The sequence below is a fragment of the Camelus ferus genome, chromosome 26 (genome assembly GCF_009834535.1).
Source record: "Camelus ferus isolate YT-003-E chromosome 26, BCGSAC_Cfer_1.0, whole genome shotgun sequence".
NCBI classification, from domain to species: Eukaryota; Metazoa; Chordata; class Mammalia; order Artiodactyla; family Camelidae; genus Camelus; species Camelus ferus.
The window spans coordinates 26,646,934-26,890,726 of record NC_045721.1 but is presented as its reverse complement, the minus strand read 5'-3'; the positions used below and the strand labels follow the sequence as shown (position 1 = coordinate 26,890,726).

The window sequence follows — 243,793 nt, the reverse complement described above, 5'->3', positions numbered from 1 at the left end:
CATGGGACATGACATGGGGACACGGAGGTCAGCTGTCAGCCGCCAGGAGCCGGGGGGGAGCCCCGCACAGACCCTCCCCGGCACCTGCAGGGGCCCGGCCCTGCCCACCCCTCCATCTCAGTGCTTGGCCTCCGGAACTGTGGGAATGAGACTGGTGTTGGCTGAGCCACCCAGCTGGGGACACGGGCGCAGACCCTAGAGCGAGAGGAACGGTGTCCTGATGCCGGCAGCTCTGGGTCCGAACACAGGCCAGCCCCCCAAGCGAGCACTGCAGCCCCCACACTTGTCGCCGGTGAACACGGGGCTTCTCCGTGCTCATCTCCTGGCTGTGTGTGCACACTACACACGCACACTGTGAACAGCATCACAGACCCGGATCCAGGCGCACACGCGGGGGCTGGACTGCCACACCCAGGCTCGGCTTCAGCTGCTGCCACAGGCCACCAGCGGCTGGGGGCCAGGACAGCAGACACTGACGTCTCACATCCTGGAGGCTGGACGTCAGACCCCGCGTCTGGTGAGCCCCTCCTCCAGGTTCATGGACGCCGTCTCCTCACTGTGTCCCCACGGGGCGGTGGGGTAGAGCTGGCGTGCCTTCTTACCAGGGCACCGAGTCCCACCACCAGGGCCCACCCTCGTGACCTCACCACCCCCGGGGCCCCTCCCAGCACCATCACATGGGAGTTAGGCGTCAACGTATAGGTTCTTGGGGACACTCACCCAGTGCACAGCCGAGGCCGTGGGACAATGCGGGAAGATGCCTCCTCTTTTTCTCCTGGATGAGGAGACCCTGGGGGGGCAGCAGGGGAGATGCTGTATCATCGCTTCCTGTTTCCTCCCAGCGGCGGCCTAACTGGCACGTGGTGGACACGGATGAGGGCCTGTCCCAAGGCTCCCGAGGCCCAGGGCCACTGCACTCACACCTGAAGACTCAGGCCGGGCCCTGTGACCTGGGCAGGCCCCCCGGGTGAATGGGGTGCAGAGCCCACCGGGACACCACCTCCACTGCGGCAGGGCTCCAGCCCCAAGAAGCTTAACGCACAGAATTTACAACTTCACATTTAAATTCTTCGGTGCCCTTCATGACTGAGTTCAGACTGATTCTCCTAAACCAGGAGTCTTTCCATGGGGTCTAGGCAGTGCCCCACCTTCCCTGACGGGCCAGGTCCCCGGAGCCACCCAGATTTGTCCTGTTGCCCCCGCCCCTCCCAGCTGTACCCCAATTCCAGGTCAGCCTCTTGCGCCCCACATACCTGCTTCCAGAGTCGTGCCCTCAATGATGTGATGTCTGCTACCAGCATGGTCACAAGGAAGCCACGCTGAAGGCCTGGATGTGACGTGGGCAGGGACAGCTTCTGGGCAGCGCCCCCGTCCGAGACTCACAGAGTAACCTGCGGCTCCTTTGCACACAGGCATTGAGTCTTAACAGGAACTTTCAAGGTGGCTCGACTTGAACTTACAAGTGACATTTCAGCAGGAGGCTTGGGGACAGACGCGCCCACAGACCTTATCTGTTCCTCTTTCCAATTAGTTTTAATTATACACTTCAGTTAGGAACCTCATTGCTTCAACATTAACCCTCAGTCGAGGATTTTAACAGAAAACAGAAACTGGGTGTCGGGCCTTCTGCAAAGTGAAAGGACCTACTAACCACAGCAGACACCACAGGTCGGGGGCTGAGAGCATCAGTCACGCACAGACCCACCTGCGGCCCCGCAGGAACTGGGAGGTAAGCGGGCATCGCTGAGCGTGCTTGGCAGCCAGGTGAGTGCGACCTCAGTTCCTGGACCTCGGGGCCACCAGAGGGGTCGCGGGGACGAGCTCTTCACCAGCTGGTCTGGAGGTATTTCAAGGCCCTGGAGAGCCAGGCTGGTGTGCGGCTCCGTGCTTGACCGGGTGGCACTGTCACCCCGCTTCTCAGCTGAGGACACATCCTATCTGAGAGCAGTGTCTCTTCTCATTTTGGAAAGGACCAGGCTGAACTGCATTGGCCACATTTACTTATGTAGTTAATATTCTTGGAGCACATGCTCAAATAAAATGTTATGAAACACGCTTTATAAACCAAAGCATTATCTACGTGGGTATTATTTCCCACCGTATAGTAAAAGCCCGTGTCTTCTTTCTCCTGATGTTTGTAAACATGGGCGCAAACCTTTCTGTTAGTGTCTTAAGGGAACTACTGAGAAGTTCGTGCTCAGACACCTTGAGATCAGAAGCCGATTGGTTCTTGTGGGTAATATTTATTGGCAGAAAAGAACAAAAGCCCTGTGGGCAGTGTGCAGAAGTAAACTGGCCCTGTCTGCACGGTTGTTTCAGTGGCTCTCAGGTCAGCCTAAGGGTAGCATCACCACCCTCACCATGCAAGTCTCACCCGGTGAAGAAAGACGTCGTGTGTCGAGCCCACTGACGCCCTGTCCTGTCGTGCTCCCTCACTTTACCTTGAAACGACTTACACAAAACAGGTTTGCCAACTGGCTCTGGTTTGGCTGTGGCACCAGGCCACCCCGCCCCACACCAGGGGGCGCGTGGGCGTCCCATGACCCTCGCGCTGAGTGACTCAGAGCTCCTTTGTAAGATGCCCCACGCCTACCAGGTAATTATTAAGACCCGGGTGGCTCTGCCCTGGTCTCCGTGAGCAGAGTGCGTCATGAGAAGGTGGTACCACCGGCTGACCGGCGGCCCGCAGGCTGCAGCGCCGGGGAGCACTGGCGTCCGGCTCCTTCTTGACGACTTTGGGCTACTGACTTTCAGCAGAGGAAAGACGTGAGGATCGGCAGCGTGTTTCCGAGTTGCTGTTTGTGGTTTCTGGTCAGCTGAGCCTGAGCCTCACACCCTGTCTCTCCCTCTGACTGTGCAGTTGCGGGGAGGAAAACTGGGAAGAAAGCTCTTGGGTAAGTTTCTGTCATTTGGCAATTTCGCAAATGCACCAGCTCAGTGGGTTAGTTTTTGGATTCACCCACCTTCCAGCTTTCTACCTGGCATCTTGGAAAGACGAAACTCCACTTCCCTGTACACGCCTGTGTGTGTGATTTGTGTGTTACATCATGCTTTGTTGGGGGGGGGCGAGTTTTGAGTTTCTAAAATAGTACGCGAAGTGGAAGGGCAAGGGCACTGACGTCTCTGTGAGGGAACCAGGCATTTCCCAAAGTCGCACTCGGCCCCCCCCCCCCCCGGGTCACCGGAACACCATCTGGTACCAACCCCAGAGATGCGACTGGGCAGACCGGTTTAGGGGTGGGGGAGGTGCCTCTGCAGCGTCTCCCTTTGTAGCTGGGGCACTGCCTTCCCAGCACCAGCCCTGCTGACCTTGCTCTGCTGTGACCTCTGTCCTGGGCATCACTGTAGGATCCAGCCCCACCCCAACTAGCTGTGAAAACCACAATTGTCCAGACTTGGCTCAACGTCCTGAGGGGGTGGGTCTAGTGCACGAGGCACTTTGGTGGACCCCACAAGCACAGCCTTGGCTCTGTAGCCCTTGAACCAACGTAATCTGAGCAAGGCTTTTAAAAAACAAAACACAACACTGGTTGTTATGGTGATGAGCTTGGCCAGCAGAGACATAAGGATTCTGTGTGTGCCAAGAAGGGTGCAGCCTTTAGCTTCAAGAGCATCATTTGCAACAGAGTGAGCCCTGCCCTGGCCTGGCCGACACTCACGCCGCAGAAGCCTAGGTGCGGAAGAGACTTTAGACCAATCTTGTCCCTTCATGTTTGTGGCTTGGAGGTTATTCGACCCTTCCAAGGTCACAAAGCCGGCAGGAGTAAAGTCTGGCAGGAAAGCAGGCCGAGACCCTAGCCCCAGCCTTTAGCACCTTCCAGGACGCTTGCATTCAAGCCATGGTCACCAGGTTTTGTGGTTCAAACTATGCTTTTCAGAAAAAGAAATAGACACAATGAATACTTGCAGAATGACTCTGAGAAGACATGCTTTTTTACGATAAACGTTTTTCTTTCCAAGAAGCTTTCATTTTGCCACAGTTGTTAAGGAGAACAGTGTCCGTGATAGCCCTCATTCAGGGGACTACGGAGACAGGTGCAGGGCCCAGCGCCACGGGGGCTCGCAGTGGGGAGGGGAGACTGGGCTCACCCCCGAATACCCCAGGGACAAGCAGGGACGATGGTGCAGGGTGTGTGTGGGGAGGGCGTGGGCAGGAAATTCCTACGAGGAAACCCCAAGGCCGGCATTCTCGCCAGACAGCCTCGGCAGGATTCTTGCTGAACAGGCCATGGAGGGTGGGGGACGCGGAAGCTGATCAAATCCCGCCGGGGGGTTTTTGCTAAATCTGAACTGAATGTGCAGGGACAGACCTAGGGTCAGGCCTGGAGAGCCAAGAGGAGCCCGGTGCGTGGGAGGCAGTCTTGGTCACAGTGGGCTGAGAGCCTGCTCCAGGACTTGCAGGAGTCCGGAGAGTGCTGTCCTGCTTTGGCCCGCTGTCCATGGAGGCTCCCGCGCTGTAAGCTGCCCTTTGGAAGCAGAGTGTGAGGCACTCCTCCTCCAGAGCCAGCCGTGCTGTCTTGGGGGGTGGAGCTGCGCCCGAGTTAAAGCTGGGGGAGTCCTCCGGACGCAGTCACAGCCCTTAGAGCGAAATGGGCAGTGAAATCTTACCACCCCTCTGCTACCATCTTTTAAAAATCTTTTTCTTCGTTAAACAAACGATGTGCATGTATTGCTTATGTGATCAGAGAAAGAGATGACGTCCCTGGCCACCTCCTCTAAAAAGTGCATTCCTACCCTGGGCTGTAGAATTCCACAGTCAGCCTCACCTTCAGCAGTCTGGGAAGCAGGACAGGTCACTTCACCTCCCCTGCATGAAAATCCGAAAACCAGCCGAACTCCACTGTGAATGGAAACCTTCTTCCCAGTGTGCGGAAGAGACACAGCGACTGTTGCTGCTTTATTTTCAAAGGGCGTTGGTCATTTAAACATCTTATTTCACCCTCAGAAGAGCCCTGAGCGTAGGTAAGGCGTGGTGGTCTTCACCACTACCTGGAAGTGGAAAGAAAACAACGAAGTGTGTCTTGGGGTCTGTCGGACTTTTATTTCAATGCAGTAAAATTACTGGGTCTCTCACACAGTCGGCCGGCGGTGGACGCGGGCGGGGGCACAGAGGCGAGTTTCTGTTTGTCTGTTCTCCCAGCAGCTGTGTTGGTAACCAATGACCCAAGTGCTGGGCACAAGAGTGGCAAAACCGCGTCCTCCCCCACGCGGCCAGAGTCTGAGTCAGAGGACACAGAAAACGAGTCCAGGGTGAGAGTCTGGGGAGGGCGGGCAGCAGGAGGACATGTGAGCGTCACGGCCAGCTGTGCCGTCCACATTCACACCTGAGACCGGGGCTGCAGGCTACGCAGGGCCTCTGGGACCTGTCTCGGCTGGTGGATCAGCCCAGGACTGCCTGACTCCAAAGCCACGTTTCTTATGCCAGGGAGGCTGCTCCTGGCTCTCCAAGGCCTGGCGCCCTACACCCAGGGGTGAACCCCCAATCCTAGGCCCCGAGCTGCGTCTTCCGGGGGCGACCTGGGGCAGGAGGCTGCGCTGGAGAGGCAGGCGGGGCCGAGGAGACTCGCCCCTTGCGCAGAACGCCCGCCTCCCTGGGAGGTGGTGGCAACACCGGTCCAATTCCTAAAGCGGTTTCGTGAGCGAGTCTCACAGTTAAGGCCACTTGCGAGGCAGCTGCGGCTCCGGGCATCACGTGGACCCTCCGGGCGGATGGTTCTCATTTCACACAGTTCTGAGCCCAGGGTCGGGGGTGGGGGTGGGGGTGGGGGGAGCCGGCCCGCGGAGCCAGGCCACCTGCCCGCGACCGCAGGGCTGTGGGGAAGCCAAACTGCCCTCGACGGCTCCTTCGCAGACGCTGGGGCCTTGGGTGGCTCGGCCCACGGACGCGGGCTGGGGCTGGACAGACGCATCACCGCCGCGGGCAGGGCGGCCTCCGCGGGCCCTCCAGGGGCCGGGCTGCGGGGGGGGGCGCCGCGGGGTCCCATGGGGCTCACTGGGGCGCCGCGGGCTTCCGTGGGGCCTTAAAGGGGCGCGTCCGCGCCGGGGCGGTGGGCACAGAGGCTCTGCCGGGCTGCGCTCCCCTCTCCCAGGCCGACACAGTCCCCGCGGGGTGAACCTGGGGTGTGAGGGGGGCGCCCGGGCGGGCTCACTGGGAAGGCCGCAGAGGCGCCCCCCTCGGCCGGCGCCCGTGGCTCGGCCCGCGCGCCCCCGCCAGCCCGCGCCAGTGGTAGCGCCGGCCGCCCTAGGCCCCGCCCCCGGGCGCGCATGCGCGGCGGCGGGGGCGCGGGTCGCAGCACATCCGCGCGCAGGTGGGCGGGCGCTCGGCGGCGTTCGCGTCCGCCAGTCTCCTCGGCGTTTCCTCTTGTCCGAGAGTCCCCTGTCCCCGCGCAGGGGAGCCGCACACCCACCGGGTCCGGCCCGCGGTGCTTGGCGGCCCGGCCTGGACTGCGGGCCGCGTGGGCCGGACAGGGGTAGCGTCGCCCGGTCTTAGGGTGGTATGAGCAGGGGTCAAGGTCGCCCAATCCGCAGGTGAGCCTGGGGTGGGGGGCGGGTCCAGCAGCTCTGTCCGCAGGTGAGCCCGGGGGGAGCGGGTCCAGCAGCTCTGTCCCCAGGTGAGCCGGCCGGGGGTCCTGCAGCTCTGTCCCCAGGTGAGCCGGGGATGGGGGGAGCGGGTCCAGCAGCTCTGTCCGCAGGTGAGCCGGGCGGGGGTCTTGCAGCTCTGTCTGCAGGTGAGCCGTGCGGGGGTCCTGCAGCTCTGTCCCCAGGTGAGCCGGGGGTGGGGGGAGCGGGTCCAGCAGCTCTGTCCCCAGGTGAGCCGGGCGGGGGTCCTGCAGCTCTGTCTGCAGGTGAGCCGTGCGGGGGTCCTGCAGCTCTGTCCCCAGGTGAGCCGGGGGTGGGGGGAGCGGGTCCAGCAGCTCTGTCCCCAGGTGAGCCGGGCGGGGGTCCTGCAGCTCTGTCTGCAGGTGAGCCGGCCGGGGGCCCGGCAGGGCCGCGGTGGGAGCGGGGCAGCGCCTTCCGAGGGGCACTGGTCGACCGGTGGAGACCGAGACCGTCCAGGCCGTGCTCGCCGGGGGTCGTGTCGCCCAGCACCTTATACGTGAAAATTAGAGCTGGAGCAGTAACCGCTCCAGGTAGCACCAGAGGTGTTCAGTGCAGGATGGTTTGTAAGGGCGGCTCTGAGGGGTCTCTGCCGCAAAGAATCTCTCAGAGAAGAAGGTCTGCAAGGGAAACGTGAACTTTATGGTAAGAGGAAAGAATTAGGCAGAAAGGCAGCGTGTAAACATTGACCCCTTTTCATGAAAAAAGTAAAAGTTCACGCTTAGCAAAAGGATTGACCCAGCTGGCCCCGGAAATAGTAGGTGCTTAAGCTGAGTGGGAGGACTGCAGGGTTTTGTTTTTGTATTTTTATGCTGCTTTGTATTTTATGAATTTTGTTCATTGAGCATGTATTTCTTTTAATTTTGGAAAAGATATGTTTACAAATGTCAAAGCGTCATTCTCTACACGTTAGAAACCTAATTCTCGTGCAAAGAGGGAGTGCTTGTCAGCTTGTGTTAACTCACTGAGGAAGGAGCCAGCAGGAGGAAGGAGCTGGCTCAGGGGCCAGTGAGCTGCAGGAATGCTGGGCGGGGCGGGCCTAGGGGCATCCTGTGAGGCAGTGACCACAGCCTCTGGATTATCTTCCCTGGGGGCGGCGGCGAGAGGAGAGTTATTGCTGGTTATCAAAGTTGCCAGGTAGGCCTCCCAGACTGTGAAGCCCAGGCCAGTCCCCGCTGAATGAGCTGTGCTGTCTCCTTTGCAAAGTCAAGTGACTCTCTGAGGTCGTGCGCAGTAACCCAGGATGATGTAACAAAGCAGGCTGTTTCCCTCTTGTCGACTGCACATCCCAGATTGGGATCAGTTTAGCGCCCAGTGAACAGAGGAGCTCAGAGATGTTCCTGTGTCCGTGTCAGAGCTGCAGGGGCCCTGGGGGCTGGAGTCCCAGCCTAGGGACTGGCCTGCCAGTCATGGCAGCACTGGAACCAACACTCTTAACTTCCTCAGAATGCCTGGTGCAGTGCAATGGAACAGCTGAAAGCACCAAATCCTATAAAGGAAAGAACGGGGCAAGGTTTGTAGATAGATTTTTCCTGCAGAGTCGAGGGGGAGGGGCTCTCTGTCCCCAGGGGTCACTCCTCTCGCAGCTACAGGGCAGTCTGAGCGCCTGGCTCCTGAAGAAGCCCTAGTCTGGGGCTCCAGGTGAGCAAGTGGGCAGCAGGGGAACGGGGCGCCCCCATGTCACCTGTGCCCTGGAAGGTGAGGGGAGGCAGTCAGGGCGGGTGGGCGCAGAGCCTTCCAGAACAAGTCTGACTGCACTGGGGGCACCACCCAGCCGAGGGGCAGCAGTGCCTCTGCGGGGTTTGGGGGGCCACCTGGGTCCCCCAGCCTGCAGCATCCCCAGGACCCAGGGTGACAGGTTGGACCAGACCAGCTGGCCCAGAAACGCTGTCGTGTAGGAGGGAGTGTGAGGAGGAAGTTTTGAGCATGGATCAGGAAGGGGGCGTGTTTGTGGGGGTCTGAAGGGTGCTGAGTATTGGGTCTTGCAGGGAGCCGTGTCTCTGATAACCCAGGGGCTCCCCTGCCTCCGCTCTAGCTCAGCTGAGACCTTAACCCATTTGCATTTCTTTCCTCAGATGAGACACTGTCTTTAGAAAGGTTACCTAGAGTCTGAAGGACCCAGAAGCCAGTCAGGTTTCTCTGTGGCATGACTTTGAAAGAATAGTGTTTTTCTCCTCGATTTCTGGGTCCTTGGAGCCAGTCCCCTATTACCCACCTGGAATGCTGGCTCCATCCCTGCCCCCCACTCCTTCCTTCTGTACCTCCCCCCACTGCTCTTGTCTCAAGCACATGGTCAGAAGCAGGCAGACCCAGTACTGGGGTCCCTGTTCTTGCTTGTTGCATGTCCCAGGAGGCTGGAGGCTGGGGAGTGCCTCCTGTCTCCTTCCCCTCCCAGTCCCCTACCCACCCCTTGGCCCCACATGCCTCCTGCTGCTTGTTGGAAGAGTTAGGGAGGGGAGGGAGGGAGAAGACAGGGGCTCATGGTCGGCTGTTTGCAGACTTTCCAGGATAATCGGATGTCTTTTTTTAATCTGACTTACATTTACAAGCACCTGCAGCTCATGGTAAGCCCCTTCAGTTATGCCTGGTTTAGGAAAAGGAAGGCTCTGAACATCCCTCCGGAGAGTCTCAGAATTTTACACCTAGAGGAGACTGGGAACCAGGCCAGTGCAGTGGTCCTGCACCTCCTTGGGGCAGCTGGGCACTTAAGAAGTAGCCAAGTCCCCTCCAAGGCAGTGGCGTCAGAATGCCTGGGGGTGGCAGGCCTGGACGTACCCCCAGAATAGAGAGAAGACAGCAGAGCTGCGGGCGATTCAGTGCCCCAGGACCAGAGCGCTGAGGTCCTGATCATGTGCCAGCCCAGGCCCCACGGAGTAGCTTCTTGATTTGAGGCAAATAACCAAGCCTGGGCTGTCTTACGGGAGTTGAAGCCTACCTTTCCCCATTTACCAAGTTAAGAGACCTAATTGATCTGCTTGGCACACAGTAGGTGCTTCCTGTTAGCTCCTGATGTCCCACTGAGCTCTGTTTGTGTCTTTGGTTTCTATAGTCAGATACTGGGGTCCTGCTTTCTTAGCTTCTAAGCAGTGAAACCAAGACGAGAACTTGCTGTTCTGTCCCAGGGCCCTGGAGGGCCCCTCACCTTCCTGAGCACCAGCCCTCGTTCTAGTCAGTCTCGGGGACCCTCCCGTTTCAAGGCAGAGGTTCCAAGGAAGGTAGGTGGCTGGGCCAGGAGCACGGTGGTGGGACCTGTGGGAGAGGATGAGGTGACGTTCCGGGGGAGCCTGGGCCGCAGTGGGGGGAGAGGCTCTTGCCGCAGACCCGTCTGCTGGGGTGCAGTTCTTGGTCCTGAGGCTTCCCTCTTGCCCAGCAGTGAATGTCCGTCTCCGCCCCCATGTCACCCTCCCCGTCAGTCTCACAGCACCCACCCTGTGGGGCTCGAAGGGGCTGCTGGGGGCCAGGTGGTTCTGAATCTTTAGTGAGAGGGCCGGTCAGGCGCAGCCACAAGAGGAAAGCCGCGTTTACTGTGCACTCGGGTCCTGAGACAGGGCCACGTGGGCCATGCAGGGGTGGTCAGGGTGTCGGGGGGCAGAAGATGGGAGGGAGGGGGGACTGAGGCCACGGCCTTTGTTGGGGTTTCCAGGGTCGGAAACTGGCCTGTTTTAATGATACTGTTGGACTTTGGGCTCCAGGGGTGTTCCTGGTTGCCTGGCTCCCGGCCTGGGTGATTCTGGCAGAGGAACGTTGCCTCCGGGGTGCAGGGCAGACGGGGAAGGCCTGGCCTGGCCTGGCCGGGTCAGTGGCATTTGTCACAGGCGTCCCCTGGTGGGGCCCTTTGCTGTAGGAGGGGCTGTCAGAACATCACAATAGGCAGGAAATAACGTATCACTCGCGCGCACACACACAGGTCAGAGCCACGTGCTCTTGTGGCCTCTTAGGCTAGTGTTGGGCTTGATCTGTGTCCATGTTGGCGTTCACGTGCGTCTCTAGGTGTGAAAGGAAACTGCGGTCTGGGCGTCGGGTGAGCAGAGCCTGTCCTGCGAGGTGTGCAGGAATGCGCAGCGGGGGCCGTGCGCGCCATCCGTCCGGCCTGTGCCAGAGCCGGCGCGCTGCCTGAGAAGCGGGAGGCAGGCCCATCTGTGGTTTTGCTTTGGTTCCAGAGCGTCGTCAGATGCAAGTGCAGTCGTCCGGCAGTTCCTGTGTTGTTCGTGGTGAGAGAGCGGGTGTCCTCTGCGTCCCTGGCCTGGCCGCGGGCTGCCTCCTCCGGGTTGGCGGTGAGGCCCGTGCCCTCCACTCCAGCGCTGGCCCTGCGCCCCACGGTCCTGTGGTCCCGTGAGACGCAGTCACCCCCCAGGCACTTTCTTGGTTTGCTGTCGTCCCCGTTTGCTTGTTTCTGTTGCCTGTGCCCTTGGTGCCGTATCTGTGAAGCCGTTGTCCAAACCATAGAAATAAGGGCCACAAGAGTGAACTGTTGATTTACGTTGTTGCAGAGACATTGTCTTAGTAGAACTTACTTGCTTCCTCAGGGGCAGCCACCGTTGGTGGGAGAACACGGACATTTGCAGGAGGGGCCTGCTGAGCTCCCGCCGTGGCCCTGGGCAGGTCGTCAGTGGAGAGCTGAGTTTAGGGGGCTCCTCTGAGGGCCCTCAGCTCAGGGAGGCGTGGAGCCCCTCATCCAGGGGGAGGTGGTGTCCCCCCACGAGGACTCACGGGGACTGCTGAGGGCGGGTGGAGCCACGTGGGGGTTGGGGAAGCCCAGGTGCCTGTCCTGCCCTGTGGAGATGGCATGGCACTGGAGGCCCCCATCCACTGGGTCTAGTCCAGCACACTGACCTTTCCTGCCCACGACCACACCTGGAGGGCAGCACAGGAGGACAGCCTCGTTCTGAGTCACGTAGTGGCCACGTGCAGGTGCTGTATGCGTCCCTGGATCTCACAGCTGGGCTTGGCCCCCACCTGCCCTGCTGGCAGTCTGTGCCCCTAGACATGGCTGACTCATGGTCATGTTGGTGCGTAGCTCTGCTGCCCGGACTGGCCTCCAGCCAGTTCCCGTCTCAGGTTCTGGAAGCATATGCTTCAGCAAAGTCCATCATAGCTTCACACACAGTGTTTCTTTCCTCCTGGGGGTCTGGACTGTCACAGCCTACCGCACGGGACGTCCCCCGGAGGGTCAGGACCGTGAGTTTCAGTCCCTGCCTGCACCCTCTGTCTTTAATTCCTTGTCTGTTCATTCTGTGTCACCAACATGTCTTCTCACTCTGGTTTTGTCTTCAAATACATGTGAGCACGGATAGGGAACTGTTAGCAGGTGTCTCATTGTAGTGTTCGTGTGCACTGGAGCCGTGCTGTGGCCTCGCTCCCATTGAGCCAACAGAAGGTGACTTCTCTTTTCTCTCCAGGTCGGAGACGGGTGCACAAGGGGCCCTGAGGCCGTGGCCCTGACTGCGTTTTCAGGGACCAGAGGCAGCGTGTGGACCTGGCTCTCCTCTGACACAGACACCAGCACCATGAGTCTTGTAAGTGACGGTGGGGCGGCAGGGAGCATCTTTGACCTGGACTATGCCTCCGGGAAGATCCGCTGGACGCTGACGGTGGCCGGCTTTGTCTTCTACCTGGGCGTCTTCGTGGTCTGCCACCAGCTGTCGTCCTCCTTGAATGCCACCTACCACTCCCTGGTGCCCAGAGAGAAGGTCTTCTGGAACCTGGCGGCCACGCGTGCCGTCTTCGGCATCCAGAGCACGACGGCAGGGCTGTGGGCGCTGCTGGCGGACCCGGTGCTCCAGGCCGATCGCGTGCTCGGCCAGCAGAACTGGTGCTGGTTTCAGATCACCACAGCCACAGGGTTCTTCTTCTTCGAGAACGTGGCCATTCACGTGTCACACCTGCTGTTCCGCAACTTCGACTTCTTCCTGGCCACCCACCACCTCTTCGCCTTCCTGGGGTTTCTTGGCCTGGTGGTCAACCTGGAAGCCGGCCACTATCTGGCCATGGTCACCTTGCTCCTGGAGATGAGCACGCCCTTCACCTGCGCCTCCTGGATGCTCCTGAAGGTGGGTGCTTCCCCCGCGGCTCGGGCTCGCTGGCAGCGCCCTCACTTGGCTGGAAAACAAAGTCTTTCTTGCTTCCAAATGCTTTTTCTCCGTTGAAGCAGTGCGCGTGTTTCTGTAAACTTTCTGTTTCACGTTATTTTACGCGTCACACGAGGTCCGCCCGCCCGCCAGACGTCCGTGTGCGGCTGGCGCGGGGCTTGTTCCCGTTTGACTGAAACCTCCCTGCTGATGAGCGGCCGGCCGTTCCCTCCCCTGCAGCCCCTTGCCACCACCGTTCCACACGCTGACCCTGTGAGTTTGACCATCTCAGGCGCCCTTGCGCGTGGCCACACCGTGGCGCCCTCCGGTCCCCGGCGTGTCCCCCGTGGTGCACGTCCCAGGGTGGGTCCGCGTTGCGTGTGGGCAGCGTCCTTCTTTTCTGCTCTCTGTGTGTGAGCGCATCTCTGTCGCCCACCGCCGCCCTCGCTGGTTACCGCCATTGCTCGCGTCCTAGTTTCTGCGAGTCACTCAGGGATGAACGTTGGGCGCTAATACCCCTCTGACGTCCTGATTTCAGTTCTTTGGGTAAATACGGAAGTGGGCGAGTGGACTGTAGAGTAGCTCTGTTTTTAAAAAACAAAACCTCAGCACGGTGTTCCCCGCTGGCTGGCTGGTGTGCGTTCCCACCAGCGGGGCGCCGGGCCCGGCCGTCCGCGGCCCCGCCTGCGCTTGGCGAGCTGTGACTGCTGGATGGCGTCCCTTGTGCTGTTGATTTGTGTCTCCCCGAAGACTGGCCACACTGCATCCGTTCATCTCTCTGGGGCCACTTGTGTGTCTCCTTTGGAAACCTGTTCAAGCCCTTGGCCTGTTTCTAAGTCAGGTTCTTGTGGGCTTATTTTGTATTTCTCCCTGTCGAGTCACAGTTCTTTGCGCGTGTCCAGGGTTAATCTCTTGCTAGGTGTACGGCTGGCAGACGCCGTCTCCCACCTCGTAGGTTGCCTTTTCACTCTGCGGCTGTCTCCTTCGCTGTGAAGGTGTCGCCCATTTGTTAATGGTCATTTCTGTTGCCTGTGCTCCTGGCGTCTTACACATGGCGTCGTGAAGCTTTCCCTGTGCTGTTTCAGGAGTTTGGGTTCCACGTCTCGGCCTTCCATCCGCTGCAAGCTGGCTTTTGTGTGACGTGTGAGGTAGGGCTCAGTGTCATTCCTCTGCTGCAGGTGTCCAGGCTTCCCAGCGGCATTGACTGAAGGGAGTGTCCCTTCCTGCTGTGTCTTTGCGTCCTTAGGAAAGAAGGTCCGGTGACCATAGTCCGTGGATGGTTTCCGGGCTCTCGAGGCTGTTCCATTGGTCTGCGTGTCTGTCTGTCTGTCAGGTCATGCAGTTCTGATTGCTGCAGCTTCGTGATGGAGTTTGAAGCCAGGAAGTGTGGTTCCCCCAGCTGTGTTCTTCTTTCTCAGGATCGGTTTGGCTGTTAGAGCCTCGTGGTTTCGTGTGAATTTGGGGGCGGTTTTTCTGTTTCTGTGAACACTGCCGCTGGGATAGGGCTGGGAGCGCGTGGAGCCCATGCCTCACGCTGGGGACCTTCCTGGTGACTGTCCAGGGCACTTGCTGTCCTCGTCAGCTCCTTGGTTTCTGTTCGGCACAGTGTTTGCATTTCCGTCTCTTGGGGACATTCTTGCTTTCTTGACACGCGTTGTCCTGACCTCCTGAGCACCCTGACAACAGTCACTGTCCACTCGGCCAGGAGCCGTGGAAGCCCACGTCTGCAGGGGCTTCTCCGGAGAGCTGGCCTGCTCCTCGGTGTGGGGCTCCTCTGCCTGGTTCTGCGTGTTCCGTGACACCCGTGCACCAGACAGAGCAGACGCCTCTCCCGTGCTCACCGCTGTCCTCGTGCAGGAGGACCCCCCACGTCGGCCCAGCCAGGGCTCTCTCCCCCACACTTCTCTCCTCCGAGGGCTTTCCCCCGGGGCCAGGGGAGCCTGATCTGACAAGGCAGGTGTGTCTTCTAGCTTCACTCGCTAAGTGCGGCTTAGTCGTCCCTGTGTGCAGATTCAAGGTAATAAGAGCTGGAAGTGAGGCTCGAAAAAAGGCTGAAATTTTCTGCTGGGAGGCGGAGCCCAAGGCGAGCGGAAGGGAGGCGGGGAGAGGTTCTGGGCGGGGCCCCGGCCGCGCTGACCCGCCGTCTGCCCGCAGGCCGGCCGCGCCGACTCCCCGCTCTGGAGGCTGAACCAGTGGGTGATGGTGCACCTGTTCCACTGCCGCATGGTGCTGACCTACCACATGTGGTGGGTGTGCCTGCGCCACTGGGAAGGCCTGGCCCGCAGCCTCTTCCCGCCGCACCTCGCACTCTTCCTCGTGGGGCTGGGCCTCCTCACGCTGGTCATCAACCCCTACTGGACCCACAAGAAGACGCAGCAGCTGCTCACCCCCGTGGACTGGAACTTCGCATCCAGGCGCCCCCAGCCCGCCCGCGCCAACGGCCAGCCGCCGCGGAAGAAGGCGCAGTAGCCCTTCAGAGGCTGTTCCTTGGCCCGGGGACACTGACCTGGAGCAGGACGAGGGGCTCCCACCTCCATTTGCCCCGGGAGAGACTGCTGCGCTGTGCTGACGGCCTTGCCTGCTGGGCTCGCCCCGTGAACACCGCGCCTCCGCGTGTGTGTCCGGGGAGGGGCCGCGTGGCGGGACACACCTCGGAACCTGCTCTTATCCACAGCCCCACCCCTGGTAGTGGGAAAGGGTCGTCCTCAGACAGGAAGTTCTGGGACCTGTTTCCCTGATGGGCGAGGGGAGCTGGTCTCGGCAGCGCCCCTGGTGGTGGGCGTGGGCAGTGACCAGCCTAGACTGGAGCAAAGGGGCTTCCCATGGGGCCAGGGAGGCTCATCCAGAAGAGTTTTGTTTCCCTGTCGTGTTGCTCGGTCCACACAGCAGGGGAGACGTGACTAATCACATTTGTCTAGATTTTACAGCTGTTTTTAATTCACTACGTTGCCAGTAGGTGCCCCAGCCAGACTGTAACTCAGAGGTGGGTGTCTCCGTGTGGATTTCAGGTCAGGGTGGTGGTCACTTTCCCTGGGCTGCAGGGCCCTCCGGACAGCGCCAGGCCCCATTTCCTCACCTCCTGAGGGCGAGCCCCGTCACCGCCCTCGCTGAGCAGGGCCCGGCGGGGTCTGCCCACCGTCGCACAGTGTTACTGACAGCTGTACGAGCATCTTGTTCTTCCCGAGAGTGTGCAATTAAGTGAGATTAAATGCAATTGAAATGCAAGTTAAAATGAACAGTTTGTATTGATTGAAAGCCCCCTCACAATGTTTTGGTAAAACACATTCACCCGTGGTGAGAATCGCGTGCGCCGGCCCAGAATGGCGGACGCGGATTTCCGGTGCTCTGACGTGAGGAGACGTAATGCCTGGTCATGTCATTTTAAGAACTGACTTCAATGTTAAAACTGTCCCGTGAGTCGTGTCCCTGCCGAGTCGCCCTCGTGCTCACTGGAGACCCTGGGCTCCCTCCCGGGCCCCGAGTGGTGGGAGCAGAGAGAGAGCGTGGTGTCTCCGCCCGGCAGAATTTTAGTGAAGTAACTGCTGTTGACAGAACCCAGAAGCTCGTCGCTTCTGGTCGCAGCACTGTTGCCTCACTGTGCGTGTGTTCTCTCTCACAGACACAAAACCTGATAGTAAGTCTTCACATCTTCAAAACTCAGTTTAAGGTTTGAATTGTTCAGGTTCATTTCTGCCTGACCCTCCCTGGGGCTCAGCCTCTACACCCGGCATCTCCACGAAGATGCTGGCAGCACGGGGTGGGGGGGGGTGTGCCAGGGAGCACGTGGCCGGCCTCCACCCGCCAGCTCCCGGGAGGACCATGAGGCGGGGCGTCCGGGCAGGAAGGGCCTTTTGCGCCCCGATGACGCAGCACCAGGCGCCTCCTGCCCGACAGGCGTTGCCTTCGGGCCGCGGGTGCTCTGCGGGCTCCAGCAGCGTGTGGGGAAGCGGCCGCGGAGAGACACCCGCGTGGCTGTTGAAGCGCAGGGTGGGGCTCGGCCCCTTCTTCGCCCTCAGACCCAGGCCCCTCAGGGTCCTGACCTACTGAGCTCCACTGCTGCTGGCTGTCCAGTTTCCCCAGGCCTGCATTGAGCACCTGGGGTTTCTCACTTTCTCAAGCCTATGGATGGAGGGCTGCCCTGGGCCACAGGAAGCAGTCCCTCTGGGATCAGAGCACCCAGAGAACGGCTCCAGCGGGTGCCCCTCGGGGCCTCCCTCCTCAGGGTTCCAGCCAGACTGCCAGTCCCGGGCTCAGACCTGACCTGTCCCTTCAGGACAGAGTTCACCAAGGCTGGCGGCTCTGGGAGGGACCCTGCACTGTGGGCCGCAGCCGCAGGAGGAGGTGGACCGGATGCCAGGTGAGCCAGCGCCCCCCCACCCCCCGACAGAGCCACTTCGAGTTCTGATCAAGGATCTCAGCTCCCCCAGGTAAACGCACCGTGTTTGCCCGCACTTCCGCAGTGCACATGGGCGCTTAGAGCCCACCTCTGTCTGCACCAGATCCCCATGCTCCTGGGAGAGCTCATTCATTCAGTGTTTCTCTTTTTACGTGTCTTCCTTTTCTCAGTGACTACGGTGTGCAGTGGTGCGTGCTGTCCTCCCTGATCGTGTTTAGGATGCAGTGGTGTGGAAAACTCAGAAATCTCTATTTTCTTTCTCTAATGACTGGGGACCCGGAGTGTTCTGGAAACCTGTCTAGGTGAGCGCCCGCCACGGAGAGCAGGAGTCCCAGAGCACAGGCGCCGGCCTCGCAGGGACACCTAACCCGACACGGTGGTGACAGGTATAGGCCCCTTTTGTAGCCTGTCCCCCTGCTGGGTGCCTCCCTCACTGTGGTGCAGTTTCACTGTTACGCGCCAGTCTCTGGAGGCCTTGGTGTGGCGGACTGCAGGTCTGCCCTCCACCCCAGATTCACACGTTGGATTCCTAACCCCAGTGCGATGGTGTCAGGAGGAGGGCCTTCGGGAGGTGCTGAGGTGCTGGGGGTGGGGCCCCCACGGTGAGACCGGAGAGCTGTCGCCCCTGCCCCCTTCCAGCTGAGTCTGCACAGAGGAGGGCGTGTGCAGGCCGGGAGACCTGGAACCCGCCCCCGCCGTCAGCCGGAGCGTCAGCCTCCGGGTCTGCGTGCTGTCAGAGCAGCTCCCGTTCCTCGGCCGTACACGCCTGCAGCCCCCAAGCAGTCAGAAGAGTCCAAAACCCAGCCCGTCACCGCCACCCGCAGCCATCAGGGGGTAAGTGTCAGGGCTTCTGGTCCGGGAGCCCCTGCTGCTGCTTCCCTGGGGACTCTGCTTTGCCGCTTTCCACTTTGCAGCCTTCACGACGCTTGCGGCCTTGTCAGAGGTAAGACATAAAATGCCAGACCGCAGTTGGAAGCGGGCGTGTCTCAGCCAGTTTTTTTGTTTGTGTTGAGACAACCCTCAGTTCTTTTCCCAGAAACTTCAAGCCTGGTTGCTCTGCCCCAGAGGCTTTACTTCCACGCGGGGCGGACCCAGAGCACAGGGCTTTGCGGCCGGGGGGGCTGGGTGTGCAGAGTGCCGTGTTTCAGAAGTTCGAGGCCGGCCGCACTGGTCTCCCGTTCTCCGTCTTCCAGTGACTGCTTGTTTCACAGTGAAACATGTAGCCTCTTAAAAAAAGTGATAAGCTGAAAAGAACATCGCTGAAAATGATGGGTTGCATTCTAATTTGGAGCCAGTTACCCACTGGACTGTGGGGTGAACCTTAATCAGTTCATCCTTTGCCATCGGGGCTGTCTGCCCCCCTCGCCCCTCCAGCGTCAGGTGCCCGGAGCACGGGCTGGCCCCAGGGTCCTTCCTGCCTGCCGCTGTTTCTGACCACGTCCTTTTTCTCTCCCGGGACAGGATGCCCTGCTCTGTGTTGTCGCTGCACTGGGCTCAGCCGTTTCCGTGGAGAAGGCCCGGTTCCTGGGAGGAGTGGTGTGTGGACATCGGGGCGTGAGTCCGAGGTGGGCTCGCTGCTCGAAGGTCGTAACCTCCGGGCCGTCCTGCTCCAGCGCAGGGCTCCCTGCCTGCCCCTCCACCCTGAGCAGTGAGGACCTGACACCAGCGGCAGTGTGCGTCCAGGTGTGTGCAGAGATGCAGAACTGCGGCCCGCAGACACACATCCGGCCCCTACGAGGAGGCTGCTGTGTGCTGGCGGGGTTCTCTTCCTCACTCAGAGGGTGTACAGAGCGCTGTGTTCAGAGTTCCTTCGGTGCCGTCCTCCCAGCCCCCTTCAGGTGAGCACGTTCATCGTTTGAGAGACAGGTCCCCTCGTCGCTGTTTGCATTCAGTCTTAGGTCTTGTCCGGTTCTTGTTAATTTGATTGTATGTTTGAGTATGTAGAACATAACCCAAAAGTCAAAACTGTTCAAAAACTACGTTCAGAGAAAAGTCACTCTCTCCTCAGTTCCCGCATCCTGTTCCTTCACTCTTCGTAAGTGACAGGCTTCGTTCGTTCTAACAGCTTTCTTGAACCGTAATTCACGTGCCATTCAGTTCCCTGCTTCGAGCGTCTAGGTGAGGAAAGCAGCAGTCGTGTGCCACCTTCGTCTGGTGACTGATGGTGACAGACCTGCCGTGATGGTCGTTTGTGCCGCACAGAGGTGACCACCGTGTTGTGTGACAGGAACTAAACAGCGCTGTGGGTAATTACACTGCAGAAAGCGACAGGCCCAGAGCAGGAGAGCAGACTGGTGTTACCAAGGTGGGCGGGGGCTGGGGGCCTGCAGGAAGGCAGCGGGAAGATCGAACGTGCAGCTGTGAGTCAGGGAGCCCCAGGGCTGTGAGGCACCGCGCGGGCAGCATCGTTCACTCTGCTGCGCGTCGCAGGTGAACGCACACAGAGCAAACCCTGAGAGTCCTCGTCGCAAGGGGAAAACATTTTTTCCTTCCGCACACACTTTCTAAAGTCAAATCGATAGCTCTTCGTTACATGTGGATTTTAAATCATCTGGAAAATCTTCAGCCCAGGTTAGAGGGTGATCGTGTGGCCTCGCTTCTCCCACATTTCGATCTCTGGTCCACGTAGCTTCACTCTTGCGTGTGGTGTGATGGACGGATCGCGTTTCGTCTTTTTCCAGAAGGCTCTCGGGTTGTCCCAGCACCGTGCGCTCAGGAGTGCGTTTGGTGTCCTGAAGGGAGACCCGCCCTCCTGAGCTGAATTCCCTGCGTGTGCGGCCCCGTCTCTGGACGTCGCTGCGCCCTGTGGGGCGGCGCGGCACAGCGTTCGTTTTCGTGGCCCCGTGCTTGTTCTTAGTGTTTAGATGAACTGTAACATCGGACAGTTTTTGTCGAACGGCAGGAAAAAAGTTAATTGATACTTTATCGAGGTCCCGTCAATTTCTCAGGAACCTAGTGACACAGAGACTCCCCGTCCCAGGACGAGGAAAGCCTTTGCAGCACTGGTTCTGCTCTTCCCGGCGCATCACTGCGTAGCCACTGCCCACCACTCGGGGTTCTGCCGCAGGCGTCACGGCTGTTTGTCTGGGCCCGGCTCTGGTCTGCGTGGTCCCCCGGCTGCCCTAGAGGGCCCAGGACAGCCTCGCCAGGCATTCCTTCTGCTGCGTCTTGTTGTCATAATGCTCCCGAGGCCAAACTCCTCCTGCTCACCGCACGACAGGCCAGTAAACTAGGCGACGAGGTGCTCGGGCAGGAATGACGACTTCATTGGGAAAGCCGGCAGACCGAGAAGATGGGGGACCAGTGTCCCCAAGCAGAATTCAGGCCCCTCTTATACTAGAAAGGGGAGTGGGTGCTTGGTGGTGGCAAACTTCTTGGTGTCGGAATCCTTTGTTCTTGCCGCTTGTCCGCTGTCCGCGTGGGTCAGGTCCTGGCGTCCCTGTAAACCTCCAACAAGACAAGTGTGATTCTCCGTCCCGCAACGTCTTCTCTCTCTGAATGGGAGAGTGTTCTGCCCTTACAGGTCAGAGCCCTGAGAGTGGGCTTTCCTGTGTGTTTCAGGCTCTAGGCGACATTCTGTTACAAAAGGTGCAGAACCAGCAGGACTCAGCCCAGGAGACGGAGCACAGGGTTGGAGCCACAGGAGTGGATCCAATATGGAGTCAGGTGTGTCCTTTCTGTCACCACAGAGCCAACCAGACCAAGGGCGGGTGCCCAGCGAGAGCCTTGCTGAGGGCTGGCGGCTGTCCTCGGGCCGACACGCCCCTCCTGGTGTCCAGGGCGTCTTCAGAGCCCCTGACACGGGCTCTGCCCATGCCCGGTAGGTGCCCCCCCCCAGGTGCCTGCATCCTTGCTGTGGGGAGAGGGCTCCTCTCCTGCTGCGTTTGCTCCCCGGTTTGCCTGCAGGCTCTGCAGGTGTTTACGTCCCCCCCACTTGCTCAGGCTGAATGCAGAGGTGCTCGGCTTCCTCTCCAGCTGCTAGGCCTGCAGGTTCCCCTCATCAGGACTTCCTGTGAGGATGCGTTCTCTCGCTCTCGTTTCCACGTGCAGCCTGGGGTCCGCGTGGTTCCCGTCCAGTTCGCCAGTGCTGCCCCCCGACGGCTCCTGGCTCCGCAGGGTCGGCTGTGCGGTGTGGACGCCTTCGGTCCAGCCTGCCGTGGGCCAGGGGGTGGCCTGGGGACCGTCGCCACGAGTGTGTGCTGGGCGGGCACCCCCCCCCCGAGTTCTGCCACGTGGCCAACAGGACATCCTCACCAGGGCCCATCATGCGCGCTCCCAGCGTCCGGCTCCCTTGCCCAGCCCAGCGTTGAGGCTCACGCCCGCGATGACGTCAGAGCCGACCTCCCCTGAGCAGGGCCACTTTGTGTGGCAGGTGGCGTGTGGCCCTTTCACCCTGTCCCCTCCGGCTGACAGGCGGTGGGTTGTATCCAGGTTCCTGCTGTCAGGTCGGGCCCCCTGAGTCTTCTGTGCGTCTGTGCGTCACTCCTCCCGGGCAGACACCGGGCGGGGGGGGTTCTGATCTACCAGGAGATGCTGCGCTTTCCTGAGGGGCAGAGCAGAGGGAGAGGCGGGTTAACATAGCAGCTTTTTAAAATTCTGACATCATTTCAAGTAATTTTTTGTTGGTTTCCTGCAAAAAAAGTTATTTCTTCTTCTGGAACCTTCTAAAGACCAATCAGTGAGTGTTCTACCCAGGCTGTCTGACCTGGGCCGTTCCTGCTGGCTGTGTACACGAGGAAATTAGGCGTCAGAAGGACCTGGATGGCCATTTTAGGTTGAGGCCTCCTTCACTGGGGCTTCCCCAGCAAGTATTTGCAGGTGTAAATCCCACACGTGTCGTACGGGAACCTGGCCTGGGTGTTGGCTGGAGGCTGGCAACCTGTCATTCCTTTCTTTTGTTTTGAAGCTTTGTTCCCCGTCCCAAGGTCGCTTTGTTGGGCAGAAATCACTGGTGAGGACCACGTGGTGGGCGGGTGTGCTGCTGTGGGCCCCACTCCGGGGTCGAGCCCAGGGTCACCGCAGCCCTCTTACACGTCTCCGTTTCTCCCCTTGGAGGCCTCGGGCCACCGCGGGCGGTCGGAGCACTGAGTGGCCGGCCCTTACGCCCCACCCCAGCCGGGCGCGGTGTGAAGTAAAGTGAGTGGGTTCCCCTCTAGGGACAGCAGCCCCGTGTGCGGACCTGCCCCCACCGCTCCCACAGGCTTCCCAGTTGCCGAGGGAGGCCAGTGCTGGCCGGGAGGTGTCCCTTCTGCCAGGCTGCAGGCTCTCAGGAGGGGTCTTCGTTTTTGTCCCAGCGGTCTCGGTGTGAGTAGCTGATTAGGGGGTGTTGGCAGGCCAGCCTCCCACCCAGTCACCCAGCCCAGCTGCGCTCGGTGTCCCACAGATCTTCCCAGTGTCTCTTGACCGGGGCGACCCGCGTGCCTCTGCTTGAGAACCTGCTCCTCCAGCAAGGAGTTTATCCACTGCCAGGTAAGGCAGGACCAGCCAGGAACGGGAGCGCCGGGACTCGGGAGGGGCACACCAAGCAGGCCGGTGGAGCACAGGCCCCCGTGGGTCCCAGTCTCCGCGTGGAGCTCGGGCAGCGAGGCGTCTGCTCGGGGCCCACCGCAGTCGCCAGAACTGTCCGCTGAAGAGAAGCACAGCCTCAGAGCTGCCAGTTAGGGTTTCCTTGGGGCCTCACTGAGGCTTGTATCCCAGGAGCCCGCCTCTCAGGGGGGTCAGGGAGGAGCCAGGGTGTATGGATTTTTTGCTGGAAGGAAAAAAACATTAGTCGAATAGAGATTACTGCTTATCACACACACGGCAAATAACCCCAGACCTTGCAGGGTAACAGTTTTAGTGCTTTTCTGTGTATGGGAAGATGCAAGGTTCAGGGGTCACTGAAATCTTTGAACATGCATTCTAACCGTCTAGCGCTGGTTTCTGGCGCACAGAATGCTTCCTGTTTCTCTCCATCCTGAATCCGCCCCCACCCCAGGGCACACCACTGCGCGGCCTCGGGCTGGGGGCTTGAAAGTGCGCACCTTGTTTGCTGGAGTGGCAGGTGACGCTGCGTCCTCCCCCCCGCGAGTCAGGTGGCTGCTTCGCTTTCCGTGCATGAACCGCTGTGCCTGTCAGTCGGGACGAGTGGTCACGTAGGTGTTGGTGCCTGGTTAGTCCTGTGCGACCATCTGCAGTGCTTTCTATCCTGTAATGTCGATGTGCTGACAGTTCACCTTGTAAACAGACAGTGTGAACGTTCCTCACTGGTAAACACAGAGTGTAAACATGTCATGGCTCTGACATTTTCTCTAGCTCTACTGTAAGAACGCAGTATAGTGCATGTACCACATAGAAGGCTAACGGGCTGTGTTGTCAGTAAGGCTTCTCGTTAACAGAAGGCCGTGAGCAGGTAAGTCTGGGGGAGTCAGAGTTACGTGCAGGGGGAGATTCCCCAGATGGCAGAGTAGGACGGCCCTGAGCTCAGCCCCTCGCAGGCCGGCCAGAACCACAGCAATCTGCAAGGAAACTGCTGCCAAGAAAGGCCAGACCCTGCCACTGAGGACCCCATACAGTGAGGCTGGGCGGGGGGCCAGAGTCAGGATGGAGACCCGAGGAGGAGGGGCTGACGACAGAGCCAGAGGAGCCTCCCTTTGTAGTGAGTGGATGTGAAAACAAGCTTGTGGCATTTTAATCTAATGAGTGTTTTCATCTGCTGTCAAATACTGATTATTAAAATGTGCACTTACTGGAGAATTTGCTGGTGTGTGGCTGGATCCAGGGAACCCTAGACCTGTGACGTGGTGGTGTCTGCACAGGGCCTCGCCTCACTGCTGGTGGGCTGTGCCCTGCCTGCCAGCACCAGGGCCACCTGCTGGGGTGGCGGCGGTTACATTCATGAGAGGTCTTGTGCAGTTGTTTTTAACTGCACGCCTGTAAAACTCTATTTTATTTTGTAAATGAATAGGGCTTTAAAATGCTCGACTTAAATTTTTTTTTTCAGTTCTATGAAGGACTTAAAACAAGCTACATTAAGCGTAGCTAAAATTATTTAGTGGACTAAAAAGTGTCAGAACTTCATTTCCAGGTGTTTTTCTGGCAAACGGTTTACAGTCAATTAAGGGAAAGACGTAAAACCGGACAAATAAATCCTGGAGCTTCAGTCAGTCTTCACCTTGGGGCTATTTCGGGCCAGTCATTTCTAACATCCTCGTGACGTGTGGAGCGTCGAAGGAACTAATAGTATGTGTGTAAGTGCCAGGCAGCTGAAGCCTGTGTCGGTATTGCAGAGATACACACGTGGTACGTGTCTCCTCCCTTCCCCCTTCTCCCCACACACCCCCGTGAGGACACAGGGCCACACAGGATGGAAATAAAACCATCAGTTCAGGACCTGCACTCCTGGAAGGGGGCTAAGAAAAGGGGGCTGCGTGGGCCATACTGCCGTGGTGAGGGGGGGGATCAAGCCCCCGTCTGGGTGCCCCCGTCTGAGTCCTCCATGGAGGTGAGTTCCCTTGGCTGGCTGGGGAAGTCTAGGCTGCATCCGTGAGTGTGCCTGCCGCCGGACAGCAGGGGAGAGGCCTGACCTGGTGGCTGCCACCTTGCCTGGCTCCTCAGGCCAATCTGAGCTGAGCAGCCGTGCCCCCTTCTCCTCCAAGCCACGCCTTGGCTCTGTGTCTAGGGCAACCCGGTCCTGGAGAAAGACTCAGAAGTGGGCCAGAGGCCTGAGGTGAATGCCGGGTGTGGGGGGTGTGGCGTGAGCCAAGTCGGGGGTGGCCGTAGTTGGCACCTACTCCAGCAGCACCACAGAGGCAGCCCAGAGTTCTGATGGCAGCGAAGACACCTGAAGCCACAGCAGGGGAGAAGACGTGACGTGGGGCTGCGTCTGAGAAGAGCTGCAGACACCAAACACCCCTCTGCAGGCACACGAGCCCCACTTGCCCCAGCACGCCCATCCTTCGGGGCCGAGGCCCCAGTGCAAGGAAGAAGAGACACTTCCAAAGGCTGACCCTCAGGGCTTCCACTCCAGCATCTTGGGACAGACCCTCCCCCGACCCCTGAATGGGTGGTGCTGGCTGCTGAGCAGAGGAGTTCCGGCCGCCGCCCTGCACAGGCTCTGCTTCCTCCAGCACCAGCCGCGCCCCCTCCAAGGTGACAGTGGCCAGCACATCGCGTGGAAAGACGTGACTGGCGTCCACACCAAATCCAGTCCTACCAAAGGCGCTGGACACAGTCTGTGTGGGGGTGCTCCCCCGTAGAAACACCGCTTCAAACCACAACAGAGAACTGCTCACCTGAATATGCAGAAATTCACGTAAAAGGAAGAAGGCAGAGGAGCCACTCAACTAAAGAATGAGAACCCTGAAAAGAAACGTAACAGAGGTAGACCCCAGAAAAACTGTAACAAAGGTCCTCAGCCTCCCAGACAATCAAAACGTTGGTCATAAAAGTGCTAACAGAATGAAGAATCTAAGCACAGATCGTAGTCAGAGTTCCTTGTTACAGGAAAGTCCTAACCAAAGACACATAATTTACTCTCTGAAGTTAAACAGCGGTCTGGAAGCAGTGACCAGCCGAATAAGTGACACAGAAGGGCACACGTGGACTGAAGACGAGTGGAGTCACCCAGTGAGAGCAGCAGGCAGATGGACGGAAGCGACACGAGAGCTCAGGTGGCAGCGGCACTATCCAGGTTCCACCCGGAGAAGGGCGGCGTCTGATGTTACGGCTACAGCCTCCCAAGTGTGAGGAGGAAACAGGGACGGGAGGCACAGAGGGCCCCAGACAGGGTGAATACACACAGAGCGACACCAGGACACATCATTAAAATGGCAGACGTCAGAGGACTCCACACGCAGCAGGAGGAAGACAAAGTCACTCACGAGGGAATTCCCGCGCAGCCATCGGCTGCTTCCTCTGCAGAGCTTGGAATGCACCATGCACTCCCTTTAGGCCTGCAAAGTCCTAAAAGTGAGAAAACCTACAGCCGAGGATACTCTGCCCAGCAAGATCCATTAGAATTCACGGAGAGGAAGAATTTCTCAGGCGATCAGAAACCAAAACGAATTCAGCAGAACTAAACCTGCCCTAGAACTGGAAGTCAGCTGTGGAAAGAACACCGGGAAGAGGACAAACACACGGAGACGAAACATGCTGCTAAAAAATAAACCCAATGGGTAAACGATTAAATATATACATTTTTAAAAACCACCACAAGACAAATGAAAATGAGGACAACTTCACAAAGTCTAGGGGTGCAGGAGAAGTCGTCGTAAGGGGAGGATCGCAGCGATAGCGGCTTCCTCAAGAGGCGGGGAGAGGGACAAAGCCCCAGGTCAACAGAGGAAGGAAACGGGAAGCAAGCAAGGATGAACGAGACCAAGAGCTGTCTTTCTTTTTTGAAAATAAGATTGGTAAACCTTTATCTAGAAGAGAGGACCCAGGGAAACAAGAAATGAGAGAGACCACTGATAACGCACGACCGCACTGACACGTGATGCTGTGAGTAGCTGCAGCCGCGTGCACGGACCCGGTGCACGTTACCACGCCTAGGGACGCAAGACAGAGAGACGAGTACCATGTGGTGTCACTTACACGTGGACTCTAAGAGGTCTGATAGAATTCAACACCCACTTAAGGTAAAAACCCTTTCCAAAGTGGGTGCAGAGGGAACATGGCTCAACGTAATAAAAGCCAAATGTGACAAGCCCACAGCTGGCACAGTGCTCCACGGTGAAAAGCCGAAAGCGTTCCCGCTGACATCTGGGACAAGACAAGGTGCCCACCCTCACCGCTGCTATTCACATCGTCTTGGGAGTCGGAGCCACAGCAACCAGGCAATAAAACAGATACAGGGGGTCCAAATTGGAGAAGAGGCAGAATTGCCATTACATGCAGATGACATGGTACTATAGAGAAAACCCTAGAGGCTCCGCACAGAAGCCACTGGAGCTGGTAAAAGAACTCGGCAAGGTAGCAGGATACAGATTAACATACGTAAGTCAGTTGCATTTCTTTACACTGACGATGAACTATCAGAAAAGTAAAGAAACAATTCCTTTTAAAACTGCATCCAAAAAAATAACACACAGGAACTATCTGGCCACAAGGAAGTGAAAGACTTACACGCAGAGAACTACAAAACACTGACTGAGGAAATCAAAGAGGACTGAAAGAAATGGAATGATATCCGGATCCTTGGAAGAATTAATACTGTTAAAGCGGCCATACTACCCAAAGCCGTCTACAGATTTAAAGCGATCCCTGTCAAATTATCCAGGACATTTTTCACGGAACTAGAACAAACAATCCTAATATTTATATGGCTGCACCGAAGACCCAGAATTGCCAAAGCAATGCTGAAGAGAAAGAATGAAGCTGGAGGAATAACCCTCCCAGACTTCAGACAAGACTACAGAGCTACAGTTATCAAAACAGTGTGATAACTGTTGGCACAAAAATAGACATAAGGATCAATAGGACAGAATAGAGAGCCCAGAAACAAACCCACAAACTTTTAGTCAGTTAATCTTTGACAAAAGAGGCAAGAACATACAATGGAATAAAGACAGTCTCTTCAGCAAATGGTGCTGGGAAACTGGACAGCTGCATGCAAGTCAGTGAAGCTAGAGCACTCCCTCACACGATACACAGAAATAAACTCAAAATGGCTTAAAGACTTACACCTAAGACACTATAAGCCTCTTAGAAGAAAACACAGGCAAAACATCCGACATAGATTTCAGCAATGTTCTCCTAAGGCAGTCCACCCAGACAATAGAAATAGAAGCAAAAATAAACATAGGACCTAATTAAATTTATAACCTTTTCCGCAGCAAAGGAAACCATAAACAAAGCAAAGTGACAGCCTGTGGAATGGGAGAAAATATTGCAAAAGATGAGACTGACAAGGGCTTGATTTCCAGAATATGTAAACAGCTCATACACCTTAGTAATTAAAAAAAAAAAAATCTAAAATTGGGCAGAAGACCTAAACAAGCAATTCTACAATGAAGACATACAAATGGTCAAGAGACTTATGAAAAAAATGCTCAAAATCACTAATTATCAGAGAAATGCAAATCAAAACTACAATGAGGTATCACCTCACACCAGTCAGAATGGCCATTATTTAAAAGTCCATCAACAATAAGTGCTGGAGAGGGTGTAGATAAAAGGGCACCCCCCTACACTGCTGGTGGGAATGTAATTTGGTGCAGCCACTATCGAAAACAGTATAGAGATTCCTCAAAAAACTAGTAGACTTACCGTATGATCCAGCAATCCCACTCCTGGGCATATGTCCAGAGGGAAGCTTAATACAAAAGGATATGTGCACCCCAATGTTCACAGCAGCATATTTACAATACCCAAGACATGGAAGTAACCTAAATGTGTATCAACAGATGACTAGATAAAGACGTGGTGTACATACGTGTGTACATACGTACACACACACACAGGAATACCACTCAGCCATGAAAAAGTGAAATGCCACTTGCAGCAACATGGATGGAACCAGGAGACAGTCCCTCTAAGTGAAGTCAGCCAGAAAGAAAAAAGAAAAATACCGCATGATAGCACTTTTTGTGGAATCTTAAAAAAAAAAAAATCAAACGAACTTATTTACAAAACAGAAACAGACTCACCGACGGAGAACAAACTTATGATTACCACGGGGGCAGAGGGCGGGAAGGGATAAACTGGGAATTAGAGATTTGCACCCCTTGGGGAGTGACGGAAAAGTTAGCTATGTCGATTGCGGTGGCTTCGCTGGTGTATTCATCTATCAAAATTCAGATTGTACATGTGAAATATGTGCAGTTTACTATACAGAAGTTATACCACAATAAAGTTAGAAAAAGAAAGAAGTTAAGGAAACAGCCCCATTTCCTCTGCCGGCCCCACCAACACGCTGTGAGGCGGACCCGCCCGGGCCAGGCAACCCAGACTCAGACGGCGGCTGCAAACTGAAGGCGGCCAGTTCGGGGCAGGTCTCAGAGCGCAGGTTCCTGGAAGCAGCCCCGCGCCTGGCCTGGCCGTGGGTGAGACTGGACGCCCTCTGCGTGGTTCCTCCCCTGGGAGGTGGGGCTGCGGCGAGGGAGGACCCATCCAAGGTCCTGCAGCACCTGCCATGTGGTGCGTATTCAGTAGGTGTTAGTTAAGTGCAGCGGTGGCAGCTGTGATGGCAGCGGCAGGGGAAGAGGCGTCTTTGCAGCACTCTGGGCCGCAGGGGCAGCGTCTCCGGCTCCGCATGTGGTCACTGTGCGGGGGAGGCGGGGCTGCTCCGGCGCCCCGCCCACCTGGTCCCCGGGCCTGCCCGGCATCCTTTCCCATGGCTGTGCCTCCCGGCAGAACAAGAGGACGCTGCACACAGGCCCGGGCGGAACCCAGCCAGAACCTGCGGGCTTTTCCCCGACACACAGAACCCCGCAGCTGCCGCTCCCAGCGGGGCCTCGGAGCTGCCCGGCGGGGGGTTATTCCAGGTGCCTGCCTCCTGCCTCCCGAGTCACCGACTCCTGCCAACAGCAGGAGGGTTCCTGGAGAAGTTAGTAGACCCACCCCGCAACCCAGCAGTCCCGCTTCTGGTCAGAAGGAAACAAAAACATTTCGAAGAGGTAGCTGCACCCTGCGTTCATGGATTTTACCATCTGTGCGTGCTACTGGGTACACGAACATTTACCATGCACCCAGGGCACACAGCATTTTACGAAGTAGCCTGTCCCTACGTGGATAGAGGCTGGGTGCGGGGAGGAGGGGATTTGGGGCAGGGAGCGGGGCTGGAACCCACCATGGCAGGAGGCAGAGAGGGCTGGTCCAGGAGAGGAGTGGGTGCAGAGACCGCCGGGATCTGAGCCCACACGGGGCGGCAGCCACACAGCGAGTCCATCCTGCTGACCACCCTCACCCCAGCGCACAACCCCACCCCGTGGTTCTGCTGCTCGGCCACGCGAGTCCGTCCCTCTGGTCCAGACCCTTTCGCTCTGCCCCTCAGACCTCCGGCGGCTCCCAGGTCCCAGCTGCCAGTGGAGATGCCACCTCTGTGGTTTCTGAAAACAACAACTGAAGGAACGAGAAGAGGACGTCCAGCATCCATCTCTCCCACGTCATGAGGGCCCGTCCGCAGCCCCCTCCTCCACTGTGCATGGGCCCGCCCAGGCCTTTCTCAGCAGCTGCCTTCCCGCTGCACCCGACCCTTTCCCTCCTGGAGCAGCCTCCAGCCCTGCTGGGACCGCCCCCCACCCCCACCCCCACCCCACACTAGGGCATTCTTGGCTTCCATACCCCGTCGCCCTTCCCCAACTGTTTCTCTCCTTCACCGAAAACCCCTTGAAAGGGTTCCCACGCCCCCACCGTCCACACCCTCTGCCTTCCCCCAAGTGCCTGTCCCTGTCCCCCCACCACAGCCAGCGCCCCGTGCCTGACCGCGGGGGATGTTTGTGCATTCGTTCCCCTTCGTGAGTCCGCTCTTCCCGGCGGTCCTGCAAGCGACCGTGCCCCCGTCCTTCTGTCTTCTCTGCTTTCCCTTTGTCTTCTCCGTCATGCCCTCCTCGGACGAGCTCACAGATCCCGGGCTTAGAGTCATGTCTGTCCACTGCCAGCTCCCCAGACTCCTGTCCCCCACCCCGGCCCCGCCTGCAGAGCCAGCTGCTCATGCACACCTCACCCAGGGTGTTCCACCCGCGATGAGCCCTCCTGACCCCAAACAGGCCTTTTATTTTCTCCTCGACGCCCTGCTTTCCTCGGCCACTCCCACCTTGGTGAAGAGCACATCGTTACTTTGTCTGTGTAAGTCAAAGCTCTTGGACTGTCACTGGCCCTGCCTGCAGGAAACCAGGATCCAGAGGTCGTCCCCTCCACCCATGTTCCCCAGTTTCCCTGCCTTCGCCCTGGCCCCCCGACGTCCAATTTCTCCCTACTGGCTTGTCCACACAGCAGAGCGACTCTGGGTCCTAGGAGTCTGCACACAGCTCTCCTTGGCCAAAGGCCCTGTTCCAGGAGTCGGAGCCTGGTCCTCGCATGTAGGTCGCGCCTGCCTGCCTGCCTGCTGCGGTTTCCCAGGGTGGCCTGGAGCCCAGACCCTTGGTGGGGTCCTAGCTGTGTTCCTACTAGCCCCAGGGCCGTGTTCCCCTCTGCACTCAGATCCCCTCACCAGGTAGGGGCCGGGGTTCCAGACACTGGTGGTCGCACCGCCTCCAAGTGCAGAACAGCTGTGAGCACCCCTTGTTTCCGTTAAGCCGAGAATAAGATGCAAAAGTGTGCAGTGATTTACTCTTCCCCCTGGAATACGGTCTTTGGGAAGCAGTTATTTCTCCTAAGGTAGGACATGTTATGTTAGCGTGTAACAGGTTTATTGCATTTTAATGATTTCTACAAATTAAAACACAGACAGTGCTGGTAGACACAGCCCACCTAACCCCAGCTCCACGCTCTCATCCATAATGTCTGGAGATGGCCAGTCCAGAGACCAACGGCGACAACACTGCCAAACAAGACACACCACGGCCACCCTCCACCTGAGTCCTGTCCTTGTCCCCCACTCGATACTTGTCAGGATGGCAGAAGGGCTACTTGAGAGGGATCCATTCCTGCAGCGAGGTTTCACGGGGGAGAGGTCGGGCTCACCTCCACATGTAGGGGTGGACAGCCAGGAGCAGGTGGTGTCACCAGTGGGAAGTCACCGAGGAAGCAGCAGGGGTGGGGGTGTCCCTGTCCAGGCTGCTGTAACAGGATCACAGACCAGGGGCTTCAGCTACGAGAGAATCCTGGCAGCCTAGGGGCTGATGTCCAGACCAAGGTGCCAGCCGACTCAGCGCCCTGTGAGGCCCCTCCTGGTCCACAGACGGCGTCTTCTCCCTGTGTCCTCACCTGGAGGAGGGGCTGGGGCTCTTCTACGGAGGCACTAAGCCCCCACAGGGAGGGAGGTGTCCCTCCCCATGAACTCATCACCTCCCAAATGCCCCCGACACCCTCCCACTGGGCACCAGGATTCGATATGTGTTCTCAGGACACAGACATTCACACCATAGCAGAATGACTCAGGTAAACGGATGCACAGGATTCGTGCTGAGGGCAGGCCGGGGGGACCAGACATCATGCAGGGGACTGAGGGGGACAAGGAATCTCAGATACTGAGGGTACTCAGATGTTGAGCCTGGGGAGATCTGGCTAAGCTGACTTAACAAGAACTTGCTGAAATAGGACAATGAAAAGGCAGTGAAGCCCAGGGTCAGGGCCCAGGGGGGACTGGCTCAGAGGAGCCCGCCTGGAGTCTGGTCTAGAGGGACCGACCCTCCTCTGCTCCAGCCCACCTGTCATTTGCATGCCACACTGGTCCAGAATGTCCCTTCCCGGGATGCAGGGGGCCCGGAGCATTCCACGACACCCAGTCCTGCTCCCCAGACTCCAGGCTCCCCTGGGGTGTATGACCGGCAGTCCCGGGAGAGATCCCAGGTTCACTTCTACCTCGGGAACGTGATCGCAGAGCGAGTCACGTGAATGGCGTGGTTTCCCAGCGCATGTAAAGCTTACACTACACTGAAGTCCACACCTACAGACTAGCGTCTAAACATGCACACCTTACCGGTTTATTGCTAAAAAATGCAAGCCAGTACCTGAACTTCCCACGAGTCCTAGCAGTAAGAGCTCTGATCACATATCAGATAATCAGTTAGAAACATTCCCAGAGTTACTGGACTGTGATAAAGTGAGCAAATGCTGTTGGAAAACTGGCACCACCCTTGCTCACCGCAGGGTTGCCGCGAAGCCTCTGTGAGAGACGCAGTCTCATGAAAGCAGAACACAGAGGCCTGGGAGAGACATTCCCTCGTGAGACCCCCGCATCCGCAGCAGTCGCCTTACCTAAGAGAGACGTTCTGTTAACTAAACCTGCGCAAGTGCGAGTAAGCGAGTAACCCGGGGCCGCGCCAGGGGCGGGGCGGGTGGGCGCCAGGGGCCGGGAGGGCGGGGCGGGGCGGGGCGGGGCCTTGAGCCTCACCTGCTTGCCCACCCACCCTCTCCCCACCCTTCTAACACCTCCTGCAGGGGGCTGGGGGCTCCGCCCTTGCTCTTCCAGTGAGAGACCTATGTTTGTGGAAAGCTGGGTTTTAAAGGGCTCTACTGACACCCTTACTTGCCTGGTGAAGCCTTTCCGACCCGGCTGCAGCGGGAGGCGGGGCAGCCGCGGGGCAGCACAGGCAGGCGGAGGGGCAGGGCTGCCCAGGTCGGACCTGGTCCAGGCCTCCCCATCCAGAGGCCTGGGGGCACCGTCCTCTTCCCCTTCCCAGGAAACCCCGGAGAACCCGGTGCACTGACAAGACAGTGTCCGCTTCCCTTCCTTGGAAAAAAGGCAGCAGATTCCCTACTGGAAGCTGTTCTGGGGGAGACCCTCCTTCCAACCCCCGCCCGGCGGTCAGCCGGGAGGTGACAGTGCAGGGCCCTGGTGCAGTGTGAGCGTTAGGTACGTCTGTGCCGATGAGCCCCAGGGTGGGGGCCTCGTGCCCAGTGAGGAGCTGCTGTCCCCCGCGTCTTCCTTGCCAGCTGGCAGGCGTCACAGGTGACGCAGGACGGCCCGTGGTCTCAGACGCATTCCAGTCGCCTTTCTTAAAGGTGTAACTATCAGGGAAAGGAAATCGTGTCTCAGATGCTGATAAAATCCCAACATTCTTTCAGGTGGGAAGCCTGGGGGTGAGAACCACGCTCAGGCCCTCTGCACCAAACACCATCAGCCCACAGCACAGGAGCGGGGACCCAGCCTAGCACCCGGGCCTGGGGCTCGGCTCCAAGGACTGGCCGCAGGCAGCTGAAAGCTGTTTAACCTTTGCAGTCACCTCCCCGCTCCAGGTTCTGCTCTCGTCCCCATGCAGTGAGGGGCTGGGCCTGTGCACTAGACTCACTTAGTGTCCGTCCTAGGGACCGGATCCCGGTCACACAGAATTCCCAGGGCCGTGGGCCTCCCCGGCCTTCCTCCCTGTCTCAGGAAGAGCTGTAGCCTGGAAGGAAGGACTCTGGGCCAAGTGGCATTGCCTGTGAGTTTGAGAACTAAACAATTGGGCTATTTTTAGCTACTTGCGTCTTCAGGATGGACAGGGAGGCCCTGGGTCCGGAAGCTGAGCCCTCCTAGACCAGGTTTCTGCCTGTGGCTTTCGGAAGATGGAGCATTTGGGTGCCCTCCCAGTTCAGGTAGATAAGCATCACACTGCAGGAGGTCCACTCTGCCCGGCGCACAGCAAGCCAAAACGCTGCGACGCAGATGTCTGTGGCAAAGAGGGCTTGTTTGCAGGGCAGACAAAGCAAGGAGACTGGAGAACACGTCTCACATCTGCTTCCCTGGAGGCCAGGGGCTGGGGTACAGACGGGGCCAGGTGGGCCTCCGTGGTTGGAAGAGTGTGCAGCAATCATCCCTCAGCACAGGCATCGTTAAGCTGCCGGCCTCTGCAAGTTCACAAGGTCACCCTCAGACCCCGAGCAGCAGCCCAGGCTGAGGGGTGGGGGTCCTATCCAGTCTCAACAGGCTCCGCCCAGGCCAGATGCAGCTGCCTCCAGGTTCCTGGACAACAACTCGGGCAAACATCAGGCTGAGTCCTGCTTGGAGGACACGCAAGTCTTCACGACCTTGATTAGTGATGGCAGGTGGGTTCAGCACCCGCCTCCCATTTTCTGATCATCCCTCAATCTGGAAGGAACGGGCGAGGATGACACTGGCTACTTCCTGCTGACAGGGGCACGGGCCCAGCGATGGCACGGCCTGAGGAATGAAACTGCTTGGCGCTCGTTTGAGAGAACATTGTTTCTGGTTTCAAGTTAACGTTTTGATCCCACTGAACGAACAGCACTTATGCGCCAGCCGTCAAGGTCCACACGGGCCCAAGGCTGGTAACGGAGTCTGCAGAGATGGCCCTCGGGGGGCACCGGGTGCCAGACACTGGGCAGCAGGGTCTTCGGGTTTTATCTAGGACACAGTCAAGCAGGGGCTATGGCTTACCTTCCGACTTGTGGTGGCGTCTTGGTCATCACCCACTGGGCTGAAACACTAGGATATCAAACATGGAAGTGACAGGCCAGGAAGAGTATGGTTTCTCCAATGTCCTGACCAAGTGGAGCCTCAACAGGGGATAGACACCAGGGTTTGTTTCGATGTGAGGATCTGATGACGCAGGACAAAGTTTCAGCTTAGTCAAGGGAAGGACAGCAGACAGGTGGTCAGCCTGTTTGATGCTGGAAATCCGTGGAGTTAGGGATGAGGAAAACCTGACCAGCACAACCACGGGGTCAGCCTGATCAGGTCAGGAAGGGGTTGGATGACAGCTCTGTAGCTGGAGAGAACACCTGCTTCTGTCAGAGGAGGAGAAATCCTCATCACTGAGCTGTCCTTCCAAACCTGGGAGGTTAGGAACAAAGGGCCAACGAGAGAAAGTCATTCTTATCGCCTAGCAGTTACTTGCGTTGCCTTCTGGAGAGTCTGGCTTCTCCAAAGCCACTACTGCAGCAAACCCACTCACCTGGATTTCTTTCCAGCAGCTTCTGAAAAGCGACTTCAGGTGCTAGGGTTCACCTGGCCCCTTGGGGAAGTCAGCGTTGGATCTGGAATCGGCCGAGGTTTGGGTGATCTTGGCCGCAGTTCTCCTTCTGCAGCCTGGTGTCTGTTTCCTGGGGCACTTCTCATAAAGTCCTGTGCAGCAAGGGTGGAGCTGGTCTTTGGATGTTTATCCTCCAGGATTTCAGACTAGAGGTTCACTGTCTTCTCTTTTAAGAACTTCATTAAAAGGGTTTTGCTATGAGCTCAAAGTTGGGGATCCCGAGGCGGCAGAGCCCAGCCGTTCCCAGGACCACGCCCCTCCCCGCCCAGTTGTCTCTCAGTGGGAAATGCAGTCTTGCCTGGTGTCTCTCCCCGGAGCAGCTCTGTCCTTGAGTTCAAAACCCCACAGCATTTAACAGAGGGCTGAGATGTCTCTTTTCGGGGACACTTCCCAGCCTGGTTCAGCCAGGAAGTGCGAAGTCAAACCCCTGCTCTGGTCTCAGGTGTTCTTACCAGTAATCAGCATCACCCGCATCCTGGAGCAGGGCTCCCCCATTTAGTTCAAGGTCGCTTCAGTCTTTTGCGAGATGTCTCGAAATATGGAGAGAACTGAGGTCCCCGAGAAGCGCTGTGCAGCAGTCCCGTTGTCACTCCTCATCTAGACCCTCCCATTCGGAAGCAGGCGGCTGCAGGGTGTGTAGGACTGGCGCCCTTCCAGTCCAGACCGGCCACCCAGACCCCCCGGACAAAGCGAGCGGAGCGTGGGTTAGGGACTTGTGGTGGGGCTCCTACAGCCTGACTGACTGCTGTTCAGCCACGCACCAGCATTTGGCTGCGGACCCGCCGGTTGCTGAGAGGTCAGCTGGGGCCGGTTAGTCTCACAGGAGGAAGGCTGCTAGGCGTTAACGCCACACGCCCGTTGCTCCTTCAGTGGAGACCACTTTAAGCTTGGGGATTCCGCCGCAGGGCGGAGCCTGCCCTGTGCCGGCACAGCTGTCTCTGCTCTTCCCGGCACCCCAGCCCCTGCCCCTCCGGACTCTCCTTCTGTGGTGTCCCTTCCGGAGGGGCTGGGGCTGTGCTGTGCATTAGAGTAGAGCCCAGCGTGCAGGTCTGCTCCGGTGGTACCTTAACAACCCACTTAGAGTCCAGGTGCAGAGACCACCCTGGCTTTCAGTTCAGTTGGTAAACCTCACCCCACAGGGAACGGGGCCTTCAGGCTTCCCGTGCTCCCCCCGAGTCTAGCAGCTGGAGAGAAGGTGTCGAAGGCTCTCTGGACACCCCCATCACTGAGAGTCTCAAAGTTTAGGCAGCTGGGTATTTAAAACCAAGTCGGTGCCTCCCTCACCCCCTGCCCCGGGTGACGAGTCCAACCATTGATTTCCCACTGTCATAGTCACCTGGGACTCCGCAGGGGAGATACTGATGGACCTGGCGGAAACTTGAGGACCCCGCGGAAACTTGAGGACCCCTGGGCCCCATCATTCTTGGTTGCTGTCATTTTCAGTTAGCTGTGGCATCTAATGTGCCACCTGTTTACCTTCAAGAGTCCCAGTCTCTTCCAGCGACATGCTTGCGATGTGCGACTTGGGCAAACAAGACCAAAAACCAGAGCCCCTCAGCCGTTGCAACCTTCCAGGTTATCTCCGACCCCCCCCCCCACCCAGTGGGGCCTCCACCCGCCCTCTGGGTAAGACTGGCAGACAATTTAGACACAGGTGTGTTCCTTTAAGGCGGTTACTCACTCAGAAGACGTCCTCCTCACCCAAACCCCCAAACAGCTTCTCAGCTACAAAACGAAGCCATGCTCGGAAGGTCGTGGGGAAGTCCGGGTGGTCCTGGGGCAGGGGAGCCGGGCTGCTGGGGCAGGGCCCTGGCGCTCAGTGTCCCCCCCACCGCCCCCGGACCTCGGGCTAAGGCCCGTCTGGACCCTCTCGTGCCAGGTCGCTGCTCCTTACCAGGGTCTCTGGCCTGACGCACGGCCAGCTGTGGGGCTGAGGCTGGAAGCGAGGAGGGGTTTACTGACAAGGCAGCCGAGCGGGGAGACCCGAGAAGAAACCTCGAACCCGCCTCTGCCAGGCCAGGCCGGGTTTTTATGGGACCAGGAGGAAAGGACGCGGGCCTCCTCGTGCCACACAGGTGCACCTGGGCCGCCCGCCCGCACGGCGCCCACGCGCCGGCCCAGTGGCGGGTCCGGGGCCAGTCCGCTCTCACCCTGCTGGGACTAGCTGCAGCTGCTGCCTCGTTCCTGGGAACACCTCGGGCCGGCGGCTTATTGTTTAGCTCTGCGCTGCTGAGAGGACATGTAAGTTTTAAAAAGGACCTCATTAGTGACAGCAGGTGACGTGGATTTGACTCGTTAGCCACAGGTTCAATTTGCGACTCAAACCGGGTACGTGGCCGGACCCTTGACTTAGGAGGAGGTTTGAAAACGAGATTGGTCACGGCAATAAAGCCAGCGGGCGACTCTGATTGTTCACAACTCACGTCCGCAGTTGAAACCTGGCCCTACTGCTAACAGGCTCTGTGCGGGGACAGACTGTCCTGCCCACGTCCTCCCGGAAGCCTGGGCCCGGGCCTCTGACGAGCACTGACTGACTTAATATAGAAAACCAAATGCCTCTGCTTCATCTCCTGTCTGAAAAGCACAGCCGGCACTTCCAGGAACCAGACTCTCAGGAATGGAAGGGGCCTTAAAAAGCATACACCAAAGTTTAACATGAGTTTCTAGAGCAGCACAACCTGACTCACGGAGTTCAGAGAAAGGAGAAACCGCCGGGCTGCGGGAGGCTGCGAAGGGGTCAGGACTGAAGTAAATAATGTAAATAATGCTGCAATGAACATGGGGGTGTGGATATCTTTTTGAGATAGCAGTTCTGTTTCTTTTGGATAAATACCCAGAAGTGGGATTGCTGGGTCATATGGCACTGAGCCCGAGCCAGCGAAAATCCAGGTATGGCTGTCTCTGCCCCCAAAACAGAGCAGTTGGTCAGTGACAGTCAAGGGCAGGAAGCCAAGCCAGTTTGGACAGAATCAGGGCTCAAACCCTAGTTCTTTTGACTCCACGTATTGTGAACTCTAATCAAACACAAACTTTGCCCGAACTTGGTTAAGTTAAAGGTTTGTAAAATGAAAATACAGATACTATGCTTACTGAAAAAAAAATTGGTGTCTAAGTGGACCTCTGCACTCCTAACCGTGTTATTCAGGGTCAGCTGCAGTTACACAGTTTGTGCGTCCCCAGTCTGCAGCCTGCAGGTGAGAGCGGAGGTGGACAGACAGCTCCCACCTGCCCCGGGCCTGTCTGTTCACCTGGGCTCCGTAAAGCAGAGGCTGGGACTTGATTCTGCCGGGGGTTGAGAGGGAACCATCCTGGGAGTCTGAGATTCGGTGTGGCTGCATCATACCTGCTCTGGGCATCGTCTGGGGGCTGTGCAGAGACTGGACATTAGGGGGAAGAAATCTGGAAAGGAAAAACAGAGGCTCATAGCCCAGCCCGGCCTGCGATCTTGAAAGCCTGTAGTGGGGCAGGAGAGCGCATGGACGGAGGGAAGGGCGGATCTGAAGACACCTGAACCAGGAGCCATGGTACCAGCCAGGGGAGAGGTGGCTTCGAGCAGAGCAAGGGGCCCGCGGTGCACCCAGGAACCCAGCCGACGCTGCCGGGGCCGGAGCCCGAGGTTTCAGCAGAGTGATGGCAAAAGAGAGCTCCTTCTGCTCTACTCATGACCCTCTGACTCCGCGCTTGTGGGTGTTCCCCACCCGGCCGGTCCGCCCACACCAGCTGGGTGTCCTCCTGTCTACCTGGAGTTACCGTCACATCCCCGGGTTGCAGGTTTGGTCCCAGGGACGGCCCGCTCCACACACCAGTCCAGGCCTCTCACACTTCGACCGACTTGGCTGTAAGTTGGGGCCCCCACCCTCCCTTCGCTGGGTTCGGTCATTTGCTCACAGAACTCGGGGAGATGCTACTGACCTTTACCGGCTCATTACATGATGAAGGACGACAGACAGGACATGAACGGTCAGATGGACAGGCGCGAGGGGCAGGGTCTGGGAAGGTCCTGAGCTCCGTCCCTGGATTTGGGGGCATGTTCGCCCACCTGGAAGCTCTCCGACCCCACACTTTATGGATGTTTAGGGGGGCTTCATCCCATAGACTATGATCCATCATTAACTCAACCTCCAGCCCCTCCCCCGCCCCGAGGGGGGGTGGGGCGGGAAGTCCCAGGCCTCTAGCCCCGCTGGGCACTTCTGAATCCATCCAGGAGTCTCCTCATTAGAACAGACATGCTTCTGTTACCCAGGAAACGGCAGGGGACTCGGAACGCCATGTCAGGCGCCGGGAGCAGGTACACAGATGCTCACCAGGTCCCCGGTGTGGAACAGAAGCCGGTTGGGGCTGGGGCAGCGGGCTGGGAGCGGGGAGTTAGGAGAGTGAGCACCTTAGGTCACATTCTGCAGCCACAGACCCTCGTTCAGAATTCGGGTCCTAGGACGGGTGGGGCCCGTCTGCGGGTGCTGTGATGAGGGTCTGGAGGGTGGGGCGGGCTCTGCGGGGTGCCTGGAGATGGGACAGAGCAGAGGTCTGAGCTCTGCGCTGAAGCAGTAGGAGGGGCCTCGGGCAGAAGTGGGGACTCCACGTCCCCGAGAAGGTGTTCCTGTCCTCCTGCGTGTGGATCGGATTGGACGGGGGAGGTCACCCTCAGCATCTCTGGATGCAACGGGGGTGAGTTTCCTGCTGACAGGGAGAGGCAGTTGCTGGTGGTCAGCCCACTGGGGTGGGTCAGGGGAGGAACCATCGCTGAGGGGATGGGAATGAACTGGGGCAGAGGAAACGTCCTCCGGGACCGTAGGTGGTGCAGCTCCAGACATGGGGTGACCTGGAGCGAGGGACTGTGGGTCGTGTGGGTCCCAGCCTCCCTGTCCCCTGAAGTGTCTTTCATCTCCTCTGCTGCTCAGGACCACTGGGCACCGGGGTTCCCTCTCCCCTCCCTCCCCTTCCCCTCCCCCCTCCCTTCCCCCATCCTCCATCCCTTCCTCCATCCTCCATCCCCTCCCCCTTCCCCTCCCTCTCCACCCTCCCTCCCTCCCCCTCCCTCTCCACCCTCCCTTCCCCTCCCCCACTCCTCCTAGTGGCCCCTGATAATACGGTGAAGGTGGACCGAGACCTGAGGTGTGCTGGCCTCTTACACGATGGCGGGGGCTGCAGATGCCCTAATGGAAAAGCTCAGGGCAGAAAGACAGATGTACCTGCACACAGGATAGGGGTGCGGGGGTTCCTTTGGGCCCCTAGAATCATGGCATGTTCCTTCCTGTGGGTCTCCGGGACACCGATGACTCCCGTGCTCACCGTGCTGAGAATTCGAGCTTGTTCAGGCAGGACCAGGGCTCTCCGAGCAGGGAAGAACCCTCTAGAACACCCGTGAGCGTCCCCTCTCTCTGTCCTTCCTTCCCAGCTCCAGCTCCCTGGAGGGTCTGCCAGAGGCCAGGAGGAGTGGGGGGAGGATGGGGGGGGCGTCTGTGTGAAGAACCCTTCCAGAGCCCTCCCACTGCCAGGTGTCACCTGCTGGGCCCCAAGGAGTCCATGTGCAAACCTGAGGCACTGAAATGGAGGCCTCTCACCCAGCCTCCCTCCCCTGGTCCTCGAGGCTTGTGGGGCGGCTTTCCTTAGAGCTCTGCCCATCTCCTCCCCCAACTGGAGACGAGCAAAGCAAGAAAACAGCTTAGTCCTTGTTGCAAGGGCTCTGGGAACAAAAAGGTCCTGTCTCCAGCCTGGAACAATGTGCCCTTCTCCCCCACCAGATTCCAATGACCCGCCAGACATGGCAGCAGCGTGGCCCTGCCTTCCTTATCTTCAGGTCCCCGCACCTCCTCTCTGCCTCTCCTGCTTTGTTTTCTCCCAACTCCGCCTTGTCCCCTGGGCTGCCCGCCCTTGAAGGGGGCGTGGGGGAGGCAGGGTGAAGAGTGGAGGTGGTCCAGGCACCCAGTGAGAGGGCGAGGGTGCAGCCGTGAGGGAGCGTGCCCTCGGCTCAGGGCACGGGCGTGCTGGGGACCCGCCCTGCCGCCCTTCCACGCACCTGCCTTCTGCCGACTCTATCTTGGGCTGAGTTAATGCAGCCACAGACACACCCCGTTGGCCATTTCTGCAGAGAAGGACACACAGTTTGGGGCAAAGAATGCCCCCAGGTCTGTTTTTTTTTCATACAACACTGTTTTTGAGGTTCATCTCAGCCACTGAGTGCACAGTTTATTCCTTTTTGTTACTGTTTCATTTTTGTTATCCTGTGTCCTAGTGTGTGCCTGTACCACACTTTGTTCATACACTCACCCTGTGATTGAATTTGGGTTGCTTCTCCAGTTTGGAACTAGTTGCACTGATTTGAACCGTTTGAACTGTTATGAATAAACCCTTCGTGCAACAGTCTTTTTGACCGCCGCCTGTTCTCACTTACCTTGAGTAAGTGCCTGAGAGCGGGCTGCCGGGCCTCTCTCATGAGAAAAGGCAAAACAGGTTTTCCGGGTGGTTGAGCCGTTTCACAGTCCCACCCACCATGTGTAGTTGTGACAGTTAATTTCATGGGGTGACTGACGGCCTTGGAGTTACCCAGATTAAACATTCTTTCCAGGGGTGTCTGCGAGGGTGCTTCCAGAGGAGGTGGGCATGGAGTCCGTGGACGCAGTAAAGTTAGTCCACCTCCCCCACCAGGGTGGGCACCATCCAATCAGAGGGGCTTGACTAGAACAAAAGATGGAGGAAGGAGGAATTCGTCCCTTTTTCTGCCTCACTGAGGAGCTGGGACATCTCCGCCCTCCTGTCCTCAGACTGGGACTTCCACCATTGCCTCCCCTGTCCTCAGACTGGGTTACACCGCCGGCTTTCCTGACTCTGGCAGGCCAGGCGGCGTCCCTGTCTCCATGGTCAGGTCCTCATGATCAGTCTGTCTCTCACCATCTGTGTGACTCTGAAGCAGTGACTCCGTATCCGTGGTCCTCCGTATCCGTGGTCCTCTGCTCCACAGGTCTAGATGGAGATGCAGATCCATCCCTGAATGGTTGTGTTTCTCTGGGGAGCGCTGGCTAACGCGACAGTAGTTCCAGCTGCCCCACAGCCTTACCAGCACTCGCTGTTGTCAGTCTTGAGTTTTCGCCATTCTTGTACAGGTGAAGTGGTATCTTCATGTAGTTTTAATCTGAATTTTCCTGAAAGCTATAACACTGAGCACCCTTTTCTATTCCTACTGTCAATCAGTAAATTTTTTATGATGTATTTTTTTTCATTCTTATTTTTTATTGAAGTAGTTAACAATGTTAGTTTCAGGTGTACAGCAAAGCAATTCAGTTATACATATACACACGTACAAATATATATTTTCAGTTTGTTTTCCATCATGGCTCATTACCAGAAATTGAGTAGAGTTCCCTGTGCTGCACAGTAGGTCTTTGCTGCTTATTTTATATACAGTAATGTGCATGTGTTAATTTCAAACTCCTAGTCTATCCTCCCCACCTCTTCCCCCTGGTAACCACAGTTTGTTTTCTATGTCCATGAGGCTATTTCTGGTTTGTAAATGAAATTTGCATTTTTTTCTTTAGATTCCACGTGGAAGCGACATCCTGTGATACTTGTCTGTCTGACTGAAGGCATATTTGTTCTTAAATGGACTGTCTTTGTTGCTGATTTGCAGGAGCTCTTTACTGACACCTTTGTCAGATCACGTACTGCAGATTCCCAGTCTGCGGCTTGCCTTTGCACTTTCTTGCTGGTGTCATAAGCAGAAGTCCAGTTTAATCACTTTAAATGGTTAGTGCATTTTGTGTCCTACTCCAAGATCAATATTTCCTATATTTTTGTCAAGAAACTTAATAGTTTAATTTTTACATTTCAGTCTATGCTCCATCTCAAATTACTGGATTCCTTTTTTAATTCTAATAGCTTATTTACAGATTATTTTGGATTTTCTATGTACACAATCACATTGTGAACAATCAGTTTTTTCTTTCTCCCCAATCCTTGTACGTTTTCTTTTCTTGCTTTATCACACTGGTTGGGTGTTTCAGTGCAATGTTGGACAGAGTAGCAACGTTTGAAAATTTTAATCTTCTTTTCTTAGTGTCTGATAGAAAATGGAGACAATAAAAATTAGTAACAAATGTGACCTAATTGACATGCGTAGAACCGTACATCAACAGATGCAAAATACACTCTTTTCAAGTACTCATAGAACATTTATGAAAACACTGATGTATCTGAAGAACACTAGAATAAACTAGACGGGACTGGAGGCCTCAGTCAGAGCTCTTTCTGCCCCAGCCTCGTGCCCCACCTTCTTCGGCACTGCCCCGGTGTCCCACCCCGCTGCCCTTCCTGGTGGCCCTGAGCGTAGAGGTCAGTGCATCCAGTGTGGAAATGGGAAGCTCCCTGAGTTTTGATGGTGCTACGGTACTGTCCCTGGGGTCCACAATAACGTGATTTCTGGGTGGAAAACGGTGCCACCATAGCAGCATCTTGAACTTCCTTAAGTTTTAAAAACAGGGGAACCATCTATCAGAAGGTGAATCGATATGTTTGTTTGCTCCTGAAAAGAAAAAAAAAAAAGAAAAAAGAAGATGGAACCAAATTACTTTATGGCTTAGCGAACGTCTACTCCTGCTGGACGGCACACGGGTCCTTTGTATGGTTCTCTCTCCTAAACTTCTTGTCTATGATGTAGCTACTATTAGTCACACTTTCTAGATGGTTATACAGAAGCTCAGGGACTTGTGTGAGTCACACAGGATTTTATTAGTGTTAGAAACCACAATAGGATCTGCAAATTGACTCCACTGTTGAACCCATACACGCCGGTGCCATTTCCCTCTTGTTTGTGTTCTGCTCGACCAGACACACGAGCATCCGGGTCTTGTGTGGTGACCTAGAACTGACTTACTCGGTCTTTCTACCTCTATCCACCGTGACTATTAAAACTGGGCAAGAGACTTGAATAAGCTGCTGGAAGGCCCTAGCAGCAGAGATGTAAGTCACCGAGAGGAAGCATCCTCTTCAGCTGGTTCAGGCTCTAGTATCTTCACAGTGTGCTCTGAGATGGGTCTGAAATAGCATTTAAAAATGGCTCGGTCCATCTCCATAAAATTAGCAAATGCTGATAATAAATGTGCTAAAATATTACCTTACCTGCTACTGTCCATTTCCCAGGCATTTTCGTCTTTGTATGTTAGCTGTGATTTACATCAGCCACCATCTGCAGGGCAGAACTTCTACAGAGGGTGGGGGCTTTGAGGACACTTAATGTTTAAATTAGCTTTGTGGCATTTAGCTCTGTTTCTTCCTTCTGCAAGCCTAGTGCATGGCACCCGACAGCTTTAAGACGTCTGGCGTTTTAAAATGCTGACTTTAAATTACTTCTATGATTGAGAGGTTTGGCAGGAGATGGGAGAGGAGCCTAGGGTGTGACTCGTCTGATTACCCTGTCGACCAGGTAACAGATACTATTCTTCAGCTGTTATTTTGGTTTGTATCCTTGTTAAAGTTGCTTTATCTCCCGTTTTGTCCTATAGCAGAAATTATAACAATAATATGCTTCCTTTTTAAAAATTATAAAGCAGAGAAATGCTCCTGGCGAACCACTCCAAGAGCACAGAAGGGAATTCTCGTTCATCTTAGGCGCTCCTGGGAGGAACCAAACACTCGGGTAGGTTTTAACCTCAGATGGGTTCACAGCACAGCAACACTTTCCAGGCCTAATAAGCAGTATGCCTTCAAGGGCGGAACCGAGGGTCGCGCTCTCCTCCAACAGCATGACGCTCTTAGAAGGTGTGGAATTCTAGAATCCACGCTCACCTGAAAGATACCAGGGAAAATGGGCGCTTTCCAGCAAAAGGCAAGCTTTACAAGTGCCTCGGTAATGTGTGAAATCATTGCATTTCCAAACTCCCAAGAGTCGGCGGGTCTAAGCGCAGCTGACTTTCGGAGGATCCAGGAACGCCCTGCAGGCAGGGCCGGCTTGCGAAGGGAAGGGGTGGATGCTGTGGGGACCCGGAGGGGGGTTGGGGGACCCTGGGAGGTGTGGCCTGCAAGGCGGCCCCTGTCCACGCGTGAACAGCCCGGGGGCTCCACGCGGAATAGACCCGACTCTGGGAGTCGGGCCCCGCGCCCCGCGCCCACGCGTGCGCAGCCAGGCGGGGCGTTGGGCCGAAGGAGGGGGCGAAGGCGGCCACGTGGCTCCGCAGGAATGCGCGGTCGCCGGGGCGGGGCGCGGCCGAGGAATGGGCAGGCGCGGCAACCAATGGGCTCCGGGGGCCGCCCAATCCGGCCAGTCACGGCGTGGGGGTGGGACGGCCTCCTTATGGGCGGGGCTGGGGCGCATCCCGGCGGCGGACGCCGGGCGGGGAGAGGGGCGCTCGGAGGGACGGCGGGCGGGGGTCCGGTCCCGGCTGCAGGGTGAGTGCGGGCCAGGGCCGGGCGGGGGTCTTGCGGGGTGAGAGCCGGCGGGGGCCGGCGGGGTTCCTGCAGGTGAGAGAGGGCGGGGGCGCGCAGGGGTCCTGCAGCGTGAGAGCGGGCCGGGGACAGATGGGGACCCTTGCACCGCGCCTCCAGCGAGCCGCCCGCGGGGACTCGGAGTTTTATTTTTTCCTGTGAAACTTGCACTTATGCCCATCTGCCCCCGAGCTAGCCAAGTCCCCCCGCCCCGCCGAGTCCGGGCTGCCTCCCCACCCCAGGTTTTGTGGGAGGCGCGAGGACACCTCGGGGTGCGCCCCACCCAGGACGCACAGTGCGGGTGCCGGAGCCGAGGCCTCGGGGCAGCCCACTTACCGTGGGTCCGGGGATAACGGGGTTGGCCGAGACTCCCGGCTGTGAGCTCTGTGCCGGAGGGACCGTAGGCCGGCCTGGGGTCCACGCGACCCCCTGCAGTTGCATGAGCCATGGCTAGTCGGGGTGAAAGGGTGGGCACAGGGATTTATACTTACCTATAGAGGCAGAGGTCCTTGGCCCGCTCGAGGGTGAAAAAACTTACCACTTTAAAAACCTGTGTGTGTTTCCTCTCGCCCGTCTACCCACGGCTCCAGAAACTGGTCGGCAGATGCTTGAATCGTCCCCTCCTGGCAGCACTTTGGGGTTGAGCCACAAAGTAAAAATGGAGTAGCTGTCAGTGTTCTGTCAACTTTGTGGACTTTGTGCAAGAGTTACGTAATATCCCTCCAGGTGGACCATTGCAATGGATAAGATTGTCGCTGTTCATTTATTGCTTATATATTCTGAGCTTCTGTTTTATAGGAAGTGACTTTTATTAGACAGGAAAGATGAGATCTACTCTGCGTAATTTTGAAACATGATTGCCCCCTTAAGCTCTCACAGTGTTTACTTGATTGGCCTTAGGGTGTGATTAAGTGACCGCAGCTGCAGTCAGGTGACCGAGTGACTCTTCACAGTCAGATGTAACTTTCGTGGTTTCATGATTTCAGGTCAATAAGAAAAGTCACTCCTTGAAGGTGCTGTTTCCTAACTGATTAATGTCCACACAGGCCTGGTGTTATCAGAGCACATTATAGACAGCTAGGGATGAGGTGAAACCAGTTATTCAAAATAGCTTTTTATCCTTTTAGAAGTTGAGCTTGACCTTCTAGTTTTAACCGAATTTGTCATCTTGATATTTTGACATGCTGCGTTTTCTTTGCATAAAACTTTTTTTTTTTTTTATTGGAGGTACTGAGGATTGAACCCAGGACCTCATGCGTGCTAAGCATACGCTCTACCACCGAGCTACACCCTCCCCTTCTCCCTAGTTTTTCGTGGTGAGGTTGGAAGACTCTTCAGAAATTCTTGGTGACAGAGGCATTCTGGTCGCTGCAGGGGCTTGGAGTTTGGACCCCAGGTTGAGTTCTGAAACTGCTCACCCGACCCTGGGTGAGTCAGGTCACCTGCAGAACTTCAGGTTACTCACTTAGGACGTTGCTGGAGGGCAAGCGTATGAAAACGCATCTTAAACAAAGGGTGTTCTGCATACCTTGGAGCAAAATGAAAATGTGGAGACTGGCTCTGTCCTCTGTCGGTGACAGACTCCTTGTGAGTGACGCACAGGGCCGAACAGAAAGGCGGCAACGACGAATTCAGAGCATATTTGTGTGTACTTCATACATCATGCAGAGTTTGCACAGGGACAAACGTGATCAGAGTGAAAGAAGACGGGGAACATAGGTGTTAAACGTTTATGAGGTTACAGCTCTCAATTGGGACTTCTGGAGGAGAAGGGGAACGTTCTGGGGGCTTTGAGTACATAGGGGAGTTCGGTCACCCAGGTGCTGAGGGTGTGAGAGCTGAGGCCATGACTGACCGTGCTCTGCAGATGTGTGGCAGGGCCTGCGCTGGGGGTGGCCTGGCTCTGCCCTGTGAGCAGTGAGGCCAGGAGAACTGGAAAGGACCCTCCTGTGCAGCACCGGTCCCCCCGCACCCCCGTCCCCTCATCCTCTCTCCTTCCCGACTCAGGCTTTTCAAAGATCCAGGCCTCACAGTTCATTTTTGCTCCTTTCTTTGTTTTTGTGTACACATTTTCAAATTTTTCGTTATAAAAATGACCAGTCCTGGTCCTAGTGTTGTTCTTTCATTTCCTGTTCTTTCTGTCACTAAAGTACGTGCTGGCAGAAGGTGCTTTCTGTGCGTTGTTGGTGTTTCATTGTTTCATTACACAAAGTTCAAAAGATTTTTTTTTAATATTAAAAAAAATTGTTTTTAAGTTTAACATTTTTGTCTTCCATTGGCTGCTTTCTGATGCTAGAAATTGTCTTTTAAAGTAAAATACAGCATCCAAAGCCTTGCGGTGGCCTTTGTGAAAGGGACTGTGGAGACGGCTCACGGGCAGGAGTGACCATGGTGGTCCCACCGGACGTGCCCGGCTGAGCCAGCCTTCCCCCCGGGGCCAGTTACCCATCTGAGTCCCCTGTGACTCCTGAACTGGGGATTTTAGGGGGGCGACAAGAGGAAGAGGTGGGGATGCCGGCATTCTCTGTGCACTGACGGCTCCACGGAGCCCAGGACCTTCCGCACGTGAGGTGTGTCTGGGTCTAAGGGCCTGGGCTTTGCTTCGTGGATGGAGGTTTTGCTGTTTGTTCCTGGGCCCCGGGCAGGCTGTCTGGCTGTGGGGGACCAGACCTCATGTGTGGACATCCTTGTCATTTTGTTTTTTTGGAAAGCGCCGTGGCCATTTAAACTCCACAGTCAAACGCAGACTGGATTTTGAAGTTGTGCCGTTGCTCACTGGTGGGGAGCGTCAGAGCTGATGCACGTGTTGATAACAGTTTGATGGCACAGGACTCACATTTTGATGAGGGTGTGCTGTGCACTTTTGCTGTTTTATTCTGTTCCTTGCGTTATTTCTGTGAAGGGAGGAGAGACAGGTGATGCCGACTTCAGAGGCTGTGAGAACATGTAGCTGGAAGGCTGCTTCTGTGCTGAGGGTTACTGGGTCTCCGTCTTCGAGGGTTGCAGGGCCTCGGTCTCGGGGAGGACGCGGCGGCCTTTGCAGCACACGGAGAGGATTGCTCCTCGGCTGGACCGGGCCGGGCTCTGCCTCACTCCAGCAGCAGCGGGGAGGGCTCCAGGGGGTAGGCACTGGCTATGGGGTCGGATGGGTCCCGTATGGGCGGGCATAGACACAGCCCAGGGATTCCAGAGTCGCCCGTGCTCCCCGTCCGGAGCCGGAGCCCGCAGCGCTGAGCTGTGGTGGAAGGAATCCGGCGCCTGTTACTGACGGCGTGTGCAGGTCCGAGCCTGGCAGCGGGAGCGGCGGGCTGGGTGTGGGGCCTCCTGCTCCTGCCGGGGACGTGGACGTGGCTCCTGGCCCGGCCAGCCCTCTGGCTGCAGAGTGGTAGGAACTTGATCGAAGTTTTGTCCTCGAGCGCTGGACTCAGCAGGCCACGCGGCCGTGCTGACGCATGTCCGTCAGAGAAGCCGGGCTGGCCTTGCCCGCGGTTCTGTGGACTCAGCAGAAGCGCTTGGCCCAGAGCGGTGCTGGAGGGTCAGTGCTCCATCTTCACCGCTTTTCAGTGGAGCTAAAATCAGACCTGTGCCATCGGGTCCTGGGGTCTGCAGAGGACGCGGGTCTCTGTCTGTGGCCCAGAGTCCAGGGCCTGGAGAGGCGGACGTGGAGCAGAGCCTGGGAGCCCGCTGGGCCGGCTGCCAGCCTCTGTTCTGGAAAAACGTTTAGACACGCACCGCTCCGGTGACTTCACAGGAAGGAACGAGAGGGCGGCGTCCTGCCAGGCGCTGGGGATACCTGGGAGCCAGCCCGAGGGCTGCAGGGGGAGGCGGGGCTGCCTCCAGAGTGTGCGGTCCCTGCGCCTGCCTTTGCCCGGAGGAGAGCCAGGCCTCAGGGAGCATCTTCTGGTCGCCCTGGAGAGCGCCCCCTTCTCCACCGTTTGCAGGAGGAAGGGCGAGGACTCCCGGAAGGCAAGGAGGCTGTGTGCGCCTGCCAGCGATCCCATTGGGGCTTTCTCTCCTGAGGACATATATTCAGTGTTGTTTTGTTCTCATGCGTTTTTAAAAGCAAGTTCTTACACTTGCAAAAAAAAAAAAAAAGCCCTGAGGAAAAGGGACTAGCCTCTTTACAAACGGGAACAGGTGCATGTGGTCGCGTAACAAGCTGTGACGTGTCACCTGCCAGTCTGGAAATGACTTGTTAATTTGACGGATGTTTCGTGAGCACCTACCAGGTGGTGGGTCCTAAGGGTCCTCAGTCCCAGGACTAGGTAGTGAGCAGATGGACCAAGCACTGTTCTGTGGGGCTGATGTCCTGGTGTTTGGGGGAGAAGAGAGATGAGGAAAGCACACGGTACTTGAGATGAGGATAAAGGTAAAGCAGGAGGTGGGGCTGGGGGTGCTGAAGGGGCGGGGCTGGGGACCCATGGCAGGGGCCAGGAGAGGCCTCGCTGGGAAGGCGGTACTGAGTGAAGATCTTAGGATGAGTGATTGAGCTGCGCTGACATCCACACAAGAGCATTTGGGGTGGAAGGAACGGAAGGTGCAAAGGCTCTGTGGCAGGAGTGTGTCTGGAGCAGCGAGATGGCTGGGGGCTGTGGTGCTGGGACTGAGGAAGACAGGGCTTGACCTCAGGGAGGCAGCAGTGACAGAAAAGGGTTCAGGCAGATCTGACTTGTGTGTTTGTGGGCCTCCTGGCCTCTGTGTTGAGATGGTTATAGGGGAGCGAGGAGGGGGGAGGGAGGCCAGTTACGAGGCTTCTCCAGTAAGTCAGGCAAGAGACAGAGGGTGGCCCTGGAGGGAGGGAGAGTGGCTCGTCAGATTCTGGTCTGTTCTGAGGGTGGAACTAAGGAGATTTGCTGACAGATCAGACACTGCGAATGTGAGGGAGGGCGGAACTGGTTTTGTCCCGAGCGGGTGGGAGCAGGAGGCTCAGGCGGGGAGGCCGAGGTGGCCTTCACAGTGGAGCTGGTGGCACTCGTTTGTGAGAGCGTGTCTGAGATATGCAGTCCAGTATCACTGACCGTAGTCACCATAAGTACATCACATCCCAGGACTTAGGAGTTTGTAACTGGAAGTTTGCACGTTGTGCCCATCTTCACCCATTTTGTACATGCCCCACCCTGCTTCTGGCAACCACCAGTCTGCTCTCTGTATCTATGAACTTGTTTTGTTTTTTAAGCTTCCACAAAGAAGTGAGGGCATACGTATTTGTCTGTCTCTGTTTGACTTATTGCCTTAGCTTAGTGTCCGCAGGGTCCATCCCTGTTGCTGAGAATGGCTGGATCTCCTTCTTTCTTATGGTTGAGTAATATTCCATGGTGACTCTGTGTGTGTGTGTGTGTGTGTGTGTGTGTGTGTGTGTGTGTGTGTGTGTGTGAATCACATCTTTCTCCGTTCATCAGTCAGTGGACACTTGGGCTGTTTCCATGTCTTGGCTGTTGTAAATGATGCTGTGATGAATGGAGGTGGTGCACATATCTTTCTGATACCCTGTTTGGATAAATATCCAGACATGGGATTGCTGGATATGATGGCAATTCTATTTTTAATTTTTTGAGGCACCTCCATACGGTTTTCCATGGCGGCTGCACCAGTTTACCTTCCCACCAACAGTGCAGGAGGTTCCCTTTTCTCCGCATCCTCACTGACACTTGTTACCTCTCGTCTCTTCGATGACTGCCGTCTGACAGGTGTGAGGTGTTAGCTGATCGTGCGTTTGATTTGCATCCCTGATGATTAGAGAGACTGAGCTGCTTTCCGTGGACCAGTTGACCATTTGAATGTCTTCTTTGGAAACGTGTCTATTCATCTCCTTTGCCCATTTGAAAAATCAGAGGGGCTGTTTTTTTGGCTCTTGAGCTGTATGGGTATTTTTTGTGTATTTTAGACGTTATCTCCTTACTAGATGGTTTGCAGGTAGGTCCCCCTTCTGCAGGGTGCCTTCTCACGTTGTGATGGTTTTCCTTTGCTGTGCAGAAACTCTTTGGTTTGATGTGGTCCCTTTGTTTATTTTTGCTTTTGTTACCTTTGCTTTTGGTGTCAAATCCAAAAATGCATCACTGAGACCGATGTCAGGGACTTGACCCCCTGTATTTTCTTCTAGGAGATGTGTGGTTTCAGGTCTTACATTCAGTCTCTAATGTTTAATCCATTTTGAGTTAATTTTTGTTTACGGTGTAAACAGTGGTCCAATTTCTTTCTTTTGCACGTAGCTGTCCAGCGTTCCCTCCACTCTTCGGCAAAGAGACCATCCTTGTCTTACTGTGTATTCTGCCTCCTTTCTTGTAGGTTAGTTGGCCATGTGAAGTGTGGGTCTGTTTCTGGTTTCCCTGTCCTGTTCCGTTGGTCTATGTGTCTGTTTGTGCCAGTGCCACACTGTTGTGATTACCGTGGCTTTGTAACACAGTCTGAGACCAGGAAGTGTGATGCCTGCGGCTTTGTTCTTTCTCAGGATTACTTTGACTATTTGGGGTCTTTTGTGTTTCTATACACATTTTAGGGTTGTTTGTTGTGTTTTGGTGAAAAAAGCCATTGAAATTTTGATAGGTATTGCACTGAATTTTTGTACTGCTTTGGGTAGCATAGGCATTTTAACAGTATTAATTCTTCAAATCCGTGAGCACAGAAAATCTTTCCATTTATGTGTGTCTTCATTTTCTTTCATTAATGTCTTGTAGTTTTCAGTGTATATGTCTTTCACCTCCTTATTAAAATTTTCCCCAGATTTTTTCTTTGTGATGCAGTTGTAAATGCGGTTAGTTTCTTAATTTCTCTTTCTGATCGTTCATTATTAGTGTATAGAAATGCAGAAGGCTTTTGTGTATTGATTTTGTATCTTGCAATGTTACTGACATTGTTCATTCTAACAATTTTTTGGTGGAATCTTTAGGGTTTCCTGTATGTAATATTGTGTCATCTGCAAAGAGTGACAATGTTACTTCTTCCTTTTGGTTTGGATGCCTTTTATTTCTTCTTCTTGTCTGATTGCTCTGGATAGCACTTCCAATACTATTTTGAATGAAAGTAGTGAGAGTGGGCATCCTTGTCTTGCTCCTGATCTTAGAGGAAAGGCTTTCAGCTTCCCCTTCTTGAGGATGGTGTTTCTGTGGGTTTGTCTAGGTGGCTTTTATGTGAGGTACAGTCCCTCTGTACTCACTGTATTGAGAGTTTTTATCAGATGCTTTCCTGAGTCTGTTGAAGTGGTCCTACGACTTTTACCTTCGTTGTTTTAATGTGGTGTACCACACCGATGGATTTGTGGATGTTGAGCCATCCTTGCGTCCCTGGGATAAATCCTTTTAATGTAGTGCTGAATTTGGTTTGCCAGTATTTTGTTGAGGATTTTTTGAATCTGTGTTCCTCAGGGATATTGGCCTGTCATTTTCTTCCCTCTGGCGTCTCTGGCATCTTTGTATTCTGCAGCTTTACTGAGCTTTAGTAGATATGTGCGGAACATTCCATCCAAAAGTAGCAGAGTGGATGTTCCTGTAAAGTACACGGGGAGCATTGTCGAAGATAGGTCACAAGTTAGGTGACAAAACGAGTCTTGATAAATTTAAGAAGGTTGAAGTCGTATCAAGCACGTTTTCCTCCCACAATGGGGTGAAACCACAAGTCAAGCGTAGACAGAAAATGGGGAAATTCGTGGAAGGCTCCCATCCCTGCCACGTGGCTGCTGCCGCCGCACTCTCCATGCATCTCCTGTGCCGCCCCCTCCCTGTTTCCACCGTCATCGGGGCCACGAGCCACGGCTCCTGCCCAATATCGTCCTGGGGCAGCCTCCCTCTACCTGGCCCTCCTCCCCGATGCCCTGTCCACCTGATGCCACTATGACCTTTCAAAAAGGCAACTCTGGCCACAGCAGTCCCCTGATCAGACACCTTCTGTGGATGCTCTCTAAGCCTGGACAGGCCCCCATAGCAGGCTGGCCGCCTCTCCCTGCCCTTCCCTCCATCTTCCTCAGGAAGGCGCTCTCTGCTCCTGCGCTGGGGCTGTGCTCCGGCTCGGTCCTCCTTCCTCCTGGCCTCGGGGTGTCTCGCCCCCCTGCAGCAGGGACGGCCGTGAGGGAGAGGTGATTGCAGGTGCTGTCTGGACACGTGATGAAAAGCTCCACTGAACTTCCGGGGGACAGTGGCTTCGTCTGCAGCGACTGGTGTAATTATGCATCACATGGCGCTCTTCCTTCTCTGTGGAACATTTAGCTCGTTTCCCATGAATGAGGGGAACTCCTGCTTGAAGTGAGCCCCTGGGTGGGGCCTCATTGTGGGGCACCCTTGACTTTGCACCAGGGGTGCAGCGAATGGCCCTGCAAGGAACGCCCAGGGATGGACTTCAGCCCCAGGGGTTCTCCCAAGTTCCTTCCACTCCTGAGGCTGGTTGTCCTCATGCATGAGGATGAGTTTTGGAAGTTGGAACTTGCTTTATGCGAGAAGTTGCTGGGCATCTGGGGCCCCGGTGGAGGGGTGTCTCCTGCTTTCTCCCCTCCTCACTGCCTCCCTCCTCCGGTTACTTGGGGTGAGGACTCTGCTCGGTGTCCTTGGTCTGGGCCAGAACCGCCCTTTGCTGGTGTGCTCTGTGCCTGTTCTTGGATGGGGCACGTGTGATGTGGGAAGTGACAGGGAGGCCTGGACAGACTGGGTGTTGTGGGGCAGGCTCTCTGGCTCTGCTGGGAGGTCCTGACGCGGAAGTGGCACCTGGCGCAGTGCTGGGCAGCGTGTGCCAGGAGCAGACACGGGGCCCCGACATCCAGGCCTGAGACCCGGAGGCAGGTTATGTGTGTCACCTTCCTGGGAAGCTCCCGTCTCAGGAAGACGGTGTCCTGGGGATGCGGATGTGGGATGGAAAGTGTCCCTGAGCGTTGTGGTCTGCTTGAAACTCTTACAGGGTCGCGCACACAGACCGAGGTGCCCGGGCCTGGGTTCCAGTCCTGACTGTGCCACGCAGGCACGAGGGGCGTGCCCGTCGTCCTCCACAGGGGGGACCACCAGGACGGCCGTGCAGCAGTCTGGGTAGCCGTCCAGGTAGCCGTCTGGGTAGCCGTCCGGGTAGCTGTCCTGGCCTCTGGGCTCTGAGGGTGAGTTCTGGTTCTTTGATGCGGACAGTGATTCGGCAGAGCTCGCCTGTCTCAGCAAAGTTTGCTTCCCGCCCCTGTTCTGGTGCAAACACTCCTGAACAGGGCACTTGTTCCGTGGGACATTTTCCACGGAGCCAGGGAACCTGCCTTCTCACAACTTAGCTAGTGTCTCACTCGCTCTCAGACCCAGGTTTTCTGATCACGTTAAGGAAACAGGAGGGCAGAGGAGAGAGGAAACAAGGCGGGCCTGCAGAGGTCCGGCCCAGGCCCGAGGGCTTAAGAAAACAGCACATCCGTAATCCTCAGAAATTCGTTCTTCACTCAAAGCTGATGAAGATTAAGCTGAAGGAAGAAGAAATACTGGGCTTCTGTCTTCATTCCCCGCTCCAAGCATGTGCGAGAGGAAGCGGAGAGTTGAGGGTGTCGGGGGCTGGAGGGGTCTGGCCAGTGAACCCCTGGTGCGCGAGTTAACTCCTGGCGCGGGTCCGGGTGGCGTCTTGCTCTGGGAGCTCTGCGCCGCTCTCTGCCCTGAGCCTTATTTCAAGGTTTGCAGCCTTTCCACTAGTAGGTGGCAGTTCTTCAATTGCAGTTGTGAATGAAGTCCAGCCTCTTTCCTCAGGTGGTCGGTGGGCGTCCCCCCACCCACCCCTGACGGCGTGTCTCATCCTCACAGGGTCCCGGCTCCTCCGAGGCCCAGGAGCCAGGTGGACGGCGGTGACATGGACCAGCCAGGGCCCCCCGCTCCCGCGGCAGAAGGTAACGGCGGGTCACGGCGGATGGGGGCTCTTTCCCGGGACCCCAGGCTCTGGGAATCACTGAGTTGCTGCGGCTGGGTTGGGGCATGGGGTGGGCACTCCTGGGGAGGGGGTTCTGGGCAGACGCTGAGGGGGAGCCCTGGTGCCCCGTGCTCTCAGCCTGTGCCCCTCACTTTGGGGGCATCCTGGCTGAGCCCCCTCCTCCCTGCAGTGCACACGCCAGTATCTAGAGTCCCGTATGTTTACCTCAACATCAGAAGCCCATCTGGGTTGGGGGACGGGTGGACGACTTCCTGGTTCAGAGACTAAATTGAGGCCGGACCGCAGCTCGCCAAACACGTGTGCCTGTGGCCGACCGGGCACCTGCTGGCTGAGCTGCTCGCAGGTTCCCTTTCTCCTGCCTCCTCCCTCCCTCCCTCCCTCCTTCCCTTCCTGTTTCCTTCCTCCCTCCCTCCCTCCCTCCCTCCTTCCCTTCCTTCCTTCCTTCCTTCCTCCCTCCCTCCCTCTCTGAGCAAGGATGTGAAAGGGGGGGTGCACATTGAAGTGTCCTGTTGTCCCCTCCCTAGAGCAGAGTCATCACCGGAGATACTGGGGGGAAGCTGCACACACAGGCCACTGGCCTCCCCCCCCAGCAGGGTTTCCCGGTTTCCGGGCACTCCGGCCTGCTCTCACAGCGGCTTCATCTAGTGTGAGTGGCTGGCTCTGGGGTCTCAGGCTAGATCCCGCTGTGATTGTTCTAACTGCAAATGAGGCAGACGGACAAGCACCAGTTTTCATCCCCATCAGAGCAGCGATGCCTGGACAATGCCTGGAGGGTGTGTCCTCCTGTGGCCGCTGGGGGACGGGCCTGCGTCCCCTCGGCCTGGCCGCCGTCTGCCTGCTGGACCCGCCTCCTGGGACAGGCTGTGCGCTTGCAGAGCTCGGGGGAGGCCGAGGGCACTGGGCCTGGGAGCGGACTCCCCCGCGGCCGCCCTCCGCCTCTTCCTTCCTGGCGTTTCACTGGAACGGGCCTCTGTCGCTTTCCTGTCTCTCGGGGGCAGCAGCTGTGAGCTCGGGTGTTTCCCTCCCCTCCCCTCGGCCCTGGGCGGGATGGGGCGGGGGGCTGCAGGGCCCTGAGGTGCTGGGGGCGTCACAGCTGCTGGGGGAGTTGTGTCCAGGGCCGGATGATGTCCAAGCGGCTCAGATCTGGTGGCAGGCGTCTGCCGTCCAGAGGTGGCCACTCCTGCCCTTCCCTCGTTGCACGTGTCCAGGTGCGAGCCGGCCAGTGTCCACTCGGCCTTCCAGTCACGCCCCCGGTTCTGCAGAGACGCCCGTCCACCCGGCCTGCGCTCCCAGAGGCACCTCTGTGCTCGGTCTTGGCGAGGAGAGGGCGCGGCCCAGCAGCACCGAGCCCTGGTAGGCGGGCCGGCGGGCACGGGGCTCACGGCTGGACGCCTATCAGGGGAGATGGGGCCAGGCCTGTGCCAGGCTCGGGAGGCCGCGTCCCCGATCGGCTGCAGCGATGAGACCACGTGCCAGGGGCCGGGGCGCCTACTGGGGTGGAGGCCACCCAGCTGCTTGTGGTGGTGGTGGTTTCATAGAGCACCCGGCCGTGCACCTGACATTTACACAGTTTCTGTGTGTCACTCACACCTCAGTAGAGACAGAAAAGAACAGGTGAACGAGGGGCCCCACAGAGGGAACTGGAGGCGCGTTGAGGGTGCGGGCAGAGTTCATCGCGTTTCCCGCAAGTGGGCTCCGTCCTCTCCGCCCTGCAGGCTGCTTCCCGACCCCCACCCTGTCCTGCTCGCACACCAAGTGCTCCTCCGACCCAGATTCATGAGCGAGTCTGACCAGCAGGGCCTGTCGCTCACTTCTGGGGTGCGGCCAGTCCTGCCAGGCCCTCCACAGGTGACACCCCGACCCTGTCCCATTTCAGGGCCCCTCTTCGCTGGGATCTGACTCAGGGCTGGAGGAGGTGGGACCTTCTTCCTGGACCACTGTTCATGGTCCGCCTGGAAGGCTTCCCCCGGGGGCCTGGGAGGACCCTGCAAGTGTGGGGGAGCCGAGGGTGCAGGTGCAGGGCTGTCTCCGGCTCCCCAGGCCGGTGGCCGTCTCCTGGCTGAGAGCCCAGCGCACAGCTTCTGACTTTGGTGCAGAGTCAGGCCACAAGTCAGTCGTGTCAGTGCCACGTCTCACGTGCGACGGCACTCTGATGCTTGCGTGGTTTTCTGGGTAATTAACACTTGTGCCCTTAGTGGCGGGGTCACGGCCTGGCGCCTTTTTTGATGATTCAGAGGTGCTTTAATTATAATTTCCCTCATTATTAAACTGAAACTGTCCTCTTACAAACGCCGTGGCGAAGGGGCTGGAAGTCACCGAGGTCGCTCCTCCCAGCACCACTGGGACATCTTGGCACTTACATTTTGATCGGTTCTCTGGGTTTTCCTCGAGTTTCTACTCTGCGTGATCGCCGCCATCGGATGTTCATTTTAACATTGTTGACTGTGCGTCTTTATGTCGCGTATTTTCCACGTCCCTGGGAGTTTTCCCGGCTGTCATTTCTGATGGCTGCGTAGTGTTCTGTCTGCAGTGTTGTTACAGGTGTGGGTGGGGTAACTGTCCCGTGTCCATCTGTCACCTGTGCCTGTTCTAGGAGCTTCCTGGTGACAAGTCAAACTGTCAGGGTAGAGCGGGGTCTGGGCACAGGTTGTGTGGCAGAGGACCCTGCGGGCTTTGAGGGCTCCGCGCACGCGGCGCAGGCGTGTGTCTCTCCAGCGTCAGCCCCTCCCCTGGGGACAGCGGAGCAGGAGCAGCCCTGCCCCCGCACTTTGGGTGGAGACTGGAGGGGTCACGTCCCGCAGGCGCGCAGACACGTGGCCAGCGGAGGCCCTCAGCGCCTCAGCGTAAAAGGGGCTCTGGGATGTGGACGTCGGATGGGAGGGTGCTCCCGGGTCTCTCAGGATGCACAGGCCGCAGTTTGAGGTTTTAACGTCGCCACCAGCTAAGCCTCCCCGTGACTGATGGCAGAACTGGACGGCGAGTCATGCCGGTCCCGGAGCCTGGTGGCTTGCCGCGGGCTCAGGCGGAAGCAGAGCAGCGGGCGGTGCGAGGGGACCCTGCCGTTCCAGCTGCAGCCGCGGTGACGCGCGGGCCGAGCCGGCCGTGAATGGAGCCTTGTTGGTGGGGCTGTTCGCAGCCTGCGGCTCCTTGCAGTGCTTCCTCTTCGTAACAGTAAAGGGAATTGCAAAGCAAGGAAACAGAGAAGCGTAGCGCGGATGAAGCGTTCACGTCCTGATCCACTGTGGTCTCACGAGCCCCCCACAGTGCGCGCTGCTTTTATCTCCAAACTTGAGAGCGACTCTTCTTTCATTTCCTTAATGTGTTATTTTGTGGCACGTCTGTAAAGGCTGTTAATGGGTCTGTAGCCGTCCTGGGGGGCTGTCTGTGCTCAGAGGAGGGATGACCCGATGGGGCAACCTCCCCTCATCCGCTTCACCCTCTGTCTTGAGCCCTGCAGCCGGCGTGCTCCCCCGGAGGACGGGGGACCAGAGCCAGGCTGTCCTCACTGCCTGTCGTCTGGGAGGGTAGATGGGGATGGGGACAGGGAGGGAGGGGGCGGGGGAGGACCGGCTCGGTTTGGGGTGAGCTGCATCGGGGCTCCTCTGGTTGCTGGGTGTGAGTCTGCAGCTCTGGGGGGCCTGGGTCTAGACTTTGTTTGGGCCTCACGTGGATGAGGACGGGGGTGGGCATGCCTGGCCCCTTGGGAGAAGGTCAGGACTGGAATTGACTTTCCAGGGGGTGGGCAGAGGGAAGGGGCCCGTCAAAGAGGACAGTCTGCTGCGGAGGCCATAAGAAACACCGCGGCCAGGGGGCTTAAACCACAGACGTCCGGTCCCTCCCAGTCCCAGAGGCTGGACAGCCGAGATGACACTGTTGCAGGCTGGTTCCTGAGGCCTCTCTCCTCGGTGGTGGACGGCCGTCTTCTGCCATGTCCTCACGTGGTCGTCCCCCTGGGCATGTCCGTGTCCTCACCTCCTCTTCTTGTAAGGACCCCAGTCCTGTGGGATCAGGACCCACCCCAAGAGCCTCATTTCACCTTTACCACCTCTTTAAAGGCCCTGCCTCCAGATACAGCGTGTTCTGAGGTCCGGTGTATGAATCTGGGGACACAGTCCAGCCGCACAGGGACTGAAAGTCTGCCAGCCGGTGGGAGGGAGTCGGGAGCGCGCTGTGACGGTGCTGCCCCAGGAGGGTGGTTCCAGGAGGGGTCGTGAGAGCTCCTGGGGCTCCTGGCCTGGGCAGGGGGCGCGTTTACAGCCCAGATGCCAGCCGTGGCTTGCAGGGCACAGAGGTTGGTGCTTCCGGCTCTGACTCTGGGCTGCTCCGCGTGTGGCTGTTGTGCCCTGGATCCCCATCCTGGGTGGGGTCTGTCCCTCCACACCACACTCCTGGCCTGGCTCCCAGACCAAGGGTGCCTGCACCTCATCTGTTTGGTACCCCTCGAACCCCAGAACCCTCAGCCGTGCTCGGCCACCTCCGCCTCTTCTGTGCGTGGAATTGGGAGCCAGGTGTTTCAGAGAGGCGTCCTCCTCCGAGTCACCCAGCCTGCCGATGACCGCTGAGTCCCATTTGCGTGGAAGCTTTCCATTTGGAGTGTCATTTGTCGTTACAGATGCCTGGGGGGGCTGTGTCCTTGCCTCTCCCCGGCTTGAGTGTGGAAGCCTCGTCATCTCTGCCCTGTCAACTCGTGACCCCTGTGTGTCTCCGTGTCCCCCCCTTTCTCACGGGGACATGGTCATGCTGGATTGGGGCCCACCTGCTCCGTCCACAATGACCTCACCTTGAGTCCCTCTGCCGGGGAGGTATTCCCGGAGGTGGTCACCTTCAGATGGTAAACAGCCGGTGTAAACCAAGCACCGTACGATTTTGTATGCTCTTTGTCTCAGGGATTCTGTCACTGAATATTCATCTTAAGGAAATAATCAGAGATCTTTACTTAGTTGACTGTAAGAATATTTGTGAAGAAACAGCCCCAACGTCTTACACTAGAAAATTTGTTCAGATTATGACACTCATACAGTGCGATACTGTGAAACCATTAAAGTCACTTTGTTGAAGATCAGTCAGTAACGTGGGAAAAAGCTCCTGACATGCTAAGTTAACGTAAGTCTAATTGAAAAACTGGGTCTTTTCATGCTCGTCTGCTGGAAGGTAACAGACACTGGTGAGGATGTGGAGAAACTGGAACCTTGTGCACGGTTGGTGGGAATGTAAATTGGTGCAGCTACTGTGGAAAGCAGCATGGAGGTTCCTCAAAAAAGAAAAAAAAAACTACCATACGATCCAGCAGCCCCACTTCTGGGTATATTATGCCGAGAAGACTTGAAAGCAGGGCCTCAAACAGACACTCGTGCCCCCGCGTCCACAGCAGCGTTGTTCACAGTAGCCGAGGAGGAAGCAGCCCAGGTGTCCGTCAGCCGTGGTTGTTTGAGGAACTGTGGTCTGGACACAGCAGAACATCACGCAGCCTTGAGAAGGAGGGAGACACTCACCACAGGGGTGGCCTCGAGGACATCGTGCTCAGTGAGAGGGACCCACATGAAGGACAAGTCCCGTCTGATCCCGCTCACGCGGGCCCCTGGAGGAGTCAAGTTCTTAAGACGGAAAGTAGGTGGGGGGGCGGGGGGCAAGGGGACGGGGAGTTAGCGTGTAACGGGGCAGAGTCCCAGTTTGGGAGGCTGGGCAGGTTCCAGAGACAGACGTGGTGGTGGGCGCACAGCAGTGCGAATGTGTTCGTGTCGCTGACCTCTGCTTCAGGATGGTCGAGACGGGGGATTTGAAGTTCTGTGTGTTTTACCACAGTTTTAAAAAAGACCTCGGTTTTGATCATTCCACCGCTCCCTTCACACACAGGCACGCACAAGTGCGGTCTCTGGACCTACTGCAAGCGATTGGCGCTTTCTTTGTGCTTTTCTACATTTTGCAGATTTTCTACAATGAATATATTGCTGTCTGCTTCAGGTTGCAGGACGTGTTTCTACCTGACACGCTAATTTTTTGAAGCATATTAACCCTTCGACATTCACATCTAATTACAATATGAAACTCAGCCACTTACTAGAAGTGAGAAGAGAAATTTGTTCTGTAATCTTCGATTTCAGCCTAACCCAGCAGAGTGATCACAACGGGGCGGAGGAGGCTGGCACTGGGGAGGCTGCTTCCTCTCCTGTCGACTTGGGTGCTTCCTAACCAGCTCCAACTGTGTTTCAAGCAACGAGGAAGGAATATATATTTCAGAAGGTTTTTGGGGCGGGGGCTGAATCATTAAGTACTCAGTTTACTCACAGCAGTAAAGCTGGCGAACACAGCTGAGCGATAAATCTCTTTAACAGAAAAATAAAAATTTCCAGAATATTTTCTAAATGCAGTTACCATCTCCTTAAGTTCATATTTGCCAAATAAATATGACAGGGGAATAATGCTAATTTAGTGCCCTGACAAAAATGATGGGGAAAAAAGCTTACGTTTTCACTTAGCAACGTGACAGAGCGCTCCCGGCACGGCCAGATTCCTGAGAGCGCTGACTCAGAGCCACGAGCCAGGCTTTTCTTTGATCAGCCTCCTTGCTCGGGAACCACATCTTACAACTGCCCAGCTTTGGGCATTAGAATACACCCAGAAGTGAATTTATGAAAGTTGTTCTAAAAAAACGCTTTACGGTGTCTCACACTAAATGGACTGTAAGACATCTGGGAGGAGATGGAGCGAAACACGAGCCCAGGACGTGAGACACAGGTGCTCCCGGCACCACCTTCACCTGTTTCTTTTTAAAACAAAATATTTGCAAGTATAGTCTATTTAGTGTTTTTATATGTAATACATGCAAAACTCAGGTAGGCATAGAGGGTTTTAATGCCATATCAGATTTTAATTCCAGCTTATGCATTTTTTTTTTCCCTGAAAAAAATTTTTAAAGTCACCTTCTAGTGATTTGAAATTACAGCAGGTACAGTGTTCTGGTCCTTTAAATTCAACTGACTTTCTTTTTCTTTTTAAAGTCTGCACAAGAGATCTTATTATTTGTGATATAAAAGCCCTTCTGTAAGCAAATATTGCATCCCCTCTCGAGCTCCCCCCAAAGAGCAGTCCTGGAAAGAACTCTCACAACCACGGGGACACAAGTCACCCATGCTGTGGGGCTTACGGCAGGGATGACACACAGCCGGCTGGGTGACTAGAAGGGATGGAGTCTTTACACTGAGCGCAGGGCCTGCTGAGTTAAACATCGCTGCTCTGCCGGCTGCTTTAGTTCAAGGTTTTCCGAGTCGATTTTTCCTAACGCGATTCTGAGTCCAGGGTGGAAGCATTTAAGACGTGGAAAGTGCTTTTTCTCTTGCCCTCTCCCTTTCTGCCTTTTCTTTCCAGACTGAGCTGTGGGTCCTGACCCCAAAGCCTGATGCTGCGCACATTTCCCAGTAGGAAGGCTGGGTGCCGGCCCGGGGGCCTGGCCACCCGTCCTCGACGCTTCTGTGTGTGTCCAGGAATATGAAAGTCATTTTACCAGTAACAGGTGGTAACACTGGTTTATGTTACCTTACATTTTAGAAAATGAAGTGAAGTATGACCGTAACAACAACGAGGAGGAGGAGGGGGAGCGGCTGGATTTCAACAATGGGGATGAGGTTCCAGACACAGACGGACAAGCACCTGGGGCCCCCCAGGCAGGTGACGCGGGAGCCGCCGCCCCCACCCCCACCACCGCCACTGACACCGTCACCGCCACTGACACCGGCCCCGCCACTGACACCACCGTCACTGCCACGGCCACTGCCACCACCACTGACACCACTGTCACCGCTGCCACCATCTCCACTGCGGGCTCAGGTCTGTCCTCGGGCTGCCCACCTGTGGCTTGGAACATGCCGGGGGAGGTAGTGTCGGGGGCCCGAGGTCTGTGCCATTTCTGTGACGCAGTGTGAGCTGGAGCGGCTTAAGTTTGGTCAAGATCCTCTTATTGGTCCTATTTTCCGTGATTTTCAGTCTTGTCCGTCTACCTTCATATTTGTATGTTGGAGGGAACAGGCGTTGCCGTGTGTGTGCATGATTACCATGGCTCCTTTCCATCTTCAGGAGGTGAAAACGGGAGGCTGGGTGCAGACGCAGCCGCGCCGGCAGAACCTCCTAAACTCATGGTCCCGCCGAGGGTCAACCCCTACTCTGTCATCGACATCACGCCCTTCCAGGAGGACCCACCCCTGCCCGCAGACGCGGACGCCCAGGAGGAGCCTGCGGGCCTGCATGTGCCCAGCGGCTACTCGGTGCCGGTGCCCTGCGGCTACGCCGTCCCCTCCAACCTGCCCCTGCTCCTGCCCGCCTACTGCAGCCCTGTGGTCACGCCCGTCGACCCCACAGGTAGTGCTGCCCCGCCAGGCCCGGCCCCACCGCGTGCTCCCGGGTTCTCGGGCCTCGGCCACAGGAGCGCTGCCAAGGGAAGGGTCACCGTTGTGGTGTCTTGATGCAGCACGTGTTACTGGAGTGTGTTATATGTCACGTTACCCCTGTCTCCCCAAAATTCACTTGTTGAAACCCAGCCTTCAAGGTGATGGTGTCAGGAGGTGAGGTCATGAGGATGGACCCCCTCCCTGCGTGGGTTTAGTGTCCTGATGGAAGAGCCCCAGCCCCTCCTCCAGGTGAGGACACAGGGAGAAGACGCCGTCTGTGGACCCGGAGGGGCCTCACCAGACCGTGAGCCTTCCGGCACCTTGGTCCTGGACGTCGGCCCCCAGGCTGCCAGGAACAGACGTCTGTTGTTCACCAGCCGCCCGGGCTGTGGCATTTTGTTGGAGCTGCCAGGGCAGACTGAGCTGAGAGTGCAGGCTGACTGCAGCCTGGCTGAGGCCTGTGGGCAGCCGCCTTCGCCCACTGCAGTCCCGGGACTGGGAGGGCAGCCGGACCTCACGCTGAGGCGGTCCTGACCGCTGGGAGTTACACCTGAGGACAGAGGCCCCTCAGCCGCACGGTCACAGTTTGTGTGAAACCTCAGTAAAGGGGCTCTTCCCTTCCCAGTTCGTAACAGTTGAGAAAAAAGAACTTTGTCAGATATCACCAACTTCAGTGCTTCTCCCCTGAGCATCATTTGAGGTTGTCATATAGACGTGATAGCATATAGATCACAGCTGTCAATTCCCATGAAAACTTAAGAAACAGGAGATAAGCGTGGTGTTTCTTTTTAATTCTGTCTTGATTTATTTGGGCACCGTTTTATCTCTAACTGTTTGGTAAGATCTTGGGACGCCACTCTTCCTTGTAATCCTATTTGAATATGGTTTATCTAAAAGCTAAAGACCTTAAATCTACCAGTCGATCATCTTTACAGTAAGATAAGCCTCCCCGTTGATAAGGAAAACATGAAACCATTTTAAGGATAAAAAGCAGCTTCCTGAACACCCCTTTCAGGTGTAAATCAACACGAACTTTCTTTGCTGAACTTTCTCTCTTTTCCTGGCAGAAACACAGGAAGCAGCGGAAGACAACCAGTTTAACTCCTTAAGTTCTGAGGATCCAGCAAACAGGTACCTTTACTGACTTTATGCAGATGTTTTGAGCCCCTGACCTTTTTCTAGGATGTTGAGTCAGGGATTCTGAGGGGCCCCCGCCCTCCCTCAGCCTCCGACCGCCAGGCCCCTCCCCGCCCCCAGCCTTGTGTCCTCTAGTCCACTGCCCTCTCGCCTGGGACCCCTGGTTGGATCACCCTGAGCACCAGGACTCCATAAGACGTTAACATTACTCTTTGTGGATAAAGAGAGCCTGTGAGTCCCCGCCCGGTGGAGCTGGTTGATGCGACCCCCGTCTCCCCATTGCAGGTGCTCAGTCTGCTTAACGTGGTGACGGTATCAGTCTTGTCGGGGAGAAGGGGTTTTTAATTTTGTCTAGCCCACCTTTCATCTAGAATCCTTGAAACTGGTTTGGTTGTAGGCCTTTCTTTCATGCTGCTTGCCTTCACAAGTGCTATTTCCTCTGCTTGAAGTGCCCAGGAAAATCCCCTCCCCCAGGAAGACTCCTACTCACCCTGCAAAACCCAGCTTAAATGTCTCCTTTCATAAAATTTCCTGCTCCGTGCTTCTGAAGCGTGTGCACACACCTTGTTATAATTAACTGCTTTTTGCTCTCACTGTTGTTTCCTGTGTCCCTTTCTGCTACTAGACTGTGAATTCTTCAAAGACAAAGACCAGGTTTTACCAAGTCTTAGAACATCTACCACCTAGCCTGGCAGTGTGCTTGGTGCAGGGTAGGTGCGTTTGTTTTTGTTTTTAAGCAGCCGTTTTGAGTCGTAATTCACACACACTACGTTTCACCCATTTAAAGTGTACCACCCTGTGGTTTTTGGTATATTGCATTATTCACTTTTAAACAGTGGTTTAAAAATATACCATACAATTTGTCACATTAACCATTTTTAAGTGTAGAATTCAGTGACGTCAAATACATTTACGTGTTGTATAACCATCACCACCGTCTCCTTTGGAAACTTTCTCATCGTCCTGAACACAACCCTCCCCACAGTCCAGTAACCCACCACCAACACTGCCCACTCTGACCTCTGCTCCGCCTCTGTCTCTGAATTTGCCTGGTCGAGGGGCCTCCTGCGCCGGAGTCACAGTGTGCTTGCCCTTCATGTCTGGCTTGTTTCACTTGCATCCATGTTGTAGCACGTGCTGGGTCTCCTTCCTTTTTAAGGCTCGATGATACTTTGCTCTAAGTACAGACCGCGTTGTGTGTGCCGGCTCATCTGTTGATGGACTCGTGGGTCATTTCCACCTTTTGGCCCCTGAGGGTGACGCTGCTGTGAGCGTTGGTGTGCAGGTATCTTAGCTCCCTTGGCTGCACCTAGGAGTGGAGTTGCTGGGTCACAGGGCAATCCTGTGTTTAACTTTTTGAGGATCAGCCAGAGTGTTTCTCAGAGGCTGCACAATTTTCCGCTCCCACCAGCTGTGAGCGGGTTCCAGTTCCCCTGTGAGCTCACCACACTTACTTTCCGCCTTGAAAACCCATGGCCTCCAGTGTGTGCGAGGTGCTCTGTGGTTTTGATTTGCGTTCCCTTGCTGACTGAAGGTGGTGAACGCCTGTCTTTTCACGTGCTTCTCGGCCGCTTGAGTGTCTTTCTTGGAAAAATGTTACTCAGATCCCTTAGCCCATTTCTGAGCTGGAGTTTTTGGTTGTTGTTGGGTTGTAGGCGTTCTTTATATAGTCTTGGTGTTAACCCCTCATCAGACACGCGGTTCTGGAACATTTCCTCCCGTTCTGTGGGTTGTCGTCACTCTCTTGATAGTGTCCTTTGATGCACAAAAATTTCTAATTTTGCTCAAGTCCAGTTTTATCTGTTTTTTCATGTTCTTGCCTGTGCTTCTGGTGTCGTATCCAGTAAGTCGTTGGCAAACCCAGTGTCCGGAAGCTTTTTTGCTGGTCTTTCTTCTAGGCGTTCACAGCTGTAGCTCTTAAGGCGGGGGGCCGTGATCCGTAGATGTCTGGGGGCCCAGCTGATCCGTAGTTCTGTTCACGTCCTGTTTGCACGTTGAGCTCTGGCCTGGTTCTGTCTGCGGCTGCGAGTGCTGCGCCGATGGCTCCGTGACGGCCGCGAAGCTGTCTGCCTGCCCGGTTTTGCTTCGTGTGTTTTGGGGCCCCTTTGATAGTCACGTGCACGTTGGTAATTGTCACGTCTTCCTGCTGCGTTGAACCTTTTACGAGTGTGTCATGTCCTCCGCTGTCTTCTGTAACCTGTTTTGGTTTGGGGTCTCCCTCGTCTGACCAGGTGGTACAGGGTCTCGGCGTGGTGGTGTGTGTGGCGCAGGGGAGTGTGTTTATTGTCATTCTTCGTTTGCCGGCGTTTCCTGAGTGCCCGTCGTGCGCTCTGCACCAGAGGGAGAGCAGCAGGGACACGTTTCTCGCGGTGTCGGCGGGGCAGGAGATGCTCGTTGGTAATCGCGGGAGTGAGTGGCTAGTCCTGTGCGACGGTCACTGTCCTGCGAGGAGGGAGTGTGGTCTCACGAGCGCCTGTAACAGCAGGGCTGCCCTGGGCTGCAGGATTAGGTCACGTCACGGTTTCTGAGTAAACAGGGGGCGAGTGCCTTTTCCTGGAGCACAGATCCAGCCCGTTACCCTCTTTGCTTTCACTCTCCTCAGCCGAGTCCGCCGCTCCCACGGCCCCTCCCAGCAACCCCCCCATGCTTCTCTCTCTGCCGAGATGGGCACCTCCCTGACGGTCACCTGTCGATCTCGAGCTGCCCCAGCCCCTCCTCCCAGGGGGAGGTGATCTGCGCTCCACCCACGGTGCGGGGAGGGGGGCACCTGCTGGCTCCCCCACATGCGGTGTGGCTGTGGGACCCGCCGGGGCCTCCAGGGCTCCTGGGCTGCCTGTGTCCCCAGCGCCACACACGTGGCTGCCAGGTGACCGCGACCACTGATCAGGCTCGGGTGTTCGAGGTATGCAGCCGTGAGGCCCCCGCCCTGTCTTGTTCTTACACCCACTTTGCCGGCCTTTTCACGGCACGAAGTGCACCTCGTGTGAGCTCCGAGGAGGAGCAGCTTGACCGGCGTCTTCTCCGTGGTTCCCGCACGGAATTATCGCGCAAACTAGACCCGCCTCTTTTGGAGATTCCAGTTCTGTACGTAATTAAAGATGAGTAGACGGAACATTGTCGCTGGTAATCTAAAGTTTATCGTGAAAAATATACCCATTGAAATGGTGGTTTTTTTTTTTTAGAAGAGAAAATATAAAATGAAGTGACACTGGTAACCCTCAAGCGACTTGCAAAAGTGTGAAATTTTTTAAACACATGGGAGCATTGAGGAATAATTTAAAGGACCATTCACGTTTGATTCAGATTTTCTCGTGTTTGGATAACTTTATTTTGATGTAGTTCCCCACTTGAAAAGCGCAGGAACGCTCCTTTGTCGACGTGGTAAAGCTCGGGCTGAGCTGGGGGGCGTCTGCCCCCGGGCGTCCTCCGGCCCTCGGCTCTTGCCTCTCACCCCGAGCCCTTGCAGGCATTTCGCGGCTTTTTAGAACTTCCAGCAAAAACAGTAAAGGAGGGGGACCATCCTCTGCAGACAGTGGCACCTCTGTCCCTTGCCCCGAGGTGTCGCCTTGTAGTCATGAAACTTGCCGTTGGTGACTCCTTCCCACGTGCAGGGTTCTCAGAGCTTCTGTGTTTGTCTCCGGGCGGCGCCCTGGCCCAGTCTCTCCTCCTCCCCGTCCCGCTTTCCCACCAAGCGCCCCCGGGACCGCACGTTCGCCAGGTCCGCACCACGCTGCCTGCAAGTCCGCAGCATCGTGCCGCTCACAGGCGCCGTGTGGCTGGTGGTCCTACTGTCTCTTCACTCTTCCCCACAAATCACCCCAGCAGCCTCCCTCCCAGGTCCCGACAGTGCGCGGTCCTGTGCCGCGGCCCCGAGGCCCTCGCGGGTGAGCGCTTATCCATGGCGGCCTGTGTCTCCCCTGCTGACCCACCACCGTGCCTTGGGGCCCGGCTCTCCCTCGGGTGTCTCCGTCCACAGCCCGGTGTTGCATGGGGCACAGCGGACCCGCCCCGAGGTCGTGGGAAACAGGAGGGTCCAGCCTCTTGGAGCAGGGACTGCATTTCTTCCGGTCCTGCAGTGCATGTGCCCACTTGTAAACAGTCATGACCTTGAACTCGCACTCCTGTGAGGCCCCCAGGAGGGTGCCCGAGCCGGGTGCAGTGGGTTGGGGGCCTTGGTGACGGCTGGGGGAGTCTCAGTGTCTGACGCTCGTTCGCTGTGTTTTCTTGAAGCGAAGATCCGGCCCACAGGGAGGAGAGCGCGCTCGCCCGGTGGGTTGCAGACCCGGACAACACAGCCTGGATGGAGAGTGAGTACCTGGGCCGGCGTGTGCCGGGCTCTGCGTGATTCTCTGCCCGCCGTGCTGACCAGCGCGCCTGTGAGGGTGCCCCCGCGCCCCGCGGACCCCCCGGCCCGTCTCCGGACGTGCCCCTCCCTGACGGGTTCTTTCCGGCCCAGACGCTGGGGCCCGTCAGACACGCGGAGGCTGGGGCAGTAGCAGCTCGCCTCCCTGGGGCCCCCAGTGAGGCGCTTTCTCGTGGTGCCACGTTGCGGGGGTGGGGGTGGGCCGTTACACAGCCGACCGACCAGATGGCTCAGCCGACCTGCTGCACGTGTGGTTTAGAGAGCAGAACTATTTTTAGCTAGGTTTGTTTGTTTAAAAAAAAAAAAAAACACTGCTTTTTAAATTACCCCCTTCGTTATCCACTGGCTCACTGATTCCTGTGAGGTTGTTTTAAATGATTGGCTTACAAGGTGGAACCGCCCTCACTGTCTGCTAATTATTAAATTCTCTCCTGGAACGTTTCATTCTGGCTTTAATTGTGGCATCGTCAGAATGAAGAACTTAGCATCAGTGACGCCTGCTGGGGGCTGTTGGCCCTGGATCGTTGCAGGGTTAAAGCTCCCTCCCACCGGCCCCTCCAGGTTTATTTCCCGAGTGAAATCTGCCAGCTTTCCCCCGTGACTTGGCCTTGCTCTCGGGATGGCTTGCTTGAAGGTGCCCCCTGTGCACCAGCAGCCCCTCACGCGCTCTCACGGGAGCGGGGACGCTTCCCGGGGTGCAGTTAACACACATTATTACAGGACGGCGTCTGTGACACGGGAGCTTGGCAGCAGCAGAGTTAGGCTGCTCACCCGGGGAGCGTGGGGACAGGGACGGTGTCTCCACGTCCGGGGAGAGGGAGGCTGTGTGAGCCTCGTTCTGTCTTGTGTTGCTTTGTCACTGGTTCCCTCTGTGGTTTCAGGGTGGGGGGCCTGTGGTTGGGTTGGTTTCCCTGTGAAGCCCGGGGAAAGTGTCTAAATGAATCACAAACCCTGCTGCTCTCCCGCGGGACCGTCTAATGCAGGCACATGGAGCACCCACCCAGGGAGGAGCCCTACTTTTTTTTTTTTTAAAAAAAGAAAACACATTACAGTTTCCTTGGACACTAATGTCCCGCATAATAGAGTTTGAGAGATTTTGTCCTAAAAGTTCAACGTTTTTCTGCTCGCGTGTGGCTGCCTCTCATCCACGTTGTGCGGCTGGGCACCCCTGTGTCCCCTCTCGGCCAGACGTGATGTCCCTGGTTAACCCCCGGGCCAGAGCGTGTCCGGTGAGGACTGGTGGTCACGGAGGGCGCTTTGCCTCAGAGCCACAGTGGGGAGAGGGGAGGTGAGCCGGCCCGGGGACAGAGGAGGCGACCTGCTGTTGGGACGTGCGCGGAGGGGCCAGGGTGGGGCGGGCTGGCTGGCTGGCTGTGCTCTCGGACTTGACTCCGGAAACCGTTCCCCATAAGGAACAGGATAAACACGTTATTCACATGGGATCACCGATAGCGAACTGGGGAGAGAAACCAACGCGAGAGGAGGCCTTTGGTCTGTTTCCACAGGCGGCTGTGAAGCCGTCCCTCTTTTTCGGGCACCCCACCTTTGCACTGTTTGTGTGCGTTCACTTCACTGGCTTAACAATGTTTATAAAGAGCCATGTGGGGATTTGTGGTTGGACATGGAGCAGTGAAAGAGTTTGGCCTGGAAAGCGGGAAACTCCCTGTTGGTGACGTTTCACAAGTGCTCCGCTCACAGCGCGGTGCTTCCGTCCCAAGAAGAAGTTCTGCCCTAAAAATCGTACTTCCCCTCTGGTGGGCACCGCCAGCCACCAGCCACCCTTACGGACTGACTTCCTGACCAGCTGCCGTGCCGCGGGGCCGTGGGCCCGTCTGACGCGGGGCTCGGTCAGTGCTTGAAGTCTCCTTCCTTTCTTTCCAGATCCGGAAGAAGCCATTTACGATGACGTGCCCAGAGAAAACTCAGACTCGGAGCCAGGTTTGCTTTTGTGCGGATCTGAGTCTTACGAGACTCGGTTCGGCAGTCTTTCCCTCTGGGTGTAGACGTGCACGCGTCCGCGCCCGGCGCCCGCGTGTTGTGCAGGCACGTCTTGTGCGTGTGCAGTGTCTCGTGACTAGGCTCCTCTAGAGTTAAAGGTGCGAGTTCTCGGACTGTAGGAGCAGGAATTCACAGCGGGCTGAGGCGCCCGTCGGCGCCGAGGCTCGGGCAGCTCGGACGGCCGAGCACAGCCCACGTGAACATCTCAGGAGGAATAGGGGAGAGCGTGTTCAGCCGCGGTTTGAAGGGACAGCCGACTTCTCCACGGAGCAGGGCCACGTGCTGAAGGGGGCAGTGTCCCAGCCTAGACTCCCACACCCAGCTGAAGTGCCGTCCTTTACGGAGAGGGAGTCAGAGGCAGTGACAGACGGGCTGGAGAGACTGCCCTCTCCCTGGCCCTAGAGAAACACGTCGTGTTGCGTGGGGGAGGACACTGAGCATGGTGATCAGGCGAGAGCGGTGAGCGGGGACGCCGTGCCCTCTGGCCCAGCCCGCGTGTAGCCCTTCCACCCCAGAGGTGTGAAGCTAAGCACCCCGAGAGACGTGTTAGCAGTCACATCCCGTAATGTCCCGGCAAACAAGCCGAGGCCCACCCTCACGCCCGAGACCGTCTGTGGGGTCCAGGGCTCCTTAAACGTTGGCTGGGTTGGAGCTGTCGTTTCTGGCAGGATCAGGCCTCAGTCTGCATGTGCCTGGAAGGCCCGTGGCAGGGTTCGGTGGCCTTCCACCTTGAAGCCCCTGGCGGAAGGAAACTTCCTCAGTGGTTGGAGTGCACGTCCCTTAGATCCACAGCTGACCCACGTGGCTTCCTTTAGTCCTTCCACGAGTGCTTTGGATGCTGCCACGAGCCCAGCGCTGTTCCAGCCACAGCTGGCGAGTCCTCCCCTCGAGGGCCCCCTGTGGGGCGACCAGCACATGCGTCTGGGTCTCTTTACAGACAAACCTCCGAGGTCCTTAGATAAGGACACTCCTGGGGGACATTTAAATACATGCTGCGTGTAAGGTGGGGCTCCAGGCTGGTCTGCATGACCAGGTCTGAGGAGCGTTTTCCAGCAATTCATCCTCCCAGGTTGGCCTTTCCCGGCACAGAAGGGGTGGTCTGGGGTCTCAGAACCAGATGCCACCAGGTGTGGTGCCCCTGCTGCAGGTGAGGGCTGCTCTGGGGAGACGCAGCGTGTCCCCTGCGTGGGCAGGGCCTTCATCACAGTGTTTGGTGACAGAAACAGGAGTGCTCGTCACTGACCCTAGAGGACCGAGGTGACCGCACGTCTGAACACAGTCGCAGGTTGTAAGCTCATTAGGCTCTTTTTAGCACAGAAGAGAATTCCCGGGCATCTGCCATGAGCTTCTCGTGTTCAGACTTCACCGTCTGTTGCTCTGTCCGTCTGTCTGTCCTGTTTATGTTCCATACGTTTGACCAAATCTTCCCTCGTTGGAAGTTCCCTGTGCGCGGGAGTTTGGTGGTGCCGTGGTGGGTTCTCATGGACCGGGGGTCCTCAGGCTCCGTCGGGCCCGTGGCCCCACTCCCGCGGCTCCCACGGTGCAGGGACGGGCGTGCGCGAGGTGAGAGCTGCGGGGCCACCTCAGAGGTATCTTGGCGTTTGTGCCCCCAGATGAGATGATTTACGATGACGTGGAGGACGGAGCCGAGGGCGGGGACAGCTCCCTGGAGTGCGGCTGGAGCTCCAGCGAGTTCGAGAGCTACGGGGAGCAGAGCGACTGCGAGAGCAGAGACGGGCCCCCCCGCCCCTTCCTGCGCGGCGGCCACAGGAAGCAGGTGCGTGCGCCGCGTGTGCGCTCCGGGAGGCGTGGCTTTGGCCCACAGGGTGTTGAGCTGCGTTTAAGAGGGTGTACGTGGTCTGAGGGGAGCACGGGACACTGGCAGAGGAGAAGACGTCCCTTTTTCACACAGTGTAAGCCTGGCGGGACGGGAGAGCTAAGTTTTACAAACTGAGTTACTCAAGGCCCTAAGCACTCGCCATCTTGAATAACCTAAGGCAGTGGCCGTCCCTGAGTGTCTGTGTCGTGCACACAGGACACCCTGGCCCTGCACGCCGCGTGCATGGGCCCCGCTGCGTTAGCAGGTGCTTTGAACCTCAGCCTTCTCCACACAAATAGGAAGACAGAAAATAGAATATGTCACAAACGGGTGTTTTAGGACAAAAGCTGCCGGGCTGCCCCGGGTTATCCTTCCTTGAAGGGCGAGGGAGAGAACCTCCTGAGGCGAGGGTCCGGAAGGAGTGGACCCAGGGCTGGTGGTTGTCGGCTGGGGCCCCGAGAGCGGCTTTGCCGAGGGCTGTCTTCCCAGGGGCCCCGGGCTCGGGGGCGCTCGGCCGTCTTGTGAAAGGTGGTCTCTGCTGCGGCCCGCCGTCCTGTTGGCTTCGTGTGCCTGGCGTGGGGCTGAGACGCAGGCCCCATGTGGATGGAGGCCACCAGCCTGACAGGGTCAGCGGGCACCACCCCTCCACCTGCCCATAGCCCAGGCCGGGCTCCGTGTTCCCGGACGCCGTTTCCACGTCGGTGGCTGACAGGTTGTTAGAGGTGCTCGGTGTCCTCTCTTCTGGAATGTTGTTTCATGAAACTCAAGGAGAACCTGCCAGTTCAGGGTAGCCAGCCCAGAGCACCCGTGTTATTAACAAGCTTCCTTCAGGAATTCGGCTCTCTTCCGTCGCCAGAGCTACTGCCACTGGGACGTGAGCAGCCAGCGAAGCTACAGGCGACGTGTGTGGCTGAGCCAATAGCCAGGGAGGCAGCTGTGCGCAGCGCTCCAGGTTGAAACTGAGACTTTCACTGTGGCGCTGGGGTCTGATTTCAGCAGGACGCGTCCCCGGTGGTGCACTGGGGAGAGGGTGAAACCCCCCTGAACTTCGTCCTTGGTGAGCCTGGTGGGTCACACACAGGCTGGGCTGCGTTGGGCGATGGTCCCGAGCCGCAGGCGCCGTGACTGAGCAGAGACTCTGCCCTCCTGGCTGCCCACCGGGACCCGAGTCCCCAGACGCACCACCAGCAGGGCTGAGGGGGCGGGGCAGGGGTGGCAGGAGCGGGAGGGCCTGCCCGGAGCGGCACGAGCACAGAGGACTCCCGAGGGTAGCCTCCGGCCCCTCCTTGTGGGGCAGGTCCTGGGGCCGGGGAGGGGTGCTGTGATAAGCCCCAAGTGTCCTAGCATAGAAGCCCGATTCCCAAATCTGCCGAAACAGCACCCTGCCTGGCTGAAGAGTCACCTCACCAGCAGCCCCAGATTTTTGTCAGGAGTTGCCGAGCTGTCCTTGTCGGGGCGGAGGTGGGAGCGTGCCCTGGGGAGCGGTGGGGCCTCGGTTCGCATCCTTGAGAGGGTGGCGGTGACCTAGGGAGGGAGCAGCGCCAGGATTTCCCCCCCGGGGGGGCTGCAGGAAAGTAGGCCAGTCTGGAGACTTGAGGGTCTTCAGCCCCCGCTTATGCCCCTGTCAGCGCAGCCTGGAACTCAGGTTTCTTTTGCTCTGGTGCTGACTTAAAGGAGTAATTCTATGCATATCTTGTGTACTTGATCTTTAATGTCCCTGAAGTCTGGAGGCGCGGCGGTGCACAGACTGCTCCTGCATTTCTCGCTCTTGCTCGGGTGGGAGCCTCCAGTCTGGCCAACTGGAGCCGCGTCCGCCTGTCGATGACTCGTGTGACTCACCTGTGCGTTTGTTCTCGAGGGCCGGTGGGCTGGACGCGGGGTCTCCGTGGCGCGTGGTTCCTGGGGCCCCGGGCGGAGGCCTGGGGTCTGAGCACCGCTCCCCAGACGCTGCTGGAGCCCCTGCGATGTAAGACCGTCTGGAAGTGCCTGCCGGGAAGAGCGTGTTTGTGAAAGACCGTGTCTCCCTGTAGCTCTCCCGTGACCTAAGCCGCTTAAAGGAGCACTATGAGAGAAAGATGCGAGCCTTGATGGCAAACACGGTGGGAGCGGTAGAGATGCAGCAGCTAAAGCAGAGGCAGGAGCGGAAGGTAGCGTGGCCCCTCCTCCCGGGCGGTGGTTCTCACGGCGCGGCCCAGGGAACCCTGGGGCCCCCGGCCGGGCGGCGGGTCCCCCTCCACCCCGGGGCACCCTTGGCCTCTGTCTCTCCCGTCCTCCCGTGTGTGGCGACACCACATCTGCTGGGCACAGGGTCTGCCGTCTGCGAGATCCCCCCAAATGCAAAATGATGCACTTTTTTGTTGTTTTGGAAAATATAGTGATTTTTTATAAGTTTGTTATCCGAGGTAAAATGCAATAGGTTTATTACTTTTTAAATGAATATTAAAAAAAATGCTCAGTATTTTTCTCAGTTTTGGCTCCTTATACAATAAACAGAGAGAAATAAACCCGGGCAGCCAAGCCCGCTGGGCGTCTCGATAGTTTCTCTGGGTTTTTTGAGGGGCTCCCGAGACCAGAGCTGAGAGCTGCTGGCGTCCGGTATCTGAGGGGTGTTTTAAAAGGACACTGTCAAGTAACTTGTACTTCAGTTGATCTTCCGTCCTGCTGCTGTTTGGGTTTGCTCACACGTCGGAGGGCACTCACCTGAAGTGGTGTTCACTCAGGGGCGTCCTCTGTGCCGTCACCTGCCTTGTTCCACGCTTCTCAGCGCAGGAGCGAGGCCCCGGGAGGCACGGTACCTCCCGCAGCTCAGCGTCGGCGTTCCCTGCAGGAGTGCTGCCAGGGAGGCGGCAGGTCACTGGTGTCACCTGGAGCCCAGAGCTGGGTCGTCCGGGGAGGCATGTGCGGGAGGCCAGCTCAGCAGAAGGGGTCGGACATTCGCACAGATCGGACGATGGGAGGAGGCGTGGGCCCGTGTGGGAGGCGGTGAGGACTGGGCAGAAATAGGGCTGCAGGAGGAGTGTGTCCCTGGCCGCTGTGCGGTCCCGGCAGCCGCTCCCACTCCCTGGAAGCCGGCATCTTTATGGCTTCACCTGGAGCTCGGCTGTCCTGCAGGCTCCCTGGCCGTCCCTCTGTCCCTAATCTCTGACTCCCCTTGGAGGAGCCTGGACGGGGTCAGGCTGCAGAGTGAGGCCTTGGAGTCCAGGTCTGGGGTGAGGAGGAGGGGGGTCTGGGGTGACCGTGTGGAAGGAAGTGACAAGGGGGTGCCTGGTGGCCAGACAGGCGGGGCACACGGGCAGAGCGAGGGGATGGCGGTGGCCGTGGAGACGGGGAAACGCAGGCTGCGGTCCGAGTGGTCAGTGGGGCAGCCACTTCTGGTTGGAGGGATACAGGAGTCGGGAGCCAAAGGCAGCTCTGCCGAGTGTAACCTGGAGGAGTCGAGGTCGACCTTCCCTGTGCTGAGTGGTGGCCTTGGTGCACGTGCTTGGGAAGGCCGCCCGAGGCTCGGGGTCATCCAGGACTTGCAGAAACACTTGGGCTGGGGGTTCCTGGAGGGGCTGCCCACGCCCGGGGAGTGCTGAGCGCGGCCAAGGGCTCGGCCCGTGTCCACCGGTCGCACACTCAGGCTGGACGGCTTGGCTGGCCAAGCACGGGCTGAACCTCGGCCCCCCGGTTCCCCTCACCTGGTGCCGCTTTGCACAAATGCACAACCGCGTGGCGGGTTCTCCCCCGGTGAGAAGCACGGGCTGAGAGGCCGGTGGAGGGAGGTCAGGCTGAGAGGGCAAGGCGAGCGCGCAGCCAGGTGTCGAGAGCCCTCGTCTGGCGGGTGGGGAAGCGCTGTAGACGACCGAAAGGTGCTGGTTTGTCTTTGAGTGGCCATGTGGGTTTTCTGTAAACGATCCGTTGCTCGGTGGCCAGCACCTCAGGTGTCAGACTTACAAAGGGTGAGAAACGAGGATAAAATTCCAAAGCACGTCATCGGAAGCTCTGGGCACCAGTGGCCAGTCTGAGTGTCAGCAGCTTGACGGGACCAGGCTGAGTCAGCTCCACGGTGGGCAGTGGTCTTTCTAGCCTCCAGCCTCCGCTGGGCAGGGCGGGGCGGGGGTCTGCCACTTCCTCTGCGGGCCGTCCCTCCATCCGAGTCGTGGGACTGGCTCATCCGGTCTGTTCGGTGGGCAGGGTCTCTCCGTGTCCTGGGCGGGCTCCACGTGGCCCTCAGGACGGATGGCCTGTGAGCTCCTGGACTGGCCTCCCTGGGAAGCTGAGGAGGGCCGGTGGGGAGGGGTCCGGGGCCAAGCTGGGTGGGCGAGGTCTCCAGTGGGTGGTTCTGCTATTCCCTGCATTCTGCCCTCTAACCCGGGCAGACCATTTACTTTACAAACGTGGCTTCTCCAGACTCGGCGTCTGCAGAGCTCTCGGCAGGTGTTTATAATAAAAGCGAGGACTGTCTTTTAAATGCAGCAGGAGACTCCTTTATGTCAAGGAAGGGCTCCAATTTTAAAGTTTGTTTTTCTTCCTTTTTTTTAACCAGCAAAACCAAACCAAACCAAACAGCTCCCACCCCTCCCCCCAGCACACGTGCACACTCGAAACAGCCAGCAAAGCTCTGCCAGATCAAAGAGCCAATTTCAGATGGCGTTTCAAGACCAAACTACTTGACAGTATTCTTTTAAAAAATTCGTGGAGCGCAAGGAGATGCTGGTCGCCGCCCCCCCATCACCTGTCTCCCTTTCCGCAGATGCAGAAGCTCATGAGGGCGGCGAGGGAAGGCACCAAGGACGGGCTGGAGCGGACCAAGGCTGCGGTGAAGCGGGGCCGCTCCTTCATCAGGACCAAGTCCTTCGTCTCTGCAGGTCCGCAGGCTCACACGCGGTGTCCCCTGGGTGTCGCCCCCTCCTCAGTCCTGCGTGTGCTGGCGGCGCACGGCCTCCTCCCAGCACATGGGGCAGGGTCTGTGGCCTCGGCTGCAGGTGCCTGTGGGCACCGGGCATCTGGGACTTCCTCCGGGGGGTCCACCAGCTGCAGGAAGTTCAGTGACTTCTCGCGGGCGGGGATCCACTTCCCTTTTACCATCTCCCTTGGCAGATGGATGCGTGGTGCTCCTTGGGGGACGGGTCCTCCCACCCACGTCCCCTTGGGTCCCCAGGGACCCCGATGAGTCGTGGATTCTCTGCAGTCTTGTTCATGACGATCATGACGATGCTGTGTTTACTGCCCAGGGAGGCCGAGGAGGGCAGGCTCTAAGCAGGACTGCAGGGACTTGTTCTGGTGAGAGGCGCCCGGACTGAGGTCAGAATTGTCAGGTTTTGTGAAATTTCAGTAAGGGCGGTAGCCCGAGCTGTGTGCATGTCAGAGGACAGGACGTCTGGGCCGCGGCTCCGGGCCAAGGATCGCTGGCGTGTGAGGGCATTTCGGTGGGCGCCTTGCTAGGTGGTAGGGGAGGCTCTGCGTCACACGGAGGCGCTGTGACTCTGACTTGGTCCTCTAACGGCGCGTTCCTGTGTTGTTCCTACGAGCTTCTAAGGTGCAAATCCGGTGCCGGCTCAGAGCAGCATTTGCTAATCACGGTGCTTGGAGAGGACTCTGAGACCCCGTGCTTCCTCGGGGAACGGCCCAGGGAGACCATCTGTAATCGCAGCTGGACCTAACGAGGCCTTTAAGGAAGTGTTAATCCTTGTGCAGTTGTGAGCTTCTTAACACAAGACAGGGTTTGTCCGGGGAGCGCAGCGGCAGTGAGGTGGCGGCAGCCTGCGTGTTCCGGAGGGGACCCTTTGTGGGGGACACACAGGCAGAGCCCGAGAAGGGCAGAGGCTGGGGTTTGGGGCCCTGTTCCGGGGTCTGGTCACAAGTGCCGACACGGGTCCACCCCAGACCCCTGGACCAGGATCTGCAGGCGAACGAGGTCCCTGGGACAGGACGAGGGGCGGGCCTGGGGAGCTGGGGGAGCGGGAAGGGTCATCCTTGGTTGGCAGTGCAATACACACGCCCCAAACCCCGTGGCCCTGGTTCCCTGAGCTGCAAAACGGGGAGACTGGGCTAACTTGTGGTTCTGGGCCCTGGAGGTGCCCAGGCAGGAACCAGGAGCCCAGGCCCACTGCCGCTCAGGCCGTCTGCGAGTCTCGAGAGGGGTCTGGACACTGGGACATTCTGGGTTTTTTTAAAGAGCATATTTTAGAGCAGTTTTAGGTTCACAGCAAAACTGAGTGAGGAGTTCAGAGATGCCCCGTGTCCCCGTCCTCCCCGCACAGCCTCCCCCGCCATCAGCATCCCCCAGACTTGTCACAGCTGTGAGCTTGTGGACACGTCACCATCACCCGAGCCCGTGGTTTACGCTGGGGTCACTCCTGGTGTTGTCTGTTCTGTGGGTTTGGACAGATGGCATGATGACTTGTGTCCACCATGTGGCGTCACAGCGAAAACGCTCTGTGCTCCACTGCTCATCCGTCGCGAACCCCAGCACCTGACAGCCGCTGATCTTACGTCTCCCGGGTTTTAGCTTCTCCAGGATGTTCTCACAGTTGGAGTCACATGTGTAGCCTTTTCGGATTGGATTCTTCCAATGAGTCGTATGCCTTTAAAGTTCTTCCTTGTCTTTCCACGGCTGGACAGCTCATTTCTCTTGAGCTGAATAATGTCCCATTGTCTGGATGGTCCCGGTCTGCAGTTTATTTATCCGTTCACCTGCTGAGGGACGTCTTGGTTGCATCCAAGTTTTGGCAGTTATGGGTAAAACCGCTGTAAATGTGCGTGTGCAGGTTTTTGTGTGGACGTAAGGTTTCAGCTCCTTTGGGTAAATCCCCAGGAGCGTGACTGCTGGATCACAGGGTGAGAGTGTGTTTAGTTGTGCAGGGACCCCCCCGAATGGTCTTCCAAAGTGGCTGCGCCGTCCTGCGTCCCACGTCCTCACCAGCATGTGGCGCCATCGGTGTTCTGAGTCCCGGCCATTCTCCTAGGTGTGTAGACACTGTGGGTTTTAAAAGCTCCCAGGCAGTTTTCTTCTCTAGGGTTTTGTATCTTTGAGGTGGCCTCTGGGTTCGTGTCACCTGAGGACTCCTGTGCATTTCTGGTTTTCCAGCCGCTTCGTGGATTCTTCAGATTATTTAGCTGCATCTAAGTCTTTAGAAATGAGGTTAGCTTTGGTCAGAAGTTTTTGATTTTGGGAAAGTGGTACCTTTTCAGATTTCTGGTGAGAAAGGCCGACAGCCAGGAAGTTCTCACTGACCGAGGGTCGGTGCGCAGTCGTTCCTGGCTGCCTGTCTTTGTTCCTGGCTGGCATTTTATAGATGAAAAAATTGAAACGTGTATTTCTACCTTACCGTCTGGGTATTCAAATGACACATCTATCTGGAAGTTATACGCTGAGTATTGAGAATTTCAAACACCGACAGGTGCTGGGTTGCTCTTGAGGGAAGGGAGTTCTCTTGGGTTTGTCTGCCCAAGGCGTCGGCTGCTACCTTGGCTGTGCTGTTAGAAATGTGCTGTTTCCATGTCCAACGAGCACGTTCTGTCTGTCTTTAAGATCACAGGTCCTGTCTGGAGGAGGAGGAGCAGAACGTGTTTATTGACGTGGACTGCAGGCACCCGGAAGCCGTCCTGACCCCGATGCCCGAAGGCTTATCTCAGCAGCAGGTGGGCGAGCCGGGCTGCTGCTCCGCTTCGTGACTTATTTTCAGCCAGAGCAGCCGGGCTGGCTGCTCACGTGCCGCTGGGGTCACCTGCTGTCACAAACTCCTGGTCGCTCCATCCACCTGGGCTCCTCCACGGGCCTCTCCTGGTCCAGCAAGGAAGGGGCTAACCCTGCAGCTGTGGCCTCCGGGGCCTGGTCAGGAGCTGTGTTCTGGGCTCCAGCATCCGGGCCGTAGATTTCGAGTATCACCCCCAGTGTAACTGTGGAAATGCGTGGAAGGCGGGGGACACCTCAGATAGCCTTTGAGCCCCCCCCACACACTTCACCTCGTGTAGTCCCTGCACGTTCCCCGGGGAGAGGGGGACACCGGGCCCAGAGGAGGTCATGGTCGGGGTGGCCCGTGAGATGGCGTGGCTGCGTCCAGCTCCATCCGCATCCCGCGTCCTCCGCCTCCCGCACGCTCCCGGGTCTGAAATGTGGCCCCCATGCCGGCGGGGACAGGGCTCTGCTGGCCCCGCTCGTGGTCCTGCTTCATGGCTCATGCACCTGGCTGAGCCTCGCAAGTTTGAAAAGGGAACTGACTGCTGGAAAATGCCCTCGACCTCGCCGGGGGGCCTCTGGCTGGGACGTGCCCACCTTTGGGGCCCCTGCGGCCAGGCCCTGTTCTTGGATGACATGGTGTCGTGTGGCACGGTATGCAGCAGAGCCCCCGGGCCGGGAGCACCACGGGAAGGGCCGTGGACGGGGCAGCTGGCCGTGCAGAGAGGGGGGCTCGGGTGGGCCGGAGGCACAGTGACCACTTGGTGTCACTGTCTGAGCCTGGACTTGGGGGCGGTGAGGGGTGGTGAGGGTCGGCCAGGAGACAGAGGGTAGAGGTGTTTTGAGCCTGGAGGGCCTTAACAGACACTCACGCCTGCTGCTCTGTGGTCGCCCCCAGAGGGCTGGGTGGTAACAGCGAGGACGGGTGTGTCCGGGGTCGGGAAAGGTCACCCCGGAAGGCGTCCACAGACCTGTTCCGACCCCGGCACTGCGGCAGCGGGAGACTCTGGTGGGGCGGGTGGCTCCGTCTGTGCGCTGTCCTCCGCTGTGAAGCGGGGACGCTGTACCCCCTGCGTCTCCCTTGTGGCGGATCAGGACTCCGAAGTGGTGCGGGCCGGGCTCTTCCGGGCACCTCGCAGGCGCCCTCCGCGTGGAGCACGCGGCGGCTGGGCTCTGACTTGTGCTTCGGCTTCTGTGCGCGTCGCCCTGCTCGCTTCCTCCACCGCACGGCTCACAGAGGCCACGTCTTTCCCGCTGGTAACTGCCGGTTCTCACAGGAGTTTCTCTTAAAAGATTAAACCAGGATGTTGACGCTCTTTTTAATTTCTTCCAAAGTTGAAATAAGGCCCCATAACTGTCAGGAAAAGTGCAGGGTATCCAGCAGTCTTCACGTGTCTATCCAGACAGCCCTCTTTACTTCCTGGGTGGGCGTTCATTTTGAAGCAGCCTTGATGCTGAAGGGCCTCCGGTCCGGGCACAGGCGGGCTGCTCCCTCCTCCTCCAGCCCCGAGACCCGAGACCTCCACGCTGACGGCTTTGCAGGAGAGCCTGTCCTGGGGCTGAGTTCTCCCCACAACCTCGGGGTGGGGGTCTCGGAAGACTGAGCCTGGGAACCCGCACTGGGCGCGCTGTCCATGGCTGACCTGACTGCAGCGGCCGTGAGATCCCGGTAGCTGGCTGGTTTTACTTTGTGTTTTCCAGTTGTCTTAGTAGCAGTTCCAGGTCCTTCGACCTGATACATTGGTGTCGTCTCAGGACTTTAAATACATTTAATTCCTAGGTTGGATCCCCCAGCCCCCCAGATACCCTGAGTGCAGACTTGGGATGGTGTCTGGGACTCTGGGTTTGGGGAGGAGGCGGCCCGGATTTGACCGTCTGCAGTGTGGGGCGCATCCCGGTCGTGGGGTCTCACCCTCGTTTCAGAGCGCGGGCCTGTGGGCCGACCGTGCTGGGAGTCAGCCGCGGGAGGGCGGTGTGTGTGCGCTTGTGTTTTAGTCTTGACAACCCTTTACGTCACTTTCTTCCTCAAGGACCCCAGAAGGGTTGATTTTTGCCTTAATTATGTGAATGGAACAGCCTTTTTTGTAAAGAAAGGAGTCAGTCCCTCGGTGTCCGAGCCTGGAGTGGGGACTGGAGGCGTCTCCTGTGGAAGAGGCGCCCTCTGCCGCCAGGGGGCATCGTGGTTCTGAAATGAGTCTCCCCGCCGCGGGCTGCGGCCAGGGGTGCCTGTGGGTGTGGGTTGGGTTAGGAATTTGTGCCTGCGTGTGCTTCAGTAACGAAAAGTAAACCCAGTGTCGTCACCATTTGCAATCAAGGATCCCAGACAGTAGAGGACCTTTTGCAGCTGGAAATGACACTGGTCACTCACTCACGCGTCCTCAGCCTCGGAGGTGAGCTGTGCCTCCACCTTCCAAAAGCTTTTTTTTTTTTTTAAGTAACTTTGGAATGATTTTAGATTAGTGTTACTGACATCATTCTCTGAGTCAAGACTGGAACTGTGTTTTTAATACTTAGTGCATCCTTGAAATACCGTGTAACTCCACGCTGGACACGTAAAATGCTATCAGTTAGTTCAGCTCATTGTCACTGGGTAAGTGAGTGAAACTGTTATTAATGTAGTTACAGCTTATAATTTGAGGGTTAAAAACACACAACAAAATTGAGGTGATGGGGGAAGCACATTTGTGCCCAGCATGGGAGTTAGTTAACACATCATCTAAAATATTTAAAGACCTTGGGAGGTTTCGCTGACCTACTGTTTTGAAAACAAAAACTTCTTTATCATCGTGCGTCAACATAGAAGTAAAATTGATCTGTTGTCTTCTGAGGCCGTTTTCGACCATCATGCTTTCAAATCCCAACAGGTGGTGAGAAGGTACATTCTGGGCTCTGTTGTCGACAGTGAGAAGAACTATGTGGATGCTCTGAAGAGGATCCTGGAGGTACGGAAGTGCCTCGCTACGCAGTGCGTTTGTTTTGTTACATATGTACGTTGACATGTGTGAACCGTAAAGTACTCATTTGCAGAATTCTCAAAATGGTCTAAGAACCGCGTGTGTGCTGACCTCAGTGGTGGGGGGGCTTGCTTTGCCATAAGTGTGACTTGCACGGGGGCCTGTCTGTGCCTGTCGGGGGCCGTGCGAGCACCCGTGCCGTCCCTGCCCCCTCCCAGCAATATGAGAGGCCGCTGTCCGAGATGGAGCCCAAGATGTTGAGCGAGAGGAAGCTGCGGACCGTGTTCTACCGGGTCAAGGAGGTCCTGCAGTGCCACTGCCTGTTCCAGATGGCGCTGGCCAGCCGCGTGGCCGAGTGGGACTCCGTGGAGATGATCGGAGACGTCTTCGTGGCCTCGGTAAGCCGGCCCCTTCCATCCCTCCCTGCTGCCTCTCACCTGGAGGTGAGATCGGAGCGCCCGCCATTGGGAGGCCATCATCAGGACAAGTCCTTAACTGAGACCCGCGGCGCCACGGTTCGGAGCAGGGATGCTAAAGAGCACTGGGGGCGGCACAGTGAGAGAACCAGCCATTTAACAACTCCTAGCAAGTTTGTTCAAAGGAGAAAGCGATCACACAGCCTAACGAAGTTTATCCTGTGAGAACGTTGGTGGCTGAGGATCATCTCTGGTGCGGGATTCAGTCTTTTGTGACAAGCTCGGGAAGGGGGCGTTTGTACTCTGCGTTGTTTATGCTTCTCAATTTTCTCCTGTATTTCAGTTTTCCAAGTCCATGGTGCTGGATGCTTACAGTGAATATGTGAATAATTTTAGCACAGCGGTGGCAATCCTTAAGAAAACGTGTGCTACAAAACCTGCTTTTCTTGAATTTTTAAAGGTAAGCACTTAAAAAAAAATGGGGTGTTTTAATACCTTCTGATAAGAGGTCCCGTGTCAGAGTACTTCCTAATGAAAATTTCCCAAACCTTTTGCCTGTACAAGTAGAATGTTCTTTATTGTAAAGATTTTAGCGCCATCAGGACCCCAGCTCTTGGATCAGTGCTAGAAATAAAGGTGAATTTCTAGTGGTAACGTAGCTTTTTGAAAATAACTGTTTTTTGCATGTCCTTGGAAGTGTGCGGGTGGCCTCTTGCTTCCGGCCTTCAGCACAGCGCTGGGGGGAGCAGGGCATGGCGTTCGGGGTCTGGGTTGGAGGGCTCCGTGGCGCTCTGGGCGTCGGGCAGCGAGGCCGAGCCCCACGTGGCTGGTGGGGCTCCTGAGCTGGGGGCCTCCTCTGATGTCGGGAGCGGGGCGGGGCTGCCCACCCTCTGCACGGCTGAGCGAAGCCTCCGGTGGGGAGGTCTGGCCCAGCGCAGGATGAGCCCCGACAGCAGGGAGGGTTCGCCCCCGACGCGCAGGGCCCGCTGCCTTCAAGGGCCCTTGCAGCTCTGATTCAGGATTCTGTGACTTTTTGGGGGGAGAACTGCACTTTTCTTGTGGGTATAGAACCTCAGAAGCTTACTTAGCCCTTAGAGGGTGGAGATCAGACCCCAAGTGGGCGAGCACCAGTCCAGCAGTCAGAGGTGGCTCTCAAACCCGGAGTGAAGACCGGGGAAGGCTGCGGCCAGGAGGCCAGGCAGGGCGCCCTGTGGACGCAGGTGCACCCGCGTGCGTGCGAGGTGCGAGGTGCGGAGGCTGTTTTGGAGCAGGTCTGCAGCACAGGCAGGCGTGGGTGCCCCCGGCCAGCCACGTCCGCGTGCGAGTGAGCGCCCGTCTCCCGCAGCAGTGCCAGGAGTCCAGCCCCGACCGCGTCACGCTCTACAGCCTGATGATGAAGCCCATACAGAGGTTCCCGCAGTTCATCCTGCTGCTCCAGGTACGCCCCTCTGTGCGCCTGTCTGTGCTCCTCACCGGCTCGGATGTGGGCCGGCCTGGCCTTACTGAGTGTCTCCTCTTGCCGACGGCAGGCTCTCAGCCCCTCCTCTCCTCTGAGCAGTGACATGAGGTCATGGCCGGGGGGTGGGGTGGGCTCTAGGGACCCCAACCTGCTGAACGAGGTCAAAACGCCCCCAGTCCGACACCAACTTCCCAGAAGAGTGTCGGACCCCGCAGTGAGGGGCTCCGTCCCAGAAGATGGCCCCCACTTCAGACACCAGTGGGAAGTGGGGGGCGGGCTGCACACGGTCACCAGGCGGGGGGGTACCAGAAGGTCCAGGGTCTTGCTCTGGGGTCAGGCGTGTGCCTGGGGCGGGGTGGGGGGTGGCTCAGGAACCTGTGCCAGTACTTACGCGAACTGACTGTGGTTGACGGAGCCTGTATGCGGCCCGAGTGGGGGAGGTCTGTGAAGTAGGGTTTCCAGATTTCCCCACCCAGCAGCTTTTTAGGCTGTCTTCTCAGCTAGATGCGGGTGCTGGTTTAAAGAGGAGGCTGGTTTGAGTGCAGATACAAGACGTCACACCAGGAAGGCCCTCCCCTGCTGGGTGCAGCTCGGTCTCCCGGGGCTCGAGGCCCAGACACCGGGCGGGGTCAGCGCTCACCTGGCTGCGTAGGTGGACGTGGGGCATCGGGAGTGGTGGTGTCCTGGGAGGGTCCCCCGTGGCCTCTGCCCACGCGGGTTTCTCAGTGACCACTCAGCTCCCATCTCTCATTAAATCAAGCGACTTTGCTTGGCTGCCTGGCTATTGATGCTGGTTGAAGATGGACAGTGAACGTCCCCAGCCACGGGGACGACTTGCGGACACACTGCCCACCCATCACGTGGTTCCAGATTTTAGAAGGTGGTTTTTGGGAGAATCCTGCTCGCTTTCCCCGTATCCTTGTTTTTGCTTATCCCCAAATGATTCGATTTCCTGGGCAGGAGTAGATGGAAAGTCAGGATCAGAACTTGGTTTGGCTGAAGGCCTCGTCCTCTTGAGCAGATGCGTCTGCTCGCCCTGGTCCTCTCCGGGCTCCCCAGTGCTTCCCACGTGGCCCGTCCCCTCTGCCCGCTCCCGCCCCACCTGGGCACCTGCCCAACTCTCCTGGCAGAAAACAATCTTCACGGTGACTTGACGGCAGGGCAGCATCCAGGCTGCTGGTCCCAGGTCAGCCTGAGCAGGCGCCCCGCGGGGCGGGCCCTCCGGCCTTTCTGCTTCCTGAGCATGCCCAGTCATGGGGGCGGGGCTCAGACAGGTTACCTAGGAGACGGTTGTGGGGATGTGCCCGGGGTCCCCGCCTCCCAGGACCCACTGGAAGACGGGGCAGGTGTCCTCCGTCCCTGAGCTCTGAGTGTGCGGTGGAGGGGCTGGAGGGGGTGGCGGCAGGGGACAGTGCACCCTTCCTCCACTTTTCAGCCCTGCCAGCCGCTCCCCTGCCTCTTGTGTCTCTGCTCTCTGGTCCTCACCCCACCTGAACCTCCTTAGCTCGGGGGCCCATTACCTGTGGTCACTGTGACCCTACGGCCATGTCCCTGGCCCCTCGGTGCCTGCCGGACTCTAACACGTGGCCCCAGAAGCCTTTGTTTTTATCCCAGTTCCCTTCCCTCTCGTGTGTGCCAGAACAAGCGGCGGTGTGGGAGTGCCAACTCACGGCCCGGTTCTGTGCGGTGCTCATGCTGCTGACGGCCCCGGGGCCCGGCCGGCACTGCCCGTGGGCTGTGTTGGTACAGGGCTTCCTTTGACGATGCTTCGCTTTGCCTTGATGGGGTTTGACATGATTCACAGGGAAACAGTCGCCTGGAACAGGAGATACTGTTCACTGCAACGGAAAACGAGTGATCATGATGCAGACTGAAAAGGACAAGAGGTTTAAGGGGACGAGGGCACGGCGCAGATCCTGGGGGGCGGGCGGGTGGAAGCACGCGGAGGGAGGCCCAGTCTCGCCTGCCCTCCTTCTGCGATGTCGACAGGTGACGTGGCCCGGCACTTGGCTGTCTCTCTGGAGAGCTGACTCCGAGTTTGACCCATGTGGTGCCGTTGCTCGGTGACCGAGCTGTGCTCTGTGCGCTGCCTGGGCCACGTGGCCTGCAGAGCTGTGAGGCCCAGGACGCAGGCCCGCCGTGTGAGCCGAGGCCAGTGCGGTGGGGGCCAGCGGTGCTCCCGTGTCCCACCTGGACCGCCTGGGGCCTGGCTCCCCTGGTCTGACTTAAGCTGGGGCAGTGGTCCGACTGTCAGCAGAGAGCAGAGATTTCTGAGGCCGGGGAACGCGCGCTTGGGGGGTGTCCTCTGCCGGGATGTGCGTGTGGCTCTGGCTCCATCTGCATCACCATTTAATCAGTCTCTGCTGTTTTCACACAGGGAGCTTCAGGTGTCGGCCAGGCGGGTCACCGTGCTCGCTGTCCCTCCCCTGGGGCTCGTTCCACTCTTCCCCGGAAGGGGCTGGCGCCGCCCCCCCGCTGGCCGTGTGTGGCCGTGGCTGGCGTGCGAGGACCACCCGCTGCCCCCACACCCGTCACACGGCCCCTCTATCTTGTCTCTCTGAAAGGACATGTTGAAGAACACGTCCCGAGGCCACCCCGACCGGCTGCCCCTGCAGATGGCGCTGACGGAGCTCGAGACGCTGGCAGAGAAGCTGAACGAGAGGAAGAGGGACGCTGACCGGCGCTGCGAGATCAGGCAGATAGCCAAGGCCGCCAACGAGCGCTACGTGAGCAAGGTGAGGCCGCGCTGGGCGCGCGCTGTCCCCTCCGTGCTGGCGGCCCTGCCTGGTGCCCGCCCCGCTCTGTGCTGGTGTGCGCTGCCCGCTCTGTGCCGGTGGCCACGCCTGGTGCGTGCTGTCCCCTTCATGCCGGTGGCCGTCGCCCTCTCGCTGCTTGTTTCTCCTCTCCTGGAACCTCTGCCAGGAGGCCCTTGACGGAGGGTCGGTGGGGAGGCACAGGGGTCGCGAGTGCTGGACGATGTGCACCTTCTTAGGAAAGGGGCCCCCAGGTGGACTAGGTCCTCATGGACCCAGGACCCCAAAAGGACACGAGCCACCCTTCAGCTGGCTTTTACCTCCAGAATGTGGTATTCCACCGTAGACGGCCCCGTTTAAAGCACAGGTGTCCGCATGCACTTTTATCTGTGCCCATCCACACACGGCCTGCGCGTCCGTTATCGTGAAGAAGTGACGTGGAGAACAGCTTGAAGGCGGTCTTTGCAGAACTGCGTGTAGCTTCGTGTTCACAAAGCCGTTTCCCTGCCGCGGTGACCTCGTGTCAGGCCCCAGGAGGAGGTTTGCTGCTGTGAGCCGTGTGAGGCTGGGCCTTGTGGCTGAAGTCACCTTTGTTTTTGTTGGCGGGGGTGACTTCCTGCTACAGAAGGACATCCAGTAGTTTAACTGCAGGAACCTGGTTGTCATACATCGCAAGCTGAGGTTTCCCTGATTCTCTGATGATTTGTGTGGGAATTTAACATGTGGACACTCGCGCTCGCTGATGAGTGGCTTCTGTTGTGTCAGGTCCGCTCCCCGCTCCCCACGGTGCCCGAGTGTCTGGGAACCCGGGATGTGCTTCGGGGACAAGGGAAGTGGTGTTTCCTTGCTGTCACCTCAGTGCGCACGTGGCCCCACCCCTGCCCCCGTGCAGGCGGAGTGCCCCGGCGAGGCCGGCCAGCCGGGCGGCCAGTGTGGGCGTCTGCGCTGAGGATTCCGGGTTTCCTACTGGGCAAAATTGCTAAAAATGGGCCTGACTTCTGTACAGGTTTGTCATTTTACTAATTCACACGAAGCATCTTTACAAAGAACCAAGCGTATTTTGTTTGGTGAAGGTTTTACGTGTCGGACCATAAGCCCTGAGGGTGTTTTCTTAATTATGCTATCCTTTGGGAAAACAAAATTACGAAATAGTTACTTTCACTCACAGACATTCCTGGTGGTTGATACAGTGACATGAGTAACACAGGGTGGGGTGACAGCCTGTCGGGGATGGAGCGAGTCTTCCCGGGGGGGAAGACACTGAGTGATGCTGGAAGGGGCCAAGCCTCCTTGGCTGGATCGGTGCCTCCGACGTGGACGTCATGCTTCCGGAGGAAGTTAGAGTCCTGTCCCTGTGCGGTTCGCTCAGAAAAGGCCACGTGGTGTGGGCCACGCGTGAAGTGTGGTCAGGAGTACACGGATTCTCTTTAAGGGAAGAAGTCTATAAAACTTTGACATCATCTGCTCCAGTGGTTTGCAAGCTTTTTTTCTCATCGTTTTTCTTTTTTTTGGGCTGGGGGTGTAATTAGGTTTATTTATTTACTTTAGTGGAGGTGCTGGGGGGGAACCCAGGACCTCGTGCACACTGGGCATGCGCTCCACCCTGCGCTGCACCCCCACCCCTGTGTCCTTCCTTGGTGAGCCGGGTTGTGGTAACTGTGTCCCCATCCCTGTGAATTCTCAGCTTCTCAGCAGCGGGAGTCGGTACCTCGTGCGCTCCGACGACATGATAGAAACCGTCTACAACGACCGGGGCGAGGTGGTGAAGACCAAAGAACGCCGGCTCTTCATGCTGAGCGACGTGCTGATGTGCGCCACGGTCAGCACGCGGTAAGGACATGTCACGGGAAACGGTGTCCAGCGTCCGCATCTCACTCAGACCAGACAGTCTGTGTGCAGAGCCCCGGTCCCAGGTCCTGTGATTTATGGGGTCACCAGTGTCCTGTGTCTGCGTCTCACTCAGACCAGACAGTCTGTGTGCAGAGCCCCACCCCAGGTCCTGTGATTTACGGGGTCACCAGTGCCCTGTGTCTGCGTCTCACTCAGACCAGACAGTCTGTGTGCAGAGCCCCGCCCCAGGTCCTGTGATTTACGGGGTCACCAGTGTCCTGTGTCTGCGTCTCACTCAGACTGGACGGTCTGTGTGCAGAGCCCCGGCCCCAGGTCCTGTGATTTACGGGGTCACCAGTGTCCTGTGTCTGTGTCTCACTCAGACTGGATGGTCTGTGTGCAGAGCCCCGGCCCCAGGTCCTGTGATTTACGGGGTCACCAGTGTCCTGTGTCTGCGTCTCACTCAGACTGGATGGTCTGTGTGCAGAGCCCCAGCCCCAGGTCCTGTGATCTATATGGTCACCAGTGTTCTGTGATTTGTGTGGTCCCGTCTGAGTCTCCAGGTCACTGCGGGTGGAGGCTGGGACGTGTGTCTGTGTTTTCTCTTTAAACAAAGGCTGATGTTGGAGCTGGAAACTCAGCTGAATTTCCCTGTGGCCCCACTCCATCCTCTGCAGTTCCTGATTTTATCATCGTCCAAATTCTTTCTCATTAGTTACTTCTCTGTAAATGCATTTCTGATGATTTTTTTCTTAATAAACTTGTGTGTTTGTGGTCCGGGAAAACCCTTTGTGAAACCCAGTGGTCACTCCGGTGAGAGAGTCAGGACTACGATCGCACAGCCCAGGCGTTTCTCGCTCAAGTGTCTGGGGAGAAAAGCGCGGTGACGCTTGTGCGACTGTTGGTAAGCGGAGGGTTTTGGTCGTTGCAGCACCTCGCACGACAGCAGCGCGCTGACGTCCACCAGCCAGCGGTACCTGCTGAAGTGGAGCGTCCCTCTTGGGCACGTGGAAGTCGTAGAATACGGCGGCAGCGATGGCGCCGGGGAGAGCAGCCGGTGTCCCCTGGTGCACGCGCCCGAGAGCCTGGCGGTGGTGGCCAGCACCAAGCCAAGTAAGCGACCCCTCCGTGCACGTGCTCGCAGGGCTGGGACCGGTGTAGCTCCGGCGTTGGGACCCCTTCCTCAGCCTCTGGCGGCACCGAGGGGGAGAGCTGTGGGGTGACGCGGTCCCTGGAGTCTGTTCACCGGGGTCTGGCTGTGGATGCAAGCACCCCGTCGCCCTGTCGCTGTCCTCTGAGCCCATCCCCCGGCTGTCGTGTGCGTCCTGGGTTTACTGCGGGGCCCGGCCCTGGGCTGTGTTTCCCTTCAGCAGCTGGGGCGTAGATGTGTCTTTAAAATGCCTTCTAGATTGAAACAGGTTTTTTAACAAAGTAGAGCTTGCTAGTTGTGTGCGTGCCGGACGATGGGCGCAGGGCAGGCTCTCCTGGGCTGTTGCTGGCTCTGGAGTGAGGCTCGGAGGCCGTCCAGCCCTCAGTGATGCCGGGAGGGGCAGCCGCTGGGGCTGCATTGGCTCTGTCCAGGTTTGTCCAGGAGAGAGGGACCGTCTTGCTGGGGACAGTGAGCTGTCTGTGTGGCGTGAGCCTGTCCTGGTGATCCCAGCGCCGTCTGAGCCCCGAGTGCCTCGGGTGGGTTTGTGCAGATGAGAGCTGGCCCGGCCGGAATCCCGGGAGTCCCGGTTCAGCTGGGCTGCCCCGGCGTCCCAGGGCTTTTGTGGAACAGATTTGCCCCCACCTCCTGTCGCCGTCGCTGCCTTGGCTTCCTGTGCTCCCCCTGCCTGTCATCCCTAAATTATTTTGAGAAGCTAAGTTCGAGTTCCTCGTTCCTGGGCGATGGTCACGCGACTCGACTCTCCAGTCTGAGGGACTCTCCTCTGACACGCAGAGCTGGAGGGCCTGGCCTGTTCAGGGATGAAGGCGCGTGGCAGCTGCGTGGGGCCCGCGTCCTGGGGAGCAGCAGGTGGGCCGCGCTCTGCTTTGCCCCTTGGCGCCCTTGACCTGACCTGGGGTCGCGTTAGACCCTCCCTCCAGGGTGGGGCCTCCGAGTGGGTCCTGGGGTTAGTTTACGCTTCCCGGCCCCCTGGACTCATTTTGCAAAATTCTGTGTGTTTTCTGGCGGGTGATAGAGGTTTCAGTGACTCCTCGAGTCGGGGCCGGCGGGGGGAAGGCGGACCTGGACCCTCCGTTGCTGATCTTGCTGATGTTTCTGTATCTAATCACGAAATCGAACCCTAAATAACGTACAGTTCATAACTGTTGATTCTGCCTCAATTTAAAAAAGTCTTTGATTTTTAAGATACCAGACTTCCCTGAGTTAAACGGAAGTTCTGGAAAGGAGCATTTAGCCCAGGGCCAGAGGTGCTGGGCAGGGCAGGCCCGCCCTTCTCGTCCTGCCCGGATTGTTCCTTGGCCGCAGCCCTGGTCCCGCCCACCGCCCCGGGACTGCTCACTCTTGTCCAGCTGGATTCCGTCTGCGGCGTCCCCCTCTCCCCGCCCTCCTCCCTCCTGCCCAGAGACCCCGGCTCTGAAATCTCCTGCCACCCAGGTCGCGGGTGTGACGGAGGGGCCTGGCCATGCAGGGCAGCATGTCGTGTCCGCCTGGGGTCCTGCGTCCGCGCCCCTGGGAGTCTCTGGGCCGAGTTGCTGTTGCCTTGGCCACAGCGATCCGCTTAGCTTTCAACCCTGGATTTTCAGGCCAGTTGCCGGGTTTCCGTGGAGACAGCGGGTGTGCGTGAGAAGCCCGCTGCCCCCCACCCGGGTGCTGGGCCCGGGGACCAGACGGCGGGGAAGCCAACCAACCGGAACCCTGATTTGTTGTTTCTGTAAGTTTAGCCAGAAAAAGAGATTCCTCCCCCAGCCGAAGGCAGCCTCTGCGGAAGCAGTGACTGCTCTGTGCTCCGCCCCGGTGAGTGGAGCAGGCCCTCGGGCACTGGTGTGTGTCTGTGATCACCGCGCCGCCGCTCGCTGCTGTGTCCCCGGTGTGCCCTTCCGCAGAGCGTCCCTGGGGCTCCCCCTGTGTGGCCCTCGTCAGGTTTTCAGACATGGGGTGAAGACTGAGAAACCCCCTTCAGCCCCATAAAGGAGGGTTCCCTGGTGCCCTGGGGACGGTCCTCCCTCCCGCGATGGGGCGACCGGGGCAGGGCTGCCTGGCCCTCGTGTGGCAGCCGGGAGCGGCCCCGCGCCGTGGTCCTGATGCCGCTGTGCGTTCCCCGCCGTTCTCTCTGTCTCCAGAGCCTGCCCCGGGTCCCTGGCTGCCCAGCAGCCCGAGTCCTCTCTGCTCTGACCAGCGTGGCTTCCCTCCATCACGCCGGGCCCTCGTCCTGCCTGGTTCCCACCTGCCCTCCCCCTGCTGAGACAGGTTGGGCTGGCAGGTGCTGGTCCGGGTTGTCCCAGCTGCCTGGCTGGCGGGCAGCATCTGTCCTGGTGACCAGGCGCCCCTCTTGTCCTCATGCCATGGACCGTCCGCCCCACCTCCCGTGGCCCCCACCGGCTGGAAGGCAGAAAAGCCCCTCTTTTCTTTCATCCCAGTTCTGCCGCCTCTCGGTGAGCTTCCTGCCTCTCCTCCTCCCGGCAGAGAGTAGGTGCCCATTCACTTTAGAGCCTCTTGGTCACAGAAGCAGAAGTCGGATTCTGAATCGGTTCCCAGTCTCTGAGCCGTTCTCCAGGTTGGGATGGTCTCAGAGGGCTTGCCAGTGACTCCACTGGTCAGGCGTGTGTTAACCTGACGTGCCTGTAAATTCACCGCGTGTCCACTTCACTCCTGGAAACGCTCCAGCAGCTTCAGAACTCTGATTCAGCTTCAGCCCTTTTGCTGATTCCCCCCGAAACGTAGCTCATTCGGTGGAGACCAAAACGGCTGGAATCCATTAATGGGTAACTCTTCAGTGAAGGCGGGCAGGCTGCCGAGGGCCTGGCTGGTTTGGGTGATGCTGTGGGAGTGCGTGGCCTTCGTGGGATCCCCCGCGTGGGGCAGCCACCTGTCGAGGGCCACATGTATCTGAGATTTAGGGAACCCCCAGTGTCCCTCCAGGTTTAACCGTCACCCACCTTGCCACTCCTCCGAGGAAGCACGTTCTTACTGGTTAAAGGAACAGGAGAGCCCTGAACTCAGGAGGGTGGGTTGTCGGGGGGCATCTTAATGGAAAAAAGATACAAATAGGACCTGCTGGCCGGGCTGCAGTGTTCCACGTGCAGGGGCGGGGCCTTGGGGGCGCGGCAGGTGCTGGAGTGAACAGACCCTCATCTGAGTGTGGACCCTTAAGACAAGTTACACAAGTTTCTGTAACACACGTGGCATTTACCTTAGCTCACAGAGTTCTTTTCTGTGGCTCCTCTGGACACTGCTGTGAGGTGGCAGGACAGTGCCGGCCACGCTGTCCCTGTTGACAGACTAGGTGACAGAGATGGGAGAGGTTTCGGGGTGTCCTTTTGGTGCTCCCAGGGGCTTCCTGGGTCCCAGAGGTAGATCCGGCCGGGGAGGTAGAGCATCGCCACTGGTCCTCCCCAGCGTGACTCTCGGCGTGGGCTTCTGTCTCTGAGGCACTTGCTTAGGTGGAAAAGCGTCTTCTCTCCTGGGGCCTTAGGGTGGCTGGGTTAGCAGAGGAGGAAAGGTGTGCGTCCCAACTTCAAGCACAGACGTCAGACTCTTGGTGCTCCCAGTTGAGAATCAGCTGCCAGTGTCCCTTCTGTGTGGTTCACACTGTATCTCAGGGATGGACCGTGAGACGGGGTGCAGACCGTGCCGGACTTTGCTTACGGTTCACAGCTGAAGGGGTGTAACTGTTTGGATCCAAGTTAGATACTTGTCCTCCAAAACCAAGGGATTTCTTCTAACAAAGGGCACATCAGTTGATTTGATGTGCAAATATAAATACACCATTTACGTGTTAAAAAATTGGTGTGGGCACCATGTGAGCACTTTTATACAGCACCCTTAAAAAGGCAAAACTGGAACATGATGGCCAGCAGACAGCTGGTGTGGGGCGGGTGGGGCTGGGGTCTCTCCGGGCCTCTCGTGAGCCTCCCCGTCCCCGCGGCCGTGATGGTTCCGTGGTTCTCTGAGATTTTAACATCCCGGACCTGGGAAACGGTGCCTATGAGGGAGGCCTATGCTACTGCAGCTTTTCTGCAAGTCCAACATTATTCCAAAATTAAAAGTCAGAGAAGGAAAAGCATCTCATTATCTGAAAACACGCACTCTTTAAAAATGCTGGACGAGCTAGACTGTGTTTCTGTGTTTCCTTCCTCGAGCGCCGGCGTGAACAGCTGTAGGTCTGTGCTGTTTTCTGTCGTCTTGTTTTGCAGACAGGGTTTACATGGGGCCAGGACAGCTGTATCAGGATCTACAAAACTTGCTGCATGACTTAAATGTAATTGGTCAGATCACTCAACTGATTGGAAACCTCAAAGGAAACTATCAGGTAATAGTTGAAGGCATTAGATTTAAAATCCTCCTTTTATTTCTGAATCAGTGTCAGCATGAGAGCACATCTCCCAGTTCTATTAGAAGTGAGAATTGACCTTAATGGTCAGAACTGATCCAATTGTCTGTTTTCTCCTGTTTTGGAGGAGGCGAAGCTCTTCCAGCGTAACTTCCCTTCATTCTGGGGCAGACTTGCATGTCCGTGGTCTCTGAGGGTGGTCCCAGCCAAACCACCACGTGACCCCACTCCCAAAGGGGTCTTTGTTGCCATCAGATGAGTGTTGCTCGTCCCCCTGAGGTTTTCACATGACGGCCTTGGTTTTCTCTTCCCCAGGATGGACGACCGAAACGTCCTTCAGCCCCTCTCAATGTGCCTGTGCGTTTCCTTCGTAGAACTTGAACCAGTCAGTGGCCCACGACTGGACCTCGGGGTTACAGAGACTCGTCTTGAAGAAGGAAGAGGAGATCAGGGCGGCCGACTGCTGCCGGATTCAGCTGCAGCTCCCGGGGAAGCAGGACAAGTCAGTGGGGACCCGGGCAGGGCGCCCCCGCCACCGGGGCTGAGGACGTGGCTCTCGCCTCACGTGTCTCCGTGGTGGGGGCTCCGTCCCACGGGGAGACACGGAGCCTGACCCCCCCGGACGGGGTGCGTTCCCGGGGTGAAGGCTCCCCTCTCGGCAGGTCTGGCCGGCCCACGTTCTTCACCGCCGTGTTCAACACCTTCACCCCTGCCATCAAGGAGTCCTGGACCCACAACCTGCAGATGGCTAAGCTCGCGCTCGGTAAGAGCCCACTGATTTCAGCTGGCGAGGCCAGTCCCTGCCCTGTGGTGAGGTGTGCACCCAGGAGGGCAGGGTCACGGCTGAGAAGTTGGCTTGACAGACGGTTCAGCCGGTCACCTGAAAGGCTCTTTCCAGGCAGGAAAAGTTAAAAAAAAACCGGCATAAGTGATTTTTTAAAGACATTTATATTATAATTTAAAGGTTGTAGGAGAAAGAAAGCCTCACTTTAATTAGAACAAAACATTAGTATTAGTTGAGATGGAAGTAAAGGCCCTTTGAGTCTGTGGCCTGTGAGTCGGGGGTCCCAGCCCCTGGTCTGCCCCACGGGGTGAGCAGGTGAGGGCTCCTCTCAGCCTTTTCCTGCCCTGCACCTGCGGGGTCAGACACAGGACCGGATGGCGTCCCCAAAGACCCCCCCCCGAAGACCCCCCGGCAGGTTCTGTCAGAGACAGGAGTGACTCAGGGATGTTCCAGTCCCCGTGGCCTCGCCCTCTGTGACCCGCGTACCAGACAGACAGGTGGGTGTGATGCACTGACCGCGCAGATGTGTGATTTACGCACACAGGTCTGCTGTGCGGAGCACGGGGCTGTCCTGTGTCTGTGCGTAAACTCCTCATTCAGATGCAAACACCCTGAAATGTTAACTGGAAATAAGATGAAGAAGAGAAGTAGGCAGAGGGACGCCTGCTCACCCCCCAGTGAGGGAGGTCAGTGAGAGAAGGCCTTTGTCAGGGGGACGGCTGTCTGGAGTGGCCCGAGCCCCAGGGAGGGGGCAGAGCGCGGCCCCTTTCTCTCTGCCCGGGTCAGTTGGTGGTTTATCAGGCCGGCTTCCAGGCGGCCTCGTGAGCGAGGGGATGGCCCGGTCTCTGCCGAGTGAGTGGAACGTGGAGATGAGCTCATTTCGTCTTCAGATGCTCACTTTCAGAGCGAGACTGGCGACCACTTAGCAGACCTGCTGCTTCCTCTCCGTGTACGTCTTACCCTGTGGCCTCGTGCCGCTTAAAGCCTCCTCCTCAGTTCCCAGCGCCTGAGTCTAAACAGGTCAGTTTCTTGGAAGGAAAGGTAAGGGAGGACAGGTGGCCTGCGCAGTGACGGTTCCCAGGCCGCCGGTGGGCTGGGCCCCGAGGCGGGAGCCGGGCACGCCCGTGCTCAGATGCAGCCAGAGCGTCGCTGGGTAAACCAGCCAGAGAGCGGCCCCTCCTGTGAGGAAGGGCCGTTCCCCGAAGTAAAAGGTGCAGTTCTCCAGTCTCGCCAGAGTAGGGAGCAGACTCCCCCGCCGCCCCGGGCGCCCGTGGAAGGTGCCAACCCCTCTGTTCCCTCCCCACCCCCGACCCCGCGGCTGCAGAGGAGGAGAACCACCTGGGCTGGCTCTGCACGGAGGATGACGGGAACCAGATTAAGAAGGAGAGACACCCCCTCCTCGTGGGACACATGCCAGTGACGGTGGCCAAGCAGCAGGAGTTCAAGGTGACGGCGGGCGGGCCCGGAGTCGCGTGTCCACGTGGGCAGTTACCAGCAGGGAAGGGGCTCGGCGCGGCCCTGGGCGCTGCCTGTCCAGGCGGCTCGGGGAGGGCCTGGTGGTTTCAGACCAAAGCCCACTTTCTGGAGCCACAGCTGAGCGCCCCCCAACCCGGCACTTGTGATCCAGGCCCACACGTCTCGGCCCCAGGGGCTCCCGGCCTCTCACTCGGGGACACTTAGCCTCCCCTCAGGTCACCGCCGGCAGCCTCGTGGTTGCATGAGGTGTGGTGCCTACTGTGCTGGAGCAGACCCTGTCTCGGGGGACGTTGCATCCCTGTTCCTCTGCTGTCGGTCCCAGCACTGCAGCCGGTGCCTGCAGGGGCTTCAGGACCTGGCTGTGTCTCCCTAAGAAGCACGACAGTCATGGCCATTTCTCACGTCTGGTCTCCGGCCAACACTCAGACCTGGAGCCCACGTGTCCCTGGGGCTCCCTCAGCTGAGGGGGACCCCTCCCAGGGAGAGACAGGGCGCCCCCCGCGGTGTTGCGCAGCTCCCCCACCCACACTGGCCCCGGACAGGCTCCCTGCCGCTTGCTCCCAGCGGGCGCTGGGGTCTGAAGCCACCGCAGAGGGAGCGCTTACCTCGGTGCTCGCGTCCAAAAAGCTCGTTTTTGGGACTCCACACACTGAGCTTTCCCTGCCTTTGGAGTTGCTGTGGTTCGTGTCAACCCTGCCGTCCATTTAAGACAGGCCTGCTTGCCTCCTCCGAGTCCCGCTTTAAACTCGGGCCTCTGATTTAACCCGCTTGTAGATCGAATGTGCGGTTTATAACCCCGAGCCGTATCTGAATGACGAGGCCCGGCCAGACTCCTGTTCCACGGCGCATGGCTTCCTGTGGGTAAGATGCCTTTGTCTGTTTGAACGCAAGTCTGCGAAGAATCCGTAGTAATGGGATGGGAAATTGCAGTTTGGAGCGGTTCAACAGGACACTGTTAGGGGCCAGCGTGTCCACGTTGTGCCCGCAAACTCAGAAGTCACGGAGCGGGAAGGGGAGCCCGTGCCTCCTCGAGCAGATGGAGAATGCCAAGGGGTCAGAATGTCCGTCCCTTTTGTTTTCCGTCTAGAACGTTGCCAGGTGAAATTCAGTCCAAAGACAGCTAACTCAAGTACTAGCATAAGTGACGTGCTTTGTCGGTTTGGGCGGTGAAGCTGCGTGGACAGGGATCTGCGAGGAAGGCGTGGCTCGCGGGCGGAGCCGGCCCAGGTCCCTCTGGTGCTGGAGCAGCCGCCCTCCCGCTGCGCGAGGTGCCGAGGGTGCACCCTGCCCTCTGCTCTCTTTCTGGGGACCTGTCTTCTCACGTGAGGCCTGTTACGCACCAAGTGTTACAGTGTAAACGTTGGCATCAGTCTGCTTTTTCAGACTTTGAATTATGTGTGGATCAGCCTTGACCACCGTGTGGTGCTGGGTGCGCGACTTTTAAAGGATGAAAATGTGCCTTTAAAAAAAAACCTGAGTCCGTGTTATTAAAATTGAAAGGAAAAGGAATTTAATTAGCGTGCTGCAGGGGGAACGGGGTCTGTTTGCAGACCGTTTAGACGTCATCTGGTTCTCGTGAGCGCACTGGGTCCGCATGAGCGCCGACTGTCTCCGAGGCCGTGGGTGGGGTCCCAGTGGCCCTGGAGCGCCCTCGTTCACAGCCCCCCCCCGTCCCCCCATTCAGATCGGAAGCTGTGCTGCTCAAATGGGCCAGATCGCCATCGTCTCCTTTCAAAGTCCCAGCCCCAAAGTCATCGAGTGCTTCAACGTCGAGTCCCGCATCCTGTGCATGGCGTACGTGCCCGCGGAGGAGAAGCCGCGGGGGCCCGGCGCCCCCCCGGAGCCCGAGGCTACGGCGGGGCACGTGCTGGGCGTCCCCACCATCTGCTTAGGGACGGAGGAGGGGAGGTGAGCCCGTACGCTGTGTCACACAGGCCTCTAGGCTTCGTCAGCGGCAGAGCTGTGGGGCCCCGGTGGACAGTCCCCGCGGCCCTCTGCTGGGAGAGACCTGATGCAGGTGGACGTGGGCGGGTCTCGCACTTGGAAGCGGCCGGTGACTGAGGCCGTGGATGTCACCGTAGGAAACCCCAGGGAGAAACGGTGACTCTTCGCAGGGACTGTCTTAGGTGCACCTGCCGTTTGCACGGACGTGCTTCGTTCTTACTCGTGCTTTCCCTGTGCAGCTCTGATACTTTGGAGTAAAGCAGGGCCGTGTTCTGTGTCCTTGTCGACCTGAACGTCCGCAGGGTTTAAAGGAAAGTTAAAATGATTTTCCTGATGCGATGTTCCAGGATCTGTAGGAAGAACTAAGATTATTGATTGACTGATTGATTTTTGAATAACTGGGAACTTGCCTCTTGAAAGGAAGGAGAGATCACTGTGGGAGTGGCCGAGATTCCAGAAGGAGTGGGGGGGACGGGGAGGCAGCGCTGGGCGTGGCCGTGGGACGGACGGCCTGGCCCCCTCCCCGTGTCAGCTCCTCTTCTCTCGCGCAGCATCTCCGTCTATAAGAGCAGCCAGGGCTCCAAGAAGGTGCAGCTGCAGCATTTCTTCACCCCCGAGAAGTGCGCGGTCCTGAGCTTGGCCTGCTCGCCGCGCAGCCTGTACGCTGGCCTGGTCAGTGGGGCCGTGGCCGTCTACGCCAGAGCAGAAGGTGACCGTCCCGCGGGCGCGGCTGTCCTGGGAAGGGGGTCGCTCTGGGCCTAGTGTCGCGTCCCGTCAGCGTCCATCACCCCTCGTCCCCGCCACGTGGAGGGTGTGAGATAGGTCGGCGCCTGCGGAGCACGCGGGAGGTTGCTCGGAGTCCGCCCCTGCCGACACCCGTGTTCCCGGAGCAGAGGCTTCAGTGCAGACCTTCATCCGCCCTCACTCAGGGCCAACAGGGTTTCCCTTCCTGGACGGAGCGAGGTGCAGGCCCCCCACGCGGTGAGGCTGTCACCAGTCTGCACCAGCCCTGCTCCACGGGACCCCCAGGCTAGCGCCGGGTCGTCACCTCTGCAGGAAAACCTGACCGTCAGCTTGGTACCTGTGGCCACAGATTTGAGCGAATCCTACTTGGCCCTGAGGGGTGCATGATAAACAGACTAAGACTGGGCTGGGCCGGCTGGGAGGAGGCGGGGTGCTCCGGGCCCTGGGAGCAGCGCCTGCAGGCGCTGGGGGTCCAGGTCTCAGCAGGAGGGCGGAGCCCTGGGGGACGAGCGCCCCCTGCCCCCCACGGGGAGTCCGCAGGCTGGGGCGGCCGCAGTCCCGGGACACGGGCGGCTGGAGGGCCGAGGCCATTCCTCCTGAAGGCGGGTTGGGGGGTGAGGGGCACCTCAGGGCCTGATGACTGCGGAGCACACGCCGTTCCTCCCCTGCTGGATGTGACGTGTTGGAGTGAAGGCCACGCTCGTTCAGGCTTGGGCGGATCGATCGTGGGATTCTGCCTGCTGCTCTTCTCTGCGGCTCTGCCTGGCCCCGGTGGCCGCACGTGCGCACTCGAGCTGCTGCTTCCGCTGCCCTGGCAGAGGGGAGGTCTCGGGGGATTATCAGCTGTTTGAAGGTTTGCAGCTGCCGTAATTCCGACCTGGGCTGGCAAGCCCCCAGCTTGGTGTGGGTCACCACGGCCGCTAGCTAGCACCCCCGTCACACCACGTAGTGACCTTGCTTCTCTGGTGTGAGGACGCTTTAAGATCCACTCTCCCAACAACTCTCGACCGTGTGACACAGCGACACTAACCGTGACCGGGACGCTGTGCTCCAGATCCCAGGACCTACTCACCTGACCACTGAGGTTTGTGCCCTTTGACGGACGCCTCCCCGGCCCCCACCCCCGGTCCCTGGAAAGCACCGTTCTGCGCTCTTGCCGAGTTCAGCCTTTTCAGGTCCCGCATGTAGGTGAGAGCACACCGTCTGGCTCGTTTCCTCAGCATCACAGCCTCAGGTCCCACTGGCGTTGTCACAGGTGGCAGGATTTCATTCTCGTCACAGCTGACACGCCATCGTGTGTCTACCTGTCACATTTTCTGTCACCATTCATCCATCAACAGCTTAGGTCACGTGCGTGCTCGGCCACGTGAATGGTGCCGCCGCGAACATGGGGCACAGGTAGACTCTCCAATTAGCGTTTTCATTTTCTTCACATAAATATCCCGAAGCGGGGTTGCTGGGTTACATGGTGGTTCTACTTTTAATTTTTTGAGGAGCCTCTGTACTGTTCTCCACAGTGGCTGCACCGATTTACGTTCCCACCAGCCGTGCGCAGGGTCCCTTCCCTCCACGCCCGTCCCCGCCGGCTGTGCGTGGGGTCCCTTCCCTCCTGTGCGTGGGGTCCGCACCACACTTGTTCTCTCCTGTCTCTTTGGCGGCGGCCATTCTCACAGGTGTGACGCAACAGCTCGCTGTCGGTTGGGTTTGCATCCCTGGTGACTGTCACCACCTGTGGGCGTCTGTGCGTCTTGTGTGGAGACGAGTCTTCTTTGCTCTCGTTTTGTTATTGAAGGCGGGAGGACTTGGCAGGCCAGAGGCCTGGGGAAAAGGGCCGCTTGCCAGCCACATTCTGCTGCCAGTCTTTGACTTTTTAGGGAGTTGGCAATGTGGAATTCTGTGGGAAATTTCCAGACTTTTAAGTGGTGGCTCCAAGCATAATTAGCAGTTACGGGCCCGGCTGTGGTGTGGGCAGCCTGTTTGAGGACTCGGGCCTGCAGTGAAAACCTTTGAGGAAAGTGGCCATATCGCCCCCATTTTACAGATGAGGGAACTGAGACTAGGGTGAGTAGTTTGCCCAGCACATGCACAGCCGGCTGGGCTGGGACCAGAGCGGAGGCCTGCTGACTACGTACGGGAGCTCCGTGCTCCGCCGCTTGGCCAGATCGCCTTGGGGAAGTGGGGCTGATTCTTGGAGCTGTGGACACACCACAAATCGGGCCCACATGTGAGAACATCACAGATGATTTTCGTTTGTCTGTCACTTAAGTGACCTGTGCTCCTGTTCCGGTCCCCGTGCGCGGATAACTGAATTTGAATGAAATTAAGAGAAGTGTTTTCTTTTCAGATGGATCCTGGAATTCAGAACCTCAGAAAGTGCTGAAGCTGGGTGTCCTTCCGGTTCGAAGTCTCCTGATGATGGAAGACAGCCTGTGGGCCGCGTCCGGGGGCCAGGTGTTCATCATCAGTGCGGGGGCTCAGGCTGTGGAGGTAAGTCGCTCTGTGCGAGCACGGCAGGAGGGGAGGCACTTCAGAACTAGAGGTCGGGGTGCCTCTCGCACGTAGGAAGCTCAGGCGGCCTCTTGCCTGTGGCTCCAGCTTTATCCTGCTCAACGTTCCTGAGGGAGGGATGTTTAAACACAGGCAAAGCCAGGCTTCCAGGATGCAGACAGCAGAGTGGGGGCGGGTGTACCTAGAAGTGGCCGTACGAAAGTACGTGATCGATTTAGTCAAGCTGTAAAACACTGTTTTACATTGAGTATGTGTTGTTTGTATAGAAACTTCTATAAATGAGAAGTTGGGAAAATATCGCTCCATCTACGATCGAGTGTGAATGTTCTTAATACAGAGAGAATTCTTACTGAGTTAAAAAAGACACCAAGCTGATAGAAAGTGTTCAGAGGACAAGAAGAGGCGTCTCAGAGACAAGGAAGCATAAGTAGGTTCGGCGTGTCCACGCCCAAGCGTCCTTGTGGTGTGTGTGTAAATGTATGTGTTTGCAGAGCCGTGTGCTCACAGCACACACACGCCAGCATGTGCACGTGTGTAACCGTCGTGTGTAACCGTGTCCACCACACACATGCACATTAGCATCCTTAGCAACTAGAAATGGCTGTTGAACAAGGACCGTCCACGGGTGGGCAGAGGGTAGGCCGTGCACGCCGTCCAGCGATGGTGCTTGGGGGCACATGACTGGGGAAGAGCCCTCAGCGCGGCGTCTCCAGACGGTGGCCCTGTGTCACCTGCTGTGGCTCACAGAGCTCCTGCCCGTGCCCGCAATGCCGCAGCGACCTTGCTCTGCAGAGAAGCTCGCGGCCCATCTCTCCCTAAGTGCTTGGGAGTCCCCACGAGAGCACCGGGGCCATCTGGTTCATCGTGCGCCCGTCTGAAAGGAGAACCTCACCGTCCTTACTCTTGATCGTCTGCAACATCCAGTGGTCGTGACTGAAGACATACAGGGTGGACGGAAGGGAAGGAAGAAAAGAGGAAGGCGTCCCTCGAGCCCCGCCCCCAACGTCGGGGAGAAACAGGACGAGGGAACGTCAGGGATCAGGTGTTAAAGGTGACCTGGTGGCGGAGTGTTTTCTGAGTTGATGAGTTGAGTTCCTGACGTTCTGTAGAAAGACAGGAATGCAGGGCCCAGCGGACCAGGCCCAAGCCCACAGGCCCTGCTCTTCTCCGGAGACCTTTAGGGTCACACGACTTGTAGGTGGCAGGAGGCATGGAGACCCTGTTGCCCAAAGAGTCCCTTTTCAAACAGAAGATCAAGTCTGAGGCCATGGGAGACCCTGCCTGCATCACAGGGGTGGGTTATTGCCCACGTCATCTGTCGCCCAGCAGAAACGTGTTGTGTGCTTGCCTGGGACAGGGGCTGCCCCGGGGAAGCCCCCAGGCCAGGCGGGGGCCGCCGTCCGGGGTCAGGACTGGCCATGAAGCCTGTGGGGCCTGGAAGCGTCACCACAGGTCTCAAGACAGCAGCCGCAGAGCATCAGAGTGGGTGTGGGGCACCTGTCAGACGCCCAAGAAGCCGGCCCCGTCGGGGTGAGGAGGGGCTTACCAGGGGCAGACGCACAGCATCTCGGAGGAGAGGAGTGACGTGTGTCAGGACGGGAGAAAGCAGTTCCTTGAGGGGCTTTGCCTGGAAACGGGGTGAGTCCGCACAGGTGTGGTCGGAAGGGACCTGAGACTTTGTTCAGAGGAGCTTGGGGTTCCTGTCCTCAGATCCCTGGGCTTCAGGCTCTGTTCCTTTAAGCGCTCGGGGTGGTCGGTAGGCCGCCTCCCCATCCAAAGCGGGGCGCATCCGGGCAGCGGGCAAGGCCTGTGACCGCAACCGTGGAGGCAGCTGGTTTGGCTCCATCTTGGAGCTGATTTGTGTGTGAGTCCCTTCCGGACACCAGCGTGCAAGTGCGGCCGTGAGCCGTGGGGGGTGGAGATACGGAACAGATGTGACAAAGCTTCTACCCTCTCCGCCCAGGTCGCCTTCCTCCGCCCCAGGCGGCTGTGCAGGGGGCAGGTACCGCTTGGTCCTGAACTGACCTGCGGAACCAGCCATGATGCAGGCTGTGCTGACACTTCCCCCTCCAGAGACAAGGGATCGCAGGCCGAGTGGCCATGTCACGCGTTTACTCAGGCTGCAAGATCAGTACACGGAAATCAAGCTAATTTCTGCACATTAGCAGCAAACAATCTGAAAAGGAGATTTTTTAAAAATCCATTTACAATGACATCAAAAAGAGCAAAATAGAAATAAATTTAACAACAAAAGTGCACAATGTATACACTGAAAGCTAGAAAACGTAATTGCAGGCAATTAGGAGGACCTAGATAAACGGCAAGGCAGCCCACGTGCATGGCTTGGAAGACGCAGTATCGTTAAGACGGAAATCGTCCCCAGGTTGATCTGCAGATTCAGCACAACCCTGTCCAAGTCCCAGCTGCCTGCTTTTCTTTTTCTTTTAAACAAAACTTGACAAGCAGATCCTAAAATTTATATGGAAACTCTAGGGACCCACAGTAGCCAAAACAATCTTGAAAAAGTACAAAGCTGGAGGACCCACGCTTCCCAGGTTCACATTTACTACACACCACAGTGATCAAGTCAGCGAGGCCCAGGGACAGACATTCGGTCAGTGGAACGGAGCAGAGTCCACAAATAAAATCGCCTGACTGGGGTCAGCTGGTTTTCAGCAGACGTGCCAGAGCAGTTCCCTGGAGAGTCACCTTTTCAGCAAGTGGCCCTGGGACAGCCGGACGTCCACGCGCGGAAGAATGAGGGTGGACCCTGACCTAGCACCACAGATGAAAGCGAGGGGAAAAATGGATTAAACCCAAGTGTGGAGCTAAACTGTCAACCCCATAGGGAAGAACGCAGGAGCAGATCTGTATGACCTTGGACCAGGCAGTGGTTTCTCAGGTGTGACTCCTGAGGCACAGGAAACCAAGGGAAAAACAGATGCATTTGACTTTATGGAAATCAGAACCTTACGTGCCTCGAAGGAAACTGTCAGGAAAGTGCAAAGACAAGCCCAGGAGGGAGAGGATGTTTACGAGCCGTGTGTCTGCCAAGAACGCGTAACAAGCAGCTTGTGTAACGTGGCGCTCAGCGTCCGGTTGAAGCTGGACGAGGGGTCTGAAGAGACGCTTCTACGGAGAAGACACACAGCTGGCCGCTGCCTGCATGGAAGGGTTTGCGGCGGCGGCGTCCCCAGGGGAGTGCAGATCAAACCGGCCGTGAGACGCCACCTCGCTCACCTGCACTAGGATGGCAGCGGCAAGAAGGACGTGAGCCGCACCAGAGGGGACACTGGGGGACGCGGGGGACGCAAGCCTCACTCACTGCTGGTGGGAACGGGAAAAGTGGCAGCTGCTAGAAACCTGCGTGTCCCTCAGAAAGTGAACCACGGGATCACCGTGTGGCCCAGCATTTCCAGCCATCAGCGCACACTCTAGGACGGATGTAGGCGTTCACGCAGAGGCTGGTCCGAGAGTTCGCAGCAGCTTTATTTACATGGGACATGTTGTATTTACGTGCGACAGAAGGGACGGGAACAACCCGGTGTCCGTCAGCTGGCGCCTCCGCACAGGGGGCCCGTTCGTCATGAAAGGAGAGACGCGTCGGCACAGGGACTGTGTGGATGAGCCGGGAACGCCTGTGCTGCGTGGGCGAGGCCAGACCCCGTGCCGCTCCCCGGCTCTGCAGCCCCTGAGCGTGGGCCCAGGGTGCCCGCCTGTCCCTGTGCAGTCTTCCATTGAGACAAGGTGGTGCCCTTGGGTGGGGAGCCTCCCGTCCGACTGAAATTGGAGATTCACGTCCATTCCTCAGTCCAGCTCATCGAGTGCCGCGTGGTCTGAGGTACAGCGTGGAGGTTTGACTACGCGACCCCTCTCCGTGCAGTGGGCGAGCAGGACGGTAACATGGCCACCGAGCAGCAAAGGGGCACAGTGTCCCCCGTTTGCGGCCCCAGGACAGATACGCAGGCTTAGGGCCCTGGGCTGCATCATTCCAAGCGAGGGAGTCGGCGGGCCTGTCACCTGCTGTGGCTGAGGGGACTTCTCTGAGGACGCTGTTTGTTCTCGCCCGCCCGTCCAACCTCCACTTCCCCAGAGGCACAGGCTGTCCATCGTCCCTCGTGGGGACAAGTTGCCAGAGCTCCTTCCCGTGGGTCCCCTAGAGCCGGGCTGTCAGGATGGAGGTGGAGACGTGGGGGCAGAGCTCAGCCTGGAGGCTCGGGAAGGACCTGGTCAGACGGAGAAGCAGCAGGCCCCCCAGGGCCGGGCAGGGGCCAAGCAGCTCGGACCTGAGGGTGGGGGAGTGTGAGCCCCGCTGGGGACGCCGCCTCTACTGGTCCCGCCTGTGGGCAGGTGTGGGAGGGGGCCGATGGGTCCACACGAGTCCTGGCGTCAGTGTGGGTGGGGTTGGGGTGACAGTGCCTTTGCCGTAGGTGGTTGAGGGCGGTTGAGGACCAGGGCGCCAGCCGGGCGCCTTGCAATGGGACGACAGCGCTCCCCATCTGAACCGCCGTCCACAGGGCGGGCCGCGGGCAGCACTGTGAGGGTGCAGCCCTGAGCCTGCCCTCCTCGGCCTCTGCAGGGTCAGCTCGAGGCCCACCAGGAGGAGGGCATGGTGGTCTCACACTTGGCCGTTGCTGGCGTGGGGATCTGGGTGGCCTTCACCTCGGGGTCCACCCTCCGCCTGTTCCACACAGAGACCCTCAAGCATCTCCAGGACATCAACATAGCCACCCCCGTCCACCACATGCTGCCAGGTAAGGGCGGAGCCGGCGGGTGGGGCGGGCCTGGCAATCTCTGTCCTGTGTGTCCCCCCACCCCCGCCCTGGGAGAGGTGCTCAGGACGCCTCTGTGACTCCCATCTTTGCCTGGAGCCCAGCGAGAGTGCCACCCGGTTTATAGATCGGAAGCTGAGACCACACAAGCCTTCCTATTGCTCTCAAGGCGCTGGGGCAGGAGTGGGGGCGGGGCAAGGACCACAGTGGAAGAGCAGAGAAGGGGGGCCCTCAGGGTGGGGGTCACAGGGCAGCCTTGGCTGGGGTCCGCCGGCCCCGAGAGGGCAGGGTGTCCATCAGCGGGGGTGAAACCAGCCAACGTGCAGAAGTGGGGTGTGGGAACTGCAGAGCTAGTGTGTGCCTGTGCGTGCCTGGTGTGCGTGAGCACGTGGCTGGTGAGCACACGCATGTGCTGGTTGCGTGTGAGCGTACAGCTAGGTCTGTATAAGAAGGTAGCTGACATTTGTGTGGTCACGTGGCTGGTGTGTGTAGCATGTGGCTGGTGCTGCCATGTGCGCACCCTCCGTGTGTGCTTATGCATCCATTATGTACGAGTGTATGGCTGGTGTTTCAGCGTGTGCCCGGCACACGTACGCTTTAGCTGGCGTGTGGACATGCGGGCCGTGTGCAGGAGCCTGACTGGCAGCGGCAGAAGCGGCCGGGAGGGTGAGCTGACCCGGCTGAGGCGGGCTGGGAGTCAGGGGCAGGTGACTCTCAGCTCCTGCGGGAGGAGAGACAGATGAGACGCAGAGCACGGGGCTCCCACCCACCCACCGTGGACACTTTGCAGGAACCTCCCCTCCCGGGGTGCCCATGTCCCCAGTTCCTGTTAAATCAAAACTCAGGGGTCACATGTCAGAGTTGTGACCCCATGACTGCTGTTGGCCCTGAGCCGCAGGATGTGACTGATCTCCCTGTCTTTCCTTGACTTTTGCACTTCTGGTAACGACGCCCTTGATTCTCATCCCCCAGCGTGGCCTTTGACGTGCTTCTGGGCTCCTGCAGAACCAGGGACCGTGCCGTTGGTGGGGCACCCGCGGCCCCACTGTCCCCGAGAGCCCTCCTCCAGTCTGCGGTCGCCGTCACCTGCACGCTCCCCCTCCCCGTCCTGGGCCCCGCTGCCCCCTCGCTCACCCCGGGCCTGTCCTCGGGGCTCTTCTTCGGCAGCGTGCTGCCCGTGTGGCGTGCTCCCCCGCACCTGTGTGCAGCGTGTGAGGGGGCTCCTAGCTCACCGTGCTGCAGTGCTTCGTGCTTTGTCTGCATCTCACACCTGCTCCTGGGTGTGCGGCCCTGGGCCTGGTGGGCTGCGAGGGAGGTGGGCCCTTCAGAGCGGCGTTCAGGGACGCTCGGGGCGAGGGTCCTCTTGTGACACCAGGTGCTTGAGTCCCGTCCTCAGAAAGGTGTCTGAAATACGTCAGATTCTCGTTGCGTTTTGTGAGCTGGAGACCAGGGAGGCTGAAGACCCACGTCTTTCCCCTCCTCCTTCCATCCGCCTTACCCCCGAGCCCGTGTTTCACAGCGGGAAGCACCGTCGAGGTCTGCCTCGCCCTTAGGTGCTTGAGTGCGTGTGTGCGCACACCCGTGTGCACACGTGGAATTGCGGTCACTGGGCCATCGTCCTCCCGGACGGACGGACACACAGGGTAAAACCTCGTCTAGAAAGTGCTCCTGATGCTGCCCGGGTGGGGCTCGTTGCACACGTGTGACAGTGACCGTGAGGTGGTCCTCTCATGCACTCAGTGGAGTATAAACTTCTCAAGCCAGAAAGAACAAAATTTGAAAGAAAAAAAAAGACTGTACTGTAAGTCACGGCTTTTTTATAGCTTAACAAAACTGGTAAAATCTGTCTAGTTCCCTGGAGGCGCGGGCTCAGCGCGCCTTCCCCGTGACTGTGACTGACGAGCTGGCCTCTCCCCTTCTGTCGGGGCTCAGTTCTCAACACCGCTGGCTTGAGCTCTTGGCGGAAACCGCAGCGGGCCGACACCGCCCCGGGGGGGACGCACTTTGGGGCCAGCTCGCAGGTTTCTGGGGGCGGCAGCCACGCCTCGGCTGCGGGGGTGCTCCAAGGGGCCGCGGCTCCAGCCGGTCACGAGAAGCCAGAGTGACGTCGGTGCAGCTGCTTCTTGCTGCGTCTGGGACGCTCCAGGGAGGATATTTGGATGTTCTAGGGCAGGGCCTCCCGCCAGAGTAGCCTTTCCACGTCCCCGCTGACTGAGCCCGTGGCCTGCCAGGGTGACGTAGCCCAGTGAACAGGCCAAGTTTTCCATTTCAGAAAAACCAGTGTGACTCTTCTGAACACCATCAACCATGTCGTAAGGGGATTCAGCAAATTAAACCAGACTCAGGACTGTTTATGAATTAGGGGACAAACTGAGAGTCGGGTTTCCTGTCCCTGGGCTCCAGGTGCCATCCCGGGCTGACCAGCAGCTGCCTGACCAGGAGCCGACCGTGCCCGCTGCCTCGGTTTCTGCGCCCGCGAGCTTGCGTCGCCCAGCTGGTGGGCCGGCCCCTCCAGGTGTCTGTAACCCACTCAGACCCCATGCAGCCGTCATCAGCATCCCAACCCCCCCCAGCCCACCCCCACCGTGGTGCCGAGTGGGGGCCCCTCAGCCCGCAGCGTGGACACCGCTGCTGTGTGTGCAGCCCCCCTCGAATGGGGGACCCCCACGTCCCCCAGTTCCTCTTGCAGGTAAACTTTTCATGTGTGAGGCGACTCTGGAAATGGAACAGACCATCATGCCTGGAGCTCGGGCTCTTGGCGAGCGTCTGGCTGCTTTCAGGCCGTGAGGACGCACAAGGGACAGCCCAGCTTTACCTGCTTCTGCCTTTTTATGGTGAAATCGGAGTTTGGGGGGCACTTCCAGGGGCCCCTCCAGGAGCCCCGTGGTCATTTCACTTGGTCTTTTCTACCTCCCGGGCAGAGAGATCTTCCCTCTCCTCGTGCTCATGACCTTTTTCCCACCTGGTGACGCCTCCCCGTCCCGAAGCCACACAGGGACCCTCTGTGCATTTGAATTGCTTTGACCTTTTTCCTTAGAGAGACGCATGCACGTCTGGAGAGAGGAGTTTCCTTACAAAGACCAGGGAAAGGTTCCCAGATTTTCACTGCCTGTGACACAACACAGATGCAAACGGACTAAAAGTCAGATGTTCCTAATTTGCTGTTTATTACGGCAGAGGTGGAGAAATTCCTAAGGAGGATGAAAGATCATTTTCAAAATGCATTTCTGAATGAAAACAAATAGTAAAGTTTTATGCTTCATAATTTTAAAGCAAAATCTTTTTAATGTTTTTATTAGCAGTTAGAACTGTTCCGCATCACATTTCACGAGGATCTGTTTGCAATATGTAAGGGTAACCCGCACGTGGAGACGGGCTGTTTGCGAGTCCCATTTTGCTCGCTAGTTTTCTTTAAAGCCAAGTGACAGAATGAACGTATTTCAGATGCCTTCAGTAGCCCTAAGCCAGTCTTTAAAAAATTATAAATTCCCTGTGAAAGAAAATTTAACTCATAAACTCCCTTTTTGGAGAAGAAGTAAATGAAACTCAGTTTCCCAAACCAGAGCATTTCAGGATGATCCAGGAAATCACAAAATGACTTATTCGCGCAGTTTTCACTTACCTGCAGGACTTGGTTACCAAAACGAGGGTGTGGAAGGAACTGTGTGATGTGACACGGCTCGCTGAGAGCGTGCAGCCAGGGTCTGCGTGTTTGCACTGTTCCCAGAACTACCGTGTGTTAAAAGGAAGTTTATCTACACTTAGGACCACAGGACTGCAGCATTGTCCGATTTCTGTGACGGTGGCTTCAGAAAGTGGCTGCAGCGGGGGGGTAATAGCGCTCCCTCTGTCCACCCCGTTGTCACAGCGGTCTCCACTCACACCAGGTCTGCTGTAGGCCGTTCACAGCAGCGTTGGGAAGCAGTGTCCAGATGGAAAGACTGGTGGCAAGGAGCCTTCTGCCGTGTGCAGCAGGGTCGTGGGGGAAGCTGGCTGGGTTCCACTGAAACAGGGCGGAGTTCAGCGCAGCGAGCTCTGACATTGTTTCGAATGTCACCTCCACCAGCTGCTTCCAAAACTCCGCCGACCGGCTCCAGGAGGGTCGGGCAGGGTGGTCTCAGATCCGTTCTCTGTCTCACGGGTAGTCGAGTGAGACTGGTGCTCTGGAAAGGTGCACCTGCATTTACTGCGCGTCCTCGGCTCTCCGGGGCCCACCTCCTGGTGTGACCGCCTGGCCATCGTGAACTGTGCCCAGCCTCGCATTCCGGAACGACTTTCTCACTAGCTTTTGGAAATGACCGCTCTGGCTCTCCCGTAGACGGACGTGAAGCTCCAGTGAGTCTCTAAAGCCGAGCCCCTCCCACCGCTGCCGTGGGCACACGTTCAGAATTCCTGGGAACTTAATACATTAGCTTTTTAGAAACAATATGATGTCTCTATTCAGAGATAAAACCAGATCTTTGGTTTTTGTGGTGCTTGGTTTATTTTGGGTTGGGTTGTTTTAAGTGACTTCTGTAGACACGCCCACCTGCCTTTGGCTCTGGTGTTCAGGCCGCGTGTCTTCGTGCTTCTTATCTAAGGCGAGCTCCATGTCAAGTGCAGAGATGTTGGAAGCGATGCATTTCCAGGGAACGGGAGTCAGGTTGTTTTTGTGCCCCTGTTCTTCTCAGGAGCAGACTGGATTGCCTTTCTCTGCCCTTGAGCGCTGGAGCTGAGCGGACAGATGCCAGGAGGGGTTTAAAGCCACTCTGAGAGCCTAGGTGCTGCAGGCAGAGTCAGAACGGCAAGGGTTCCAGATTCACTCCGAGATGAGAGCAGTGGGAGACGGTCCCGTGCATGGGGTGCAGTTCTGCCCCGTACTTCGCCCCCACTTCCCACCTTGCCAGATTGCTCAGCCTCCTTGGGCCTCAGGGCTGGAAAACAGAACAAACCGTAGCAAGCAGCCAAAAGCTCTGCAGGCCCGGACCCATTGATGTCGCACGTTCCAGGCTTCCCCAGAGCCCGCGAGACGGTCTCCCTTCCGAAAGAATGCTTGGGAAGTGCTCGTGTCTCTTCTCTGTGTTGCGGAGCTCGGCGGCACTAGGAGCCCGTCCTGCCTGTGGGGTCTGGACTTACCTGTCCAGGTGGGCTCCTCCTCGCAGGGGGCTGTGGTCTGATGTGCCTGCGTGTCCGCGTGCGCGTGGCTCCAGGGCCCCGGTGCTCTCACTGGAAGTGGATGGCGTTTGTGGACAGTTAGGGGGTTTGATGGGCTCTGGAAGCAGGGGGGATGCGCGTGTCCCTCAGGTGGCCGTGTGTCCTGCTAGGGGGCAGCCAGGAGGGCACCTGGAGATCGCTCCCTTGTCCAGCTGAAGCAAACACAGTGTCACTCTGGGGCTCCTAGGAGGGCTCGGCGTCGGCGCGGGGAGCGCTCTGGTGGGTCTGCAGTGTTTTGGGCAGTTCTTGGAGTCCCTGTCCCCAGCGTGTGCCGCTGCAGAGGCCAGGCTGCAGGCAGAAGCCCTTCCTGTCTCCGCATGCAGGGCCCCAGCGGCTGTCTGTGACCAGCCTCCTCGTCTGCCACGGCTTGCTGATGGTGGGCACCAGCCTGGGCGTCGTGGTGGCCCTGCCTGTCCCTCGTCTGCAGGGCATCCCCAAGGTGACCGGTGAGTACCACCCCGCACTGTGCGCCTGCATCTCCCGGGCCTCTGTCCTGTCCTGTCAACTTGTAAAGCTTGCGGGTCTGTGTTCAGCTGCATCATCCTGGGAGTTGCTTAAATAATGTAAATTCCTTGGTTTCTCTCTCTTTTTTTAAATTTTACTATAAAGGCTCTGTCTGTTACTTTGAATCATCAGTTTATGCTTCTGTTTTCCTGTCGCTAACATCGTTGCTCCAGGGAGAATCTTATCCCCAGGACACATTTTCATATTACCTTTATGCCTCTGGTTAGTTTGTATCAGTATATACAGTTCCGCTCAGTGAAAATGGATGTTCTTATATTTTGCAAAGAAGGCAGCCCAGCACGGGAGAACGCTCAGCTGTGCGCTTCTGTGACGTTGTGGGGAGATCAAACCGGCACAGCCTTTTCGGAAAGCAGTCTGGCATTATGGCCCTGGAGCCTGGGAGTGCGCGTGTGTCAGGAGTCAGGGTTTCCAAGTCGGGTCTGTCTCCAGAAGCAGCCAAATCCATGATGCAGGAAGAACAGGGAACAACCCAGAGGTCCCAAATGAAGGGCAGGGGGATGTCTAGGAAGGTGGTCACGTTGTCATTTTAGGGTGTGATGCAGCCTGTGCAAATGTTTGCAGAGAGCTTCGAATGACACAGAAAAACATTAATTCTGTAAGTAAAACCAAGATCTCAAATTTTGTGTTGATTGTGGGATAACTCAAACAGATTTGTAGGAAACTCACTGAAATGTTAACGAATAAAAGATCTCTTTCTGTGGTTTCTTCCCAACGTCCACTCTGGAATCTTTTACTCTGGCTGCAGGCACCCCTCCTCCCCTCACCGAGGCTTGGCGGATCTATTGCAGACAGGTCTGTGGTTAGATAAATCCGTATTTTATCAGGACCCCCCCGTTAGGATTGAGGAGTTCCAACTCTGTACATTCATTTCTAAGTTCCCATTTTCATCGCTGTCTGTGACGCAGACGGAGGCTGCAGACGAGGAGCTCGTGCAGGTGAATGGGTGAGAAGGCGCGGGCCAGGACGCGGGCGTGACGGCCGGGGTGACCCCCCCCCCCCCCCCAGCACACAGGCAGGACTGTCCTCCGGAGCCTCATGCCGTCCTCCCGCTGGTTTTCTCTGTAGTTTCGCCCCTTGTGCCTCAGAAAACCAGGTTGTTTTTCGTTGTGCCATTTTCACGTGTACTCTTGTCTTGTGACACCTGAATTGCTCTGGACATCGTCTCCGAGCTGCATCCTCCTGGTCCTCTGACTGCATCACGGCCGGGGAGCGTGCCTGTCACCCAGGGACAGACCATGGATTCTAGTTGTTTCCGGCGCCGTGTGTTACAGGCAGTGCCTCCCTGGGCGTTTACCTGCCGCCCCTGCTCACAGGGGCACAGGGCCCCCTGGGTGTGCACCCGGGGGGGCGTCCCTGGGTGTTCAGATTCACCGGAGACGCTCGGGTGCTGTTCCGGCTGTGTGTCAGGTCACACCTCCGTCGCCGGTGTCCGGGCATCCTTACCCCTCCACGGTCCCCCCAGTGCCTGCGCTGGCAGAGCTCTTAACTCGCGTTCTGCTCTTTGAGGGAGCCTGTCACCCCACTGAAGGATCCTGCAGGTTACTGCGCTCCAGCCAAAGTGGGGTGAAGGCCCCAAGGCCCTGTGTTAGCCTTAAAGCATTTGGTGGAAGGGGCACATTCTCCCTGCAAGTGTAAATACCACAAATGTAAATGTAAACGTGACTCAGCACCTGCCAAGTGCTTGACAAACGGACGGCCTGTTCCCACCTGACTCTCGGAGTCGCGTGTCCTGCGGGGAGTCCGCGTGCCATAGAAAGACCTGTAAGGAGCGCCTGATGACTTTAAAATTCGATTCACATCACCTTTCAACTGAAAAGTCCCCGTTTTAGTTAATTCCAGAGAACTAACTTATTCCAAACCACAGAGCTGAGAGCTGGCAGCCAGCTCCGGGCAGCTGGGGCATGTTGCTCTTAAAACTGAAGTGTCTCAGGCGTTCAAGTTTTTAAGTCAAGATTCAGGAAAATTTTGCTAAATTGTATACTCTGGGAGCAGGTGAGAAGGCATGTATGCCAAGAGCAGAAGAGCTGTTTTTCACTTTAGAGGTGTGATGCGAGTGTGAGAATGTAGAAAATGTCCTTAGAATTAACTAAAGGTCCCCGAGAATGTGACTGGAAGCTGTCTGCACCGTGAGCTGTCATGCGTGGGCTTTGTCCCGGGGACGGGGTCCCCTGGGTGCCCCTGTGGTCCTGCCCGTCCGCGAGGCTCTTGCTGAGCAATGTCCCATTTCAGGAAGAGGCATGGTCTCCTACCACGCGCACAACGGGCCCGTCAAGTTCCTGGTCGAGGCCACAGCCGCCCTCAAGACAGATAAGGACAAGCCCAGGGACAGCCCGCCCCTCAGCGTGGACCCCCAGGACGAAGACCAGAGGGACGCACTCCCCGGCGAGGGGCCCGGGCCCTGCCCCGCTCGGAGTAGCCCCGATGCCGTGTGGCTGGGGGCTTCACTGGGCTCCACGACCCAGGCCAGCGACGTCTCCTCCTCGTCCGGGTCCCTGACGCCGTCCCAGGGCTCCGGCTCCCTGGAGCCCCGATCAGAGGAGGGCTTCCTCCAGGACCTCCTGCGGCACCCTGGCATCTCCGCCGGCCGAGGGCGGAGGGCCAGGAAGGCCAAGGCCAGCTCCGTGCTGGTGGCCTGCGGGGGCCAGGGCCACCGGCGGATGAGCAGGAAGGCCAGGCAGCAGCGGCCGGAGGAGCTGGTCTCCTCTGTCATGGTCTGGCAGATCCCTCTGCTGAACGTGTGAGCCGAGATCGCCACCCCGGACGGTCTCAGCCAAGCCCCAGGGCCAGGGCGAGCGAGCGTGTCTGCCCCGGTCGGTCAGCGTCCCTGGGGCAGAAGTGTGCGATGGCATCGAGGTGGCGCGTCCTGCCAGCACCTCCCCTCTCCCCAGCGGCAGGGCCGAGTGTGGAAGCTCGTGAGGACGGCCGGAGGTGGTCCCGGGAGGACACGGTGCCCCGACCCCCGCGCCTTAATCATCACAGCCCCTCCAGACCGGTTCTCACACTGTCCTGTCTGTCACCTAGAGAATCTGACAACTCAGACCTCACGGGGAAGCCCAGCACTTTCAGCAGTGGAGGGATGTGGAAACGATCCTTAGTCACGTGGCTTGATTCTGGCTCACTCCTTTTATTTATATGATGAACCTCAACTCCAGGGTAGAATGCGTTAACAGTGAAGAAGGCCAGGTAGCACTCACCAGTCCAGGTGGTGTCCTTGCTTTCCGAGGTGAGCTGGGTTTTCCAAAGAGGCATGATGTGTGTCTTGTATGTCTTTAACAAAGTAGTACTTTTATGTTGCATTTTGCTGTTAAAAAAACTAACAAAGGTTTAGTTGATATATTTTCTGTAACGTTTCACAAATAACTGCTTTGAACCAAAATGCTCAGCTCCTATCGAGATTGTAGACCTGAGTGCCGGTGCCAAAACGTTCACCTGTTCTCATGCTAAGTAAGCAGCGTCCGTCTCCGGGTCAGAGATGCGTGTGTTGTAGTGCCGTGGAGACGTGCCGGCGGCGTGCTGGCCAGTCCTCCCTGCTGGCTTTGCACCTGTCGGCCAGGAACGCTGCCTGAAGGACGCAGGGGGCCGGTGGGGTGGGCGCCCCTGCGGGCGGCGGACACGGGCGATAGGCAGCCCTCGGTCGGCAGGACCTGCCACTCGGCTGCACCGGCCTGCCATCTGCAGTCGTCCTGTGCGGGGGTTCGGGGCTCATCGTGCGCCACGTGGATACATGATGTAAATTCTACTTACTGGATGGATTTAAAAAAAAACAAAACTAATGCAGGCCTTCACCCGAGATGAAGTTGTCAGCACTTTACAGGTGACTAAAAATGCTAATTTTATGACTTCGCCAAATATTTTCCAAGGTGCATGTGGACCCCCATGTGAAAGTAATACCTCCCCGAGCTTCTCAAACTATCAGCTGCTCTTATTTCATAAATAAAGTCTTTTTATTTAAAAACAGTATCGCGAGTTGCCCTTTCTTCCTGTAAAACGCAAAAGGGGCTGTTCTGTTCCGCAGAGGGTAGAACAGCCCTGCCTGATGCAGCCGCCCCGCCTGCGGCGCCCGGAGGTGGGCGGGCGCAGCTGCGCGTTAGCAGCGCTTTGAGCTTGAAGCAGGTGCCGGGAAACTGTAGAGACGCACGCACTCGCCAGTTTTTGTTCTGAGTGACGCCGTGGGTTGGATGAGTTGATGTAAAACAGAGAGAGATGTGTGGGGTGATTAAAACCCAGCTTCTCAGTATTTCCAGGGGCCAAATAAGACGGAAGCGCGTGGATGCGCCTTTTACTTAAAGCTGGATGCACGAAGGTCTTCATCAGTGTCTCAGAAACTCAGGTTACAACTGCCGGCTCTGCGTGCAGCATAAATGAGGTAAAAAAAGTGCCAGGTGATGTTTCCGTTGACGCTGGGATATTGGCGACCTGTCGAGAAGAGCCTCACTGTCACTTGCGGTCCACCTGCACTTCGCCCGGTTTGCTTTTCAGCGGCGTGGTGAAGCTTTCAAGATTGCTTTACTCCTGCGTTTTGGTTAAGATGTGACATTGTTCTTTCCCAAATATAAACACACTGGCCGGCTCCTGAAGGTTTCCCTCCCGTGGGGAACTTGATGGTTCTTAACCCCAGTGAGACAACGTGTGTAAGGAAGATCTGGGGAGACTAGGTCCTCACAGAGACGTCAGGGCCTGAAACTTGTCAGCAGTTCCAGGGAGTCCTTTCTCGGTGCTCCTGGTGTCCTGCAGCACGTCTCTGGGCGTCCGGATCGGAGCGCGTGGCTATACGTGCACCTCCGAGGGCGCTGACTGCGTGCCGGGGCCCACGCCTCCCAGGCAAACCGCTGGCCGACTGGCTCGGCAGACTCATCATCATTCCGGAGGTCAGAGCATTTGTACACGAGGACAGCAGTTTCCACGTACAGTCAGATCCCGAGACGGGGCAAACGGGCTGAGGGGCTGGGAGGTAGCCGGGTCCCATGTTCCCAGAGTGTCCTGTCTGTTAGTCACGGTCTCTTCCGTCCCCGCAGACACGGTGGTGTTGGCTGTAAAGGACAATTCCAGAGCCTCACGGGAGGCAAAACCCAGGCACGTCCCAAGGATGTTTTATGAGCGCCACACAGCCCCAAATAACATTTTCACGGAGATCTGTTCATCAAACGCCGTGTCATTTAAATGATTTGAGTTGTTAGCTGTCATCGGGCACTGTGAGGGCCGGTCCAGCTCACCCCGCCTCGCCGTCCAAGCTTCAGGCTAGGGAGCGGGAGGTCCGGGGTGGGCACTGCAGGATTGGGGGGGGATGGAAGCAGCTGCAGCAGGGTTCCCCGTTGGGGGGGGTCCTGTCACCTGTCACCCCTGGGGCCTGATTAGCAAACCCTGAAATGCGGGGTAAACCTCAGCCAGTGGGACCAGGGGTGGTGAGCCTGCAGGGCTGGCCTTGCATCTCTGCCGGGAAGGAGTGTGGCCGCAGGTGCGGGAGAGCTGCCGTCTCAGGTGAGTGAGGGCCGGTGGGCTCGTCTAAGGGATGTCGGTGCTGTGCTGTGTGAGGCCACCGTGCCGGCCTCCCCGGATGTGCTGGGCCCTCCTCGGGAGATGGGAACTATTCAGACCGCCATCTGAAGGTGGGAGAATGTCCTTTAGATCCTGCTGGGCTCATGTGTGAGAGGGTCCTGGAGGACGAGGAGGTGGCCAGCCCTGGGGGGACAGTGAGAGGGTGCGGAGTCCTGGAGCCACACCCAGCCTCCACCCAGCTCTCCTCTGCTGCGTGCCCCCCACCCTGCTCCTCAGGTCCGGGATGCCCTCACCCTCTGCCCCCTCTCCTGGTTGGGGTCACCCCACCTCCTGCCCCTCCCAGCTGGTGGTGCCCAGGGGACTGCATCAGACCCCTGGCTTCCTCTCGAGCTGACATCCAGCCAGTCCAGAGCCCCCGCAGGGACCCTGTTTTTACTGGATCCATCTGGAACCCCTCCCGCACCACTTCCTGTTTCTGCCTCTGGCCGGGAGCACAATGTATTCTGTGCTTTGAGTCTCTGGGACTTGGGTTTCCCCAGAAAACCCATTTCCTCCTTACCGGTCACTCTGGGCCCGGCCCTGCTGTGAGGCCCCGGTTCCAGCAGGATAGGGAACGGGCAGGGGCCACGGCAAGGTCGGTTGCTGCACTCTGGACGCTTGGCTTTTATGCCTGCACCGGTCAGAGCAGGAGCCGGGCGCCTGGAGAGGAGGCTTCCTCTCCGCGTCCAGACGGTCTGCGTCTGGCTGCGTGACCTGGGCCGGCTGCTCCTGGGGACGGGAGCAGCACTGGCACTGAGCTGGGGAGGAAAGCGTTGTGTTTCCTTGGTGACCGCATGTAACGGCTTCTCTCCCTGACGAGCCATGTGGCGTGGAGGGGGGTTTCTGCAAATAGAGTCATCTGATTTGGTTTTCTAAATCATGTCCTGAAGTGTCCTTTTCTGCAAATACTTCCATAAATTGAATTTGATAAAATGTCCCAGATCCTGGGAAAGAGGGACAATTCATAACCAGCTTTCTCGCCTGTGAAGTGGACATAGTCCAGCCCCAGGGACTGTGCATTTTGGGGGCAGCTTTGAGATTAATATGCATGGAAGTGTTTCATAAAACTGGGTTTTTTAATGAATAAAGGTCTCAGTAGTGGGAGTGGGCACTGACCTAGAGCAGCTGTGGGATGTCAGGTCACGGTTCCCGGGGAAGCCAGGTGGGAGGCTGCAGCCGCATCTCTCATTTTCCTTAAAAAAAAATCTGGAGGCCGTGTAAGAAAATGAGTGAACGAAGGTGTGGTGTTACTTTGCTGGCGGCCTCCTTGCCCGTGTGTCAGCTCTAGCTCAGGCACAGGGCGCTGGCCGCTCAGAGCCCACTTGCCCTCTCACGCCCTCGGCCACCCCTGCGCACGGGCATGGCTCACACACACGCACACACATGCGTGCACACACATGCCCCTGCGCCTGCGCGGGCCGAGTGGCCGTGCTTGTTTGGCTGGAAGGAGGGAGCGGACAGCTGGCAGGGGCCTGGCTCTGCCAGGGTTTGCTCCCTGCATCTGCGAGCCCCAAAGCATTAACCCTTGCAAGGCAGGTCAGTGAGTTCTCTGCTGCCCAACAACTCTTGTGGGGATGAAGGCACGGACTGTTCACGTGCCTGGGGGAATCACATCCTGGTCCTTCCAGGAGGATCCCTGGTACCTCCTTCGCCTTCCAGGCCGCGTCTGGGGACACTTCTGCCCGGTTCTGATAAGAACGTGCAGAGCCTGGGTTCCAAGATGGAGGGGCAGTCAGGGCAGAAACGCCAGCTTTCTCACCTGTCAGTGGAGAGCTGTGACCCTGGAGCTTCCAGGGTGACCCTGAATGTGGGAGGGGGCAGGGGGCTCGCAGTCCTCTGGGCACCCCGGCCCGCCCAGTGGGCTCCCGCAGACCCAGCACTGGGCTGGGAGCCGGGCGGGAGGGGGAAGCTGGTTGTTAGGTGCACACACGCCAGGCGATGCCTGCAGAGGGCTGGAGCGGCCCACGTGCCCTCCCGGAGGTCACCAGAGCTCCGATGACAGGGTTGGACTCACAGAGGAGGAGGGAGGGAGGGGTTAGCGCCTTTGCAGGGAGGCTTGTGTAACCGCGCTGCCTGGAGCCCGGCCAGGGGGCCAGGGTGTGGAGCGAGAAAACAAAAGGCTGGGAGCACAGACCCCACAGGAGCCGCCCGCAGAAGTCAGGGACTGAGCTTCCCCTCAGCATTGGCTGCACCTCCCAGCGACAGTTCAGCACCCTTTCGTGTGGCTTGCCGGCTGGGAATTTCATCCCAGGTGACCTCCGTTTGAGGTCTGGAGAGCCTTGTAAGTAGGGGATTGGGACAGACCAGCTTGTCTGGCGCACGTGCGGCCGAGTGTGTAGGACTGCGGGGACAGCACAGACGAGGGGGGCGTGGGCCTCTGCCTTTTCCCCGCCTGCCCTGCTGCAGTGGGTCTCCTTGGACACGGTGACTGAGCGCCGAGCCGGAGGAGCCCTGGGAAGGGGTGGTGCCAGAATCTGAGGAGCATCCAGAAAAGCCGCCTTCGCCAGCGTCCACAGGTGAGTCGTCAAGGACCAGCACCTGCGGGAGTGTGAGACGCAGCACACCTGCTCAGGTGAGGCAGAGGGACAACACGGGTGATGGGGGAGTTACCTTTAGTTTCTTCTGCTCGTCAAAACTAACAGGTTTTTCTCCTGTTTTGGTGCTAACACATGGGATTCCTGTTCTGTCTCTAGGCCCGCAGCTCTCAACCCGGGGCGAGTTTGCCCTCCGCACCAGGGTCGTGGGGTCATGTCTGGAGACACTTGGGGGTCACTGCCTGAGGGGGGCATGCATGCCACTGGTGTCCAGAACATAGGGGTCAGGGAGGCTGCCAGACACCCCACAGGGCGCAGGACACCCCGACCATCCACGAGGTCAATCAAGGAGGGTTCATCCTCATTCGCTTTTGTGATTTCTTTTCCGGGGTGAACATATGGGATTCCCGTTTTGTTCCCAGATGTCCTCGACTTCTCGTCAGTCTGTCTCCTTGTAGCACCACTGTTCTGATTTGAGTATAAAAATAATCTTGTTCTGGTCATGAAATGGAGCTTTTCCTACAGATGAACAGGCAAACTGCCCATGTTCAAACAGCCTTACTTACACTGATCTTTGAGCAAGATCTAATATAATGGTAAATTTACAGCATGAAGAGGCTTTGGATTCATACTCAGCCAAGAGAGAAAGAGAACTCGTGCTGGCAGGAGACATCGTCCTGTCAGACACCGCGTTTTAAGCAAGTTCGACGTCTGCACACCCAGATTTCCACGAGCAGCAAACGTGGGCTTGGCATTCCACGTATTCCGACTCACGATTGCCTCCGCTGCTGAGCGCCTCGAAGCACAGAATGTGTTTGGACGGGGATTCTGCACCTAGAGTTCATGGATCGGTAGATCCATGGTTGACAGCAGGGGCTGTGGACTTGCAGAAAGAATATGCCACCCCCCACCCCGGGCTTGTGTGTGGTTGCATTTCCCCCCTCCTCACCATCTGAATCGGTGATCAGAAAGCTACGGGAAGCCGCCCTCCTGGAGCGTGACGTCTGTGTCTGCATTCTCAAATTACATTCCCTTTAGTTTAACAGAAACACAAACCAGAGGGGAGAGCACTGGCTTCGGAACCCAAGTCCTCTCCTTCCTTCTGTGTTCACCATCCCTCCCACTGTACACTGATTACTTCTCTTTTGCTAAACAGTCAGTAGGAACTGCCTCAGGAGGTGGGGGAGACAGCACCAGATGGGGCCTCTCAGGAGGGGCTGGCTGGGGTCTGAGGTCCCAGATTGCCCAGAAGAAATGGCAGCTGGAAAGGTTTTGCAGTCAGCCCCACCCCAGCCTTCCCTCCCTCCCCTCTGCTGCCTGGACCTCCGGCTGCAGTGCAGAACAAAACCGCTGGTGGAGGTGGGGCGGCAAAGGGGAAGTGGCTGGCGGGGCACACTCCCGGGTGCCTGCCTGCAACTGCCGGCCTTCCTCCCCTCAGAGCCGCCGGCCTGCTTCCCGGAAGGGTGAGGGCAGAAGCTGGGAGTGTGAGGGGAACAGCAGCCCCTAGTCAGTGTCCAGCACTTTTGTAAACGCATCTGGGGCCTCCCTACCTCCTGGAAGGCCACAGTTTCAAACAGAGAGGCCCCATGAGTTTGATGCTGGCATTTTCCAAGTTTCCCTGGTACCCAGTTGAATCCTGGAGAGCAGCAGGAGAGAGGGGCTTGCCTGGCAGGTTAAATTTCCACATGTATTTATTGGAAATTGTTCAGAGCCCATTTTCAAACATTTTACCCCCACCGCCCGACTCCTCCAACTAATTTGTCACAGATGCATGGCTTAATTCCACAATTTCCAACTGGGAAAGACAGGGCAATAGCACCCTGCGTGCTGTGGTCTTTGCAAGGGTGTGACAAAGGGTCAGCTTCCCACGGATGAGCCACGTGCCCACCCAGGCGTCCTGGAACTGGCGTGTGACCCTCTCCTGCCCCCTGCCAGGGCGAGGACCGAGGCAGTGTGTCGTGTCGAAATTCGTACAGCAGTTCGACAGAGTGAGTGTGTACCCGCCTCACTTAGTGCTGAGGAAATGGCTTTGCATTTTGCATGTCATTTAAAAAATTTTTTTTCCTAACAATTCATCTTTACTCTGAAAAGATCAGTCCATAATAGACTGAAAACGGGTAAACAAAGGAATTGATTTCTTACAAAAAACAGTTGGAAAAGCAATGTTTGTATAGAGCAGACACAAGACCTCTGGATCAGTGTCCCAGGCTGTAACCAAGTAGCGTAAACGAGGGGCTTGAGACAACAGGAAGGCATCCTTTCCCAGTTTGGAGGCGCAAGTCCGCGAGGGATGGAGCACGGGCCGCTCTCCCTCTGCAGGTCCAGGGAAGGATCCTTCCTGCCTCTTCTAGCCACTGGTGTTTGCCAGCATCCTTGCATCTCCCTTGGCCGTGACCACACCCTCTGATCGCTTCACATGGCTTTCCTCTGTGTGTGGCTGTATCTGTGGCTGAATCTCCTCTTTTTATAAGAATGCTGGTCATAATGAATCAGGACCCACCCCAAGGACCTCATTTTACCCTGGCTACTTCATAAAGACCCTGTCTCCAAATACAGTCACTCTCTGAGGTCCTGGGGGTTAGGGTGCCAGCATATCTTTTCTGGGGGACATAGTTCAACCTGTAAAAACCTTTAAATTGGGGTTAAGCAGAATTTAATATTGGGTAAGGGTCCTTATTTATGCTTTTGAGGATTTATTACTTAGGCCTTTACTATGCAAAGATGAAAATCTTTGAAAAATTAAATCTTTGAAAAATTAAAACCTGTTTTGCAGTCACTGTATCATCAGCAGTGAGGTCAGTAACGCCGTGGATACCTGTTGATTTGGACTTTTGTCCTGTTTAACCTTGCACATCATCAAAGCCACCACTAATATTCCTTATGTGGTGACAGCAGTGTGGTTTCAGACAGACTGATTCGACAACAAGATCTGTCCCTGTTCTGGGGACCCCCTGCCCCTCAGCAAGACAGGAACAGCCCGAGTCCTGGGCCCCTGCAGCTGCGCCAGCACCAGCACCGGCACCAGTACCAGCACCAGGACCAGCATCTGGACCAGCACCAGGACCAGCACCGGTACCAGGACCAGCACCGGCACCAGGAGCACGCTGGCAGGCTGTACCAGAGCATTTTCTGTCCTGCTCCGTCTTCCTACTAGGGTTACAGGCGAGCATCATGACTTTCCTGTCTGGAAACTTCCTCCAGCCTCACCATCTGAAGCAGGAATCTTGAGCAGAATGACATTTAGGGCAGGATCCCTCTCAAGATGCATAATCAGCACCTCCTCCCCCCAAGGGCAGAGTAAGCTTGAAAGTTAATCTTTAACTCACAGCTCAGAACATCTTGGGGATTGGGGTGAAAGTCAGGGCAGTGAAGGAAGCTCCAAGATGTCCTGGGACACCGATTTTATTTTTAACACACGGGTTCCTGTTACACGGAGTGTGGTTTTTGTGTTCATAAGCCTTCTTCATTTGCCCTCTGAGGCATGGATTCATTCATCATTCGTTTGGAAGGATAGTGTTTCATTGTAAACAAAAACAAAGGCTTTGAGGTCAGCCGGGATTAGAATTCTTGCTGCATCTCACACACTATGAAAGAGCTGCATCACACTCTTTGAGAGTTAAATTTCCTCAGCTGTAAAATGGAAGCAGCCCCCACCTCCAGGGAGCCCTGCGCGTGTGTCCACACCCATTATTTTGTGAACTCTACCTACACTGACGTAGAGATGCACTCTACACATTTATGTGAAGTCATACTTAATTGCAGATACCTTGTGCTAATACTATAAATGCATACCATGAAAATATTTTACAGTAACTCTTAAATTTTTATTTCTTTTCCAAAAGAACATTTACTAGGATCAATACTAATAAACTTAGTGGCCATTTAGTGACGGTAACACTTGCCCACTGAGAATTTACCGCCTCCTGATAGTCTGCAGTCTACTGAGGAAAAGTACCTGCGTAGATGCCCGCCGCCCAGGGCAGACCGCAGTGCGGGGCAGTGAGGGACAGGCGTGCGCCCAACAAGGCAGCTCTTGTTCACTGAGTCAGCAGTTCCTGAGGAGGACTTCCCCCGTGACAGGGCTGGCCGTCCCAGTGTGAGGCTAAGAAGACAGCTCTCTGCTGTGGTGGTCTAGTCAGGACAGCTAAGGCATTAGTTTAGGCCGGGACTGTCTCTAACATGAGATGTTTGCACTGACACAGTCCACCTGGGTGCACTGTTGATAGTGGTCAATGTTCTATGAACCTGGGAGCATCCTCTAGTCTGAGCACAAGGTTCTCAGGCACCGGCTTATAAGACACTTGGAAAAACTCAGACACGAAGAAAAGAGCTTCCAATATTTAAGGAGTAGCTTACAAAAGAATGCAGATACACCCAGAGTTCATGAGAGACCTGCAGAAAATACTCAGGCTGGGGCTCGGCGAGTGCAGGGGAGCAGTGGGGAAGATGGCTTTCCTTTCGTACAATATGGATAGAATACTGAAATGCGCAGGGACTGTGGTTTCCACGCCGACACACAGATACTCTAATTAATTTTTCATGCCAAGAGACTCAGAGTACTTTGTAGCAGTTGGACCAATTCCTGACGGCTACTGGAATCTAATTGCTTTTTTTTTTCCTTTGGAAAGCTGGGGGAGTGCATGAACTCTTGTGGGCTGTTAAAGCTTGGGGGAAATTATCTGTTACCTGGTATTAGCACACGTAGGAAAACAATATCCAGGGTCCTAACAGGGCTCAGAAGGAGCACCTGGGACTTACCAGCCACCCCCCGCCCCCTCCTCTGGGTCTAAGTACTGGATGCATACAATGCAAACTATACGGGGCAGCACAGAGCTGGAGAGGTGAAAATATTTGCTGGAAATCACCCAAAGAGGCAGGGACAGAATTGGAAGTGCAAGTGTGAGTTGTGCTCCCCAACTAGGACTAAGAGCTGTGGCTCCAGGCGCATGGCTTGTCCTGTGGGACGGGGGGTCGGTCATATCCCCACGTGACAGAGGTGGACAGTGAACACGGAGAGGGTAAGTGTCCAAAATTCACAAGACTTGCAGTGGTGGAACTGATGTTTGAAACCCCATCTGCTGAGTCCCAAAGCCCTGCTCTCTCTGCTGATCCATGCAGCTTCTGAGTGCGGTTCTGAGTCCCCTGAGCCTGGAACCCAAGTCCCTGGACCCTGCATTCAGGGGCCTGTAAACCGTCACTCCCAGGACGAGTCCACAGCTTCACTTCTATTTTTCAGGCAGATTCGTGCGGCAGTATATTTGCACACTTCCAAGCCTACCATGCGCGATCAGGCTCTCCCTAAAATATTTAGGATAACTTGTCTGTCTTCTTGACATTTTTAAGGTTCAATTTCAGGAAACCCAGAGGTCCCTGGCATTCGAATGAACTCCTCATTAAAAGCATGTAATGTTCCTCTGCAATTTCCATTGACTGTATTGGGGCCAGAGTGCATTAAAAAAAAAAAAATCTAAAGTCTGAAAATAGATGAGGTTGCCCACTCTCCTGTACTAGATGGTGGAGAGGTTGCATGGATGTTCTGATTCATTTATTTTTTCACTCCTTCTGTAAGTATTTATTGAGAACCTACTCTATGCCAAGCACTTGTAAAATCCAGCAGGGTGAAAGTTAAATATGACTTATTACCGGATCTCTGGAAGCTGGCAGAGTGGTGGAGAGAGCAGACCAGGACCTTAGTGGCAACGGCACCTGTGACTGGGAAAGCTGGGTGGTCACTGAAGGCTTATTCACAAAGCAGGATGCAGCTCTGGTGCTGTGGGTCAGTCCGACATGTCTCTTGAAAAGATGGGGTGGGGAGGTGCTGGGAATATGCATTTAAATCCCGCCCCCCCCCCCCCGGACATCTTTAAATCATGGTGTTACAAGTAGTCTCCGTGTAAAAAAGGGATGCACTGAAAAGATCCTAGGAGAGTCTGGAAATTTCTGAAGTGAATTGGGTAAAATAAAATTGGAGCAGGATGGGAATTATTTCAGCGTCCAAAGTTCTGTTTCTGCTAGAGTGAACTGAATTTCAAGAAGTTATTTCCTGATAGTTTGCTCAGTTTCTGCCTCCTTTAACCCAAATCCTGATGTATTCTGCATAGCAACTGAATGAAGATTTTTTCACAGGATGTTCACAGGGTATTAACTCTGGTACTGAACACCCAAGGGCTCATAACATTGAACTGGCGGAGACTGTTGAAGGCAACATTTTTAAAAAGAAAAAACCTGAAAGGCTCAGGTTCTCTGTGCCTTTGGAAATTTAATCATTATTTTAAACAAAACCTTAAAAAATAGCATTCACCATCAGGGGCCCGGCCTTAACCAGCGCTGACCCGGCGGGAAGCAGCCGTGCGCAGGGACAGAGGGCAGTTGAGGTGGAAGGGCGTTCCATCCGGCAGGTCTTCGTGGAGCTCGCTCTTGACTGGCTCGAGGTTCGGAGCGTCCCTGGTTGCCCTTTGCTCCTGTGCCCCGTCCCCGCTGCACGGACCGGGTGTGTGTGTGTCTGTGTGTGTGTCCACGTTTCTAGATACAAGAACAAGTTTCAGCGTTTCTTCTGCTTGAATATTTTTTCTACTCTGAATGTCTTCCTTTTTTATTCTGGAGTCGGTAAGGATGTGGGCAGGTTTTTAACCACTAAATATTTCAACAATGCATCGTCCCTAATTTTCCAAAAACATACACACTAAATCCCATTATCGCATGGTTTTGTAAGGGGATGGGGGACTTGCTCGGACACAAAAGAGCTAGCTTTTGGCAGGGACCCCAGCGCGCCAGCGGGAACCCGTTTCTCGCTTCTTGGTGGGGTAGTGGTTGGATTCAAACTCAGTATCTACCAGGTGCCGCGGGGTCCAGCCCACAGCCCGCGCCCCTCCCCGTGCGCACAGGGACACGCCTCCAGTGGGCGCCGCTCCCCCGCCTCCAGCCGGGTTTCCGCGGGACCTCCCTGCGCCGGGAAAGGGTTACGCGAGTGGCGGGCGGGCCGGGACCCAGGGCCGCGCCGGCGCGCTCCACCCGGAGCTGCGCGCCCGAGAGCACACGCGCCTGGCCGGGGGCTGCCGCCGCCCTCCTGCCCGCGTCCTCGCCTCGGGGCCGCTGGGAGTCTGGCGCGGCCTCCACGGACGCGGTGAGTGCCGGGCCCGCCGCCACCACGGCCGGCCGGGGGCGCGCTTCCTGGGCCGGGGCCGCAGGGGACCCTCGCCGGGCCGGCTTGGCCGCGCCGGGGCCGGCGGGGCGCTCGAAGGCGCCCGGGAAGATGCACAGGTGCGCGGAGGGCGGCCGCCCCGCCCCCAGGCGTCCTCACAGGTGCGCGGGAAGAGACCCGCGCATGCGCGTCGGAGACCCCGGCGAGGTCTCCGCGTCCCGGGCTCGGGTGGGCGCCGGGGTGGAGGGCGAGGCGCAGAGCTGCGAGGTAGGGGCGGGCCCCGAGGGGGAAGGCAGCGGCGAGACGCCCCAGGAGGCGGAGGACGAGCGGGGCGGGGGCCAGGGGTGGCCGCCGGGGCGGGGTGGGGGCCAGGATGGGGAGGCGGCCGGGGTGGCCCTGCTCGCTGTGGAGGTGTGGGGAGTGGGGTGGGCGGACCTCCGTCCCGCCCCGGGCGCCGCGTGGAACGGGGGCGGCGGCGCGGGGATTCCCCTAGGGCAATCCTGCCGGAAGCGGGTGACCGCCAGTCCCCGCGCTGCGCCCGCGGTGACCGCCTCCGAGGACACAGCCCCGGGGGCGCCGTGGCCACTGCCGTTCCCGCCGCCGATCGCGCCCCCGCGCACCGAGCCCAGCCGGAGCCAGCCGGGGGCGGAGCGGCCCGAGGCCCGGCGGGGAGGAGCCAGGCCCGGCGCCCCGCTGCCCAGGCTGCGCGCTCCTTGGGGAGGCGGCCCTGGCGCCGTGGCCACGTTAGCGGCTGGCTTGGCCGCCAGTTCCCCTTTCCGAGGGGCTGCCTGGGCCTTGCCTCGCGGACGGTCACAGCCGGGCCACGCTGCCCATCTGAAGGGGCTGCAGGAAGCGGGTGGGAGGTCCCTCCCCGACCAGGGACCTGGGGGAGGGGAGGAACGTGCCGGAGTTCATGCGGAGGCACCTCGCCGTTCCTCCTCCATCTCCCTCCCTGACTGCCCTGGGGCCGCCGGCCAGGACCCCCGCCTCCCCCAGGGTCCCGCTGCTGCCCGGAACTGCCCGGGCTCGTGGGTGTGGGCTGGTGCTCAGCGAATGCTTTCTTTTCATCCAGGCTTCGCCCCACTGACCGACCAGACAGCCCGCCACAGTGCTTGTCGCCTGGGTTTGAACGTGCCTGACATCACGATGGCGCGGGGGCGGGAGTACTAAAAGGAGTAGCGTTTAAATAAAGACTGCGTGGAACCAGCCCACCGCACCGCGGGCTGAAGGTGCCTGGAGGGGAGGTTAAATGGTTTCCACAGCAGCAGGCCTCCCGCTGCCACCCACAGGGCGGGGGGTCCCCAGCCTCCCGCGGGGGGCTGGGAGCGGGGCCGCAGGGTCGCGCCAGTCCCGCATGGCTGCTCCTGTAACGTTAAGTAAGAAAGGTTTTTAAAAAATTCCACCACTTCTCAGGTTCCTACGAAACCACGTTCTCTATCTCCACCCACCCCCACATCTATTCTAAGGGAAAGGAAAAGAACAGATCAGTGCAATAGCTTTATTTCTACGCAACCCACTGAAAGCACTTTACAATCAAATTTTAAGTCCCTGCGCAGCCCCTCCACCGAGGAACGAGGCCACCCTGCCCCCGCCTGTACTCTGGCCGCCCCCCTCGGGTTCTCTTCAACCAGCAGTTCCTCAGCCTCTAATTAGGAGCCCTTAATGGATGAGATGTTGTCCTTGGGCGTTTTTCCCGAGCTAACGGTGTCCTGCTGCTAGAATCCTCCCCACCCTGAAGCGCAGAAGGGAGCTCTCCTCTTCTGTCTGACTTGCCCAGGACAAGTGTGGTGTCTGCACATGTATGGAAATCGGCATTCCAACTCCCCTTTTGGGTCTAACAAAGCAAAATTTTAATGAAATAAAGTCTATCCTGCTTTTCATGTCACTGCATGGCCATCAATGATAATATAATCAGAACGCAGAATGAAACACTTTTAAAGACTTGGCTTACAGGATTTAAGGCAGTCTTAGGCTTGGGAGGAGGGGAGAAAGCAGGTAAATGTCCATCTTAGGTCAGGGCGGAGCCGCCTGGGCGCCTGGCTTGCGTGGGCATCTTGCCGTCCTAGGGTCTGGGCATCCCTGTTGCTAGGGCGGCTTCCTTTCTCCCAGAGGACCTTGCCTGTTGCTGGCTCCAGCCCTGGGAGAACAGAAGAATCTGGAAATGCGGTGAGGCCATCATTCATCTCGGAACATCTTTCTTGGCAGCCTCCATGGCTTGATTTCATTTCGCTTGTTCTGATACAAGTAGCCGCGTGGCAGTGGGAAAGCAGAGGCCTCTTTCTAGCTGAGGGTCCACGTCCAGCGACTTCGTCCTGGCCCTGAGACCAGAGGCTCTCCATGCTGTGGGGCCTCCATGCGGGGTCATGCTTCAGTTGCTTTCTGAGTACCAGCGGTGAGTTGTTGGTATTGATGGCTCTGCCGAGCCTGGAATTACATCGGCAGCTGTCATGCCCGCAGCCTCCCTCCATCTGAGGCGGCGGACCCCAGAGGATGGCTGCTGGGGGGCCTCGGAGCTGCCCCGGTGGCCGTCCCTGTGCAGACCAGCCACCAGCCCTGCCATCCTGCACATCTTCCCGTGGTGACTCCGGGTGAATCTGCCCTTTGGAGTTCAAGGGATTGTGGTCTCCACTGTGGCCTTGGTTTGAGTTTCTCTCTTGGAATTGCTGTAATTATGTGAACGTTATAGTGTTGGCACTGGCACATCTTCGCAAGATAGTTAACAATGAGCAATGACTTCTGGAATAAAGCGGAAACTTCCAGGAGTTTGCCTTCTGCCAACAACCCAGCTCCTGCTAGGAAGGGTGTTAAACAGCCTTGGGAGGTGAAGTCGTTGCATGCCTTACGCAATAGTCGATGGGTTAAAAATTAATTTTTCTTTCACAAACATTCATTGACTGTCTACCCCAGGTCAGGCAAAGTTCTGGGTGCTGGGAATACAGTGGCATTTAAAACAGACACGGTGCCTACCCTAGCCCCTTGCAGCTTAGATCCTAATAAGGCGAAAGTCATTGAAAGTATAATCACGTTACTTCAGGTGTAAGAACAAGCAGGCAAGTTCTCGGAGGACAGGAATAAGCCCTATGAAGCATCTGACCAAGGGGCTTTGAGTTGGGGTCTGAAGGGTGAGCACAACCTGACGGAGGAGGTCCCAGAGGAACAGGGCATAATTGAGAGTGGGAGGGAGGCCGGGAGGTGCCCCTGGACCGTTGTCGCAGAGGTGTGACTTTACCCCTGATTAATTGTGCTGTTTCCTCCATGAACTTGACGGAGCGTCACCCTTTCAGACTCGCAGCAGGACGTGGATTATTTTTACAGCACTGAGGTCCGCTGAGTCATGAGGACACTTGTTGAGGGGGGTGGTGTAGGTAGTGCTTGTGAGTCGGCGGTGACCGCTGCACTGCCGTCGGAGGCCCTCAGTGCTGTTTTCTGGGGTGTTGTGGTCGAGGGGCCTCAGAGCTCTGCCGTGGTGTCCGAGCACTGTCACCTCCTGCTCCCACTGCGCTGGCTCCCGGCGGCTGCACACAGCTCGTCCCTCTGACAGTTCCTCCTACGGTCGGCAGAGTGGTCATTTAAAGACACCAGTCTTACTAAGTTGTGCAGCCAATCACTTCCCGCTGCCGTGGGTGCAGTCCACAACATGGGTAACAGGACCCTTGCTCCAGCTGGCATGATTGTTCAGTGATCAGCCCCACAAACTTAGTGGCTGCCGTAGACTGAATGTGTGTGTCCCCCAAATTCACATGTTGAGCCCCCGCCCCAGGTGATGGTATTCGGAGGGGGGCTCTGAGAGGTGCTGAGGTCACGAGGGTGGAGCCTCGTGAGGGCATTAGTGCACTGATAACAGAGATGCAGTTCTGCCACCGGCTGGGAGCATGCAAGCGGTGGGGCCGGACCACCGGGTGTCGCTCTGTCTCTGTGGCCTCCCCATGTGCTCCCTCCAGCCCGGTGTCTGGTGTCCCCTGACCTCTTAGGTGTTGGCACCAGGAGTCCGAGGTGGGGTCCTCAGAGAGGAAGCTGTTATTACCATTTTCAGCGCAGCCTCACCTCAGCATAGTTGTGGGCGCTTAGGATGGAGAGGACTGGCACACGTGACCTCCGGAGGGCCGTCGTCACCCTGAGGAGAGCTCATGGGGCTCTGGACCGAGGGTGCGCCTGCACCATCCGGCCGCTGCTGGGGCCCGAACTGCCCTTCCTGCAGCTCCTGTGTGCGGCCCTCGGCCTGCCCCCCGCCCCCCGTCGTCCTCCCAGCAAGTTCTGCTCGCCCGTCCTCTGTCCGTCTGTCTGCCACACTCTCTTCCTCTGGGGAGCACCTCCAGGGCAGGCCTTCGCACCTGGCGCCTCTGGAGTGCACCTCCCATCTGCATCCTGCACGCGGTCACTGGTCACAGGCTTCGCCTGCCGTACCCCTCGACCAGAAGCCCCAGAAAGGCAGGGGTGCACCCAACCCATGGGCCGTGTCTTGGGGTCTGCGTGGAGCCGGGCACGCACTGTGCTCAGCGGGGTGAGTGGCCCAGTTACTAGGACACTTCAGAACACAGCGCTGGCCCCAGCAGCGGGCGTCCCCCCTGGAATGGGAATGGGCTCTCCACATGCTGTCCACTGGTGTCTCCGGGGCCTGGACGTGAGGCTGCACGCCGTCCAGTCCCGGGGCGAGTGAACCAGTGGAAGGTGAAGTGAAGAGCCGCTCGGCCACGTCATCCTGACTCAAGGCCTGCGTCTCCCGAAGGCTGGTGCTTCCGTGGCCTGAGCGCGGGGACGGCACGGTGAGGGGAGAAGCCTCACCCTCGCTGGTCCTTTGGCCAAAGAGGACGTGTGGCCAGTGTAGGTCAGTGTCACGGGATGGGACGGGACAGGGACGTCACGTGGCCGGTGGTGGAGCCGCTCGCTGCTCCGCGGAGGCGTCCCCTCCGCTGTGTGCTAGCCCGTCCCGCTGCACGAGCCCCTCGCCTGGGCCGACTCCTGCTCTCCCCCCGCGGGGGAGATGGAAGGAGGAAGTCAGGGGAAGCGCTTTTAGCCGTGGAGGTGACCACCTTCGCGTAGAAGTCAAAAGGGAAAGATCACCTTCATTTCTCTTACGTCAGACAGACCGCTCGGTGATTGGTTTTTAGCGCAAATGTTCTTACCATTTATTAAATCGGTGAGACCTTATTAAGGGGTTGATACTTTGAGGGAAAACATTGAGGTGGAAGATACAGGCCCAGTTTATGTCGCAAATGAGGTGAAATTCCCGTGAGAAATTTAAAAATGAACTGTAGGCGACTTCAGGCCCTCGGTCAGCATCCCAGTCTCCACGAGGGCTTTTGATCGGCTGACCTCACAGGGCCTCCCCGTGGCCCAGGGTGCGGGTGGTGGTGGCCTCGGGGCCTTGTCCCCGGCTGTGAACTTGGGGTGCTTGTTGTGGGGCCCCGGGAACTGCGAGGGCGCTCGGCAGCAGCGGGACGAGGGGCTTGGGGGTGGGCGGCGTCTGCTCCGTCCTGGGGGTGGCCGTCTCCCAGGGGCACTGGCGGAGGCAGATGTGTCGCGCGCTCGGCTCCAGCCTGGCCCGGGAAACCGCGCCTTCTGCGGTGCCGCGGGATTTGCAGAAACCTTGAAAATGGTCGGATCTTGGACGTGTTCTCAGTGTGTTTTAGGTTTCTGGAGTTGAGGTAGTGCCGTGGTGGGTGAGACGGGTGGGGGTCCTGGGACCTGGAATCTAACTCAGCCTGACACCACTGTGTCCCTGAGCAGGTGGTGAGTCCCGTTCCTGCCCCGACGCCTGGGCTCCACGCCTTTGAAGCCATCGGAGGAGCCGCGTTGTCCTTAAGAGGACCAGGCCCCTTGGACGGGCCCGGCCCTGTGGACCCCACAGAGCCCTTGCTCCCCGGCCTCTTCAGTTTCTAGAACTGGTCAAGCCTGTTTCCACCGCCAGGAGTTTGCTCTCTGTTCTGCCCGCCTCTGTCTGGCTAACTTCTCTCAGAGGAGACTCACCTGATCCCCGAGGAGAAGCCAGGCCCGTTCATCATTATCCTCAGGTCCTGTGGCTCTCACCGTGGTTTGTAATTGCACTGGAATTCACATAAGCGTGGCCTAGATTTGCCTTTGTCACTAGACTGCAAGTCTGGTTCCTGCCACTTTCCGGGACCCAGGGCACTTCCTGGTACACCACAGGCGTTTGGTATACATCCGCCGTAAATGAGCAAAGGACTGGAAATTGTTAATTATTTATCAGCGTTAACCGGACTTTCCCAGACTGAAGAATTGGGCGAGGGGTGGGACTTGTTTAATGCAGAGAGTCTCTCATTTCTGACTCCAGCTTCCCACTGGCAGGACCTGATTTCAGTGGATGCACAAAACAGACTTATTTTAAGAGAGTTAAGTTTACCCAAATATTGCTCAGAATTGGGCCTCAGAGCTAGAACTTTCCGGGCAGTAATGCAATTCCAGTGCCTCTTTCCAGGGTCTCTGATTCTGTGTGTGATCTTAGTGTTTGGCTAAGGCAGTAATTCCTGAACCTGAGCCACAAGCAGAGGCTCATGTTCTGCTGCAGAATGTTCCCAGCTTGCTTCCCGAAGGCCCTTCTGGAAGCCTAGCGTTTAACTTGGAGTCTCTCCTGCGTGAATGCAGATTTACTCTCAGCCTTTTTCCTTCCAGTTCTTCAAGGTCTGTGATTCTGGTGACCACAGGACCTGTTGCACCTCCGGTGGCGTGTGACACACACGCATCCTGAGCACGCCAGCAGTGCCCTTCGGCCCCCCTGCTGTAAAGTGTGGTGACTCCAGGTGCGTTGTGACATCACCAACTGAGGACCGTCTGGTGGGTCACGAAGCTCTCTCCCTGCGGGTATCCAAGTGCTGGAATTAGAAGCAAAGGTCTACGATCTGAAAACCAGAGCGGATCAGCAGGTCTGTTTAACAGATTTTTGCGACCTGGCTGTCCAGCTTGATTAGTGTCAGTGTGATCTCTGTACGTGGGCTTCATCTTCCCCAAACAGCCTGGAACTTGTAACAGCCAAGGGCATGGGGACACTCGTGATGGCCACCACCCTCGGTCACAGCCCCTGGGAAGCTGGCCGCAGAGTGGGGCGCCCTCCTCAAAGTATGAGCGTTCCACTGAACTTCTGAAACCCGGGGCAGCGGGGGGTGGCCCTGGGCGTTCCTGTGACCAACCAATTTCGTGAACAGATACAAATCGGGCCTTTTTATGGTCTGATGCTCATTTTTTTTGGTCTTTTGAGATGAGTAACTTTGTGTCCTGGGCCGTCAGCTTTTTCTCATCTCTTGAGTCAAGATCGTGGGGAGCCCTCCACCTGCCCTCACGTCCGAGTCGTGCTGGCGCTGGCCGGGGCCCAGCTGCTGGGGGCTCTCATGGGCTGGGAACGGCGTTGTTCTCGGGGGTCGGGTCTCACGGTGCGTGGTTGCGCAGAGTGGGTCTTGTGCTGGTGTAGGCCCTGTGCACGTCTGTTTAATCCCCGCGGTGACCAGTGAGGCGGGTTCTTGTCTATGGTCAGAATCATGTCAGTTTCCGGGGACGGGAACCCCACTTGTGGTCCCTGAAGCCAGAAGCGGAACTTGCCTACCTCCCAACCCCCAGCTGTGGCCTGACTGTCCAGAGAGCGTGGCCTCTCTTTCCATGTCCTGCATTTTTGCTCTGTGTTGGCTTTGCTTTCTTCTCCTGAGGACACGCTTTGCCTCGATTTCAGCTCCCTGACCTACCGGTGGAAACCCTTCTCCAGCACCGACCTGAGGCCACGTCACTGCGGCAGGAGGACCTGCTGGACGGGGCACTGGGAGAGCGGGGCACGGTCCTGGGCTGGACGCGTAAAACCCACAACGCTTTATGGTTATTTATTGTAGCAAATGTAGAGCCCAGGCATAGGTTTATAGCAGATAATAAAGCCCATCGCTAGTCCAACACCCAGAGACAGCCACGGCCCCTTTTAAAGAATGTTGTGGTGCGCTGTGCATCACGTTTCATTGAGAACACCCTAGTGTACGTCGTTCTTTGTGTAGCTGAAGAGCTTGTTTTGGAAGAGTTTCTAACCTGGGTGTCTTCAGACTTGTTTATCTTAGTTTCCCTGGTCAGTGTTCATTCGTTCACCGTCAGTCTAGCCTTTCCCGGTGGCTCTGCAGGACGCATCCCTGTACCGAGGTTGAAACGATTGATGCATTTCCATGAATTCCACATCCTCGTGGAAAAGGATGCCACGTATGCACGTGAGGCTCTAAAATAAGACCTTCTGTGCAAACAGACTGCACAGTAGCTCACCCCGGAAGTGAGGAAGGCAGTGCCAGTCACAGCAGGTCCCTGGGGGCCTGAGCCTGCGGATGAGCAAGATTTCTGGCTCAGAGGAGGGCAGGGGGCTCTGGGCGGCAGAGGCGCCAGGGTGGAAGTGCACAGGGACACCTATATGGGTTACACACACACACACACACACACACACACACACACACACACACACACACTGCATGGGCCTTCCCAGGGTGTGGTGGCCGTCTGTGCTCCTGCTGGAGGATGGAGAGGCGTTCGAGCAGAGTGGAGAGTGGGGTGAGAGATGAGGGTGGCGGAGACAGGGAAACAGATGGCACATGCCTCATTTACCAGCCTAAGGAGTTTGGACTTTGAGAATAGCTGTTACATAAAAGCTTTCTTTAAAAAGGAATTTCTTAGTAATTTTACTTCTCCCAGAAGGTTCACCGCACTGTCATTCCCCTAAATCACGCCCACCCGGGCAGAGCAGTCGGAGCCATCCCCTCCACGATCTTCCCTGCCGCCTCCATCTGCTTTACTCTCAGAACAGGGTGCGGGCAGATGCAGTCACGAGAATTCTGCTCACAGGATGCGCCGGGCAGCCGGCCAGACGTGGGGGCTCTGTGGGCATCCGTCATCCCAGCAGGCGGACGCAGCAGAGCCAGCTGCTTCCCGGTCAAAACTGGTGACGGACAGAAGGACTCCGGGCTTCGGGCCTGGGGCTTCGCAGCATGGCCGCTGGAGCCAGGCCACGGGGCCCCTTTCTGGGTCCTCCACCTTCTAAGAGCTGGGCTGGTGGGTTGTGTGACGTTGGTGAAGTTCCATCTCATTTCCTCTTTGGAAAAGCAGGGCTAAAACGGCGTGACCCCACAGAAGGGCTGCTGGCGAGGGTCCCGTGTGTCGGTGACCATGGTGCCTGCAGGGCAGACGGAGCAGGTGCGCCTGGCTCGTCACCGCTCGGGCACTCAGGGCACCTTACAGCCCAGTGAGTCCTAGACACGCGCTTCACAAGGAGGAAGTTAAAGCTGCAGGATGCGGCCTGGTGGAGTGGGCTCCGGTGAACCTCGCTTTGCCTCCTGAAGGACATCACTTACCCACTTAAGTATTACACACACCAGACCCCCACCCACCCCTGAACCTCACACAGCACACGGCCTAGACCTGGCTTTGGCCGCAGATGGACACCAAGGGTGTGAACTCCCCGACATCAGCACCCGGCTTCTAGCACCAGACAGCAGAGCCCCTGAAGTGGCATTTAGACTTGTGGGTGTCGCTTCTTCATGGCAGCTTTGGACCGTATCGTCGCAGGCACGCCTCTCTGATGGTCTTCCTGGGGCTGTCCCGTGGCACAAAAAGTGAACGAGGACCCTGGAGTGAGGTCAGCGGCTGCCCTCCCCAGCCTTGTGTGTGCAGCTCGTTAAATGGTGCCCAGAGAGGAAAGAGCCCTGGAAAGCAGCATTTGCAGGAGCAGCCGAAGCCAGTGAACACATCCTACCACCCGACAAGTGCTGAGGCCCCTGCGAGGGTCCCAGACTCGAAGAAGTGCCTCCGCTTTGTGTTTTCTTTGCGAATTAACCCCGGGCTCAGTGGCTGTTCACCGTGTGGGCAGAGGGGTTCTGGTGGGGGGGGGCCTCAGCGGGCAGGGCACGGGGACTCTGGCGTCACAGGCGTGTGGCTGGACACGCGGACGAGACGCTAGACGGGCGAGGACGCTGGGGAGGAATGCCTTACGAGGCGGTGGCAGAGTGCGCATTCCTGAGTCTGCTCATCACTTCAGGAAGAAAGCTGCCTTCATTATTGGAAAGGGAGAGCTCCTTTAGCAACCTCTAGCATTACAATGAGGCGTATTTAATTTTAAATCATCTAATGTCCACATTATGTGTGTACATAGTGTCCACATTAGGACATCAGACTCAATCCTTTTTTTAAAAATTGACATTAATAGTGAAGAAATTCATAGAAGGGGCTTTAGAAAACCCCACTTAGGCACTTACAGTGTCAAGAAGAAATGTGTGCTCTTTGGGGGAAATGCTCCCTAAGTTACATTTAAAGAAAGTGAGTCCCTGTTAAAATTCCCACTGCAGCCGGGAAGGGGCCTGTTAGCACCACTCCGTACCTCCCCCGACGCGGGCCGCCCCGTTACTACGTTACTACGCTGGGCTCAGGTGTTGTCTTCCTCGGTTGTGACAGGCCCCAGAAGCCGGGCCCAGGGGAGCAGCCCTCCCGCCGCCTGGGTCAGGCGCGGAGTCCGGTTATGTCACCACCACCAGGGCGCGCCGCGCGCAGAACCCTCCCGGAGCCTCTGGGGGCAGTTCTGATTCCAGGGCCAACCGCAGAGCGGGGCGGACGTCCCTCCGGAAACCGCGGACTGCCGGTCCAAGCAAGTCCGCACCTAACTGTCTCGGCAACGTGGAGGACTGTGACACTGTGGGCTGACTCTTCCCCACCTATCTTAAGGCCAAATCAGAATAATGGGTTATTTGGGGGAGAAAGAAAGATACAGCTATTAATGTCGAGTTCCTTTAACACGTTTGAACAAGGAAATGGCCCATCTACGTGGTTCCCTCTCTGGGGGAATCTGACCGTCTGTCCTGCAAGGTGGGTGGGGGCCGGGACCTGCTTCTCTGCAGAACCGTCCTTCAGAAAGCGGCACTGCAGGGCGGCCTCCCAGCTCGTGGACCCAGCGTCAGTGACAGATGGCCTTGCCCACCTGACAGCATTCACCCTGGCCGATGTGTGGTGGGCGCGGGCCCCTGACCGGGTCGCTGGGCGCAGAGCCGGCCGTCAGTGTGCGGCCGTCACGGTTGGACTGGGTGGGACTGTGGCTGCGCCGGCTCCACCAGCCTGCTCTGTGGCCCACGCTGGGGGCACCCGGGGGCCGGCGAGAACGGGGCTGTGTTTGTTTCATCGTGGAGATGAAGCCTCTGCTTGCTGAAGCGAAGACAAAATACTTAGTCTGCCTGGTTCTCTCAGGCTTTAGGCTGATTCTGTGGCGCTTTTAAAACACAAGTTCCAAACTTAGGCTTTTAAAACATGTCCCATCCTGTGTGTTCCTTTGGGTCTGTGATGACTTCTGTGAAGAGGAGTCTTGTGGGTTGGGCTGGGAAGTTCTGAAACCCTTTTCCAGGCCAAAAAAAGAAAAAAAAACTAGTTATTTTTCTGAGCTCCAAGGTCTTTTCTACTACACGAGTAAGTGTGAAAAGAAAGAAGCAAATAAGGGGGCCGGTTCTCTGACTTTATTTCAGACATTTAGGTTCATGTGCATATTGGGGTAAGATACGGAAATCTGTCTTAATTTTTATCAAATTTTCCCTTGAGTGACTCAGCTAAAAAAGCGCCTCCGGCATTTTGGGCACACGCCAGAAACTTTGCTTATAAAATCTGCAGGTTTCCAGTTGTCATCACACCCCCCGTCGCCGGGGGCCAGCGTTCACTTCCAGCTCACTGGACGCAGCCTCGGCAGGGCCAGGGCACAGCTGAGTAAACACACGAGCCCGGTGTGTCCTGCTGGCGTCCCACGGTCAGTGTCAGCCCACCCCAGCATCCTCCACGCGGCTCCCACGGGTCCCAGACAGTGCCCTGCGCATGCCGAATGTGCCCAGAAGGTTATGGCTAAAGACTTCTGGAAAAGGGAGAGGGAGGGGGGTGGGGGGAGAGAGAGAACTGAGAGTCTTGAGTTTCCACCTCAAAGACTGATTTTTGAGGATACCGGGAAAGCTCTTTCAGTAACAGGAGCAGGAAGACGGGGCCTGGTTCAGGTGTGTATTTACACACGCACACACGCAGACACACTCAGCGCAGAGCGTTTAGAGGGGCCAGGTCAGTATTAAGTGTGATCAGCAGAAATTCAAGAGCAGCTGAGGGGTGGGGGAGGGGGTGGTTAAGTGTCACCTTCCCCACCGCGTCGGAGCGGTGACCCCCTGCACAGTGACGAGAAGCCTGAGCTCTGCGTGGTGCAGTTTTCTGTCTGCAGTCTCTTCTGGAAACCCAGAGCACAATGTGCTTCCTCTCTTTACACGAAGCCCCCCTCCCAGGCCGGGGAGTCTCAGTGAAGGCTTTGCCAATTTAGGGGATATTTTATTGTTTTTTTAAAAACACCTCATCTCCAGGCGCTCACACCTGCCTTCACCGTACCTCCGTGGGCTTTGTTTTTTGGCTGTGTTTCGGTTTGGTCTGGGTGCTGGGCCTTTTCTTTGGCCATGGGTCTGCTATTTGGGGAGTGGCTTCCCTGGGGTTCTGGGAGACGCAATTCCACGGATGAGCAGTTCAGACAGACTTCAGAGTTGGAGCCTCTGAGGCCAACTCCAGAGAAGAGCCCTCAGCACCCTTCTGCAAATATCTGTTGTGACTGAATGTGAGACACTTGACTAGAAATGACTTCAGGAAAACTCACATAATAAAACAAACAAGGTTTCATAGACCAGTCGTGCTTTCTCGCTAAAAGTCCTTAATTTTACATACATGTCTCACCGGGTTGAAAGTAGGAAGTGGTGGAGATCTGACTGCCGTCGAGCTACCAAACTGGCGGTTTCCTGGGGGTCAACCCAGTGTATTTAAGGCTGAATTGGGTTCCCTTTATAGGCCTTCAAACTCAGGAGGAGCTGTTCTTCATACCTAGATACCTAATAATCCGTATGTCTTATTCACTGAGCTCTCCAGCCCTGAAAAGGCAAAGTCCCTGTTCCCACCAAATCTGAATCCTGTCACCTGTAAGTTGTGGAGGGAAGTGTGGTGGGTGCCACGACACCAAATAGCCCTACTGTGAAACGCAAATTCCAACGGCCTCTCTCTCTCTCCTGTAAACAGGACGTGGAAACACCTGACGCCCGACAGAGGAAGTCAGAGCCAGGCTTCTGATGGCTAAACGAGGCGGGCCGGTCCAGCGTGCGCAGTGGCTGTGTTTCCCTAACGCCCACCTGGCCGGTGAATTATGCCCGTCTCCACCGGTGACCGTCGTGGTGGCAGACACACCAGGGGAGCCGCGCACACACGAATTCTCCAGCTGACCATTCATAAACGTTAATCCCGAAGCGAGTCACTCAAAAAAGAAAGCTCCGGAGGAGGGGGGGCGGCTCTCTGTAAAACACGGAGTTAAACTCAGGATTGGAAAGTGTTGACCGCAGCCTGTCTCCGATTCGTTGGTCCTCGGAGGCAGCGATGTGGTGCCATGTGGAGTGATAAACACTGACTCAGGAAGGAAGGGCACGCGGGGCCCTGGTTCCCTACAAGTACCTGGCCGCTCAGTTCTGCGGAGCAGGACCTGCAGATAGAGCGGCGGCTGTGGCTCCAGGGCTGTCCCGCCCACCGACTGAAGCATCACCGCTCGGCGGGGGGCTGAGCCACAAAGACCCTGGCAGGCCGCCGCCCGGCGGTAGCGCAGCTGGGTTCACAAGTTCAGCCGAGAGCGCGCTCGAGTCGATACACCCCTTTCGCTGGAGAGGAGAGTGGGAGGGCGCGAGGGGAGCGGCGTGTGAGCAAAACCGAGCGTGGACACAAGTGAAATCTGATCGCGCGCCAGGAAAAGCGTGCGGAGCCAGAAGCCCCAGAGGGGCGAGCGGCCCGAGTTGGGCGAAGCCATGCGGGGCTGCTGAGCGCGGGCGGCGGCCGGAGAGAGCGCCCCCATGGAGAACCGGGTGGCCCCCTCCTGCGTCCTCTACCCGGGGGACGACCACGGCCGCGGCGCCGAGCCCGGGCGCGCCTTTACGCAGGGAGCGTGCGGCCAGGCCGGGGACCGGGGCGGCGTTCCCGAGGTTCCGGGAGAGGGCAGCCTGCAGCCGCTGGACGCGGCCGCGGGGGAGGGCGCTGCGTCCCCGGCGCAGACACCCTGCAGTCTGAGCGCGTCCCTGTGCTTCAGCTCCGGGGACGACTCCCCGCCGCAGTCTCGCGCCTCCGCAGCGGAGGGCGCAGCGGCCTCCCCGCCCTCGAGTCGCAGCGGCCAGCGGGTGGTGGAGAGGCAGTGGGAGGTCGGCAGCGCGGGCGCCGCGTCCCCTGAGGAGCGCACATCCCCGGAGGAGCCCGAGTTCCCGGAAGAGTCCGTGTCCCCCGAGGAGTGCGCGTCCCCGGAAGAGCCCGCGTCCGCGGGGGAGCGCCCGCCGGCCGAGGAGCCCGCGTCCCCGGAAGAGCCCGGGGACTCCGCGCCCGTGCCCCCCGGCGTCGGGCCGGAGCACGGGGAGCCCGACCTGGTCATCGAGGTGTCGGGCCGCCGGCTCCGGGCGCACAAGGCGGTGTTGGCGGCGCGCAGCGACTACTTCCGCGCGCGCGCGTCGCGGGACGTGCTGCGGGTGCAGGGCGTGGGCTGGGCGGCGCTGCGGCTGCTGCTGGCCTACGCGTACAGCGGGCGCATGGCGGGCGTGCGGCCCGACAACGTGGCTGAGGTGGTGGCCGGCGCGCGCCGCCTGCAGCTGCCCTGCGCCGCGCAGCGCGCCACCGAGGCTGTGGCGCCGCAGCTGAGCCTGGCCAACTGCTACGAGGTGCTGAGCGCGGCCAAGCGGCAGCGGCTGGCGGAGCTGCGCGACGCCGCCTACCGCTTCATGAGCGACCACTACCTGGAGGTGCTGCGCGAGCCCGCCGTGTTCGGGCGCTTGTCCGGCGCCGAGCGCGACCTGCTGCTGCGCCGCCGCCTGCGTGCCGGCCGGGCCCGCCTGCTGGCCGCCGCGCTCGGGCCGGCGGGGGAGCGCGCAGGCAGCCGCCCGCAGAGCCCGTCGGGGGACGCCGAGGGCCGCGGCGACGCCGCCGTCTACTGCTTCCAGGAGGCGGCCGGCGAGTGGCGCGAGCTGACCCGGCTGCCGGAGGGCGCGCCTGCGCGGGGCTGCGGCCTGTGTGTCCTCTACAACTACCTCTTCGTGGCTGGCGGCGTGGGGCCCCCGGGCCCTGACGGCCGTGCGCGGCCCTCGGACCAGGTCTTCTGCTACAACCCGGCCACCGACCAATGGAGCGCCGTGCGGCCGCTGCGCCAGGCGCGCTCGCAGCTGCAGCTGCTGGCCCTGGACGGCCACCTGTACGCCGTGGGTGGCGAGTGCCTGCTCAGTGTGGAGCGCTACGACCCGCGCGCCGACCGCTGGGCCGCCGTGGCCCCGCTTCCCCGGGGCGCCTTCGCCGTGGCGCACGAGGCCACCACCTGCAACGGCGAGATCTACGTGTCGGGGGGCTCGCTCTTCTACCGCCTGCTCAAGTACGACCCGCGGCGCGACGAGTGGCTGGAGTGTCCGTGCAGCAGCAGCCGCGAGCGCTCGGCCGACATGGTGGCCCTGGACGGCTTCATCTACCGCTTCGACCTGTGCGGGGCCCGCGGCGACGCGCCCGCGGCCGGGCCGGCCGGAGGGGTCAGCGTGCTCCGCTACCACTGCCTGGCCAAGCAGTGGGGCCGCTGCGCCTCGCACCTGCGGCCCCCGGGCGCGCCGTCTGGCCTGCAGCCCTTCCGCTGCGCCGCCCTGGACGGCACCATCTACTGCGTGAGCCGCGCGGGCACTTGGCGCTTCGTGCCGCCCGCCGACAGCGAGCCCGGCGGGGACGCGGGCACGGAAGGCAGCTTCGAGCTCCAGTCGCTGCGAGCCCCTCCGGACGCCCGGGGTGTGCTCTTCCCGTTCGTGCTCAACCTGCCCGAGAAGCCCGACAGAGGCGAGGAGGGCTCCGCGTAGGGTGGCCGGGGTCTCCCAGGCGTGTCCCTCTGCGGCCCTGGGACAGGGGAGGCCCCGCGGGCCGAGATCCCAACAGGGAAGCTGGAGTTGGGCCACGGCAGTGGAGGCGGGGAGGGAGAGTTGTGGGGTGGGCGCTGCCCACGGGGTCACTGAAACACATAGACGGTAGAAGCTTGTCGCGGGGCCTTGAAGACCTTTTGCAAAACTGTGTTAAGGTCCGCTTCGCTGATCTGCACTCCTCTCGCTTTGCTTCGCTTAGTGGGGTGGATGGTGTAAGACGAGGGGTGTGTGCAAATACGTACCCTTACAAATAACATACAAAACACCTGAGAAAGAGGAACTAGGATGCAAGATTAAAGCTTCAGGGTACAGTGGGTGGGGCCCGGAGTGTACCGCGGTGGACTGGTTGTACCCAGCATGTATTCGGGGTGTACTGGGGTGTCCCAGGGGCTGCTGGCAGAGTGGCCAGGAGGCCAGGCTTGAGTTCTGTGGGTGCAGTGTGGCTCACTGCAGGATGAGAAGGCGCCAAGGCCCAAGAATTGAGGTCCTAAATTAGGCCAACGTGAACTATATTAGTGGAATCACTGAAAGAGGGTCACATGTCTTTTGGCTTGAGGCTTCAAATTATAACTGGTAAGTAAAGCTCTTAGACGTAACTTCCACGGGTTCAGTATTTTCAAGTTAAAGGGTGGTCGTAGTTATGCTCGCTGAGAGGATAACGACGTGCTGTTATTTGAGTTTTAATCTCTGGTGACTGGACGTTTGCTGCAGAGCATGTCTTCAGGGGGAAGCTGGCAGCAGACGTGGGTGCTGGTCTGTTCCAGAGGGAGCGCCAGGACCACCAGGTGCACTCGGCCGTTTTCACGTTTTAAATGGGCTCAGGGAGAGTAGTGTTCCCCCCAGAGAAGGTTACAATCTTTTCTGTTTGAGAGTTCTAAAGGGAAACCTGCATGCACAGTTTGAACCCACTCCCTATAATGTTCTGAATGTGAATCCTGCGATTCTGATGAGGGAAGTTCCATTTCTGCAAGCATCGTTCTGAGAAAACATGGCAGAGTGCCAAGGAGCAGGTTGACCTATGGGGAAGTAACGTGTATTTAACATGTAGTTTAGCAGGTAAGCTACATTTTCCTAATTGTGAATGCCAAAATATCTTAATAGAGTTAACTTGAAATTAACAGGGCACAAGGACCCACCCCCTCATTTGTTACAGCATTTTACTTTCCAAGTAGGTATGGACAGGGCTTCCTGTTTATTAAGATTTTTACAATACAGTACCCACTCATCAACGGAGGCAAACTGATTTGGATTCTGAGTCCAATCACTTTTTTATTACAGTCAGAAAAGCACACGTGGAACGTGACTGGCGAGTAAGAAGGTGAAGTCACGTGCACCTGACTGGCTGACCCGTGAACCCAGTGACGGGAGTTTAGCTCTGTGCCAGTCCGGGGGTAGATGGGAAGTAGGTTATGCTTTTTAGAGGGTCTGTGGCTAGGAAAGCCGTCTGTTCAGCGTGGTGAGGAAGGACGCCATGGATCACGCCTGTGCTCCAGGACCAGGCGGGACCATTGCAGCCCGAGTGCGTCCTGCTGACTTGTGTGCCTGCCCACGCCTGCTCTTGCCAGGAGACGGTGTCTTCGCAGCTTGGTTCATCATCTTAGGAAAGGAAAACTGGCCTCATATCACCCGACTTCTTTGGCTTCTTTGTAGCAGTCGACTGGAGACATAGTTGGAGAAAAAGAGTTCAGATCCAACAGAAATAAGTGATGTTCTTTTAAAGACATGAGTGTTTCTCGCGGCCGGACATTTTTACTCTGGAATTTCAGCACTTTTGCTAAAACTTCCATGTGAAATGGAAACAGGCTAGTATTGTTGTTCCTTCAGTATCAACCCCATGAAGTATCATCACCGTGATTTCACTTGGGAAATCATTCCTATGATGTTTACTGTTTAGAAACGTGAACGGTGGAAGCGGGCTTCCCTTAAGAGGGTGGGAGTCGTGTTAGACGCCGGTGGACAGCTGAGTGATGGCGAGCCCAGCCGGAGTGCTGTCTGTTACTTTCATCCTTTGGTTGAATGTCTGTATACGCAGAGCACCTCTTCCTCTGGGAGCTGGTCCCGGAACGCCTGGGGTTTGTCAGCCTGAAATACCCGAGGAAGCCTAGAGTGGAGAGGGTGCAGAACCTTAGAGACCGGGTTTCTGATAGTGACATCACCGAGAACAAGCCCTGAGGACCTGGCGTGCCGTGAGAGCCAGATCGCTTTGCTTTCCGGGGGCAGTGCCTGGGGTGTGGGGCCAGGAGGGTGTGCACCAGTTAAACACGTGGAAAAGCCACCCCACCCAAGATCGTTGGTTTGGAGGACTGCTGGGGGGAGGGGCAGGCATGGCCTAGACTGGCCGCAGCTCTGAGGGTCCCAGGAAGCACCTCGTTATGTTCAATGTGAAGCGCTAAGTCTGCTTGCAGCTCTGTGTGGGGAAACAGGGCAGAAATACTCCTGATCTTGGATCAGTGAAGAGTCAGATGAACCTAACACACTGAGGATGGCCATCCATAGTTCTCACGAAATTAAGCAGTGCATGCGCACTGACACATCCGGACCCCGGAAAGAGCAGCGGCATTTTAAGGGGAGAGTGATATTCAGGAAAGCTTCCTCTTGCGGTTAGCTGACCAGCCGTGACTTGGGTATTGTCAGTCGGGGTTCATTCAGAGCCCAAGGGAACAGGGCTAAGATGCCTTCATTTTCTTTCTGTCTTCACTCTTGGTCTTGGGACCCACCCAGCGCCAGCTTGGACTCATGGCTGCGTTTGGAACTTGGTGACTTGACTTCTGAATCTGTGGCCACACCTGTTTCTTTTTCCTTGAAGAGAATGAACGCTGTGGGAATTCGTTGGCTGCTGAGTTAAAACTCCTACCTGGATCAGTTTTGCTGCAAATACTTACAAACACGAGTCACCTGCTCCATTTCTGTTAATTTCTGGTGACCCCTTAGTGATCCTGGTAACCCCTGTTTAACCCGCCGGTCTCTTGGGTAACTTCCTGAGAAAGATTCTCAAACGAGATGTTTTTGGTTCTTTGCCTTTCCCTGAGGTTCAGATGGTCTCAGGACATAGTCTGTGATAACACCTTCCTGGGCTGAATGTAAACAGAACCACTGTTTCGTATTGTCTTGCTTTAGATGCTTTCCTAGCTTCCAAAATGTTTTATTTTGGTGTTAAAAAAAAATCAGAGTTCTGATTTCCCCCTTCCCTCTGCAGTGGCATTATTCCAAGAAGATGGTAGGGTCTGAGGTGGAAGTGCGCACGCGTCCCGGTTGCATCCACATTCCTGTCGGCGGCGCGTTTCTCCAGGCTCTCCCCGTCCAGGAGGGTGCCTGGACCACGTGGCGCCAGCTCTCCGCGCAGCCGCGGGCAGGTGGGCACTGTCTCCGTGCTTGGGGAACTGGTTTGAAATGAAGGGAAATAAAAGGCTTAACGTGTTCTCATGCGAGATGAAAACTCCCCCAAGGCTTCTTAAAGCTCTGCACGGGCCCCGGAGCTGCCGGGGTTAAAGACACGTCACACCCGTTGAGAGACAGCCCAGGCGGCTGACACTGCGCCACGTGCGGATCAAGGCCCGGCACCTATCCCGTAAAACCGTGTCTGTCTGTCTGTCTGTGCCAAGATGAAATAAATCGCTGGGTGATGCCAGTGCTCCTGAAATGTGTGCAGCTGTGTCTTCTCTCAGGAGCAGAGCACTGGGTGGGGGGTGGGGATCCCCTCCTGGGAGCCAGCTGGTGGGGGGCTTGGAGACTCTGGCTGGACCTGCAGGCGCAGGGTGGGAGCCCCCATCTGTAAATGAGGAGTTTGGAGACTCCTGAGCATCCTTCCAGGTGCCAATGCTAAGGAAGGGGGTCTCCACATACTCGTCAGGTGCGTCTGGACGCCTCTGCCCTCTCCATCCCATCCCCGTCCCCATGGCCAGCAGGTAGCGGCCCCTCTGGCTGCAGTGTCTCCTGGAGAGGCCGTGAGATGTGATGCTGGCCGTGGGCCAGGACGGTTGATGTGGCCACGGCAGGAAACGGGAGTGAGGTGTGGGAGGAAGAAGTTTCCTGCATGCTCACGTCCCGGAGCGGGGTCGGCACACACCTGGTTTGGGTCAGGGCACAGAACAGCCTTTACTGGGGTCCCCGGGAAGGGCAGGCAGTGGGCGAACAGCTGGGCGCTGGCCTCTGTGAATGATCCCGGGGCCGTCGGGGTCTGGGGCCTGCCCTGGGTGGCCAGGCAGGGGAGGTGCTGGCTCACGTGAGGCTGGGTCGGGGGTGGTTCTGTGTCAGAGACGTGCTCGCTGCCCTTTGCTGTCTCTAAGGAAGCCGGGGCCCTGGGAGGGGGGTCTCTCCTGGGTCAGAACACCATCCAACAGAGGAAATAAGGAACGTGGCCCATGCAGCTGGGGACCCCACTGCCCCAGCCCCCAGAGCGGGTTGGAGTCCCTATGGGCATGTCAGGTGAGCATCGGGGCATGTTCACCCGGTTTCCCTGTGTTCCTCTTCCTGAGCGGCCCCTCACTCCACCAAAACCCCAAAGTGCCCTGGAAAGGGGCCCGAGGGGATTTCCTCCTGCCCCCCCGGCCCCCCCCCCGCCAAGTTCAGAGCAAATGGAGAAATGGGCCCAGTGGTCAGACAGACACTGACCAGCACGGGAGGGAGAGGATGTGGGTTTGGGCGGATTGGCCGGGCGGCTTGTGCCCTGGAATCAGCCCACTGTGGCCTTGTCCTCAGTGCATGTGTGACACATATTTAAATTCTGTGTCTGTTGTGGTAGCCTGGCATCTCAAAACCCTCCTGCCTGGGGCGAGACGGCCCCTCCTGTCGGCAAAGGGCCCAGCCAGGGGACGCCTGTGACAGATGCCAACAACCCACCCAGGCCGGGCTCCTGTTGAATACATCGCCACTGAGCAAAGAGCTTAGAAGCCGCAGGTCTTGTGGCTGAACGTCGGTGTCCACAGGGCACTCGACATCCCTTGTCTCCACCAGGCTCTTCGGGCATTTGTTGGGGAGGACTGTTACGGGCCCCAGAGTGACACCCAGCGCGATGAGGTCATTTCAGAGCCATCACCTTTTGCAGAGTATTGACACCCTCCCCTTTCCTACCTCACTCGCCCTTCGCAGGTGCCCCCACAGGGGACAACCTGCCTACAGCAGACCCCAGACACAGGTCCACATTCACAGTGCGGCCGGTACTCCAGCCCAGGTTTAAGTGACCCCAGAGTCGTACACACTGTCCCCCTCTGTGGGTGACCAGGGAAGGGGACTCCTTCTGAGCGCCTTGGAAGTTTCTCCAAATGTGGGCCGGCAGGTGCCACCCCCAACAAACGCACAGCACCTGCTGAGAGCTGGGCTCTGTCCCAGCTGTCAGGCTGCCCAGTGTCCAGGTGGCAGCCCACAGTTCAGCCCCTCGGAGATGAGGGGAAACCCCACCTGCACCCCAAGGAGGTGACGAGCCTCCTTCCCCGGCTGTGACCTGCCCGCCGTCCGCTCCTGCGGTCCAGGGATCAGCGTTCGTTCAGGAGTCAGTCATGAGCGGGGCCTTCGTGTTTGCACCGGCCGAGCAGCAGCAGCGGTGCCCGGGTCAGCACGTCCAGGTGTGGTGTCTGCACAGGCCGGCCAGCAGGTGCGAGAGGCCGGCAGGTGCAGGGGTGGAGGCACCGGGCAATGGGGGCCCTCAGTCCCCTGTGCTTGTGGACGGGGACACTGACTGTGACTCCGCAGGTAAAGGTGGTCCTGCTGCCCAGCCTGGGCGCTGGGCCCAGGGCCCTCTCGCTGATGCAGCGAGGGCTCACAGGGCCCGGGGTGACCTGGGACTCCTATGTGCTGACCGTGGACCAAGCCTCACTCTCCAGAGTCCAGGTTCTCAGACTGATCCTCGGACAGTGGCAGGAACGAACAGAACATGAGGGAACAGTCCCTCGGAGCTGCCCTCCGTCTCAGAGAGACCCAGAGGGGCGCTGCCGCCGCGCCGCCTGCTCCTGCCCGTGGGCTCACTCAGTCGGTCCACAGCCATCTCCATGTCTTCTGGGCACCCGAGCTCTGGGCCGCCCCGGCCGCCCCTCTGTCAGCACCACGGGGCCCGGAGGCGCACAGGACACTGGCCTGGGTCTGGCTCTGTCTTCACTTCATCTGAGCCCCCGGGACCCTGTCCTCCTCTCCAGGCCTGCTCCTGTCTTGCTCCTGCCCTGGGCCCTTCCGAGGCCCTTCCCTCCCCACACCCCGCAGTGGCCTGGAGGCTCGTTCTCGTCTCCACGCATGGCCTGTGCTCCCGGACCCTGCGAGCCCTCGCGGCATCAGCGAGAGGGCCCTGGGCCCAGCGCCCAGGCTGGGCACCCGGACCACAGAGAGTGCCCAGCACGAATCTCACCCTCTGGCCTTTGTCATCACCCGGGGATGGGCCTCTCACTCTCCCACACAGACGCAGACCCTCTGGTGGCCTGCTCGTCCCCGATGGACCCAGACTCCAGCCCAGCTCACAGGGCTCCCCAGTCTGCCTCTGTCAATCTCTGCACACTGTCCCTGCTGTGCCCCCAGCTTCATGCCTTTCCAGGCACTCAGGCTGTCTTGCTGGTCCTCATGTGGGTCATGCGTACATCTGTCCCACGGAGTTTACGGTGTCCACTCTGCCTGGGCCCTCTGTCCCCATGTCCCCTGGCTCCTGTCACCCCCGCTCACTCTCTCTCAGTCCTGCCCTGGAGACAGCCTTCCCACACCACCCTCCCCACTTCACCTTCTCCGTCCCGCCACTGTCTGTCACTCAGCGGCTTTGGTTTTTCTTTTTTTATTTGGAGTATAGTTGGTTTACAATGTTGTGTTAATTTCTGGTGTGCAGCACAGTGATTCAGTTGTACATATATATTCTTTTTTAGATTCTTTTCCGTTATAGGTTGTTACAAGACACTGAATGTAGTTCCCTGTGCTCTACAGTAAGACCTTGTTGTTTATCTATTTTATGTCTAGCAAAGTGTGCCTGCAAACCCCAAACTCCTAATTCATCCCCCACGCCCACACTGGTAGCCATAAATTTGTTTTCTGTCTGTGGGTCTTTTTCTGCTTTGTGAATAAGCTCATTCGTATCATTTTTTGAGACTCCACGTATGAGTGATGTCGTAGGATATTTGTCTTTCTCTGTCGGACTGGCTTCACTTAATGTGGTCACCTCCAGGGCCATCCTTGCAACTGCAAATGGCCTGCTTCATTCTTTCTGTGGCTGAGTGGTGTTCTCCTTGCTTTTCCTGGTGGCTCTTGTTACTGTCTACTTAGGCGACGTCCCTACCGTCACCGTCACCGCCACCGCCATGTCACATCACGTTGTCAGTGTGCTGCTGTCCTGTTACCCGAGGCCTTTGCTGTCACCCGTTTAGATCAGACCTTTGTCTTTAGCACTAATATCCAGTGTGCTGTGTCTTCCTTCTGATTTTCCATTTACGTCGGGCCTTTGTTATCGTTCCCCACTTAGATGTGCCTTTGTGGTTAACGTCCAGCTGTAGCAGGTCTCCTGTTTGCTTGCTCTGGTCTGTCACCCTCCCTGGAAGCCAAGCTCCGTGAAGACACGGGGGGCCTGGTCCCGCCTGCCCCGTGCCCCCAGATTCTCGGTCAGCCTGGGACACGCAGGCACTCAGCTTGCACCTGTAGGTTTTCCGGGACCACGGGCGAGTGCGTGCGTGAGACTCCGCGGGAGAGCCATCTGAGATCCCCCGACCCCGCCAGGCAGAGGGTGTGGCCCCGCCCGGACGGAGGTCAGTACCGCAGCTCCAGGAGTGACACGGCACTTACCTGGCCATTTTATATTTATCTACAGGAATCCACCTTCAGCACAGTCTCTAAAAGGCACGTATGCGAGCAAGTGGGGTCCACACTGTAGTGAACAGTCTTTCTGTCGGGGCGTCTGCCAAACCCAAACTGTCACTCATGTCGCATTTGCTCCTCTCTCTCTCACCACCCGCCCCTCAGTTCTGCAGTCACCTGCCTGTGGGCACAGCGTCCTGACTCTTATAAAGACGTCCCGGGAGCTGCCATTCCTCCCACCAGATCGAGGCTTGGGGATGAGTTTCCTGACCTCTGAAGCCGCTGAAGACAAACACAGTCGGACGTCTGTTAAGGTGGTGACAACAGATTTTATTCTGTTCCCACCCACAGTGGGAAGAGACAAGGGTCACTGGGAGTCATGCAGAGGTGACAGTGACTTGGGGGAGGCTGAGGGATCTGGGACGGGGGAGACCTGTGGACAGGTGCCCAGGGTCAGTCCTGCACGTGTGAAGGGTCCACATATCTGTAGCAGGCGGCTGCCTGAGTTAGGACTGCGCCGTCCCCAGGGCCTGGGAGACCAGCCCTTCCTTCCTGAAGATTCCATCTGAAGGCATGGCTCTCAGGCCCTGGAGAAGGGGGCTCCTGGTGGTGAGAGTTAAATGGGCATCTGAGGCACGGAGGAAGGACTCACCCTTGCCATCCTGCTAAGGTCCCCACCCACAGTGGGAAGAGACAGGGGTCACTGGGAGTCACACAGAAGTGACAGCAACTTGGGGTGTGAGGTCAGGGCCTGTGGTCGGGTGTGGCTGAAACACGGTGACCCCTCCTGGCAGCCTCCACTCTCTGGGGTCTGAGTCTCCCAGGACACAGCCTTATGGGGCTGGCAGCCCTGCTAGAGTTCGGTTGAGGGTCCTGGTGTCCAGGTCTGGACAGAGTCGTCATGTGACCAGAGCCTGAGGTCCTCAGGCAGACAGAGTATCTCAGTCGGGGAAGACACTCAGAGACTCGAGAGACTAAAATCTAAACCCGCTCCTTTTTCTGCAAATTGGATGTTAACCTTTCTAATGCATTCTGAAAACCTTTTCTTCTGTTTCCATGGCATACTCTGGAACCTCTCAAACTTCAGCAGTGTGGTATAAATGGGTTTGCATGCACGAGCCAAGAGAAACAATGTAATGTATCAAAAATACACCTCGTGCCCATCACTGGGTTCAGTGCTGTGTAATCATCGAAACAGATGCAGGCTGCCCGTTGCCCCCGGGGTTTCAGACGACGAGTCCCTTGAGACTGAGGCTGTGAAGGCGCCAAGGCTGACTCCCCCCGCCGCGTTCTGGGAAGCGGGAGGTGGCGCTAGCGTCCCATCCAGCGCAAGGGCTGCCCAGTGCCTGTTGCTGTTTAGAGAGTGTTTAGCTAATAACGTGATGTTGTGATTCAGGTGGTGATTACAGAAGGGCGCGGTCCCTTCGGCTGCTGCCAGTCTGCTTTGCTGGGCTCTGATCGGCAGGACAGCATCACCACGACTGCTGGCGTCCGGGCTGGGCGGAGAGGCTGCCGGTCGGTCACCGGATGTGGTAAACCCTCGGGCTTGTTGTCATACTGTCTTTCCATCAGGGCTCAACTCCCCCGAGGCAGGCAGGTCATAGGCAGCTGGAGCACAGGTCAGACCTCCAGGGCAGCTGGTCCAGGACGAGCACAGAGGTCCAGCGCTCCCGCTGGGCGGGCGTCACCCGGGCTGTTTCCACTGGCTCCTCGCACACGTTTTCTGCTGCTCTGTGTCCCATTTCCTTTTCCTTCAAAGGCGTCCATAACCAACGTCCGTATTTCCCAGGCTGTGTCCTGCACACAAGGGGCTTTTCTCCACATCTTGCTTGTCGCAGGCCCCTCTGTAAACACCGAGGGCGGGAACACAGCAGAGCAGTGTCTGCGGCCCTCCTTTGTGTGTGTGCTGTGGGAACCGGGCCCCTCGCCGCAGACAAAGCCTCTTTTTGTCCGCTCGCCTCGGGGCTGAATTTCCCACTGTTTCCGCGGCTCCAGCGGGATGGTGTCCAGGAGCAAGCGAGGAAACTCTCGGTGGCCTCTGCTGCTGAGAGGTGACTGCCGCTGAGGAAAGGACATTGATCGGTTGCCTTCTCACGGTTTGTTAGCAGTTAAAGGGGTTTCTCTGACGTTGCGTACTGGGTCCTTTTCAAAGAGGGTCAGGATACGAAGAATTTGTAATGGGGTCAGGGAAGTGGCTCTTTAACTCTTGGCCCTGAAGAGTGGATGAACACTCCCCCCAGCCCCCCGTCTAGTTAGAGATAATTTATTTGGCACAATTCAAATACATCAAACCCAGAGATTTGGATTCTGGAGGGGATGGATAACATAACAGCCTAAGCAGGAGTCGTTTCAACAGTTGTTGAGTTCCGACTCGCTGGAGGAGCAGACGTGAACGAGATGCAGAGCCACAGCCAAGGGGGCGCCCAGCTGCGAGTCCAGCCCAGATGTGATGGCCCCAGACGTGAGGACAGGCCCGTGCTGTGAGCAGGCCCAGCACAGGCTGCTTCCGGGCTGCAGGCACGACGGGGGCTCGTGAGGATCAGGGAAGGCTTCCTGGAGAAGGTGGTACCCAGTCAGGTGGGCATGGATGCCCAGACACTGCGGGCTGGGGGCTGCCGCCAGGGACTGAGGCTGGCGGGTCAGGGGACGGGCGGGAGGCCGAGAAGGGCTGGCGGTGGGCTTGGCGTGTCCCCGGGGGGCCTGTGCGAAGTGACAGGAGGAGGCGGTAGACAAGGTCTCTTTGGATCAGGGCCTCCCGCAGGCCCAGCCAGTCGCAGCTTCAAAGCACAAGGGAACTTTTCTTTTATTGAAGTAGAGTCGCTTTACAGTGTTGTGTTAAGTTCTGGTGTACAGGGCAGTGATTCAGTTACACATATACATATCTATATATATATTTCTTTTCATATTCTTTTCCATTATAAGCTGTTACAAGGTATTGGATATAGTTCCCTGTGCTGTACAGTAGGACCTTGTTATTTATTTTTTATATATATACTAGTGTGTATCTGCAAATCCCAAACTCCCAACTTATCCTTGCCCCCTTCCCCCTGGTGACCATAAGTGTGTTTTCTATGTCTGTGAGTCTATTTCTGTTTGTAAATAAATTCAGTTGTATCATTGATTTTAGATTCCACATACCATAAATGATATCATATGGTATTTGTCTTTCTCTGTCTGACTCACTTCCCTTAGTCTGATAATCTCCAGGGCCATCCATGTTGCTGCAAATGGCATTATTTTATTCTTTTTTTATGGCTGTGTAGTATTCCATTCTTTATCCAGTCCTCTGTTGATGGACATTTAGGCTGTTTCCATGTCTTGGCTGTTGTAAACAGTGCTGCTCTGAATACTGGGGTGCATGTGTCTTTTCAAATTATAGTTTTTCCAGGTATATGCCCAGGATTGGGATTGCTGGATCATAAAGTCTGTTTTTAGTCTTTTGAGGAGCCTCCATACTGTCCTCCATAGTGGCTGCACCAAACTGCATTCCCACCAGCAGGGCAGGAGGCAGAACCAATTTTAAATTCATGATTTCAGACCTCAAGAGGGGCTGCTTTCCTTCCTCTCTGCTCTGTGCTGGGTCTTATTTACACAGGTGGCTGGGTGACAGCAGGGAGGAGCCAGTCTCACGTTTCTCAGAGTACCCTGGGAAGAGAGGTGCGACCCACCCCTGGGGACTAGGTGGGGAAGCACAGGGTAGGGAGGTCAGGGGGCAGAGGGAGGGGGTACTGAGGCCATGGTCTCTTTTGGAGTTTCCAGCGTGGGATAAACACATAGGACTGACCGGTTTTAATGATACTGTTGGGCTTTGGGCTCCAGGGGTTTTCCTGGCTGCCTGGCTCCTGCCCTGGGTGATTTGGGCAGAGGAATGCTGCCTCCTGGGTGCAGGGCTGACGGGGGAGGCCTGGCCTGGCTGGGTCGTTGGCATCTGTCACAGGTGTCCCCTGGCTGGGCCCTTTGCTGCAGGAGAGATGGCCCCTCCCGGCCAGGAGGGGTTTGAGCTGCCAGGACATCACAAGAGACAGAAAATGAAAGCCAGGATGATACACTGTCTCTGAGACAAAGTTGACTCCTGCTTCTCTGCTGTGACCGCCCCACGCCCCGCCGCCACCCCGTCTCCCACCTGAGTCTCCGGGGGCCTCGGGCCTCAGCCCTGCTGCTTGTCTCGGGGGTTGGGATGTCGCCTTCACTATGCCCCTGTTCCAGCCACGGCCCCCTCTCTGCTCACAGTTGTTACTGTTCTCTTCAATTATTTACAATCAAGCTGTGGGTCAAAGCCAATGATTAAATACACTTAGCCGTTGATAAAACTGATCAGTGCTCAGTTCACCACATGTCAATCCATCCATTCCTGGTTTACTCCGTTTTCAGCCCATCCTACTGAAGCGGGAGTTCCTGGAGGGCGGGTGCCCTGTCCGGTTCTGTCCTGGAATTCGCGGTGCCTCCCCGTGGCGGGTGCGTCAGAGCGGGGCAGGCTTAGCTGTGTGTGGCGAGAACTCAGGTCAGCAGTGGCTGAGGCAGTTAAGAAGTGTCTGTGTCCCTTTCCTGTGACCCAGGATCACAGCTCTGTGTTGGGTCACAGGATGGGGGGCAGACGTCCCTCCTCTAAGGGCACGACCTGGACTCAGTGTCCTGGCTGCCCTGCTGCGGGGAGCCGAGCCTGAGCCCCATGGTCCACGAAGGGACAGTGACACGAAGGGAACAGTGATGCTGCAGCCACCGCCACCCAGCGCATCCAACCGGGCGAACGCAGCCGAGGCGCTGGGAGCTGCCGTGCGCCCCTGTGCACCCCACCTACTGTTTCATTTCTGTTTTTAAAAATCCGAATAGCAAGTCTTTGGTCCCACCCCCACACACAGCCAGGCGACTTGTAAGCAGCAGAGATGCCACCAGGAAACAGCTGACTTACGGATCAGAGCTTTCAGACTTCAGGTTGTGACTCATGTGTTGGGAAATGAATTTGCGGGATATGGCCGCACGTGTGGGTTGACTGAGAGCAGAACGACCACCACCAGTGCTTGCCTTGTGAAGGGAGGGCGGGGGAGCACTCACACACGCATGCACACGTGTGTCCCCGGGGCTCGCGCCTGGGGCAGCGCCAGGGCCTTCGCTTTTGCACTTTCTGCCTCCAGGCCCGCCCGTCTGCCCTCCTCTCCTGAGACGCTTGGCGCTGCACCCCGCGGCCTCTGCCTGTGTCCTCTTTTCTAGTCAGAGATCACGGAGCACAAGTCGGCGGGCTTCTGCAGGGAAGCAGGGCCGGCAGGCGGTACAGACGGACGGACAGTGGGGTCCACGTGGCTGTGCAGACGCGCGTTTGTCTGTGTCTGCACCCACACCCGTCTCCACGCCTGTGTCTAGAAGGAGGCTTGTCGTGCCGTGTTTGCTCATGTGATGCCGGAGGCTGAGAGGCCCACAAGGCGCGCTCGAGCTGGGCCCGGGCTGGCGATGGCGCAGCTGGGGGCCCGCGCCGGGCGCCCGCGGAAGACGGGTGTTCAGCTCAAGCAGGCAGGCAGGCAGTGCGTCCACCCCCCTCCGTGTGTGCGTCCCGTTCGAGCCATCCGAGGACTGGAGGATGCGCTCCCAGACACCCCCGGAAGTGATGCTGAAGCAGACAGACATCTGGGCGTGCTGGGGCCCCGTGGAGCTGACACGAAACCGAGCATCGCGCAGGCACGTGTGTTCAACGCGCCCGCCGCAGCCCGTGGGGGCGGTGGGGGAGGGGCAGGCCGGTTCTGCCTGTTCAGAAAGGCCGCGTGCGCCCTTTCCTTCTGAATTCCTCGGGGCTCTCAGCACAAGCTGCACGTCCTCGGTACCTCTCCTGACTTTCAGAACAACGAACAACGAACATTTTTTGTTTTTTATTTTTGTTCCCTCCGGCTTGGGCCATGGTCCACCCGCCCGAGGGCAGTCGGCTCCGCGTGCTTCGGGCTGTCGCCGCGGGACAGGCGGGGAGGGGGCTGCTCATTCCGCCGCCCGCGGCTCTGGTCTCGGCCCGCCGTCCGCCTAGAACCATCCGAGCCACGTGGGGCGTGACGCCTGCAGCTGCCTCCGACACCGCCACCTGCTGGACAAAGAAAACGTCACACTTCGGAGCCAAATGGGAACTAAATACCAGGACGCTGAACTGGGAAGGACCGAAATATTTTAAGTGACATCACAGCTGTTACGAGATAGACCGGGGCACACGGGATACTCTCCAACCCCCTTACGTACATGTATGTTACTGAACGTGCGCGCGCACAGGACATGCCTGTTAGTAGAACTGAAGTGCAGCTTTCTTTTCAAAGGTGGCGCACGTCCTGCGAGGAGTTACGTCCTCCAGCGACGCTTCTGTCAGTAACAGCACACGGCTGGCCCCCTCCGTGCGCCCACCGCCCTGTATGCAGGTCACTCCGAGGCGTGAACAAACGTGGGTTCCTCCCGTCGCGGGGGCTTTGGGAGACTCCCAAACAGCAGCGCAGAGCTGGTAAGGAGGCTAGAAAAACCGTACCTAGCGCTCGTACCGTAACAGTTAGGGACCCAGGAGGCAGCCCGGGGGACACGCCCGCGTTCGGCAGCCGCGAGGTCGCCCGGGACCGAGGCGGCCACGCCTGCGTCTCGTTTGTGCTGGACCCCGTGGTTCGTCGGACAGCGCCCCCTCTGACGCGGCCCTCCCTCTCCGCCCGCCGGGCCCCGCCCCTCCCGGCCCCGCCCCCGCCCCCGCACCGCGGAGCGGCGCGTTTCTCCGCGACCCCCGGGGCCGGGGCTCCGCCCCGCGGCCGCAGACCTGCAGGCGCCTGCGCGGTGGGACGGCAGCAGGTGCACGCGGACGGGGCTGGGGGCCGCGGGCCGGGCCGGGCCGGCCCGTCCTGGCCGCTGCTTCCCACGGTCGTCTCCGGCCCTGACAGTCGATTTTTCAGAAACACGGGCAGCATTTCGTCTGAAACCCTGATACCCAGAGGAGGGCCTGGTCCCCACACGTGCTGGACTTCGTTAATCCCTCTAAAGCCAACATCTTTCTCGTTAAAATTTCAAACCGTGTTTGAAAGGAAGTAAGCGGATCTTGCCCTTGGTATATTTCTGGAGCCTCCTTCCCTCACGGGGAAGAGGTATCCACGGGGAAGCCGTCCTTTAATTTAAACGGTGAATGGCAGGTGCTGGAGGAGGCGGGGGTTGGAGGAGACGGGCTCCCGGAGTCACGCGGCCCTTTGGGTCTCCGGAAGCTGGCCGGGTGGGTGACGCTGGGCTTGGGGGCAGCGGGGCGGGGTGCTGGGGCTCTGGGTGAACTGGAGACCGTCGCCGAGGACGTCAGCCTCCTCACCTGTGCCAGGCGGCGCTGCGCTGAACCTTGAGTCACCTTCTCTCTGCGGGATTCTGTGCAGCCGACAGGAGGCAGGAGTGGATTTGAAATGTCACCGCCTTTACGTGAGCACAGTTACGTTTTTGCAAAAAAATTGTTAGTATCTTGGGTAACGCTGACCTGGTCTGGGTCAACTATTTCATCACAGAATTTTGCTGCTGGGAAAGCCTTTGGATTGGCACTTGCATCAGTTCTGGGATTAAGGAAATTCCACTGTCTCCTCATCTTTTGCGTCTCTGTCACTCTCTAACAAAGTGGACGTTAGAGCGGTGTGTACGCTGGTTTTCATAGCTCGTAGGTTTTCTCTATTTTCTTAGTCGTTTTTCCTCTGGAGAATTTATTCCAGTTCTTCAGCTGTACCGAGGCTGCAGTTAAGTCCATCCTCAGTGTTCTTGATTTTGGTTATTTAATTTTTATTTCTCAAAGCTCTATTTAGTTGTTTTTGAAACCTGACGCGTTTTCATGTGAACTTAGATATCCTCAAGATTGTCTCTTACTTATTTCAGCATTTCACACGTTTTCACTCTATTACAGCTTTACTGAGATATAACTCACACACCATGCAATGCACCCGTTTCAAGTGTGCAGTTCAGTGGTTATTAGTTTGTTTACACGGTTGTTCAGCCACCACACAGTCCATGTTAGGACGTCATCTGGGGTCTTCATGACTGGACCTCATTTTATTTTATCCATGAATCAGTTGCGGGTGTTTGGGTTCTTTCCACTTCGGGGTGTTCTGAGGGGCTCTTCTCGGGGTGTGGAGGGACTAGCATTCATACCTGGGAGTGGAATCGGTGGGTCAAGTGGTGACTGTTGGACGGCCCGCCTCTTTTCCGTCATGGGGCCTCATCAACGCTCATGTGTTGGCAGGTCTTCTCCACCCTGTGTTGTCACCTGCCCGTATGATGGCTGCCGTGGGGGTGACGGGCTGCCCCACTGTGGTTTCCATCTGCGCCTCCCTGGTGAGGACTCCCCTGATGGCAGAAGTCCCGGGAGTCTCAGCGGGTCTGTCTTGCATGGAGTAGTCTGCACGGGTGTCTCCTTACCTTTGACAAGATGCTGGTCATTGCAGCTGGAAAGTGGTTTGTGGGAGTAATTACCCCCGCAGATGAGGTGCCTTTCTCAGAGTTTATTTACACATACTTTTTCCAGGCGTCCGGGGGTGGGGGTGGGGTGGGGACTGTTCATCGGGGACTCCCTTTAGCCAAGTTCAAGGCTTAAGTTCCTCTCGAGGGTCCAGAGGGCTTGACCTGAGGCTGTACTTCTGCACCACTGTGTCCTTGTCCCGAGGATGTGTCTCTTTGGAGCTCCAGGGACAGGTCACTTAAGGACTCCTTACCTCCTATCAGACGCAGGACTTATTTCTGCCTCCATTGTAAGACTGTCACATGAAAGTTATCTGTCACTGCAGGGCTTTATTATTCCCTCTGCTTCCGGCTGGTGTGCCTTGCAGAATTCCTTGTCAGTTCTGTGTGTGTGTGTGTGTGTTAGTCAGGGTTCTCCAGAGAAGCAGATCCAACATGAACTCAAACACAAAAACCAAGGGAAAGAGAGATTTAGTGTAAGAAATTGGCTTACACCCGGTGGGGCTGGCAAGTCTGAGATCCATAGGGTAGGTAGCAGGAGGGCCGGGGGAGAGTTGTAGTTTGAGTTTGAGGCTGTCTGCTGGTGGAATTCCCTGTTTCTGGGGACCTCGATCTTTTTCTGTACATGCCTTCAACTGATTGGGCGAGGACCACCCACACCGGGGAAGACAATCGGCTTTACTCGAAGTCCGCTGATTTAAATGTTCATCCCATCCAAAAAAGTGCTGTCACAGGAACATCTCCACTGGTGTTTGACCAGACATCTGGGTGCCACGGTCTAGCCAAGTTGATACGTAAAATGAACAGTCCCAGTATGTACACACACACACACACACACACACACCCCTTCAGATTTTTAAAAACTTATTTTCAGTGTAAGAGTTGCTGCAAATAACTAATTTGATTACTCAACTTGGAGTTTCCTGACACTGATGTGTTTTGATTAGATACAGTTACAGTCACTAGCTGGAGCCAAGTCAGGACTGATATAATTTTTTTTCAAAACCTCAGAAGATTATTTGTAATACAATTGTTTAACTTTCTTTATAGTGTTTTCCCTCTCTCCTATAAAATACTTTGGACTTTCTTCTTAAAATCTGTTAATAGATTTTCTCCCCTCCTCGGAAGGGCAGAGGTGGGTCCGCAGGTTTGGCGCGCCATCTAGTGGACGCAAGTTGAACGTGCACCTTGTCAAGCTTTGCAGGTTAGGCTGAAATGGCGCTTCTCAGAGTGCGTCCCGGGTCTCCCGGGGATCTGTGCCCTCGTAGGGAGTCTGGGGCCAAAGCTTCCCAGTACTGATGAGGCTGGTGGCTGAGTTAACAGCGTGAGCCTCTGCTGCCGTGCGGTGGAATTTGGAATTCCTGCGTGAATTCGGTGAGCCCGATTTTCCGAACGGCCCACGACGCCCCGCGCCGAGCGGGGAGGACGCCCCGGCGGCGGGCGCGGTCCCGGGACACCAGCGTGGCGCGCGCGGGCTTGTGGCTGCGGTGTCGGCTTCCACGTCGCGCCTGATCCTCAAGAATCGCCGGGTAGCTTTGCCTCCAGCAAACGAGAAGCCTGTTCGCAGCCCTGACTCAGGCCCGGCCCTGGGAGCCCGGTCCCCTCCCCGCGTTTCCGCCCCAAAATGGGGCGCCGCGAGCTGAGCGCAGGAACAGGCACCGGCTGTCTTGTCTTAAAACCAAAGATTTGCAAACATAGAAAAGCGTCCCATTCTATTTTTCCGTGTGTTCAAAAATAGTTATTTTTCATAAATACGTTATTTCTGTTAACATGTGATGGGTTAGACTTCGTTACCTTAAAATGAGTTGTATTTCTAACGGGGTGAATATGGGGCATTTATGAAATGAAGGCTGTCTGGGATGTTTTGAAGGGTGATTAGGGCCCAAAACTGAAATGTTTGAGAAACTTTGGGCTAAAGGAGTACTTGTAATCTGCAGATAGTTAATAACAGAGAAATGTTGAATTCAGAAATGAGAATGAGTTGTGTAATGAATAGTAATGATAACTATTTGTTTATTGCTAATTTTTGATACTTTAGCATCATCTCATTTGTAAGTCAAAAAAGTCCGCAGTTGATTCCTCTGCCTTCACTTTCCACAGGATTAAAGCAGGTTCCGTTCCTGACTGGACCCCATGTCTTGAATCAGTTCATTTTATTTTCTTTTAAACAACCAAACCAAGGAATGTTATCGAGTGTCTATTATATGCCAGCCCCAGGAATAGTTCTCAAAAATAAATACGAGACATTCTCTCCTGCCTCTCCTGGGGCAGCGTAATAATAGCCTTATTTATGTGCACTTTGAAAATAATTTCTCAAATTTCTAAAATGACCCCCAAGTTTAACTCAGGAAGGTCGCCTCTTAATTTACAAGTAATTGAGTGCTCTTAGGCCCTGGGCATCCGGTCTGCAGTTTCAGCCCTAACTGGCTGGAATTAGAATTATGTGAACAACCTTTCCATGAACCTAGGACACTTTACCGCTGGGGTTTTATCTCTGCGTTTCTCTCGGCGTCGTCTCCAACGACAATGATAAAAGAAATCTTTCAAAGAAGAGAGACAGTGTGAACCTCAAGGCAAGGGAGGTGATTCTGTGCAAGCTTCTCACAAGCATAAAAAAGGAAAATGAATGTGTAGCTCATAGAAAAAACAGCAAAACCACGTGAACGCAGCTTTTAATCAGACCAGAATGAAGAATAATCGTCTTTTGGAGAAAAAGCACCAGCCTCACCAAGAGAGCGCCTGGCAAGCGAGTCCCTTTTTCTGAAGTACGTCCGACCCCTGATCGGGTCCGCGTCTCCAGGTCCGTGGGTGCTGGGCTCACGCGGGGTGTGGTTAGGGTGTGTGTCGGGGTCCTCCAGAGGGACAGCCGGCGGGCCAGGTGGGCAGAGAGACAGACACAAGAGGAGGTGGATTGTGGGAAGTGGCCCAGGGGTTACAGAGGCCAGAAAGCGCTGCGCCCAGCGTCTGCAGGCTGGCGACCAGGACGGCCGGGGGTGGGACGCCGTCCAAGTCCAGGGTCTGAGGGCCGGCAGCTCTGACGTCCCAGGGCAGGAGGAAAGTGAGACGCTCTCCATTCCTCCGTCTTGCTCTAGTCAGGACCGCCAAGGCTGGGAAGACGCTGCCCACACGGGGAGGGCCACGTTTGCTCAGTGACCCCACTGAATGCTGACCTCTTCCAGACACGGCCTCACGGACACCCCAGGACCACTTCTTGCCAGCTCCCTGCGAGCCCCTCAGCCCCGCCCACTTGACACGTGAAGTCAGCCGTCTAGGTGACAGCAAGTGTGTGCCTGTTGTCCCCGAGTGTTTGTCACAATCCTCCTCTCACTCTTAGAGTGGGTTCCGCTTGGATGGTAAGTTGTAGGGTTCCCTGATTATCACGGGATCAGGGAGCTTGAGCTGAGACAGGCAGGTCCTGGTAGCCCTGGTTGGACGAAGAGCCACCTACTTCATCCTCAGCCCTCCTTTACGGGAAACCTGTGTCTGCGCCCAGGCTGCCCGGCACTGTCGCAGGGCTCATGAGAGACAGTCTTAAGGACACAAGCCTTGAATGTCAGTCCCGAATCAAATATTTGGCCATTTATTTGGTGTCATTAGCCAGTTGCTCTGCTCAGCTTGTGTGCTGATCACTCAGCACCCTCGGAACAGTGGCCTTGGACCCGGGTGGCCGTCCTGGGGGGCAGTTCTGTGCTGTCGGGCCCCCTCACCCTGCAGGCACTCGAGGGGGCCCCGGGCCCATGAGGACCGCTTCCCGCGGCAGGGCTGGGCTGGGCTCCTGCGGCTGGGCTGGCCTCGTTCTAACCAGAGGGGCCCAGAGGCCTAGCGGTCCAGGGATAGGGTGGCGGAGTGTTGTTCTGACCTTAGCTGAACCGTTCCTCCTGCACCTTTGTGTTTGAAAAGCCGAGTTGTATTTGGGGGATCTGGGAAGCTCTTACTGGCATAATCTTGGGGTTCCCAGGAGGTTCAAGGAACAAACACAATCTCCTAATGTCACATAAACGCAGACTGGAACCTCCCGGGGAGACCACTGTGGTTTTCCAGGCCTGGCCATGTTCAGACGTCCGGTGTTGGGCAGAACAGGTCTCCGGCCCAGAGGTCGCCCTGGTCCGCCCTTCCCACCGTGTCTGCTCCCGGGAGCGAGGGGCAGACGGCACCGTGATGGAAATGAGCATTAAGCAATGCTGCATTCCAGCCACTGTTTCCTACCGCCGTGTGTTTAGAAAGAATTGGACCTTAAGCCCATGTTTTCACGTGTCTGGGGGCCTGGCGTGTCAGCAGACTTGACCTGTGTGAGTCACCCCGTTACTCACTCTGGCTGTGACCTCCCTGAATGGATTGTGGCCCAGGTCATGTGCTGAACTGTGGTCATGGCCATGACCTTGACCTTGACCTGGCTTCACACTCCAGCTATGGGAACCAGCCCTTCCCTGGAGGCTCAATCACAAGGGCTTGAAGATAAAGATACTTGAATTTTAGTTCAAACCCATGCAGGACATGTGACCCTGCTGATTTTTTAAGACTTTTTTGGGCCTCAATTTCTGCAATTGTTGGGTGAAGGGAAGGGGCCGGGTGGGGCGCCTGCCAGTGTGCGTCCGGCTCTGAGGGTCCTCGGTGGGTGGGCCTCTGTCCTGTCTGTGTCTGCACACCATGTCCACCGCCGCCCCCCAGAGCCCAGGGCCGTGTGGTCCGCGTGGTCCACGTGGTCCATGTGGTCCGTCTCCTGCTGAACCCGCTCTTACCCTCCACCCATTTTTATTCCGTTACAACCTCTGTTCTTCTAAGTGCGTGGCTTGGCTGCGTTGGTGGTAATCTTTAAGCCATTAAGCGCTTTCAGAACAGAATCCTCCTGGCGTGACTGCCCTGTGTCCCTGTTCCCTGGCTCCCGTTCCAAGCCAGGCAGCTGGCGACCCTGTCTGTGGGGGTAACGCTCCCTTCCCTGCTCAGTCATCCAGGATTGAAATCATAGCCTATCGGGGCTTAAACAAGGATCACCTAATCTCACTTTCCAAATGGGGCCGCCAAGGCCGGGGCGGTGGGAGAGGATCTGCCCGGGCCACGCGGCTTCAGGGACAGATTAACAAACAGGAAAACCAGGCCCGGAGCCAGTGCCCTTGAGAACCAGCTCAGGGCGCTCCGGCCAGGTCTCACCGCCTCCAGGCTGGTTCTGACTGTTTGATGACAGTGTCGAGATAAACGTCCCATCGGTGGAGGCCCACGTCTGTGAACAGAAACCTGTAGGCAGAACTGACAGGATGAAGCCGCGCTTCCACAGTGAGAACGGGTTTATGCTGCTCGTTCCACGGGCACGGCTCGGTTCCGTCACCATGAAGCTGCAGGCGGACACCGAGTCCCCGTCTGCCTGCACAAGTCCTTGGGCACAGGGGACAGGTGGTTTAGAAGAAAGGCCTATAGTGTCCAGTTCTGATGGTCAGCTAGGCAGTTCCCATAGCTTTAAACACAAGCATGAATATTGCATTAAGGGCCACATTATGGTCGTGGCTCTCATCAGGGCGGAGAAGCCTGTGGTCGCCTTTACACTGTGAGCAGCCCCAGTCTCGGCCTTTCCTCCCCAACGTGCGTCCTCAGAGTCTCGTTGGGTCTCCTCTCTGCTAAGCGATTCCTGTCCTGTACCTGGTCCAGATGGACCTTGCGAGCCAGAGACCCCAGGGGTCCCCAGCTCCCCCATCTCCTCCAGGAAGATGTTGGAGGTCACAGAACACACACACGACACCTGCAGGGTATGTGGCCGAGAGCTGTTGCCAGGTTTCCTAGGAGGAGTTTTGGCTTACAAAATATGGAAAAACTCCGGGCTCCATTACAGAGACGTTGAGGAATGCCCAGATGCCGGCGGCCCAGTTGCATTGACATTGGAAAGAATTCCAATGGGATCACCGTGCAGTTTCTTGCTAGTGTGGAAGGAGGCAGATCAGCTAGTTTGGTATTTTTTGTGCCGGGTTTGGAGCTGGGTCCTTGGACTTCCCGGTCAGCAGAGCCCCCTGGCTCCCTGTCTGGTGGGCGACATAGACTGGCCAGTGTGCAGTGACAGATGGAGACAAGGGGTATCGCTTACAGTGGGGTCCCCGGAGGCACCAGGGGGTGTGTGCAGAGCGCGGTGACAGTCATAGTTCAGGCAAGAGGTCCACCCAGTGTGAGTGGGGTGGTGGCCGTGGAAGTGGACAGACTGAGGGTCAGCAGCAGGATTGTTCGGAAGGAAGTGGGGCCTGGGGGAGGCGTCCTGGATGTCCACCTTGTGCTGCGCGTGGGGCAGGGAACCCTGGACACGGAGACCAGGGTGGGTGCGGCGGGTGGGGACTGAGTTTAGCCCTCGACGGTTGAGTCTAAGGTTCTGTCTACTTTTCAGAAGGAGGTGGGGGAGCAGCTGGACATAAGGGCTTGGTTACCCTAGGAGGGCACCTGCTTCGGGATGGGGTCTCACAGCATAGCATGAGGTAGTGGGGGCACAGGTGGGAAGAGAAGGGGGCTGTGAACCATGCGGGGAGGGGGAGCTCCAACATTTCATGGCGCCTGGAGGAGGTGGTGCCAGCCAAGGACAGAGAAGATAAAAATCCAGAGACATGGAAACGACAGGGAGAGCATGGGACCCCAGGGGCAGAGGACGCACTTTCCAGGAGGGGGGAGGTCAGCCGGGTCCGACGGCGGTGAGCGATCGCGCAGCCTGAGAGCAGACGTGCCCCTTGGATGTGGTGACGTGGGGTCATGGGGACCCCGAGCTGTCCTGGTGAAGGGGGCAGGAGGGAGATTGGAAGGAGCCAAAGGGCCGTGGGAAGTGGACAAGCGGGACGTGACCACGACAGACTGAAAGGCCGGCGGGGCAAGGCCACTGGTGGGGCGCAGTGTGCGGCGGAGAGCGGAGTCGTTCCTACGCTGGGGGAGGCTTGAAGAGGCTGGACTAGTGATGGGAGAGGACCCAGTGGTACGTCCTGAAGTTTGGCTTGGATCTTCTCAGCATCTTCGGTGCTTTTCTCAGTGTGCTCAGCCCCTTCTCCCTCCTCGAGCTTGTGCAGTGCAGCCGGGCCGGCATGCTGCCGGGTCGCCATGGCGTGTTCCTGAGTCAGGGCCCGCGGAGGGCCGCATCAGGTGCCCCGGGGGCTGTGGGGCTTTCCTTCCTGGCCGACGGGCTCGCAGCACGCCCCAGTCCTGTGCCTGCTCTGGGATTACTCCATGGGAGGGCGTGTCGGCCTCAGGGACAGAAGGAGAGAGAGCGGGTGCTGCTAAAAACGCCCATGAAGTTCTTAATCTCTTCGGTTGGATTTCCCAGTTCCAGAATTTTCATTTCATTCTTTATAAAAATGAATTCCAGGAGAAAATCTAGATGGCTTTTGAGTATGGCGATGACTTTTAGGTACAGCACAAAGACACGATCCAAGAAAGAAATAATTGATTGGTGGGACTTCTTGAAATTTAAAAATGTCTGCTTTGTGTGGAACGATGTTAAGGCAATGAACGGACAAGTCACAGGCTGGGAGAAATATCTGCAAAAGACACATCTGATAAAGGACTGTTACCCAAAATGTACAAAGGACTCTTACACATCAACAGAAGAAAATGAAAAACTTGATTAAAAATTGGGCAGAAGACTTGAACTTCTGCTCAAGACACTTCAAAAAGGGTCTTGACGAAAGGCACCTCACCAGAGAAGACACACAGAGGGCGAGTCAGCATTTGAGAAGGGGCTTCACATCCTGTGTCACCAGGGAAACGCAACTTAAAGCCGCGAGGCACCCCCGCACACCTGTGAGAGCAGCCCGAGTCCGGACTTGACACAGCAGGTGCCGGCGAGGTGGGGAGCAGCCGGAGCTCTCGTCACTGCTGGCGGGGGGCAGAAGCGGGCATGCAGCCGCAGTTTGGTGGTTTTTACAAAACTGGACTTACTCTTACCCCATGCTCCCGCTGGATGAGCTGAGAAACTCAGGAAAACCAGTTTCATAAGTTAAAACTGAAGTCCATTCAAAACCTGCACACAGGTGTTTACAGCAGCTTTATTCATAATTGCCCAACTTGGAAGCAGCTAAGACGTCCGTCAGCAGGTGAATGGATAAATAAGCTGTGGTATGATTCAGCACCAAGAAGAAATGAATCTTCAAGCCGTGAAAGGACGTGGAGGCTCCTTAAATTAGTGTGCCTAAGTGAGAGGAGGCAGTCTGCCAAGGTTACCTGCATGATTCCAACTCCAGGACCTTCTGGAAAAGGCAGAGCTTTGGGGGCAGTAAGTTCAGGGGCTGGGACGGGAGGGAGACCAGGCGGGATACAGAGGCGCTGTCGTCAGTGAACCTACTCTGTGTGACACTGTAGTGATGGGTACACATCGTTATCCACTTGCCAGAACCCGTGTGCAGTATGTCACCAAGAGGGGACCCTGCTGTAGGTGACAAATGCACCGTCTCGGGGGAGGCCGGTAACGGGGGAGGCCGTGCGTGTCGGGGGCAGGGGGTTTCTGGGAAATCTCTGTACCTTCCACTCCATTTTGCTGTGATCCCGAAACTGATCTAAAAAGATCTTTTTTTTAAAGTAAGGAATAAATTACAAAAACATCTATGCTATCCTTAAAAATAAAATTTCAGTTCTCTGATGAAATTCTCTACCTTGTAACCTTTTTTCCTCAGCGTATTAGTCATGGTTATTTTATTTTTATTTTTAAATTTAATTTTATTATTATTTTTTTAACTGAAGTACAATTACAGTGTGTCAGTTTCTGTTGTACGGCACAGTGTCCCAGTCAAGTCATGGGCAGTTCAAGATGCACCTGTAACTCCCATGACGTGGACACCTGGGACTTCCACGTACTGTTTATTCTGCTGGTCTCCTGTTGGGTCGAAGAGCGCCTCCCGCTCTGGCCCCTGAAAAATTCACATCCGTCTGGAGCCTCTGAGTGCGACCTTATTTGGAAACAGATGTAATTAGTTAGGATTGTGCTGGGGTCATACTGGAGTCTGGGGGACCCTGGATCCAGTGAGGGTGCCTGATAGGGACAGAAAAGGACACAGAGACAGAGGAGAGGGTGGTGTGAAGGTGCCCCAAATCCTGGCTGGTGATGGATCATCATCCATCCATCCATCCATCCATTATCAATCAACAATCAATCAATCAGTCTATCAAATATCTATCATCAATCTATCGATCAACCTTTCAATAATGTAGGTGTTATCAGTCAGTCAGTTACCTATCTGTATTGGCCAGTCCGTCTGTCGGTCCTCTATCACCAGTCATCCACCATCGATCTGTCGGTCTGTCTGTCCTAGCTATTCTGTGCATTCTCTGTCCGTCTTCACCTTCTCATCTCTCTCTGTTGCATTTTGTCTGGATTTTCAGTTGCTGCAGACGAGAGCCCCGTCCTGCTGGGCACAGTCTTGTTTTGGTTGTCTGTAGGGTAGAACTCCTTCGTCACAGACAGTAGTGTGAGTCGCTGGGACACCTGATGTATCACCCACTGCGCAGAGCTGGGGACATAGTGGATGTCCCATAAATACTAATTAAAGTATGTGTACATTTTAAAGTGTACATGTATATAAAGTACATATACATAGATATGTGTGAATGTATCCGATAAATGGAGGTAAAGAATTACTAAATACAGCCTCGCTTTGTCAACCCTGGATGTTTTTTCAGTTCTGAGCCACTATTCACTGTCACGTTTACTGAAGTGAGTTTCCACGTCTCTGACCTACCCCTCTGTTGGTTAATCCAACCAGCCTCACTGAGCACAGAGGTTGTGCTGTGACCTGGGGAGAAGGGGCCCGTGGTCTGGTGGGTGGGTTGCTGGGGACATCAGGAGAAACGAGAAGGTGTATCAGGGAAACGCACTCAGAAATTGGGGTTCAGTGTGTCTTGCTCTTACATAGTGGTGTGTGTCTGTTCATCCCGAACTCTTAGTTCATCCCTCCCCCAGCTTCCCCTTTGGTGACCATAGATTGTTTTCTGCGTCTGTGAGTCTCTTTCTGTTTTGATATAGATTCATTGCATCATAGTTTAGATTCTACGTATACATGATGCCATGCGATATTTGCCTCTCTCTGGCTGGCTGGCTTCACTTACTGCAACGGCTCTCGGTCCATCCATGTAGCTGCAGATGACAATATTCCATACCTTTTCATGGCCGAGTAATATTCCACAGCGCATGTGTCTACACCACACCTGAAGCTGGTCAGCTGCTGACGGGCACCTGGGTTGTGTCCATGTCTGTGCGCCTGTGTGCCTTTCCTTGTCCACTGACCTGTTTTTCAGACTCCTGGGCATGTCCTGTATGTTTTTCTCTCTAGTTTCTGCAGCAAACTTCAGAGCCAGTTGCTCTCACGTGCTTTACCGATGGGGAGACAGAGCCCCACAGTCGGCCTGCTGAAGCCCCCCGGCTCCCGGTGGGACCACGGTTGGGCCTGGCCTCTGAGACGGGGCCCTCCTTGGGCAGTGGGTGCCTGGTGACAGCCAAGATCGATCATGCCAGTCGCATGTTATTTATATTTGGACACATGCTGTGCAAAAGCACGGGCAGCCTGCAGTCATCTGGGCGGTTCGGATGCCGCGCACGCCTGTGGTAATGACTATAAATAAGATGTAACTTGCCGACTAGGCACAGGTCCTCTTTTAGGTAGGAGTTCTGGCTAAACGAACCCCAGGATGAAACCGAGTCAGAGCGCCAGTCGTCTCTGAAATTAAAAAGCAGAAACAAAACCAAAAAACAACCAAACACTCACAACCACAGAGGCCACTGTCCCTCATCCTCCATCCATGGCTAACCGTGCCCTTGGAGTTCGGGGCTGCGGCCAAAATGGTAAACATGCTTATTGCAGTCAAGTGGTGGCTAGGGACCCCTCTGGGAATGCCCGTTTAGGGACCAGGGAGACTAGCTCCCAAGGACTGAAAATGAGTCTGTGAACTCCTGCGCTGTGTGACGATGCGTGGGGAGGGCGGGCTGCCAGCCCCACCCTCTTCTCCAGGGTCAGTAGCTGCATCTTCAGTTTCCTGGGCGTGAAAAGCGCCCTTCGTGAGTCAGGAGGGCGCTTTCCATGTTTCGATTTTCCCCAACTGGAGTTAGACTTGCTCCCTCCTAAGATCAGGCTGATGATTTACGACGCAGGTATCAGTGTGGGGCCAGGCGTCCCAGGGTCTATAAATAGCATTTCCTCGGCCATAAAAGGGAGGGAGTGGCGGGCGTTTGGAGCAAGAAACACTCTGCTTCCCTCGGCCGGAGCCTGCAGGCTGAGCCTCTCTCCTCTCTGCCGCTTTCCTTTCTCTCTGGGTAAGTTTCCGTCTCTTCTTTCCTTTTCTCATTCGAGGCGTTGGAGTGGTAGCTGTGCACCAGCTGGTTGCACTCACATTTCCTAAATGGATCCATGTCAGGGTGAAGAAAAGTGGACAACACAGTCGTCTCCGTGCTGGAAAAGTCAGCCGGCAGTCAGGTCGGAGCCCCGGGTGTCTCTGATGCAGTCTGGATCTGCACACTCTCTGTTGTGGGAGGTTCGGGGCCCCTTCCCAGCACGTGCATCTTGACCCCGGGCTTTGCAGCACCTCCGGCGGGTCCCTGGGTTGGCTGATTGATGCCTGCAGTTTTCATGCATCTCAGGAAGGAGAGCCCCTTTGAGGAGAGGGCAGGTTTGAAATGGTGTGAAATAAATGAGGGTATTTCTTAAGAAAGAAGAGACCAGAGCTATTCAGCCTAGACCTGAACTGTGGCCTGGAGGGGACGGGGCAGAACACAGTGCTTGTCCCTTTTTCAGAGGTCTCAGCTCAAGACCGCGGTGTCTCCTTTGTGCCTCTGGATGCGTTATGGTCCTGCAGAATTTTCTGGCTCAGTTCTCCTAACAGAGCCTGAGCTTTCTCTTGTCGTGCTCCTGAAAAGCTGCCCCAGAGAAAGGCAGTGGGGTTGCTGGGTGCCTGCCCTCAGGGGGCCTGGGAGGGGCCGGCAGGCAGACGAAGGGGGTCTTTATGAGGGGAAATGCTTGACTTTCTCTGCCTCCTGATCTCAAGGTCCTTTCTCTCGGAGCAGAGATGAATGGGCATCGGAGAGCACATGGAGCAGAGAGTGTTCAAAGGAGTCATTTAATACCCGAGTCTGGGTCATGTTTGCAACGATTTTGCATGAAACTAGTGCCTTCACTCATGTGCCTGTTCTTTAAAAAACGAGGAGAATCTGGGGGTACAATTTTAGGGGAGGAAATAGGTGTGTGACTGTTGGTTTGTCTTGAATTCTCTCAATGCGTGACAAGCTTGCTGAGTGGCTGGAACATCACCTGTCCAGGAAGCAGCACATTTTTGACCCTGCTTACACCATGGGGCCGCAGGGACAGGCTCCCTGGGAGCTGGAGAGGCCTGTAGCCGTGAGGAGGCACAGGCAGCTGAAGAAACCGCGAAGACATTCAGTCCTGGGTCTGAAAGGTGGTTTGCAGGAACACTTGGGAGTTTGGCTGCCGGACATCAGACGTCAGGCCGCATCGGATGATGACGGTTTAAGAACTATTTTGTGCCCGGTTAGATTTACTTTTGGAGCTGAGAGGTTTGGAAGAATCTCGGGGGAAGTAATTCACAGTCGTCTCGGGAACGGAGGGCGCAGTGGTTTGGGGGTGTGGACCGGTCCTTTCTCTTCCTCTAGGGGAGCTCGAGTGCGGTGTGTTCGTGAACTTGGACAACTTCAGCTGCACAAATGCCAGTTTCTTCTATTAAATGGAAGTAAATGTGTTTTAATTGAAATGTGTGCACAGATGTCACCCTCCTGGGTGACATGAGAGATGGGCCCCAGCAGTGCTCGCAGGAAGGGCCGGGACCAAGCCAGCGAGCGGCGCCCAGTCCCCTGAGCTTGAGGACAGGCTCACATTTCATTTCGGTTTCATGATTCCCGAGCGTGTCAGGAGCGTCCGTGGGTGGAAGGCGGGCCAGTGCCCAGTCAGACGCCGGGATGGAAGCTTGGCTCCGTCACCGGGCACCGGTGACCGGGGGGTTCTCGTCACCTCCTGAGCCTCAGTTTCCTCGCAGGAGGAGGTCGGGAATGGGAGGCGGCATCTCAAGTGTGTCAGTTCAGTTACAGCTGTGGAAAGCACCAAAACCCGTGTGTGTGGACCTGGGCCACTCCGCGTCTTTGGTATTTGAGGACGATCGGTGCTCAGAGTGGGGTGTTGCCTCCGGTGGCTTTAGACTCGGTCTCGAGTTTGGGCACTTTGAGTGCTTGAAGGCCGCCATCTGTCACCTTCTCCGGCCCTCAGTCCCCACGAAGCAAGTAGAAGCCGAGAGCTGTGTGGGTGGTGGGGTCTGCGCGGGACTCCAGGCCCCAGCGCCCCGCCCCGGGTGCACCCCAGAACCCGTGCTGGGGGACGGCTGTTCTCCTTGCCTTTGGGGGAGCGGTCGTTTCCCTGAGAAGGAGAAAGTGTGGGGAGACCGTGCAGACCACCGCTGCCGCCCTCTAGTCATGGTGTCTCCCAGCGCAGCTGGCCACGTTCTCTCTGTGGTCCTCACGTTGCCTGGCGACCCTCAGGATGCAGCTTCGGAGCCTGTGCTGAGCCTGCAGACAGCTCGCTTCCAAGAGGTGTGCTCACCCCCGTCTGCAGGCGGTCTCCCGGGCAGGGTCAGGGACAGCTGGGAATGTTCTGGAATTCGAGGTCCAGGGGGCAGAACCCAAATGAGTGCCCTGGGCATGGGCTCGGGCTGTGTGGTGGCCCTGCGGGCACTCCCGGGCCGGGGTCAAAGGCACGGAAGACGGGGTTTGCTACCATCACTGGAGCAGGCGTCTCTGAGATGTTTCTGTCCTTGAAATGCTATGGTTCCCTGGTCCAGGCTTGGCGGGCATGCGGCAGGTGCTCCAGGTGTGCAGGGCAAACAACGAGGAGAGTCCTGAAGCCCCCGGGTTGCTGGCCCCCCCATGACTTTCCTTTAGTGACAGCGGGCACTGGGCGACGAGTGCCTGCTTGCTGCCACCTTGTCTTGAGGGGATGTGGGAGCAGTAAGTCTGCCCTCGGTGCAAGGGGCCCCGGAAACTCTGGCCCACGTCCCTCATCTGTTCGAAGTGTCTGCTCCCAGTGGGAAGTGTGAGGACTTGCAGGTCACACAGGCTCCTGTCACACCATTCCCCAGACACGCCGGGTGTGGCCTGTGCACGGAGCGCTGAACCGCACAGTGCAGACCAGTTAAAGGTGCACGGTCACCAGCTGTGGGCACCGCTGACCTTTCCCAACCCTTCCACGTTCAAAACAAGAGCAGCATCTTGTCAAGTGGGGGCCGCCTCTTTTGGGGGTGCTGGCTGCCACAGTTTAAATGTGTCAAGATAGCTTATCCTCTCCTGCCACCCAGGCCACTCTTGGACCCTGCCCTCTGCCAAGAAATGCAGAGAGATTTGAAGGGTAACAGCACAGATGTAGGTAAATATTGTGACAGGGCAGGGCCACCGGGGCAGTGGCAGCCACGGGGATTGCTCTGGGCATTCTGGTGTGGCTGACTTTCCCTGCATTCGGGCAGGTACCTTGGAGAAGGCGTCTCGGAGACAAAACTGGTTCAGAGTGGTGACATCTGCCCCCAGCATGCCCGCTCTGTGAGCTTTCCCCAGCACAGGGAGGCACTCCAGGGACAGAAAATGGAATGTGTACCGTTATGAGCGAGAAGCTTTTCTTCACGATTCACCTTGAGTCACTCATTAGCAGACCCACTGAGCTGCAGCTGGGGATGTTGCAGATATTAGAGTGATCAGTGCATGCTTGTGGATGCCTCCTCCTACCTGCAGAATTCAGCTTAACAGCAGCAGCAAACAGCAAGAGCGTGTGGGGCCCGCCTTGTTCTGGCGGTTACTCCCCACCAAGCACGGTGCCAAGCACGGCGTGGATCCAGAAGACTACCTGAGTTAGAGGCGCGCGAGGTTAGCCCAAGGTCACACCGAAGTGCGGAGTCAGTAGGTCTGTCAGATGTCACAGCCTGTGCACTTGACCTCAGCCTCATGGCGCATCCGTCGGAACAGGCAGGGTGGAGGGGATATGGGTTCCCTGCGTTCCAGTAGGTGCAGCGTTCTGCTGCACATTTATAGTCAGTTTTATGCCACGTGCTATAGGACACACGCTGGACCCTTAATGGATTCGTGGTGGTTGGTGGACTAGTTGGTTTTTAAGAGGGACTTTTGAGATGAGTTAGTGTGGAAAAGTGTAAAATGCCCAGAAATAGGAGTCTGATGACCTGTGGATGGCCAGCCCTTTCCATATGGTTTTCGGGAGACCATTTCTCCTCTGTGGCTACCGGGTCCCCTGCCCCGCCCAGCCTCCCCCGAAGAGCAGGGGTTTGGACACTGAGGATCCTCCCAAGCGCCACAGCTCTGCGATCCTAGGGGATCACCGTCTGATGGAAACTGACTGTGAGGCACAGACTTGGGATGGGTTATGTGTTTTGGGAAGTTTTCCACCATCCGCTTAGAGGTGTGTGCGCAGGGGGAGAGTGAACTTAACGACCCATTTCAGGGCAGGGCCTGGCATTCCTGCTCCTGGTTTCCATTCTTCTGTCCCCTGGGCTGTGCCCTGGGGCCTCCTGAGGGTTCCTCCTTTAAACCAGGCAGACTATTCCAGTGTAAACACAAGTGGCGCGGGGCTCAGGCCTGGAGGGGCTCTCGAGCCCCTGCCTTTGGGAGGCTAACGCTCACAGAGAGTTAGGAGTGCCGTCCGCATGCCTTTTTCAGAAAGAGCCCTGTGCCCAGGAAGTTGGCGTTTTCTTTCCCCGGGGGATTGTGTGCGGCAGAGGGCCTCCGCCCGCCCGCGCTGCCCCCCCCTCGTCCCAGGCTGCTGGCTGGGTCTCAATGACTTCTCGTTAGGGGAGAATTTAACTGAAAAGCGCTCCCTTCCCCACGTCCCCCAGGCTGCCATGCTGGGCTCAGTCCCCACTTCTGCCCTTCCAGCCCAGCGAGTCTGCAAGTAGCCGTGAGATGTGCTTTTAGAAGGGAGGGTCTGGAAGGGTCCTGGAGACGCGTTCCTCTTCCAAGCCCCCTCCGGAGCAGCGAGAGGCTCCGACTCCTGCCGCAGACGCCGAGCCCTCCACCCGTGGTCCTGGTCTTTCCAGAGTGGCTTCTCCCGTCTCCTCTTTCGTGTCCTGAGATCCTGTGTTTTCCTGCCTCCTGCCTGCCTCCTGGGACACCCTCCCCGCACCGCCATCTCCCCTGTCAGCTCCCCAGACGTCAGGGCTGTTCTACCACATCACCTGCTTCAGGGCCTCCGGGGCTGCCCGCTGCCCCGCGCTGCCCCGCGTGCTCCCTCCTCGCTTCGTGGAGCCTTATCTCCTCGTCTCCTGTGCTCTCGGGGTTTGTTTACCTCCCTAATCTGAGTTTTATTTTTGTCCTTATCTCACACGTGGCTGTGCGCATTGCTGTGAACAAACACAGTCTTCTGTAGATGGCAGTTGAGTTTACAGTGAAGTGAGACATGCAGCCCAAGCTTCTGATTTTGATGGACGCAAACGCGAAATGAAATCAGGTCCCAGGGAACGGGACAGGTGCCCGAGATCATTTCCTCGCACATCTCCTTTCTTTTACTTCCCTCCCCCGCCAAGAAGGTTTTTAAAATTTTTTATTTTTTCCCTTTTCTCACTTGAAGTATTGTTGATCCACAACGTGTCAATGCAGCGAAGTGATTCAGCTATACGTGCATGTGTGTATCCATGCATCTGTTCTTTATCGAGTCATTTCCATTGGAGGCTGTTACCAGACACTGGGTGTAGTTCCCTGTGCTGTCCAGTAGGACCCCGTTGGTTCTCTGTTTTATTATGTATGTTAATCTCCAAACTCCTAATTTACCCCTCCCCTGCCTGTCCCCTCTGGTAACCGTAAGTTTGTTCTTTATGTCTGTGAGTCTATTTCTGTTTTATAAATAAGTTCACTTGTAACATTTTGTAAAGATTCCACATTTAAGTGATACCATGTAATACTTATCTTTCTCTTCACTTTCTGACTCACTTCACTTAGTATGACAACCCAAGTCCGTCCATGTTGCTGCAGATGCCACTATTTCGTTCCTTTTTATGGCCGAGCAGTAAAAGGGTTTTATTACTTGGAGTTGATTTCCGGCTTTGGAACAACGCAGCACGTTAGGACCGCAGGAGCCCGACCGCTTTAGAACTTTCAGGACCTCAGCTCTGCTGTGGCTCTCTGTTCGCAGGTGAACACAAAGATGTCCCTTGTCACCCTGCCTTTCTACCAGAAGAGACACAAACACTTTGACCAGTCGTACCGTAATATTCAAACAAGGTACCTCCTGGATGAGTATGCAGCGAAAAAGTAAGTTGGATTTCACTGATTCGACCTGTCAAAGCTTTGATTACGAGCTTCGTCTGACTCATGGCAGGAAGCTTCCTCCAGGCCCTGAGACCTGGAGGCGGACTGGTTTGGGGAGGGATTCTGGTGCCCCCAGTGCCCATGTCCAGCACCAGAGGGGGACACGGCTGGGCCGGCTGCACAGCAGATTGTGTTGGAGTGCCACATGGAATCCCGGCTGATCCTGGGAGATCCTGGGTAAATCTGGGAGACCCTGGGAGATCCTGGCTGATCCTGGGAGATCCTGGGTAAATCTGGGAGACCCTGGGAGATCCCGGCTGATCCTGGGAGATCCTGGGCAAATCTTGGAGACCCTGGGAGATCCCGGCTTATCCTGGGAGATCCTGGGTAAATCTGGGAGACCCTGGGAGGTCCCGGCTGATCCTCAGAGTGCCTGGTAGACTGGCTCCGAGCCCCTGGTTTATGGCACAAGGCAGGACCTTCAGAAAGTGCTCCTTGACTTCAATCCTCTTCACACAGCTTCCAGAACTAGAATCTAAAAGGTCACCGAAAAGCAAGGGCTTTTTGGAAAAGACTCTCAGTGGGATGAAGTTGATGGGGACCGAGTCAAGTTCAGAGGGAGCCTGTAGCAAAGATAATTTTGCTACATTAACAATACACGTGGCAAAAAAGCAAATCTGTTCACTGCCCGAGAGGCTGGGCCTCAGACGCTGGCGTGCGTGTCCCCGCGCTCTATATTTAGAAACGCCCGCGGTCCCTGTGGTGAGTTGCCATCCCTCTGACAAACAAAGCCAAACATTCGCTGTGCCTCCCGGCAGCCTTGGGGAGCTTCAGATCCCTTCAGATATATATAACCGTGGGCTCGGGCCAACAGGGCTGAAGGCACTCGCTGGTCCTGAAGGGGGTGGCGGGGAGCTCGGGCTGGAAGAGCGCCCCTGGGAGGGACGGGCTGTGCATACGGGGGTGGAGGCCACGCACAGGGATGTGGGGGGTGTGCATGCGTGTGTGTACGGCACACGTGTCTGCGTGTGCCTGAGTGGAGGCGTGTGTTCTCACGTGTGCAGGCTGAGCGTGTGGGCAGACGGGGGTGTGTGTGCACTGTGTTCACATGGATGGGAAGCACACACATGTGCCTGCCTGCCTGCGTGTGCAGGTGCCTGGCCTGTGCAAGGAGGGACAGTTCTGTGGTTTGTGGCGGCACATTTCTGTACTTCCCTAACACGTGCAGTTTGTCACCATTCCCCAAGGCGTACGTCCACCCGGTCATCCTCCCAGAAGACTGTCGCCCAGAAGTCGTCTTCCCAGAGAGCATCCAGCCAGACGGCGGAAGGAGCGACGACCTGCAGGATCTGTGCGAAGAGGGTGAGCGCCGCCCTGGAGGAGGAGGAGGCGCAGGAGACTAAGAGGAGGTAACCCCCCCCCCCACCTCTGCCGCCCAGACACACCGCCCGGGGACCTGGGAGGGGCTCTGCGGGTCGGAGGGAGAAGGGGGCCGTGAGCGAGCAGCGAGGGGAGCACCTGCTGCGGTGACCGCGTGCAGTCCCTTCGCCACCATCTCCATCTCGACTGACCCCGACTGGAGAGCAGGTGGGATGGACTTCTGCATCCTCGTGCGGAGGATGACTCTGGGCCCAGAGGACTCACGTCCATGGCCTCCGTGTCGCAGCTGGACTTTGGCCTCAGGCCGCTGTCCCTCGGCCCCCAGACTCGCTACCTTTCCCCAGAGGTCGGGGTTGTCACGCTCAGAAGCATCAAGACCCAGGGGCGGGAACTGAGGCTTCTGAACGTCCTCTCACAGCCTCTTCGGTGGCTGAGGAGCAGCCCTGAGCTTTAGGTGCCGGCAGGGGGTCGTCCAGACAGGGGCCAGTGGTCTGGGCGCAGACCGAGCGGCAGGGCCCTGCCCCCCTCGCGCTCCGCGGCTCAGTGGACTCACGGGGGCGCGTCACAGGGATGAGGTGGAGGAGCAAGGACACCGGTCCTGGGATTGTTTCCAGCTCCCAGAGAGACAGGTGGCCCACGCCCTCGGGCCTTTCAAGAACAAAGCAGTTAATCATCTTGTGAATGCTTCACTTTGTACCTGTGGTTTTTTCCTTACCTCCCTCTGATATTTATTTCTAGAAATTTGTCTCTATATCAATAAAACGCCCAAAACCAGAAGGAAGAATGAGGGTTGGGTAAGCAAGTTCCAGTTTGAAAGTTGCACTATGAGTCAGGAAGCTGCTTAATAAAGATACCAGCTCGCCGGAAAGACTAGCCTGTGCTTTTAAAAGTCTGAACGCTCTGTTAGCTGCCTTGTGGGCGCTTCGTCCCGTAAGCTAATTTTACAGCCGGATGCAGACTTCTTTTATGAGAGTCACTGCAAAATGTGCACGTTAGGAAGTCTGGGTTTCCAGGCGTCGGGTCAGGAGAGGGTCCTCCCTCTTCTGAGGGCTTCGGCCTGGGGAGTGCGAAGGCTGGAGCTCCGTAACTTTGTCTTCATCCATCATACCTTGGTGTGAGCTCGTCGTATAAACGTCTTCGCCCTCAGTTTCCTGGGGTGAAGTGCGGGGAGTAAACTTGCATTAATTTGAGCGATCAGGAAGTGGGTTATTGTGATTTGTGTGGTTTCAGCCAAAAAAAAAAAAAAAAAAGTTTCTGGACAATCCTGGCTGTTGGAAACCTTCCAGGAACACGCGAAGCTGCTCTCCCACAACAGCAAACCTGGCTCGAGAACGTATTTTGATGACTGGTGACTGACCGGGGTCTCGCTGTGTCCCTCCGCTCAGGGCAGACGGCAGGCCGTCGGGGCAGGTGCGGCGGGTGGGGGTCGGCGTGTGCCGCTCTCCCCGGAGCCCAGCGTCCGTGCTCTGAGAGTCTGCACTGTTGGGCCTCACGATGTTCTGTTCTCACAGCCGTGTGCACGTCTTCCCTGTGAACGATCTTACTGAAATTAGGTCTTTCCTCCTTTAAAAGTAAATCTAAGTAATTGTGGGTTTCGGTGAGCGGGGCCAGGGTTAATGGAGATTTTATTGCAATTCCTGCTCTGTTCCTGGCCCGGGCCAGGGTGATGGGAGCCGTTAAGTGAGCCCCAGTCCTTGTCGTGACGGCTCACCGCCCTCGCTGGCCCTGGGCGTGACCGACCTCCTGTGCCAGGTCCTGGTTTCACTCGCAGGACAGGTCAGTCCTTTGAGAGGATGAAGGTGTGGGATCATGAGTGTGAGCTAAGCTTGTGTCTTCATGTAGACTCCAGCAGAGCATCGCTGTGCTCTGAAGGGTCTTGGTGTGTCCTCCTGGTAGACACGGCGGATTAGAAATGTCCCTTTGATGCCCCTACTTGTGTCCTGTGGAAAGTGGGCCTCCCGGCCCGGTGCAGCTGTCCGAGGGGCTCGCGATGAGGGCGGATGCAGGATGAGTGACATTCTGCACGAGAGGCCGAAGCCACGAGACCTCACCCCAGGCAGCAGGGACACGTCCTCCGTGGCCAGGTCATGGGGCTCGGGGCTGGGTCAGGGGAAGCAACTCCAGGCCTAGTAGTTAGTATAAAACATTGGGGGGGGGGTGTGCTGCTGGCGAGTCCAACACACGTAGGAATCTTACACAAGGTCCCAGTGGGACTTCTGGCTTTTCAGCTTCTCGTGACAGTTTGTGGCACGAACAGAGGTTTGCCTTTGCTGTCACTGGAAGTTCGTGGGATTCCCTGCAAACGGGGGCTCGTTTCCGGCAAGCTCTCTGAGGAAGGCGCTCACTGCTTCTCTGACGCGGACTCGCAGAGCAGCTCCTGTGTGTGTGGCCCCGGACAGGGAAGGGGTTGCAGCTGGTGTGATGGGTGACCTGTGATGGGCACCGGTGCCTAAAACTTGCAGGAGCCGATTCTCCTCCACGCAGCTCCCCTGCTCCCGGCTCTGCCGCCTGCACACTATTCAGCCGCCTTCCCTTCCCACGCAGCCCCTGGAACAGCAAGCCTCTGGCTTTGCGGGGACCTCGGGAAAGCAGTGGGGAAGAGGGGAGCCGGCCGGCCTGGAGCACGGAGGCACCGCTGGGCCGGGGTGTGGCCCGCGGGGCTCCAGAGGTGGCCCTCATTTCTCTGGCCCCGCAGGTTAGAAGCTGAGTTGTTTATTTCAGCCTTTGTATTTTTCTAGAACACAGACTTACTTCTTATCAGCATCTGTTCATTCAAAGGGCTTCAATTCAGTCTTAAACTCACCCGGAAATGGCAACCTCCCCACACAAGTGGTTCTGTTTGCTGTCCCGCAGAGGGCCCGGCGTTCCCTAAAGTCTCAGATGTGGGAGCTGACCGCCAGCAACCTCTTGCCCCCAGGACCCCACCCCCGAGTCTCAAGCCCTGAAGGCAGCCGCCTCCTTGTTTTACAAACAGGGAGGCCGAGTCCTGGAGGGCTCGGCGACTCACAGCGAAGCATAGTCTGCACTGAGCACCTGCTGGGCGCGAGCTGCCTCGTGCACAAGGGGAGAGGAGCGGTCCGGCTTCAGGGGCCGCGGACTCACTGTGGGACGGCGCCTTGTGCCTGCCATGCGCCGTGGGGACCCGCGCCCCATGCAGGGCCACTTCCGACGCCCACGCCCGGGAGTGAGCGCCCGGCGGGTGCTGGTGGTGAGGCTGCAGCCTCTGCAGGAGGAAGGCGGGCGGATGTCTGGTCACCAGTCGTGCACCCGCCTTTCCTTACAGCCCTTCACATGCGGATTTAACACGCTTGCCAACGTGCGGCTCTGGAAAGACAGAGGCCACGAGAACAGAAGTCTTGCCTACATAGGGAAGTCCTGGGGGAGTGCGTGTCTGGTCCCAGGCCTTCTGTGACACGTGCCCGTGGCCCGTGGCCCGGGACTAACGTGGCTGCTTGGTTCCGCAGGTACCGGTCGCTGGTGGCCGCCTATGGGGAGGCCAAGCGGGAGCGCTTCCTCCGAGAGCTGGCTCAGCTGGAGGAGGATGTGCACCTGGCTCGCTCCCATGCTCGGGACGAGCTGGACAGATACGCCCTGCAGCACATGGTAGGGGCTCGGGGCTGCCTGGGGGACGCCTGATGGCGGGAGCCTGGTGCCCTCCGCACGCCCGACCGCTCGCCTCCCGGGACAGGTGGACGACAGGCTGGCCTGGGATAGGCCCTCGTACGAGGAGCGGCTGAGCCGAGCGCCCGAGATCCTGGTGCGGCTGAGGTCACACACCGTGTGGGAGCGGATGCCTGTCAAGCTGTGCTTCACGGTGCAGGGCTTCCCCACTCCTGTGGTGCAGTGGTGAGTGGGGTCCCTTTGGGAGGGGGTTCCTCTGCAGCGGGCGGCTCACCCGAGCTGATGGAGAAGGTCCACCTGCCGGGGACGCACGGCACGTGACACCCACTCCACCCACCAGCGTGCTTGAAACTCTGGGAAACGCATGTGCACACGCCCAGGAGCAGGCTGGGGTGCGGGGTGGGGGGCACTGGAAATCCTGGGCAAGTGCTTTCATTTTTGGGAAACTGACCCCGCTGAGCTTCCAGAGGACTTTTGTTTGCAGCCAGGCTCCCTGACGTGACCAGCGTTTCTACCGGTGGCACTGCTTTCACGCCTGTGTAGACTCGTGAGGGAGGCTCCAAGCTCCGAGGCTCCAGAACCATGGAGCGAGGGTCCCTCCAGTCGCGTGATGTTGAAAAATTGAATCTCTGAGCCCCACTGACACTTCCGTTTCAGCATGTGCTTCTCAAGCTGACACCCGTCCCTGTGTTCTCCCGCTCGGTGGGAGTGCTGCCGGAGTCTGCCGTTCGCCACAGACCCACAGACATGCCACCCGTGTCCCGCACGGGGCAGAGCAGAAGAGCAGAGCCCTGTTCCTCTGACCGCGCAGGCGGTGGGCTGGGGAGGCCGAGAGCCGCTCGGCCTTGGTTTTGGGGAGCTGCAGTCCTGCTGCCCTGGGGGGACGGCGAGGCCAGCATCCTCCAGGCAGGATCCGGCGGGGTTGGGTCCCACAGAACCCTCCACAGGCGTCCCAGCTCCGCTGTGGCCTCGGGAGGCTGCCCCAGGGCCTCCCCGACATTGGCTCCATTTTTTTCTATGGAAGGACATGTCCTGGGTTCCTAACAGGTTCAGGGGGGCCGCTGGCCCAGGCTCCGTCGGAGTTCAGGATTGCCCAGGGGTCTGCATCCTGCCGGAGCCGCTCTGTCCCTAACAGCTGAGCTGGGCCCCGGGGCTCTGAGCTGTGATCTGGGAGGTGACGCTGGCAGAGGCAGGGTCATGACGCGCTGGGGCGACGAGGGGACACCCGCCCGGGCCCTGTCTGCCTGTACGCTCAGAGCAGTGCTTCCCTCGTTCAGGTATAAAGACGGCAGCCTGATCTGCCAGGCGGGGGAGCCGGGGAAGTACAGGATCGAGAGCAAGTACGGGGTCCACACGCTGGAGATCAACAGGTGAGAGCTGGGGCTCGGCCGTGCACCCCCAGCACCTGCCCGCGTGCTCCTCCCTCCACACACAACGGGGGGCCCCACGTCTGTGTCCTGTGCGACGTCGTGCTTTTCCCAGCTAATGAGACGGGCGGTGGACACAACGCTAGTGCCCTGGGTGTCAGGCCCGAGGGACGTGGACTCAGTGCTCTGCCCAGGCTGCTCCGGGAACAAAGAGGGGACGAAAGGACAAAGGGTGGGAGGAAGGACAAGGGTGTCCAGGTGTGAGGGCGCAGGGAGAGGCAGAGACGGCCTCACGCCTGGTCAGCAGCTTGCCGCGTCCCCGCCAGGTTTGGGCAACAGTCACTGAGCCGACTCTTCCAGGAAATCTAATGTCTGGCTTTTTCTCATAACAAATTGGAAACATGTAGTACATACAGGCGAGTAAAACAACCTCGGGTTCCTCCCCGTGTCCGACGGCCAGTGTCAGTGAGCCACAGTGGGTCAGAGAGGGTGAGCGCTGCTACCGGGCGGGGACCGGGGCGGGTGTGGTGCTTCGGGGCCGGGCAGGCCCTCGTGGGGAAGCTGTCTCGGGGCAGGGCTCACGGGGAGCGTGGGGGGACAGGGAGGTGCGGGGAGGAGGCTCGGGCCCCGGGACCGCAGTGGGGGGCCTGCGGGACAGGAGGGCACAGGTGTCTCCAGGGCCGCGAGGAGTCCCTGACTGCAGCCGTCGCCAGGACGTCGGCCGTTCCTCGGGGGCCACGGGGAGACCACAGAGGCGGGAAGGGGGAGACCTGACTTAGCTTCAGGAGGGTCACTCTGACTGCGGGTGGGTGGAAGGGCCGAGTGTCGGACAGCCTGGCCGAATTCAAGAGAGACGGGGGGCTTGGACCAGGGGTGCAGGGGAGCCGGGGGCTGGGCGTGGGCCGGCTTTGCATGGAGCCGGAGGCTTTGCTGAGGGACTGGATGTGGGTGTCAGCTTCGGGCTCCTGCTTCCGCCGGGACGAGGACGGCAGAGGGTTGGACGTGGGGGACACCCTAGGCAGCCCACTCTCGCTTGATTTCCAGACTTCCCAGAAACGTCCACAGGCAGGTAGCCATGCCAGCTAGGGAGAGTCTGCCTTCACTTTGAGGAGTGTCTTTATCTGGGGACCGGGTGACCCTTTTCTAACCAACCTGGGCCGCCCTGTGGCTACTTAGGGTAAGTTTGAGGTAGCAACTGGTTTGTTTTCAAGCTGCGTTTTAGTTACTGTTTTAAAAAGCGAAACAAATTCCCTCTCTCAAGCGTGAAAGGCCCTGTTCACACTTGTGTTGGCAGCTTCTACGTCTCTGTTGGGAATGACAGAGGCTTTGAACCAGCGAGGCCCCAGGAGACTGAGACGGCAGGAGGGGTCTCCTTCCTCCTCCGACGTGCTTGGCGTTTGCGCAGTCTCGCAAGTATTCGAGGAATGTGGGAAAGGAAATTTCCCCGACCAGCTTTTCTCCCAATAGGCTTACCCGCGTTGGGACGTTCTGAGCAGATGAAATGTGGGTATTTTTCAGAAAAAGAGCCCGGGGGAGCCTACAAATTACAGCTGATCTCAGCTGTTCATTCCAAACTGCTGAGTTTCCATCATCTGATCCGGGCCGGCTGAGTGCTGTGGAATGTGCTGGCTCCCTCCTCCGCTGGCTCAGCTGCCACTCTTCCTTCGGTTACAAGAGTGACATTTATTCCTATGAATATTCCCTGGCGGCTGTCACCGAATTCCTGAAGCGCCGAACAGGAAATTTAGTTCCCTTCCATGCTGGTCGGACTTGACACTATTTTATATGCTCGTAAGATTTTCTCCCGGGACTCACGGCCTGACTTCTATTTCTGCAAAGAATTTTAACGCTGCTTTGTGCCTGTGTGAAGGTGTCTGGAGCACTCCACCTTGTGCTTTGTCCCATCACCACCACCCCCGTCTCCTCGCCAGAGGGCTCCAGGCCGAACCTCTTCTTGCACTTTATTTTTAGACTTTGATATTCAAATTCTACTTTGAGTTAAACTTTAAATCCCGTGTCAGCACTGCTGAGAGTTTGAGGACACGGGGGCCTGACTACCCAGGAGAAATTCCTCGGCCACTTAGACCTCTGCCTGTCCCTCTTTAAAATAGATGAAGTGTTGTTAATTTCTCCCGTGGAGCTGTTTTTGGGCACTTCAGATAGTTGCTTTGGGATGCAAAAGGGCCCCATGGAAGCTGGTAAAAACTGAGACCAGAGGAGACTGGCTCTGTCTGTTCTGGGATCCTGTCCAAACAGAAAATAAATCCCTTTGCCCCTTAAGCACTTGCTTGCAGTTTCTGAGAGCACGCGGTAAAGGCTCGAATTAGACTCTGCGGGCTGCCGACACGCGTTCCTGAGTGTGGCCTTGGGAAGGAGAGAAAGATTGGAGCCCTCTGGGCGGTGGTCAGGCATGAGGGTCTCCAAGTGACCGGTGGACGGAATTTTCAGTTGGGCACCACCTCCTCGGCATCGGCCAGGTCCTGCTGCCCAGCCCCCTGCTGTGTCTGCCACCCGGTGCCCCCCGGCCAGGCTTCCTGGAACCCACCCTGCACCAGCAGGCGACGGAGACGCAGGAGCACCCCCGTCCACGCTGCACGCTTTCTCGTATTTGTACACGTTCCACTGTGTTTCGTACGAAGTAGAACATTTGCAGGAGAGACGGCAAGAAGACTGGGATTAAAGTAACTGCCGCCGGGGGGTCTAACATCCCCGCACAGCCCGCACTGGGCGCGCCCTGCCCTGGGGGCCGCTGCGGGAGGCCAGTGGGTCTGCGTGTTCTGGGGGGGCCTCTGCGGGCCCTCTCCTCCGAGTGTGTGCACGTGGGCACGTACACGTCCGTTTGTGTTTGATGGAAAAGGCTCAGGGTGCAGTCTGTGAGGCTGCTTCTCCCAAGCTCGGTCCCTTCCGCTGAGCGCCAGGTGCTGACGGGTCACCGGGCCAGCCCGTCGGCGCTAATGTGTTAGGTAGCTCCCGGCCGGGTCCCAATTCGGTGAAGGATGGGCTCCAGCTCCCGTGGGAGACACTCTTCTCAGGTGGGCCCGGCGCCCGGGGCTGGTCCTGTGCCCCCCTTCCTTACGAGGCTCCTTCTGGGATTCCTCCAGCGGTGCCCGGCGAGGGAGTGGTGGGCCAGCCGTTCCCCGCGGCCCCCACGGCCCTGAGACCCGCACTGTTTGTGGGGATGGAAAGGCAGAGAGGGAGGGCCCTCGTGGAGGAGAGACGGGGAACCTTCTCTGAACTTTGGTTCAAGAATTCAGCTAATGCATTTTCATCAATAATGTACACAGTGAGCACCGTCTTGTGAAGTTGCAAACTGTTTTCAAATGCATTGTTTTATTTAATCATCAGTGTCCCCCGAGTGGAGTGGGGGAGTTCAGTGAATGCACTTGAGGAGTTTAAGATGCATGCTGTTCACTTATTACCGAGTCAGTAGATAAGACGTATCCGGCGGCTGTAACCTGTGTCTGGAGACAGCCTCCCTGTGATCCCAGCAGCCGTTTTGCCCTGATTTTATTCTGACTGCGCAATATTGAAAATAATCCTGCTTCGCAGAGATACCTAGTCGCCAGTGGGAGCGTTAAGTCTGACGTGGAGTCAGAATGTAAGTCAGTGAAGCGGGGAAGGCAAGCGGCCCTGTCTGAGGGCCGTAGGCGCACAAACGTGTTAGTGTGGCCCGGGGCGGGCCCGTGCGTCGGCGCTTGACTGCACGTGAGGTGCTGCGTGTTTAAGTGTTGCTGAAATCCAGATGCAGGAAGGAGTTGGCAGCACATTCGGTTTGAGGACCTCGGGACAGTCTGGAGACCGTGAGACTGGACAATCCCCGACGGGGCTTGGGGGGAGGCAGTGCAGGAGATGTTGGAGAGCTTTGTGGTGACCGATGGACACACTCTGAGTGACGGCCACACTCAGCCCCTCCGAGGACTCCCCGTGGGCTCAGGCACTGAAAACGCCTCCCTTGGGCGTCGGGAGGGGACGCTGACGGTTGGCCCAGGGTGGGGAGGGTCAGCCCCCGCGCTGCTCCCGCCCCGCCCCGCCCCGCCCTCGCCCTCGCCCTGGGGGTGCTGCTCGTTTTTGCCGCGTGACTCCTACTGCTGAGTCTGTCACGTGTGGGTCCCGGTCCAGCCTCCGATCAGGGGATTTCAAGGTGGCGTTTGTACGGGGCCCTTTGCTTCCCCCCGCTTTGCCCTGGTCTCCAGCTTTCCCACCCCTGCTGGGGGTACATGACCCCTTCTCCAGGCTGCTGTGTGGCTGCTGTTGGGCGGGGGCTTTGTCAGAGCAGTGGAGGGCTAATCCCAGAAGAATGCACGGATGGAAACACAGTGGTTTCATTGTTTGGAAGAAATAACCCAAGTGCAAGATTAAAAACAATTCAAGCAATGCCTAAGGTTTAAGGAAGAGAAGTAAGCCTGCCTTCCACCCTGCTCCCCGGACCCAGCCATCATGCCAGAGGCAGCTCGCAGGGCCTGTGCCCTGTGGGGGCGTGTGCGCACGCGTCAGGTGGGTGGATCAGCGCCAGGCGTCAAGGCCTAGTGGTGGATAATGCGTCCATGTTCCGGGATATCTGACGTGCCCCCGGGGATACGGCCGTCCCTGCAGCCTGCTCTCAAGCCGCCCGTAAAGCAGCCCTGAGTCCAGGCCAGAATGGCAGCTTCGTTGGCGGGCCTCGTGGCTGGCTTCCGGCCCCCGAGGTGCGGCTGAAGAGAAGGCCCTGAGCCCGAACGTCCGTGGGAGCAGCCGTGGAAGGAGACCAGCTGGTCTGCCTGACGCCCTGGAACCGGACTGGACCCTCCTGGGGCAGGGACGGAGCTCAGGGAGGTAGCCGCGGTCTCTCAAGCGTTCTCTCCTTCATTGGAGACACTGCAGTTCTTGATCAAAGACGCTGTTTTCGGCTCGGAGTGGAAGAGAGAAGAAAATGAAATCCCTAAGGACCTCGGAGGAATGGGCTTGTCTCTGGAGGCACTGGATGCGTCGAGTGAGGCTTGAGTAACTTCACTTGCTCTGTATTTGTATTTTTCCGTTGTGTCCGTGATGCTTACTCTTGGAGAAGCAGCAGAAAGCTGCAGATCTGGGGGTTTTGTGGACCGTGTCTACCCACTTCTTAAAGGGCCGACTGCCCCGCCGCGTTAGCGGGGCCATGGCACTGTCTTCATACAAAGCAGCCGGCGTGAAACACCGGCAGAGCGCCAGCGTTTAGTAAGGGCCCCACAGACTTCAGCCCCTCCTCACCTGCTCTTGTCTGGTGAAGTTTTGGGGGAAGTTGGTGGGAAGACAGTTCACAGCTTCGACTTCTGTGAGACAGACGGGGGAGGTGGAGGAGCCCACCCCTGGGGGATGGGGGTTTGCAGTTCCTGCGTCATCGTCCTTTCCGGGGAGAACACGCGTCCCTGGATGCTGGGAGCCTCAGGCGGGGTCGGTCCAGGGGCTTTCATGACGCCCTCAAGTGGGGACTCTCTACAGGGGACCACCCTGCTTTGGGGTGTGCACGTGGGAACCCAGGGGAGGGGGGAGGGGTTAACTCTCCAGGAGGCTGTGTCCCCTGGAGCTGCCCCTTGACGAGATAAAACTAGGAATTCTGCAGACGTGGGAAAACAGAACCAGAGGGGAGACAGGCTTCCCCTTGAGAGTGAAACGACGCTTGCAGGGGAGCCAGCGCGTCTATTCCCCGCAAAGCCGAAGCCGAGCCGCGGCCTGGGACCTGACCTCTCCCGCGTCTACACTTAACACCTCGTTCGAGGACAGAGCTGGCGCTGTTCCAGCCCCGATCACTCGTGACCGAGGGCTCCAGGCCACACGAGCCGCTTTCGGGGGAGGCCGTGTGCGAGTTGGGGCCACCGGCTCCTAGAGAACAGGACGCAGTACGTTTGGGGCGACGTCTCGCTCTTTTCCTCCCAGGGCGGACTTTGACGACAGCGCGACCTACTCGGCAGTGGCCACGAACGTGCACGGGCAGGTGTCCACCAACGCGGCGGTGGTGGTGAGAAGTGAGTTTGCCTCGGGTGGGGCGCGCGGGCTGCGGGGGTGCCCTCCCGCCCCGTCTCTCCGCTGTGAGCACCAGCGCTGGCTGTCTTGCAGGGTTCCGAGGCGACGAGGAGCCCTTCCGTTCGGTGGGACTCCCAATCGGGTGTAAGTTGATTGTTCTCATTTTTTGTGTGGAAAAATGTGTACAAACATAGCGTGTAATTAAAAAATACATATTTTTCAGCATCAAATATTATTTTAAAACCATATTTCAAAAGACCCTTTCTCCTGGCCGGGGTCCATGTGCTGACGGTCGTGGCCATGGATTCCGGGGCTGATGCAGAATTTAAGTAAACCCTCGCTCACCACACGGGGCTCAGGCTGCCTCCCCGCACACCCGGCCCCTCCATCCTTCTTTGGCTGAGATGGCCAGATACGACCCCACGGCTGCTCTTCCGACGCTTCAGAAGTGTCTTGGTCAGCTCAGGCGCTGTAACGAACACCACACCCAGAGGCTTAAGCATCAGACAGTTACTTCCGTCAGCTCCGGAGTCTGCGGGTCCAAGGTCAAGGAGCCCACCGGGTGGAGGAGGCCTGGTGCCATCTGCAGAAGCCACCTTCTTGCTGCGCCCTCACTGGAGGAGGGAGGGCTGGGTCTCTTCCTCTCTTTACCAGGGCACTGATCCCACCAGGGGCCCCACCCAGGTGACCCCATTCAACCCTAGCCACCCCCGCGGGCCACCTCCTAACCACTGGGCTGGGGAGCCAGGGCTTCGACACGAGAACCCGGGGCACGATGTTCACCCCAGGACGCGGCTCCTTGGAGGAGGTGGGTGCAGGGGGAGGAGACACGTGTCCGCCGGCCCCTCCTGCGCTGACCGCGTCCCTCTGCTCCGCAGTGCCCCCGTCGTCTGTGATCCCATACATGCACTTCGATGTGCAGTTTGTGGAGAAATTTGGGGTCACCTTCCGGAGAGAGGGCGAGACCCTGACCCTCAAGTGTTCGCTGCTGGTGACGCCAGACCTGAAGAGGGTGCAGCCGCGGGCCGAGTGGTACCGGGACGGTGAGTGTCGCCTCGCGCTTGGGCTCGGGCTCCGATCTGGGCCTCGCTGGGGTAACGGTGGGTCGTAAACCTTAGTGCTGACCCGTGTTTGTCTCCACCTCTGTGATGGCCGTGGGCCGGGGGAGAGCCTGGAGCACCCGTGGCCTTGAACTTCCCCAGGGAACGGGGCGAACAGGGGCGCCTGGATTTAGATGAGTCACTGGGGCTTTATAGCCCCATCAGGAGGGTCTCCAAGGGATGAGAAAGGGTGGGCGAGGCGTCTGTGTCTGTTTTCCCTTGGCAAAAACAACAGCTACACCTTGAGGGCATGTCTGTGCCCGACTCTGCTCTGAGTGCCGTAACTCACTTGATTTTCATCAGGACCACGATGTAAGTGCCCTTAAGTCCCGCAAGGTGGGCAGCTGAGACGAGGAGCTCACCCCACCTCCCCCACCCCCGGAGGGGCCGAGCTGGGACTCGAACCCGGGCCGCCTGGCTGCAGGCCCCACCTGGCCCGGCACCGCTGCTCAGCCAGCTCGGCTGCTCCGTGCAGCTGGCTGTGTGCAGGGTGTGGGAGGGGCTTCATCTCTGGGCTAAAGGGAGCGTGTCTCCCGAGGACGCAGTCACAGGATGTTCCACCCATGTTTCTTCAGAACCTGACACAATGTGGAATATTACAGAGAATCGTAGGCCACTCCTGCCCGTGAGATATTTATATTCTGGTTGGGAAAACACACAGAATGGTAAAGCCGTGTCTCCATACAGTGTGAGAAATGTCCCAGGACGGGGTGAGATGCTTTGCCAAATGTGTGGTCCTGGCCCAGCGTGCTGCCGGACTTAGCCAGGAAAGCAGGTTTGCAGCGATGACGGAGGGCTTTATGGAAAGAAAAAATAGGTTGCTGAAAGATGAGCAGGCCTCAGGGTGGGGGGGGGGTGCCCGGGCCCGGGTGCGGGGACGTGTCCCGGGTCGGGGAGGGCCCGTGACCTTGCAGGGGCCGGGGGAGCGCACAGCTGGCTTTGCAGACCCTTGACGCCTGTTGGGTTGATCATTCAGGCCGCGTCTGATTTTTATGCCCCACGAGGGAGAGAAGGGGACGGGGCGGGGGCGGGGAGAGCCTCTGCCGTGGCCGAGGAGGTCCAGTTCACCCGCTGTTGCTCTAGTGTAAGATTTGAGGTCTAATTCAAGTTCTAGGAGTCTAACTCACCCTTTCTGGAGGGAGATGAAGTGGATTTGAGGACAGTTCTCCTAATGCTTTGAGAAGGTTTTCCCGTGACTAGGAAGTGCCCGGAGTTCTGGGGACACGCGGTTTCACAGGCTTGACTGATTTGAAAGGACCTGGCAAGTTCAAAGCCGTGTCTGACGGGCCGTCCTCCGCGGGGGCTGGAGCGGCCGTGGCCGGGGCTGAGCTGGGAGCCCAGCTCCGCACAGCCTGCCGCCACCAGCCCGGCACAGGCCCTGCTGCTCCAGTGGGAATGTGTGGAGGCTGCTCTCCCCGGCTTATTTTCAGACCTAAAGAGGCAACGACGTGTTTTCTACTCTTTAGAATTAAGGAGCCTTGAGCCACCAGTGGCCTGTCGGCCCCGAGGCGACGGGAGCCCACAAAGTGACGCCCTCTGCCGGGCTCGGGAAGTGCAGAGTGACAAGGACATTTGGAACTGGGACACAATTTAAGGGGGATCAGAACTCTAAAGTGACCGCAGGCCAGAAAACCCCTGTTCCGTAGAATAAAACCCGAGACCACGCTGGGTGTGATTTGCACGTGAGGCCGATTAAGTGGAGTGGAAGTCATACCCCGTGCCCCCCGCATCCCCGTGCCCCGTGGCCCAGGGCCCTCCTGAGCTTGCCAGTCAGGTGCGGTATGTGCCAGGTTTTAAAAATTAAAAATATAAAAATAAATCCTTTCTTTTAACACATGCAGTGTAGGCTTATGGGGAAAATTACTTCTGTTTGTCTGTCATGTGCTGTCTCTCTGGATCCGTACGCAGGTGTTACAACAGGGAACACGGTTTGAATCTGAAGTCTCCTTCTTCCGCTGAGCAGAGCACGGCACACAGCCTCCGTCCTCTGGCACCCGTAGCTCGGGAGCTCCCTGTGCCCCACTATGTGAGCTGGCCGTCCCTGCCCTGCGTTTCAGTGTTTGAGCTGGTTTATATTTTCTCTGTTGCAAACATTTCTGGAATAAAGTCCTCACCACCTGCCTTCTGACACCTTGGGGCAGCTCTTAGGGTCTGTGCCGTGGTGTCCGGGCTGCGAGCCTATTTTAAGGCCGGGGCAGGCCTTCTCACTTTGCATCTGCACAGCTGCGCTCCCACCAGAATGTGAGCGTGGCTCCCTGCCCTTTCCAGCTGTAGATGCTGCCAGATCGGTGGGTGAAGGGTGATTTCTCCTCGCTGTTCTTTGCGATTCCGCAACGTCCGGTGTGGAATGTTTTTTCATCGTTTAATTTCTTCTCTCAAAATTGGCCTTTGTGGCGCCGCGGCCTTCTGAGGAGGGTTTGTCGGCACCTGACGGTTTATTTCTGAGGAACCTGGTGGAGCCCGTCCTGGGGTCAGCGTCGAGGTTCGGTGCCGCTCGAGGGCAGAGCCGTGCCCGTTTCCGACAAGCTGTAGCCTTCGCGCTTGGAACGCTGTCCCCGGCCCCCCGGCGAGGGGCGCGCCGGGGCCGGGCGCGGGCGTCTCGCGGGCCTCGCACGTCTGTGCTGCAGGTGCGCTCCGGGGTCCTCGGCGCCCCTGAAAGCATCTCGCTTTGAACTCCTTCCAGATGTGCTGCTGAAGGAGTCCCAGTGGACGAAGATGTTCTTCGGGGAGGGCCAGGCCTCGCTGTCCTTCAGCCACCTGAACAAGGACGACGAGGGCCTCTACACCCTGAGGATCGTGTCCAGGGGAGGGGTCAGAGACCACAGCGCCTTCCTGTTTGTCCGAGGTGCGCGGGCTGGCGGGCGGGACTGAGTGCTGGTTCCCTGGGTGCCCCCGACAGCGTCCGGGGCGGACGTGGACCAGGGCTGTCCTTCCCAGTCAGTCCCTGGTCACTTGCTGGAATTTACAGAATGTCTGTGAAGAGTGAACACAGCCCCACCGCTAACTCTGCAGGGAGCCCGAGAGGGGGCGGGTGTGGAGCGAGAGGGCAGGTTGTGGGGCCGCCCGTGTCCCCCACCTCGTCCGCTCCCTCAGACTCCCTCAGCATGAGGGGCAGAAGACCACGGCCAGCCTCCCGCCCTCCTGAGTCCCCCCACTTCAAGCACACGCGTGTTTAAGTTGATGATGTTGGCGGCCACACGCCTGAGGGTTTATGTCCGGCGACTTCATCCTCACGACAGCCCGCAGGACAGCTTTCTCCATCCCACAAGTGGGATGGAAAACAAAATCCACCATACGCCAGGCACCGCGGTAGATGCCACGTGCGTGCTGTATAGGCACGCCGGTCTTTAGACGTGTGACATACTTCTGTGTTCCATGTAAGTGCCCATCACACACCGGCTTACAGGTGAACACGTTCGTGTGTGTGCCTGGATGTGTCTTCCATACGTTTTGTATATAAAGTGGATGAAGGGACATATAAAAAGGGTAAGATTATATATATTTTGTGTACAATGTACATACACGCATGTGTGTATCCTTACATACAGGTGTACATATACGTGTGTACACACATCTATTCACATACACGTATACAATCTAAAATATTCTCTCCTTTTCAAATGAAGGTGTGGGGACCTCCCTAGGGTGGAGGCGCTGGGGGCCAGAGCTGGGTCCCCTGCGAAGCTGCAGCCCTGTGTGTGTGGGGACAGCGCCTGCCTGAGCCCTTCCCCGTGCCTGCCCTCAGGCATAGAGGCCCCTCTTGGCCAAGGCACGGCTGAACCGCCCTGAGGACATCAGCACAGTCCACCCTGGGTGGCTGGGCCGCTGCGCTGACCCCGGGCCCCAGCTCCCTCCCCCGCGGTCCCTCCCTCGGGATGCGCTGCCCTCTGTTCTCGTGCACCTGGCCTCGCCTGTCGTGGGCTCGTGTCTCCTGCAGCCTTACGTCCACCTCCGGCACCAGGTTACCTGTGCCTGGAATAACCCAATTGTGTATAATTTTTTCCAAACCAGATCAGTTAGATCTGCGTATGAAGGAGGGGCTGTGTCATCTGGGAATATTTTAACTTAAAAAAAAAGAAAAAATGCAAATTAAGCCCCCCCACCCCTACCAGACAGCATAAACTTGCAGGGCTGGGGTCTTACACACATGCACAAAGTTTTACCGTTTTTATTAGGTTGGCCTTAAAGCGTCCCTTCCATTCTCTGCGCCTGCCTTCTGGCACGATGCTCTGTCCCATTAAAGCACAGTAAATACAGCGCAGCTGAAGTCGCCTTGCTCTGCAGCTCAGCCAACAAGGGGGAAAAGGACGCGCGTGGGGGACTCTGGCTGCTCCCATAACTTTCCGAGGATTCTGAACAGGAGAGAAAATGGCTCCACGTCAGAAACCCTTCGCTTTCAACATGCTGAGGAGACGGGAGCAGGAGCTGCGTCGTGCTTGCCCTGCTGAGACGGGGCAGCAGCCCCGGTGGTCACTGAACAAATGCGCGTCTGCGGCAGGGAGGCCAGATACGCAGGGTCTGCACTTTCTAAACCGCTCTGTCGGCGTCGAGGCCAAACCGTAACTGTGCCGTGGTCAGCCGGCTGTGGGGCAGGACCCATGAGGACAGGCCCAGCGTGTGCTCACAGCTTGCAGGAGAGAAATTTAAACCCTCCCATCTGAGGACGCTGAAGCACCCAGGGCCGCGGGGGCACCTCTCAGGGTCTGAGAGGCCTCATTTCTATTCTCATCCTTTCCTCGGTCGGTGTTGACGTGACGTGACATGGCCCCGTGCCGTCAGGAGAGGGTGGATCTGATTTTGGGTTCAGTTATGAAGAACCCCAGACTCGAGGGCCCCGTGCCCCGTGCCCCCCGCCCCGGCCCCTGACCGCGTGCCTCCCCCACCAGACGCGGACCCCCTGGTGACGGGGGCTCCGGGCGCGCCCATGGACTTGCAGTGCCACGACGCCAACCGCGACTACGTCATCGTGACGTGGAAGCCGCCCAACACGACCACCGAGAGCCCGGTCCTCGGCTACTTCATCGACCGGTGAGTGTCTGCTGGTCCCTCCGGGGACGGAAGCGCTCCTGAAGCGGGTGTCGTCGCGGACAGCGGCTTGGGCGTTTTCCTTGTTACGTTCTGGAGCTTGAGCATTCATTTATTTATGGGTATTTTCCTAATCTCAGGGTCACGACACCTTTCTCGATGGGATGTAGGAATTCACTGCTTGGTTACTTAGCGTTCCTGACTGCGTAACTGGAAAATACCACCAACCAGGCAGGGCCCTGTGTTCCTCTGTGTGGTGGCGGCGGCGGGGGGGCTCTGTTGGCCTGCTCAACACGAGGACCGGGCCCCACCCTGCGTCCCCGGGCTCTGAGCCCGGCCTCCAGGTTCTGCTGAGGGTCCAGCCCGGGGCTGGGAACGGGGCTCCGGCTGGCGGGTCCACGCTCGGCCCTGTTCCCCGCTCCCGAGGGCAGGAGCCCGGGCGCCGGGAGCTGTAGCGGAGGGTGCTGGCCCATTCGGACCCAAATGCCGTCCTCCTCTCTGTGAAGCAGTGTCTGCTTCTTGTTTCCAGGTGAAGGAGAGTGATGCCTCAGAGCGGGAGCTGTTAGTGGTGAGGGGAACGCAGGGCATCTGAGCCCCCAGGCGGTGCTAACCCTTCACGTTCCATCACCTGTGCAGCGCTCAGGGGCTGGGGCAGGGCACGGGCAGAGCCGTGAGTTCACTGCATTTGCAGTTCTAAGCACCGAGTGAAGTCACAGTCAGCGAAGGTGGATCTAGAAGACAGAGGGCATTAGCTCTTCGCTTGGGTTCTGGATGGTTCTGGAGGGAAATTAAGATCTCGTATGTGTAAAAAAAAATAAAATAAGGAGGTTATTTCAGAAAACATAACCAGCTCAGTTTGTTGGCGTTGTATTAACTAAATTCCCTTCTCCACCAACAAAACTGTATTTAGGTAGGACAGTCACCCTCAGGGAAATAGTCCGATAGTGCTGGAGTCAGATTTGCATCGTTCAGAGTTTACCTTGAATTAAAAAATGAAAAACAAAAGCTATTTTCTACTGTCCTAAGACATTTGATAATTTTCCCAACCACTTGGCGCCTTCTCAGTTAATGCTCCACTCTGGTCTCTCCCTCGTTAAAAAAGATAAAAGCAACAGAAACTCTGGGTGGGGGGAGGCGGCCCCTTTGCTGGCCCTCTCCTGTCCTTGCAACTTGCCAGCGGCTGCTTTGAGCTGAGTTCCTCCCCTGCCAGACTCTCAGTTTGGACCACGTCACCCTCTGGCTGAGACAGGGCAGCGCATGCTGGTCAGAGAACTTCCGTGAAAAACCCCGATTCGTCAGGAGGACAGAGAGTTGACCCTTCTAAAAGCACGGGCACGACCCTGGGGCTGGACGGCCCCGAAAGCCGGGCCTTCTCAACTTGCTCCTTCCTCCTGGGAATCTGACAGGAAGCTTCAGTCCTGAAATTTCTCAGCCTGTGAGAAATGGCAGTTAATCTTGGCTGCGTTTCTACATTTCTGGTCAGGACTTAATATTTTCAGAAGACGTCCAAATTCCACACGAGAGCTGCTCTAGAAAGAAACACCTTGACATTGTTGGGGTAGGCGGTGGGCCAGCCGTGCGGGGAGGACACACTCCACGGCTCGGGGGAGGAAGCAGCAGCCACCGTGGGGCACCGGGCGGAAGGCCGTTGGTTTCCTGAGCCTCTGCAGCGGACGTGCGGGGCGCGTGGGGGCACCCGCTGATTCTGGGGTGTAAACAGGGAGAGAGCTCTCAGGGACAGACCTGAAGTGTCCTCTGGAGATTTTGCCTGAATGTGTCTGAAGTCAGGGATTAATCTCCAGCTGTGCTACAAAGGCTCGGGGAGAAATGTGTGTATACGCTGCACTTCCCGGGTGGCTCTGTCTCCCGAAGTCCATGTACGCTGCTGTTTGTGGAAACCAGCATTTGGACAGCATCGGCTGTGCCAGTGGAGACGGCCTCCTGCTGCAGTGGCCGTGTGTGTACGGGACGCGGGCACGGGAGACGGACGCGCCCGCGTACGCTGACCAGACTGACGTGCTTGTTGTTCTCTGCTCTTTTCTTTATCGTTGAAGCTGTGAAGTGGGAACTGACAACTGGGTTCAGTGCAACGACGCCCCTGTGAAAATCTGTAAATACCCGGTGACCGGCCTCTTGGAAGGAAGGTCGTACATCTTCCGCGTGCGGGCCGTCAACAGCGCTGGCACCAGCCGGCCGTCCAGGGTCTCGGAGGCCGTGGCCGCCCTCGACCCCCTGGACCTCAAAAGGCTGCACGGTAGGTGGCCGAGATTTCAGGTTTCCGGCAGCTTCGTGCGACTGTTCTCTCTCTTCCCCCCAGCTTGTGTGCGAGCCTGGAGAGCGTCTCCAGGGCTGAGCCGCACCTCGGGGTCCCCCGTGTGGCCGCCAAGGCCACGTCAGCGGTGGGGACAGCCAGGCTGACACTTAGACTTTGAAGCGAAGGGGCTTCAGACATCTTCCCAAGGCTCTTCACGGAAGTCCAGTTTAAACTGGGCCAGAGCTTGACTTTTCTTAGTCCATCGATGTTGCCATTTCAACACACGATGAGGCTCAGAAGGCGCTGAAGCCAAGCCCCTTAATGTCACCGGCCGCAGATTCCTCAAGGGGGTCGGACCCTTAATTGCGGTTCTGTGTCAGTCGCTGCGCTGTCCTCACCTGCTTGGCCTGAGAAGACCTGAGAAGCACTAGGTGCCTTTAAGGCGTCTTCCAAAGCGTCAGCCCTGGTTCTGCCAGAGCTGCGCGGACGCCGCAATCAGGCTGCAAAGGGGAGTGGGACCTCGTCCCGGGGGAGGCGGCTGTTTTCTGTAGGAACCTGTGGATGTCAAATTCAGCACCACCCTTTCTCTCCGCAGCAGCCCACCTGGGGGGACACAAGGAAACGGTCACCTATCAGGACGACCTCGAAGGTAAGGAACTCTTCCCTGTCCCTTCAGCTGCGTATGCCCTGGGGATTAGGGCTTTGTGATTAGGGAAGCAAGACGGAGAAAAAACACCCATCAGGTGGGTTCACTCTTCTGTGTAAAAATCAAAACTGCAGGTCAGGCTTCAGGGCTCGCAGGGCAGAGGGCGGGAGCGAGAGCAGGAGTTGGGGTCAGCGGAGTTGTGGCCGCATCCCTGCGTGTATGTGTGTGTGTGTGTGTGTGTGGGGGGGGGTCACCCGTGCTCCCTGGGGACTTACGGAGACGTAACCAGACGGACTCTGGAACGTGATTCCTGGCCGAGGCTGTGGTCCCTTCTCCCAGATGCCAATGCTAGAACAGTATTTGCTTTTATTTTTTTAAGCAAAAAAATGTATTTTAACTGAAAGGGATTAATCTTTCCTGCCAAATAATGTCCCTGTGGCTCGAAAGTTTGCGTTTCCTTTTTGATACTGGATTTTATGACCACTCCTCTTTAATATTTCTTCCCAAGAGAGAAAGCTCGGAAGGTGGGTTTCCTGAGAAGGGGAATCCAGCATCATTAACCAGAAGGCCAGAGATTTTAGTTGCACTTATAATTAGCATTCATAGAGGACGAGGGAAAACGTAAAAATTTAAAAAAATGACTTAATTTGGAGCCACTGTCCCAGGAGAGGTACTTCTGAGTTCTTTAAAATTGCAGCTGGCCTGGGGAGACAGTTCTTTCCCCAAAGAGCCGCAGAGTCGGCGAAGGCCAGAGGCTGACGTTCATGTTTACCCCCGAGTGGCATCCAGACCTCGTATCACCTGCCCCGTAAAGACGTTTCTCCAGGATCTTGAGAAGAACATGTAATTCTCTGAGGAGCATCCTTTATGGGTTATGGTTAATCCTATGGTATCATTTAACGTCTTGGTTAAAACCTTCACTTCCAGAAAATCCCAGAACCTGGGAGAGACGCCCAATAAGTAAGAGACGAAAGGAAACACTCGGGAAAGGCTGACATGGTGACGTCCTAAACGGCTGATTAGGGCGGATGTTTGAGTTAATGAAAAACAGCCCCTGGCGTCTGGGAGAGGCGCTGCTGCGGGAGGTCGGCCAGGGTGAAACAGACATTTCTGACACGAGAGAGGGAAGGGGGGCGCCTTTCCCCTCTGACAGGGTCCTTGAGGAGAGCAGCCACCTCAGTCACCTGGGCGGGCAGGTCGGAACGCAAACCGGGTGAGAATGACCTGAAACGAGAAGGCGTGAGCTGGTCTGTAAACACTGCACACCTGCGGTGAGCCTGCGTGCTGTGAAGGTCACTGTGAAAAGCCGCGGGGGCGAGGTCGCGTGACCCGACACCCCTTTCCAGGGCAGGAGCGGTGCCCTTTCGGGGGTCGCTTCATACGTGAAGATGATGCAGCTGGGTATAAACAGCCCGCCATTCATGAAGGGCCAAATAAAGAAATAACACGTTTGCAAGGCCTTGTTTTCCGACGGCTACAACGGAAGTTTGTCTTACACAATAGTGGTTGTTTCCACCTGGAACAGAGTCTCAGCTAATACCTCCCACGTGTCGTCTCCCGTTTTCTTTCTCGTAAGAAGCCAGGGCTTCTGGTTGCCTGGGCCCGTGACTTCCTGCTGTTGGATGATTTCCTGAATGTGGTGGCTTTACAGCCACGTCCTGGGAGACGTTTCTGAGGCTGTTTGTGTAGCTGGTTGTGAAAGGCCAAGGCTAAGACACTCAGATGGAAACTCAGTTGCCTTGGGACGTTGGCACGGCCCAGAGGGCAGCCCCACAGGCCTTCAGCTCCCCGCATGAGGCTGTGCCTGCGGGGCACGGGCCGCGGCCGCGGTCTAGAACAAACCAGGTGTGAAGTTAAATACCCTAACCCTGAGACGGGGGTCGGAACGTTCGTCTGTTTGCTCACTTTAAGCAACAAATACCTCTTCCAGTCAATACAGATCTTCATAGAGACAGAAAGAAACTCCGTAACGTGTCTGGGTTCAGATGTGCTGTAGGAATTTCTGCCTTTTCTGTCCATGTCGCTTTTCTTCATCTAAGCTTAGCTTCCTCTCTCAGTGCTGTTTTGGCCAGAAAAAGAACTGGCAGATGCCATTTGTGTTCATGAAAGAGAGACATTTCTTTTGTTGGCTCTGAAGTTGCTCCTTTGCTATTTCCTGTTTTTTTTGGCCGAGTTTTCATCATCATTTAAATCTTGGTGAGTGTCTTCCTGCAAACATTTAAATTGCTATCCATGCTTCTCTCTTAATGTCATCCAACATTTCCAGTCTTCCTTGAGCTGCTCCATGGAAAAGTGGACCCCCGTCTGGGGAAGGATCAGAACGGCTCCCGCAGACGCGACGGGATTGTTTGTCCCAGCGGCAGATCCAGGCAGTCGCTGTGCTGCCCCGGACAAGGCCGTCTGGGGCTAGCATGCTGAATCCATCATTTGCTCTGAATGCCACAAACTCACTTACAGCTGTTCCTTCTCTCGAATTCTGTCATCTTGGGCATTCTAAAACTTCCAAAGAAATTTCGCATTTCATTGACTTAGAGAAGCGTCTCCTAGCGGGCTGTGGAGGCTGGGGCGTCCTGGAGCTGACAGAACACAAAGCTGGCTTCAGAATCAGGAGACTTGGGCAAGGACCCCAGCTCAACCGCCCACCAGCCGTGTGATCTTAGGAAGCCCAGCGTTTCCCTGAGCTCGTTCTGAGCTCCACGTCCATTTCATGTTTCCATTTCCAGCCGGTATTGACGTGACTCGTTAGGACAGGGCTCCAGAGAAGCACGGTGACCCAGAGGCAGAGGCCAAGGGCAGAGCCGGTGCTGCGGTCAGCACACGGGGAGAGCGTTTGGCTGTTCCCTCTCATTCTGTTTTGCCTGCATCTGCTGAGTCTCCTCTCAGCTGTGGGAGTGTCGGTGACGGACGTCCGTGTATCTCCGTGGCCCCACTGGGCTCCCCAGGGCCAACTTGAATCCCCTCCTCTTCCCTTCAGGGCTGGAGTCGCCTGCAGACCCGAGGCTCATGCCAGTGTACAGCCCAGGGTCTGATAACACGAGCGTCTCACCCCGATCAGGGGCTCCCTGCGGACAGAAATGATTTTATTCCTTGTTGCCGTGGCCTCGGATTTGGTGTGCTTTGTTCCGTTTCCCTAGGCCTGGAAGTTGTGAGCCAGGTCTGCAAACAGCCAGGCATTCAGGGCTGACCTTGCGGGAGAGGTGCTTCTGCTTCCGACTCCCCCAGCTCAGGCTGCTCTGGCCACCTGCCTGGCTTCCTCCTGTCCCCTCGGTTTGTTCCTGCGCCATCTGGTACCTCTGAAGTGGACCCCGGCTCCGTTCTGGAGCTTGGCCGCGTGGCCCTGGTGGATTTCCTGTGTCTTCTCCCCTTCGTGCCTCCCTGGTCTCCTTAGGTGTGGACGCGGCACGCAGATCCGCCCGGTACACTTGGCACTTTTCTGGAGACACCCTGGCTCCTTGCCTGAAATCCAACCCACTTGCCAGGACGCTCCTGGAGAAGACCAGGCCCGCTTCGATGCCCGCGTCGCCCGTAAAATGTGATGAGCTCAGTAACAGGACTCTTATGAAATGAAACTCCGGCTTGTTTGCGCTGTTTCCATGCGGCTGTTCAGTTTCTTGCCGGCGGCAGAGTCCGGAGGGAGCAACTGGATATCGAGCAGGGCTCAGAGATGTCCTGGGGACGTTTGAACCATTTTAATCATGTGCTAATCTAATTGGAAGCTCATAATATTTTGTATTGCAATTACCGGGACCGCAGGTCTGGAAAACCTCCACCCCTTATGAGGAGTTCTCATAGGCTAACTTAACACCCCAGACACCCAACGTTGTATTAAAAAACGTCGTGTGTCAGAAGAGAGGGCTGGCGGGCCTCTCTGATGCAAATGTTTTATCACAGTTACTTGCAAAAGACTCACTGATGTCATTCGGGAATCCCAAGTGCACGGGCAGAGACAACGAAGCTTGCGACCGTGGGGCAGGTCCTCCCAGGGCAGGAAGAGCAACGTGCCTCACGAGCTGATGGATCGTTTCAGTGCTCTGAGGGCACCGCTAAGGGGAACAGCCAGCGAGCGTCGTGGCGGCGCGCACAGTCCGTCGGGCAAGGCGCTCCCGCTGCAGAGCACGGTTGCCAACGCCATCCCTGCACCAGTTCCCTGTGCAGTCAGAGCGCCAGTTCTGGTTAAATGTCCTGCTTCCTCTGGGTGAATCCCTCCCCATGTCCAGCTGAAACTCTGGATGGGTTTTGATTAGATTCTCTCCATGTGAACTGGCTTCTACTGGAAGCATAAGTAGCTGGATGGTCTTTATCAGTTCATGATACTTGAGCTCTGGAGAAACAGGCCTTGCCATTGGCTGCTTTCCCCAAATAGAAATGGAGCACAGGACGGTGGGCCCGAGCGCCCTTCCATGCCGGGACGTGCCTGGGGGCGGTGCCCGAGGGTGGCTGCCGCCGCGCGCCGGGTTCTTCCAGCCCTCACTCAGTTTGTTCCTCCTCCAGGCGAAGTGCAGATTCCAGCACCTCCCACCAACGTGCACGTCTCAGAAACCAGCAGGACGTATGTCGTCCTCAGCTGGGACCCCCCTGCTCACCGGGGCAAGGACCCACTGATGTATTTCATCGAGAAGGTACTCCCGGGCCGGGGCTCCGAAACTGGCGAATCTGTCGGATTTCCTGTTACACTGTTTGTGGGTTTTAAGGTTGAGCAGCTGTCAAATCCATCACCACAGAGACTATGTCACTGTTATTTAATAAGAAGCTGTGGGTGCTGGCTGACCGGGACCCCCCTGAGGAGCCCTGCAAAGGGAGTGTGTCCCAGCGCGGGGCCCCCGTACCCGGGACACATGGGGCACATGGGGCACACGAGGTACCCAGGGCACACGGGGCACACAGAGCCCCCATACCTGGGGCACTTGGGGCACACGGGGCACACGGGCACACTGGGGTACCTGGGGTGCATGAGGCACATGGGGCACCTGGGGCACACAGAGCCCCCATACCTGGGGTACTTGGGGCACACGGGGCACATGGTGCACCTGGGGCACACGGGGCACATAGGGCACACAGGGCACACAGGGTACCCGGGGCACACGGGGCACACAGGGAGCCACACTGAGGGGCTCTCGCTCTCTTTCGGCTAAAGCTCTCTGGGCTCCCGAGTTCTGAGAGTTCCGCAAGGTGGGGAGGTGGAGAGCGGCCCTGCTAGCAGAGTGTCCGTGAGCCCAGCGGACACTTGGTGGCGACCTCATAGAGGAATTCACCCTCCGGAGGGCGGACGGTTACACGGACTCATGGTTTGGAGACTTCTTAGATCTGGACACATATGAAGAAACTGTGTGTTGCAGCCTGCACACACACACGCATCCGCATGCACACACACGCACAGTTCATGTACATAACCAACAAACTCCACACACGGTGCCCTCACTACACACTGCATGCCCTCTCCCGCCTTAGCCTGTCCCGTTGCACAAAGTGCAGTTGTGACCCACTCATTCAAACTGGTGACCTGTGATTGGGTTGTGGGCCGTTGCTGGAAACCCTTTTTGGCTTTGTTGGTCTACACTTACATTACAACGTAATATATACAGCCCAGCATACGTAACATGCACACGAAGACGAGCTGGATACGGGCACCTGACCTACGGCAGCAGCAGTTCACACAACGGGGGGAAGTCAAGGCGGGTGGAAATGACAGGGGTTCAGGCCCCAGGAGGCGCAATGACCCTCGACTTTCCCCTGCTTGTCTGCGAGGCTCGCTTGCGTTACCGTCTTACTAACTAACTTGCGATGTTTGCGTTACGAGAGTCCGGGCGGTCAGCCAGGTGCAGCAGTGGTGTCTTCTCGGCCCTCTTGAGGGGCGGCTCCCTGTCCACCCGCCGCGCCGGGGAGAGCAGGCGCCAGCACACACGCGCGGGCTCCCGGAAGCGTCTCACTGGGTGTCGCTGGCATCCGGCGCTGTCAGCTTCAGGGGAGCGCGCGGTGAGCTGGCGGCGTACACCTGGGAGCCCCCGTCACCAAGCCCGTCTCTTGCAGTCCGTCGTGGGGAGCGGGAGCTGGCAGCGGGTGAACGCCCAGACGGCCGTCAGGTCCCCCCGGTACGCCGTCTTCGATCTCGCCGACGGGAAATCCTACGTGTTCCGAGTTTTGTCGGCAAACAAGCACGGTCTGAGCGACCCATCGGAAATCACTGCCCCCGTTCAGGCCCAGGACACCATCGGTGAGTCGTCCTGGCGGGAGGCCAGGCTGTCGGACGGCTTCGCCCACGTCCATAGAGACCCGCTGTCGCACATGCGCCAAAATCCACGCCTCTAAGTGCCTTCTATGGGAGGACGACCTCCCTGCAGCTTTGGTCCGTTGTCAGCACTTCTCCAGAGTTCTGTCTTCTTTGCGTGAAACTAATAAATGAGTTAGAAATATTCTGAAACGACTACTTAAAAAAAACGGCCCCACCTAAACGCGCTCGGGTTTCCGGCCCGTGTGGCTTGGCGCTCCCTCCCTGGAGACATCAAACACGGACGGCAGAGATTCGGAATCACACGGGGGGGATCCCGGCGTCAGATCTTGGTTTGATTTTTTTTCTTTGATGGGGAGGTAATTTTTTTTCCCAGAGGTGCTGGGGATTGACCCCAGGACCTCGTGCACGCGGAGCACGCGCTCTAGCACTGAGCTGCGCCCCCCCAGGTGTGATTCTGAGTCCCCTACAGAGGCCCTCGAATCTGATAGGCACCTGTGCTGCTAAATGGGTCACTTTGTCACTTCCCAGGTAGCAGAGCATGGGTGTCACTGGAGGGTCCTCGGCGACGGTTCTAGGGCAGGTGCAGGGCTTCTGGGGTCGGAATTCCTTTCTGTGGGGGCCAGGCTGGGGCCTGGGGGGACAGAGGGGACCGGGGACTGTCCAGCACCTCCTGTGTCCCCTCTGGCTCTCAGCACCGCCCCCACTTTCCTGTGCCGCCCTCCTTTGTCCACATCTCATCTAAAGCCCTGAACCCTGTGGACAGGAGGGCCTGCAGGTGTCTGTGTGCCCCCAAACTTACCATGTCGCTGTCTTCTCTGCCCAGCGGTCCCCTCGGCCCCCGGCCGCGTCCTGGCTTCGCGAAACACCAAGACGTCGGTCGTGGTGCAGTGGGACAGGCCCAAGCACGAGGAGGACCTGCTGGGCTACTACGTGGACTGCTGCGTGGCTGGGTCCAAAGTCTGGGAGCCTTGTAACCACAAGCCCATCGGCTACAACAGGTGCTGCCCCCGGCCCCCTCCCCGCCTTCCCGAGGCCGGCGGCCTTGCCTGGAGTGCAGGACGAGAAACGGGTGCACGGGCCAGGGCGGGGACACCCGTGGCGTCTGCGTCCCGAGTCTGTTTCCTCACCTGCACGCCGGGGCGCCGGGATTAAAGCGGACCGACCGGCTAGTTCCTGCCCCTGGGCTGAAGTGGTCTGTCTGTTGATGGGAGGGGCAGCTCAGAGCCACACCAGTTCTGACACAATTAGCATTTAAGGCTTACCCTGAACAGGGGAGGCCACCGAGATGAGAAGGGTGTTTTATTTTTCTGTCTTGATTTTTCAAACTTTTTAAATTGCCTTGTTGACCTGGTGGGCAGTCCTGTCCAGCTGCACGAAGCTGGGGACCCTGACAGCGGCTCCGTGTGCGGTGGGGGTGGGCGTCTTTCCTCCCGTCATGGATTTGCCCCCATCCCATGCTGAGAGCGCAGGGATGGCCCGGGTCTGTTAGCCTTTCTCCAGGATGCGCCCTGGGACAGCAGAGCAGCCGTCAGGTTCTCCACTGTGGAAGGTTATCAGTTATGGTTCAGGCGCCTTTCCCTCTTCACTCTTATTAAAAAAAAAAAAATGGGAAAAGCTGTGGCTGGAAAAGCAGCGAGGTGACAGAGGAGAACAGCAGTCAGTGGTTATTCACAGCCCTTGGCAGCAGAGGCAGGAGCAGCTGTCAGAGCAAAACGCTTAAAATACCATCCTAGTGCAGGAACTCGTAAATGGCTAAAGACTTAGATAACCTCTGCTCGCACTTACTGAGAACTTGCCACGGGGGAGGCAGCTGTGCTGAGAAGTAGGTACTATGATCCCATTTTACAGATGGGAGGACGGAGTCTCTCAGAGGTCAGGCAGCTTGACTGAGGGCACAGAATCTCTTAGGTGTCCAGGCTGGTCTCTAAGCCTGTCCTGCCTTCACAGTCAGCCTTTGGCCACTGCAGTGTAACACTCACTAAGTTTTACGTGCGTGGGTTCTTTTAGGTAAGGAGTGGAATCTTACTTTGTAACAGAACTTTGATCCCGAGGAAACCTGGCAGGTTCAGAATTGGAGGGGGAGCCCCAGAGCGAGGGGCTTCCACACAGCGTGTCCCACTCGGGATCCCCCGGGCTTGGCTCCCTGCCCCTCGGACCTGGTCCAGCAGCCGGTGGCCCTCCTCTCCGAGTCTGGCTCCCTCCAGCGCCTGGTGTCACCCTAGTTGCTGCCTTACTTTTGGACACAGTGTGTTGATTGCAATTAACGAACTAACACTGAAAATAAAAATGACGTATGTTACGCGTCTCTGAGGCACCTGAGGAGGACAGCGTCCTCTTAGCCCCGGTGCAAACGCTTTCATGGCGTGCTCGAGATGACTCCCGCTTCTGTGGTAGGAGGGCAGAGGCCGAGCCTCGCAGTCATGCCTCCGGTGCGTGTCTCCCGCAGGTTCGTGGTGCACGGCCTGACCACCGGCGAGCAGTACATCTTCCGCGTGAAGGCCGTCAACGCGGTCGGGACGAGTGAGAATTCGCAGGAGTCGGACGTCATAAAGGTCCAGGCGGCCCTCAGTGAGTAACTGCCGGGCGGCTCCGCGCCGGGTTCGGGTTCTCCGCTACCCTGCAACTTCTGTGCGAAGAAACACTTATGGTGCCGCTTGGAATGTCGCCGGGGGAAAGTGGATGTAAACTGTTGAACAGGGAACGTGTGCTTCTGTGCAAACCTCCCATCCGTTGGCCGCTCGTCTGGGAAGTGCCGGTGAGGGAGGGAGAAACGGTCATATGCGAATCAAATGCAAATTAAACCCAGAAAATATTACTGGGGGTCACGTTTGTTGCCAAGCGTGCGTGCCCACGGTAAAGCGAGTGCTGGAGGGCACGACTGCCTCTTTTAAGAACGGATGCTGACATGGAACATCGTGGCCTTTCTAGCTGTTCCTAGTTCAAGGGACTTTAAGAAATCCCAGAGAATTTCAAATGTTTATGTGACTTTGTTCATTAACAGTGGTCTTCAAAAGTTATTTTGATCACACTGAGCAGTTTGGGTTCCAAGTTCCCGGGACGGGCCCCAGGACAGCTTGATCTGTACGGCTCTGGGTTTTATAACCGATGCTCTGACTGCTTCATATAAAACGCCCCCACGGCCTGAACGCCTTCAGGAACATCCTGAAACGTGACCGTCTCAGACATGCGTTTTGAATCGCAGTGTCATCTTTTCACTCTTGGCAGAAATGTTCTGCTGTCTAGTTACTTCTGTCTCCAAAATCTAAAAGCATCTTTGGAAATTACGACTTCTCCTCTAATGCGAAGGAAAGCACTGTTCTGGGGCTCCCAGGGAGTCAGAGCTGACAAGCCTCGGGTGGGCAGCCTGGTGAAGCCCCAGCGGTTGCTCTGTTTTAAGGTCGTTACGCTAATCGATCAGTTTTCCCAGGAAGGACTTTCATACATTACTGTTCGTCATTCTTACTAAAGAAAACCGATCACTGTGATGTTTAGTTCTGTGGTGAGAACTGCTCGTTCGCGTCACCTGTGTGTCAGGTACCAGAGGGTGACGTGTGCAGGTTACTCAGAGTCTGGGGGAGGCAGACACATCGTTTTCAACCCACTAGGAAAAGGCAGTCCATTTCCAAATTAGGCGTTTGGAAAAGAAATGTGAATTCATCCCCTTTTGAATTAATCTGGTTTCTGTACCTATGGAGGAAATGAGGACTCACGGGCCTAAATGCAGTGGTCACCACTGGTCACCACTGGTCACGGGAGGTGGGGCTGTCATTCTTCACGGGTGGGACGAGAAAGCTTCTTCTCAAGGTTTTCTGTAGAGGATGGGAGAGTCTGTTCTTTCAAACGTCCAGGTCAGATTTAGGTAATCCGTTGCCCTTGTGTTATTGAGATATTAGAGGAGGTGCATGTGTGTGTGTACTGGACGGTGTGTTTAGAAATTGCAATAAATATATACAGAAGAAATTAAAAAAAAGTACTTTCTTTAAGAGAAGAGAGAAAACCAAGGGGCGGTGGTGAGCGGTGGGCGGGGACAGGAGAGGCGGTCTGGGGCCCGGGGCCGCCTCCCAGGGGCCGTCTGCTCGTCCGACGCTGGAGCCGGCCCTGGAGGTCAGAGGACCCCGGGCTGAGGTCTCGGTGCCTGTCCGCTGTGTTTTCTGCAGCCGTCCCGTCCTATCCGTACGGGATCACGCTTCTGAACTGTGACGGCCACTCCATGACCCTCGGCTGGAAGGTGCCGAGATTCAGTGGCGGCTCCCCCATCCTCGGTTACTACGTCGACAAGCGCGAGGCTCACCACACAAACTGGCACGAGGTCAACGCTCTGCCTCTCAAGGAGAGGATCCTGACGGTGGGTGTTCGCGGGCTCATTCCTTCTCGCTGGGTGGTCTCGGGTTTGGGGCAGAGCCCTCCATTCAGCGTTTCCGAGTTTGATGCCATTAGAGCGTCTGATACAGAAACAGAAACGGATTCTTAAAGCCGGGGCATCATGGGAACTGGAGCTCTCAGAAGGCATCCTCTCTCTGAGAAGCGAAGGGGGGGCAGGAGGGCCAGGCGGGCAGGCGCGTTGCCAGGTGCCGAGTGGCGCCCAGGCCCCCAGCGCCGGGAGGGGGTTCGTCCCCGGCAGGATGTGCGGGCGCAGAGCGTGGGCTCCACGGGAGGCAGGGGCCACGCTCCCAGTGAGTCCCTGCCCGGGTGCAGCATGTCCGGGTGGCGGGAGTAGAAACAAGGATTTGGGGTCAAGCCCCCGCAAGCCCTCGGCCGCCTGTGGGCAGCCGCTCTCGCCTCCACCGCGCCGGGCCTCTCGTGTGTTCAGCGCGGCTCCTGGGTGCTGGCAGCTCACACCACCACCGGCACCACACGGCGATCGGCTTCACAGGCGCGGCTGTAAAATGAGGGTTGTCGTTTCGTAGGGGAGACAGTTAGGGGTCTGGTCTCCGTCTTGTAGAAGATTCTAGGTTAAAACATGTATTTATGCACCGTATGTACCGTGCGTTTTATATGCATACCACGACACATGCTATCCAAGTTCAGGTGTGGCGTGACGTCACTGATGTGTGGGCCACGGTTAACCTCCGACACGTTACGACTCTTTGCCAGTCCCAAACTCCTGAGGAAATGCGCTCCCCCCCCCCCCCCCGAGCACTGGCTCCTCCCACGAGAGGGACAGGCCGCCTTCCAGGGGACAGAGCGCTTTGACTTCAGACATGCTTGCTTTGGGAGCTGTTTGTTGGAGACGATGTCATTAGACGCTGTGTTCACGCCACTGGCCGGGCTGCAGGACAGGGCTGGCTAATGGTTCTGGTCAGAAGCCTTCCTTCTGTCTTGTGTGGCACGGACCAGGCAGAGGGGCCCCGAATGGACCTCCAGCCAACGTGTGCAGGGAGGGGACTGTTCACACGGCCTGGCCACTGCCCAGCGAGGATGCCTCACGTCCCCGGTCCCCAGCATCCCAGGTGGCGAGCCTCCAGGGAGGAGCCTGGGCGTCAGGGCAGGACCCCTCTCTGCTCTTCCACTGGGTCCCTGTGGCTTTCGTCTCTTTGAGCCCCAGACTCCCCACCTGCCCGAAGGGGGGCCTCGTGTCATCCCTGAAGGGGGCTTGCAGGGCAAAGGAGGTAGGTACCCTGTCAGGTTTAGCGCGGCATCAGCCACAAAAATAACCCTCCCCAGCCCTGTAGTGGACGCGGTGACGAGGCCACGCCCTCACATTCCATGCTGTGAGTCACCGTGAACTCTCCCTCCTCCCGACAGATTGTAACCCAGCGTTTGTCTCCCTGATTAATTGAAACACAATTTAAATAGGTGGAGGGCTTGACCGAAGGCTCAACCTACGAGTTTAAAATTGCTGCCGCCAACCTGGTGGGGATTGGGGAAGCCGTCAGACCCCAGCGAGCCCTTCAGGTGTGAGGCCTGGACGGCGCCGCAGCCCGGTAAGATGCTCCCCGGCACACTCCCACGAGCCACGCGGGCACGCGCAGGGCGGGCCCGGGACGTGGCCTCCGCAGGCAGCAGGCCTCGGTCACTGTGGGTGGATTCCGGTGTCACCACCGCAAGCCGGGCTCTGGGCAGAGCTGGGCATTGGGCTGGGCATGGACAGCAGGCTGGGGGTGACAGATGTGGAGTAATTAGTGCTGAGGTGAGAGGCAGGGACCCCGCTCCAGGCTGCAGAATGAGCCCGGCCCCCCCAGGGCAAGGACGCCGCCGCCGGAGGCGGGCCCAGCGTGGACCAGGTCCAGGCTCACGTCTCCCAAAGGGGCAGAGGGAGGCCAGCCCCCAGGAGGAGGGGCGAGCCGGGCCCGAGTGGGGACCGCAGGACGCTGGTCCTGCTTGTGTGTGAGCTCAGGCCTCCTCTTCCCAGAGCCTGGGCCCCTGGCTCTAAACCGCATCACCGTTCTCACAAATGTGCGTTTACTCAGGGCTCCGCATTTCAGACCTGCCTTCACAAGGGCTGGGCCTCGATGTCTCCGTGTCCAGTCACTCCGGGTCTCCACGACAATGGAGGACATGCTCATGTCCTGAGCAAAACAAAACAACACACCTGAAGTTGAAGCTGAAAAGCTCACAGATTGAGAGATTATCAGCTTTGGGGCCAAATTACATTGCTTTTTTCTTTTTTGGGGGGTGGTACTTGTTTGAATGAAATTAATTTTTGCTCCTTAAAAAAGCCAATGGAGGAAAAGCTGCAGAAGGTCCCAGAGCCCTTCGGGGGCGCAGCAGCACCCCCGGGCCGCAGAGGGGTCAGCGCAGGTGGAGCCGTCCCTGCTGCAGGCCCCCCGGCCCCGGGGCCCACCTGCACCCCCAGGGGTGCTTGGCTGTCGGTCGAAAGCGGGGCTGGGGTGGCGTGGGGGTGAAGGAGGTGAGCAGGCTACCCGGTGGTCACTCTCGGAGTGACAGTCGAGGGACATCCAGGTTTCCAGCCGGTGGGTGGCTCCTCGGTGTCCTTTATCTTTGGGAGACGTCCCCGCTGGTCCTGGGTGAGCACGTGGGCGCATGCATTGCTCCAGGCACACGGCGGCCACCTGGGTGCCTGAGTGATGAGGCTGCAGGGGCCGCGAGCCCGGCTCTCCCCCAGCCCCAGCACCACGCTCAGCACCGCTCCCACCAGCTCTCTCGGGAAGGCACTTTGTAGCTTCAAGGAGCAGTGACAGCGACCATGTGTCCGTAAGGAGGTGTCCAGTGGTGGGGCCCAGCACAGACTCGGCTCTGCTTTTCAGGGCCTGCCTACGACCTGACGTTCTGCGAGGTCCGGGACACGTCCCTGGTCATGCTCTGGAAAGCCCCGGTGTACTCCGGCAGCAGTCCCATTTCTGGGTATTTCGTGGACTATAAGGAAGAGGATTCCGGAGAGTGGATCACTGTCAATGAGGCCGCCACCACCAACCGTTACTTAAAGGTGACGGTGTTGCCTTCTGGGGGAACGCGTTTCATTCCTGTAGGGGACCAGCTGGAAACCCCCAGCACGCTGTGCACGTGGCCTGGGGATCCCTGCCTCCAAGCGGGGCGGTTCAAGGAGGTGTCCGTGCCTCTGCAGACGCGCGGAGTGGGGCCGTGGGGGCCACCTGGACGGGCCCGTTCCCTCCCTCCCGCAGCCTGACCCCCCGCTCCGGTCACGGGCTGTGTTCGCGGGCAGCCCACAGTGACACCTGGCCTCCGTCTCTCCATCCCCAGCCCCCATTTAACTTCCTTAATTCACGTGGTCGCTGGTGGAGTCTATCTGAGAAGCACACACGGACACGTGGTGTGAACACGGCTGACAGAACTACGACGTGTGCACTTCTCTGCCCTCTTTCCCGCCGGCATCTCCATTTTTAGCACCTGCAGCGCACCCATCGCGGGGTCCGCTGTGACAGCAGCCTCAGACCTGGAGACCCCGCTGCCCTGGTCCGGGGCTTTCTTCTCTAGGGTGTGGGCTCTGGGGTGTGGCTTAGAGGGGCCACATCTGAGCGGGCGCAGGGCCGCGCGTGGGGAGGGGGCAAACGGGCGCAGCCCTGGGGAAGGTTTGACGGCATGAAACAAGATCAGTGTCTTCTGAGCGAACAAAACAGGCTGCGAATCCACCTAAATGAGTTAGTTAGAAAGCAGCTGGTACTTACCTCACTGGTGGCTGCCTGAGCCGCCTTCAGTGTACGCCATCTACACACGTGCAAGGGTGTGCCCCCCTGGGGGTACTCGGCAGTTAAAAATCACGTGTACAGTGGGTTTTAGTCCCACAGAATTATGGGCCACAGCAACACCCGATTACAAACTAGATGATACGATTTCCATTCTGCTTTAAGATATGCCAAGAAAAGGAAAAGGGGACACATCAAAACAGGAGCATCCCCGCTTTTTCTTGCAGAGGAAGGTGGCGCTGCCTGTGGGGCTCTCTTCCCGGCTGCTCTCCAGCGTCCTCTGCGTGGCTGCTCCCACGGGAAGCACACGTTATTCTTAGAAAGACACGTTTTCAGTGAAGTGACAAGTGATGAAGGCATTTTTGTTGCTCTGTTCACGAGTGACGTCTCGTCTGTCTTTCCAGGTCTGTGACCTGCACCAAGGGAAAACCTACGTCTTCCGCGTCCGGGCGGTGAACGCCAGCGGCGTGGGGCGGCCCTCGGACACATCTGAGCCGGTGCTGGTGGAGGCCAGGCCAGGTGAGCCTCACCTGCTCAGCTGCTCAGCGGCCAGAGCCTCACCACAGCAGAGGTTTGGGGGGGCGGCGACGGGGCCACGAGGTCATTCTGTGGGGGTGGCGGGGGTGGAGCCACACGCAGGGGTGACAATGGTCTTTCATGTCACTGTGGAGCTTTGATCAGAAATGATCAAGCCGTTGGCGGTTTTCTTGGCTGCAAGTGGTCAGAGCCCAGCTGAGGGGACCCGCCGGGGAGCTGCTTCTCGGGGTGGGAGGTGAGCCCGCAGGATGCGTGGGGAGGTGGGTCCCTGGCTTCAGAAGGCGACGGAACCGGCAGCCACGTTTCCCTGGAGACTGCTCCGTTTCACTCTGCACCGGGCTCCCCACTCCTCCGGCTTCCTGGTACGCAGACTGTGTACCTGGCCCTAGGCTGGCGTCTCCTCCAATTCCAGATTCCCCAGGGACAGATGCTGACTGGCCTGTGTTGGGCCAGGTGTCCACTGGGTCAAAAAGTCACAAACAAACCGACAAGCCTTCGTCCTCCCCGCCCCCAAGGACAAAGTGGAGAGAGTGGAGGCGGGTGGGTGGGACATGTGCTGTGACCACCCTGCCTGGGCCCCGGGAGCAGACGAGGGGTCACATCTCGCAGAGAAGGAGGAGCCTTATGGGCGGATCTGCAGCCCAGAGAGTTTTCTCCATAAAAGGAGACGGTCAGAAATGTGCCGTCATAAAGCAAAACCAAACCCCGAATGGCCCCGCCCTGCACCGGCCCGGGGAGGACACGCCCCTTCACGCCTGTCCCACGTCCTTCGCGGACGGACAGCAGAAACTGATGACTCGGCGTAAAACGAGCTCTCTGCCGGTGCCGCCGCCTCTCCAAAAATGGCACCCGCAGGGCAGCGTGTTCCTAAGGCGCGCCCCGGCCTTGTCGCTCCACAGGCACCAAGGAGGTGAGCGCGGGCGTGGACGAGGAGGGGAACATCTACCTGAGCTTCGACTGCCAGGAGATGACGGACGCCTCGCACTTCACCTGGTGCAAGTCCTACGAGGACATCGCGGGCGACGAGCGGTTCAGGGTGGAGACCGTGGGGGACCAGTAAGTTCCCGCTGACGCTGGCAGGCACGCCCTCGTAGGAGCTCCTGCAAACCCCGTGATGAACGTCTCTGGCTCTTCTTCCCTTTCAGCTCAAAGCTGTACTTTAAGAACCCGGATAAATCGGACGCAGGCACTTACTCTGTGTCCGTGAGCGACACGGACGGCGTGTCCTCCAGTCTTGTCTTGGATGAAGAAGGTAACGCCAGAGGGACTGGCTTGTCTTTTGGTTTTATAACACTTCCGAGGGTGAATGCTAATGGGGGGAGCCTTATTTGCTCAGGAAGAGGGTGTGTGTTTGTGGGAGCTGGGGGCGGGGAATCTTTACGAAAGCCCAAAATTACTTAGGAGATGACACATTTCTGTCTAACTCTTGTCAGCTCCACCTGCGGGTCAGAGTCAGCTTTACGAGTCTGTAAGATGATCAGTTAGTGATCTGGAGTGAGCTAGGTAGCACTGGACAGAATCCTCAGATCTACACGTTTTGTTGGGTCTTTGAAAGTTTCTGAGTCTCTGACAGTCCTCAGTCAAAATGCCTCAAGCTTGATAAGAAAATCCTTCCCTTACCACCTGGCATCTTGGTTGGCAGCCAGCTAAGGGTGTGGTCCCAGGACGGGATACAGGAAGCCGTGGGGGTCGGGGGGAGGAGAGCTCAGCTGATGGCTGCAGGCGTCCACAGGTCCCGCTGTGGACGCTGGGTGAACCGGGTGAGCTGGTGCAGGACCAGCGGGAGCACAGCGGGGGCAGCACTGAGCCGGGAAGCTCCCTGCTCACAGTCGGGGCAGGAACGGGCCAGAATCCACTCACAAGCAGCCCTTTGGAACCCCAACTCAGTGGTCTTCAAACAGCTTTCTACTCACAAACCATCCTTAAAGATTCTGAAAGTGATGTACTCCTCCGCACCCTTTGGAAGTTTGCAGATGACATTTTCAACCTTAATTTTAAATACTTGCGAAGGATGAGCATTTCCGGTGCATTTCGTGCTGTTTGTGGCCCTCAAATATACTTTAGGCAAAACCCTGATGCTGCAGCTTAAGCTGGTTCAACTTCTGGGGGTTCCCTCCGTGAGACGGAGTCGGGAGAGTCGGTCCTCTCTGTCAGATGAGACCAGGTCCAGTTACTCTTGGTCACGAGAGGTCGGCTTCGTTGTTCAGTTCAGATGAACAGGAGCTACAGACCTTCGTGACCACAGTCTCGTTTCTCAGTTCTAACTTTAAGAAGGAAGGAAAGAGAAGGGAAGAAATGAACCTTCGGTTTTTCTTAACTTGCTCTTGGGACTCTCAGGAGCGATGCATTGTTCTGTTTTGGTTTTTCCCCACGTAATGCACCACAGGACATTCTGGGTGGGTGAGAGGGATCCGAGCAGGACACTGAAAGGAGAAGGCAAAGCAGAGACCACCCACATTCTCGCCAGCCAGACCCACTTTAGGAAGGAGTTCATGCAGAATGTGAGGGTCCGGGAGGGATCTCCTTCCACCTCCTCTCTGCAGGGATGTACCGCCCCGCCCCAGCCCCCGCACCCCCGGCCTCTGCCCTGACCCGCCCTAACCCATCCCGTTAGTAAGCCGGGTATTTAAATGGTGAGGATCTGAGTGGGGTCGACCGCTAACAGACTGGAGGGAGTGTTCCGAGCTAGTTACCCCTCCTCTCCGTCCCACTCCCAGCTCACATTTCTCTCACAGCCTCAAATTAAACCTCGGTGATGTCAAGTCTCTGCTTTGTCTAGCTTTGCTGTTGAGAAACTTCTGAACCTACAGGTCAAAATGAGTGATTATCTTTTCCTTAATTCTAGAGCTGGACCGTCTGATGGCGCTGAGCAATGAGATAAAAAATCCCAGTAAGTGAGCCTGGATCACTGGAAGCAGGGCTGCACCCTGGGCGGGGCCCTTCACCCCGTGTGTGGCTCTGGGAGGGGCCTGAGGGGACAGGCTGGCCTCATCTTACGCTCCCGGCTTCCCGCCTTGTCAACAGCTGGTTGAAGACAAGTGTCAGTTAGTATCGTAACTTGTAGGAATTTCCATTGCACGGTGCGGGGTTTACTGTGGCTGTTTAATCCAAGTGAGATTTGTGTCTGATGGATCTTCAGCTGTCGGATTACACAGAGTGCAGGAAGAGCACACCCTCCCGGCCACTGGCCCAGGCTCGAGGGCTTGGGGTGCGACGCCGGGCTAGAGTTCCCTTCATAACCCAGTTCAACACCCCAGGGTCGCACATTCTCAAAAAGTTTAATAACCAAGATGGACACTTCATCCGACAAGCAGCTGTTCTCTCTCGAGGGCTCACGCCTCACTGACCGTGGCTCCTTTCTTCCTCCAGCAATCCCTCTGAAGTCGGAATTAGCTTATGAGATTTTTGATAAGGGCCGGGTCCGCTTCTGGCTCCAGGCTGAGCACTTGTCGCCAGACGCCAGCTACCGCTTTATCATTAATGACAGAGAGGTGTCTGACAGCGAGGTGAGTCCACGCGGGAGGGCTCTCTGGCCTCGGAGCGGGCCGGGTGTTCCTCGGGGAGGTCAGTTCCTGGAAGTCGGTCGTCTGTGTTTGTTTCCCGCCCTTTCGGAGCTGTGGAGACGGGGGTGTGGAAGGTCGGCAAGGCGGACGAGAGACGACTGGTTCCTGCAGGGCTCGGAGATTTGGTCCGGGTTGGAGAAGAGATCAGGAGTTCGTTAAGTCAAGCCTGTTGGAATTAAAAAGTGACAAACTATGTTCTAGAGACGTTGAGCTTGGCTTTCTGAAAAGGTTCAGGTTCAGCGCCTTTGATGGCGTTAACTTGCTCTTGCTTAGCTGAAGTGTGGTCGATGCGCAGTGTTGAGTGAGCGCCTGGCGTGCGGCACAGCGGTTCAGCTGCACGCACGCGCGCGTTCTTTTTCCTCACGGCCTGTTACAACGTAGCCACTGCACTCCGCTCCCCGTGCTGCTCGGTGGAACCTTGCTGCTGCTTGTTTCCTCTTGATGGTGGTTGTGAGGGCGTGTGCTTGTGCTCGGAGGTGAGCAGTGCCTCCCCAGGCCCCCCTCCCGCTGCAAGCCCCTCGTGGGAGACCTCGGCTGGGAAACTAGGTTCGCGCCTTCCACGAGCCTCGGGCTGCTTCCTGCTGGCAAGTGCGGGCAGAGAGAGCTGCAGAGCACGCCTGACGCACACACTTTGCCCTGGTCCTCCTTTTCATCGAGCGACTGTTACGAGGACCCCTTTTTCGGCTCTGGAGCGTTGGCTGTTTCCGTCTATCCTTGTCTGTCCCTGCAGGACAGCTGGGAACCCAGTTAAAAGTCAGCCTGTGTGACGGGGCCTTTCCTGATTGTTCGAGGGTGCTCTTGGGGTCTCTCTGATCCCACCACCTTTGCCTTCTCCGCTCTCCCCCGACACCCGAGGTGTTGTGTCTGCTTAGACCCTGCTGAGTCCTAACTGCCTCACCCGTGCGCCCAGATGTTAACGGAAGAGACGCAGGAGTCGCTCCTCCGGGTGGGGAGCCCACTTACCCTTCCTCTGAGCCGGGCTCCTGGCCCCGTCGAGCCGGGTGTCGGATGGGTGTTGAGTAAAGCTGGGATGGTTGGACGAGTGTGTCTCGAGAAGAAGTCGAGCGTGGACTTGTGAAGGTGGTGTGAGTCTTCTTACCCAGTCGGTCTTCCCCATGAGGACAGTGATGCTGTAAGAATTGTGGTACAGCACAGGGGAGCCATATTCAGCACCTTGTCGTGGCTCATAATGAAAAGAACACGAAAAGGAATACATGTATGTATGTATATGCACATTATCCAGGCGGGGAAGCCATCCCTTAAATCCCAGCTGGGCTCCCTTGGGAAGGAAGGCATGCAGGAAAGGTCAGCAGCAAAGGTTACCGCCCTTGCTCACTCTGGGCGTGGGGTGGGGGTGGTCAGGGCCAGAGGAGGCGGCCCCCGGGGAGCTTGTGGGCCATGTTCCCCCGGGTGAGCCCGGGCCTGGTGCCCCTAGGCTGTTGAGAGTCCCTGCATGATGACTGCGTCGAGGACGACTCATTCATGGGGACCTGTTCCTCCTGCTCCGAGACCCGCTTGATTGCAGACATCATATCCGGGTGGATAAAACCTAGTCCGTTAGCACCCGTTAAACGTCTCAGTCCCCGTAGCTCATCGCAGGCGGTGAGAGCGAGTCAGAAGGAGACCTGAGCTCTGGGCGGGCTGGGCGGCATTGGGAAAGGGTCCCCGGTGGAGGCTGCCCGGATCGGGGGTGTAGAGTCTGGGGACATCAACCCTGGTGCTGTGGTGGTGCTGAGGGCAGGCGGCCGGACCAGCCATGCTGCGGAGGCCGCACGCACCAGTGCCTGGTTTCACTGAGGCTTCATCTGCAAAAGGGAGGGCTCGGCCCGATGGGGGAAGGCTTCCCAGGCTCGAGGTGGATGGACGGTGGCTCCCCACCAGCCTCCTGCTGCTCCCGCAGGTCCTCGTGCCCTTCCCCGCCCTGTCCTGGTGACTGGGCAGCCTCGTGTCTCCCCACTGGGCTGGCACCCCCGAGGCCATGCCCGGGCCCCTTGCGTTCCCAGCCCCGCCTTGAACACAGTAGGCGCTGCTTGGTTATTACGCACGTTGCCTGGATGAAGGCTGGTCCAGCGTCTGTCCCTGGACGTGAAGGCTGGGACGTGCCGGGCACCAGGATGTCCCTGAAGAAAACTTGCTCCATATCACAAAGCGGTGTCCGGAGAGCAGCTCAGCCCCCGACAGCTACGTGGGCTGACAGGCCTCAGGCGGGCTTCCTCGTTGGGGGTTCAACCAGCACTTGTGTGGTGCTGTCGCCCGCCGGGCCCTGTGCTGGGTGGACAGATGGACCCCCTGTGAGGTGTGGCCAGGAAGGACATGGGGGCTTAATTGAAGTGTAGTTGGTTTATGATGTTGCGTTAGTTTTTGGCATGCGGCACAGTGATTCAGTTAAACATCTATACGTATGTTCCTTTTCATATTCCTTTTCATTCTGGGCCATTACGAGGTACTGAATGTAGTTCCCTGTGCTGCACAGTAGGACGTTTTGTTTGTCTCTTTTACGTGCAGTGGTGTAAATCCAGAACCCCCAGTTTACCCCTCCACCCCTCACTTTGTGTTTGTTGCGAGTCACAACCCCTGAAGGGCTGACAGGGCCGGAGGGAAGGCTGGAGGAAGGGCTTTCGGTGACCGCCCCCCTCCCCTCTGCTCCCAGGCGCACAGGATCAAGTGTGACAAGTCCACCGGCATTGTTGAGATGGTGATGGACCGGTTCACCGACGACAACGAAGGGACCTACACTGTGCAGCTCCACGACGGAAAGGCCAAAAGCCAGTCCTCCCTGGTTCTCATTGGAGATGGTATGCGCTGCGTCCGTGAGGGGGACGTCAAAGGAAAGTCTTCTGACTGCAGACAAGCAAACGTGTTCATTTCTTTTTTTTTTTTTTCCCTTTAAATATCGGGTTTAGCGTTCAAGGCAGTCCTAAAAGAGGCTGAATTTCAAAGAAAGGAGTTTCTCAGGAAACAAGGTAGGTAGTTGATCTGCTCCCTCGCCACAAACACGAGGCAGAGGTTCAGGGTTTGCGTGTCTGCTGGGAGCAGGTCCTGCTGCACGCCGAGAGACTCCAAGTGCGATTTGAGATGATCTGCAGCCATGGGGGCGCTTTTCTGCCCTTTGATCTTTGCCGTTATTTCGTCTGCATGTTTTCTTGCTTTACCCTGAACAGCCCTGGGGTCTGCTGCTGAGGGCTCGTGTCCTCCTGCGCTGATGAGGAAGGGCGCCTCCACTGGGGGTCCAGGTGGAGCCCGGCGGCCGTGGCAAAGGAGGGTGAAGCGCAGGGTGGGTGGGCCGGGGGCACTGCTAGCAGAGGCGCAGAGAGGGCGGGAGGAGCGAGTCCGGTTGCCAGGAGCTTGCTGTTTGACCTAAGATTGTGAGAACGTTTCAACTTGAAGGCGTTTCAGCTTTTTAATTACAAATGATACATTTGAAATAAGTCCTTTTAAAAATGCATATTAACTAGATACAAAGAAAAATGGATACATTTTAGAATCTGAAATATAACACAAGGGTCTATTTGGAAAATATTTTTATATGGGATTTCTATAGTTTCCAGAAAAAAACTAGAATATTTGAAAATATTTTAAAAATTAAAGATTTTAAAATACAAAATCAAGACATTCTTGATTTTTCTTGTTTTTAGTTTTTAAAATTTTTAATAGTCAAAAGATTTTATTTGACTCATTTCTACAAGATGATTTTTTTTAACTTTGTAGAATATGTTTATACGGAAAAAAGCAGTAAATACTTTCTGAATCTGCTTTGTATTTTTTGTGTTGAATGTGTTATAGCACATGACTTTCCTCTACAATGATTTTAAATAAAATGATATTTTTGAAAGATAGAAATTCATCTTTGAATTCAAATGCTATGTAAGTAAAGTCTGCATTTACGTGACAGCGAGATCAAGCTGCCTTTTCTTCATCTTACCTCTGTTACTTCTCCTCTTGGAATTTTGTATGTACTATGCCGTTGGCTGTTCAGTTAGACACACACCTTAGAGAAAAAAACATAGTATTTCATTATTCTTCTTTCCAAAGAGAAAGAGCTGTTAGACACGGAGGAGCGACGAGGCAGGTCCCTGCTGGAAACGCAGACGCCAGTCTCCGTGCCCCACACGCTGACTGCAGAGCCCCGGAGACTAGTGATCTTGGTTTCGGGAGGAACAGCTACTTCCTTCTGCCAGAAATGCATTTATGTGTGTGTGTGCTTGCGTGCACGCGCGTGTGTGCATTTTTGGAACTTTCTCCTTTTTAAAATGTCCCCCTCTGCCCCGCAGGCCCGCATTTCGCGGAGTACCTGCACTGGGATGTCACAGACAAGTGTGAAGTCCGGCTTGTCTGCAAGGTGAGGCCCGGGTCGCCAGCGGCCAGCAGTGGGCGTCTCGCTCCCGGGACGGGTGAGGCGGTCCCGGCAGACTCGGGGGTGAGGGTGGGGGGCGGGGCGGGGGGCCGTTAGTACCTAGACCGCGGGCCTGCAGGAGAGGACTCGGGCAGGCAGTCGATAGAGTGAGTTTATGAGAAAGCATGCTGCGGTGACATTTATCCGGTAATTTCCTTGCGGCTCATCTGATTTCTCTAGGAAATAAAAGGTGCGGTAGGGGAATCAGGTGCTCCCTGAGTTTTTGTGTGCACACGTCAGTAGTGAAGTAAGCCTGAATTACCGGGAAGTATAAAGTCGAGTTTTTGGGGGACCAAGCCTGAGTTTAATGGGCCCCTGCGATGTGACTGTCGCCAGAGGCTGTGAGGGAGGGGGTCATACTGCTCGCGGCCCAGGGGCAGGAGAGAAAAGGAGGCGGGGGGTTCCGGGGAGCGACGGGCCTGCGCTGAGTGCCGGGGCGGGGGACTGGAAGGACGCCGGCCGTGAGGGGAGACTGCCACCGGAGAGCACTGTTCTGAGTCTATATGGGGTGTAAATGCGAATGGTCAGTCACACAGTCCGCTGTGGCCACTATGTTCCGCTCATTCAGAACCGAATTCTTTCTCGTCCGTAGGACGTGCGTGTCAGAGCAGGTGACTTGAAACGTTTCCTCGCCTTTGGAATTGTGCACAGCTTTGTTTCGAGGTCAAGCTCCTGGCAGAGATTGAATTTCGAGGAACTTTAGCAGAAGGGAAGCCCCTGTGCCCACACTGGGCTTATTTTGTGTTAAAGTTTCCTTCCCTCTGTGTTGACACATCGAGTGTCGTGTTGCCCCAAAAAAGCAGTCACTAAACAGTGTTATGGACCTAGGATAATATTTTACGTTGATTATAAATTTAAAATACACTGCTTACAGCTTGTTTTATTACTGACATCTCATAGAAACCCAAGGAACCTTAGTCTGACGTCCTGGGTTAGAACAAAGAGGAATTGCCTGTCCTTCCGCGTGGACCTGTGAGGGCTTAACTGTTTCGGAAGCTGGAGTTTAGAGATGCGTGTGCCACTGTTAGGACCGACAGCTTTTCCATGAGCTTCCATCTGAGGCTGTCGATAATAAAAATTGACTTTTTTAGGTCCGTGATTTAAAAGCAGAATAGACTTTTTTCTTATGAGCCACAGCGATTCACACACTGAGATTCCCGTCTCGTAGGTGGCAAACACCAAGAAGGAAACCGTTTTCAAATGGCTGAAGGATGATGTTCTGTACGAGACGGACAAGGCGCCTGATCTGGAGAAGGGAGTCTGTGAGCTGCTCATACCAAAGGTACCGTGTGCTCAGGAGACAGACAGAGGCAGGCGAGAAAGGCCTTTCTGCGTTATCTCCCGATCTGAGTCCTGAATTTCCATGGTTTGCAAAGAACGTATGTTAGCATGGGTTATAGTGGATATAGCGGCATCGTTACCTACACGTGGGATGTGTTTTGTTTGCAGCTGTCAAAGAAGGACCATGGTGAATATAAGGCGACCTTGAAGGACGAGAGAGGTCAAGACGTGTCTGTCCTTGAGGTGGCTGGCAAAGGTAGACTAAACCTTCCTCTTTCTCCTGAAGGGAGCTCCGCCCCGCCCGCAGGGGGAGCCGTGTCCCGAAGGCACAGTATGTGTTTCTGTGGCTGCGGCACACACTGCGTCTTCAGCAGGGACACAGTAGAAGATAGATTTGTTCTTGAGTCGCATCCAGAGCTGTTGCAGGGTTTCAGGAGAAGGTGCGACATTGCTCTGGGCTTGTACGAAGTGCCACCTTAGCCTGTCCTCAGGACCCAAGTTCGATGCCGTTGGGAACAGTAGTTAAAACGGTCCAGACGGTGGTGGAGCGATTCAGTTACACGTACGGCTGGGTTTACGTGGAGTCACGTGTTCCTGTTCCTCGTTTAGCAAGGGACCAGGTTAGGAGGATTTATCGCCACACACGAGCCTTTCCTGGCTCCCTGTTGCCCTGTTAGCGTTTCATTTTTCAAATGAACATCCTGATTTCCTGCATCAATTTAATTACACGTGAATGTGCTGCTGATAGAATTACCCATCGTGATGGTGCATTTCCTTCCTCCTTTCAGTGTACGAGGATATGATCTTGGCAATGAGCAGAGTCTGTGGTAAGTAAGTGCCTTCTAATTTGCAAGTCATTTTGGGTGCTAAAAATCACTGTTTCCTGAGAAAGGCATTTTCCACAGCTGATAGGGCCCCGTTTCCAGGGCCAGAGCAGTTATCTGCCTGCCTCAGTGATGCTTCTTCAGGGTGATTTTCAGCCTTTTATGTAGAACATGTTTTTTTCTTTTAAAAAAAGGACGAAACAGGCTCCGTTGGGGCTCCCTGATTAGCCACTTGCTGCAGATCGCCTCGGGTCAGTGAGGGCGGTGCTTTGTGCCTAATTGCTGCCAGCGTCTTCATTGCAAACGCTGAGCAGCAGCAATGAATTTTTAAGCCTCTGGTTTTGTGTCTGGCTTAATGTGCACGAAACCAGTTTTCAGCTTTGCAAATGCCTTCTTCCTCTCTGTTTGCCCTTCCACGGAAACTGTGAGAACAAAGATTGTGGTTACTCATTTGATAACAGTAGCTTCCATCTGTACAGGGCTTGATGCTGAGAACTATAAAACCTCATGACCGTGGGCTTTCCAGAGGTTGCCCAGTTTATACCTTCAGCAAAGTCCCACGGCCGACAGCAGCTGGGTGGCTGCACCCTGCGTGCTCCGCCAGCCGCAGTCAGGACTCCAGCTGGGAGCTAGTGTCTCTCCCAGGCCCGAGCTCCGCTGCTGTCTCTCAGGGTTCTTCTGGCCCCCTTCTGGGAACTTCTCCGTGTATGTCTGCAGTGCTTTCTCGAAGCAGCTCTGCAGGGTGGGGTTTGCGCCCTTCTGCTTTTGCTTGTCACACAGATGATCCACGTGGTCTCTTGAAAAGTGAACGTGCCCGGGAAAGGGCCCGTTTCCTCCGGTTCCCAGGGTCTTGGGTCAGAGATGCCGGTGCCTGGAAGGACCACGTGGGCTTCCCTGAGAGTTCTGGGGGTGGAGAGAAGGCGCAGGAGGTCGGGCAGCACCGGGATCAGGCTCTGGTCCCCGAGGCACCAGGCCTGGTGCTGCTGGACGCTGTGTTCCGTCCCGTGTGCGACGTCGGGACGGGGCGGAGCGAGTGTCACTGGATCTGCGACGTGTGTGTAAATACAGAACGTCACAGGCAGGACCGTTCTCAGTTCGGTTTCTGTTTCTTTACATTAGGGTCATAATTTGCTTGTCTTTTCACGAACTTTGTGATAACTGGGTTTTGTACAGATTTTACACCTACTGTTTCTAACCACTGCCTGGCATGTCACGGACTCTCTGTGCTGCGGGTTAGACTCTCCCCTGCAGGGACACTGACACGTTCCCGTCATTACAATTAACTATATAGTCACGCACACCTTTGGGCAAAGAGAGGCTTTTGTCAATATTTAGGAGTATTTGCTTTGAGTGAATTCTCGGAAATACAGTGACCGTGTAGAGTCCTGTGTGACTCTGAGGTTCATATCAAATCTGCAGTTGTTTAGCAAACCCAAGAAACGGCATTTTGAAAATTCTTTCCCCGTCACACCCTCATCCGCAGTTTGAATTCATATTATTTTATTTTATTTTGCAAATGCTGCAAGTATTACTTTCTAGCTGATGGAAGACCATGAGTCTGTATCGACTTCCTAAAGTTACGTGTCACGTAGCAGCCTCTGCTCCAAGCTCGCTATCGTCCGGGGGAGAGGCTGACCTTCTGGGCCCCTGACCGCCCCCCGCCCCCCGCCGCCGAGCCACCCACCCCAGGGCCGTCGGGCCCAGTTCCCACTGTGATCACACCAAACGTGTTCCCACTTTGTAGGATTTTCTTATTGCCCGCGGTCTCTGCTGCCCTCTTAGCCAGTTTCGCTCACCTCAAAGGCAGACCCCTGGCTGCCGTGTCCGTGGCCCCGTCCTGAGTCACTTCCGCTGACTCGTCACCTCCCTTTAGATGATGTTCTGCAGCAGCCGAGCCCCAGGTCGTTCACCTGGCAGATCGCGCTGCACGTACCCGGCACAGTGCTCTTTGCACGACGTTTCCTCCTCTTCCTCGGCTGCCGAGGCCAGATGTCGAGCCTTTAATGTCTGTGTCCCAGGCGGGGTCTCCCAGCAAAGAGGTTTTCAGACGATTCCGGTGTGGCAAATGCATATTTGATGAAGGACGATGACCTGGGCAAACTGCAGGACTCTGTGGCTGGCGGATGCTAGGCTGTCAGCGAGCGGGCACGTTTCACCCCGGACGTGGCGGGCACCTCTGGGGGCCGCGCCTGTCCGCTGGACACAGCGCGGCTTCCCCCGACCGGAGTGTGCTCTGTCTCCTGCAGGAGCGTCGGCGTCTCCCCTGAAGGTACTCTGCACCCCGGAAGGAATCAGACTTCAGTGTTTCGTGAAATATTTTATGGAAGAAATGAAAGTGAACTGGTATCACAAGTAAGTACCCGCGTGCGGGGCCGGGGCCGGGGCCGGCTCACAGCTGGGACCCCGAGCTCGGGGCTGGGTCCTCTCCAGGCTTCGCTGTTTAGAGCAAGGATGCAGCCTTTGGCTCGGGGCGGGGGCCGTCGCCAGAAAGTGGGGAGAAAGAGAGAGAAAGAAATGCCTGGAGGTACCAGAGACAGGAGTTCCTCAAAACCTGGGGTTGTTGCTGGTGACACACGACTTGTCTGGAATCTGGCCGAGCTAGTGGGGAAACAGCATTTGGAAGCCACACCCTAGATTTCCAGTCTATTTGTTTCCCACTAGACGGACTGAAAAGGCCACAAAGGCCTGGCAGGCCCCCGCCCAGGGTCCACACTGTGCCTGCAGGCGTTATTTCCTCTAACTAACATCTCAAAAGGCAAACTGCACTTAGGATGCTCTTCCTTGTAAAGCCATCGTTTTGTTTAGGTGAATCTCCGTGAGTGAACCCAAGTGCTAACCGGGTAAGCGCCCTCGGGAGTCTTTCCTCCTGCTTGGACTTTGACAGGCCGTGCTTTTGTCTCAGACGCTGCACTCGGGATCCTCAGACGAGAAGCTGCAGCGGTGTCTCTGTGCGCCGCGTTTGGTGCCTGCGTTGCTGCGGGCTGGTGGGGGCGGCCGCGGCAGGGGGGCCACTGGAGCTCCCACCCGAGGGGCTGGTCAGGAAGGGCCTTAGCGGCTGTGTTTTCCCTAAAGGAGTCCAGTCACAGGGGCTGCGGAGACTGAATCTCCAGTGTGTTTCTGTGATGCAGTTGTTTATAAGGATTTGTGTTTTAGGCCGACGGGTAAATCTGTTTCTAGCTGAATCGAGCCTCGCCCTGGAAAAGGAGAATCCATGGCTTCCTGCCCTGTGCGTCTCTGTCGTCTGCGGCGCGTTGTCTTGCAGAAGGTTGTGTGTAGTTGTGACGCGCGTCCTGTCTTCCCCTGAAGACCCGTCCGTCCGCCAGGGAGCCGGCTCCTTCCCCGGCCTTGCCTCCCCGGGAGCAGCTCGCTCTGTGCTGGGCGCCAGGGCGCGTGGGGGCCAGACACAGGCCACACCCCTGTGAGCACACCCGGGGACACGCGGGCGGGCAGAGGCACTTGGGGGCGGTTAGTGTGTGGTAAACACAGCACACAAGACTTTGCTTACCCTGACAAAAGCCCCACGAGCTGGGTACCAACACCCACGTTTTACAGACGTGGAAACTGAGGTTTAGCAAGAAATCATCTTGCTTAAAGTCACATGACTAGTAAGCGACAGTGCTGGGAAACAGCTACACGGCGGAGCAGGGTCCCAGGCAGGGGTCGCGAGGTGCCGGATGCGCTGTGGGGAGTCCTCTGCCGGACCCGCCCGGCCGAGCACCGAGCGCCCGCCTCCCGGAGCTGCTGCAGGAGAGAGACGGACCCACGTCCAGGCTCCTGTCTGGCCGAAGTTCTGGGCTTCATGTGCCCGTGACTCGAACTTCTGCAAATCCTCCTCCGCTCCTGCTAAACCCAAGGGGCTTTCGGAAGTAACTCACATTCACTCGATGCCGTGAAAGTGTGAACTCACTGTCCCTGGACGCCCCGCACAGCTGGCGCAGGGCTCACACTTTCTGAGGAGGCAGGAATGGTACCTGGTGCTCAAACTTTATGTTGAGCTTTATAAATTGTGGTGAAATACACAAAATGTGCAATTTCCCATTTTAACCACCGCTGGGCGAGCAGCTCGGGGGCACTCACGTTGCCGCGCCGCCACCACTGATCTGCACAACTTGCCTTCTGCACCCGCCACCCACAACCCCCGCCCCCCCCCGGCTCCCCCAGCCCGGGCCCCCAACGATCTGCAGGTGGAGTCACACCCTAATTGTCCTTTTGCAACTGACACTCAGCACGATGTCCTCCAGGCCCATCCAGGTTGTAGCAGGTGTCAGAGTCTCCTCCCTTTTTAAGGCTCAATATTACTCCATTGTGCGGATGGACCACAGTTTGTCCGTCACCTCTAGATGGACACTTGGGTTATTTCCACCTTTTGGCTGTTGTGGGGAATAATGCTATGAACACGGATGTACAAATGCTTGTTCAAGTCCCTGCTTTCAGTTCTTTTGGGTATCTGTCCAGACGTGCAATCACGGGGTCATACGGTGATTCTATTTTTAATTTTTTGAGCAGAAAAGTGCCATGCTGCATAGAGTATCTGATCGTCTGTGCTGTGTGGGCAACAGGCAGATATTAAACAACAATGTGTCTTTTAAAACTAACTGCAGATTTAATTTTACACGTTTTCAGAGCTGAGCTACCGAAGTAAATTAGTGAACGTGTAACATCCAGAAAAATCGATGACCACGTGAGCGCCAGCAAGTCGGAGGACGCTGCCTCGCGGAGACCTGGGATGCTGGCCCGGAGGCACCTTGCAGATAAGACGAGATTCTAAATTGCAGTTTGTTCCTGTGACTTTTTTAAAGGGATGCTAAGATTGCATCGAGTGAGCACATGAGGACTGGAGGGAGCGAGGAGATGGCCTGGCTGCAGATCTGTGAGCCCACGGAGAAGGACAAGGGGAAATACACCTTCGAGATCTTTGACGGCAAAGATAAACACCAGCGCTCCCTGGACCTGTCTGGTCAAGGTCAGAGCACGTTCTTTAGCGCCTGATAACGCTGCACTTAGTGACTCTCTTCGTGGTCGAGGGGAACTTGATGCTGGAAGGGAAACAACCTGATCTCACGATTTTCATTCAGAGAAGATTACTTCCCAGTAATCACTGCATTCATTTGGCTATTTGTCAGTTTTCATTAAGCAGAGTCGCCGGCAGAGCAGCTGAGGGAATGAAGAAAAGCCAAACACAGTGAGATGGTTAATAATGTATGAATTTTCCCTTGCAGCTTTTGACGAAGCGTTCGCAGAGTTCCAGCAACTCAAGTAAGACTTGCACGTCTGGTCACTGCTCTTCCCTCTGGGGTGCGGCTGAGTGGCCTTGTTTTGGCTGAGGGTGGGGGCCTCTGGGGATGCCTGAGTGACCCAAGGAACGTGATGTTCCTGGGAACTGGGATAATAATGGCAATTTAAGCAACTCAGTATGTAGACAAAGGTGTTCTTCTGAACTAGAAATGTTTCTATGAATTAACTTCAGAGTGGTAATAATCCTGGGTTGCTTTAGATGATTAAAACACTGAATTTATGAAATAGTTTTAATCTTAGCAACACGTCACACAGAGCAGTTTTTTTTTAAATGTTATATATTTAAGTTCTTTTTTGAGACTTTTATTTTTTTAGAGCAGTTTCTGGTTCAGGACAAAACTGAGAGGAAGGTACACAGATGTCCCGTGCCCCTGTCCCCCCATACAGCCTCCCTCACTGCCAGCACCCCCACCAGATGGTCCATTTGCAACATCCGGGGACCCTCCATGGACATGTCACTGTCACCCCAAGCCCATGGTTTACACGGGGGCTCCTGCTTGCTGCTGGACGTTCTGGGGGCTTGGACGAGTGTCTAATGTCATGTGCCTGCCATTGCAGTGTCACACAGAGCAGCTTCACTGCCCCAGAACCTCTGTGCTCCCCCCGTCCTCCCCCCTCCCCCCGGACCCCCACCCCCACCTCACTGTCTCCATGGCTTTGCCTTTTCCAGAAGTCCCCATACCACTGACCCTGAACAACACGGGTTTCAACTTTGTGGGTCCGCTTACATGTGAATCTTTTTCAGTAGTAAACCCGACGGTGCCAGGTGGTCTGCAGTCGGCTGACCCCGCGCACGCAGACCCGAGATGCTGGAGGGCCGGCTCTAAGTTAAAGGAAGGCTTTCCTAGCCACGTGCCCTTAACCCGCTCCTGCATTGTCTCGTGGCTCGATTGCTCATTTCTCTGTAGTGCTGGACAATATCCTGTTGTCCAGAGCAACTTTTTAAGGAATACCTTGGGATTTTTAAACATGCATCTAAATTTTACAGTGTCTTGAACTGAAGGCCAACCTTGTCCCACACCAGGCTGTTCAGTAAATATCTGTTGAATGGATGACTAAGGAAAATCGGAAGCCAACGTTTTCACCAAAACCCATAAACCCTCCAGTGCAGTCGGGTGGATCTGGTGAAGACAGAGCTCTCTCCAGCCTGTCTGAGTGCTAACCTTTCTGTGGGCTTTAGCAGCTGGGAGACAGGGCACGCCCGCCCCACGTGGGCAGGGAGGGGCATCGGGAGAAACACCGGGATCCAGGTCCCCAGGTCCCGCGGCCCGAATGGGTTTTCCTAGAAGCGCATGCGCCTCCCTCCTCCTGTGCTGCCCCCGCTCAGATGCGATGCTTTGGTCAATAGCCTGTTCTCACCACTCTGTTTACTCTCTCCTCTCCACCCCCGTGGTTTTCAGGGCAGCTGCTTTTGCAGAGAAAAGTAAGTTCCTGTGCGATTATAACGAGTGTAATACATCATTATTTGGGTGGGGCAGAAGGGGCCATAGTTGATTCATTTTGTGCTTTAAATAATACACAGAAAACCGTCTCACCTGACAGAAGACCCTCCCTCTGGCTCCCACCCACTCCCCCTGCCCCCCTCCCCCCCCTTCCCTGGGCCCGTCTGCCTCCCAGCCTCTGCCACCTGTTCTGTGGTCTTTTACACGACGGTCAGTCGGGGGCGGCCATGAGAGGGGACACAGGGGAGGCTCAGGGAAATGGTCCTGAGACGGGACCATGCGGGCCACGCGGGGGTGGTCAGGGTGTCAGGGGGCAGAAGATGGGAGGGAGGGGGACTGAGGCTACGGCCTTTGTTGGGGTTTCCAGGGCAGGGGGGAGCCTGTAAAACTGGCTGGTTTTAAAGATTTTGTTGGATTTTGGGCTCCAGGGGTGTTCCTGGCTGCCTGGCTCCTGGCCTGGGTGATTCCGGCAGAGGAACGTTGCCTCCGGGGTGCAGGGCAGACGGGGGAGGCCTGGCCTGGTCGGGCTGTTGGCACCTGTCACAGGCGTGCCCTGGCGGGGAGGGGCTGTCCCTCCCAGCCAAGAGGGTTTGGGATGCGAGAGCATCACGATAGACAGAGAACATACGCATCTCTGTAGCACACCGCCGTCGCAAACCCTCTCTCGAGATGCCGAGACCCCCGCTTCCCAACCAATTACAGCCTGACGAGTTGAGCCCTAGGTGAAATCTTCGTCCTCAAAGCCCCTCAGAGCTCGAGTTTCCTGTAGAGCTTTTCACAGCGCCCACCGCAGAATCAGTCACTCGCCCCGCCCCGAGCCCTGGCCCTCGCCGCGCTGCCGCGTCCGCGGGCCCTCCGCGGGGAGCGCAGCCCCTCCCGCCTGCCTCCTGTGCCCTCGGGGCTCAGCCCGGGGCCCGACCCCCCCGGGACGCCCCTGTGGACGGGTTTTCTCAGCCGAGTTGGTTTCCCGTTGCAGATCGTGGCAAGGTGATCGGTGGCTTACCTGACGTGGTGACCATCATGGAGGGCAAGGTGAGAGCAGGCGGGGAAGCTCGGGGTGGGGGGCAGGGTGACCACGTCCTGCCGGGCCCAGGCTGCCTCCGATAACCTGTGTCATCAAGGGACGGAACAGTCTAACATTCCGAGTCCAAATGCAGCGCCCTCACGACCCTGGGCACACAGCGCACGGCCGTGTTGGTGGCAACTGGTGTTTCCAGCCCTGGGCACCCACCTGGTGCTGACGCCAGGCCCGTTCAAGGGCATCACTGAACAAGGAGCGGGGCGGGGGGGCCACACCCACGGCTGCACGACCCCCCACCGTGTGCAAAGCTGGGAGCCACCTCCTCAAGAGGGAAATAAGAAACAACCTCTGCTCAATTTCAAGGTCGTTTTGGAATGTGTGTTGGGAACCATTCACTGGAGTCTTAATTTGTCACCTGTCAGTGGCATTACTGACGTCTAACTGGTGACTTCTTGGTGCTTGAGTGATCCCACCTCAGTGTCACAGGGACACAGACACTTGGGGGGATTCTTTTGAGGCCAAAATACCCACATTTATCGCCCTTTCCTTCAGCAGCTGAAGAGCTGTGGCTGAACAGTCAAGGGTCTCACAACAAAGGTGGAGAAATTAGCACCCGCTTCCTTTGTCGTGGAAGGAAAGCGTGTTTCACTCAGTGTCAACAGTACCATTTACCGTTAGACAGTGTATTCTCTAGATTTGCGGAAGGAGCTGGTAAAGGGGGTTCACAAGTCTGCACAGGAAGAAAATTAGAAACAGGCTGAAAATACCCACTGGAAGCACAGGGCTTGACTGCCTTCACATTTTTAAGTCGGCTAAGCCATGGATTAAGCTTGAGGATAAACAGAAAAGAGCACCGTTGACTTTCCTCACGGGCTGCCCTGCTTCCTGCTCTAGCTGGACCCCTGCTGTCTAGCCCGGTGCTCACAAACATAAGGAGCACGTTGCGTAAACAACGTGAAGGACAGACGAGCACCCTCGCCCGCTCCGAGGCCGCCTGCCTGTTCTTCCTCTAACGCTCCCTTCTCTCCCCCCGCCCCGCCCTCCCCGCAGACCTTGAACCTGACCTGCACGGTGTTCGGGAACCCCGACCCTGAGGTGGTCTGGTACAAGAATGACAAGGACATCGAGCTCAGCGAGCACTTCCAGGTCAAGGTGGAGCAGGCCAAGTACGTCAGCATGACCATCAAGGGCGTGACCTCAGAGGACTCGGGCCGGTACAGCATGAGCGTCAAGAACAAGTACGGCGGCGAGAAGATCGACGTCACGGTCAGCGTGTACAAGCACGGGGAGCCGCTCCCGGACGTGGCGCCGCCCCAGCAGGCCCGGCCCAAGCTCATCCCTGCGTCCGCGACCTCGCCCACCCACTGAGGCCGCCGGGCTGGTGGCCGCCCGCGGGCCAGACGGGCCGTCCCGCCCTGGGCTTTTAGTCTTGGTGATTGGGTGTTAGTAGTTTCTGGCCTTCTCGGGGGAAGCGAGTGATTCCCAGGAGGCTGTACCGCCATGGCTGCAGGTGCTTGACTGGCGACTTGAGGTGAGCTGACGTCTTCACGGACGTTGGCGTGGGGGTTCTGTCCTCACTGTGGTCCTGTTTTCTGATCTGGGGGCTCCAAAAGGCTGGTCGGAGAGCCCATGGGTGGGTGCGCCTCCTTCCTCTCTGTTTTCTCTTGCTTCAGACGAATAAAACTTTAAAAGGCAACTTCGAGTGTCTCTCCCGTGCCGACGTGCACCGGCACGGGGCTGCTCTCTCCCGGTTTGTTCCCTGACGGCTTGCGTGTGACTTCAGGGCTGCATCGAGCAGGCAGGGAGCCACCGGCCAGGAGCCCGGGGTGCCGCAGCCCCGCACAGCCCCCTAGGGACCCCCATCAGGGCCTGGGGAGGAGGAGGTTCCTGGACTGGCCCGGAGAGGCGTCCACACACCCCAGCTCCTAGGAAGGTTACTGCTCGTGTGGGCTCAGGAAACCTCTGTTGGGGAAAACAAAGGGTGGGTGGTGTGTCACATTTTGTATTAAGGACATTGCTCTCCAACAGGGAAAGCTCTGACGGCCCGGAATGTTTCCTCTCCCTGTGTCATTAAGGCCGATCCGAACTCTAAGATACTGGGTTCTGTTTTCCTCAGGTGATAAAAGACGTCCTGAAATTTAAACACGTCTCTCATGATGCCAGCCGGCTGAGCAGGCTTCCGGGAGTAGCATTTCTAAAATCCCTCTTGCCTCCTCTGTCGCACCCGTGATCTTGCTGCTGGACTGACGCTGGCCTGGTCCTGTCTGCAGGGGTCAGCTGACGACCCACCAGCTGCGAGGTTTCTTCTCTTTAAACCATTTGGAAATTTCCGGACTCTGACCAAGACCCTGTGATGCTGCCCTCTGCTCGGTCAAACCTGAGGCGGCTTCCTCCCGATTCGAGCCTCAGACTCAGAGATGCAGGGACATCTCCCGGGCTCCCGCCAGCTCTACAGCCCCGGCCCCGGGAGCCTGCCCTCAGAGACAGGACCCTCAAGAAGACGGGGCCCAGTCTCCCAGTCTCTGTGGAGGTCAGTGTCACTCCAAGGAGCCACTGGGGGCGACCACAGCCCCGTCACAGTGGCCAGCCTTCCCTCCTGGCCTCTAAGGGTGTTTGGGCTGGATCTGACTGCTAGTTACTCTTTGGAAGTAAGGCTTTCTCGTCTTCTCCCTCCTGCCTCCATCTCCCTACTCACCACGTCCCTATTTACTCTCCCAGCCCCTCTGCACACAGAGCACCCAGACGCCGAAGCTGGGACGTTCAGACCTGGCTCTGCCTTCCATGCCGTGGGCGCCAGGGGCACTCACTGACTCGGGGCCTCAGCCCTCGGCTGCAAAATGCGGGTGATGGCAGGACTGGCCCCCAGGCTTCAGCTGACAGCTTGGTGGTCACGTGATGAGCCCAGGTCAGGAGCCTGGGGTGGCACCTGGGCACAGCAGGGGCCACACACACGTCCACTGTGATCATAACCATCCCAACTGGGGCTCAGAATTCACACTGATATTTAATATTTAACCCAGGTTACTTCTCTCTTGATTTCCCCCCCTCTTTTTCCTCAGCCACACCTTGCTGCTTTTTCTCCAGCATCTTCTCAGGGATTCATTGACAACTTTAGGCTGTTCTTCCCTGTGGATCTTCGAGGAAGTTTCCCAGGGAGTCAGGCCCCTCCGACCTTCACGATCGTTGTGTAGAGGCGAGGGTACACTGGTGGGTGTTTCCGTCTCTCATCCTGGTCCCGAAACACTCAGTTTTAAAACAAGGCTGTGGGAAGGGTGACCTTGTGCCTCGTTCCTTCAAAATGGTGGCTTTGCCGCCCTTGCGGTAGAAAAGGGAATTTTGGATGCATTCGTGGCAATAATTTTAATTAGAGGAGTCAAGCGTCCCTCTCCACGCACACTCAAAGCAAAGTGCAGGCGACATTTACGGCCCTGGTATAAAGCAGTGACCCACTACCCAGATCGCACTTTTCTACGCTTGGGACTGCACACACCACACCCACACACAGCAGAGGTCAGCTTTGAACTCCCGGCCTGGTGACCGGTGTCTCTCCAGGCAGCAGCAGCCGGTGCCACAGGTACTCACGGACGCTTTGGCCTCTCTGATCGCAGCCTGGAGACACAGCACCGCCACCTGCAGGCAGGTGGACCGGATGACTGCCCGTCACTCCGAAGACAGGCAGGCTGAACAGATGGCAGCTTCAGGGCTTTAATAAAACCCTTTGCCTCCCTTGAATCACCCTGGATGTGCACCTTGTTCACTGGAAAAAGAACTCAGTATAAACAGCCAAGATCTGGAAGCAACCAATGTCCATTGACAGAAGAATGGATAGTGAAGATGAAACAGACAGACAGATACAGACACAATGGAATACTACTCAGCCACAAAAAAGAACGAAGTAATGCCATTTGCAGAACATGGATGGAATTGAAGATCCTCATACTAAGTAAAGTAAGTCAGACAGAAAGACAAATATCACATGACATCACTTCTATGTGAAATCCAAAAAAAGGACACAAATGAACTTATTTACAAAACAAATAGAGTCACAGACATAGAAAACAAACTTATGGTTACCGGGGGGAAAGGGCAGGGAGGGATAAATTGGGAGTTGGGGATTAACAGATGCACACTGCTATATATAAACTAGTTAAACAGCAAGGTCCTGCTGTAGAGCACAGGGAACTATATTCAGTATCTTGTAATAACCTGTAGTGAAAAGGAATATGAAAATGAATATATATACGTATAAGTGAATCACTCTGCTGTACACCAGAAACTAACATGACATTGTAAAGCAACCTATACTTCAGTTAAAAAAAAAGGACTCAGTATAACAGCCTTTCCGAGGCCAGCTTCTCAGTGGCTTTGGGTTTTAAGTTCAAATGAGCCTAGGCGGCTGAGTTTCCCGCAGCTCCTGCTTGAAGTGAAGTTACGTGATAATCATGCTCTTAGATATATTAATTCTCAGCCTCGAGAAAAAACTCCTCATGCTAAATTAGTGAATGTGGAGAAGGTCCCCCAAACTGGCTTCCTGTGCTCAGGGCCCTGGGAAACCGCTAGATGGCACTCGGAGAACAGGTCCTGAGCCTCTGCCTGCCTGGCCAAACCGGATCTGTCCTTTGTGATGCAAACACATCACCTAGTGAATGGAGGATTATTAAAGGCATTGCACTCACCCCAGTGACAAGGACAGGTCCGGCAAAGTACTGTTTCCAGGAAATAGCAGGTCATTTTGAAGGCAATAATATAGCCTCTTAATCTTCACATGATACACATTAGAAGGAATAAAACATACCTTGTGAGATATTACCAGGCTCTTATTGCATCAGTGAAGTCATAAAAATATGTGATCTATCTATACATTAAGCTTGGGGTATGAATTTTAAATATTCCATGTTTCACGGAGGCATGTCAAAGCCAGCAGCCTCCCTCATTTTTCAGAGCAGTAAATTACAGCTCTGGAATCTTTCACATGAAGCGCATGATTCTGCAGAGCCGTCAGGTGGGGGCGGAGCAACGGAACTGGAGGAGTCGTAGGGTCATCGGGGCGCTGTGCTCACCGAGGTCTGTCCTTGACCGTTTTCTCAGCGGTGGTCCTGGTCCTCGATTTTTCAAGACTTTCTCATGAAGGGGTATTGGGGAGAGGAAGTTGCCAGGAGGCATTAGGACCTCCCAGCACCGTCTGTTTTCTAGTGAACAGACATGGTTAACCCTGTGGTCACTACTTTTTTTAAAATTTTAATTGCCCCATCGATGTACAGTGAAATAATAAATGGGACAAAGGATTACATATAACCATCTCTTTTATCTCCAGCTTAAAGTGAATGAGAAACCGTTTAAACACCATTTTACCTATAGAATTATGATGATATTTTTAAACAAAAGGGACATATAAAAGACGTACATTAAAGGGGTATATTAAGGATGAAAGTGAAGGTAACCAATCAATTCAGCCCACGGCGCCCAAAGAAGCATCTTCCAATTCGTCTTGATCACTCCCCACTCCAACTCCCACTCACCAGCCACATTGATTTATCTGCTTTTATTTTGTTAAGGATGTTAGTCTGTTTCTTTCATTGCTTTTAATATATTGCTGTAAAAAAGTGGTTGACACAGAGCACGGGGGAGGAGCCCAGAATTCTGTCCTGGCTCTACACAGACTAGCTACACGTTTCTGGGCTTCGGTTTCCTCCTCTGTAAAAGTGGGACCAGCAGTCCTCAAGCCGAGCTCCACTCAGGGGCCACAGGACCCACCGTCACCAGCGCCCTCGCACCCCGTCGACCCGCCATCAGGGGCGCTCAGCTTTGTTCCTGTCTATGGGACTTTCCGAAAGACTCCTTGTCAACGGGTTCTCGGGATTTTTCATGTCTAGCGAGGATCAGGCAGACAAAGGGTTTCCTCAGGACTGCCAAGACCTGCATTTTAGGATGTCAGCCCTTCTGCCTGTCGTTTGGTGAGGAGTCAGTCCGAGAGCCCAGCTGCCAACCTGCGGGTGCGTGGAGCGCGGGTGCGCGGATGCGCGGTGCGGGCACAGGTGGGCGGGTACGGCGCACCTGCGGTGCCGGAGGCGGGGCGGAGCCTGGGCTCCCGCAGGGCTGTTCTCTGGCTGCGGGGACCATAGGCCCTGCTAGGTTCGTATGCCCATCGTGTCCGTGCCTTTGGCTTTGTTCCCATTGCCTAACTGAACCACCGAGAACGTTTAAAACACGTCACCTTATGGGAAAGGGCTGCTGATCCGGAGCTCACCAGGTGAGAAACGGAGCAGCAGGTCACCTTTGCGCCCACCCGCCACCTGCAGTTTGGCTCTGAAGGGGTGGAGCACGCCTGAGGGTCAGCAGGGCGTCTGTTACCCAGGCAGAGCCTCAGGACCCCGGGGACAGCCAAGGGGCTGGAAGGGGCGTGGAATCCAGGGACGCATCTGGGCACCCAGGCCGCAGAAGCTCAGCGCGCTGGGTGGGCGGAGGCCGGGAGGCCCAGGGCTGCCGTGCCGGGGAAGGAAGGGCGCTGTGCGCGGGAGGGGGAGCGGAGGGCGGCTCTGCGGGGGAGGGACCCACCTACCGGGGGGGGGGGGGGGACGCCCAGCGGGTGGGCGGGGCCGTCCCCACAGGCGGGCGGGGCCTGCTCCGGCAGCACCTCGCCGGGAAAGCGTAAGAACGCCCCGCAGTTGAGCCGGCGGGAAACTTGCCGGCGCCGGCGCAGGCCGCAAAGGCAGGGCCGCCGTCAGTCTGGCACCGGCTTGAGGATGAGCACACGGATCAGAGGCGGAAGTCGTGGGCAGCACACGAGCTCATCGCGGGGGCAGCTGGGCTCACGGCGGCCGGGGTGCCGGGCGACTCTGGGGAGGCCGCCCCCTGCCGCTGGGAAGCAGGGAGTCCCCGAAGCTCTGCTCAGCAGGCACTTCAAACATAACTACCGTGGCAAACACGAGGTGCTAACACGGATCCTGCAAAGGCACGCACCCACTCCCACGCCTCTGCCGCCGCGGTCGGCTCGCCGCCGTCACAGAGCGCCGCGGACCAGGCGGCTGGCGTGAGGGTGCCTCTCGGCTCCTGGAGGCTGGAGTCCGGCCAAGTGCCGCAGGGCGGCGTCCCCTGAGACGCCCCTCCCCGTGTTGCCGCCGCCCGCCTGCTCCCCTTCCTCTGCGCACGTGCCGCCCTGATGTCGCCTCCTTTTTTATGAGAACACCCGTCCCACTGAATGGGGGGCCCCATTTAACCTTAATCACCCCCTTAGAAGCCCCATCTCCAAGTCCAGGCATCCAGTCACATTGGGGGTATCTCTTCAACTTGGAGGGGGGACACAATTCAACCCGTAACATCAGGAAAAGACACCGTCAAGTATGTGAAAGAGAGACTGAGGGTGAGGGAGCAAGGCATTCAGCATGGGGGTCCCTTCGAGAGAGAAGCAGGGCACGGGACAGGCCACCATCGCCAAAATGTGGCTCACTGTCAAAGATCCGCTGTTAATTAGAACACTGGACTGGGAAGTTACAGAAAAACAATGAATGGAGCACCTCAGTAACACGGTGCACAGGCACACGGCAGGCTGCTGACCGAGCGAGTTTCCTGGAGGAGCTGGGGGCAGTGTGCGATGGGCGGCGGTCAGGGAGCCTGCCGGTGGATTTAGGGATTAGAAGGGGAGAGAAAAGGCAAACAAAAATGCATAAAAATACAGCACGTGCAGCAGAATTCATCAGTATAAAATTGTGTTCATGCCCGTGTGGGTGTGTGAAGAAATTTGGAGATAAAAATATAGGGCTGACTGACAATAGGAGGCTAAAAGGAAAAGAAGCTTACTGTACAGCGTGCAGAGTATTGTTACACATACAAGATTGCACTAAAAATAAAAAAGGAAGCAAAACCCACACACATGCCTGTACGTGGACGGATGCCGTGTGTCTCAGGTTGGCGGCATAAGGGTTAGGGTTCATCGTCCTAATCCACCCGTCAGGAATTATTGAGCATAACGACTTTTTTTCACAGTCCAAACAAAGAAGAAAAAAAGCAGCCAATTATGAAGTTGAAAACAAGACACTACATAAGGGCACCTCTGCGCAGTCACCCGCTGTCCCCGTGCTTGTGGACGCACGATCGTTGCCTTCTGCATTTTTTCACCGTATGTTTACCCATTCCCCTCTTATTTATTCTTTCCTTTCATGAATATGCATTCGATTTCTCCATCACACTGTGCTTGCTACTCCTTTGAGATTCATGCTCATTTTTTGAGCACGGAGCAAGGACAGGAAAAATCCCGCTGCGTGATTCATAGGTGGGCAGATCATAGCACACAAATCACATCCATGATTCACAGGATGTCATTTCAGCCAAATCTGAACAGCATCACATCTGTTATTTGCAGAAATAACCATGAATTACCTCTCAAAACAGCTTTTTAACATTCTCAACGGTACCACTTCTCTTCCTGTTTACAGGCGATCTTTGCAGTGAGACGCTGAAGGAGTACACAGGGCTGATGGAGACAATAACCATTTTTTTCCCCGAATTCAATTAAACAGGAAGGGATTGAGTCCCTACTGTGCATTCGATACAAGCTGTGAGCTGCAGGAAGTGTACTTGGTGTGCAGTGTTCTCCCGTGACAGCCGGGGGCTCTTCAGGATGGGACTGAAGACGGTCCTAAGTTCTCCGCTGCTCTGACTCGGAAAGGTAAAATCATCCGTCCGCATGGAGGACAAAGGAAAGATTCAAGACACTCTGTCGAAAGTTCTCCTTCGCTCCTGTGGCTGAAGCTGCCACCCAGGACCTCGCGGTGGCGTGTGGGCGTGCGCCCTGATGGACAGCAGGGTCTGACTTACACACACCCACAGCCTTGGCTGCTAGGCCACGGTGCTCCCAGAAGTGAAGACAATGGGACGCCTACCAAGCTCTTACGTGTTAAATAACATGAAATCAGCAAAACGTGGGGAAGAGGCTCCATTTTCTTTACTTAGTGCCTTTCTGGGGCTTTAAGATTCACCAGTGAAAGTTTCCTGAAGGCGCTGCCCAGATGGGAGGTGGGGAAAGGGTGGAGACAGGCGGCGAGGTTTCATTCAGTCCCTTCTCCCTCAACGGGCCTGGCTTTTCGGAAAACCCAGGACAAACCCAAGTGCAAAGTCGGGCGAGCCACTGGCCCCTCTGAGCGCTCAGAACTGCGCGTCTGCCCTGACGCCGGCTCGAGGGTCTGGGCCGAAGCTCGCGCACCTGTCGCGGCTGTTACCCGGCTCACGCTGGTCTGTCGTCCCTGCCAGGCGCAGTTTCTTCTTTTAGATCCAGAATATATTAAACCCCGTCTTCACCCCGGAACTTGGTGAAAAGCACCACTGGGCTGCTGCCCTACGTAAACCCCGGGCCTCTCCCCTCCTCTCCCTCGCCCTAAGGGACTCAAGCACTTTGCCAGGTCCACGGGGCCTCGGGCGTTTTCTATTTCCGGGTAAGACTTGTTTAGAGACCCACAGGGCAGCGGGCTCGGGCCACTTCCCCGACGATGGTGCGTGGGGCTGGGGAGGCGGTTCGCGGGGGCATCGGGATTGCTGAACCACACGGTCTGAGACCTGTGTCCCCTTCAGTGGGAACAGCTCAGCACAGACATCATAAACTGGAAAGGGCAGCTGTGTAAATACAGGAGCTTAAATATCACCAACAAGGTCGAAAGTGCAAAAAACCATTCTGTTCCAGGCCTTGTGAGTCCATCTGACAGTCCTAGTTAATCATGTGGCTCTGGAATTCACAGGAAAATGGTTCCTGAAGTCTGCCCAGCCTGCTTCGCTTCACTGCGTGAACGAAGCCGATGGTTCAGTCTCAGAACGAACGGTCAGCAGTCCTGTGGTCACACGATGTGCATATAAATAGCTACAGTGCAACAGTTTACACTGGTTTGTGCTCAAAACTAAGAAGCTGTGTGACTGTAAAACACTGAGTGAAACTCTTTTCCCTGGACCAGACTGGCCTGGAAGCAGAAGTTTCGCTGTGCTGGTTTGCTGTGTGTTCTGGTGCTGGAGCCAGACAGCTGCTCTTTTATTAATGGGACATGAATTGTGTCTCAACAGAAACTAAATGAACGTTTCAGAATAAATGATCACTGTGTATCAGCTGCTCCTGAAACTGGTTATTTGTTTGAAGGGTCTTATTTCACATTTGTATTAATAATTGTCAAAAGGGCCTCTTTAAAAAGCTTATGTAAATTATTCTTCAAATTCTGTGCATTCAGAGCAAAATTCCTCTTACTGTAATAAAAACAGTGAAGCTGAAAAAAAAACACACCTTGGTGTCGAGGACAAAAGATGGATTTGGGTTACATCAAAGTGTTTTGAGTCTCACTGTTTTCTCCCCTTTAAAATTGTCTCTTGGTATATTTCTTCTTTCAACAACCTACTGTTTTACATATTTAATAATGAAAAGAACTTAGGTGCTGTGCTCAGTGCTTTGCATGCAGAGGCCTCGGATTCCTGCCGGGTGGTGCTTCCCACCTGAGCGTGACTCTAGCTTCCCCGCCTCCTCACCGCTTTAATGACACTCCTCACAGGGTGCACATCCACTGGCAATTTCAGCAGGTGTGACCTCAATTTCCCACCAATCATGTCTGTTTCAGAGGTGAGCGCCTTGACAAACGCTTCTGCCCGACAGCTCTGAGGGATGGAGGCTGCGGTCGGCGCTGGGATTTCCTTGCCTCTGGGAAACGTGGAAATCACGCTGTCAATCAGGCTGCCTTTATCCCTTACAAAATGGGACCATGACACCATCACATTCCCCAGAGCGGCGGGACGCTAATCCCACACCTAGGACGTGCGCCTGAAGAATCAGGAGCCCCCCCCCCCCCCAGCAGATTACTTTGCTCCCGTAAAGCTATCGAGCGTAGGGGAGGAGGTTGGCCAGGCTCTGGGCCAAACCATTAAACACTCATTTTAAGCCTCTCCCCTCGCACTTCTGAAGTCACCCTTCTTGGGCAGTGGATCTGTGGCATTACTGCGAACAAATTAATCTCTTCCTAGACTGAAACTGAAACAACTGTGAGTGATCGCAGTGGCCATGGAGCTAATTTAACACGAACGCCAGCAGCAGAGGGAGGCGCTG

General features: G+C 57.1%; 5 protein-coding genes and 3 long non-coding RNA genes across 33 annotated transcripts; 5 read left to right on the top strand and 3 right to left on the bottom strand.

The window, feature by feature from the left end:
- Window positions 1–2,630: 2,630 nt before the first annotated feature.
- Window positions 2,631–23,793, top strand: CLN8 (CLN8 transmembrane ER and ERGIC protein). 8 transcript variants are annotated; one of them, XM_032468377.1, is made up of 4 exons: window positions 2,631–2,894; window positions 11,997–12,113; window positions 12,237–12,647; window positions 14,820–23,793. In XM_032468377.1, the coding sequence occupies exons 2-4, from the start codon at window positions 12,105–12,107 to the stop codon at window positions 15,132–15,134; spliced, it is 735 nt and encodes a 244-aa protein (XP_032324268.1). In that variant the 5' UTR covers window positions 2,631–2,894; window positions 11,997–12,104; the 3' UTR covers window positions 15,135–23,793. The 8 variants fall into 8 exon arrangements, with proteins under 8 accessions (XP_032324268.1, XP_006178308.1, XP_032324266.1 ...); XM_032468378.1 differs by lacking the exon at window positions 2,631–2,894 and adding an exon at window positions 6,291–6,308; XM_032468376.1 differs by lacking the exon at window positions 2,631–2,894 and adding an exon at window positions 6,392–6,528 and having other exon boundaries at window positions 14,820–23,767.
- A 9,384-nt stretch (window positions 23,794–33,177) lies between these two features.
- Window positions 33,178–36,947, bottom strand: LOC116659965. The gene is made up of 3 exons (XR_004315312.1): window positions 36,071–36,947; window positions 33,936–35,710; window positions 33,178–33,654 (listed from the first exon to the last, which is right to left on the bottom strand). It is a non-coding gene; the product is annotated as an uncharacterized LOC116659965 (long non-coding RNA).
- A 15-nt stretch (window positions 36,948–36,962) lies between these two features.
- Window positions 36,963–41,204, bottom strand: LOC116659966. The gene is made up of 3 exons (XR_004315313.1): window positions 40,808–41,204; window positions 40,027–40,118; window positions 36,963–39,017 (listed from the first exon to the last, which is right to left on the bottom strand). It is a non-coding gene; the product is annotated as an uncharacterized LOC116659966 (long non-coding RNA).
- A 1,714-nt stretch (window positions 41,205–42,918) lies between these two features.
- On the bottom strand, window positions 42,919–48,155 carry LOC116659967. The gene is made up of 3 exons (XR_004315314.1): window positions 46,570–48,155; window positions 46,368–46,481; window positions 42,919–45,395 (listed from the first exon to the last, which is right to left on the bottom strand). It is a non-coding gene; the product is annotated as an uncharacterized LOC116659967 (long non-coding RNA).
- Window positions 45,772–118,075, top strand: ARHGEF10 (Rho guanine nucleotide exchange factor 10). Of its 9 annotated transcripts, XM_032468357.1 has the most exons (30): window positions 45,936–45,995; window positions 54,912–55,101; window positions 55,775–55,857; window positions 63,444–63,722; window positions 63,969–64,250; window positions 65,347–65,410; window positions 69,647–69,723; window positions 71,661–71,717; window positions 73,391–73,554; window positions 75,627–75,743; window positions 78,332–78,446; window positions 81,113–81,222; window positions 84,124–84,201; window positions 84,432–84,611; window positions 84,973–85,089; window positions 85,975–86,067; window positions 88,653–88,823; window positions 90,526–90,671; window positions 91,603–91,784; window positions 96,000–96,148; window positions 96,544–96,671; window positions 96,832–96,932; window positions 98,278–98,399; window positions 99,204–99,290; window positions 100,114–100,337; window positions 100,925–101,082; window positions 103,462–103,604; window positions 108,205–108,379; window positions 113,914–114,036; window positions 116,345–118,075. In XM_032468357.1, the coding sequence occupies exons 3-30, from the start codon at window positions 55,821–55,823 to the stop codon at window positions 116,854–116,856; spliced, it is 4,191 nt and encodes a 1,396-aa protein (XP_032324248.1). In that variant the 5' UTR covers window positions 45,936–45,995; window positions 54,912–55,101; window positions 55,775–55,820; the 3' UTR covers window positions 116,857–118,075. The 9 variants fall into 9 exon arrangements, with proteins under 9 accessions (XP_032324242.1, XP_032324240.1, XP_032324244.1 ...); XM_032468351.1 differs by lacking the exon at window positions 54,912–55,101 and having other exon boundaries at window positions 45,772–45,995; window positions 85,978–86,067; XM_032468349.1 differs by lacking the exon at window positions 54,912–55,101 and having other exon boundaries at window positions 45,772–45,995.
- On the top strand, window positions 55,989–59,400 carry LOC116659963. 2 transcript variants are annotated; one of them, XM_032468371.1, is made up of 3 exons: window positions 55,989–56,901; window positions 57,107–57,251; window positions 57,614–59,400. In XM_032468371.1, exons 1-3 carry the CDS (start codon window positions 56,603–56,605, stop codon window positions 57,686–57,688), a joined length of 519 nt encoding a protein of 172 aa, XP_032324262.1. In that variant the 5' UTR covers window positions 55,989–56,602; the 3' UTR covers window positions 57,689–59,400. The 2 variants fall into 2 exon arrangements, with proteins under 2 accessions (XP_032324262.1, XP_032324261.1); XM_032468370.1 differs by having other exon boundaries at window positions 57,107–59,400.
- A 3,121-nt stretch (window positions 118,076–121,196) lies between the features above and the next one.
- KBTBD11 (kelch repeat and BTB domain containing 11) lies at window positions 121,197–165,758 on the top strand. Of its 10 annotated transcripts, none has more exons than XM_032468360.1 (6): window positions 129,123–129,307; window positions 135,053–135,336; window positions 135,956–136,083; window positions 142,358–145,133; window positions 155,844–155,848; window positions 165,620–165,758. In XM_032468360.1, exons 4-6 carry the CDS (start codon window positions 143,173–143,175, stop codon window positions 165,709–165,711), a joined length of 2,058 nt encoding a protein of 685 aa, XP_032324251.1. In that variant the 5' UTR covers window positions 129,123–129,307; window positions 135,053–135,336; window positions 135,956–136,083; window positions 142,358–143,172; the 3' UTR covers window positions 165,712–165,758. The 10 variants fall into 10 exon arrangements, 9 of the variants coding, with proteins under 9 accessions (XP_032324255.1, XP_032324259.1, XP_032324251.1 ...); XM_032468361.1 differs by lacking the exon at window positions 129,123–129,307 and adding an exon at window positions 129,504–129,592; XM_032468364.1 differs by lacking the exons at window positions 129,123–129,307; window positions 135,053–135,336; window positions 135,956–136,083 and adding exons at window positions 121,197–121,931; window positions 122,057–122,166.
- A 6,772-nt stretch (window positions 165,759–172,530) lies between these two features.
- MYOM2 (myomesin 2) lies at window positions 172,531–234,421 on the top strand. The gene is given in 38 exon segments (XM_032468748.1): window positions 172,531–172,681; window positions 178,551–178,669; window positions 179,914–180,075; window positions 183,511–183,649; window positions 183,735–183,892; window positions 184,945–185,037; window positions 190,924–191,012; window positions 191,104–191,154; window positions 191,889–192,053; window positions 194,794–194,955; window positions 196,997–197,138; window positions 199,190–199,389; window positions 199,985–200,038; window positions 204,527–204,654; window positions 206,063–206,246; window positions 207,088–207,262; window positions 208,711–208,832; window positions 210,422–210,609; window positions 212,061–212,132; window positions 212,134–212,188; window positions 213,473–213,651; window positions 214,774–214,888; window positions 215,806–215,962; window positions 216,052–216,158; window positions 217,752–217,796; window positions 218,276–218,412; window positions 221,120–221,264; window positions 221,373–221,432; window positions 222,741–222,808; window positions 224,031–224,144; window positions 224,312–224,399; window positions 224,932–224,970; window positions 227,214–227,319; window positions 229,767–229,930; window positions 230,187–230,223; window positions 231,663–231,685; window positions 232,681–232,736; window positions 233,776–234,421. Coding segments are annotated over 37 exon segments (4,404 nt in total). The 5' UTR covers window positions 172,531–172,681; window positions 178,551–178,562; the 3' UTR covers window positions 234,094–234,421.
- Window positions 234,422–243,793: the final 9,372 nt, after the last annotated feature.

Excerpts from the sequence above, each read along its gene's own strand:
- ARHGEF10 (XM_032468349.1), top strand. The coding sequence starts at position 45,787 with ATGCGCGGTCGCCGGGGCGGGGCGCGGCCGAGGAATGGGCAGGCGCGG. Across the intron at positions 69,724-71,660 it reads CAACACAGCCTGGATGGAGA|ATCCGGAAGAAGCCATTTAC; the intron begins GTGAGTACCTGG and ends CTTTCTTTCCAG. Across the intron at positions 91,785-95,999 it reads GGTGGCCAGCACCAAGCCAA|GTCTGTGCTGTTTTCTGTCG; the intron begins GTAAGCGACCCC and ends GAACAGCTGTAG.
- LOC116659963 (XM_032468370.1), top strand. The coding sequence starts at position 56,603 with ATGAGGCAGACGGACAAGCACCAGTTTTCATCCCCATCAGAGCAGCGA. Across the intron at positions 56,902-57,106 it reads GTCTCTCGGGGGCAGCAGCT|GTGCGAGCCGGCCAGTGTCC; the intron begins GTGAGCTCGGGT and ends GCACGTGTCCAG.
- KBTBD11 (XM_032468364.1), top strand. The coding sequence starts at position 143,173 with ATGGAGAACCGGGTGGCCCCCTCCTGCGTCCTCTACCCGGGGGACGAC.
- CLN8 (XM_006178246.3), top strand. The coding sequence starts at position 12,105 with ATGAGTCTTGTAAGTGACGGTGGGGCGGCAGGGAGCATCTTTGACCTG. Across the intron at positions 12,648-14,819 it reads CCTCCTGGATGCTCCTGAAG|GCCGGCCGCGCCGACTCCCC; the intron begins GTGGGTGCTTCC and ends GTCTGCCCGCAG.